Consider the following 279205-nt stretch of genomic DNA (forward strand, 5'->3'; position numbering starts at 1 on the left):
TCCTCTTTTCTGTGTTTGAGTAAGGAATTTACTGTGGAGAGTTTACTGATAGCCATCCCCCTTCAGATATACTAGATTAGTAGGTCTGTTTCTTGGAAAATGTCATAATCTTTCATTTTCTTCCAAGATTATGCATTGCTGTTTTACAATTATTTTCTTCTTTTGTGTTACATTCTTATCCTGACATCATTTGTTATATATCAAATCGAAACACAGTGATAGTCTGTTTACCAGATATCAAAAACACTTCTTATGAGATTCGGTTTGGGCTTTTTTGCAAGTATGATTTCATGCATAATACATCATTCATTTATATGTGTGGTAGCCTTTCATGTATTATACTTGAAAAAGTGCAAGAACACATTATAATGCAGAGTATTTCAACACAGAATGAAACAATGTGGTACATGCTAGAAATTCAGATGATCAGACAAAAGTTTCTCCAAACCATTGATGTCTTATGCCATTAGTTAGAACCATAATGTTTTCCCCTCCCCCCGCCAACTCTGCCTGCTGATTCTCTCACACCTAACAGATATTCATAATCCCTGATGTTTCCTCTCCTCTTCCCTACTTTTCAATCAGTTCCTTCCTGCCCAAAGTAAAAATTTGCAGCTCCTCCCTATCCACGTGCCTCCTCCCTAACCAGTTCCTGTTTGATTCTCTCCTGTTTACTTCTGTTCCTCCCCAACTAAAATAAATTTACTAAAGACATTCTAAGCACATGAACATGCTGTTTTAACTAGTAGTTTCAAGTTCTTACAGCTCTTCAGATACATTCTATTTGTGGCCTTAATCAAGATTCAAACATTTTCCAAAACCCAATACAGATTGATGAAAATTGGATATAATCTTTTTGGTTTACTGGGCAGTTCAAATTATGTGCTAAATTCATGTTAATGATGATCTCATTGATTTGGGGTTTTTCCCACTGAAAAATCAAGTTTATTTGGTTGGGGAAGAAAAAACAAGCCTCAAGATAACCAAGAGGGTATAATAAATATTGTTTCCCCAATGTATATGCCTGAATTTTAAATTGAATGTTTTCCCCCTTTGTGAATAATAATATATAATAATTTATTGTGCTGTTCAACTTCACCCGTAGATGTGTAAAATCAAAATGTTGATCGTCTGTCTTCTTATACTTGTGTGTGGTTATAGAACAGAAATATAGAACGATATATTTGTGGTTATAAGCAAATGAGCAGTATTAATTTCAAATAAGTATTGACAGACTTCATTAATCATTACTTTCACTTATCCTTCTGGCTTTCTGAAGGATTTAAGTAGTACTGAAATCTACACATTAAACAGAGTAATGAACACAGCAAAAATCTCATCTCACTTTTTCCTCTGGTTCTTCAATATAATGTTTGCTTACAATAGAACTAGCTATCACAACGTGTCAAATAAACAGCAATTTTTGAGATTTACAAAATGCCTTCAATTTTCCCTAACATGATCACACTTACGGAAAAGATATTTGCTAATAATTTGAAAGCCATATTATACTACACTTATGAGTAGTACAGTAACAATTTACATTTATACATTACCTTGCATCACAAAGCAATTTACAGCTCACGCACAGATCATCATCACATCCCTCGTGAAACGCAGATGCCTTTCGGATGAAATTTGGCAACTAAGAGTCTGTGCTGCTCTGTGCTATTAAACAAGAATTCTGGAGAGGTAATGATAAAATAAAATCTCCTTATGGTTTCATTTGAGTAAATATAATGGCCCAATCCTGCTTCCACTGAAATCAAGGGAGTTTAATCAATGTCTTCATTAGAAACATGTGTTCTTTAAGACCGTAACTACTATTGGGCTAGGACTCATTCTTTTGGGAAATTACATATGGGTTTTCTAATGAGCAAAAAAGTGTTTGAGATAGTGATTTAAAATTAATCTGAAATACATACCTCAGCAGCAGTGTCAAACAATGAAACTGAGCATTGGTTCAACAATGACTTCTAAAGTGCAACCTACCGTATAATCAGATAGGTGTTTCTTGAGGGGTCTCCCATACAGGCTTTTACTCGGACCAACCATGCTTATAGTAGACTGAGATCAGTTACTTCACCACTGCATAGGAGGTATGTTTGGAGGTAGCTCACATTCATTTATTTCAATGGAAGTAGGAAAAGGTACCAAAAAGAAATTATCAATATTGTCACCTGTCATGAGTCAGGATCCCAAAAAATACGGAGATTGGCTTAATAAATATATTTAGGGTTCTTTTAATTTCCTTTTGATTTTTTAGTCTCTTTCATTCATACTTTCAAGCTTTGCTCTGCAACCATGAAGGCCAGAAATTACTTTCTTAGAAAAATTAAAGCTAAGATTCTGACAATCGTAGGACTCCAAGAGCTGGGATTTGAGGAAAAAAGCACCAAATACTGCAGTATTCACTATAAAGTCATAAGCGTTGGAAACACTGATTGATCTACCTCTTTTACACTCTAAAAGAATAGAGTTTACTGTTATGTAGCACTAGTATAAGTCTGATTTGAATTTACCCCCCCCCTTTCAGTTTCATTGAATGTTCTCTTGGTCTTGTATTATGAAAGAGGGTGAATTTCAAACAGATAAAAAGGAAATACATTATCACACATTGCACAAACCAGCCTATGGAACTCATCACTACAAGATAGTGTCAAGGCCAAGAGCTCAGTAGGATTCAAATAAATATTGGCTGTTTATATAGATAATAAGTATGCCCTAGGTAATAACAGTAAATATTAAGACAGACAAAAAAAAATTAAGGAATGTAAATCTTCATGGATCTGGGCATAAACTAACCTCCAACTACTGGGGATTAGCAGGAAACTCTCCCTAGTAGCATGTAACCCCTAACTGTCTACTGCATGGTTTTTCACACCTTCCTCTGATCTTTCCCTGTCAGATACATTATGATCAACAAGATGAACTCCTGAATTGATTCAGTGGCAATTCCCATATATATGAAATATAAATGTTAAAACGCTGGAGAAGTTTGTATGCTTTAGTTTTCATGTTTTAAAGGAAACAAAGAAGGAAAGCCCTCGTTGACCAACATTGAAAAATATTGAGTAATACTTAAAGAAGCAATGTGAGTATCCTGTCAGATTAAATCAGAAAGCATGTACTTCCATACATATTTTAGATTGTAAAAAGAAAAGGAGTACTTGTGGCACCTTAGAGACTAACCAATTTATTTGAGCATAAGCTTTCGTGAGCTACAGCTCACTTCATCGGATGCATGCAGTGGAAAATACAGTAGGGGGATTTTATAAACACAGAGAACATGAAACAGTGGGTGTTGTCAACACAACTGCTGGAAATGGCCCACCTTGATTATCACTACAATAGGTTTTTTTCTCTCCTGCTGGAAATGGCCCACCTTGATTATCACTACAATAGGTTTTTTTCTCTCCTGCTGGTAATGGCTCACCTTACCTGATCACTCTTGTTACAGTGTGTATGGTAACACCCACTGTTTCATGTTCTCTGTGTTTATAAAATCCCCCTACTGCACTTTCCACTGCATGCATCCGATGAAGTGAGCTGTAGCTCATGAAAGCTTATGCTCAAATAAATTGGTTAGTCTCTAAGGTGCCACAAGTACTCCTTTTCTTTTTGCGAATACAGACTAACACGGCTGTTACTCTGAAACCTGTCATTTTAGATTGTATTCCTCATACAGTCTGACAAGGCCCTTTTGAGTTGTTCAAATCTAGATCTTCTCAGACATTCAGGCATTAAATACTTCGGCACAACAACATTAACCAGCAATGACATAAGGAATTTAGGTCTAACCAAACAGATTTCATATACCCATCTGAACAGTGTTGTGTCTCCTAAAGGGGCTCAATCTTTTTTGAGGGAGGAGGGGTGACTTTCCCCTCAAAATATTGCCAGATAAATCAAATCACATGTTTGTTATTTATTACAGTTCTGTTGACAGCCCTCATCAAACCAAGCATGGGCAGAGCAAAAGTGACTTTGCTTTCCTGGTCAGCACAGGGACCACAATACCAAAGATCATGGACTGCACTGAGCCTATCAATAGATAAACACAAAGCAGCACTGTAAGATCAATGTAGATAGCCCTATTACTTCCTGCATAGACTAAATGTAACTCCCTACCAGCTCATACCAGACAAGTTATCTTTGGATATCTTGGGGAGCAGAAATCAAAAGGGTGTCCTAGACAGCAAGTCTGCCAGGTCATCTCTCATCCTTTCTTCTTATTTAGTGCCTGCAGCTACCTCCCAATTCCCAGTCTCACCCAATCTGTTTTGAAGTATTCATATGATAATAAATGGGGTTGGTTCCAAATGATAAACATAGCTCCAAGCCCAGCCAAATGTGGGGAGGAGTGTTCAGAATAGTATTTTGCATTTCTGCTGCACCTCCCAGACAAGGATGTTGAAGTGCTGTACTATTATATAACACAAACAGCAAAGGCTTGAACATCTATAAAGCCAAAATCATCCTTGTTTTACAGGTAGGGAAACTGAGGCATGGAGAAGTGATATGTCCAGGCTAACACTGAAATGTTGAAACAATGAGGAGTCCTTGTGGCACCTTAGAGACTAACAAATTTATTAGGGCATAAGCTTTTATGGGCTAAAACCCACTTCATCAGATGCATGGAGTGAAAAATACACTAGAGAGGTATAAATACACAGCATATGAAAAGACTGGAGTTGCCTTACCAAGTGGGGGGTCAGTGCTAACGAGCCAATTCATTAAGGTGCAAGTGACCTATTCTCAACAGTTGACAAAAAGGGAGGGAAAAAATCATTATTGTAGTGCTAATGAGTTCAATGTAATCAAGGTGGTCCAGTTCAAATAATGGCAAAAACTGGGCCAGAACCCATATATCTTGTACTTTGAACTACAAGGCCATCCTGGCTCCCTTTCTTTAATCCTATTAGTTATATTCAGCATTACAAAGAGAGAGACATAGGGCCTAATTTCCAAATGTCAGTGCCTTAAAAGGACATCCTACTCCCATATTTGCAATATCAGATCTTGGACATATGAAATAGATATTTGGGGCACAAGTCCAGCCCTCCTCAACCCGTGCAACACCTCTGAGCTTGATGCAGGTGAGCTCCATTTTCACAAGCTGCTTGACTACAAGATATGCCTTTATTTGCAATGAGAGTCTTGGGGGACAATATAAACCCTTTATGGAGTGGTGCTAAATAAAATAGCTCATGGCATCAGAACCCCAAGATGTGAACAAAAAACTTGAATAAATCTGTATCATATGTAGGGCTAGAGAGAGCAAGCCATGGCAGATAGAAAATTCCAAGGCACTCTACAGACCCACAGCATTCCAATACATTTGGGTACAACGCTAAAGGAAAACCATATCTGTTCCAAGACTCATTGTCAGTCAAAATCCTGCTACAACACAAGATTCCCATTAAATGATGAAAGCCCCATCTATGCTACAATTACAAATGGGTCAGGGGACGCAATTACAATACCACTCCATTTTGTAGAATAGAAAGCAGCTTATCTCAAGCAACCTAAAACACATAGGCAGAGGAGAACAAACACCTTTAAACACTTGCAAGACTTTTGCAAACGAGGCCAAAGTCTGCCCTCAGATACATATGCACAATTGCTATTTTAGTCAAGGGATACATACACATACACACACACCTGTGTGAGGGCAGAATTTGACCTATTACAGTGAGTATTGCAAACAATATTATTCCTAGCCAGACATACTCAGCAGCCCAATTGAGCTTGGCACCCCTACTAAACATTGTATTACATATTTCCTGTCTCAAATTGTTTACAAACACTCACAGATTCGGGCTGTAGTGGGTTTTCCTGGGATCTAGGGAAATAGGCTACAAAATTGCTGCTCCTCCCTTCCACGCACCTCAACTCTACTTTGTTCTTCTCTGCAATCATTGCATGACAGATGAGTGAGAGGATGGTCTTAATTTCCTAACCTTAATCACCTAACCTGAGTCAGCATTACAAATGGGTAGGACTCACTATCACATAATAGTGGTCACTATCCAGTAATTTCAGTGACTATTGGTAGACCTGTTACTTCCATTAGTAAAGGGAAACAGAGAGACCAAAGTGGGTAAGGACTCAAGAACTAGCCATCATCATTAAGGACAGAAGTCATGCAGTTGAAGATTCAGAGAACTCACAGTGTACAATGTACTAAATGACAGATCTTAGTTTGATCTTTAATCTTACCTCAACTGTATGTTGCTTTTGAATAAACTCTAAGCTAATGATTTCTCCTGACCAAATAATTGTTTGTACAAGCACCATGTCCTTTGTAAAATAAGGTAATGTTATTATTGTATGAGTTAAATGAAATAAAAAGCCAAGTTTCTCATCTACATTTCATTAACTCAGTTTATGCTGCACATGACAAATCCATTTTCCTTTGCATATTACACCACCAAGTGGCCTAATAGCTCTTCATTTTTCCTTCTGTTTACCATGTGTTTTCTTTGGATACATGGGGACACTTTCCTCCTTTAATGACAGAATGCAAATATAAATAAAGAAAAAAGCTGAACTGTTATCTTTCTAAGAAAATAACATACACACAAATGGTCCATGAGCCTGGTGGTCCATCTTATCACTGCATAAAACAATAGGTTCTTATCACTGCATAAAACAATAAGCTCACTGGAGAGGGGCATGGGTTTTTAAAAAATAATTAATCCTCTTTTCATATGGTTTTTCCTGGAAAATTTGAGTAGCATACCTTGAAGAATTTTAGAATTATTTGAGCATGAGGAAAAATATAATGGGCCCAATTCTCAGCTGGTATAAATAGACATTGCGCAATGGAGCTATGACAATTTGCACTAACTGAGGTTCGAGCTCAGTATTTCCATATGTCTGGATCAGAATTTTGGTATTCTAAAAACAGCTAAAATGTCATGTTTGAAGATCTCACTGAAAGTTAAATATCAAGCCAAGTTTGAGGAATTTGTTATCATGATTATTACAGTACAGACTAGAGGCCAACTGAGATTGGGACCCCATTGTGCCAGGCATTGCACAAACATAAAATAAGAGTTTACAATCCAAACAGACAAGACAGACAATGGTTGGGGGAAAGTCTATCAGAAAGCCGAGTGAACAATGCAATGGAGTTCCAATTTTTTCCCTTTCATTGAGGCTATATTAGAAGAGGATTAGCAAGATGGAGAGACAAAGGCAGGGACGGGGTAGGGGAGAGACAGAGTGAGGGAGGGGTTGGAGCAAAGAGCCAATCAGCACAGGGGATAGAATGTTCAGCGTACAAACTGCAGAAAGCAGTCTGATGACTGCATCGATCAGTATCCCTTGGTCCCTATTTGAACTGCTGTCTGCAACTGCTCTACCAGCTTCAGTCTCTGGCTTATTCCTCACTGCCACGTGGCCGGAGGGAGCTGGGATGCCACCTGAATCCTAGTACCCCGGAAAGAGACTCCCCTGCATAGTTCTGGGTCTGGGGGGATGCTAGAAGAGCGGCGTGAACTCCATTGAATTCCCTTCCCTACCCAGGGCTGCAGTACCTGGTAGAGCTGAGCAAACAACTGATTTTTTGGTTTGATGGCAGTTCCAAAAAAGAAAAAAGTCATTTGGAGTCAATTTAAATCTGATGGAACTTTTCAGTGAATCAAATAAGCCCATTTCAGGTCTGTTCCAGAGTAGGGATTCAACTTGCATCTCCCACATCACAGCTGAATGGCCTAATCACTCGGCTAAAGGTTATCAGGGGATAGGGCAGAGAACAGCCACCACATTTTATTCCCCTGTATAGTCTAAGGAGATTTTATTGGGTCTATTTGTGTAAATAAGGCAAAAGTAACTTTGGTAAAGTTGTTCACATTTGTACTAACTCATAAAATTACATTAGCTACATTCCATACACTGGCCAGTGACTCAAACTGCTGAACCACTGGGGTTTTTTTCTTCTTGATTTAGAAGACTTAAGAGCAATTTAAAGCATGTGTAATGATTAATTAACCCCATATAATATGCATTATCTGATGTCTAGCTAAATAAATATATACTAAAATATATCAAAACCAATTATGGTTATCCATAGTTTTTAATACAAAATAATCTCACTTAATCCAAGGGCAAAAGAGGCTGTTCAAGGATATACCTGGATTTTATTTAATATTTTCAAACATCAGCTCTATTTAAAGAAGGATAACGACTCATTTATTATCTAGTACTCTCACACTAGTTGCTATGACACCGACTAAACTAAAGAACATAAAGCTCTGTAAAATATGCACCAGATTGAAATTATTGCCACAGCATAGTAAAACTAACAAGAATGAGAGCTTACATTGGTTACCAAGCTCATTAGTAGTAACCAGGTTATATATGTTCTCCATTGGGCAGGTGGAAAAGGCAAACTATATATTTCAAGAGCAGGAGGATGCAAAGGCTCACCTTTACACATGGAAAACTCAGTAGTTTAACCCCTTAGATTATTTCACTTTATTGGGCATTGTCTAAATACAAAGTTGTACCCCTTTGACTATACTGCTAGTTTGGTATATATACACACACACTATACTGGTATAGTTAACATGATACAACGGCCCTAGTGTGGGCACGGTTATATTGGTATAAATGTGCTTACACTAGTATAACATACTATAGTTTGGGAAAGAAACTATAAACATGCTATACCAGTATTATCACATTTACACACTTATAACTGCTTCCACTCTAAGGGTTATACCATTATAACTATATTGGTTAATAAAAAAACCCTCTCTCAATTTACATAGTTAGATTGAGTGTAAATCAAGCCTTGAAGTAACAAAAAACAATGCTTAGGAGTCCTACTAAACTCCCCATCCTCTCAACCACACTTTGAGGCATCAAGACCCTCAAAGATCTCTCTTTTTCCTTCTTAGTTGAATTTCACGTTCCCTTAAGAAGGCCAAAAACCTACATTTGTTAAATGCACTTTTGCTTTTCCATAACAACTGTCTCAGAATTCTGCAATCAAGTTCTTATACCCAGATTATAGAAAATGCATAGCCATTCTTTCACCAGCAAGTTAACAAATGTCTGGCTTGTTATAAACAATTTAGTCAATAGTCTGTGTGAAGGTTCTTCTACAATCAAGGTTGTGACAGGTTATCCCCCACTGAGCCTGCCCATTCCACCAGCCTGGGCTCCCTCACCCTGTCATGCTGTGCTAGTCCCTCAAGCCGCCTCCAGCACACACACAGGTAGGGACACACACAGCTGCAGAAAGACACAGACACTGAGATCAGATCTGTGTAGGAAGACTCAGCTCAGCGATTGCCCAATAGTCAAATGCACACACCCTCTGGAGCGTAAACCCAAAACTGTATTGTCTTGAGCAGCACAGAAATCTGTACAGCATAAACTCACGAAAATTGCCCCCTCCCTCAATGTGGAGGAAGATATGAACAGCTTTTTGCCCCCTCCCCCCACCAGTTAAGAATGCACAAACTGAGTTTTAGAAAACAAAACAAGTTTATTAACGACAAAGGATAGATTTTAAGTGATTATAAGTAAGGCTGCATGTCTGTCACAGAGTGTCATGGAAGTCACTAAAAGAAAAGGAGTACTTAGAGCACCTTAGAGACTAACCAATTTATTTGAGCATAAGCTTTCGTGAGCTACAGCTCACTTCATCGGATGCATACTGTGGAAACTGCAGAAGACACTATATACACAGAGACCAGGAAACAATACCTCCTCCCACCCCACTCTCCTGCTGGTAATAGCTTATCTAAAGTGATCACTCTCCTTACAATGAGTATGATAATCAAGTTGGGCCATTTCCAGCACAAATCCAGGTTTTCTCACCCTCCGCCCCTCCCCCCACACACACACAAACTCACTCTCCTGCTGGTAATAGCCCATCCAAAGTGACCACTCTCTTTACAATGTGTATGATAATCAAGGTGGGCCATTTCCAGTACAAATCCAGGTTTTCTCACCCCCTACCCCTTTTTCCAAAAACCACACACACAAACTCACTCTCCTGCTGGTAATAGCTTATCCAAAGTGACCACTCTCCCTACAATGTGCATGATAGTCAAGGTGGGCCATTTCCAGCACAAATCCAGGTTTTCTCACCCCCCCACCCCCAAAATCACTCTCCTGCTGGCAATAGCTCATCCAAACTGACCACTCTCCTTACAATGTGTATGATAATCAAGGTGGGCCATTTCCAGCATAAATCTAAGTTTAACCAGATCGTCGGGGGGGGGAGGTAGGAAAAAACAAGGGGAAATAGGCTACCTTGCATAATGACTTAGCCACTCCCACTCTCTATTTAAACCTAAATTAATAGTATCCAATTTGCAAATGAATTCCAATTCAGCAGTTTCTCGCTGGAGTCTGGATTTGAAGTTTTTTTGTTTTAAGATAGCGACCTTCATGTCTGTAATTGCGTGACCAGAGAGATTGAAGTGTTCTCCGACTGGTTTATGAATGTTATAATTCTTGACATCTGATTTGTGTCCATTTATTCTTTTACATAGAGACTGTCCAGTTTGACCAATGTACATGGCAGAGGGGCATTGCTGGCACATGATGGCATATATCACATTGGTGGATGTGCAGGTGAACGAGCCTCTGATAGTGTGGCTGATGTGATTAGGCCCTATGATGGTGTCCCCTGAATAGATATGTGGGCACAGTTGGCAACGGGCTTTGTTGCAAGGATAGGTTCCTGAGTTAGTGGTTCTGTTGTGTGGTATGTGGTTGTTGGTAAGTATTTGCTTCAGGTTGGGGGGCTGTCTGTAGGCAAGGACTGGCCTGTCTCCCAAGATTTGTGAGAGTGTTGGGTCACCCTTCAGGATAGGTTGACTGACTCCGTGACTTTCCGTGACTTTCCATGACCTCTGTGACTTCTGGAGCAGCTGGTGCTGGCTCAGGGGCTGGCTTAGGCAGCCCCTGAGCCAGCAGCAGCAGTTTGGGTGTGTGGGAGGGGGCTCAGGGCTGGGCAGGGGTTAGGGTGTGCGGTGGCACTTACCTGGGAGCGAGGGCTATCTCTTGCTCCCATAGTCCCTGCCAGCAACTGATCTGTCCATCATCCTGCCACTGCTTCAGCCAGGAACACAGTCCTTACTCCTCCAGTTCCTCTGATACTGCAGCTCCTTTTAGATATCCCTGTGGGGCCCTGATTGGCTTCTCCCTGCAGCCTCCCTCCAATTGGGTGCTTCCCCCGCAGCCACTATAGGCAGCCTGGAGGACTTCTCTACTGTTTCTTTCTGGGATGGAGGGTGGTAGGTGGCCTCTGGGCCTAGTACTGTACACCTGTCACACATATGTTGTAGACAGACACAATTGCTATATAAATCAAACCAGCGGGAGCCAGAACTCCTACAGCTTGAACCAAAGGAAAGTTTCTGTAGCTGGTAGGAATAGCAGTAGGTCCTCTAGCCTTTTTATGGGGTAGTCACGAGAAGGCAATATTGTTCAGTAACTCATGCACACCAAAAAAGCATACTCAAACATCCTTTACAGCCATTGAACCCATTTTAAAAGTAATAATTATCTTGTATGTGGTTACATGCCTTGGAACACGGCATTTCAGTAATTTCATTTTGTAATTACCATTCTCAGACACTTTTGCATACAAGTGAGGAATGTCACAGGACAAACATGTCACAACTGCTTGCCAAAATGGGAGTAGGGCAAGCTTGGTGTTTGCCAGTATATTGCACAAATTATATAAAAAATCTTAAAGTAATTAATAACTAATTGGTAAAAGGAGTTACTAGAAGAATCCATGACATTTGGCCAAGCAGAAATTAATGACTTAGCAAATTACAGAATGGTATTTCTACTAGTAATAGAGAAGTGGCATGATACAATATTACAATCCAGATTGCACTCAATATTGATTAACGACAGTAGATTCGAAAACTTCTCAGCACTAAGTCTTACTGAATTTGGAGTCAAAGCATGCTTCTCATGAAACAGAGTTATTTTTCACTGTTAAAAAACTGTACACTACAAATGCCCTCAGCCTCTCTCAGGTTTGTCAGTTTCAGTGCAAGTACAGATCAATAAATGTTTCTTTTTGAAAAAAAAAAAATCAATGTGCAAACTCAAACATCTTGCCTGTCAAGCAAAGTTTGCTAGGAAAAATGAAAGTCCTTCAGCACTTGAACATGGATCTGCATCTGATCAAAACCAAGATTTTGAATCAAACCCTTGCATGCTGACATAACTTAAATCGCAAAGCTAGGAGAACAAAGACTTGTGTTATGATTATCAGCAGAGATGTGCTGCAGAGATTAACACATTTTCCCTTTTGTGATTTAAGCTTTTTAACAAAAAAGATTCAGAGCAATGTGCAGGGGAGGGAATGTTTTTTTTTTTAAATCAAAGTTCAGTTTGGACCAATACCCCAATATTCAAACATTTTCTAAAACTTTTAAACCTGCAAGGTTAGGGCTCACTTTCTCTAAGGCACAGCCACATGACAAGGGGAGTCCAGAGGAAGACCACCACAAAAGACGATGTCAGAGGTTTTGTACCTTTGTATATTTTTAACCCATCTATTCTTGGCATGTGGGGATCTACTCAAGACCATCAAGCAAAGAATAAAAATGGAGTGCCCCATATTCTGAACCAATACAATCTTTAAATGATTTTACTAGCTGTGTGAATTTGAAGAAGCAGGATGGCGGGACACTTCAAGGACTATTGCTACATAAAGGAAATTTTTAAACATACATTGTCTGTACAGGTGGGCCCAAGTCACAAGGCGCGGATTGTGAACAGTATTACCAATCCATCTAACGAAAACTCATGAGTCAGTCCCCCCAAATCATTAGATTGGCTTAAAAAGCATGAGATTTAATAAAATAAAACCTGGATTAATTTTATTTGACATCTGAGCCTCTAGGATGCAGTTGGCTCATGTTTTCAAGCTTTCCCCCACAACTATAAGGACTACACACATTTTTGTTTGTTTGTTTGTTTTTTAAATGAAAACTGAAATTCCTATGCAATCACATGAATGCAGCTGGGGCTTTAAGAAAAAATACCAGATAATGTGTTGGCATCCTTTCATCTGCAAGAGACTGTGGGAATTGCAGCCTATGATGTAGATGGTTGGCAATGTCTCATGTGACTGAAGAGGCCAATCTGAGATTTACATGCTCTTTGGCAGTTATTGCAAATGTCTGTGTCTTGGTTGCTTCCTACGGGCTCTTTTCTCCTCAAGCTGTAGGAGCCAGCTCCTGTCATGGACTTTGATACCCTGATGGAGACTATAGCACCACTTGTTAAAGTCACTTGCCAAGATTTCCCATTGGTCAGGATCAATTCCAAATTCCTTCATATCTCGCTTGCACGTGTCTTTATAGCAAAGCTTGGGACGTCCTGTTGTTCTTGTTCCCTCCGATAGCTCCCCGTATAGCATGTCCTTGGGTATGGGTCCGTCTTCCAACTCACTCAGACAGCCCAGACAGCGCAGTCACCTTTGCTTGAACAGGACTATCATAGTTGGTAAATTTTCCCTTTGAAGAACTTCTGTGTTGGTGACTTTATCTTGCCATTTGGTGCTGAGTATGTGGTGTAAACAACGTAGGTGGAAACTGTTCAACCTTTTCTCCGGATGAGCATAAATTGTCCATGTTTCCCCACCATACATGAGAGTGCTGTGGACGCAAGCTTGGTACACTAGCATTCTGGTGTTGATGGTAAGCTTAGAGTTGTTCCATGCTCTTTTAGTTAGTCTGCTAAAGGTGGTGGCAGCCTTTCCAATGTGAACATTTAGTTCTTCATCCAGTGAGAGGCTGATGGTCACTGTAGAACCTAAATAGCTGAACTTCTGGACTACTTCTAGCTGATTTGCATTTAAGGTAATTTAAGGATCTTGTAGAACCTCCTGGCCTAATATAACCGTTTCCTTGATGCTGATGGTGAGAGCAAATGCCTGACAGGTACTTGAAAGGCAGTCCATGAGTTCTTGTAATAGATCGTCATTGTGGGCTATGAGGGCAGCATCATCAGCAAATAGAAGTTCCCTGATTAGCACCTTTTTGACTTTGGTCTTTGACTTAAATCGGGTCAGGTTGAAGAGTTTGCCATCTGATCTTGTGTGGAGAATACTCCATCTTTCATGTCCTTAAATGCACAGTTCAAGAGTACTGAGAAGAAGATCTCAAAGAGTGTATGGGCAAGAACACATCCTTGCTTCACTCTGCTTTTCATCTCAAAGCTGACTGAAGTGGACCCATCAAACTGGACAGTTGCTCTCATGTTGTTGTGGAATGAACGTATAAGACTTAAAAGGGTTGTTGGACATCCTATCTTTTCTAGTATCTGCTGACTGTGTTGAATGCTTTGGTTAGGTCCACAAAGGCAATGTAAAATGGTCGGTTTTGCTCTCTGCACTTTTCTTGGAGTTGACGCAGAGAAAATATCATGTTTATAGTTGATCTTCCAGCCCTGAATCTGCACTGTGATTCAGGGTAGACACGATTCGCCAACTGTTGTAGGGGCACTAAGATGACTTTTGCGAAAGCTTTTCCTGCTACACTTAGTAGCAAGATACCCTTGTAGTTGTTGCAGTCACTCTTTTTGCCTTTATTTTTATACAAAGTGATGATGTTTGTGTCACGTATCTCTTGTGGTACCCCACCATCTTTCCAGCATTTAAGTAGCAGCTGATGAAGATATGGCAACAGGCTGCCTTTCCCACACTTGAGGATTTCCACTGGGACGCCATCTTTTCCAGGAGCCTGGCCACTTGATAGCAAATCAGTGGCCTTGCTTAGCTCTTCTACAGTGGGATCCACATCTAGCTCTGGCAGAACCTGTAGAGTTGGTATTTGGTCCAGTGATTCGCTGGTGATGTTTCTTTCCTGTGTGTATAGCTCTGAATAGCGGTCAGCCCAACAAGACAACTGTTTGCTTTTATCTGTAATGATTTCACCACTGTGCGATTTGAGAGGGGCAACAGCAGGATCTAGAGCTTTCTTCAGGACATCATACATGACTTTGAGGTTTCCTGTGTCTGAGGCTGTCTGTATCTCTTCACAGAGATTGATCCAGTAATGATTTGCACAGCATTTGCTTGCTTGCTGTATCTCGGTTTTTGTATGTCAAAGTCTTACTTTGCTACTCTCTGTTGGCTTCTTGTTGCATTCCAGAGAGGCTGTGTTCTTAATGTTGATGAGAGGTAAAAATCCCACTTCATTTTCTTCAAACCAGTCCTTTTTTGATGGTCTCTTTCCCCCAAATATAACTAAAGTTGTTTCATGGATTATTTTCTTAAATCTTCCCAAAATTCCTCTGCCTTCTCTGGTAATGACTTCCCATGCATGCTAAGTTCAAAAGCCTGCACAAACTCCTGGCATTTCCTCTGTTTTTTTGTGTTAATAGCATTGATTTTGGACTTGCTCCTAGGTTTTGCTCTATGTAGTTTCTTGGCTGGAATCTTCACTTTACTAATAATCAAGAAGTGGTCAGTGTCACAGTCAGTGCTGTGGAACATGTTAGTGTTCTGCACTAAGGTTAGGTCTTTCCTCCTGATGATAACAAGGTCTAATTGGTGCCAGTGGCCTGATCGTGGATGTTGCCATGACACGTTGTGACGATCTTTTCCTGTAAAATATTAATTGGTAATGCACATTTGGTTTTAGGCGCAGAATTCAAGAAGTCGTTGGCCGTTCTCATTCATCTTGCCAATGCCAAAATGTCCTAGGCAATCTAGCCATGAGTTGTTGTCTGCACCAACTCTTGCATTAAAGTCACCAAGGAGGAAAAGTAGCTCAGTTGATGGTATTCTTTTGATGACTTGGTGCAAAGAGTTGTAAAATGTATCTTTTTCCTCAGGGCTAGATTTGAGTGTTGATGCGTAGGCACAGAGCCGACGGTCGTCTGAAGTTTAAGTGAGATGTTTTTCTGTGACTTCCCAATGGATATTTATAGGAGCTTTACCCACTTGTTTCTCACAGCAAAACCGAAACTGTGCAGACAATTTTCTTCACTGCTTCACAAAAGAAGGTGTAATTAGCCTCTTGGATAGAACCAACATCTGCAAGTCTTGTTTACTGAAGTGCTGCAATGTCAACATTGAGTTTGTACACCTCACAGTCTATCAAAGCTGACTTCTGTATGCTGCTTGTGGACTGTAGATCGTCATCGTCTGTCAATCCCGGACACATGGTCTTGACATTCCAGCTGCCAAGCCAGAAAGTTCTTGGTTTCTTATTTTTGCCAGGTGCAAGGTTTCCATCTGCCATTCAACTTTTAGTCTAGCCCCATGCACCCCATGAGGCAGGCAGACTGTGACGGGTCAGGACCTACCGTCCGGGGGCTGCCTGGCTTTGTGGCGGGTGGTAGCTGACCAATGGAACACAGTGATTCCTCCCACCGTCGAAGGTGACCTATGGTGCCCTCCTCTCTGCCAATCAAGTGAGAGCTTATAATCCATTACTGCCACCTTCTGTGTTGTGTCCATGTTGCCAGCAAGGATGGAGTGTCCTCTCCATGTGATGTGGCTGCAATAGCCTGGGAAGTTGATATGGAGGCGCTGCTTTGCCCATGTGTTAGCGTCCCCTTCTTGACATCACTGGTTTGGACCAAAGAAGGGATGGGAGTTAATACATTTGGAACCAGCTATGCTGCAGGAGTTGCCAGAGCAGCAGACATCTTCCATCTGCCTGCCTTTCATGGTTCCACTCCTAGACTGGTTATCAGCCACAGCTGGAAGACCCAATTTGTCCTGCGTGGATGTCGTTGTGAAAAACACTGAGTGAATTTGCTCATCCGCCTTTTGATGGCATTTCCTTCATCAAGGGTTCCACTATCCTCCTCAGGTGCTCATCAGCCCAAAGCTGTTGGCACTTCCTGAGGTTTCTGGGTTAATTAACCACTGCCGAGCACCCAGATAATGTGAGACTTGCAATAAAACTGCAAGAGCTAGCAAAACTGTGAATACTCCAGAGTTTTAAATAGTGCTGAGTTTAGGCCTGACTCTCCATTACCCAGCATCTTATGTAGTCACTTACACCTGTGTAAGGTGCATGTAACACTATCAAAACAGAACTTAGCATTGTGTACCCACTTTGCACTGGTGTGGTGGATACATAAGGAGCAGGTCAACAGAAAAGCAGACTCCCAGAGTTTTGGATCTGTCTAGTATAAAGATAGAAATCCAGATCTGAATTTCCTATATGGACTCTTAACACACCCAGAGTTTGGGGGATTCAGATCCAGAGTTTTTATTTGGGGACCAATCCTAATCACCTAATTCAGTGCGTTATGCTGGGCTATTAAACCTTGCCGTCAATTTCAAAAGATCCTTTCAGATTTGTAGAAATCATTCCTCAAGTTGCTGCTCCATTTGTCCAACAAAACCACCACAAAGAGTATTCTAAGAAAGCTATATCAGAACGCAGGCAACTGTCCTATAATGTCATGGCTTTTCAAAGGACGAGATGTTGAAGATTGAGTCGAAGAAAACATGTCCCTTGAGGCCCATTGATATAACAACCGTACTACTATGAGGGACTTTCCAATGAAACCCAAGGCTACATTTACCCTTTCCTGTCCCCAAAACAAGAAGTAATATAGATCCCTTCATTCTTTTAAGTGTAAGAGATCTTTAGTCAGTCTCCTAACCATCTCCAACTGTCAAGTTGACCACCTAGCCTTCATTTCTCATTAGGGAAACCAAACATACTTTTACCAATTATGTGATGGAACTGGAGTTGCTCAGCATCTTACAGCTTTGGGCATTTAATCTGACAAGCCTTCGGTTGGACAGAGTCTATATTCAGCAGGATAGATGCCAATTCAATGAGAAAAGTCACATAATATGAATCTCTTGTGTGGACTTGAAGTGTTCAGGTAGTGCCCTACTTCTCAAATACTTATAATGCCACCCTCTTAGCATTTTGTTGAATGCTTTGTTCCAGATCATGCCCAGCCTCTGTGTTGGCATGCAGGGGTCACGGATCCTCTCCCCTTTCTCTCTGCAACAAAACATACCAGCCAAGCACAACCATTCTCAGCAGAAGGCAAAGACGGCAAAGACTACTCTCTAGCTAGCACTGCTAGCATTACTAGCCACCTGAAAAGGCATAGTGTGTGGGAAGGATGCTGGACCATAACTCCTTTCCTTCACTCCCCACTGCTTCCACACAACCAACACGCAGTGAGTTATGAAGGGGAACACATTCTGCTTCCTGTAAAGCAAACACAAGGGTTGGCACAAGGGATTTCTGACACACACGCTCCATCCTGGAGCTCTTCCACATCCCCCCAAAGTGGGACTGTGCTTTAAAGGCACCACTGAGCTCTCAGTGTTTTGGAGAGGAAAGGGAATGTTACGCTGAGAGTGTGAAGAAGACCTGGAGATAAAGGGAAGCAAAGGTTTATTCGGGCTGTGAGTGTCTGTGCCAACAGATAAAATTTCTACTTGTAAGATGCAGGATGTGGCAATAAAACTGACAACTAAAAGGGTATATTGCACTCTCAAAGGCTGGCAACAAGTCAGACTTACTTGGCTATGCTATAATTCTCTCAAATTTCAGTAGATTCAGGACAGGGTTAGTCAGTAAAATTCAGAAGAACAATTGTACAAATGTTCTTGCCATGTAACATGAAAAAAACTTTGGAAAGTTTACCAGTCCCCTAGGGGGAACAGAGGATACAGACACATTTTTGTTTGCATTTTATGAAACATGTCCTTTAAACATTTACTAGACTTGTATTTTTACATATGGCCTTATACCCAGACAAAAACTCTCTGCCTCCCACAGAAATATACTTAGGAACATATTGTTGTGTTTGTAATAAGAGTATTAAAAAGTCCAGATGTGAATTAGAAAAACAACTGCCTTTATTGGAGCTAAATTTCAAACTACTGGAATAAGATCAAGCAGGGAAGTTGTGGTTTATTCCAGGCCCCCACCCACACAATTCTCCTGGTAGAATATTGAATAACAACAAATTTAGCCAGTGAAACACAAAAGTATCACATCATCCAACCAAATTCTCATTGCCTCTGTCCAGGATTGTTACCTTATAACTCCTCAGAGCTGCAGGCTTTAAAAATTAACCATTTGCTGGTGCTCTGTCACCCACCCACAGATGTCTAATTAAAATCAAAATAAATAATCCTTTCGTCTATAAAAAGTGGTATATGATCTAACAAATCTGACGAGCATTAATAGGACCAGTTTGTAATGTTCAGAATGAAAGGTTTTTCCTGGTGGAACAGAATCGATTTCTTAGCAACACCTTTATGATCACCTCCCTGTAGCTTGCCTAACTCAAATTCCAGGTGGCACTGGAGAGTAGATCCAGCAACACAGCTATGGTGGCAGCATGTGCGGGATCAATGAGAGGGTGAAATGCCAACAGCAATAAAAGCAAGTACTGTAGAAGGGAAAAGCACAGAATAGAACCTTATAATATTTTGGGGGAGAGGAATAGCAAAAAGCGAGGCAGGAGTAGGAATTAGGAATCACTGAAGACATAGACACTGTTGAACTCCGATGGGCAGCAAGACCTGTCTGCTGATGGCCTGGAGCTCACTGGGAATACTCACCTGGGTAATTTCAGCACATAGATAAATGTTGACAGGAGCCAAGCCACATTTCGGGCTTGTTTACTACAGTGGCGCAGCTGCAGTGTAGACGGCACCAGTGCCAACAGCAGGGGTTCTCTCCCCTCGGCATAGTTAATCCACCTCCCCCAGACCAGAGCCCTCCCTGGGGTGCAGGGCCTGGGCCATTAGAAATTTGGCACCTATCTGCGAATAGTACCATCTACTCTAGGGGTACTCAGCCGACGCCAGGGCCCGCCTACTACCCCAAAGGGAGTGCACCCCGCAGCCGGCGGGATCCGCTGCCTCGCACCCACGGCAGCCGCTGGGCCGGCGGAGCACACAGAGCACGGGGAGGGCGCTGCGCCCTGCGGCCGCCAGGGGGCGCCGCTCACGGTTGCTCTCCGCTGCCGGCTACCCTCTTGCCGCGCGCGCGCGGGTGGGCGGACGGCTCGGCGGCGTCCCCGGGGTGACGGAGGGAGCTGGCTGGGGAGCGGGCGCTGGGCCGGCCGCGGGGCGCCATGGGCAAGAAGCACAAGAAGCACAAGTCCGACAAGCACCCGTATGAAGGTGACGCGCCGCCTGGGGCCGGGGAGCGAGACCGGCGGCGTCTAAGGGAGACAGGAGCGTTCCCGGGTGGGGACGGGGACACAGGTGGGGGGAGGAAAGGGGGTGGGGGACTGTTTGGGGGAGTAGTGGGGGATGGAAACGGGGGGAGGGATAGAAAGTCGAGGGGAAGGGAAATGGGGAGTGTTTGGGGGGGAGATGGTGAAATTGGGGGGGTAGTAAGTGGAGGGGAAGGGGGAGTGTGTGGGGGGGTAGTAAGTGGGGGTGGGGAAATGGGGAATGTGTTTGGGGGGAAATTGGTCGGAGTAGTAAGAGGGGAGGTGGGGGAGTGTGTTTGTCAAGGGGGAAGTGGGGAGTAGGGGTGGGGTAGTAAGGGGGGGAATGGGGAGTGTGTGGGGGTGGGGAAGTGGGGAGTAGGGGTGGGGTAGTAAGGGGGGGAATGGGGAGTGTGTGGGGGTGGGGAAGTGGGGAGTAGGGGTGGGGTAGTAAGGGGGGAATGGGGAGTGTGTGGGGGTGGGGGAAGTGGGGAGTAGGGGTGGGGTAGTAAGGGGGGAATGGGGAGTGTGTGGGGGTGGGGAAGTGGGGAGTAGGGGTGGGGTAGTAAGGGGGGAATGGGGAGTGTGTGGGGGTGGGGGAAGTGGGGAGTAGGGGTGGGGGAGTAAGGGGGGAATGGGGAGTGTGTGGGGGTGGGGGAAGTGGGGAGTAGGGGTGGGGGAGTAAGAGGGGAAGTGGGGAGTAGGGGTGGGGTAGTAAGGGGGGAATGGGGAGTGTGTGGGGGTGGGGGAAGTGGGGAGTAGGGGTGGGGGAGTAAGGGGGGAATGGGGAGTGTGTGGGGGTGGGGGAAGTGGGGGTGGGGGAGTAAGAGGGGAAGTGGGGAGTAGGGGTGGGGGGATGAAATTGGTGGGGGTAGTAAGAGGGGAGGTGGGGGAGTGTGTTTGTGATGGGGGAGATACTGGGGTGGCTGGTCTGTTCTCTATGGTTCGTGGATTCATTCAGACTCCACGTTGCAGATACATGTAATATCCTGGGTTCAGCGCATCTTCCCTCGGGAGCTCTGGGTGCCTGGGCTGGGTTGAAAAGGTCTGGATTTCTGTTAAAAAGCCTTGAAGAAATACCACAGGGAACAGATTTTCCATGTGTTGTGTATTAGGTTAGACAGCTCAAAAATGTAGATGTCCTGGTTTTGTTACAGAGCAGCCTGTTTATGCCACCAACTTGTTCTGAGACATAGGAAGTTAGTTACCTGCTCAGGTTGATAGCAAGTACATCGTAACCTTTTTGGAGGGTCGCAAACAGTGGGCATTGAATAGGGACAATACAAACATTTTCTTCCATTGATCTAGCTAGTGCTGCTTGGGGAGGTGGATTACGCACACCAGTGAGGCAACCCTCTACCTCCCCCCCTCCATACTCCATTGGTGTAGGCAGTGTCTGTGCCGAAGCGCTACAGTGGTAGGTAATGTCTCTGCTGAAGCAGCTGCACCACTGTAGCATTGTAAGGCTACACCTACACCACACTTTCATCAGTAAAATTTTCGTCAGTCAGGGATGTGAAAAAACCCACCCCCGACCAACGAAAGTTTTACCAATGAAAAGACGCTCTCCCGCCGACAAAGGTACTAACCCTTGTTGCGGGTGGTTTTATTTTGTTGTCAGGAGAGCTCTCTTCTGCTGACAAAGAGCAGCTACAATGCGTACCTTAGAGCAGTACTGCTGTAGCGGCACAGCTATGCCGCTGTAGGGTATGCAGTGTAGACATAACCGTAGTTGTAAAGACTCTCACTGAAGAGAGAGAAAAGAGAGGGGGGAAAAAAACCACTTGGAAATAAGGTGTGAGAGGTGCCTGATTACTTTTGATCTGGGCCTGTGTACCTTCACTCCAATTGAATTTGATGGGAGGTCTGCCCTTGGACTTCAGTGGACTTAGACTCAGGAAAAATGCATTTTTGTTTTGGAATGTGTTATCTGAAAATGATTCTACTGTAAAACACTCTAGTAAGTTTTATCTGGAACTATTTTTGGTTTAGCCTAATATGTATGAAATGTAACAATTTTAATAAAGACCGATAGGAGTGCCAGTTTTACCAAACTGTTCTCCGGGATCTAGTTTGCCTTTGTCAGTAGCCAACACCTTGTGAGTATGAGAAAAGGGAAAACATCCACAATGTGAGACAACTGTGCAATACTTGGCAGGAGGAGGGGGTCATTCCTGGTGTAAACTGATTCTCATAGAAGCCATTGGACATGAGCTTTGATTAGCCTTGGTCCATATACTGAATTTGACAGATTCTAATTGTAATTTCCTGTTGATTAATTATAGACCTGTTCAGGAGTAGTTTTGTAATGTCAGAAATAAATATTGGAACACTATCCAAATTGACTAAATAAGAGTATGTTCTCTGTTTTCTATGCTTTAATCATATTTCTCATTTCATTGATGCTTTAAGAATATGTAGAAAAACCCTTAAAGCTGGTACTAAAAGTGGGTGGAAATGAAGTCACTGAACTCTCTACTGGAAGCTCAGGACATGATTCAAGCCTCTACGAAGACAAAACTGAACATGAAAAACACAAAGACAGGAAAAGGAAAAAGAGAAAGAAAGGAGAAAAACAGGTTCCTGGAGAGGAAAAAGAAAAAAGAAAGAGAAAAGTAAAGGTAGCTAATGTTACATTATGTACTTTAGTGCTAAAAGCTTCACCTTGCCCAAATATCTAAGTCAGTAAGGTGTAAGAACAGTTAAATCATGAAATGACTTGCCACTTTTGGGAGATTTTTAGGATCAGGGCCTCTAGATTATTAGTAATTTGGACAAAGGTGGATGCCATGTGTGCTTCAATCTGAGTAATTTAAATTTCAAAACATGAACGTTTTGCTGATTTGTCCTCTAATTCCCAAACTAATTAGATCAGAAGAATATGGGTCTTGGATATATGAAATTATTTTTCTCATCTGCATTAAAATATTGTCTGGCATAACAATGAAACAAAGCATGATTTCTTGTTCATTTTCATTTAATGAGTAAATCCAAAGCAATATAAAGACCTGACTAAACTATACATTTAGTAAACAAGGGAAAATACCATCTGCTCTAGGGGTACTCAGCCTGAAAGGTCAAGTCTTTACACCTTTCATTTAAAAAAATTTTTTAGCCCTTATAGTTGTGGACAATATAGAAAATATGAACAGTGTGTAAACTGATGAATTTATGCCTGTCTGAATCTGCTGACAGCCTGAAACAGTCACTCTAAGGGCAGGTCTTCACTACCTGCCGGATTGGCGGGTAGTGATCAATCTATCGGGGATCAATTTATTGCATCTTGTCTAGATGCGATAAATCAATCCCTGAACACGCTCCCCATCGACTCCGGAACTCCAGCTCGTAAGATGCAGAAGCGGAGTCGACGGGGGAGCGGCAGCGGTCAACTCGCCGCTGTCCTCATGGCCAGGTAAGTCGACCTAAGATACATCGACTTCAACTACGCTATTCACGTAGCTAAAGTTGCGTATCTTAGGTCGAGACACCCACCCCCGTGTAGACCAGGGCCAGGAGAAGTGAACTGCATCATTCATCTTAATCAACACCCTGTCAACTGCAGTTCTGTGGCCACAGAATTTGCCATTTTGTTGCAGCCAGGGACACAATATTTTGTTTTGTCTCATTGCTCTGCTGGGATCTCTTTATACTTTCCTCTTGCTCTCTAGCTTCCCACTACAGGGGTCAGCTGCCCTATCTGTCATGGTATAGGGCAAGCTGCAATGCTATCCCCTCTCTGGGTCAGTGGTCCATCACAGGTGACATGCCTCAAGTTTGTATCTCTCTTGGGGTGAAATCATGAGATTCCCCCATTCTTGGATCTGAATTCTAGACCCCTGCATATTAACCATGATTACCTCAGCAGGCCCAGCTTAGGTTCAGGACCTGCAGTTCTGCCCTCCAGGGCCTGTGGTCAGTGGTTTATACAGAGTGGCCATACAGCCTTTTCAAAACACAGTATTTAATCTTCCCAGTAGGATCATTTCACAGTATAAGAGAACAAGGATTTTAAAACAATAAAATAATCTATATACAAGTCTCTATACCTAGAGTTTAACATCCCCTGATGTTAGCCACATAGATCCAACTTCTTCATACTCCCTCTGCATCTTCTCTTTGTGTCCCTGTTGACATCCCCGGACAACTTACCCCCTCCCTGTCTAGAGAACTTTTTAGCTGTTTGGTGTCCTTTTGATCTTAGTCTCCCACCCTGGCAAAATAAACCTTTTAATCTTGTGGGAGCCAGCTAGGCAATTAATAGTCAATTCATAGTCCAGCCTTTGTTGCCTTGAGGACCTTTAGGTAGGTTTCCTCTTAGGTTTCTTTTCTTTAGTCACTGGTTCGTTTCCTGCTTGTTTTTCCTACTAACCCCTTTTTTTTACTTAACTCCTTAGACCAAAAAAACAACTCCCTTACAGCAATCTGGCAGTCATGTAGCATAGCATATTTAGTGTTCATAAATTAATACAGAGCCCCACATCCTCTGTGTTGTCAAGCATCCTGCCATGCCCTTTTTGTTAAGTTGGTGGGAGGGATCCTGGTTATAAGGGCAAGGGGCAGTCCACATCTTAGCCCTATTGTTTTGGGTACCAGTAGAGAAACACTTGAGACCCACTGATCTACCTAAATTCTTGAATTATAGAACTTGAGATCAAAATCATTTCAACAGAATGAGCTGCAGATACTGATGAACTAATATAAATTGAAGGTACTTTGCCTCACTGAAGTCCATTTCTTTGGCATGATGCAAAGGTGTTCCTTGGTCTGTCATATTAGAGCCCTGTGGGTGGACTATTCTTTTAATCCTACTCCTGTCCTACCCTGCAATACCCACTCCCACATTGTTTCTTGCATTTTTATTCCACTCCCACCCACAAAAATCTTAGATCCCACAAAAGAGAGAAATTTCCCCTATGCTACTAAAAAAATAAAAAGCCTATGGTTTAATATAAACAGAATTCAAACACAATTTTTATGTGGTAAACTGATGAGAGATTTATGGTTTTCTCTCAAATTACCGCAATCTGTGGGTTTTGTTTTGTGTTTTTTCCCCACCCAATCCCACCCGCAACAAATTACATTTTACCCACTCATGCTATTATGGCAGCAAGTCCTATGGAACCCACGGAATCCCAGTACGGCTGAAGGGCTCTACTCCATATCCAAAAGTTACTCCAGTTTCACTTTACCCTTACCTTGCACAAGTGATCAGAGGAATGGATTCATAGTATTATAAAATGTTTGTTGCCAGACTGTGGAATTCAAATAGACAAGTAACTTTACATCCCAGATATGCATGATTGCACAGGTGATATTGAAACGGAAGCAGATTTAAGGTTGCCGGGGGATTTGAGTATAACTAATACTCAATTTTCTGGCTTTCTAATGGCTTGTAATAAACTAGTGTGTTCTTTCCCAAAAGTTTCTGTATTCTTAACATTAATCTTAGCTTTAAAGGTTTGGTTGTTTTTTTGTGAGGGGGGAGAGGGGGACGTTTTGATGAGGGTACCCTGGGGAGAATTCTCTGTAGGAAGTTGCTCCTGTCACTCAGTAAAAAGACTCTTTAAATGACAGAGTAATTCAGATAGCAGAATAACTATCTTCCAGCAGGTGGAGACAGTGCCTTTAGAAATGTGAAGTCTTGGCATTCCTGTCCTTTGTTTCCTGTCTTAAGTAATCTGAACAAAGCATTAGTCAGTCAACAATAATGCAGTTTCTACAGCATCACTGAAATTGCTTACTTTCTCTTTCTAGGAAGATAAAAAGAAGCGAGATCGGGAACATGCTGAAAGCGAGGGAGAAAGAGAACTGAAATGTCAGACTCCTGTGAGACTGGAATTGCCACCAGAGAAACCACTGGCGAGTAGTTTAGCAAAACAAGAAGGTAAGAATTAATTGGTTTTGTTGAGATGCTTTAAAAGCTGAAATTGGTTCGTTAAATACAATGTCCTGTAAATGGTGGCTAGTATTCAGCTTTAGTAAAGTCTAATTTTCTTGAATTTTTTACTTGTTCTCATCTTCATATCAAATGATTTGACCTTTGATACTATCCAAAAGTAGCTGAACTTTGAAATACTGCTACTGTGTTGGCATTTTCAAAAAGAGGCTCGTTGCTTGTATACAGGCATCACTACAATGCTTAATAAAAGCTAATTAGAAAGGTAACCCCTACTCTGTTTGCTGCAGTGCATTTAGGGTAGTAAAGTTAATATTTGACAGAATGCTCTAATGTACAGCAGTTTTGTAAAATCAGATCTTGGGGTGTGGGGGTTTCATTTTTTTTTGTAGTTGTTTCCTTTTTTCCCCATCTTACTTTTTTCCCCCCAGAAGTGGAACAGTCACCACTTCAAGAAGCTTTGAATCAACTCGTTAGACAGTTGCAGAGGTGAGTACTTGCTCTAGCAGGACTGTGAAAAGGAAATTGATAACATTAGTTACTAAAGGGTATAGCAGTAGCTTTGAACATTTTTAAGCTATGTGGCCTGTTAACAAGCTTGGTCAATTTTAAAGTGCTTGATAAATATTTTGCCTGGCAGCAGCAGAACTACAAACTATCAAGCATTCAAATGTCAGCATTTTATTTGGTTTCGCTGGCAATTTGTAGGATATTTTATAAAGATGACATAAATTGACAGTGAACCTCTTTTTGTTGGTAATATTACTTATGCATTCTAGGGTTACAGCTGCATACAAATAATCAAAAGTGAGGGGAATTTACAGGGCTATTTTATAAACTTAACTACCAATAGCAGAATGTCACAGTGCTTGGTAATTTCTCCTCAGACTTACACTTCCTTTTAATACCTCCAATTATTAAGTTTTAAAGACTATTAAAAAGGAAACAGCATGGCAAATATACTGAACTCAACACAAATGTGTCTTTTGTATGTCATAAAATATTTGCTTTCGGAGAAATGCAACAATTTTTAATTAGCATTCTGTCAAATTTGCAACCTCATTTAACCGAATATGAATTTGTGTAGTCTCTCTTAATCTTTAAAGTAAAAAGGTAAATGCACATACAAAGTAATTATTTTCTAAAGCATACAGTGAGCATCTTTTGAATAAGAAATTCAGATTTCCAGATGACAGTGGGTTTGGGGGTTTTTTTGGTTACAGTTTTGCAGGAAGGACCAAATCAAGCATAAATTATCTTAATTTAAGCCTTCTCCATCTAACTCTGAATTTGGGAGAGAAGGTCACTGTCTGCCTGGCATACAAATAGCAGATGATGGGGAATCAGGTTAAGAGAGAGCTTTGTTACCCACCCTAAATTCTCAGGTTTTCTCCCACTCTTCCAAACTCAGATTTAGATATACAGTATATCTAATTTAGTCTTCTCTCTTCTATTTAATTCTAAGCTCTATGTTCTATGTTCTTTGTTATAAATATAAAATATAAAGAGTGCATCTTTTCATATCTTAACAGAAAGGATCCAAATGCTTTCTTTTCATTTCCTGTGACTGACTTTATTGCTCCTGGCTACTCCATGATCATTAAACACCCAATGGATTTTAGTACCATGAAAGAGAAGATCAAGAACAATGGTTACCAGTCCATAGAAGAATTAAAGGTGCTTATAAATTATATTTTTGCTACAGAGAGGGATTAAATGATGACACTTGGAGGAACGAGCAATTGCATTGTACAGGGTTATTCCCTCTTTTATTCAGTTTTCCTTAAATGTTCATATTCTATGAATATATGAAATTGGCAGAAATCACCACATGTGCCTTTAGCAATATTTTCTGTTGAGCAAACAAGTTCTGAAAATAAAAAATAAATTACTTCCTGTTTTCAAAAAATAATCTGGATGACAAAAACAAATACGTATAGTATTGGTTAGAATACAATATAGAAACAAGTTATATGTATTTTAATATGGTATAACTGGAATCCAGTTTCATGAATGATTGCCCATTGGTCTGAGTGGACTTTTTTTCCCCTTCTGATGTTTACTGCTTGCTTGTAGGGTGTAACCCAATGAATTTTCAGAATTGTACTAATTGGGTTAAATATTTACAGCTCCTCTAGAACCCAAAATATGTAATGTAGTTATAGCCATGTTCGTCCCAGGATATTAGAGAGAGGATGTGGGTGAGGTAATATCTTTTATTGGGAAAGGTACTTCGAGTATCAAAACTGAAGAACTCTGTGTGGCTCGAAAGTTTTTTTCTCTCTCTCTCCAACAGAAGTTGCTCCAATAAAAGATATTAAATCACCCACCTTGTCTCAGCCCAAAATATAGTCCTATAAACAAAAAATGTGCAAGTCAGAAGAAAACCATTCCATTTGACGTCTTTATTTCAGAATAAAACTGCAAAATTTACAATGGACTGAATATAAACAGAAAATGTAAGGATTGAGATGAATGAACTTGTCATCCTTGCCTACCTGTTACTACTCCATCAGATTTCCTACTCCCCTCCCCACCCCCCGAAATGGCAAGTCTTTAAAAGAAAAACATAATACACATATGGCCCTTTGACTGCTGTTTTCTGTCTGACAAGTATAACCGTGTGATCTCCAGGGAAAGCTGTCTATGCCTGGCATTGCCTTTACCTTCCCATTAATATTAAAGAGGTAGTCAAATGTCTGTCAAAGTGCTTTGGCCTCAAGAGCAAACCTGTCATCTCAAGAAGAGATGAGCTCCAATCTGCAGGCCTTGGTGTCTTTGAAGGTATTTAGTGAGTTAGGGAAGAACCTGCCCTTTTACTGGTATATCTGGGGAACTCTCGTGCTCAGTGGAATTCACAATTATCAAGAAATTGGTTAAAGATGCTACTTCTGATAGTCCATGTTAAACTCAGGGGCCTCATTGACATACTGATATTTCATGGCTTCTCAGAGTAAATATGGCGTTCGTAAATGTCCCAGAATAATTGCTTGTGGGACATAGGATCACCCCCAAAGAATATCAGTGATCCAAAACACCTGGGACAGATAGCCATAAATCTGACATAACTGGGGTGAGCAAAGTTGAACCCACCTCTAGGGAAGGGGTTATAGTGCTATGATGTCTCTTCAGGTCTCCTGTTACTGCCAAAGAGGATTTCCTCTGAGGAATTGTAATTAGTTTCCAGGAGCCAGCAGTCACTGAAGCTAAATTTGACAAAATTGAGCCCTCAGGGCATGATTGTGTATTCCGTGCACACCAAAACTCCCAGCAGTTTAGGGCAAATGAGGAATGCGAGTTTGGGTTCCAAAACTCTAAGCTACATATCACCTTTAAGATCTGCTAACTTTCCAGTTTGTGCCCCTTTCCTGGAAAATTTTGAGGATATAAAACATCTTTTATTCATCAAGATGTGAAAACAATATAGGCAGAATCAGAGTTTTTTTGCTCATTGGTAAGAAGAAATACTCTGTAGCCCTTCACCTGCCTGATTGGGTTTAAATGTAGCCCTCAGTTGCAATTTCTGGCTATAACATGTTTGCAATTTGTGCAGCTAATATCTGGATTACTGTTAACTTTTAATTTTTTTTCCAAATATATGTTCTCACTCAGAGCTTTGAAGCTGAAGAAAACATTCCTTTGTTGTTTCAGCTGCTTCAGATTAGTCTGGCACACAGATCTACAGAATCTATTTCTCCCTGCCGTTTTGGGTTCTTCGCCTTTCACACATAACTGTACTGATTAATAGTGGAAGATATTTTGTGCCAAAACTTCAGTTTTCATTTCAGCTTTGACATTCTGTGTAGATGGTTGAATGGGAGGTCTAGCACATCTATGTAGAGAAAGTCTGACATAGTTCATCCTTTCTGTTAAACAGTCTTTGGGATACCCTTTCCTAAGTTTAGGATTCTGTAGTTCTTTTTCTCATTGAAATACTAAGACACAACTGACACCTCAATGACTAAGTGCAATTCAGTTGAGTATTTATATATTTTAAAAGTTTGTTTTAAGGATTTGAACCAAGATTTTTAAAAATGGAGACCTACATCAATAAGTAAGTACTTAAATAAATGGCCTGATTTTTTCTGAGAAGTGCTGAGCACCCAACAAATCTCATATCAGACTGCTTATGTGGGTGTCAACATATGGATCTAGACCATTTATCCATATGTTCTGAAAAGTTTGACCTTAATATTTAATTACTTAAACATCTTTGAAATTGCTACAGGCTTTTTTTGAAGCTGTTCGTTACCTTCAGCTCAAGACACCACTTGTATTACAGCCAGTTATTTTAATATAGCATCCTGTATGGTCTAACTTAACTCTCATTCAAAATTCATTAATTTTTTTTGTACAGGATAACTTCAGATTGATGTGCACTAATGCCATGATCTACAACAAACCAGAGACTATTTATTACAAAGCTGCAAAGAAACTATTGCACTCAGGGATGAAAATACTTAGCCAGGTAATGAAAAATTTAAATAAATTTTGTTTGGCCTGGGTTTTTTTGGCTTTAATTGGGAAACAGAACAGGTTGCACTCCATCTGATTTATTTGGTTTTTGGAACAGTAAACATGGTAACATTAAGGAGTAGTGGATAGGGCTCTGGACTTGTACTTAAAACCTGGGTTCTATTTCTGGTTTATTACTGTTCTGTCTTCACATATGTAAAGTGGTGAAACTATTCTTACCATCTTTTGTAAAGCACATTGAGATATATGGATGTTAAGTGTATTGAAAGAGTAAAGTTTTTTTTTGTACTTTAATAATTGCATGAAGATCCTCAAACTTTCTTTTCAAGATGGACAGGAATAATATTGTAAAAGGGTGTAAGATTTGTCATTTGGGGCCTGATACAGTGAGGAAGGAACCATAGTATTTCTTTGACATAATTTCTCCGTTATTACTTTTTGGTGAAAACCGTTTACTGTTCTCTCATAAGGCACTCCAATTGTAGGGAATTTGTATATGGAACACAAATACTAAATCCTGGATAAATGTTGGTTTCATTGGTCAGAACTTAGTGAGAAGTCTTGCTTTTGCTGTGAAATATGTGGGATCCATTTTTTTTTTTAAATATGGGATCTATTTTCTTAGAGTTTAAGGTCTATATCATTTAATCTGATCTTCTGTATATCACAGGCCATTACATTTCACCTGGTTATCCCTGTATTGAGCCCAATAACTTATGTTTGACTGAAGCATAACTTCCAGAAAGGCATCCAATCTTGATTTGAAGACTCAAAGAGGTGGAGAATCCACCACTTTCCTGGGTAGTTTGTTCCAGTAGTCAATCACCCTCACTGTTAAAAAAATATATATATAAATTGTGCCTTATTTCCAATTTAAATTTGTCTGGCTTCAGCTTCCTACCACTGGCTTTTGTTGTGCTTTCTCCACTAGACTATTGAGCCCTTAGTACTCAGTGTTTTCTCCCTGGGAAAGTGCTTATACACTATAATCAAGTCACACACACACACCCCTTTTTTTTTAATAAGGTAAACAGATTGAGCTTTTCAGGTCTCACCATTAGACATTTTCTCCAGCTCTAGAATCATTTTTGTGGCTCTCTTCTTTACCTTCTCCATTTTTTTCAACATTCTTTTAAAAATGGGGAAACCAGAAGTGTATAGTATTTTAGTATCAATCTCAGCAGTACCAATACAGAGGTAAAGTTACCTCCCGACTCCCCTATTTGTACTTCTGTATTTCATATAATAAAGGACAAAGTGCATTGCATATAGAATAGTTAGGAAAAGCTATTTTGCTTTGTATCTACTTCACTTTTATATTTAGAAGAATACAGAGTTCCCAAAGCCACCAAAAGCTATTTACCACTGTAAAAGATGGATGAAAAATTTTAAACACTCTGAAACCATTTGTGCTGAAATAGTGCTTGTCCGTTTTAATTTACAACAGGCATTAATTTGACAAGTACAGTATCTTTCATACAAAAAAGCAATCCATTCACTTGAACTTGATACATGTTAAAGGAGAGAATTCCTTATTTACAGCAGGGGGCACTGTACATGTATTTGATTTTAACTATTGATAATATCTCATACTCAGTTTTCTAGAGTGTACATGAGATCTTGCAGTTACTCTAGCTACAGTGTTGCCCCTCCTCCCTCAGATCTCATGTCAGCATTCAAAATAGCACTTTGGTACATTTGCTGTTTACATATAAAGGTGACCACAAAAGGAAATCCGTTAGAATCATGCAGGTTTTCCTCTGTAGCCTTTCAACGTAAAATGCTATTTGCTCCTTTCAAAAAAAGGAGGAATAAAGAGCAAAAGTGAGATAAGACAGGAACACGACTTAACAAGCAGCATGAAAGGAGAGAAATTCAGACACTACTGGGTAGGATATGGAAGGGAGGAAAGGATGTCAAACAGTGTCATTAGTGATGGTAACACGTATCCCTTTTAATCAATAATTTTGTGGAAGACAAGATGAGAGAGCTAGAAGTAATGTTTTTCACAGGATCCAGTGAAACAATTTGATATCTCTGCAGATTGCTCTAAAGCAGGGGTCCTCAAACTTCATTGCACTGCGACCTTCTTCTGACAACAAAAATTACTACACGACCCCGGGAGAGGGGACCGAAGCCTGACCCTGCCTGAGTCTCACTCCATTATTTTAAGTGTCATGCTTCAGTATTGGTGCCAGATCACCTCTTAAACACAGTGTCCATATTAAACTATTAACCATCTAATGATCCAAGTTGTCCTTTCTAGTTGATAGTGTTGAAAGAAAAGCATTTAACTTAAATCTTTGTGAACAAGTTATGAAAGGGTTAATTGGAGATGTGAAATGAAAACATGCCTTGTATATTTTTAGGAGAGAATACAGAGCCTAAAACAGAGTATAGATTTCATGGCAGACCTGCAGCAGAGCAGAAAGCAAAAAGATAAGATGGAATTACAGCCAAATGGGGAGGATGACAATGTTCTCGGGAAAGACAAAGAAGAATCTATGGAAGCTGACATCAAAGCATTCAAAACCCCCAACAAGGAACATAAAAAGTAAAGTATTGTTTAAGTAATGATTTAAAGTTACCCACTCTAATTCCATTGAAAGAAAGTGCTTTTAGACATCTGTAGACATGGCCTGTTGCATTTCTGGCACTGTTTATGCACCAAGAAACTCTGATTCCTAGACTCCTGGAAATTACTTTTGCTTTTTAACTCCATTCCTTTTTCTTCTAGCCCTTTCTTTGGCCAAAATAATCATGAATATGTTTTTTTCTTTTTATAGAAGGTCTTTTGCATTATCAAGGTAATTCTGCACCAAGACTAACTTATTTCAAGATTTTGTGGGCTTTCTTGTGTCTAATTGTTCTCACTCAAGTAATGCCAGTTTGGTGCAAGCTGGCAAGCATGACTTTTCAACGTTTTGATGCACTTAACAATATGTAGTCTATTGAGAATTTCAGCTGGCAACTACTAGCTATTTTTGCTGTCAGATAGGTCTTAAACGCTGCAGAGAGTGCGTGTAACAGCAGCAGTTCTGCTACATTGAAATATCTTCAAATACTTCAAAATATTTGCCAATCAGCGGCTTCATTCTTATGAATGTTGGTACTCAAGATATGACAACATAGCTCCAGGAAATCAGAGTTTAGACTGTTGTAATAAATGTACCAAAACGATTCCTTTTAGTTTATGGGAATGCAGCTGCAAAGCATGGCAGTGCTCCAAATTGGCAAATCTCTAACTGGAGAAACCCATGTGTGAAGACAGCTGTAGAGAGACTAGCACACAGAGAACCAAATTATTTGTGTAAGTCCACTCTGGCCTATAGATCGAGCAGGCGGGAAAAAGTATTCCCATCCAGCAAGAATTTGAGGTTTCAAACATTTTCCGTCCTGGATCATGACAAAGTTAATTTCAACATTTTTTTACAATCCAACAACCTGAAAAAAATTCCATTTTGGATCAATCAGAACATTTTGTTTCAATTCTGACTTAACTTTTTTAGTATAAATTCAATCCAAACCAAACTCCTAAGATTTCTTGTTTTGAAAATGTCAAAATGGGCCCCTTTGACAATTTTGAAACTTTTTTCAACTTTTTCGAGTCGGAAAATGTGTCAAAATGGACCCTTTCCCGCAAAGTTTATTTTGATGTACTGGCATTTTTCAGTGAAAAAACATTTTGGCGAAAAGTTACCAACCAGCTTTAGAGAGAGCTTTCTAATGCATATTTTCTCCTGTTTAAACCTGCTCATACTGAATTCCTTTGTATGTACCAGGTACTTGACATTCTGCTGTAATAGTCTGACGCAGACTGTTTCTCCATTGAACCTTTGCCAATACTTGTGATTCAGTGACTTCACTCGTTTTGAGGCAGATAATGTGAGGAACTGTATTTATTTGCAGGAAAGACAAAGATCTACTCGAAGAAAAATTAAGGAATAATAACTTAGAAAGGGAGCAGGAGCAGATTGATCGTATCGTTAGAGAATCTGGAGGAAAGTTAACAAGAAGACTTGCGAACAGTCAGGTGAATAGTTCGGTGGATTTCGAAACCAATTTGTTTACTCTTTGGGAAATGCCCATTTAACATTGTGTAGCATTTGAAATTCTGGGTATAACAATGCTATAATTTACATTGAGATTTACTCGTGTCTAATCTTGATTTAAATCTAACATTTTAAACACAGGAAGTTTAAAAAAAAGTACTTTTTAGCTGAACATTTCCTGAACTTGTTGAACTAAATAAGATCTCTACTGTGGGCCATTACACTTCTTGACTTCAGTTGAAATAAAATTTTTGAATGAATTTTAGAGCTCAGTCATGCAAGACTGCTAGAAACAGTTTTAATCAAAGATTAAACTTTGAGTCACTTGATGTTTATAGTAAATGGTACAGTGCAGAACCACTAAACATTTTAACCCTAGCGTGCAAAAACCATTGTTTCAGAATAGTCCATTCTAAGCAAAGACTGCTAACTGCATCCAATGATACAGGGATCTTGTGCTGAAGACTGGTGTTAAAGACACTAGACTAACACAAACAGCCCATTTCATTTGTGACCAAATATTTGAATGCAGCCTCGTAGATATATTATTCCCTTGTACCTTGTTGATGGAGAAAAACATTTGAGCCATACAGAGCTCTTTTTCAAGTGAATATTAGTCATATCTAACGCAATAAATCTGTTCAGTCTTTCACAACAACAATTTCTATTTGCCCTATTAATAATGAAATTAGAAATTTTCACAAATTGGTAACTGGAGGAGTTACAAATTGTAGACAATTTTTTAAAAAAAAAAGCCTGAATTTTGACATTTACCATTTAAATGATTGAATACCCTGGGTTTAGGCCATCTGTGAAGGTATGAACTGAAGAGTAAGTGTAAGCATAGCAAAGCTACTGTAACATTTAAGTTTGTGGGTCAAATCTGATCTCTTAATACTCCTCACTACAAATATGCATCACTGAAATTTTTCCCTATAATACCATCTAAAACTCTCAAAAGCTAAGTTCCTATCAGTTCAAATATTATGAATCCAAAGTTGTTTGTAAAATCAAATATTTTTAATAATTTAATTTGATTTCAGTGTGAGTTTGAAAGAAGAAAACCAGATGGTACAACAACACTGGGACTTCTTAATCCATTTGACCCTAATGCAGGAGGTATGTTTGTCTGTTGAGCATGTTAATTATCAATGGCTAGACCTACTCTTGGTGTGTGCTTCAGTTACCACCAATTTTATATGTCTCCATTGGTGTAGAGGAGCTGCAAACCTGCTGGAACAAGCCATTAGGGAATCCTTAGATAACTTAGGCTGTGTCTACACTAACGTGGTAAGTCGACCTATACTACGCAACTCCAACTACGTGAATAACATAGCTGGAGTCGATGTACCTTAGGTCGAGTTACTGTGGGTTCTATACCACGGAGTGTTTCCTGTCCACTTAGCTTACTCTTCTCGTCAGGGTAGAGTACAGGGATTGACTGGAGAGCGATCTGCAGTCGATTGGGCAGGTCTTTACTAGACCTGCTTAGTTGACCATCGTGGATTGATCTCAGAGTGTCAGTCCCTGCTATAGTGTAGATCTGCGCTTAGATGGGCAGTGCCATTCCCCTCCCTGCCATGTGGTTTAGGGAACATTTCCAGCTAAAAGGGGGCATGGCGAGAGTTTTTGGCTATTTCTAACTTGTGCCAGTGCTGCACTAGTCCCCAACTACCCCAGAATGGGAGGAAGTATAAAGGTGACACAACGCTGTCCCTTCCCCTCCCCGGTTTCTGCACCAAGCAGAACTTGGCAAGGATGAAGAAGTGGGATCCAAGTTATGTTACATTCTATGTGAACTCTTTTTTTATGCTATCTCAGATAGTGTAGCATGGGGAGGAGGGAAAGAACTTTATATTAGCAGTGAATTTTCTATGGAAGGTGGTGGTAATTGTTTACCCAGCAACTCTTTCTAGTATTACTTGTAAATATATAAATGTTTGTTTAAACATATTTAACATTAAATACATAATCAGAGACTGGTATTATTTGGGTCTGTCGTACTTAAATTTTTGCAGATGTGCATCTGTTCACAATGGCCTCACTCAAACAGGGAGTTAATGCAATTTTGAGAACACCTGATTTTTTTTTTATTTTTTTGGTATCTGTATAGTTTGATCTTAAATCTTTGGAAATTGCAGACTGACAGAATTTGTGCTCTGAACTCCCATATTAAGTTGGACATTTTGCATCTGTTTAATGTTGTTAACTATTCCTTGGTCACTTCTGTTTTGTGATGTGCTGTATTGTAGAACCAGGTTACAGCCCTGTGAAGTTAGGTATGACAGCTGGAAGACTACAGTCAGGAGTTAATACATTACAGGGGTTCAAAGAAGACAAAAGGAACAAAGTTACTCCAGGTGAATGCTACATATTTTCTTTAAACCTTTATTCTCTTAACAGCAGTAGCTCATCTAAGCTAGGTATTTAAACCTCACGACAGCCAGCCAAACAGCTTGGAACTGGGTTTTATGCAGCTGTTAGAGCAAAATCGTAGTATTCTCAATTGTTCTTTGAAGCAGAATATTACATATCCTCTTCATATATTATCTATCAAACAACTACTTAAGCAGATCTAAAATATTTTCAAAACTGCACGTGCAAAAATGTACATACTTACATGCACAGATGCAAATGATTAGGTCAGCACAGTTGTTCCTTTTCATGTGTACTGGGTGTATTGGTTGATCACGGGACTATGAGCTGGAATGTTATGTGGCCATGAAAAAAGGCTAATGCAGTCCTACCATGCATCAGGCAAGGTATTTCCCATTAGAGATAGAAACGTGTTAGGGCTCTGAGTTACAACAACAAATTCTTTCCCAGGTGTCTGGCTGGTGGGTTTTGCCCACATGCTCAGAGTCTAACTGATCACCGTATTTGAGGATTGGAAGAGACCCTGAGGTCTCTGGATCAGATTGGAAGAGACCCTGGGGTTTTTCATCTTCCTCTGCAGCATGGGGCATGCATCACTTGCGAGTGTAAATGGTAGATTCTCTTTAACTTTAAGTCTTTAAACCATGATTTGAGGACTTCAGTAACTCAGCCAGATGTTACGGGTCTATTACTGGAGTGGGTGGGAGAGGTTCTGTGGTCTCCAGTGTACACAAGGACAGACTAGATGCTCATGATGGTCCCTTCTGGCCTTAAAGTCTATGTGGAAATACAGATTTGTACATACTCAGTGATGGCATGCATTTTTTACATCATGCTTTTTAGAAAATCATGCCCTTAATGTTTGGAGAATTCAGCTTTATGTAGGGACTGTATCACGTAGAAGCCAAATAACTTCTACACAACGAAGAAATGGGATGGAAAATCCCTTTTAAGTCATTTGGTCTGTATACCTGCCAGTGCAGGACTGTACTTCTGTATGTATTCTAGTGCTTTAACCAGATATAGTTGATAAAATGTTTGTATGTAAGAAACTCTTGGAATTAAATTGATGCAACAAATTAGTAAAAACTTGTAAGAAATGCATTGCTTAAAGGTTCCCTGTTTGGGACAACTTTAGAACACTGAATGTTACTCCTAATGTTAGAATCTGATATTGTGCACATGTAAGATAAGACTAATTAGTGATATTGTATTATTCAACAGTGGTATACTTGAATTATGGGCCCTACAGTTCCTATGCTCCAGCCTATGACTCCACATTTGCAAACATCAGCAAGGATGATTCTGACTTAATCTATTCAACGTACGGGGAAGATTCTAATCCAGAATGTTTCAGGTAAGTAAGAAAGATCTGTATTCCAGTTTGACAATTACTGAAGTTATCTTGAGAGTAAGTAGAGTTTGTACAGACTTCGTTAAATATTGTTTATTGTAACCTATGCATATCTAGGAAAAAGTAAATATACCTGTTTCCAGGGGTGAAAGTAATAATAAATTCTTACCGGTTCTGGGGGCCGGTGCCTCAGGCGAGGCTGAGGGGTCAGTCTCCCTCAGCCAGCCCATCCGTGCTGCGTGGCCCCTGTTGCCCAGGGCTCCAGCAGCGCTTTAAAAGGGCCCGAGGCTCCAACAGCTGCCCTTTTGGCCCCCTGCATCTGTGGCCCGGGGGGTGGAGGGGACAAAAGGGGCAACAATGTTAAAACACTGCAGCAGTGCTTTAATGTTCCTGCCTTCCCTGTGGGCGACCCTGCTGCTACAGACCCCCCCAGATGCTGTCGGGGGAGGTGAAAGGCAGCGCTTTAACGTGGGCTGCATATGGGCTGGTACTGGCTCAGTTTCACCCCTGCCTGTTTCCCTATCAGTAGCAGTTACAGCATCAAATTCTCCTTTGTGATGAAGAGATCCCATTTCATCTAGTATGCTTACCTTTAGCAGTAAAACAAACTAATCTTAAGTTAAAGTTTCTGAAGTAATTTCAATAAAACAGTTGTGGTAGTCAAATATTGATGGTTAAGGCTGTGTCTTGCATATTGAATGCAACCAAACTAGATTCTGGTACTTACTCATAATTCACCTACTCTACCTTTTAAAATTGGTGCTATTTTAAGACACAGCTCCTTTAATAACAATGCACCTGTGACATTAGCAAGGGAAGAGCAATCTTAGGGAGTTTGATACTCTTGATCCATGAAGTGCATGAAATCAAAAACTCCATTGCAAAGATAACACTGACTGATACTGGAAAACTGTATTTTTCAGGCTCTTAATGACTGCCATAAATTATGATAGCTTTTCACATGTTTTAACCAGTTTGATTGCTCTGTGCAAATAAATGAGTCATCTTTGTACTGACTTGCTTAGTTGCCGTTGCCATAATCCAACACTGTGTAATTCCACAACTGCTTTAAAATAAGACTGCAAGTGTGGTTTACTGGGGAAAAAAAAATTCTTTTCTAAGAGCTAATCTTTAAAGCTATCTATCCAAAGTATATGAATATGCAGAAGATCTGAGGGGGATCTGCATGTTTAATTTTAAAATACAACTTAATTTCCCACACACACAATTGTATATATAAAATAGTTAATGAGTGACTTCAAAAATAATCTGGGTTTCACTTTCATCAGAACTTAATAGCTTTCTTTCAGTTAACTATATTTCTGTATGCTTATATTGTTAAATACTTAAAGGTATTTTTGCACTCAGATGCAATGGTGATATGCTTGGTAGAAGTCCCTAGATAGTTGCTTAGTGTACAAAGATGTTCATAAAAAATGAAAATACACTCCCCTGCAGTTATTTCCCTGGTGAAACCATTGCGTTTTTGAAATCTTAGAAAGTGTGCCATCCTGCTTTAATACTGTTCAGAAACTGAAGACTAGTGTTGATGGCTAGGGATGTTTAGATAGAGTACTTTTTAGTACTTCTAAGGAACCTGATTTTATTGTGTTAGACATGAGGCACCTTTACTACTGGTGTCAAATGTCAGTTCATGAACCATGGTGGTAGCTATGGGACATCTCAGTGCTACACAAACTTCAGTTTCAAATATAATGTATAGTGCTTGAAATGATGATCAGATTTATTATACTGAGCAAAATTACTGTAATTGTCTCACGTCTTTTATAACCACCCTCGATTCTAATGCCTCTACTCCATGAGCATTTATTTGATACAGTTATGAATACACCTTTGTCTTGATGTGCTTTAGAAGCATCTCCTGAAAGAAAATTAGAAAACTTTCTAGTGTTGTTAATACTCCATGTTATAGCTCATTTCAAATACCTGAATTGTTTAAACAAGTGCAACAGCGATAATGAATATCAAACATGCAAAACTAATTGCCGTTTGAGAACTTGCTGCTTAAAGCACTATTCAGTTGCATTGTAGGCTACATTGGGACTCTAAGTTAGTCCACAGGCCACAAAAGCCTTGGCTATTTAAACAAAAAGTAAACCTATTAGACTGAATCCCTTGCCAATCTTCTAATATCAGCATTTTCAAAGTTCAATATGTTGGTTTGACATACTAACCATTTACAGGGTTTTTTCTGTCATCCATGCTTGATGTGAAATTGATTTCTTTGTAATTACCTTTCAGTATTCAGAATTTTTTGGCAAAGTCTCAAGACTACCCATGTGTAATGGCTGATGGTTTGCTGGATGTTTTAACTAAAGGGGGATATTCTAGATCTGTGAAAGAACTAGAAACGGTAAGAATTGTGATTTGGGAACTTTCTGGTGCTTGGTTTATCTCTAGAAGAGAACGAAAATTAAAAGTTCTGAAGCCAGTTGGGCTGATGTGATTTAGAAACTGGCATTTCTAACTCTTAGCTAATATGTTTTTGAACATGACCCATTTTCCTAGTCTAGTTAGATCCTATCACGTTTTAATTAACATGCATCCACCCTCAAGTCGATGATTGACAAATGAATGGGTTTTGAAATGTGTTAAACCCTGTATGTCCTAACTGTTAAAACATGTTTGTTAACCCATTGTTAAATATGATCTATTGTCCTAGGCTAGATAAGGCCTTAAAGTAGTTCTGCCAGGATATGGTGCAGATTTTTTTTGCGGTTGGATGTTGCTGTTGCAATTGTCAAACTGTTTGATTTAAGGATTAAATAAAGGACTTCACCTCGAGTAGCTTCAAGTTTTCTGCCTTTCAAGCTCAAAAAGGATATTTTCTCATACATTCATACACAAGTCCTTGGAATAAAACCCTACATATTCAGGGCTTGGGAGTTTCCCATTGGTCACCACAACACATCCCATTATAGGCAATGAGTTACAATTATTAAAAGATTTAATCTTTTCAAAAACAATTCATAGACTGAATGAAATGTTTTAATCTGGTTTTCATTCTCCACTGAAAGTGAAGCCGAGAATATAATTTGATGTAAAATTCACTTTCAGATCATTTCATATACCTCTAGTTATGCTTTTGCATTTTTAAACTCTTTGTTATAGAGAATACTGGGAGGGAAAAACAGTCAACGTGTAATAGTTGGGGGTATTGTCCAGCAAAGTCACTTAAGTAGATTGAAGCAGAAAGTTGACTGACTGTGCAATTAGACTCTCGTTCTGAAGCAAATCTCATAAGTTTGACAACTGGTTTGGTTTTCCAGAAGATAGTTGTAGCAAAAAAAGCTGGAAAGAGATAGTAGCAAACACTGACTGCTTTCCAAAGGCAAAAATGCAGTTATGCCAGCTTGATTTGCAAAAATTGATTCAGCTTTATGTATTGTTGTACGCAGTAACTTTTATAACCTTATAGTATGTAACTATTACCCAACTTTATATAAAACCACATGATGGACTCCTAAAACATGGCTTCATAGCATAAATTGACACAAGACTTGTCAATTACTTTTTTAAATAAATAAATCCACAGTGAACAGTTGAAACTCTGCAGGTGAGCATTTTCAAACTTAATTTTTATAAGTAGTAGTAACTTACCATAAGCAGAATAGTTCCTGAGTGCAGAAGATGGGCACCAAGCAGAGGTGTAGTCTGTTCTGTATGCATAACAACTTTTGAAGAACTGAGCCTGCTAGCTGATGATTAAATATACAATATGGTTCTCGTCTCTTCCCATGATGTTTAGAACTTTAAAATTTGATCATTAGGACATATAGAAAAGGCATTAGAGGAGTTCTAGATGCTTTGACAACTTACCGGTTCTAGTTTTATTCGTCCCTCTGTCTGTGTGGTTCAATTCATGATACTAAGGTGAACCTGGCTTTACAGAGAGAAAGTACAAAAAGCCAATGATTTAAACTAAACTTGCTCTTCTGTGAACTATAGCACAAGCAAAACACACTGTGTATTTTGCCACTTGTATGCAGTCATTCCAAACACAATTTTTATACAACAAGATCTAATGCAGCATTAAGTCAGACAGTTAAAATAAAAGCCAGGAAATGCAGAAGAGAAGGCTCCTGTAACAATGTTAACTTAGGCCATGTTTGAAATAGTACAGATGTGCAACTGTTGCTTTGCAAATGGGCAGTTGAATGTATTTAATGTATGTCATAACATGCAGGAAGTGCATTCTCGTTTTGTAACTTTGAGCCCTAATGTTGCATTGATGTAACTATTAATGAATTTAAATTCTACTTTTCTAAAGAAAAAGATTGTCCTTTCCTTATAATATTTAAATAGTCACAGTTAAGCACAAACCTCTGAGATGAATGGGAGGGGAGGATTCTTGCCTTTGCTGTTGGTGAATGGCTGGAAACAGTTTTTTTGCAGGGTTTAACTAGCCATTATCACAGCTTTATATTATGACAACTGTGTCTTTAGAATAGGAAAATATAGGACTAAATCACTGTCACTTCCATTTCCATAAGCAGGATAATGGATCTGATTGTGGTGCATCCCCAGATCTAGTGAAGCTCTTCTGGGGGTATTCAGCTCTGCAGACAGGAAAGACTCTGAGACTGCTGTTCATTCTGGCATTGTGCCCTAGAACCAATGATATTAGCAGAGTCAGGAATTGACCACACTGATAGGTTCACCTTCTCTTGATAAAAGGTTGAGGTGGTAATCGAGTGGCATGTCTTTTGTTCCTTGTGCTTTTTTTTCTTCTTCTTTCCAATCTAGGAGACAATCTGGCCCTCAAGTTCTGTAACAAAGTGAAAACTTGCAAAATGAACCATGTCCTTGCCCCCTCCTTACTGTAATGGTCTCTGTAGAGTCGGCCCACAATTTTCTTTTGTTTTTACTGGTAAGGGAGTAAAGTTTTTCATTTTTGGGAGCAGGAGGTTTTTGCTCAATTTTCATTAAAAGTTTAGTGTACCCTTAGCAGCAGCCCATCTGATTAGCCTAGGAGAATGAGTCTTTCCTGAGGTGAATAAAAGGGTAGGGTATTATTATTCTGCTAATTAAATACTTAGTTATTTACCCATCTAATCCTCCTTGATCCCTGTGAAGTTTTAGCAAGTGCTCATGCTGAATGTTCTCACCAAGCAGAAGGGCTGATTTGGCAGGAAGGAAGTGTGGTAACAAAATGCTGCCCACAGTCCCAGAGTGAGCTGAAAGCCTTTTTAAATAAAATAAAAAAATTGGTCTAGTTAACTATGTTCCCATTTTTAAAGTATTAGGTTTTAGAGTTTCACACCATTGAAAGGAATGGGGAGTTCATGGCTCTGAGATATTAACAAATTGATCAACATTTGAAAAATTGTTGGCTGCCCTTATAACTGAAGATAATTTTTGGCTGCAAATTAGTCAGTTTCATACTCATGGACACTGGGCAGTGAACCTCTGCCCAGAAGTACTATTTATTTAGTTTTAATTTTTTCTTTAACCCCAGAGACATTATCTTAAGACCACTTACAGGATTCAGTCACTTTTGCTTTAGACTTAAAGAAAAATATGATTAGAACATGTGTTTCAGTCTCTAACTTAGAAAGGAATTTTCCACAAAAACCCCCCCCAAAACAAAAAACTTTCATGCATGCAAAGAAAATTTGAAAATTTTGGTTCAAAAAGGAAACATTTGCAAAAAGGATAATGGAAGGCATTTTGCAATATTTACTGAAGTGATTGTCATTATAGTAATTACACTAGCCTGCTCCAAACAACTTAATAGAAGGAAAACCCCTTACTGCTAATTTCTTGTACAAGACAAATAAGGAATGTTCTCTCCGTTAAAAACTGCTGTGTAGTTTTTGTTACCAATGAAAACCCATAACACTGTTTTGTCTCCCTCCATTTATGAATATCCCACTGTAAGGTTCTGGTTTTGCTTTGTACTTTAAAATAGGAACTCATTTTAAATGTCATACTAAATACTTTCTCATAATTTCAGCCAATGGTGGATGCAGAAGGTCAGCATGGGAGAAGCGATGCAACAAAAGATGTGGAGGTGATATTTTCTATCTTTTTCCAAGCAGCTACTCCAAAAGGCATTTTTAACCCCTAACCCCTGTTCCCTCTAAGCTGTGCGTGTGAACCTAAACCCTGCGTGCACAAAAATTTGCTCTGAAGAAATTTTTTGCGCACACAGCCTGTCAAAAATTAGAGGGAACATTGCTCCTAACTGCAAAATAGCTTAAAGCTGGAGAAATGTGTGCAGTTATATAAACAGATGTTGTGTACCACCATTCAAAACTGCATGCTTTTTTTGTAACTGTTTTGTATTTCAAGTTGTGAGGATAAAGTCCAAAAGGTAAATCTCACATCAGAATGTAGATCTGATTGGTTTTGATATCAATCTGTGTGACAGAAAAACCTGAAGCATTTATTCTTAAGTAAAATCTTCCACGTTTACAATGCACAGAATGAGACATGTAGAAGTTTATATTTGTTACTGTGTGTCATTCAGAACTTTGATTACAGGAGTCAATATTTTCTGGTACCTGCAACATACTACAGTAATTTTGTACAACGTGTGTCATTTTAAGATACAGATTTTAAACCTCCAGTGCCCCAAATTGCTTAGGGCCTGGTTATCTCAAATTGCCTGTCGTCTTGCGTTACTGAACCAATTAACTCAACACCCGATGTTCAGTTGGGAGGGGGCTGGAGCCAGTATTTTCAGCGAATGGACTGTACTTTGGAATTTCATCATCTGTTGGTGCTCCAGAGCCCAAATTGTTTGATCTTCAGCTTATTTGCTTAATGGCTTTTGGGGGGGAATGCGGGTTGTGGGAGAGTCCTGGTTTGGGATGGGTTCAGGAGGAGTTTATATTTGGAGGCTGGTCATAATTTGTATGTTTGTTACATTACTTTTATGTGTGTGCCCAGAGCTCTGGATACTTGCAACTCTGAAAATACATAAATGGGATGGAATAGTTAACTATAGAACAGTAAAAGATTGTTGTTGCTTTGAAGTGAAGAACAAATGGGGTAAATCTAAATTAGTCAGTCCCCCAATATCTGACAGTTTTCTAATTTACACACTGCAAAAGCGGTGGCATGCATCAGCGTTTGCGTTGCACTCCCAGTCAGTACCCAGCCCAATCCGGGAAAGCTACTGATACAACCAGCAGACCAAATTAGGTGATGAATCCTGGTCACGTGCCAACTGAGGCACTTGTGCATACACGAAGACGACTGCAAAAGCATTTTTTAAAATCTTCATTTAAACACTTATTTGCAGATTATAGAAACAGATGCGGCCAACAAGTTGGACTCTAGTAATGATAGGCTTACAGCACTGAAAGCAGTAACAAATTTTGGAATTCATGTAGAGGAATTTGACTCTGAAGGTGAGTAATCTATTGCAATTAGGAATGCAAGTGCTATTTTTGGGCACATTGTATTTTGTATTATCCTGTAATTGGTTTGCTGTAGCATGTGAATGAGTGTGTGTGTGTGTCTCTCTCTCTCTGTGTGTGTATAATATATATATAAAATCTCCTCCTTTCACTGACACGGGCTTTTCTATCAATCAGAGGCTGAAATCTTCCAGAAGAAACTTGATGAAACCACAAAGTTACTCAGAGAGCTCCAAGATGCTCAAAATGAACGACTGAGTACAAAACCACCTCCCAATATGATTTGTCTTTTGGGTCCATCTTACAAAGAAATGCATCTGGGTGAGTATAACATTTAATTGATGTTTAGAAAACAATTAGGTCAGTTGGAATTTGTATAAAGTTATTACAGGTTAAGAACTTCCTAGTAAATTTGTACATTGGGTGTTGAGTGACTTTTTGGTTAAACTGTTATCTTTAGTGTGAAACTGGAGGTGAATTTGTTGAGTGTTGTGTTAAAATAGGACAGTCAGAACACCTGGAGGCCCCACTTGTCAATTCTGGCCAAGGAGCACATGAATCAGGTGGCTTCTGTTTGATTTTCTTTCTGAATAACTGTCTCAGACAGTGGCATTCCAGCTCCTTCAGCTGAGATAGTAATTGATATGCAGTGCACCACCTTGGATTGTTGGATGTTAACAAGTTATGATAGAACTCTAACTTTTAGTTGCTTATTAAAGCAACTATTAAAGACTTGTACATCTGAGGATTGAGTTATTTTAGTATGAAATTCTCAGTGTGCTATAAGCACAAAATAGAGGGCCTGGGTAATAATCCAAACTCTGATATTGCCTTAAAGCAAGCTTTCTCTCTGCTTCATTTCCCTATTTGGAAATTACTAATCTGTAAAAGTAACTCCCTTCTTGAGTGATTGTGTGCGATGTATCTAAACAGTTGAACAATGTGAAGCGTTCTGTTTGTCAGCTAAGGTCAAGTAAATATTTGAGAATTATAGCTTAATTCTAAAACGTCATGTCAGTTTGAGAGGCTTTTAGCTCTTGTGCATTCTCGTAGTGCATTTCCTCTTCCATTAGCCACATACATCTTACCAATTCCATGCAAGTCTAAAGTAGACCAAATCCTCCCTTTCCTGAGGGGGAAAAAATAGCTGATGTGATGTACTTTACAGCTGTGGGATCTGAGAACTACTGCATTTAAAGTGAAAAGGGGCAATAGCCATGGCCTCTTGTTCACATGCAGGATTGAGAACCGAAGGCAAAATACTCAAACCCAAAGATCAGTGCCCTGAGCGCCACATGGTCATTCGTCATTGGTTTTCCACCAGCTGTTTACATTGTGACCCTTATGATATGGAGCAAGTTAATGATGCTTGCAGCAGCATTACCGTGTGCTTTAAATCTGTCTAGCTTCTGTTGCTTCTCAAAGGGGTCTTAGTAAGGAGCTGTTTCATCTCCTCCTCCTTTCTCCAGCTCACCCCACTCTCTGCTGGTAAGTAACAGCTTTGGAATGTGCAAGGAAAATGCTGCATTTTCTCTCCCTCTGGTTCCTGGTGCCTTTACTGTGTGATTAATGCCCATCTGCTCCCCCGCAATGCCAAGTGCAACACAGGAGAAGCAAAGAGCCACTAGATTTAACTGTCTGAGTGACAGTAAGATGTCTCTGCTATTATAGGAGCTTATTTAGTTTTTATATAACTACAAATTCACCAAAGCTAAATATTATTTACAGCTGTGCTGAAAGTCAGACTTAGACTCTTCTGGGCAATTTGTAAAAACACAAATTAATTTACAGTATTCTAACTTTCTAGCGGAGAGAGTGACCAATAATTTAAAAGAACTTGCGCAACAAGTGACTCCAGGCGACATTGTAAGCACGTATGGAATCCGAAAAGCAATGGGAATTTCAGTTCCTGTACCTGACACTGAAGCCAGCTTTGTGGATTTAACAGATGGTGAGTATAGAGTGTATTTAGCATTGTACAAGAGCAAAACTACATCTGCAAGTCATCGTAGTATTGTTGGTAGCAACTGCAGAAGTTAAGGTGGAGTCCCAACTGCTGGTCTCTCTCCCTTTTTTAAATACTTTTTGGGTGGAAATTTGACATGGTTATTCTCAGCCCAAAGGTAACTTTGTTGTTTAGAGAAGTGTGTAGAATTGGTACAACCACTTAAATTAGTAGAGTAAAAAAAGTTTTCCCTGTCTGTGTATGTTGCAATTTTTGCATTTGCACATCTGACTGAAGATGAAAACACCACATGTAGAAAAAAATGCATTGACTCTTAAGCATTTTTAATATTAATTTGGCATCTATGCATTAGAATTTTTCCTTTAAGTTTTCCATTTAAGGGTGCTCAGTTATGAAGCCGCCACATATTGAAAATAGTGAAAAGAACGGGAATTAAGGATTTAAGCCTCAGTAATGTCATTTTATGGTTGGCAAGTCAGTCATGAAATGACTAAGTTTTCTACTGCAATGTTTATATTTATACTATTTTGCATTTGTTTGCCTTAAATACATACCTCCCTTTTTATGGCCTAGGCTATACAAGGTAACATGGATATTGACACTGCAACAGAAACTGACTCTTTTGAATTAGCAGATGTTTCAACATGTACACTGCATTAAATGCTAGCTTTTCAATTTCATTTAGATTTTTAGGTCAGTCTTGTTTAAAAAACAGTGAATAGCATAAAATATTATAGCGTACAATACCGTACACGCCATCCCTCTCGTTTGTAACAGGTTTTAGTTAAGCTGTGCTACTGACAGAGTAAAACCATTTCTTGATAGTTTTTATTCTGAAGCAAACTTTTCAAGCAGTTTTGCATATTTCTTAAATGAAAAACTGACATCAATTAATCATACTACTGAGATCAGTACATTTATAAAAGATATTTATGGTGATGTACACTGCAAGAGTAATGCCCTATCTGGTTAATTAACAGGAATAGAGCAAGAAATATGTCCTAGTATAATTACTAGCTCCTTAATACAAGTGGATTCACTGCATAAATTGATTCATGCTGACATAGGAAATTGACTTCAGGAGTAGTAAGGGAATTAGATTGTATATATACTACTTTAAGGGAAGTTGAATGGGATAACTGGACTGACCAATCTGTGTGGAATAACTTTTTTTCAGATGGTCAAGAATCTAAAAAGGCTGCCATGTTCAGTGGAAATGAATCTGGTCCAATTGGAATTTGAAACTTCAGTTGTTTTAAGTTATATATTTGTATTTGGTCCTATTAAAGAACTAGATTTAAATTTTGTTCAGGATGTATTCACTGAACATCTGTACATTGTGAGTTAGAGGAAATATTTTGTCTATTAAATTTTGGAACTTGTTAAACTCAATCAAAGGTCATGATGGTTTCATGTTAGAGTTCAGTTACTTCTAATGCATACACATCTAATCGTGAATTTGGATGGACTAACTCATCATTTTCAAGGGATATGTCAGGCTATCTACAGCCTTAGGCCCAACATAATTGTGGCTACATAATCTGTCTGTACCACTATTTATCCAGCAGTATTCCAAAGCCATTTACTAACTTTCAGATCTGGTGCACTTGAATGCATGCAGACTTTCTTTTAAATAAGTATATAGCCTTTATGGATGCAAAGGAAAAACAGCTTTCTAAATAGAAGCCGATAAAATTTGATAAATTAGTGGAAGATGCTATATTGAGGCTGTATAAATGTAGCCTAGGCTTCTTTCATGACCTTGCTCTGTTTATCACTTTCAACCAACTAGAGTTTTTATAATGTTGCTGCTAATTATTGCAGCTATCAGGACAAATGGTTAAGAATGCCTAGCCAAGATGCATTATTCTTCTGAGTAAGGTAATTAAACAGTGACATTAACAAATCTCTTGCCTAAAGGTTCCATAAACCTTTAAGAGGGCTTGACCACTCGAAGTTTCAAACTCCCCCACTGTGGACCCAGCTCAGATAGTCACCTAGGAAATACCTGCTAATTAAGCTGGAGAGCTTTAACTCAGTTGGAATAGCTGAGCTGGTGTAGGAGAAAGACAAGAAAAGTACTGTTTTAATGGCTGCCATTCTCTACTGATCCTTAGTCTACTTTGCTTCTATCTTTGGTGACTAAGTTGAGGATGAGTGAGACCTGCAAGCCCCCAGCATCACTTTGATTACGCATGTCCCATTTCCTTTCCCAAGGTAGGTTTGCACTGTCACCACATATCATGGGCCTACTCCTTCTCACAGCCACCAGATTTTTCCCAAGCCCCTTTCTTCCCCAGCTTCTCTTGAATGTCCACTATCCACTCCCCTTTACTTTGGGAATACAATTTGTCCTCTCAGATTCCCAGCAGCCCCTACCATGTTGACAAGGAAATGCTTGAACTGCACCTAATCAGCAATTATGCAGTTAGTGGAGATGGGCAGTAGATGGTTGAAGTTAAGTGATTGTGTGAATTTACTTTGGTATGTTCAAGTGCTCTACTCTGACAGCTCTACCAGAAATGCTGTATGGCTAGACATGCAGTTACTACATGTTCTATTGCACTATGCAAATACTCTAAATTAGGAGATGATAGAGGTATCAGCCCATTCTGGATAAATTAGAGAAATTACTCTCCAGTTCTCAAAAGATCAACCATGATTACATACTTTCAAGTGAAGATTTCTATCTTGAACTCTGTGCATTTAAGAGAAGAGTCTAGTTGTAATTAGGCTTAAGTTGCATAACAGGTTAATGAAATATGGAAGGAAGAAATGAAGGCTTATGTACAAATCTGCTTTAGATGTTATATTCTAAATAATTACAAAGCAAGTTTCAGAAAAGTCTTTATTTTAAAGTAAAAAAAAAGTTTTGTTCTTTCTGTGCAGTAGATAACTTACTCCATCATTAAAAGTTACAGTATACAATCAATTGTAAATTAGATAAATTGACATTTTGTATTTAAAGACTTGACTGTTTGTTTTTAAAGTCCTAATAGGTAAGTTTCACAGTTCTGGTAAAAGCATTCTGTATTGCTAAAGCTCCATTTAAGACTTTAGCCAAAGAAATGACCCTTCATGCACGCAATCTAATCATTTAAAAAAGTATTTAAGTCGCTCAAGGTGTCGCACGCCCCCCCGCCAATATTCATGGCCTTACACTCACTTTTCAATGTTTCTGTGGGTGAGTCTCACATATAACAAGGTGAACTGAGGATACAAAGTGCTGTTAAATACTCTACAAAATTTCAAAGAGTTTAAACTGATAATGTCCCTTTAAGATCATATAGCAAATACAACTGGTAGCAGAAAGACAACCCTACTTCATCCAGCCCAAGAGCTACAAGCTACTGAAAAATACTTTACACCACTTCCATAATTGAGACCAAGCAGCATATTAGCTTTAATGGCAATACAAAGCAGTTCAGAATGTTGTTAGATATGGTTTAGTTCCACAATCCTAATTACATCTAAATCTCTAGCACTATTGTGGACAGTGCCATAATTTCAGAACTGGCTCTGTCCATAAGCAAACTTCATGATTCAAAATACTGAGGCAGTATGGTCTGTCAAACTGAAGTACTGTAGCAAAGGCCACTGAATGAAGCCTTCCATTCAGAAGCATTCAAGCTTCTTATAAAAACAAAATAAATTAACATCTCAAAACTCATGCTTGTTAAATGTCTACTATCACAAACAATATAAAAGCGATAGGGAACTGAAAACTAAATTACACTGACCTTTTTTTATTAGCACAAAGTTTAAGTATTAAATATATTATGAATCTGTTGACAGAAAGGAAACAGCCAACCTCAAACTAAAGTTGTCTAATATACTATTTTTTGTAGGAGACTGCAGCAAAAGCAGTTTTGACCAACCACCCTCAGTAAGGCTTTAAAAATTAAGTTTTTAATCCACAGTAGGACATTACTCAGATTTGTTCCTGTCATGAAGCACAGGCACTTTCCAAGAAATTACACAGTAATTAGAAAACAGCAGTGGTGCAGGCAACAACGATTGTTAAAGAGACTATTTGGAGTCATATGCCCTCATACTAAAATTGAAATATTAGCAAAGGCTGCTTTGTGTGTGGTGTAATAAATTATCTGAACATAGCACTTTATACTGAACAAAATAAATACTTGAATTTATTTTAACCACTTCACTTTCTAGTCACAATATATACAGGGAATGGAGGGAAAAAAAGCCTTTCCTGATAAATGTTTATACTTGAACACCAGGTGATATCCTTCTGAGACACTATCTTCCTCATAACCAAAATTTTGTAGTAGTATGTCTTGACATGATTATGTATGGTAGAAAGTTGTTAGTTAAAATTTAAAGCTAATTACACTCACCTGAATAAACTTTAAAGGAAACATTTGAACATTGACAAACTTCTGAAAATATCAGACATGTCAAATGTTTAGAAACATGCACAGCACTGAGAACACAGGCATAGGTGATTAGTTCGGAAGGGGGAAGTGCCACCTAGGTTCAAGTTTGCCTCAGGTCACAAATTCGGGGGGTGGGGGGAGAATTGGTCTTGTATTTGCCTTTATCACAGAAACACTACACAATTTGAGTGGCTGTTTCTTGTCAAGAGAAGGTCTGAGCAGGAGAATAGCTGGCAGGCCAGAATTAAGGTGCATTGAAAGATCTGTTAAGGGAAGTTTGCACATCAGCTGTTGGTATCCTGCCTGACTGGCCAATGCAGTTTATACTTCACCTTCATAAGCACCAGATCCTGACTAATATATTAAATGCAAATGATGTTAATGACAAGAAGAAAGTTGGGATAGCAATTCTGTATGCCTCAGAAACAAGTCAGCAGTTTGAGGGACTGGCCTCATCCAGGCAATGGAAACCAAATGAGAGAACCGCAAGTACTCCTTTTCTTTTTGCGAATACAGACTAACACAGCTGCTACTCAGAAACGAGTCATTGCAAAACATAGTATAAATATACACAGTCAAAGGGCATGATTGCAGTGAATGCAATACTCACAGTTACTGTCTCACTGCTACATGCACATCCCTAAATGGGCTTTCACTCTCTGGAAATAGTCTGGATTTCTTCAAAGTCAAAAGACTAATTCTGAAGGTCAAAGTGGCTTACTTCCAGTACATACTAAAACAGTTGTTTTCATCTCATCTAAGAAATGAAATATGGTTTGTCCCTTGGTATAGTGAAAAGCAGGGTAAAGAGAACAACATGGGTTGCATCCATAATAGCAGTATTTTGAACCAACTTCAGACAAAAATCATTTCCTGTACAACTGCTGATCAAGAAAGGCTTTACATAATGTAGGGGGAGGCATGAGTTTGTGGAAAAGTCATCAAGGGACAGGGGAATGTGAATTATTGCACAGTTACTCTTTCCAAAAGGAGCTAGAGTATAATCACCATATATTAAACTGTAGTTTGCTTGTGTCTCTCTCCCCCCGCCCCTTATTCAGCGGTCTTTTGTCATGAAAACAGCTTTGCACTGAAGACCATGCATATATCAATGTTCCAAATGTACTGTCACTTTTTCTTAAGGTCTCTGACAAGTGCAACACTGCTAGCAGATCTAACAAAGAATGAGGCAGTGGAATCATAAGTATAGGATTGGAAGAGACCTCAAGAGGTCATCAAGTCTAATCCCCTGCACTCAAGGCAGGAACACATAATAACTAGACCATTCCTGACAGGTGTTTGTCTAACCTGTTCTTAACCTCCAATGACGGAGATTCCACAACCTTCCTAGGCAATTTATTCCAATGCTTCGCTACCCTGACAGTCAGGAAGTTTTTCCTAATGTCTGTTCTAACTGGGAAATTAGTTCACCAGTGCATCTGCATGTGCTATTAAGACCTTTAATCTCCCTGAATGTAGGCAAGGAAATACTAGGAAATGCTGCAAGACAGTTCCAGAAAAATCCTGAAATTATCCCAGAAACAGGCAGTCCACAATTGCTTCTAGGCATTTTCAGGTCACTCTCCTACCTTGAGATGCAGAGGGACCATTAGTAGTACACATACATTTGGAATAATCTCCTTTACATAAGGAAGGAAATTTTAAGACTTCACAGAAGGGAAGTGGTGGCTCAAAATACATTTTGACAAACTTCGTTACAGACTCAGTTCAGTCCAATACCTTGGGATTTGGCTGTATCTGTACACACAAAGTAAGTCCTTAGTTCTCCCTTTCCTTTGACATTAATGAGTCCCCTACATTCACATGAATATCCCAGTTCCTGTAATATTTTGCTCGTCTCTTCTGTAACCTGAGTGAAACAGAAATAGTGAAATTCTTGTAAAACACCACGGAAATTAACTTTGAGCATTAATCAATAAAAATGTAAAAGTAGTTTTTTACAAACATCTGAATGCCCGTCTTTGTACCTGGATTTTTCCAAGTTCACCAGTACTCTCCATCCTGCTAGCGACATTGACAGTGTTGCCCCAGATATCATACTGGGGTTTACGAGCACCAATCACACCTGCTATTACAGGCCCATGGTTTATCCCTACAGAAATAAAAGTACATGCCTTTAGAGTTAATATAATTTTGCACTTCAGTAACTCCTTCCAGCAGAGGACCACTTTAGTGATTTATAACCAGCAATGAATATAGCCTCACTGCACCCGTTGGGGATAAGGAAGCACAGAGAGGAAGTGACATGCCCAGGGTAACGGGAAGTTTGTGGCAGAGTTGGCATGTCGTCCAGATCTCCTATCTCACCGACCTGTGCTTTAAGCAAAAGTCCACCCTTCCTGCACTTCGTGTAGAACATTAACAGTCTAACAACAATCTTAGAATTGCCATGTAACGAGCCAACAGCAGCACACTATCCAGCTCTCTCATCACCCCCATATCCAACCAGCAAACATACCATACTCTCCCTCTCCTCCCTGTTTGCAGCTGCAGCATTATTTCCCCTTTTCCCACACCCAGCACCAGAAACATCCCTGAATATTGCAGGAATATCAGGATGATGAGACTACAACCACAGTCCAAGGTTAGATGTGGAACCTCACGGCTTGGCGCATTTAAAAGCTAGACCAGACAGTGTTCTGTCTCTTAGTATTTATATTATGCTTATTACCATAATATTCATAATGTTCAGTGTCAAGAATAATTCAGCACTGACTGGTGGCTTGACCATCTAATAATCCTTTTGCAGCTCTAGTTTTTGCAAAGCTTGTAGCATTCACATCCTGTATGAAACTGAACTTACCAACCCGTAGGCGGAAATTGTTAAAGGAATGTCTGTTGATGCCATCTAGTTTACTCATCAAGGCAATTCCATACTCCACCATGATCCCAATTTGAGCATGCTGTCTCTCCTGGTCCTAGGTAATTTATAATGGATATTAATGCCTTAATATGCAAGACCATGTCAAGCTCTCAGTGTAATGAATGGCAACTGTCCGTCTCAAAGAACAATGATATAAGCACCAAAGCAGTTCAGTTATTGTGTGTTGTTCTACTGCAGCATGAGTGGTCACTGTAATGCTGCTTTCTGATGAAGTCCAGTACTATCAATTAATTACATATCCATTTATAAAGACTGGAGGCCAAATCCATGTCAAGCCCCAGGTGAAATAAGATACCATGGCACAATCACAGTTCAGATGTACATGCACAATAATTAAAATGATTATTAAAGTAAATTGGGTCTGGCTGGCAAAAGGAGAGCCTGCTCTGCTTAGTATTCATAAACCTGGGTCTTTACATCTCTTTCCAGACTTTAGTGCAGATTTAAAATTAAGTGCCCTGTACGTACAGCACATGTATTCTCACTCCTCACACCAAAACCTCCCGGTGATGGGCCTGAACCAAAAGCCTGGTTTTAAACACCTCTTAGCTAGAGCGTGTTTGAAATTTAGATCTGATTTTTGCTACCTGAGTTTGTTATATCACGTTCTCTACATAGATAACAATTATATTAGTCAATTTGCCATCAAATCCTGAATCCAAATCAGACATGGCTGAGGTTGTTAGTTCTTTGGTATCAATAGCCCCTCGATACTCCCACCATTCAAACTATTCTGTTGCATCCCCAGGAATGTTCAAGTGCAAAGATTCTTGAGAATTTAAAGAAAAACTATGTTTGTTTTGGATTTAATATCTGCTGTCTAGGACCAGAACCACAGATAAATGAAAGTTAGTCAAAATAACAAGTTTCCCAGTGCTTTGAATCACAGACTAATGTAGAAGCAGTTGTAAACAAGAAAACAGCAAATTGATTTTAAAGGAAATAAGCTGACACCAGCTTCACTGGTCTGGCATTAAGGGCTGTAATTCCATCACATACGACATCTTGGTGACATTTTAAATCACAGTATTTGTTCTCGACACCAGAACCCAAATATTGGAATTATAGCCTTAATTTTGGAACATTTTAGAAATATTATTTATAATGTGATACAAAATACAGCCTCAGAATATATTTCCCATCCTCCTCTTCCATACCTGAGATTATGACTGCTGATAACTTTCATCTTCCTTTCCATCTCACTACACTCTGTCCCCTACATAGATATGGACAATTAGAATTCTAAATGTGTTTGTATTTCCAAAGGGTATCATACCTGGTTGTTCTCTTGGCCTGGTACAACACTAAGGCCTGCTGCTGCCATGTAAGTGCTTCCAATTGTTTTGATTTTTTCAACACCACTAAATTTAGGTTTTAACAATAGCTGTTTGGAAGAAAGAAACTAAATTATAATTTGAGACCTTAATGCCTTATATCCCCATGTGTTCTCACCAGCGATCTTGTGTTCCCTACCACATTCATAAGATTTATCTCCGGATACACTATGTCACTATTGCAGAAAACATACTTCTTAAATAACAAAGCGTGGAAGATTTCTTTTACTGCTGTTTCCCTCCACCCATCCCCTTTTTTGGGCACACATTATAGAAATGTAGTAAATCCTGCAAACCAGTAATAAAATCTGTGACAGATCGGTATTTGCATCATGAGGAAAAACACTAAGTCTTGTTTATACTGTACTATTAAAGGGTTAGATGGTCTAACTACATGAGTACATCAGATGCAAATGATTAGAATTTCACTCTCCAAGACTAAGGCTGAACTGAGAATCCTGGTTCATCTTACTAAATTTTTTTCACTTTTCATGGTTCCTACATTGAAACACCGCTCTAGAAAGACATTGTATATTGTAATCATGTAAATCCAAGCTAGGTTTGCCTGAAACTGAAATACCTCATCAAAATCAGCAATGATTTCGTTCAGCAGCCGCAAGCACTCCAGCCCCTCTTTATTGACATCACATTCGGTATAAAACACCTTAAAATCAGGTACTGATGCAAACATGACACACACACAGTCATAAGACTGATGGTACCAATCCTGTTGGAAAGCAATAGTAATTTCACAGGTTTCAGAGTAGCAGCCATGTTAGTCTATATCCACAAAAAGAAAAGGAGGACTTGTGGCACCTTAGAGACTAAAATTTATTTGAGCATAAGCTTTTGTGAGCTACAGCTCACGTCATCAGATGCAGCTGTAGCTCACGAAGTTTATGCTCAAATAAATTTGTTAGTCTCTAAGGTGTCACAAGTAATTTCACAGTTACCCTGTAACCCCACAGTGTGTAACCAAAATTGCATTCAGATTTTAGTACCTTTAAATACAACTATGACTAGAAATGAACCAAGCTAAGCCACTGGAACTCAGCAAAATTAACAGAAGGACCATATTTTCCTATTTTTAGAAAAATCAGAATTTTAAGTGCTGAGAATTGAAATCCAGTCAGATACCCCCAACTGCATTCTGCACAGTGATTGCCCTCTCTGCTACAATAGCCCCCATCCTGCCAGCTCAGTCAATCCAGTGACTCACTATGGAGGTGTTGGCAGAGTGAGGTGCAGGGTCTAAGAAGCGTCACTATCATTTGCCATCAGGGTGCTGCCAAGTGGATACTGTCTGCCCTTCAGCTAGCTCCTTATAGGAATTAAATGAATCAGCTCTGTCAAATGGGGTCTTTGGGAGTCCTAACGTCACTTCTGAACCAATTATCAGTGCCAAAGAAAATGATAATTTCTGATGTGGATTTCCATGCCCCACTCCTGCCAGTGCTAAAAGCAAAGCATTCATTTAAACTGAAGTCCTCTTAATGCCATGGGGGTAGCAGCTCCTTGGGCTTGGGAAGGCCATGGGATTCTCGTATTGTGAGCCAAGAAGAGGGAGGAACAGAGGAAGCAAGCAGTAGCTTGTAACCCATTCATGGGCGGTGAGGTGCCATTCTCACAGGAGTCTCATTTATCATCCTTCCTACGAGTACAGTAGATTAAATATACCTCATTTAATTTGTCACCAATGAAATGAGCAGCAACATGTGCCGGAAGAACATTTTCCAGCAAGAGCCTGTTTACGTTCTCCATGGTTTCAAATTGTTCATGTTCTTTTTTAAATTTATTCTTCCACAAGCAATCTAGTCGACAGCAATACTCAATCTGCAAACAAGAATTTATACAGTAAAATAAACCCGCAGAGCTCTGAGGTAAGAGTTTACAGGTTTCAAATCAAGTGCAAAAGTGACAGCCAAGTTTTGTCAGGACACTTCGGACCCAAATGGCCACTGAAATTGTCACTAAAACCTGCACAAGCACCTGTTTGTGAAAACAGAAGTCACATCTTCACAAGCCAACAGCCATTTGTGCATGCAACTCAACTGGCATCAGATGTACACTAGTCCAATTTGCACATAGAATCAGAGGACTGGAAGGGACCTCGAGAGGTCACCTAGTCCAGTCCCCTGTGCTCATGGCAGGATTAAATCTTATCTAGACCATCCCTGACAGGTGTTTGTCCAACCTGCACTTAATCTCCAATGATGGAGATTCCATAACTTCCCTAAGCAATTTATTCTAGTGCTTAACCACCCTGACAGATGGGAAGATTTTCCTAATGTTCAACCTAAACCTCCCTTGCTGCAATTTAAGCCCACTGCTTCTTGTCCTTGTGACGTTACACTCAATAGCCTTTACGCAAATATCCTTATGATACATCTCCGTTATGTCATATCTGTATTTTATGCAAGATGACTCATGTAAGATATCATTGGAAAGGTTATGATTTACTGAATGGGATTATCCAATTTGTATGCATGTACCATTTCTGTATCTAAAGTTAGGAATATGGACTAGGTAACAATTACAACTGCGTGTGTATTTGGAAGACACCACCAGATGACGGGCCACCAGATTTGATGGGCCATTAGGAAGGAACAACAAGACTTTGAAGATACTAATCTCTCCCCCTCCTGGGAGGCATCCTGGGACATAACTGTGACACTACTAGGTCAGGTGGTCTTGTCACCTGATACTAAACATTATCTAAATCATTGTAAAGCACATCTGAATTTTTTTCATTATAATTCAATTTAATAATTATAGTTTAATTAGTTTAAGAAATATATTTATTTTGAATATTGCAGAGTCCCAAACCACCCTGCCAGAAGGGTGGAAGATGATTTATAAATACGATTAAAAGTGACTAGACAATGTAGATTCTGGGTGCCCAATTTTGTGAGTGCAATATCAGAAGCCACTTTTAAAAGTTTGTCTCTTCAGAGTTAGAATCCAAAATATTGAAAAATGTGTAAAAATCTTTCCCTCCTTTCCCAAACACTATAAAAATGATTTTTTGGTGTCTAGAACTAACTACAGAGATAGAAAAGAGATGTCTTTTATTTAACTCAATTATCATTGAGTGAAAAGGACTGTGGGGTTTTTGTTTTGTTTTTTTTTTTATCCATACCTGTCTTGAAAATAGGATCAGAGTTACGTAAAACAGAGCCAGGTATAAGTTAGTCATCAGTTTTGGATCTTTCATGAAAAGCCTGGAATACAGAAAAGCAACATACAATTGGCGTTTTGAATATTTTGGAATCTCTGGATGTTTCGAAACAGAACCCCCTTGTGTTCCAAAGTACTCTTTAACAGAAATAACACAAGTGACAGTCCCCCAATTTTAACATAGCCCCTCTGCTTATGGGTCCTGTCTACATAGCTATTCGCCTGCATCTTAATGGGGCTTTTCAATCATATTGAGCTAACACATTTGAAAATCACACCCGTTTTTGCCCAGCAAGACCTAACCACAGAGGCTTAAAGTAGGAAACAGCTTCCTTGCTTGTGATGGGCAAAGAGACTAAGAGCTTGTCTACAAGAAAACTGGAACTGAAATCAATCAATCAATCTGCTATAGTTCACACCTTTAGATATTTCAGTGCAGGTCTGAGTGGACACACTTATTTTGGAATAAGAGTATTCCATGTCACACTTCCCATCCACTCACAGATTCTCACTGAAATAACTAAGTGTGAATTCACAAAAAGAAAAGGAGTACTTGTGGCACCTTAGAGACTAACCAATTTATTTGAGCATGAGCTTTCGTGAGCTACAGCTCATTTCATCGGATGTGAATTACAAGTGGTTTAGTTATTTTGGTTCCAGTTTGTGTGTTAGACCAGCCTGAAGTCTCAGCACACTCAAGCTATCTTTTGGCTTGATCCCACAGCTCAGATAACTGCCACACTATGAAACAACTGTGAGATTGTACCCAGAAGATTTGCAAATGAGCACACCAGTGGTACCCGCAATTTATGATACACGCAATTCATTTTATGGCTTTGCCCTGTTCAGTTAGGCTGGAGGAGTTAAATGTTTGGTTTTTAAAAGTATTTGGAATCAGGAAAGTAATTTAACAACAGTTAACTGTTGTGCTGATAAAAGTGGTATGATTAGCGTTGCTTTGGCAAACGCACGTTCTCCACAAATACTCATTCCCCATCAGCTCCGGACGAATATTGAATATTCCATGAATATAAATGTCCTACCATTTTCATGTACAATGTAGACAAAGTGCCCTAGACTTTGCCACGCCATTCTTTCCCTATGGAAAGTGGAGTACAAAGTAACACACATCTTAGGGTTATTACATTGTGAAGTTTATTTTTAAAGACTATTTTAAAATGTGTGAAATGAGCAGCTATAGTAAGCTCACTTAAAAACCAGCTAAAGCAGATCTATTGGCTGAATAACTCAGTATTATGGAGAATACCGCAGTTTTATGGAGGAGAACAGTCTTCTTCATAGTTATAGGTTGAGGCCAGCTTCCCTTTATAAGCTCAGTTTTCAAACTCCCCTCTAAAATCTCCAAAATGAAACCAGTCTCCCAGAGATTTCATGTCCCACATCTCAACTCATGCATGGTACAATTTGTATGGGAAGTCTGGTAAAATAATTTTTTTCTAAGATTATGATGTATAAAAAAATGTCCTAATGGCTTCTGGCTCAAAGTGTTGCAGTACCTCAAAATTCCAATGAAAGTGAAGGAATCTACCAACCCTTTTCCCAGAGATTTATTGTCCATTACTGGGGACTTCGGAGCATACCTTTGAGTGGAATTGCTGTAATTGGAGCAGCCTGCACTCAAGCTGTGCTGGGTATTAAAGATGATGATGTACACAGTAACAGCGATGGACAGAAGGAGAACTTTGAGTTCGAAGCTCATCCGAAGGAATACAGAGCAAGCAATAAACCCTAATATGCAGCAATAAGTATAATACTGTAACAGAAGAAGTTAATGAGATGCTGAATAATTCACACTCTTAGGACAAAGTATATTTCACTGCTTGTAAGGCTAGGAATTTCATGGCTATCATAATTTAGATCAAGTAAAGAATTAAAGCAGTTGTCAGATATAATCTGTTTTTTAGAAAAATCTACTAAAACACAGAATTTAGGCTTTTACCAATTTACCCTTTGATTTATCCAACATAAAACATCATTATATAAAAACCAGTTAAGCAACACCTGGTACAAATGAAAGCGAAGCGCTTTTGACAAGAGGCTTTGTTTTCTATAACTTATTAGTTTTAAAAGTGGATTTCTATTAATGTTTTGAATATCAAGACTAATTTAGAGAGACAATGTAGTCTAGTGACTTAAGCACAAGGCTGGGAACCAGGAACTTCAGGATACAACTACACTATAAAAAAACACCCCACAGCAGTGAGTCTCAGAGCCTGGGTCAACTGACTCTATCTTGTGCTTTGGAGCTAAAAGTAGCATTTTAGACATTGCCATTTGGGCAGAAGCCTGGGCTCCAAAACTGAGCAAGGCGTTGGGTGTCAGAGCACAGGCTCCAGCCTGAGCAAGTACATCTCCACTGCTATTGCTAGCCCCATAGCAGGAGCCTCACAAACCTGATTCAGCTGACCCAGGTTCTGAGACTCACTGCGGTGTGGGTTTTGTGCAATGCAGATGTACTCTCAGAGTTCTAATCTGATTTTTGACAGTGACTCCCTTTGCTACCTTGGGCAAGTCACAGTCTCTCAGTGTCTCAGTTTCCTCATCTGTGAAATAAAGATACTACTTCTACTTATTTACCTACTTGCTGGGTGGCTTAATTAACGTTCTAAAGAATTTTGATGACTTGATCCAAAACCCAGTGAAGTCAATAGAAAAACTCCCATTCACTGCAGTGGGCCTTAGATCAGACTTTAGGCAAATCCTAAGTATTCTTTCACTTTCAAAATATTTACCAGTTTTACAATCACATTCTTTGTTTCTTTTGAGTATAAAAGAAAAAAATATGTACAAGGCACTGAACAAATTACTACGAGCTTTGTACCGTAACGGTGATAACAGTGCAGGTATAACAAAGATACAGGGGCAGATCAATAGAGCTATCACAATTTACACCAACTGAGGAGCTGCTCACTAGCATGTGATTACTGATTGGGCCAAACGTGTCCCCTTAAAAGACCTTGGGCCTGATTTTCGTAGATTCAGAAGCCAGAAGGGACCATTGTGATCATCTTGTCTGACCGTCTGTATAACACAGGCCACGGAACTAACTCAAAATAATTCCTAAAGCAGATCGTTTTTAGAGCAACATCCCATCTTGATTTTAAAACGGTCAGTGATAGAGAATCCACCACAATGCTTGGTAAATTGTTACAGTGGAGAATTACCCTAACTGACAATAATGTACACCTTATTTCCAGTCTGGATTTGTCCAGCTTCAATTTCCAGCCTTTGGACTGTGTTATACCTTTCTCTCCTAGATTGAAGACCATTCGTAAATGATTTGTTCCCTGGGTAGATACTTACAGACTGTAATCAAGTCACCTTTCTTTTTGTTCAGCTAAACAGATTGAGCTCTTTGAGAATACCGCGTTCCAGCAGCAGTCGCATCAGTGCCAATACAGAAGTAAAATAACTACTCCTACTTGAGATTCCCCTGTTTATGCATCCCAGGATCACATTTTCAAAGGTGCTGAGCACTCAAAGTTTCCATTAGGCCTTTAAGAGTGAAATTCACTATAGGTATGTCAACACGGCAGCACGGAAAGTACTTCTCCGTGCAGGAAGACAGACACATGCCAGCTCTGCTTGAGCCAGCATGCGAAGAGTAGCAGCGTAGCTGGGGGTAAGCTAGGTGCCCAGTATGTACCAGGGGCTCTTGACGGGTTTGTACTCTGGCAGCACCTTCCCAGCTGCAGTGTAGACACACCATATATGCAAGAGGTCAGTGCATATCCATGTACCATTTAAACCCTTTCCCAGGATGCTACCAGGATACCCAAATACACTTTGCAGTGCAATAAATGAGCCTAAATCAATATTTCAGTCATACCCACCATTTGTGTTCTTACTACTTTTCTCAAATGCCAGCTTTGCTTTTCTAAAGTCTGAAATTTCCAGAAAGAGAAGCTATAAAAGCATCTTCTTTAGATTCTACCTAATGCAGGCAAAAAGTATGATCGATCATAGACAGGACAGCTGGATTTGCAGAGGTGAAGCTTTGTGCACTCAATAATTAAAAAGCTATATTCTTAAAGAGCAAGGGGAAGATACCAAGCACCTGCTAGCTGTCAATATTAAACCCAGCATTTGAGAGGTGTGTGTTTTAATCTTGGAAGAAAACAGGTGTTCTACTCACCGGCAAGGTGACATTCGTAATACAGGATTCAGTAGAGTTCACAGTTGTACTTTTTTCAGTAGCCTGATTCACAGGCAAGAAAGAATGGAAAAGTTGATTAGCAGCAGAATGGGATGTGCCCCGTACACAAACAGCACATCATTAGAGCGATGAGGGCTTGCACAAAAAGGTCATGTCAGAACTTGCAGCATATGTTTCAAAAATGGACCTAGCTCAGAGCTGGGCCACCAAGTGATAAAACTTATTCATTTCCATTTTGGTGACTCTTCAATAGACTTTCATTTCTGAACATTAAGTGCCAAAAGCTGAATACAATGCCCCTGAAATCAATAAACAGACTCCGTTTGGAGGTCAATGGGAATTGGGTCAGTTCTTAAGTAAGTACTAACTATTCTTTAAAATATTTCCCACCTTTAAAGCACATTCTTGTCTGTTTGGGCTATAAATTGAAAAAATCTACAAGACTAAACAAAAGTCCCTCGGGGGGAGGGATAGTTCAGTAGGTTGTGAGTTCGATCCTTGAGGGGGCCATTTAGGGATCTGGGGCAAAAATTTGGGATTGGTCCTGCTTCGAGCAGGGGGTTGGACTAGATGACCTCCTGAGGTCCCTTCCAACCCTGATATTCTATGATTCTGTGAAAAAACTAAATTGCCCAATAGGATTCTATGTAAAGTTTAACAGATAGTAATAGTACACTCTGTTGTACTGTATCAAACTGGTCCCCTAAGAACACCTGAATTTCAAAAGGTTGTGAATGCCCACAACTAACGACTTCAACTGGCGTCAGGAGTACTCTACACTTCTGGTAGTTCCAGAAAGATGAACTACAAAACCGTCCCTTGTAACGCAGGGAATTACATCTGTCAGAGCGAGCAGCTAGAAATGCTTACTGACAGGAGTTAACCTTTGTGTTGTCAATCATTAAAAGCTCTATTTTCATAAAGGGAAGGGAAGTTACAGAGAACCTGCTAGCTGTCAATATTACACAGAGCATTCCAGGTCTCTGTTTTTATCTAGGAAATGGAAGTGGTGCTCTACTCACCACGAAGGTGACAACCTCATCACTTGATCCAGTTGCGTTTATGGATCTACTTTCTTCAGGAGGCTGATTCATTGCCAAGAAAGAATATAAAAGCTGATTAGTGGGCGGAGGCGGGAAAGTGGGGAGACGGTCATTTGTTACAAATAATAGCACCAGCACCCCGGGGCCCTGGTCTGATTGCCCTCTGGGCCCTACTGTACCATAAATGTTACATATCAAATATCAATGAGGATGCCCTGTACACACGTGGCACACCGTCAAAGTGATCTGGGGTTGCAAGAAAAGGTCATGTCAAAACTTGACACATAGTTTTCAAAAGTGAACCTGTTTTCAGAGCTGGGTGACCAAGTGAGAAAAGTTATTAATTAATATTTTGGTGACTTCTAAACAGGTTTTTGCTTTTCAGTTTTATGGGCCGAAAGTCCAATACAACGTGTACACTGAAGTCAATAAAAAGACTCGCTTCGGATTTCAATGAGAATTGAATCAGACCCTAAATCCTGTAGTCCTTACTTAAGCTGAACTCCCACAATGGGAGTAACGACTGAGTAAACACTCCTGAATAGGACCATCAATATACCATAATGGCTTTTTTTAAAACAGGCTCCGATTCATATGTTCCTTGAGTTTCCCCCTCAGTGACCTTAGCTAGTAAAATGAAGACGTGTTGTATTGCCTCTACTTCATAAAACCACTACCCACTCATGCCAAATAATTTAGTGTTATAAAAAAGCTGCAGTTCTCTTACAACAATAGTAATTATAACCAGCCGATACTATAAACTGGCAGCCTGAAACAAAGAGAATGTGATGTGATATATGGATTTCTGGTTCTACAAATTGTTTGGGTGTCTTTCCTCAGCATGCTGCTCTGCTCAACATACATCAGTTCAATGTTAAAAGCAAGTAGTGAAGAGTTAAACATCAGAAAACAGGGCCAAGAACATGGTAGATAGGAGAGGTGGGGTGGTCAAGTCTGCAAAGGTTATAAAAGGAAAGAAATGCATAGAATGAAGAAAAATGCAAGTACTTACCAAATTAAAAATGGCTATCATCAGCAACGCACCTATAGTGATGACTGCTAAAGGGAGTCTCACTAGAGGCATTGTTTCTACCTTATCCGAAATAGCACAAAGGTGGCGCATAGAAGGCCATTGTTCTGAGCAGCATTTCTGTAAAGGAAACAAGTTTGTTTTAACAAGATGCATTACATATAGGCTTTAGTGTGCCAAGAGTCGTAATTCTAGATACAAGAAAAAACATTTTGTCCATTGCACACACAAAAGTCTCATTACAGTATTAAACAATCACCAGAGCACAACAAGAAAATATTATCTCTGTTTTAAACAGAGAAGTGTTGTTCTCTAATGGTTAGAGCAAGAGACAGAGAGCCAAGACACTAGGGTTGTATTCCTAGCTCTAGAATTGACTCTGAAAGACACTGGACAAAAATCACCACTGTGCCTCAGTTTCCCCATTAATAAAATGGAGATAAATACTTTCTTATTCCACTTGGGATGTTTTCTGTGACTCAGTTAATTTAGGTTTTCAAAACAGCCTGATGTCACCTAATGAAACATGCTAGAGAAATTATTATTAAAATGTTTACACTAAAATTTGCTAGTTTTAAGTATAAAAGAAAAATTAACAACTTAAAGGAGACCAAATAAAATAAACCAATCATACATCAAACACACCCCAAACCGGCACTTCCTATTATGGAAAAAAAATCTCTTTGCTAACACATACATCTATGCAGAATGCAAACATTATGCCAATGTAGCAAAAGCTTCTTATTCTGGGATACTGAATCCAAACTGTCCTTTTGTAGTACTCGGCTGCCAAAATCAAGCCTAATGCAATGTTGGTTATGGATTTCTTCCTTTTTCTTCCCTCCTGTGGCTCAGCAGAATATATAATACAACATGTGCAATTCAAGAAGGGTCTGCCACTTAATCCTGTAACAAAATTACCATTCATGTATCAGGGTGCAGTGAATGCAGTATTTTGGCCTAAGGGTTTGTCTACACTGAAATTAGACACTCGTGGCTGGCCTGTGCTAGCTGACTGGGGCTCGCAGGGCTCAGCTAAGTGGCTGATTAACTGTGATGCAGACGTTCAGGCTCAGGCAGCAGTCCAAGCTCTGGGACTCTCCCACATCGCAGGGTCCTAGATCCCAGACTCCAGCCCAAGCTCAAAGGTCTATACACTGTAATTAAACAGCCCTATAGCCCAAGCCCTGCAAACCTGAGTCAACTGGGACTGGCCAGCCACAGGTTTTAGTTGCAGTGTAGACATACCCTAACTGGCTTAGGCCCTGGGTACCTAAGAGACCTATCTCTTTCCACATCTGTTTTCATGGTAGCTGAGATCTGCCATGCTGGGAGTGGCTGATGGCAGGAAATTCTCAACAAAGCTTTAAAATTCACTTCCCTCCTTGGTCCACCACAGCCAAGTTTAGTGATCTTATGGACACACAGTAATGCTCCCCTGTTCTCCCAGGCATTTCCAAATCAGAGGGCTGATTTGGGGGTGGGTGATGGGGAGGCTGGACTGGAGGATGTTGTCTCTTTTTCTACATCATAGGACTTGCACTCTGTTTTTGTACAGCCAGTTTTAATTTTATTAAAAACACTGTTTGCATACATTTGGTAATGTACCTGTGCACCACAACACAGTCAATTCAAATACTAGTCATTTTACTTTCTAGAATTCTTGGTTTACTTAGGTCCAACTTTAAGAGCGTTACCCTTCAGCCAGCTATGGAATCACCACCTTTACAACATGCATGAATTTGCATTTTTCTTATTTGCTTATGAATTCTTATAGTCAATCAAGTCCTAAAATCAATATGCACTCAAAACTCCCTTTCACTTGAATGTCAGTTTCAGCACAGAAAACTACAGGATCCATACCCAGGATTACCACTACATAGGGTAAAAACCCCAGAAAATATGACTGCAAGAACAGAAAGGACTTTTTAAAAATCCAGTTAAAAGTGTGTTTACAGCTGCATGTAAGAATTATGATCAGAATTTTCAAATGCGGGTGCTGGACATTGAGTCCCTAAATCTATATTTTAGGCATCTAATATGAATGTCCTCACTGTGGGAAGTGCTGAGTATCTGTAACCCTTACGAAAGTTCAGCACCTCTGAAAAACAGGTAATTTATATTTAGATGCCAAACGTTAGCCATCCACTTTTGAAAATGTTGGCCTATGTTTTTACTTACCAGGCATTTATCAGCAAAACACACACACAAAATAAGCACAATTATGACTGCTACAACTCCAAATGAAAGTCCTAGTTTTGCGGTTCTAAAACAGAGAGAGGAGAACAAAGTTAAACGGAAGTGTTATGCATATTATCATAGTCAAATTGCAACTAACCAAGCAACACTCACTAATGCAGTTTCCCATAACTAAAATAAATATCGTTGCTGTTCTTTTGGCATTACATGATCATGAGGAAGGGCCTTCCGTGGACGTTTATTGCCCTCTCTTGGCAAAGATTCACTTTCAGGTGTTCCACTCTCTCATTCAAATCATGTGCTATTACCCCATGGATAAACCACACCAGCATCATTAGTGTCACAGCAGAGAAAAACAGATACGGCAGAAAATTTAAAATACCAGGGAAAGTCAGCTGTCTCCAAGCTGTGACAAAGAGCCATTTAACAAATCTTCTCTGGCCTTAGAATCAGATTAAGCAACTATATTATAATGGTATCCACGATCGGATAGGAATACTAGAGCTAATATTACTAACCTAATTCATAATCCTGACATTATCATTACAAGAGATATTTGTGGTGAGAGTTTCCTTAGTGCTCCACAGCCAATTACACGTGTCTTGCCCTTCTCCCCCATCATCCAGACTCTCACCAAATCTGGTCTTCCTCCTCCAGGCATCTCTGAAGGTGTCTCCATCCTGACTGCTTAAATCTTTGTCAAAATTTGGGCCATCTCTACTGATCTACTGCGTCTTCTCTAGCCTCCGCAAATCTTATCACCAGTCTACACAAGATGCCACTGCTACAACTAATTTCTTCTAATGAATACAACAATAAGAACGTCTAGTAGTTTCCCAATGTGAATGTACAGTAGTCCCCGAAGATTACACTGTATCATTGAGCTAGTCACTTACATAATCAAACGCCTTCATTGATTTTCTCTTTCCTTCCACATCAGATTCAGGCTTCAAACCCTCCTAAACTGCCTAACCCTACTCTCCTTTGTTCATCTTCAGTCATTAAGGTGATGATCAGAAAAACAATCTAAAATGCACTTCCTTACTTAATAGATCTTCTCCCTCTGTATACTGAGCACAGCTAAAACACACTGCTAAGGAAACACTGTGCACTTAGGTTAATGCAGCTGTCCTGGCTCAGGTGCAAAACTACCTATGAATGCACTATACTAACAAAGAGCATGTCACAATTAAGAATGAATATGTATTTGTGTATGTAACTTATTAGGCCAAGTCTACACTAAAAAGTTAGATCAACCCAGCCACGTCATGCAGGGATATGAGAAATCCACATCCTGAGAGACGTACGTAAACCTATCAAACCCGCGGCATAGACAGCTCCAGGTTTATGGAAGAATTCTTTCATTGACCTAGCTCAGGGAGGCAGATTAACTACAGTAACAGTAGAACCCCTCCCATCACAGTAGTGCATGTCTACACTGAAGCACTACTATAGCGGTTTAAGTGTAGACAGCCTTAGCTTCAGCCCTTCAGGATGATCTGTAAGAGCTAAAGGTGTTGCTCACATGCAAGCAATGTTTTATCCAGAGAATCCATTTAAAATGTAAAGAAATGCAAAACACCACACACTTACGTTGGCATGACAAACATCTGTATCACAAATATACAGAGCAACACAATACCGGCACAGACAAAGTAACTCCTCAGTCTGGGGATGGGGATGGTGCGATACTGAAACAAAGATTGTAATCATTTAATAAGGATAATTCTAGAGTTAGTTTTTGTAATCTACTACTTGTATTTTTTAATTCTACCACAAAAGTATCTTTGCACCATACTATTAAGCCAAGAATGTGAAGAGAAACCAATCAACCAGATAAAATGTACAGTTAGGCATCACTGAAGAAAAAGACCCCAGTCCAAAAGAATCAGTTTCTAACCAGCTGGGGACACCTAACAAGGTGCAGTAACTGCACAACGGATCTGTACACAACATGTAAGTCAGCACAGCTTCCAAACTAACACTTACTATAAGAGTTGATTATATGACTATTTATATTATCATAGTGATTGGGGGCCCCGTCCTATGTGAGTAGATTAATACACACACAGTGAAATCTGTTTTGAACTACCACACAAGATACCAGAAGAAAAACTTTTAGGAGAAGTTCATTTAACTGAATGCTACCCAAAACTGAACTGAAACCTTGAGGACACCGACAGCAGCCTCAAACTGAGAAGGCTCTTGATGCAAGTTTTACTATATATACACATATGCCTCATGAATGTGTCCATATGCGTGAATCACTCTGGGTTTAACCAGGGCTCTCCTCGGACTGGAGTGGTTCAGTGAAGGCTCTTCTTTTTCGGGGGTACGGGGATGGGTTGTGGGTCCCCCTGAGTTTGGGAAAAGGCGAGGACTAGAATGGTAAAATACCGTATACATAAGGGTATTTGAAATTTAATCCTGCCTCCATTTAAGCTATGACTCAGGATGTTTTAAGGATCAAGGATAATGTTACCATTCATATAGGGTATATACGGTACCTACCAAATATCATACTGATGCATAAAGAAATGATCATGGAAAGCAGAGTCCTATTTGCTACAATGTATGTAAAGACACTTTTTAAATACCTCATTGCTTTTTTATAATGAAGATGTTCAGACTAATGCTGGACCCACTGCCAAAACGTCCATTGACTTTAAAGGGCCAAGGTTTAACCCTAGATTATTTCCTAATTCATTTAGTCCATATTAACAACATTACCAAGGAGGAGGGAATAAGCCAAGTGAACCAAGAGATCTCCATTACATCACGTCACCTAAGATGTATTTGGGGCTGCAGTCACCTCAGGAATCCCAATATAGGAACGAACATACTTTCAGTTTCAATTGTCCTTTCATGTTTCTATGAAGGTACGTCTACACTGCAGCTCCCAGTCCCCGCAGATAGACACGCGTGTGATAAAAATAGCCATGTGGACATGGCAGCCCAGGCTAGCTACCCAAGTTCAGACCCAGAGCTTGGGCTCGGACATGAGTAGCTAGCCCAAGCCAGCACCTGTGCCCCAACGTCCACACTGCTATTTTTAGCACACTCAAGCAGAGCTAGTGCATGTCTGTCTGCCCAGACTGGGAAGCATGCTCCCAGCTCCTATGTAGGCATAGTTCTTTAATGGTAATTTAGGATAACAAAAAAGATTACTTAATCTCTTACTAACCTCTTTTTCCAATCCAGATTCTACAAAAAACAGTGAGAATCCACAGAAGTCATCTGAGTTACTACACCATGGTCTGCATTAAAATAGAAATAGGTTTTACAAAATGTATGCAATAAACTAACATAACAGAATGCAAAAATCGTATGTTTCAGGTTGGATTCCATTGTTCACATAGCTAATGACTTGTTTAGCATGGCATAATGTTTTTCTGAACAGCTGGCAAAGCACTCTTAAGAGCCTTTACATTTCGACTATTAGTGGTTTTGCACTAGTGGTTTTGCACCAGTTTAGTTATCTCATGGTTGCAGCTCATGGATTTGCACCAGTTTAGTTATCCCTTTGGTAGTATAGTCATCAGTACAAAAGGAATCCAGTCTGAAACCTTCTTGGCTGGGTACCCTGTCATAAATACGACAGGGTAAAGAGAGGTGTTAGAGATGGATTAGAGATACTCGGTCACCCATGCCTTCACCCTGCAAATACCTGCCATTTATTGGGGATGGTTTGAGTACAAGTATATCAGCCTTGCCATAACCCAGAGGAAGGGATGGATGGCTCCCTCCCAATTGAAATCATTCTATGTTTGTATAGCTCATAGGCATTTCTATGCTAAAATTCATTTTAAAAGATATAAAATGCAGCCCTCATATGCTTTTTACAGATATATTGTGCCAACTGCTGGGCCTGCTATTAGCACTGATACTCCATGTACCCTCAGTGAACCAGCCATGGGAGTCATATCTGCAGTGCTCCCAGCAGTTACCCATGTGCTCCTGACCTCTGCCTACATGTGTGCCCCAGCTGCCTCACCCCTCTGACCTTCCCACATTTCCTGTGACCTGTATTCAGCCCACTATTGTGTAATGTGCTGGGACAGTTAAAATGTTACAATTTCTTGTTTTCTCACAAATGAACATTTTTCTGTAACCTGGCTGAGAATTTCACAATGGAACTATATTATTAAGCTGTACTTTAATGCAAAAGAATTCCCACTGTACTCAAGTTAAAAACAAGCAAACGGCACACAAGCAAACAAAAAAAATTTTGAAAGGTGATGTTTACATGTAGCTTTAAAATTGGCAATGCAGGTTCTCTCTGGAGAAAAGGAGAGCTGCTTTTAAAACCTAGAAAAACAATTTTAAAAAGTACACACTTAGTCGAACTGAGACCCTCAATGGTCGACATCATTTCATCATAAATATCTTCTTCCATCCTTCCCTTCTGGGACGTATTTCTAAATAGAGAGAGAGAGAGACAGAAGATATTAAGCATCAAATCAATTTCTGGCTTATGAATGTGATGTATCTTTACTCAGACTTCCAAAACATGCTGTAGAATATATGCACAGTGTAGCTGTCACATACTGCAAAGGTTATTCATCATTGTCACTTAATTACAAATATCCTCAAAAATATATCAGAACAACAATATGATCTCCAAAATAAACCCAAGAAACTATTAAAACAAATATAAATAATTCCAATACTTTATTACACACTGAAGCCAAATTCAGGGCTTATCAAAGCAAAAATACAATTGCCTTATGTCAATTTTCTGAAAATTTTCAAACAAAACTTTTTAAAAACTACTGGGAATATTCTCAATTACTGTGAATACGAAAATCAAAAAGGAACAGCACACAAAAGTATAAATTTCTCTAAAGTTACCCTCCCTCCTTACACAAACAGCATCTCACTTACTTTCCTGTAAAAAGAAGGATATGGAGTCAGTGAGGAAATATGGGCATCCAGAGTGACAGAACAAGTACAGAAGTAAAAGAAGAAAGAAGGAACTCACTTATAGTTTACAAGTGAAGAGGTACATAACTGTTCTTGTCTAGATCCATGCAGACTAACACAGAGAGTAACACACATAATGTAATACAAGAGCTCTAGCAGATTAACAATAATCAAATTAATCATTCAAGACAAAAATTATTTTGAAGGCAGCTTTTTGTCAAAGTGAAAAATCTCTTCCTAAAGAAGTTTTCATGAGAAGTCTCAAAGGCCAAATTTGGTGTGGTTGGTTATTCATGAGAGACATTAGCTGCAATATCCATCATTCAAAAAGAGTCAGCTCTAACCTAATAAAGCATAAGTGCAGCTAAGAAGCATCTTGTGATTAAATGCAAGATTTAAAAATTGTACTTTATGAATTGTTCTACTGAAGATGAATATGCGGCCTGTATATGCAACCATGAGATATTTTAAATGTCTCAGACACCAGTTCATCTTGATATGATGTACCCTGCAAGCTGGATAACCATACAATAACTTCATCTAACAGAGTATGTATAAAGAAATGGCCAAAGCTTGCTATTGTGAATGAGAATAAAGAGGGGGTATAGAATGACTGCCTGGAAAAATTCTGTCACTGACAAGTTTGTGGGATGACTAGGTCACACCAGAACACAAGTAGGGCAACCAGTCGGGAACAAGTAAACCATGCAGAGCTCAAAACTAGTTTTAGGATTTTCAGGCTCATATAACCACTGTATTAGAGGGAGGATAGTCCAGCGGTTAGATATTTAGCCTAGGACCTGAGTTCAGTTCCCAGAGACCCCCTCCCGTGTCACTTTTGGGGGGAGGGATAGATCAGCAGTTTGAGCATTGGCCTGCTAAACCCAGAGTTGTCAGTTCAATCCTTGAGGGGGCCACTGAGGAATCTGGGGCAAAAATTGGGGATTGGTCCTGCTTTGAGCAAGGGGTTGGACAAGATGATCTCCTGAGGTCCCTTCCAACCCTGATATTCCATGATTTTATGATTAAACACGTCTAATTTACAACCAAGTTATTCTTCAACCAAGATCCAATATTCTTCTTGCTAAACAGAAGCAGGTGCAGTGTATCTGAAATTGATCTAGAGTGAAAGAGTGGGGCAGGTACTGTTTTATTACTTCTTTGTACAGTGCCTACCACAATAGGTCTTCCTGCCAATCTAGGGTTTTTTGGGTTTTTTTGTTTTAATAAAGTCACATAATTACAGTATGTCAAATTGTAATGGGACCACACAGTACATAACAACAGTGCTGGACTTACCTATCTGAAGTCTTTTGACGACCTGTAGAATGCAAAGGTATCTCCTAAACAAGAGGATTTGTGAGTGAGTTATACATTTCATAAACTGGAAAAAATATTTTACATGGCTGATAAGAGAAAGCTAGTTTGACACAGTGATACAGCACAAGTGGGAGGAACTCAACTGACAACTCATACTGCAGCACTTTGTTCCCCAGTAGGCAAGCAGACACAGAGGAGCTGCAGAGGTGTTGTGTACAACATTACATGGTATTTGATTAGCATATAAGTATGGGTTAGCTGAGAGCAAGATGCATCTCTTTCATTTACTTTTCAGCACCAGAAGACCAAAGATTCAAACACCATACCGTAACTTGGTGTTATGTAAGCAGTGAGGGGGAAAGGAGATGCTGCAGAGTTAGAGATGCTATCCTTCAGAGGAGACATTAAAGTGAGATCTCTTTTGGGTCTAGTGGGTCCTCAGGTGAAAGTTAAGATACAAAAAGGACAGAGGATAACTGTGATGCACTGGAGACAGTATCACCTCTCTCAGTAAGATGAGCTTAATGGTTGGTTGATTTATTTACTTACAGTCATTGCACTCCCATGGCCCGGATTCAGCAAAGCACTTAATTAAAATAAAGCCGGACATCAATAGAATTTACATGTGCACTAAAGTTAAGCATGGGCTTAATTACTTGGCAGAATCAGGGCCTAAATTGCTACCTTTAAAATCCTCTCTGAAATTCCAGGAGTATGAAAAGGAGAATAAATCCTGTTTTATTCTTTCACGTTAGCACTGTCAAGATAATTAAGGTTCCCATTGGGAAAAGCAGTCATGGCCCCCTCCAGACTGGGGCTACGCTTTAAACTGATCCAGAAACTGAAGCTGGTGCAGGATGCAGCAATCTTCTTGTTACATGATTAACCGTTCCATTCATCCTGTGCTCAGTTATCTGCACTGGCCCATTCATTTCTGGGTTGATTCCATGGTGTGGTTATATGATCACTGGTGTGTGTGTATGTTGCCTTCCTGCTTCCTACTCCCTATCCCTGTTTTGTTTTCTGGTGCCCTCTCCCTGAACTCAGTGTTTCTATTCCTGCTTAAGGCTGTGGGTGTGTATGCATTGCACTGGGCATCACACCCCCCTCCCACCCACCCACCCACGCACACCATGCAGTGCCAATCCAACCATCACCTTTCTTTGTCTCCCACTTGGAGCTGAGGAGTCACTGCTGACACTTTCTCTGTGGTTCAGGTGGGCAAAGGGCCTGGCTGCTCCCCAGGACTCCAAATAACGTGTCATACGGACAGAGGCGCGCATCTTCAGCCCATCGTTCACTCGTGTTTTAGGGAGATGATTATTCAACGTCTGCTGTTTTGACTAAAAGTAAGAGACACACACATTTACATACCAAAAAAAAAGTACACAGCACTCTGAAGCTCTGTTGGATTGTACCTGAGAGCCACACAAATATGTAGGACCTTGGTTTCCAGGGACATGGCACTACATACATCAGCCAGAGTGCCATCCTTGATTCCCCATCCCCGGTCTCGTTTAACTCTAGTTTAAGCAAATCATAACAAACTGAATTGCCTGATTTCAGAGTAACAGCCGTGTTAGTCTGTATTCGCAAAAAGAAAAGGAGTACTTGTGGCACCTTAGAGACTAACCAATTTATTTGAGCATAAGCTTTCGTGAGCTGAAGTGAGCTGTAGCTCACGAAAGCTTAAGCTCAAATAAATTGGTTAGTCTCTAAATTGCCTGAGGTTCCCTGCTTTGAAAACTGCTCTGATTCAACCTTCTCGCTTTCTGGACCATGTGTAGCATCATCAGAGATCACAGAGCCTTGCAGACAGATGAAGGGGTTTCCTCACTGTCAGAGGAAAGTCAAGGTAGAATGAGACCATAAGCACGAGGTCTTGGGTACATGACACAGAGGGACCCACACAATGGTTGGGAGGAAGCTGGACAGAGTTCTATGAAGCTCAACCCTGGATTGCAACAGAGATTATGTCCTTCTGCCATGGATGTGTAGCAAAGGAACATATAAAGCCTCATAACGTCCTTTCATGTGACCAAAAGCAGCTAACACATTAGGAATAACTGGTGTAATAACAGCATCAGATCTCAGATAGTGCACTGATGAATAAGCATATCCTCACATTTTAGGCATCTCCAGGAGTGCAAGACCCATTTTAATGGAGGTATATCAGATCCCGCTGAGTATACACACAGCATAGTGTGCCAGTAAAAATCTAATCACAGAATAGCGTAAAGCACCCGATCACCTGCATGTCTTTGTAGTATCCAGTCTGTAATTTAAAATAGCTAAAGAAGATCATTTGATTTGTTTTCTGCTAATTCTTTTTCTTTCCAATCTTTGGCTACTTGGATTTAAAGGGAATTACGTGGCCCCATAGTTACTAATTACAGGGAGATAAAAATTTGCATACTGCTTCAAGCTATTATTAATCAATGAGATTATACAGGGATCACTTGATGATTGCCCTGTTCTGTTCATTCGCTTTGAAGCATCTGGCATTGGCCACTGTCGGAAGACAGGATACTAGACTAGATGGACCTTTGGTCTGACCCAGTGTGGCCATTCTTGTGTGATTATCTTGTGATTATTTGGAAGTTGTAAAAATAAGTACCACACAAACAACTTCACCTCCCCATAAAGCTGGGAGGGGTGGTGGTGGGGGAGAGAAAGAGATTACATTACCTTAGAAATGTTATGTACCTTTTAAAAAATAGCACATCTGACAACTGCATTGTATTTGTATACAACATGTCTGTCGGGAGGTGTATCTAGGTATGGTAATAAGTACTAGACACCAAGCATGCAAGAGAAAAAGCAGGTTGTTATTTATTCAACATTTCATAGAATTTCGAACTCTCAATTGTTCGCTGAACACACACCGATATTTTGGTCTCCGTAAAAAAGCATGATTATGGTCAGAAATGTGATCTGTGAAAAAGGCACCTTTCTTACCCAATAGAGCAGTCATCCAGCTCTGTATATTCACAGTCCTATCTGTTTGCCTTACTGACTAAGATAAAATTCTGCTCTCAGTACCACCTTCAGAGAAATCAATGGCACTTAAACAAGCAGAACTAAGGATATAATTTAGAGCTATGGAAGAGGGAGTTCAATTCTATTCTGGCTGAGGTATTAACTGTAAACTAAATTTTAACTACAGACTCTTTACTACTGATGACGCATAAGGGAGAAAGGACCCAGCTTGGTTTTAGATCTCAAGTGGATTTTTCAGGACTAGCAGTTTAGGGACAAAAAACAAAAATATACTTTCACTTGGGGCTTGTCTAGACTGAGAAAATTTAACCTGGAACATTCTATGGTGCGTTTTTATTTTCCCCCAAAACGCTTTTCAGAATACCAGTTTAACTGCATGGTGGGTGGCAAAGATCATATTCTTTAAATTACAGACAGTTTGAATGGCCTGTTCTGGCAGTATCGCTGAAGAGACAAATTTGAAAAATGGCCCGTGACAGTTCATATCCCCACATTCACCATTTTTACAAAACTCTTTTGTAAAATGATTTTGTACAAAATGCCTTATGAGAGATCATTTGAAAACTCATAATCTGTTGATCATTATTGTCCTGGTAAAATGTGTATGACAATGTTATATGTAAAATTGCATGTCTACTGTATGACATTCCTGAGACACGTTCCCATTTCAAGAAAGCAGGCACAAACCAGTTCCTCAGAGACAAAAGGCAAACTGACGCCTCAGCCAACAAAATGTCAACAAAATGAAATGGACTATCATCCAGCTAAGCAGCCATTCTTTGGCAGGAAAAAGGGTGTGAGCAAGAAATGTACAACTTGGCAAAGGAACAGCTGGAAGTTCCCGTGCAATCAGACTTTGTCTCCTGAGCCGCAGCTGGAGAGGATTTTCAGAGAAGAGAATTGCTATAAGAAAGGGGAGCAAACTCCCCAGATCTCTCTCTTCATTTCTACTCACAGCATCGATGACAACACTTGAAAGATAAAGGAAACATCATCGGACTGGGGACTCGGGCAGCTGCTTCACTCACCAGCATAAATTTCTTGCTCCCAAGGTACTCAGCTCAACCACAAGATACACCAAGTGGTAACTCCACCCCAAGGTGCATGTAGATTTCAGCTGAGTTAGAGGAATGAGGGGGAGAAAAGAGGGGAAGTAACCAGAGCAGGAGGACCTAAAAACAAACAACAGCTGGGGGAAGGGCAGAGGGGGGTGGTGGAGGGGAGAAAGGTGGCTCCTAGCAGATTTAGAAAGTTTCTGACGGATGCTCTAAGTGTCTGCATGCTCTGGTCTGGCTATTCATTTTTCTTACTTCTATCTGTTAAATGGGAATTTAATAGCAAACTGCAGCACTTCAGTATGATCAGTGTTTAAAGAATGGCTTCCAGGGCTATTGACCCAGAATACAGAAATGAGTGAGTTACTCATGGAGGTTATATAAAAGCATCCTAGATAGAAAGCCTAATCAAAACAACAAAGATAACAAAATCTTCTTCAGAGTCTCTACTACCTGAGCCACAGAACTCCTATCGGGGGAACATAAGAACAGCAAGAGCTGGGTTTCAGCAGGAACAAAACTTTCATATTTCCGAGGGCATAACAAAGAAGGATCAGTGGTACCAGTCAACAGGGTCTGTGTACAAGAAAAAGCTACAGAAGCCAAGCTCTAGGCATATTACTTCCATAAGCAAAATGGCAAATGTTCACTCACAGTCATCCAGTTAATTAACAGTTTTGCTATCAACAGTTAATTAACGTTTTGCTACCCTAGATGGATGTCTGTTCTGTCTGCAGTGCTGAGCCAGCCCCAACTGCACTAGCATACTCAGGGAAGCTCAGGATTGACTGCAAGGGCACATAATCCACGCTCGGGGATCCCAATGAAATACAGGAACTGTTGGGTTTCATTGCAATAAACTTCACAAGCCAAGCTCTGGATGTGACATAGCAGAGCCCAGTCTCAGCTGGTATTACAGGAGTGCCCCAGATTCTCTTCTTTTGATTCTTTATTCGCTTTTCCTCATAAAACTCTCAAAACTGTTAAACACCCAAGTGACTTATTTTGCTTGTTTACAGATAGCCAGAGAAAAGCATGAACTATAGGAGGAGAATTAGATGCATCCTTTTGTCTCATTTGTAACGCTAGCACTTCATCCGGCAATGGAGTGTATTGGGGTAATAATGAAAGATAGTGAATAGCGTGAACTATTGAGGAAGGGCTAATGGTGATGAAGCCCCAGCTTGGCACTAATTCAGAGATCAATCACACTAGAGAACCCTTGTAGATATGGATTATTTTCCACTTCTGGCACACAAGAGGAGGACTGAGGAAGGCTTTAAGGAACAAAGAGGATCTCTGTTGGGCAGACAGTCTCAGTAGTTAACAAGTATTCATGTGTGACCATCACCCTTGAACATCCCCTTCTGGGGACAGCAGTAATAAATGAATGGTTAACATTTGGCTACTGAGACATCTATGGTGAAGCTACTTGTATGTCCTACACTGAACGCTATTTAAAACAAGCTTTCCTTCAAAGAGAACAGGCAGATCAATTTCATAATTATTTGCTTTAGGAGCTTCAGACATTTTTGAGATGGACTTTATGGCAGAGTTTTTCCTTTGAAATTCAGGATTATTATATAGTTTAGCTTTATGCGAAGCCTTTATCCTGAAACTGCTTTGCATGACACACACACATCAAATAATAGATACGCATGCATTTTTGTTCCTCTCTAGTAGCTGGCCCACGTAAGACATTTGTAAGTCAGCTATTGCCTTCAAGCTACTGGACCTTTAACTCAAACAGTACAGGCACATGCTTTTAGATCCAGAGGTCCTACATTCAAACCACACAGATGACCCATATTCTCTCTCTCTCACACACACACAAATAATATTCCTGAACTAAAACACACACACACACACACACACACATTTTAAATGTAGACACATACCCTTGGGTCAATCACCAAGTAGGTTTTGATGTTCATTGCTTTAAGGTATGGGTCTCTCAGGTGTCCATTCCCTTCTTCCACTTCGTAAGCTTTGCCTAGGTGATTTAGCGTTGCTTCAGTGATGTGTACACGACTAGAGTGGGGAAAAAGAACAAAAGGCCTAAACATTCACGGAAAGGTCAGTTTAAGCAACTCATTTACATTTCAACAGCTTTGGCAGATGACTCCAGGATCCTGACAGCAGTTCAAACAGTATTGCTTATTTATGATCCTTCATGGTACATTATACAATACAACTTTATTTGTGTTGCGTCTTTCATACCATGTGTATCCCAAAACACGTCCTGGTACTAAGTAATACATGAAAGTAAATAGCAGAGGGATAGAGAAATTAAGAGGTGCAGGCAAGGTAGAAGAAATATCATCAATGAAGATTTGATGACTGACAAGGCAAAGAGACAAAGGAAGGTTGTTCCAGATGACAGGAGCTTCAGAGAATGCGCTGTCTCTCTCGCACACAAAACAATAGTTAAAACTGTGTGGAGGGATGAGTCCTGTGCTAGACAGGCAGAAGGAATATCAGCAAAGTGGACTGAAGTAAATCCATGGAAGGTTTAACAACAAGGAGGGCAATTCTGAACATGTATTTTTTTTTCCTGGAGAGAGAAATCAGAAGCACAGCAGCAACAGTGCAGGTCTCTGAACAGGATCTGCTAATACTCCCATGCATTCATTCTGATCACAGGAGCCTTGTCTTGAATATTTCGTTGCACCAGGTAATCACATAGAATCAGGTGTTTGTGCAAACCCCTTCTATAGAATTGCACAATAAAAGACATTCCAAATAATTAAATGTATTAATATAATAAAATAACAATTATGATCCTTTCACTTATATGCTTCTCTGTAGCTACAGATTTACCCTATTTTATAGATGGAGTAATTTAGGCAGAGAGAGGTTAAATAGTCTGTCCAAGGTCACACAATGAATCAAATACAGAGCTGGGAAGAGAACCCAGTCACTGACTTTAAAATGGAGTTTGTGAGAGGGTTCTGATGGCTTACCCAATTACAGCAAGGAGGAGGTTAAGGGCAGTTCCCCACTCCCCTTCCCTGCACATGTGCTCAATGGAAGGGTTCGAGACTGCTGACCAATCAGATTTCCCAGGAGGAAAGGTAGCTCTTTGGGAGTCAATAGGTGAGAATGCCTTGGAGCAGGGAGGGCTGAACCCAGTCCTGACTGCACCTAGGGTGACCAGATGTCCCAATTTTATAGGGACAGTCCCAATTTTGGGGTCTTTTTCTTATATAGGCTCTTATTACGCCCCACCCCTGTCCCGATTTTTCATATTTGCTGTCTGGTCACCCTAACTGCACCTGACCCCACAGCGACTAGAGATGTTTCTGTTTTATTTACTGGTAACTGGCCTATGAGACTATTTTGCTGCAATTCTTACCTCAGCTTTAACCAGCCTAAGAGGACTTTCTAAAATGAAATTTTATAAGATGCCCTAAATCATTATGTGTGTCCAGTAGCAATTGTAAAATGCTAGGTGACACCCCAAAATTAACCAGGGCTTATTTAGATTCAGTCTCCCATTCAGCAAATTCTTTAGGGATTTCCAATAGATTGGAAGCATTCAAATGCAACATCTGTTAGACAGTATCTTGACTGAAGAATTTGCTCAGCTGCATATGACGATTAACAACATCAGATGCTTTTTTAAGCCTACAGAATAAATGCAGCACACTTCAGACCTTGATGCAAGCATGTCTTCTGTCCTTCACTTAAACTCCCATTGTAAAGTAAAGGTCAGTATCATACGGACTATATTGTTTATAAGATTACAATCGTCAGGTCACAACAAGAGCTGGTCATAAAAGTTTTTCTATATATTTAGAAACAAGAAAGGAAATATTTAGACAATTTCTGAAATGATTAAGGGAGCTTTATTTGCTCATGGACATTACTTGAGCCTCACTGAAAAAGGGACAGGCATATAATGCCAACTGCAGCCTCAATGCCGTTTTTGGTCACTTCCACAAAAGGGTAAATATACTCTCCCCTCCTCACCCAGCCTTGAAGACAAAGAGGCTACTCGCAGTAAGGATTGCAGGGCTGGGCCTAAACTAGTCAATGTTTTTTAAGTCAGCCTGGTCTTCAGATGAACAAAAAAAGCTATTAAGCTAAATTACAACAAGAGTGACGTTTCAAAGGTTACGGTAAAACACGTTCTGATCTTTCAGACACATGCAGAAATGGCCATCAGTAACCAGCTCAGCAACACCAAAAGCTTTCAAAAAATCATTCAGAAGCACAGAAAAGAAATGAGGTCACATTACTATGATACAAATAACTCTGCTCTAGGTCAGAAGCTCATGTTTCCATAGAAAAATGGCTATTTGGGTACACCTCAAAGTATTTTTGGCTGCATTTGTACAGGGACACTGAAAATTGAGAACTTTAAAAAAAAATTCACCAGTAAACTAATAACCAAATACACCTGCAGATCATTTGCAATAGCTATTACATTGTACAGAGAAAAAAATCAGATAGCCAAACAAAAAAGAAACTCCACACCCTACAGTAAAATGAACAAACATAGTCAATTTGGCATATAATTCTGTTATAGTGTGGGGTTTTCCATAGTGCTCAGTGTCTGCCTAGCTACTCCCCATGAAATAAAACTTCCATTGACTGCAGTGACAGCAAACTTAGCCAACACTGTGTGTTTATGGGAATCTCACTCACGCTGTGATTTTCTTCACAGGAGCTGTGTAACAAGCAGCCTCCCTGTGAGGCTACGCCATAACCCCTGTGACACAAAATGTCCCCTTTTGTCAAGTAGTGTAAATTTTGAACCCCATGACGACCCAGTGCTACGCACACGTAGAAAGTGCAGTATTACACGGTGCTATTTCAGCACCAGCGGGCCAACCCAAACCAGTCGTAATATTAAACAGAGAATTAAACATACGCTTGTAGAAGGGAACAGAGCCATCAAAGCTTTATGATGTGGTTATGGTCCTAAAATGGACTGTAAAAATGCACCTTCTGACTCCCTCACTGTATTTGGAGTCATGCTAGCTTGCTTTACAGGCAAAAAAAAAAAAAATCTTTACAATTCTGTACTCCTGTTAGCATTGCAGAGTCAACAGAGCACACAAGCAGTGTGCTCGATTCTACTGCGGCTGGCACATCACAGCCACAACTGGTAACTAAGCAATTACTTTACATTCTGGCTCAGCCACCTTCACCAGTAGACAACTCAACTTTCAGATTCCCTGTTGAGTCTGCAGGGCTCTTTCTCCATTAGTAAACCTATTTTACTACTCTAAGCTGAGCAATCTGTAGTCACTCAGGCAGGTGGTAACAAGGAACCACCCCTCAAGACCGAGCTATGCTTTAAGGGTTTTTTAATGGCAATCGTAGATTTATATAAAATTGTCATTCCACAAAACATTGATAGATTTGCACAGGCTATGAAAGCCCCAGAAAATTACAGAATCATTTGGGGTGGAAGAGGGAAGGGACAGAATCAACTTCCTTGGTCCTGTACAGGCTGGAGAAAAAAAAAACAGAAAAAAAAAAACAGTTTTCTTTGATAAATCCTGTCCATAGTGCATGCTCTATCTCTCACTCTCTCTTGAGAGCAGCAGCTATAAAGTATCATCTTGTGAGATAATGCTGTAAATTACAAAACTAAAACCCCATAAGTGTATCTCTAGATTACACAAGCATCTGACTCAAGGTAATAAAATTGCTGTTCTAATCCATTTTAGACAGAAGTAGCATGGTTCAATGGCTAGGACACTGGCTGAGAGCCAGGAGACCAGGCTTTCATTTCTAGCCCTCCCACACACCTGCTGTGTAGTTTGGACAGGTCACTGCACTTCCTCATGCCTTTGTTCCCTCTTCAATATTGGTTTCTCTTGTCTGTTTAGACTTTAAACTCTTTTGGGCAGGGCATGTCTCTTACTACATGTACGTACAGAGCCCAGCACAAAGGGGCCCAGCCCTCAGTTGGGGCATTTAGGTCCTACTGTAATTCAAACAGTTAATAATACGAGTGTGTGCAAGCCCAGGACATCTTTATTTGTTTTGTTTTTTAAAAACAGAATTTGGGGTATTTTATAATCACAATTTCAAATATTACATACACTGCAACACAGAAAAACACTAAGTTGGTATTCTTTCTGAATAAGGGAAATAATAAATGGTTGTGTTTTAAAGAATATTTACATTTCATGTTATTTTTAGTAAGTATCTCAGATAGGCAGCTTGAACTAATGGATAGACCACTGCACTGGGAGTCTGGAGACCTACGTTCTATTCCCACATTCCACACTGCCCAGCTGGGTGATGTCAGGCAGGTCACTTTACACCTCTGCCTCAGTTCCCCCAACTATAAAAATATATAAACATGCTTACTACCTTCTTTTGTAAAGTGCTTTGTGATCTATAGATCAAAAGTGCTATTAATTATTATTATTAATTATTATAGACAAACTACACACAACCTACTGTTTATACATCATAAGGCTGCATTTTTATCTCGGTTTTCTGGATCTCTCTCTAGATAAATGTATCACTCACACTTGATTTAAATCATCAGTAGAAACACTAAGTAAATATACAGCCTTGTATTGCCTACAGAAGCTGTGTATGTGTTTTCATCTCAATTCACAAATACAGATATAATATATCTTAATGTACAACTTGAATCAAGTCAGTTAGCATATAATAAAACACAGTTTCAGGGATTCAAGAAAGGTCAAGAGCTATATAAGAGCATTATATCTCACATAAGATCAGAGTTCTATGGATTAGGTGAGAAATTATTTAGAGACAAACATTTTTCACAGTAGAACTGGACAGACATTTTTGCCGATTTCAAACCTTCATTATTTAAAATAAGTGTAGCAGCCCAACACAATATAATGAAATATTGAAATAATATAAAAATAATCACTGTAGAACTGAAGAAACAGCCAAAACAAATATTCTTACCCAGGTATTCCTGAGGATTCCATACGATTAGCTAAGGAAACATCGTGAGACCACACATCATACTGCCATTTCCGGAGTCCAATCACGCCACAAAGCACATTCCCAGAATGGATACCAACTCTCATACTGATGTCCACTCCAGTGGCTTCTTTCACTTGTCTTGGGGGAAAGGGGCAGAGGGGAGAAAAATCAGAATATAAGCTATCTGCCCCACATATATACATTACTTACTCGGGTTTGATTTCCTCCACTCACTAAAAAGCAGGTGTGAAACTTAGAATTGCTGAAGACAGGAGGGGGGAAAAATGTGGTGATTTATTAAAAGTATCCAAAGATTTTATGGAGACTTCCTCTGATTTGTGCATCTGAAGCTTTTCTAATTTTATTGCATAGAATAATACCGTTACTATGGTCTCCTGAATACAGGGTAGACAAATAGATTGATTCTCAGCTCACAGCACAGCGATTCAGAACAGCAATTAAGATTAGAATACACACAAGGCTCATTTTCATAATGAAAAGAAACATGCACTTAGGATGGGATTGTCAAAGCCCTACGAAGTGGTCTAACTCTGCTCCTACTGAAGTCAATGGGTACAAAGTTAAGCCAACTTTTGGCTACCCCTTGGCACTGTCACAGCTAAAATATACAAGAAAGGAGAATTAAATCCTAGGAACTTAAATGTAATTTACACCCAAAAAAAACATTTTATGTTATGTGGATGTTAGGCTGCTGCTAGAGTTTAAATGTTGTGAAGTGTTCTTAAACACATGTCCTTTCTATTCATGCTGGGGTTAATAGAGGCTGTAGGTGGTCGCATGGCAGTATTTGAAAGAGTTGGCAGTAACTTCAGTTGTCCTAGCCAACTTTCTTCTCTTTAATATAAGCAACAACATAGTTTAATTACCTTCACCGCTGAAATTTAAGCCTGAACATAAGATGGTGCTGGAACGTAATAACTAGTCAATCCATTCTCACTGTGTAACCTTAGAATGAAACGTTACAGAATCCCACATTATTGTGGGAAGGGAACCATACCTTTGCATTACCACCTTGACACCTGACCTTGCACTCCTTGTGCATCCAAATCTGCATTCCTTCTGCACACATGGAATGCAAGACCAGGCCTGGTACACTACCCTTTTCTCCTCCTCAATACATTTTGTGTGCTAAGCAATAGAAATAATAAAAGGTATGGTGACTGCTCTAGATATGTGGAAACAACTCTTTTTAAACCAAAAATAAAGGGGGCTTGTCTATATAGCACTGTCAAAGTGCATTAGACGAGTGTGATTTGTAGAGCACAACACATCAGAGTGCTTTAACTGCACTGCGTAGATCCTGCTGGCATGCTCTAAAAGGTGTCTAGTTCATGCTAATGTAGACCCTCCAGCAGGGTCTACATGGGGCAGTTTAAGCACAACACGTCAAAGTGCTTTATAAATTACACCCCTCTGATTGCACCAGGCAGGCATCCCCAAAGGAATACTATCATCATCAAGCAGACTTTGCTATTTTTGGTCTTATGGATTTATGATAAATCATGTATAACTAAAAATAATAAATTGGCCTTAAAGTATTTCATTCAGCATTTTATTCTCTTCTGATTTCATCTCCTTCCTATATAAGCCATGGAGACCCATGATGTTCTGCTCTCATAATACATACTTTGTTTATAGAAAAGAGGCTGGAGCCATTCGAACTTGACACATGCAAAATGAAATAGTGTAAGTGATACAATAGTTAGTGAATCCACTCTAGACTGTCCACACAAAAGACTAAGAACGATCTTACCCAATGGCTTCATGACCTTTTTAAAAAAAAAAAAAAAAAATCCCAGCCCTACATTTCTAAGGTGCTTGTCTATTTTCTGAGTGTCTATAGGTTAAAAGGTCCTTTTTACAGAATACATACTTTATAGCTTCACACATGTCGAGTCCCATTTTCACACAGTTCCGGGCATGAACTGGTAAGGACACAGGTAGGCCTGAGACACAGTAATAACAGTCTCCCAGAATTTTTATTCTCATGCATTCATTTTCCTGAAAAATAAGGAGAAAGAAACATAACAGGAAAAAAGCACTGCTTATATGCATCAGTACATACCCAGAGTACATAACAGGAGACATCACTTGTTAATGTCACTTTGAGAAAAGTTAGGCAGGAGATGGTAATAGCTCATCTTAATTAATTAGCCTCTTACAGTTTGTATGGCAACTTCCACCTTCTCTGTGTGTATGTATAAATATATCTTCTTACTATATGTTCCATTCTATGCAGCCGATGAAGTGAGCTGTAGCCCACAAAAGGTTATGCTCAAATAAATTGGTTAGTCTCTAAGGTGCCACAAGTCCTCCTGTTCTTTTTGCGGAGACAGACTAACACAGCTACTACTCTGAAACCTGTCTTTATGAAATTAAAATCACTCCTATTTTCCTGACATTTCTGCACCATTTTGCAAGAAAATAGGTTTTGCTTCAACAATTGATTTGGGAATGTTTATGCGTCCATATTACTGCTCTCACAAAATATCACAAAAACTTCAGGCAATGTTTGAATGCAATCAGGCAAAACAACACTGGAGAAAGTTTAATTGAAACATTTCCACAATTTTGTGAAGTCCAAAATACATATGTATTCAGCTGAGCCTTCATATCGACAGATGCGAATCACAGGACATAAGGTAACCTATAAAATATATTAATAAATCAGCTGTAGAGTATTTTGAGATGTTTATCAACTATTATACAAAAATAAATTAATCTGTTTTATAAAGGCAATTCAGCTGTTACTTTTTTTGAACCTAAAGAACCATTACAAACAATGCCCATAGTTATCCTTTCAATTCATTTTAATTTTAAAAAAATCTATGCTTATTTTACTGATTTTATATATTTTTATCCTGCGGCATAAAAAACCCACGCAACTGAAGTAACAGTTGTATCAAGCCATGTGTTCATAAGGGTTGTCATACAAAAATATAGCTCAAATAAGAAGGTTAGTATTCTCCAGAGCTTGCAAAGCTGTAATTACAACTCAACTCCTGGAAATACTATATGAAAAATTAGAAGTGTGGGGAAAAGATCATTTATTGTTTACAAGGCTCTAATGTGTGCTATTTTAGCACAAGGGATACAGTACATTCAACAATCTAATTTACCCACATCCATCAAGATTTAATTTAATTACTTTGTTAAGGATTCTTCTCTTTCAATTATTTATAGCATAATTACACAATACTTTAACATCAGCATAATCCCCTATTCTAGAATTTACAACTTCTCCTGTTTACTTCCTGGAAAGCTTTAGAACTTTACAAACTAAATGAGGTTTTTCCAACCCCATTAAATTCTTCTAACTATGCTTCAGTTTGTTACATATACCCAAATATGCTCAGTTTATAAATCAAACCACAATCTTTAAAAAAATCAAGGATTGGAAGTTCTGAAAGCCAGGCTTTGGTCTTTCCTTATTCTTCATCAGAAATAAATTTCTAGAACCAGAACGTGGCTGGCATTTACTTCTTGTACATTACAGGACAAAATAAAATGCAGCTTTACTCTTTTGAAGCTATATTAGCTCCATAACACGGACAGTTGGAAAATCATTAGATAGGACTCTCAACAGCCTTCCACCCAGTCCAGGACAAGGAGATGCAAGTGGAACAGTTTTAAAGGAGTAGCCGAGTTAGCTGAATAGCAAACCAGGGAGATGCCAGAGTTAGCCAGGAACATAGCAGTTCCTAAACACGTAAAGCTCATTCTATGCTACAGTCTTAAGTTCTGGTCATCAGGACGTTTGAGATCACGTCTGTATATAAAGAGGTGTTTATCAACTATGCAAGTTAGGGCAAGAAGTCATTTGCATACATTCTCCAGATTTCTGAGCCTTCAGTTTTAATAGGCATGTTCTTGCTGGACACTGCAATCCACATTTTATAATTTGTTCCATATTTATCATAGGTACAGACAAAAGTAATTTTGAGAACGTTGGCAGACAGCCCATGCCATCACAAGCAGTATTTTTACCAACATAGTTTCCCCTTTAGCTATATTAATTTGACGTTTTTGGCACAATAGTCAAAGGTAGATTGGTCTGAAATTCTTTACCCATTTGCTTCATAAAAGTATATCAAAAGCAGATGTTAAAATGATTCATTCTGCCAGCCTAAGGTCAAATTGTATATACACAAATGATTAATTACAGGGAAAACAGGACAAAATATTCTATAATGTGACTCAATCACTACATTATACTGCAAATATAATTCCACTCTAAAAAAAATTAATCAAATAGCGCAAACCCCTTTTTCATGCTACATTGTTTTATATTGTACAGTTCCCAATGTTCAAATTTTATTACTGTATTACATAACTAAAATATCCCAATATTTGCACTTCATACAGTGCTCTTTAGAGGACTTCAAAGCATTTTAGAAATGTTAAGGAATTCAGCATTGCAATCCCCTGTGAGGTTTTGCAGATAAGTATTACTGCTCCCATTTTCCCGGTGTTTTTCCTAACTTGGAGATGGAGGTAACTGGGCTGAGTGGAGCCTACCAAAGCTTGCAAAACACGAAGAGTTAGGGAACTCACCCAGAAATCCACAGTGATTCAGCAGAAGAGCTGAAAAGTGGAATCCCAGAGAACTATCCTGGTTTCATACCACAAACCCTCCTCCTGGCACTCAAATAGCTTTCCTGGTTCTTTTAGAGATTTTTAAATCAATTTTGCCTTTTGCTGGGATTTTTATTAGCTTGAAAGTCAGGCCAAGCAGAATCTCCAGCGAATACTTCCTATCCTGTGTTTTGCATCACCCAGACTTCCCAGCGCAGGAGGACTCACTCCCAGGAGCTTGGAACTAGTAGTTTTCTAAGAGTGGCATTTACCCTCATTCACATAATGAAGAGCAACACTTACCTTTGCAATTTGATCAAACTTCCCAAAGAGCTCATTCAGCATCACTACCAGCTCCTTTGGAGAGCAGTCGCTAGCCAGACGAGTGAATCCCACAATGTCTGCATACAGGATGCTGGACAAGGACACACTATTTAGTCACATTTTAATGATCTTTGTTTTCTCATAATAATATGGAGATTTAATTGCACTGTGGTTCAATACTAAAGATCTCTAACAGAGCACCTCTCTCTCTGGGTTTGTTTTTATTTAAGTTTAAAATACAGCATGCTAGTCTAGGGCCCACAGTCTTCAAACAAGCTCACTCTGGCATGAAAACACATTAAAAAAAAAAACACCTGACTTTACCCAGTCCAGGATGTGGATTTGGACAACTAAAGAGGGTAGGTAATTGGGGTTTTTTACCATTACAATGAAAAAAAGAAATCCCAAATCTGGCAAAATAACTTCAAACCAGTTCTCTTCCCTCCTCTCACCTTGGCAGATGTGTTCAGAGCATCTGAACATAAACTCCTCATTCAGCCTGTCTAATCCCAACCATGACACTCCTCACCATCAGTAAATAGACCAAGTATTAAAAAGCAGAAGCATGTCTTAATGCAGCCATTTGTCAAGTTTCTTTACTTACCTAACATTCTGATGCCTTTTCACATACAGACTATGGAAGTTGTTATCATGCATTTGCCTATCGTCATTGGTTTCCTTCAGTCGCTCTATGATGGCTAGTTTCATTCCCATTGAGATATGAGCTGGCAGTATAGATAAAAGCAAGCTTTCCTGAGAAGAAAAAAGATTTAATAATGTAAAGTTATTTGAAATGCCATGTTAGGAATCTCAGTGTGTTAGAAAATTATTGGGGGAAGATTAAAAAAGAAGTCTCCTTAATTTAGCAGTTTCTGAGTGTTGCAGCTCAGGCTTTCAATAAAGGATTCTTTTTTCTGCTCTCGAGAGTTATGAGTGTATGCATTTTTTTTTTAAATATTACATGCACCTCAGTTTACCCGTTTGACATTATCCTGCCTGAAGGCAACAAAGGAGGCTGTACGGGGGAAGCAAACAGCAATTGAAACAATGACAAAGGGAACAACGTGGGCAGCTATTAATTGGAGAATGCCCCTGCTTGGCTCCCTCCAGGTTAGCAAAAGTTTACTCTTCCACCAACGAGTATACTAAACCCTTAAAGATGATGGCCTACGCAGAAAGGAGGTTTGAGTGAGCCGTCAACATGCTGACAGAGACCCATACTGACAGAAAGAGACACAAACAGCATCAAGCTGTCTGTTTTTCCTAACTTGGAGATGGAGGTAACTGGGCTGAGTGGAACCTACCAAAGCTTGCAAGGAAAAATTCAGGGTAAGTAAGGGGATATGCATGTATAGGCCTTTTTTGTTTTAGACATTTGTTTTGTTTTATACATTTGCTCTGTGTGCTTTGTACCTTTGGGTGAACAAATGCTTTGTTTGAGGAAGCTGCTTCTGTGTCACTGCAACGTTATTTCAGAGTAACAGCCGTGTTAGTCTGTATTCGCAAAAATAAAAGGAGTACTTGTGGCACCTTAGAGACTAACCAATTTATTTGAGCATAAGCTTTCGTGAGCTACAGCTCACTTCATCGGATGCAGCTGTAGCTCACGAAAGCTTATGCTCAAATAAATTGGTTAGTCTCTAAGGTGCCACAAGTCCTCCTTTTCTTTTTGCAACCTTATTCTGTCACAGGCTTCTGGAGGGAAATTTCTTACAGATACCGCTCACAGTTGGGCTTGTTTGGTGGCTGGCCCAGTAGTGTCCACTGGGCCAGGGTTGAAGGCAAGCTAGTTACCAAGCTGAGTCAGGTACTAAGGTCAAGCTGGGCCAGGGTAAAAGGCAGGAATTGGGAGCACAATCAGGCAAAAAGGAGAGATCTTTAGCAGTAGGAAGCCAGAGTCTGCATTGTTGCTCAGATGGTTCCCTAGGGCAGATTTCTTGTTTAAATAGTTGGTGTTGACCAATCAGGCAGCTGCACGGTTCTGTCGCTCATCTCTTCAGGCAGAGCTTCCTGCTGTGTCTAACCTTGCAGTAATTTTGGGATGCTGCTCTGCCTGGCTCTCCAGTAGAGTCATCAGTTGCCCAGGACCCCACAAACCTGGAGTCTAGACCCGCAAATCCTTATACTGTTAGCTTAATACAGTTGGGAAGTGGGGGCATAGGGGCTGCAGTCCAGAGATCCAGTCCCAGAGTGGTTGAACCACATGGCTCCGCCCAGAGTGAGATGCAGGAAGCCAGACCTATCACCTGAGGTATGCACTCAAGACGAACTAAACAGGGTCTCTAGCACAGCTTGCCCAGTCAGTGTGAAACAAACATTCTTCTCTCCATTTTTTGCAGTCTCCCCCTCATCAGCAGGCTTCCAGCATCTTTCGATAGACGTTCAGACTCAAAAGCTCACTCTGTAGAAGTAAGACTATAAAATATTCAAACCATCAAATTCTTCACATCATGTGCTAAGAGTTCAAACTGCCTTCCTTGCTGGAGGAAGCACCTGATTAATTCAAATCCTGGATAGGAGACTTTAAATAGAAAAGTCTACTGCCAAAATGCTAACACAACTGAGTTACTCAAGGCTATTGAGGTAGAGCCTTTTAATGGAATCCTTTCCTCAGAAATTACTAATGTTGCTCAGCTAATCGGAGATCAATAAAGCTTTGTCCCATGTGCCCAAACAAACACACGTTAATGAAATTACACCTCTGACCGGGGAACAAGTGTCAGTGGACAAGAATAAAAGAAAAGCAGGTGTATCACTGCTTTCAAGTCATCTGCTGCTCCCTGCAGAGGAATGAAACCAACAATACTCTGAAGAGCTTACCTGGAATAAAAAGGATCATAAGATCCTTCAAAGAATGAGCACACTCAGAACTGATCCAACATTCTTCTCCACAGACTGCAGAAATCCCTTTGCTGAAGCAATTAAAGGGTGGATTTAAGTTAGCCTCCTTGGCCTGGTAGACCAAGGTCGATGACCAGGAATTCTTACTGCACCCCATCACTTTGAAAATATAGTCGAATTTCACTAAAATATTGTTTTCATTTTTAAAATGAGAAAATACAGCAGAAGATGGAAAGCCACAGCAGTGGGAGTTTAGGAGGCTGACAAATGGTTCTGGGTACCAATCTGTAGCCTGTGCAGGGAGAAGGATTCTCTCTCACGTACAACACTGCATAAATAGTTATGTGTATGTGATGAATATGGATGGTGGGGAAAATGTCACCTTATTTCTGAAGCATCAAGAACTCCTCTTCCTTCTGCTGTGCAGGAGGATTAGACAGAAATATAGTTTGATCTTGTTACGGAGAAACCTACATTCCACTGCCTCCCCAAGGAAAAAGAAGCCCAAGTCTCCCTTCCCTGGTATTTTGGGAGACTTGAGGTTAGTGAACAATTAGGGTGACAACAGAACCATACTGAACATGACAGAACAGTTCTTTAATGTGAGATAATGTTACTTTACCGGTCGATGTCATTTGTTCAGAAATTAAATTGACCTTCTCACATCTTCCTGGTTGGTGGGGCAAGGAAAATGGAAAGTGGGGAATCTGACAAACAATGTAGGGGGCAAGGAAAACTACATGTAGGCTGCAAAACTACAAGTAGGGCACCAGGACAAAAAAAAGAAAAGAAAAGGGCAAGTTACCACAGCAGGTTCAGTCAAGTGGGTTACAGAAAGCTCGATACTAGTGGAAGCTGATTAGATGCTTCCCTAGCTATCTGTGAAAAAAAAAATTAGCATTTATAGCAAGATTTTTTTTTTTTTAGGGCTTTGTCATCTCATCTGGTAAGATAGGCAATAAAGGGCAGACTGGACATTAGTAATGTGGTGTCTTCTTTCCAATTCAGCCAATTCTGTCTTTTCAGCCTTCTCCTTTTAGCTCACAGTTTATGAGCTGAGATCACCATACACATGCAGCACTCTAGATCAGTGGTCTCCAAACTTTTTGGCTCGCGCTCCCCTGGGGTGAAGACCGGAAGACCTGCTGCAGGCGCACCGCTGATGGAAGAAGACCGGAAGACCTGCCCCAGGCACGCCGCCAGAGGGGAACACCAGCCGTGGACGTGCAGAGCTGCCGCCGAAGAAAAAGAACGGCAGAGTGCCGTCCAGTGGCACTCCTGCTGCCGCGCACCCCGGTTTGGAGACCACTGCTCTAGATCAGCAGTTCTCAACCTTTTCCATACTGGGACCTTTCCTTCCACTTAGCAATATGGGAAAGGCAGGATAGTTGTGACCTCAAGATAACGGTTGCAACCCCCAAGGGGAAAACCCGTGTTTCTAGATCATTTGTTCCCACACACATTTAAAGAAACACCCCAACAATCCAACCATTGCTATAAAATTTCAAAAGGTTTTCTTCTTCTTCCCCTATCTGCAATTTCGAAACCTCATTTTATCCTGAAACACTGTTTGCAAAAAAAACCCACTTGGGTGTGTTTGTTAAAAACGAGTCAGCAGTGAGCCCTCCTTGGATCAATGTTTTCAGGATTGGCCTCACTGTATATGCAACAAACACAAAAACATTGTTAAGCAGCCTACAAGAGGGGAAAAGAAAGCGTGCTGTGTATAAGACTAACAGTCTGGCAATAATGGTCTTTGCTTGGTGAAGTAGCCAGAGGAGACTGCAACAGCTGAGTCTGGGTAAGTAAAATGGGCACACAGAGGTAGGAACGAAAGAGCCTTTAGAGCAGCTGATCAAGGTAGAAAAACACCAAACCCAGATAGAAAAAAAAATTCTCTGCCTATCATAAGGGGTTGCTCTTGCTGTTAGAGCTTTACAGTAACTAGCCATCAATGCTAGTTTACGACTGAATTATACAAAATTACATCTTACATCAGTATGAATGTCAAAGTTTCATAGTGTTTAATGTTACTCACTTCTATCAATGCAAAGCAAGTAATTATTTGGCACTCACAAGATGTTTTCAGTGTATTTATTTTACATAATACTGCAAAATTGTTTACTTGGTTGGCTACTTTAAAAATAGATTTCTATCGTCTCTGCATTAGCAGAAGAAGAAGAACATCTTCAAGTGCTCTTCCAAGAAAGAATAAGACTACAGAATTTCAAACATCCAACATCTGCATAAAGAAGGCAGGATCGTTGCTGAATTTAATTAAAAAGGTTTCTCATCAATACAAATCTGAAGACTAAGAATTACTTTTCTTCTGAATTGTGTGAGATTATTTTACAGTTTATTATTTTAGGAAAATAGGTAAATGATTGATAATCAACTTCTGGTTTCAAATACTACGTCTAGTATGTACAGATTTGTCATTTTTTCTACGTTTTTGGACTAAGACAAACCACACACAAAGCAGCTTTCTCCCTTTAATTTCCCCCTCTCTATTGTCAGTGGCATGGTTGTTTTTGACATTAGGTGGTTTTCATAGAGATTGGACCACGCCTTTCAGTATGCATCAGTCACAAACTTAGAAAAAAAAGACACACATCACCCAAAAGAAAACACATAACTCATGTAATAGAGGCTTTTACTCACTTGTTGCCTCTTTTCAATCTTCAGTTTCATTCGGACTTGAATGCACTTTAAAGTGTATCTGTACAAATCCCATGAAGCATCTTGCATCCGATGCTTGTGAAATGCACCCATCAGGTTACCACAAAGAAAAATTACAGCATTGGCAAGTAACTGCAAGAGAAGAAAAGTGCCGCAGAAGAATTTGATTCATATTCTATACTGAAGAAACTTAAAATGTTTTTGTCCAGAACATAAGAAAAAGCTCAAGTTTTTCCCATCCTTTCACACAAGCTTTTTCAAACCACCACCAAACTTTGTGTTAGCCAACTTGCATGTGTTAAATACACGCTAACTCAATAACATGAGTACTTCTATTTAACTCATTCATGTTAGTCCGTTAAAACACAAGAGGGATTCAGTCACATAAGTTAAGGCCCATGTTTGCAGACATGTGCCTGCCACTGGGGCACGTGTTCCCAATATGATGCAGCTGTGAAAAAGGCATCTCTGATCCTAGGATGTATCAGGCGAGGCATTTCCAGTAGAGAGAGAGGTATTAATGCCATTGTACGAGGCACTGATAAGACTTCATTTAGAATACTAGAATGTGTACAATTCTGGTCACCCATGTTAAAGGCTGGACAAATGCAGAGAAGAGCTCCTAGGATGGTCAGGGGAATGGAGGGCCTATTTTATGAGAGGAGACTGAAAGAGTATATCTTCTTTAACCTCACAAAAAGATGGCTGACACGGGGATGTGATTACTCTAAGTACATCACAGGGGTCAACACCAGGGAGGGTGAAGAGCTATTTAAGCCAAAGGGCAAAGTTAGCAGAGAAGCAAACTAGTATGAACAAATTCAGGCTGGAAATTAGAAGAAGGTTTCTAATCATCAGAGGTGAGAGGTTCTGGAACAGCTTGGAGGCTAACTTCATTAGTTGTAAGAGAGCTGGACAAATTTATGAGTTCAATTGTATGACAAGGTTGCTCAGAATAGTAGGGGGCAGGCAGCCCTAGGGATCACTTCCAGTTTATATCTTATATTCCTAAAAGCTCATGCTTCAAGTTTTCAGCTAACTACTGCAAGGATCAGGCAGGGATTTCCCTATACCCACAATGCACTCGGCGGGGGGGCGGGAGGGTGGTCTCTTTCTTCTAAAGCATCAACAATGGCCCTGACTGGAGATGGGATATAAGGCAGAATGAGCCCGGGCTCCGAGGTGGCACCAAGCATTCTCTCTCTCGGCTGCATGGCCGGCTCTTGCTCACACGCTCAGGTTCTTGCTCACATGCTCAGGGTTTAACTGTTCCCCATATGTGGGGTTGGGAAGGAATTTACCCGAGATCAGACGGGCAGTAGTAACCTTGCAGTGTCTTGGTCTTCCCATTGTATGTGGGTGCAGGTCACTTGCCAGCATGATCTGGGTGTATCTCAATCATTTTCGTGACATTGCAGCGGCCTCAGCACACCTCAGTCACTCCTATTCTCTCCCTGTGGCACATACTAGTCTAGTCTCCTGCGGGCTGTAATACTTTGGTCTCATTTCCGTTGCTGGGTTTAGCGTGCAAGTGCTGGGTAGTGCTTTGACCTGTGATATACAGGAGGTCAGACTAGATGATCTGATGGTCCCTTCTGGCTGTCAACTATGACTCTGTTTTAGGCACAGCAAACTCCATGGGCACATACCTCTGCCAAAAGTACATGCATGTATACACATGCAAGTTACCATCCTGATGTATGTGTTCATCAGACATGGACACACCAGAAACTGTTCAGACTAGCTGCGTTCTTCTGTGAATGCACCCTGGTAAGCGTTCAAACAAGGAGAGACTAATGCTGCTGACTCCTTGTAACAGCCGTGGCTCATTAACTCCAGCGTGGATTGATGAGAAGTGGAAGTCGCCTTTTTGAGAGATGAATCTAGGGTCTGGGTCTGAAAGGAACCCTTGGAACAACAGCCAAGTCTTGGGGGGCAGGGATTGGGCTACAGTTTGTTTTTATATTTTGAGTTACCCCAGGAGTGGCGTCAGCCACTTCCAGGGGGGGAGGGGCGGGGCGCTCAGGTGGATCAGAAAATTGAGTGGTCTGCTCCCCCCTTGCCATGAGGCCCCTCCCTTCTCCATGGCTCTGCCCCCTCTGTGGTCCCACCCCATGGCCGAGCAGTGTGGGGCACTGTCTGCTCGCAGCCAGCAAGAGCTACCCAGGCAGGGGGACCCAGTTCTGGAGCCACAGAGCCCTCAGGGAGCAGCGACCGCTGGGGGCAGGGCCCAGGAGTCCGGGCTGGAGCAGGTCAGTCTGGGCCATTGTGGGGAACACTAGACCCTCCGCCTGCCCAGTGGGCAGAGACATGGGCCAGGGGTGCTTTCAGGCATCCCAGCCTCCCGCCCAGGCTTTCTTCTCCTCTGCTGCTGGAGCTGGGCGCCAGGCCAGCAGCCACCTCTCTCTGCTCTGCCTTCAGAGATGGGCAGCGGGAGAGCGGCAGCTGCTACAGGGTGGCTACAGAAGATCTAAGGGACATTTTGAGGTGACTATAGCCCTCACAACACCCCCCAAAACCCCCGGAGCTACCTGGTTAATAAAGCCAAACCTCAGGAAGCAGGCAAGTTTTGATCCAACACAGCATGTTTGTTCATGGTGTTTAGGAGGGAGAGATATGGGGGGAAGGGCACAAAGGTGCTACTGGCTCTCTGTCCAGTCATACACTTAGATGTACAAGTCTGAAAATGCGTGCCTTGATTTCTTCATCTCAAATGAATCAGTCTCACAATACCAGAATATGCCTTCACCTAGGTCTACACTCCAACTTATGTCAGCATAATTTATGTCGCTATGGGGGGAGAATAAATCACCCCCCTGAGCGACATAAGTTACGACGACATCAGCGCCGGTGTGGACAGCACTATGCCAGCAGGAGAGCTTCTCCCACCAGCAGCTACTGGCGCTTGTGGGGGCTGGAGTAGCTAAGCCGATGGGAAAGCTCTCTCCTGTCAGTTTAGAGCAGCTACATCAGAGAGCTTACAGCAGCACAGCTGCATCGGTAAACTCTCTAGTGTAACTGTGCCCTAAGTAACCAAAGCTCATGTGACAGCTTATAGCAGGTTTAATCCTTTCAGTATATGTATTTATCTAATTTTGTATCCTATTCCAATCTATAAACTAAGAACTCTTCACGGTCTCCCAGCATGGACTTTATTTGCATGTGAACAAGCCCTTTCTGGGACAGGTGTTATCTGAACTCATTTAGCAATACCAGAGCGGTAGTAATTTAAAATTACATGTTTACCTGAACAGAAGGTACCAGGAAAAAATAAAGGAAATCATAGGTAAGTTTATTTTGGCAAAATATCTGAAGGTCAAGTGACCCTGTTTGACAGGGGCATGATTTAATAACTAATAAAAGAAAATTAACCATGTCAAGAGGATGCATTTTGATGAAGAATTAATAGGTATCATGACTCAAGAAAAAGGCAATTACACTTTTAATTGTAACATCTAAAGATCAAAGAGCAACTGGCCTATCTAGGAGGATACTGAACCAACAATAGGAGCTAACAGACAAATCCTCTTGATGGCAAGCTATAAGGTTGAAACTGGACCACACTTGACTCTTGGACAGGTACAATCCAACCGATTGGACTTGAAAAAAATCCATTAGCCAATGACAAGTGGGAAACGTTCCCCCCAAACTCCATGCTTGCAACAGAAGCATAGGGCTAAACCAATAATTTTTGCAGAACGCAAGCATCTTGGTTTGTTTTTTTTAAATTGTCTAGCCTTTAAGGGTTGTGAAATTAACAAAAGTTTGGTAAATTTTCACTGCTGCTATTCAGAAAAGTGTGGGCAGAAGCCACAGGATCAATCATGTCTATTTTATTTTGCTACAACATGGGAAAGCTACAAGGCTTGCAGCAGATGCTGGCCAGGGAATTATTCAAGGGTGAGATCCTCTCTCTCCCTATGAACACTGCCACAGTTGCAGTTTGCAGGGCCACTAAACTCCCCTTGAAATAATAGAGAAGAGGCAGCTGGCAGGCTGAGTTCTGGGCCTCTCCAATGCCCTTCGATCCCTGCTCTGAAATAGCCTGGATTTACGGAGTTCCAGGAAGCACTGCAGTGATGCTGCAGCATTTCAAGTGTAGACAGGGCCTGAGCCACCTGAAATCACTACCACTTCTGAAAACATATGCCAAGTACAGTTAGTGAAGTCATTTAGATTAGACTCTGATTCCATTACTGTGGGAGCTTTTAATATACAGGGGCTGCTCTGGACTGTGATTAGTGTATTGAAAACAGATCTGCTGCTAACAATGGAATGAGTATCAAATGTTAGAAAGAGCAGTGACCTCACTCTACCACAAGCATTTGTCCGGGAAGGAAATAAGGTTGTCATGAGTTACCTCATTTACTGAGACATGACATGCATGTATAAAATATTCAGAGAGCCTGAATCACAGCGCTTGCCCTCCTTATTCTCGCTATTTATCTTTTTTTCAAAGTGGAAGGATAGATTGGAGGTGGCGCCTGCCAAATGATTGTGGAAACTCACCGACAAGGTGGGGCTGGTACATACCATATGCTGTTAGGAACTGTCAGATTGTTACCTCTTCCACCCCACCAACCCAGCAGTTTAGGGAACACACATCTTTTCCCTCACTTTCCAAAACAGACACATGCATACACCCACTTTTTATTCTGGCACTTAATCAAAAATACACTATAAAAGATTTCTGCTCCTCCTGGCGAGGGAAAGGAGCGGTGCTAAGCGCTGGCTTGTTTCTGAGTACGTTGAAACAAATTCAGGTTTGTGTTTTACATTCTCTTTAATTACAGTAGAGTGATCATGTGCAGCTGCAGGGCTGCATTTCAGTACCTTTGTTCCAAAACTGTGACAGGACAGTAGATTCCTGGCTTTGGAATAGAAAGAAAGTGGCCGGGAAGGAGTACACTAATAGGGGTTTTCACTGTTTGATAAGGGTGCCCCCAAATTAGTTATATTCACTTCAAGTCCTTGAATGAAGGCCACTAGTATTACTGACATAGTGATTTAACCGTATAAAGTACAAATGGAAAGAAATATATTTTTAATAATCAATTCAGTTTAACAATATGTGACGCATGTTCTTGTAAACAAGCCTGATATCTAAAGCACACGTCATCCACAAGGCAAATAAATTGAAGGAAACTGTAGTAAGTGTTTTCCCATATAGTTCCCTAAGACATGTAAAATGACTGTTGGCTCTAAGCGAAAAGAGCTTGTCAATTTCCAAAATGCCTTTTTGTCTGAACTACACTCCCCCTCACTCGTGCAAAATCCCCACCAGGCTCACGTGTTTCATGAGTGGGGGGGACGGGGGAAATACAATAAATACCAATCAAAAAACTTTTCCTTTAGAAGGAACAGATCATCCCTTCCCTTAGTAACTGAAAATATCCTAAATGGCAGCCCCGTAAAGACTTAATTTATCTTTCAATAGAGGATGACTGTGCTAAACTCAAATGGTATGTCCCCCTGACAATGAAATAGCCAAAAGGTTATAGCAGTAGGACATTCTGCCAATAATTAATGTTTCCCCCTGCTGTGAGAGGCAATAGAAAATCTAATTAGTTTTAAATGCAATAATGAAACAAGGATGATGTGCTTAGAATCCTAACAAAGCTGCTAGCATTGGACTGTGCTAATCAAGTTTAAATTAAATTAAAAGGGGCAAAAAGGAAAATATGCATAAAGTAGCAATGGAGGTGGGGGGGAGGGACTATAACAATGTTTGTTTGTGAAAATTAAAACATAATCAAAACACATGATGCATGAAAACATATTGCAGCTGTAAGAGATAAGATCACAGGGAAAAACTGATAAGCATAGCCAAGGCAGACTGCAAACAAAAAGATTGTTCTTAAAAGAAGATCTACAAAAAGACAGCTGCAAATCACAGATGTCCATGTTATAACTACATTAGATTACTTGAGGATAATCTGATATCTTGTTTATATTTACTACTACATACTTATTTCATCTGCTAATTTACTGCTTCTCATATTAATTTGTTATATGGGTTAGCTCTCTCATGGAAAATATCTCGGGAAATTCTAGAATTTCACGAGTTATCTTTATAAAAAACACAAAAAGTAATTTGCAGAATGAAACTTACCAAAATTTTCTTCAGTTTTTGACATCACAGTTCTGCCTTTTGGCTACAGGTCTATCTTGTGTCTTTTAGTCAAATGGTGCCACTTACTATACTATTGTATTCTATACTATACAGCCAATCACATGTAGTATTGAGTGCTAATATTCTATTCTACTGTTCTTATACTGTGTTCATCACCATGGTATCAGAGTGACTTCCAGTAGTATATTAAGCAATGTGACTAATATATGTCACACGTTTATTCAACAAATTGCTATTTCCTTTTGGAGAAGTGTGCAAAATGAGGACATGAATACAGTGATTCTCGAACTCCACATTTTTTCAGAGTGATCTAGATCGGGGGTTCTCAAACTTCATTGCTCCACGACCCCCTTCTGACAACAAAAATTACTACATGACCCCAGGAGTGGCCTGCCACCCAGGGAACAGCGCCAAAGCCCAAGCCTCACCACCTCGGGCTGGGGGACAAAGCCAACACCCAAGAGCTTCAGCCCCAGGTAACCTGTAACCTGGGCTTCAGCCCTCAGCAGTGGGGCTCAGGCTTCAGCTTCTGCCCCAGCAAATCTAAAGCCACCCCGGCAACCCCATTAAAACAGGGTTGTGACCCACTTTGGGGTCCCGACCCACAGTTTGAGAACCACTGATCTAGATACAATTTTATCACAAAAAAGGTACAGCATTCAGTTTTAGGGGATGCCAGTGCATTTGTTCCAGTCACTAATAAAAATATTTCATTCATTCAAAAAGGGATTTCATTTGATAGACTTGTTCTGCTACTAAATACACTCAAGTAACTTGAGTGATTTTTTTTTCAAATGTAAAATCCTCCCTGAAGGCTGCAGCATACTTTCTAAAACCATGGAATGAAAGCAACTAAACTACACGTAAAGTTGTACTTTTCCTATCTCCCAAGGGTCTATGATCAAAGACGAGGTGTGTACGAGGTGGACCCAAACCCTTGAACTAAGTAGAAGCTTGCATCCATAGCTGAACTTTGCGGTTTGTGCCCAGTTCTACTGGAAATGCTGCCTATGACATTTGAATATTCTAACAAATAGCATTTCCTTACCTGAAATGTAATGGCTTGTTGGCCTGAGTTAGGATTTCGTGTCACTGTAATGCTTAGGGCTACAATATGGGACACTGCAGAAAGGATGCTGATGATGACAGCATCTCTCATCCCAAAGGGTAACATGGTGTAAACTGTGAAGATTATGAACAGGAAGAATGGCACCTTTAAAGAGAAAAAGGGCAAATCTGTTATTAGGTGCCAGAGCAAGGGGGAAAACATAAGCATTCTGACTTTTCTTCAGGCTGCATCCTCTAGCACTGGCATTTCAATGGAACAGTTAAAATCACAAGGAATGTAGTGTTCATAAAAGCTTTGAGGAAACTGGATAAAGTTATAATACAAATGTAGCCAAACCAGTTGCTTAAAGAGAACACTTGACCCTTAATTTGTCTCATTCTCCTTTGGTAAAGCTGCAGATATACTGCAGACATCATATGACATAACTTACATCTGAATTATGTATCAAGAACAGTACAAAGCAAGGATGGAGCCACCTCCTTCAATTTCAAACTTCCCAAGTGCTTTAAGTTCTTATTATAATGTTAATACCAAAACAGCTTACGTGTGTTTATTTGCTTGATATTTTATTGACCCGAAAATCAAATAATCCTTCATGGAGCTGATACAACAGAGTAATCACTACTGCATATAAACATACATTTGAAGGCACAGTTAAAGAGTTTACAAATGTCCATTGGCCTGCTAAAGCATAATGGCTCAGAAGGCACTATTAAAGTCTATCATTAAATCCATATTTATGGATTTCTGTTGTAGCCTGTGGTACCTATATATGGGGCCTCATAATACTTGAGTCAAGTACTGTGACAGACACACTGCAAGACTACCCACTCAGCTCTCCTGCTTCACTTCAACCCCAGCTTTCTGTGGTTTCCAGACATCAGCCTCCTTTGGGGAGATTCTCACTCATGGCAAATTCTAAATACCATATGATGGTTTTGTAACATGGACAAACGAAGACCAGATAAGGAAACACACAAGCTTCACTTGTGACCAAAGATACTACTTAAAGTCACATCGGAAGGTGAAAGGCAGAAAATTCCTGTTCCAGCTGACCTCTTATAATATGGTCTTCACATTGAAAAAAGAAAAAAAAAAGTCAAAGGTATCAACCCACATTATGTCTTGCAGCATTTAAAGAAGCAAAGCCAGACCCCTGTTTAGTTACAGGAGCAAAAAAACCCAACAACCCTGAACAATTAAAATAATTTCCCCCATGTCTAAGATGAGATTTCCCCCCCCCCACAAATTTTGTATTAAAATTTCACTACTAAGTAGAATGATTTTGAGGGCAAACTACGGCCCGCAGGCCACATCCAGCCCGCCGGACTGTCCTGCCCAGCCCCGAGCTCCCAGCTGGGGAGGCTACCCCTGGCCCCTCCCCAGCTGTTCCCCCCTCCACCACAGCATCACCTCACCTCGCCACACCGCCAGAGCTCTAGCCTGCCGGTCCTGGATAGGGGTCAGGGCAGTCAGGGGACTGGGAGCAGGGGGATTGGATAGGGGGTAGGGTCCCGGGAGGGGGCGGTCAGGAGACAAGGAGTGGGGGCGTGGGTGGTTGGATGGGTCCTGAGGGGGGCAGTCAGGAGGCGGGAAGTGGGAGGAGCGGATAGGGGGTGGGGTCTAGGCTGTTTGGGGGGCACAGCCTTCCCTACCCGACCTTCCATAAAGTTTTGCAACCCCGACGTGGCCCTCAGGCCAAAAAGTTTGCCCACCCCTGGTATACATGCTGCTACCTTTAACTCTTGTACAGCTGCAGTAGCTGAATTCTGCAGTCAACATATCATTGGGCTGGACATCAGTCATAATGGAAATCACATTCTGATGGTCTAGTAGATCATTTCTACTTTTCATTATTCAGAAAAGGACGGGCGGGTGGGAAGGGTCAGTATCATTAGATAAAAAGTCATTTTTCATTTCTTAAAAAAAAAAAAAACCTGCTCTGCTTATGTTATCAGAGCTTAGGAGGAGTTTCCTACAGGTTATGACTTTTTGGCTTCATAAAATTGTCAGTTTTCTGGTCGCAGACACCAAGTCATCAACTCCAGCCGCACCCCGCAATGCCCGGATGGGTCATTAGTTCTTATTGTTCACTTCACCCTCTCTACTGGATTTTACAACACTTTCATTCAGCACACCCAGCTAGAAAGGGGTTGTTTTTTTTTAAATTACTTGAACACCACTTTGTAGTCAGGACCCCAATCAGCACCCTGAGAATCAAAACACTGAGAATTATGGAAGAAATAATTTACTTTTAAGGTACATTCATGACAAGTAAAACATTTTTATTAGGGTAATTTAAATTAAAAGCATAAGGCCAAGAGCTTACAAAGACTTCGGCATATGCTTAATTTTACACACACTGTGTGAAGTAGTCCCAGTGAAGCCAATGTGAATGCACATAAGTCTTTGCAGGATCAGGGACAGACAGACTTTAACAAAAAGTGTTATCCTGTAATCCAATATAACTGGTTTGGGGAAGAAGTAAACTTAAAACGAATTAAATAAATATTATAGAATTGCAATTTTAAGAATAAATATATACTGATTACCACTTCTAAATGTAAGTGCATCAAACTGGAAGTACATACCTGTTCCCATGCATAGACTGAAGAGCTATCTCCCCTTCCAAAAACTGACACATATCCTATGGTCAGGAAGCAGATCCAAATCAAAATCCCAAATAATTTCAGCCATCTCCGAAATAAGGATTCAATGCATACAAGCAAGTACATGACTGCAAATATTACAAGAGCAGTACATACTGTAATAATGAAAGCAAGATGATGACGTGGTCCCTGCTAAAAGCAGAACAAAAGTGTTATATTAGTACTGTACTTTCCTTTTAATAAGTGCAAAACCGAATTGTGTGTCTAATGTCACTCATGCCACTATGATGTCACCATATTACATTAGAGATGAAAAGCTATTCCTACAGCAATGTTTATGCAGATGTCCTTTCTGTCATTTTATATGTGGGACCATGCAGGTTTTCAAATCCTAGGAACAGAAAAATCCCTATTAAAACTAAAAGAAAAAACACCCCAATTTATTTCTGTACTTTCACCTGCTAATATTGGGGAATGCCATCCATTACACCAACATTTTTTATTAATATCTAATACTTACAGAGCATAGTTTTTCTATTAAATTATGTTAAAATTAAAGAAAATTGTTAAGTCATTACTACTGTTATTTGTAAGAACAAGAAGGGAGGGAGAGTATGATTGGAAAAATTCAACAAACTTCCCTCTAGAAGAACAACAAATCATGGGTACGCTGTCTAGGTCCTCAGTTCTGAAGACCTGATTCAACCTGCACTTGAAGAGGAGTGTTAAAAAGTGACAGGGAGATTTACCAGCCCTTTTATCACCCATCTTTTCCTTTTTACTACCTGTGAATTTGACTCTTTGGTTCTATTTAAGAAAAGCAGACACTCTTTCCAAACCCTACATCTATTTAGTTAATTAGCCAGCAAATGATTCTGGTAGCCTGTTCACATATAGTTTTTGGCACAATGTATTTTTCCTAACCCCCCACAAGCAGTAATTCCATAAACTTGGATCTACCACATAGCAAAGTGATCTCACTCCCAGCTAACTTAACAATTTTACTGTTTCCATCCCAAAAGAATTTCCATAATAGTTTTTTTCCAAACAATTAAACTCTAAAAACTGCCACCTACAAAATCAATCACTAGAAATCATAACCAGGGAACCCATCTGTTATTTCACATTTTAGTTTGCTGTACTTTTAAAAACATTCATATTCTTGAATCTGAAGTTAGAATTTACACACACACAAAACGCTGGTACTCCCATGGACACAGCTACCACTAACCTGAAGTAAGGGTTACACTATTCAAGCCCAATGAAACATGTGCCCAGTGAGTTTCTGTGAAGTTTGATACAAGTTCCTTCTGACCTCACACAATGTACAGTACAAACTAAGAACCCTGGTTATACTCACATGCATGACAAAGAATATTATAATTAGCGTACTACAGAAAGTAATTGCAATGAAGAGCAGCAGGAGAAGAATCGGATGCTGCTGGCTCGTGTAGCGATACTTCTCATAAAGTGGATCTGTTATCTTGCAGTCTTCATTTTCATTAAAGAAGTATTTGCCCTTAGCTGGCATTTTATTCCAGTTTGGCTTTGACTTCTCTCTCAGTTCCCAGTGATGACAACAAAGCAAAGATAGATCTATCCTTCTTTCAAGAGCACTTCTGTCTTCTAAGGTAGCCCTTGGTTCTGACTTGCTTGACCACACTGAGTGACTCACATTCTGCACTTGCGCGTCTCCTCATGAGCATAAAGTTCAGATCTCAATATAAACGAAAGGGAAGAGTCCTCCTCTGCAGAGCCACATCCTACTCTTCAACAGCTCCATGCAAGTTTTTTCTAGCTAGATTGATACTTGTGCTGCTGCTGTCGAGGTTTTATTTTGCTACAATCACTGTAACTCCCTTCCACAAGCTGTCAGCAATTCCCTTCGGGTGCTTTTTCATGGGATAAACTCTGTGGAGAGAAAGCATGATTAGAAATAAGGCTTCAGTTAAGTGGATGGATTTTTTTTCTGAGAAAGCCTCACTGTAAATGACCTTTAACAAGGGGATAAAAAATATTCCTTGGCCATGAGAATTAGGCATAACAGTCCTGCAACATTTATTACTTTCTATTTAACATAACATACAAACTCTAAAGCAGTGGGTCTCAAACGATCCATGGAGCACTTGCTAAAGCTGGACATATGGTGCTGGCTCACCTTTTTCTAGCCATTGAAACACTTAAAAGAAGCTAAAAATATATTTAATACTTTTCTAATGTTACATTCCCACATGAGCAATTGCTGCAGATGCCACAGGCACATTATGCAATTGCGAATGGTAGGGGAAGATGGTCCAAGCAATCAAAAATGGCAAGAGAAGTGACCAACGCTATGTAGAAGTTTGCTCCCCCCGCCCTGCCCACCTCTAATAAAAGCTTAATTTTGAAACTGACTGCACATACAGACATGCAGAATTCTTCTGAGATTGAAATAGGCAGAATAAATTGAACAGTGCAGTAGAATACTACTCTTGCATATTTAATATTTGATAGGCTAATATATTTGACTTTGATATTCAGTTACAAAAGGATATTAACTATATAACAGAATCATGTATTGGTCATACTAAAAAATGAGGAACATAATCTATTCATGTTTAAAAACTGGCTGTTTAAAGCCAAAACAATGTCTGAAATTCGCCTCTGTACCCCAAATTATTTCTTCCCACACAAAACTAACAAAATGGGTCTTTCCAAGGATCAGATTACTTACTTTCCAAAACACTACCATGATTTCTTTGCAGAGAGTTTCCCCATTTTACAAGTCTGCATAACATGGATTTAAAGATGTGTGCATAAATCACAGTACCTTCACTTAAATAGCAGAAAGAGCACAAATAAGTAAAACGCACAGTCCCTTTGGGCTGGATTTTGCCACGCTTACAAGTGATTTCTTACTCCTCTCGCAGTCCCATTAGAATAGATTTAACAGCTCGTAGAGGAAGCAACTACTCAATATAAGAGTGGTGGTCATTTGAAATCAGTACTTTAAAATATTCCTGATCAGTGCTAAGAACTGATTTCAGTTCTTGCTAATTGAAGGACCCAATCCTGCATTCCTATTCAGGAAAAATTCCCTGGAACCTTAAATATGTAATAGTTTACTCAGACTGAAGCAGCTTTGTTTCTTCTTGTTAAAAGCTACAGGACATACTAGATTATCAGTTTTTAAGGAGAGCTCCCTGAATCAATGGAAATTTCTGCCTAAAACTGACAGTATGATATGGCCCAACACGTACAGACAATTTCATTTTTATTCACACTATCTTGTTGGTAATCCATTGATTTTTGCAACCTAATAAAAAAACCCTAACTTAAATTTTCTTTAAATTAAATTTACCTCCTTAAAAATATGAAAAAAAAAATAAAATAGGAACAAAGTATAGCTGTCAAAACCAAAACCTACTACACTAATATTTAAAGCACAGATTTGTTTAAAAACAGAAACCAAAAAAAAGGTCTTTCACATCTAATTTATACTATTTCTATGGCAACAGCCATGTTAAGGTAACAATGAACATTAAGGGATAAGTTACACTGTTAACTAGTAATGACTGATGATTTTCAAATAGCTGCTTGAATATAGTTCATTCTATGACAGGGGAGACTTTTTTAAAAAGAGCCAGTCAAGTGTGAGAAACAGGATTTCAAAAAATGTTTTATTAGGACTTGATAAAATAATTACAGCTTTCTTACTGTTAGATTACCATCACCATGGTGTTCTAATCTTGGCTTTTCTCCCAAAAGGTATGGCCTGATGCAAGAAAACTTGCTGAAAAGCCAACTTAAATCAGTTACTTTCAAGTGACAAACTGTTTAACCACACGCAGACACAGTGGACAGATTACAACTGGAGATGGTGCCGGGGCTTTTTTCTATTTTTAAACCATACCAAAAGATTTAGACTACACCAATATAACGAAATTCTAGAACGTTCCCCATTAACAAGTGAATTTTCCAGACATTAGCCTCAGGTGAAAGCAGAAGGCTCAATCCTGCAACTGTAGCAAGTATGAAACTCCCATTGGCAAACACGTTGAGCACTTGCCCACAATGTTCTGTAAATCTGCATTACTTACAAAACAAGAGGACAAGGTAGAAGAACAGAATATATTGGATTGTGAATGGTTGTGAATAATAAAAAAAGTGATTCCTATCAAACATCATAAAACAACAACATTTATACACACACTTTGCAAATGAAAGGAAGTAATTTTTACGAAAAAACAAATTACATTTATTAACTGTAATTGTCAAAACCTGGTTTACTATAAGGGACAAGTTTTAAAAAGCCTCTAAATTAGTAAGCTCACAGATACTTATTTGCATATACACATTGGTCCATTTGCAAATTCTGTGGATGTAGTTTTGAAGGCATCTTTCAAAATCAAACTGAAGGGGGGCAGGGAAGTGATTTTTTTTATATATGCACACGATGCCACATTTCACTCTCTCACAGTCGTAATCTATAAATATAAATCTGTAAATGCACATCTACTTTTTCTTGAGCTACCAAATAAATAATGACAGCACAACTGGTTTTGAGAATAAACTGATAATGGGTAATTCAGCCCTGAGTCTTGTGCCTTGCCCCTGCCCTCCTTTGGTATTGTCAAAGAACGACAATTTATCAGGCCAAATATTTTGAAATACGGTAACAGATTTTTCTCAACACAAGAGAGTAGATAAGTGCATTTGTGAGTCTCGCAATTGTTAGAAGAGATGCAATATACAATTACTCCAATATGCCTTCTCCAACTATAGCTTATACTGTATTTCTCAGTGAAGGTGACAATTCCTATAATGGAACTGACAGAAATTTCCCACACAATGTGTTCTGAACTGCTAGTGATCAGTTTATGATCTGAAGCTTGAGTACAGATAGCCCTGGTTGTTTTTAATGCCTGCTAGCATACAGCAGATACTATTTTTATTCATGTGCATCGAAACCCCACCCTACCCCCTTTTTAAAAAAAATTCTGTTAGGTTACATGCTTTGATAAAATGTGCTCTGAACAGCAAACGTGACAGAGATTGTACACACTGTGAAAAAGTTTATCATTTTTACATTTTTCTCTCTCTCTCTGCTAATGGTAAGCAGCTTATGTCAACTTTTCTACAAACAGAGATCTGTTAAAATTTCCAGTATAAGTTTGATGATTCAGAACACTATAGCTGGCATGGAATGAATAACATTATTAATACACACTCACTACAGGTACAGGTGATAAATTAGTTTTACTGAGCAGCCAGATTGTGGAATGGGGCTGTAAAGCACGATCAAAATAAACAGGTTTATTGTACAATAATTTCAGTAATTACTCTAGTGTCTGAGGAAATACAACACAAACCCTGCTGTAATGACTCATACATAATCCTTTATAGGTACCACTCTAGTTAGAGTGGTTTGTATTTCACACTAAATTTTGAGGGAGGTTTCTCCCATTCAGAAATATGGAATTTGCACAGATAATTACAGTAAACACTAGATTCCACTCAACGAAATTAAAAGTAATGAGTTGTTGCCCTAGCATTATTCATCCCAATTTCAGCCCTGACACTAGGAAATTACCTACATATCATGTCATGGCTACTTACAATAATCTCTCTTAAAGCCCAATGGAAAGTATTAAAAAAAATCCACCTGGATGCTCCACATTTTCAAAGTTCTGGTTATGTTTCTTTGCTGAGCAATTCATCAGTCCTCCTATATTTTCAGTTTATGATTCTTTTCTCAAACTTACTGAACCAGGAAATAAACAAACAAACAAACAGCTTTTCCCACTCAATGGGACTTCAGCATAAGCTTGAAATTAAGCAGATGCTTAAGTGCTTTGCTGATCAAAGGCCTAATTGCCTCCTTTGCGCATCCTCCTATCACATATGCACATATACACACACAGTTGTCTAGTAAATTACACCTATAGTTTCATAGACTTTAAAGGACAGAAGGGACCATAAGATCATCTCGACTGACCTCCTGTATATCACAGGTCATTAAATCTCACCCCATTACCACTCTGTTGAGCCCAATAACTAGGGTTTGGCTAAAGTATAACTTCTAGAAATGCATCCGGTCTCTATTTGAAAGCATCCAGGTCAATTATCCAACACTTCCCTGGATAGTTTGTTCCAATGGTTCAACACCTTCACTATTAAAAATCTGTGCCTTACTTATTTCCCTGGCTTCAGCTTCCAGCTAGTCATTCTTGTTTGGTCTTTCTCCACTAGTTTAAAGAGCCATTTAGTACCCGGAATTTTCTCCCTGTGAAAGTTCTTATACACGGTCATCAAGTCACCTCTCGATCTGCTGTTTGATAACCTAAACTGTTTGAACTCTTTAAGCCCCACACCGTAAGGCATTTTCTCCAGTCCTTGAATCATTTTTGAGGCTCTTTTCTTTATCCTCTCCAGTTTTTCAACACCTTTTTAAGAACTGCGCATGCGGTATTCCTTTATTGGTCTCACCAATGGCACATGAAAAGGTAAAATCACCTCCCCACACCCACTCACTACACCCTTGTTTATACATCCAAAGATGTTTGTATATCAGCATCAATTTGAGAGCTTTCGTTTTTCCAGCCATGGTTCTGCAGACTTGAACCTGGGACCTGTGTCACAGTAAAATATTCACAAATAACCAACCTCCCAGCAGCACCACTGGCTGTTTGATGGTAAATCAAACCCAAGCTCCACTGCAGCTGACATGCCAAATCCTGACCACCAGGCCACTGAGAAGAAGCCACGTTGCTGAGCGTGTCCCATCCCTCCATCACAAGAGTAGCAGCTGATAGAAAAGCTGTATTTAAATGGGTTGGACTGGAGCAGGAATAATTTGTTACTAACCTCTAGGTTAATACATATGTATAAAAAAAACAAAACAGTAGGGAGGGTTAGGAGTCACACCACAGAACAGTGCAAGAGAGTCTTTACAGTACCAGTGACAGCGACTTGGCCAAGACCTGTGTGTGCTCTATAGTCAGCTGTATACACCAGTTAGTGTGGTGATAATTTAGGCCAAGTAAAGAAACTAGGCCACTGAGATTATAGCACATAATGGATGCACAGATAATGAAAGGAAAAGAAAGACTCCCTTTACAAGGCTACAAGATTCTTTCCAATCCAGAACAGAAGAGTAAAGCTTGCTACATCCATAGAACCTGCTCCCTAAGTTAGTGGGGGAAGGATTAATAGAATCATAGACTTTAAGGTCAGAAGGGACCATTATGAGCGTCTAGTCTGACCTCCTGCACAATGCAGGCCACAGAATCTCACCCACCCACTCCTGTAACAAACCCGTAACCTATGTCTGAGCTACTGAAGTCCTTAAATAGTGGTTTAAAGACTTCAAGGTGCAGAGAATCCTCCAGCAAGTGACTAGTGCCCCACGCTGCAGAGGAAGGTGAAAAAAACCCAGGGCCTCTGCCAATCTGCCCTGGAGAAAAATTCCTTCCCAACCCCAAATATGGTGATCAGCTAAACTCTGAGCATGTGGGCAAGACTCACCAGCCAGACACCCAGGAAAGAATTCTCTGTAGTAACTCAGATCCCACCCCATCTAACATCCCATCACAGGCCATTGGGCCTATTTACCACTAATAGTCAAAGATCAATTAATTGCCAAAATTAGGCTATCCCATCATACCACCCCTCCATAAATTTATCAAACTTAGTCTTGAAGCCAGATATGTCTTTTGCCCCCACTGTTCCCCTTGGAAGGCTGTTCCAGAACTTCACTCCTGTGATGTTTAGAAACCTTCCTCTAATTTCAAGTCTAAACTTCCTGGTGGCCAGTTTATATCCATTTGTTCTTGTGTCTACATTGGTACTGAGCGTAAATAATTCCCCTCCCTCCCTGGTATTTATCCCTCTGGTATATTCATAGAGAGCAATCATATCTCCCCTCAGCCTTCTTTTGGTTAGGCTAAACAAGCCAAGCTCTTTGAGTCTCCTTTCATAAGACAGGTATTCCATTCCTCAGATCATCCTAGTAGCCCTTCTCTGTACCTGTTCTAGTTTGAATTCATCCTTCTTAAACATGGGAGACCAGAATTGCACACAGTATTCCAGATGAGGTCTCCCCGGTGCCTTGTACAACGGTACTAACACCTCCTTAGCTCTACTGGAAATACCTCGCCTGATGAATCCCAAGACCGTATTCGCTTTTTTCACGGCCACATCACATTGGCGGCTCCGAGTCTACAATGGGAACCAATACAAGTAGCATCAGACTAAATTTTTAATGGAAACCAGTTTGCTTCAACTAGAGCCATACTAGAGAGTCAAGGGAGATGAGGTTATATCTTTTATTAGACCAACTTCTGATGGTGAGAGAGACAAGTTTTCGAGCCATACAGAACTCTTCTTTGAGTCTGGGAAAGGTACTCCGGGAGTCACAGCCAGCATGCAAAATAGAACGATTGTTTAGCGTAAGTAGGCAGCACATAGTCTCAGGGTTCTGTGCGGCTCAAAAGCTCGTCTCTCTCACCAACAGAAGTGTGTCCAATAAAAGAGGTCACCTCACCCACCTTGGCTCTCTAATATCCTGGGATTGACACAGCAACAAGCACACTAAATAGAGCCACAGTAAACACATGCAGGAGGGACCTTGTGTGTGTGTGTAGTTCTCCTGATTTTTTTAAGGTTCCATTTGTAGGATGCTCACCTAAGTTCTTAAAAGGAAATTCTTTTAGTCTCTTTTCATATTTTAAAACATCAGTCTCGGTAATCTGCAATCTTTGTATCTCACTCAGTATGGAGGTTTGATTATCCCTGACTGGCCTACATTTTCACTCACAGGGCAGGTCTACACTATCACGTTGATCTAACTTATGTCATTCAGGGTGGGAAAAACCACCTCCATGAGCAAGGCAAGTGGCAGCGACCTAAGAACTGTCCACACCAGCGCTACATCGGTGGGAGACGCTTTCCCACCAACATCACTTGGACAGGTGGAGTAATTATCCCGCTCTCTCATCAGCATAGAGCGTCTTCACCAGATGCACTATAGCTGCGCCACTGTAACACTTCTAGCGTAGGCAAAGTCAGAATAGCCAACACTGAAACTCTGTAGCGTCTCCACGTTACAAAGACGGAGGGGTCTGTTGCAACAAATGGAAAGGTAAAACTATAATCAGGCTGCTGGGTACAGATTCAATCCCATTTGTTCTCAGACTTATTAAAACCATCTATAGTGCTTCATGTCACCACAAAATTTTTCTTAAGCCTGGGCCTGGACTCACCAGTCACAGAATAGACTGACTACACTGCAGAGCATGGGTAGCAAAAGTTATGGACAGACCAACAGAAACGTGAAATTGAGGACAATACTCAGCAAGTCATTTTCTGAAATGAAAAGAGGCCTCTTTACTCATCTTAAATGAGCTGCAAGAAATATAGGAAAATGTGAGCCACTTCACAGGGAAAATTGGTATGGAACACTTACCATGCAGATCAATTCGTTTATCAATGCAAAAGCAGAAAGTTTGGCTGAGACAAGAGCAGAATCAATTTATGGTGTGATAACATGATTCAGGAGTTTAACTGATGTTCCTCCAAAGCAGCAAGAATTCTTACCCCTTGTCTCTCTTCAGCCTGGTGAAAATCAAAAGTGAACAAAATGCTCAGTATATAACCAACTAACAGCTAACAATTTTCAGAGTAACAGCCGTGTTAGTCTGTATTCGCAAAAAGAAAAGGAGTACTTGTGGCATCTTAGAGACTAACCAATTTATTTGAGCATAAGCTTTTGTGAGCTACAGCTCACTTCATCGGATGCATACTGTATTCATGCATCCGATGAAGTGAGCTGTAGCTCACGAAAGCTTATGCTCAAATAAATTGGTTAGTCTCTAAGGTGCCACAAGTACTCCTTTTCTTTTAGCTAACAATTTATTACTGAACGATACTTATATTGCAGGTAGCAGCCACCTCTCATAATATTGCTGAGCTACTGAACAGAGTGCTTCTTCCCCCCTGAAGCCTTATTTTCCAAGACAGTCTAATATTTCATTAAGTGGATCCATACAGCGTTTCAGATAGATTCAGATGTGTGCTGAGCTGATCAATTTGTTGCACCAAATTTTGCACACCAAACATTCTTCCCAGCTAGCGTGACTAACCTTGAAAGGACTCATGTGGCTCTTGACCCTCTCTGCCCCCTTATTCATTTCTAGCAAGAAAACGTTTGGGGGGATGGGGGGTGGGTTCAGCCACCTCCAACTATGAAATGCACTGCCTTGCGTGTATATAATATGGCCGGCATAAATGAAGCAGTCTATACAAAGTGGATGTAATCCTGGCCTTACTGAAATCAATGAGATTAGGATTATATTCAGTGCCTTAAAATATCAATTTGTGTGTCTGGTCAGCCATCCTGAGCTATCTCTAGTTTCCTTTGACCCTGGAATTATTACCTCCCTCACACAACGTCAAGGGTGAACTCCCTGGGATTTGAGGTTTCTCAAGCAGCCTCTCATGATATTGTTTTGAAACTAACAAAGATGAGTTCACATTTTGTGCAAGCCAGTATTCTAAAACAATAATTGAATAGGCTCCATCCAAGTCCCCTAGCTATTTCCACAAGGGGACAGGTGAGGATGTCCATCCACCAATTTCCCCTTCATCCTTTTCTGCTCCCTAGATGCCTTCCAGACCCCAAAAGGGCTTGGGCTCCCCACCTCATCAGACATATCTGAGGTCAAAAGCAGTGGCTGGTGGTCTACTCTCACCAGCCTCCATTATCTTCTGGGGGCAGGCAAGCTACCCACTTCTCACTCACATCTTGTTTGGGAGTGAGTGGGAGGCCCACCATTCCCCCACACACACACCCTTCCCCCCAAATCCAGCAACAGAAGGCCCATTGAAAACCTTCTTCCCAGTCTCCCTGCACTGTCACTTTAAGCACTATATACATATACACTCCACACGGCACTGTGCTAAGGGAAAACTCCAGAATCTCTGCCTTCACATAGTGCCCAAAAAGGAACAGCAGGAATGGAAGGAGTATTTAAGGTGCTGTCACACCAGGAGATGGGTGGCTGCCTACCCCAGAAGAGCCTACTCTTGGATTGTGGCAGCAATGAGGATCCTCACAAGCTTCTCCCAAAACAAAACATGCAGGGCAAGGCAAGATAGAGAGCAAGGGTTGGTGGGGTGGAAAATCAGAGTAAGATCAGGCAAGAGCAGAATGCTCTTAGGGACAGGGACTCTGACTTCCTTCCTTGTGCCTGTAGAGCATGTGGCATTTTCCATGTGCTACCTCCAACTCCATAATAAAGGATAGTGAAGAGACCTGGTGGTCAGGGGCACCACCACATTACCTCTGCTCCCCTGGCGATGAAGCACAACGTGCAGGTGGGTCAAGAATCCCATCCGCCCCTTCTGAGAGGAGCTGGGCATGAGGTGGTATTTCTTCTCTCCCTCCCTGAGGCAGTTCTCTGCAGACAACGGGAGGGCTAAGAGCTCCCTACCTGAGCTATACACACAGGACAGGTACTGGCCAAACTAACTCTCTTCAGAATGGGAGCCTGAAAAGGCTTCAGTTTGGTTCTTTGTTTTGAAGTCACTGAATGGTTTGTGTGCATACTCACAGTAACTGCCTGGGTAATCACACATGTACTTCTGTGCACACATTGTTTCATCTGGGCCTGGGCCTTTACCCGCTGAGAATTTGTTCCCACTCACCCAAAACTATTCTGTTTGTGTTCTTAAAGCTAATCTGTGAAATCTCATCTTTGAAAGAGGAAAACAAGAACCAAAGTAAAGCAGGATTTGCTGACCTATTTTTTTCAATAGCTACAACACAAAAGAAAGCAGAACCAGTTTGTCCATTTTTAGCTGCCATAGTTTCAAAAGGTAGACAGTATGGTTTTAAATTTCCATTCCTCCTTTCTTTTGTTTTGTCCAAATGTAATGACTACAGTGTTTCTGAAACGTCTTTAGTAATTTCTATTTATTTCCATAATAAAGATTATCTACTATAATTACTCACAAGCAGATGTTAAAGCAAAAGAAATCCAGGAACCCATACAGGCAGTAATAAAATTAATTGAAAAGGAACATCAATACATGAACTGTGAACCTCAGGAAAAAGTAACCATCTACAAGCTATTAAAACCCACAACTGAATCAGTTTATGAACATTTATTTTTGCAATACAGAATTTGTTTTAGTAGCAGCTCATCACAGAAAGCAACAATTGTGTTAAAAAGACTTCACAACAGGATGTGCTCCTCCTTTTAGAGTTATCATTTGCACCCCATCCTGCAGTTACCTCAACCCTAAGTAATCATATCCGAAATTGCGTAGTGAGGAATACCTATTTTGTATTTAGTGGCTACCTGCTATCAGTAGTGCAGACAAGAAGCTTTGTTAAAAAAAGTTAACCTGCTTCATTCCTTCAGAATGGCTACCTACGTGACACTTCACAATCACATATGAAGCAAACCTAATTACTCATTAAAGAAGGCATTCCTAGGGAACTCAAAAACAATGAGGAGTCCTTGTGGCACTTTAGAGACTAACAAATTTATTTGGGCATAAGCTTTCGTGGGCACATACTTCATCAGGTGGGGGTTTTAGCCCACGAAAGCTTATGCCCAAATAAATTTGTTAGTCTCTGAAGTGCCACAAGGACTCCTCGTTGTTTTTGCTGATACAGACTAACACAGCTACCACTCTGAAACCTAGGAAACTCAGTATTTATTTCTATTTTCCTACACATTAAGAGCATATTCATCTCCTCATACCACCTTTTAAAACAAATACCTTTCAAAAGTCCAAGTACTACAAAATATTTGTGTGTCTTATAATTAAACTTAATATTTCACAAGTAGGCAGAAGTGTAGACAAAACAAGTGTAGTTGAGACCACCATTGCCTGTGAACTAAAGGACAGGATGAAACATCATGGGACATTTTCAAGATTCTTAGGATATGTGTTTAAATTTTAAGAACCACAACTGTGAGACTACTAAACGCGTTACAAGTAAACATTCACATGTAATATAACTTGGTTTTGTGGATATTCACAGTTGTAATTCTAAAAAATTGTTTAACTCGAGACCCTTGTCACCATATACCTCTTAAAATCGGAAGTATTCAAATTATATATAGTGTTAATTGAAAATTGCTCCGTTAGCAACTAGCAGAAGCAGATGACTACAGGCTTGTAGAAATAAAATTAAAAATAGCTAAGAAAAAAAAGACTGTACTCTGTCCTATGCAGTTTTTGTAAGCATTTACACAGCAAATCTAAAGCGTTCATGAGTTTGTAGTACTCAAATAGATAAAAGATATTTCTTTTTATTCTCTTCCTTACCGTGTTAGGTGCTATTAACATCTACTGTTTTACATACCAGAGTGATAATGAGTGAAATGATTTTTTTGTATTCTTACGTACAGTAGTTTATACAAAACGTTCTGATCATTCCAGATGATAGTAGTTACATAAATATATATTATGGTCATTAACCCAAAAATGGTCAGTTTCTCTATTGCATATGATCTTTACTTAAAAACCACTTCCTAATTTTTGTATTTATCATCATAGGCTTTAAGTAAACTGATAATTATGAATAAGGGACAAAAATAGAGTATGGGGGTTCCTCGGTGGAAGTAGATAGAAATTATTATCAGACAGGGGAAAGGGAAGAGATTTCTAGGAAGCAACCACAATATTGAAGTCAATGGACTTTTCACCCCTGAGCAACGTAGTTATACCAACGTAAGTTGCTAGTGTAAACCAAGCTAATAAGACCCACTGCTCTGACTCAGTTTTTACACAGTGATCCTGGGAAACGTTACATCCAATGCCTCACAAGGATTTTCCAGGACATCACAAATCCAAGTTTGTGTGTTCTAGTGTTCCCCTCCTCACACCCACAAAGGGGAAGGGGAGGAGAAGGGACTATGCGCCTGTACTGGACCTAAACTTGATCATCTGCTTAGGGTCAGCAGTGGAGGCGGCGGGGGGGGAGGGGGACAGGAAGGGGGGAGAAACAGTGCCTTTATGTGGCAAATGTTTTCCAATGAGAGAAGAAAAATGGGGACATTTTAGTTAAGGAAAGCAGAATTCAATCTCAATTTCAACAGGAATCTGCCACCAAGGGCCTCAGTCGCAATTCCCTCATTACTACCATGTTGGAAAGCTTCTTAAGAAATATAGAGGGGAACCACGGCACAGCTTCATTACAGACAAAGCTGGTGATGTGCTTGGGTGGGAGGTGAACCAAACAAACAGTCATGAGAACATTTCTAAAGTGTAAGCAGGACGGAATACTAGTTAGAGGGTGGGTCAGGAAACTGCCAAGAAAACCTGTAATCTACAAATAGTTTACAAACCGAACTGGAATGGATTACTGGAAGAATCCATGTAATCTAAAGCAAGCTGTTGGGCATAAACTTCACAATTCAAATGATAAAGTCTGTTCAGCCTTACAATTAACTTCAATTTTTATCCCAGCAGAAAAATACCCGTTTCATAATACTGATTTTGATAAGAAGCAAACTGTAGGCTGCCATGAAACTTCATACCAAAGGGAAAATTCAGCTGTGCTTTTTGTCTTTCAAAGCCCAAGGGGTGAGATTATTTCATGATTACCAGACTTCCCATCATGCCTTATGGATAGATTTTTCTGTCCACAGCCAGTTTGAAACTGATCTTACCACTGTACCAATCAATATCCCATTTATTCTTTTAAGCTTTCAGTGACCTATTTAAAATTCTCTTCTTCAAACACAGTGTCCTGAATAGTTAGCCAACTTTTCATTGTATAGATTTTTCCAAATCTAGTCATAGTTTAATTTATTCCAAGCAGAATGCCTGAGAGAGAATTGCTGGATTTGTTTGACTAGCTGGGAGTAAAGAGAGCAATTAAGGAAGATAAGGATATCACAGAGAAGGCAAACGAGTTTTTGCATCAGTTCACACAACAGAGGATGTTGGGGAAATATCCACCTCAGTTCCATTCTTTTCAGGTAATGAAGATGAGACGCTGTCAGAAACTGAGGTCAACTCGCAAAGCCCCTTCCTGCTTACTCTCCCATTGGTCCAATATTTCAGAATGCTTGGGCCCAAAGACGCAAGTCGAACACTGTGCCCTCAATCACTGCCTATAAAAGTTAATAGTTACTGCTGTCAGAGACTCTCTTCACAAGTTTGCTTGCTGGTTTTAATGCCACTTTGGCCAATTATAGTAAATCAGCCTTATATTGGTGATCAACCAGTCTAATAAAAAAAACAATTACTCCCTTCATTACTCTGAAATACAGAACTCACTGAAGTGGAAAGATGTGAGAAAAAAATCTCTTACTTCCGCAGGGTTGGGGGGGGGGGAGGGAGAGAAATGTGCGCTGTGGCGCCAAGATTCAATTAGAAAATTCTTGGTTTAAAAAAAAAAAAAAAACCACCTACCACCTGATAATCCCTGATATGAAAAACTGCATTTATTAGGAGAGAACTGACATAATTTCCCCCTAAATTAGAAACATTAATTAGTAAAAATTACTTTGGGACAGGAATATTCAACAAGACAAAAAAATGGTGGTTTTGCACACTGTACACTTAGGGTTTGTCTATATTTAGAAGGTACAACTGCACTTCAGTGAAGATGCTACCTATGCCGACAGAGGGGCTTCTGCCATCCGCGTAGGCACTCCACCTCCCCGAAGGCAGTTGCTAGGTTGGGGGAGAAGCCCTCCTGTCAACGTAGCATTCTCTACACTGGGAGTTAGGTCCAAATAACTGCATTGCTCCGGATGACGTAGTTATACTGACATAAGTTGCTAGCATAGACCAAGCCTTAGGCTATGTCTACACTGCACTTTCGTCAGTAAAACTTTTGTCGCTCAAGGGTGTGAAAACACACTCCCCTGACCAACAAAAGTTTTACTAATGAAAAGCACTGGTGTGAACAGCGCTACGTCGGCAGGAGACACTCTCCCGCCGACAAAGGTACCTCCCCACATCGGGGGTGGTTTTATTTTGCCAGCAGCAGCTCTCTCCGGCTGACAAAGAGCAGCTATACTGCGTGCCTTACAGTGGCAAGGCTTTAGAGGCACAGCTGTGTACACACAGCCTGAGTGTTAGGGGTACAGCAAACCAGAAAATTATTAAGACTAATGTAATACAATGTCCCAAAATGCATCTGGAATAAATCTCTCTCTCTTTCTCTCTCATGTGATACTGCTCCAGTAAATCCCAACCCCATCCTGATTTCTAAGCAGGCTTTAGGATTCCCTCTCTCAGTAATGAAAACAGGAAGCACAACCTTCTACCTCAGAGGTCCCCAATCTGTGGGGCGCACCCCCCTAGGGGGGCATGGAGGAAGGTTGTGGGGGGGCAGGGAGGGAACGCCACCCAGCTCCGCTACTGGCCTGGGTCCTGGCTGCCGGCTCCACACCTGGGACCCCACCCCCAGCTACGGCCCATGCCTCAGCCCCCTTACTCTTGTCCACATTCCCCCCTCCCAGAGCCATGGCCCCCAGTCCTGGCTAGGTTTGCCAATTTGAGTTGGCTGTATTCCTGGAGGTTTCATCACATTACATAATCTTTAATTAAAGATTACTCTTTAATTCCTGGAGACTCCAGGACAATCCTGGAGGGTTGGCAACCCTACTACTGGCCCTGGCTTCTGGGGGCAAGAAGGGGGAGCGGACAGGAGTCGGGGGGACATGAGAAAAGGTTTGGGGACCACCGTTCTACCATAAGAGACCCGGACAAACTGGAAATAACCTGACTCTTCCTCCTGTGACGAGAGGATGAGAGCATGGCTGAGAAGTTAAAAGTCTCCATGAGCCAGAGTGCAGCGCATACCACACACAACTCTCTCATTACATTTCAGCTATTTTTGGAGAACCACTGCAGCTTCAGGTGGGACTAGGTATTTACTGGGTATTTAGTCAGTGAAGTGTGGTTGTAATGTGGGAGAGGAATAGGGGTACATACAGGGGAGTGAGAAGATAAATCTTATCCTGAGGCAAATTAGAGATCATTTATTGTTGGCCTGATTGAAAAGAGCAAGAGAACAGGGAAGTGCTCCAATGCAAAACCTCCTCTCTCTGTCTACAATACCTCCAGACTATCAAAATAAATAGCAATATAGTCCACAACTGACCACCCACAACTCACAATGACTTCGGAGGGCAGTTGCTTGGCACCTCAACATCTGTCCCCAAATTTCCGCAGGTGGACTTTCATTATTATTAACGACCAAGTTTATTAGAGGAGAAATACCGTAGCATTGGCCTAAGGACCAACCAAAAATGGGGCCCCACTGTGCTAGATATGATACAAACACAGAGTAGTTGATAGTCCCTGCCCTGAATAACTTACAAGCGAAAACAGACAAGACAGACAGAGAGCAGAGGTAGAACACACAGGCCCAGCGAACAATGGAATGGAAGCAAACATCGTGTTAGTGCCAAGTTTCTTTTTTAAAAGGTGGCTTTAGTTAGGAGGGGATAAGACAGAGGTGAAAAGAAGCTGGTATGGTCCGGTACAGCGTGCCGGTAAGAGCCAGTACGCCGGGCCGGAGCGGACCGGCTTCCCCAGGCTGGTGCTTTAAAGGGCCCCGGGCTCCACGCAGCGGCCGGAGCCCTGGGCCCTTTAACGCACCCCCCGAGCCCTGCTGCTGGAGCCCCAGGGTAGCGGCAGCAGGGCTCCAGCGCTGATTTAAAGGGCCAGGGGCTCTGGCCACTACGAGAAGCCCTGCGCCCTTTAAAGCACCCCCCGAACCCCTGGGGCTCCCCACAGCAGCCAGAGCCCCCAGGCCCTTGAAAGCACCCCCTGAGCCCCGCTGCTGGAGCCCCAGGGTAGCGGTAGCAGGGTTCCAGTGCTGATTTAAAGGGCCAGGGGCTCCGGCCGCTGCAGGGAGCCCTGCACCCTTTAAAGCACCCCCCGAACCCCTGGGACTCCCCGCAGGGGCAAGAGCCCCTGAGTCCTTTAAAGCACCACCCGAGCCCCGCTGCTGGAGCCCCGGGGTAGCGGCGGCAGGGCTCCAGCGATAATGTAAAGGGCCCGGAGCTCCGCTGTGGTAGCGGCGGCCAGAGCCCGGGGCCCTTTAAATCGCCCCTGAGCCCCGAGCTGCCTCTGCAGCTGGTAGCTCTGGGTGTGATTTAAAGGTCCCAGGGCTCCCAGCCGCAGCTGGAGCCCTGGGGCCTTTAAATCTTGATTTAAAGGGCCAGGGTTTTTAAAGGCCACGCCCCCTGCTCAGGACTCTGGAATACCGGTAAGTCCTTTAAGTTACTTTCACCCCTGGGATAAGATAATTGGAAAGCAAAATGAAGGGAGAAGGCACACTGAAAGGAAGGAGACTCAGGGGAAGGGGAGGCGATACAGACATTGAAAAGCAGGCGTTTGATCACTGAGGCTGCAATACAAAGGGCATGTTAACATGGGGACGCTCAGGAAAGTTAAGGTGAATCAACTAAAGATGTGAAGTCAATGCACCACCTCCCTGCCACATGGACCCTTTCATTCAGGAGTAAAGTGGCCTAATCTGGCCACTACTCCAGGGTGTAAAACAGCAACGTATCTCATCTCTGTAGCTGCACCAACTGCTACAGCAGAACCAAGCATTTTTAAAAGTCATTTTTCAGGCACAATAAATTAAATTTAACGAGCAAAACAGAACGAAGCTGAACAATAAGCCATAATGCAATAGCAACAGCGTTCAAGCCTACTGCCAACGGCAAAAACTGTTCTTTCCATTTAAATGTCTGTTTAGGCTACGCTATCACCGTATCTGTACTACAGCAAAGCACCCTCTTTCACCAGCCGCTGAGCTAGAGGAACCTGATGAGACAAGTTATGCTGGCAGTTTCACGAATGGAAATCAGCCAGAGCCAAGAGTCAATACAGTAGACAACAGAAAAGGGACAGTCATTTGCTGCTGCAATGTCTACATGAGCTATTTTTTACCCAAGAGAGCCAATTTCTGGGTTGTCCAGATCCTGGCCTCTTGTACTGAAAAACTGTTGCCAATTCTCACTCTTTAATCACAAGTATCATGATATTTGGTGTTTTTCAGAAAGCCTCAGCTCCCGGACTAATGTGAATGCATGACCACCTTTTTTTCAAATGAAAAATAAGGTGAATTTCATGGTTGCAAAGAAAATCATGACCACGTGCACCCTAAAGTTTCAAAAACGAGTAGATAAATAAAAAGAACCCAAAATGTATTTATTTTTTAAATTCCATGGTTTTCCTATTTGTGGAGACCTGACCCCACAATTTGATTTTTGAATGTTTTTATGTAGCACGAATCGTGAGTCAGCCGTGAGATGAATCAACAACTCCCATAAACCATAAAGGGTATGTCCTGCACTGAAGCGGAGAGCAAGTCTCCCAGGGCAGGTAGACAGATTCGCATTAGCAGGACTCAAGCTAGTGCACTAAAAATAGCAGTGTGGACATTCAGGCTTGAGCGGAAGATCAGGCTGTCAAGTCCATCCAACCCCATAGCTTGAGAGCCCAAGCTCCAGCCCCAACCGGAACAGCCACATTGCTATTTTTAACATGCTAGCTCCAGCCCCACGGGCGCTATTCTGTTTACCGGGGCTGGGAGGCTTGCTCCCTGCTGCAGTGAAGACATCCCCAAAAGAGAGACATCATGGTAAATCAATATAACATGGTTTTACTGTGTCTGCAAGGAAGTGCCACTTTGCTGAGAGAGGAGACTGACTGGGATTACTTCTCATCTTTAAAAGTAGTTTTGAATTATCTGAAGCCACCACATTGTGTAGTGAATAACCATAAGCACATCAGCAGCATCCTACTTCCAGTCACACTCACTTGCTGCATCCAGGCCCTCTCAGCGGTCCAGAGAGGCCAGAGCCTCTTCCAGCTTTTGAGGCCCCTAGCCATAATAAAAATAAAAAATGACGACACATGAAAATAAAATAAGGCACCAAAAAAAGAGTGAGACATAATTTGAATATTTTTTTGTTTAACAAATGCTTTTCTGGTCCAATAGGGATGCGCATAAAAACAAGTTGCGAAGCTTATCAAATACCAAAAAATTAACGAGTGTCTAAATTTGAAGCCCCCTTTGAGCTTGAGGCCCAGGCCAAATGGCCCTCTTGCCGCCCCTCCTCTCCACCACCACCACCCCCACCTCCTCAATTGGCCCTAGTTGCATCTTATCTCAAATCAGATTGTAAGCTTTTGCAGGCAGGGACTCAAAAGCTTCCTAGCATAAGGAAGCCCTCAGATACATATTTTGTATCATCAAGGTATTAAATACCTTCCAATTCCAGATAGAAAAAGCCTGCTCACTGTTTATACAGTCCTAAAACAAGAAAGAAAATGATACTCCAATATACGAAAAGAATCCTTCCATCAGTATGGAACACATTCACCTCTGAGGTGAACTGTTACAAAGGCCAAAAAATGAAGTAAATGTTTTTCAAGTGTGGTTTTAACATGCTTTGTAATGGAGTAGCATTTATTTAGAGGGACATTTTAATTTTTCCGCCCTCAAGCTCCTTTGTCAAAGCACAACCATGCAATATATGTTACACCACAACATCTGTACTCTATAGTCAAAACTAAAGTAAAAGTAAAACTACAACCTCCGCTTAAGCAAGTATTTCTCTCTCTTCTGAGGTGAAAAATCGAGTGGCACAAGAGCGCGCTTTCCTGCATGAGCCGTTCTGCTAAGGAGCAGAAGTTTTGCAGTTAGACAGGATTTCACAGCATAACACAACAGACAAACCAGCATGATCAATTTTAAAATTTTACAACATGTGATTTTGGAGGGCTATTTTCCCCACAATAGGTGCAACAGGACACAAAGCTCTGTGCAGTTCCTATTTTCTCAGGAAAACTTAATAACTGTGAATTTACAGTAAAACGTTAACTTTAGTGTTATTTCAAAATACTTCCTCACTTTACAAACTAATGTTAATTTGGGAACTGGAAGAACTTTCTATTGACAACACTTAGTCTTTCTGGCAACAACACTATTCTCGCTGAAGGATTAGATTCCCAAGTTTAGTTACTCTGAAGGTAGTAGAAATATAGCGTGTAAGTCTTCAAAAGTATTTACCAACAGTTACCAGGAGGGGTATCTGAGAGACTACATTTCCTATACTTAAAGAAAGAAGGAAACAAACAGTGGTATCTCACTGTAGCCAAGCACTAGCTTTGTATATGACTTATTTTCTGGTCATATCGCTATTTTTACATGGCGGCACATCACTAGCGTTAGTTTAATGCAGAGGTGTACATAAGTGCCAGTTAAAGTGAGAAATGCTAGAATTAGCAACAAAGAGACATTAAAAGTACATATAATTGCTAAGGGTGGGTATTCACACATCCACCACAACGTAATCCATGCGCCCGCTCTCTTCTTTTCTAATTCTAGCTTTTCTTCATTTTAAATGACATTGTTTCAATGAGACACCGAGTGTTATAACTTGCCCTGCACCCATCCCAATTCCACAATAACTGAATACACTCTCTCTTTGGCATCATTCTTTTAATGGCACTGTTGTTTTAGGCTCAGTGGCCATAACAAAACTACCTTCTGCCTCTCCTTGCTCCTTCTTCCTGCAACTGTGTAGTAAACCCAGTATATGGCCACCTCTCCTTGCATAGATACTGTATGCAAAATGATGAGGTGTCCTTACATCTTTTAGATTTATTTAAACATCCAGGCAGCTCAAGAATCTCTGGAGCCCTCAATGTATCCATTGGGTTGGGCCAGTCACTACGAGATCTGGATTTAATATACAATTTGCTTTGCCCCACTGCAGCTACAAACTCCTATGCCAGCTGGGCAAGCACAACTGAAGAGGCAACAAAGAACGTGCCTAGAACTGGCAGGTATATTTACAAAGAGAGCTAGTGAAACTGAAGATGGAGCCCCAGTTTCTTCTTCAATAGGAGAGAGACAGCAACATGCTCAGGCAAGGCCAAGATTAAGGTGGAGAGATCCTCACCGAGAAGTTGTCAGTCCCCAGTTCCAGAGCAGCGTCTCACCCTAAACTCCACGTAGCACTGGAACACATGCACCACATAGGACACCGACATTTCCGTTTCCCCTTTTGGGTTGTGGTCCCCGTGGCCCCTCCGGCTACAGTTTAGTAGGATCAGTGAAGGCAATGCTGCCAAACATCGTCCCTGCAATTTTACACTTAACACCGAACAAGTTAGACAGACCCTTCTACCAAACACTAACTCTCACCATTCCCCACTTCTGGCTTTTTCCCATAGGGATTTATTCTAAATCTCAAAATACTGTGCTGCTAAGCTACTTGATAGTGTGTAAAAGCCAATTCCATCTATGCAGCCAAAGAACTCAAATGCTAATTATACCCATAGACTAGATCCTTGGCTCTCAGACTTCGGTTAGCTATTCAGACACTTTGAATATGCATCTGAATGGTAACTATTGTTGTATGCAGTGTTGTTGCAGCTGTTTGGTTTCCAAGATATTAGAGCGACAAGGCGGATGAGGTAAAACTTTTACTGGACCAATTTCTGTGGGTGGGAGAGAAGCTTTCAAGTTTACACCTGTGTAAACTCAAAAAGTTTCTGTCTCCCACCCACAGAAGTTGGCCCAATAAAAGATATTACTTCAACCCCCCCTTGTCTCTCTAACAACTATTGTGGCTCCCCCATGTTTCCAGTAACTCATAATATCGAGTCCCATGATACACAAAAGCACGGTGCTCTGCCAGCAAAGCACGGATCAGCTGATAAGCATAATGGAGCGCCAAGCTGACTCGATCCAGGCACTTGTAGCCAGGCACTACCGCCCCCGACCCCACCCTGCAGCCCTTGTCCCAAAACTCTTTCCCTTGTGCCCCCATGTTGCCTCCAACCCACTTTCTCCAACATTCAGAGGCAGCTGGTGGCAGTAAGAACCCAACACCTGTAGCTTCACCACCCAGCTCTGAAAACTACGAACCTTACCCTCTGTCCTCAACCCCCATCACCATGCAGTGTAGCCATCCTGAAGTGCAGCACTCATTGCACAGCACTCCAGACAGGAAGGCTGAGTACGATAACAGGACATACACAAATCCGTTCCCCACCCCCTTGCCCTTTCTGTTTCCCAAGCAGATGTGTTTCTTTTCAATAAATGAATTTCCTTTTCAATAAATGGATTTTTTGGCTTTGAAAACATTCTTTATTATTGCATAAAGTAAAAGATACCTTAGCCCAGGAAAGAAACAGGCACTGCAAGTCAGCGTAGCAAAAACAGATTCCTACTAACATTGGAACCACTGCACTTCACTCCTGTGCAGGGCACCAGACATTACTGGTGGCTTTCAGCCTCAAATTGCTCCCTCAAGGCATCCCTAATCCTTGTGGCCCAATGCTAGGCCCCTCTAATAGCCCTGCTCTCTGGCTGTTCTAATTCAGCCTCCAGGTGTTGAACCTCCAAGTTCCATGCCTGAGTGAATCGTTCACCCTTCCCTTCACAAATGCTATGGAGGGTAGAGCAAGCGGATATAACTGTGGGGATGCTGTCATCGTCCAGGTCAAGCTTCCCATACAGAGAGCGCCAGTGGCCCTTTAAACGGCCAAAAGCACACTCCAGTCATTCTGCACTTGCTCAGCCTGTTGTTGAACCATTCCTTGCTGTGGTCAAGGCTCCCTGTGTAGGGTTTAATGAGCCACGGCATTAAAGGGTAAGCGGGGTCTCCAAGGATCACAATGGGCATTTCGACTTCCCCTATGGCGATCTTCTGGTCTGGGAAAAAAGTCCCGGCTTGCAGCTTCCTGAACAGGCCAGTGTTCCAAAAGATGCGTGCGTCATGCACCTTTCCGGGCCAGCCTGCGTTAATGTCAATGAAACCCCCATGGTGATCCACAAGCACCTGGAGAACCATAGAGAAATACCCCTTCCGATTAATGTACTCGGAGGCTAGGTGGGCTGGTGCCAGAATTGGAATATGCATGCCATCTATCGTCCTTCCGCAGTTAGGGAAACCCACTTGTGCAAAGCCATCCACAATGTCATGCACGTTACCCGGAATCACAGTTCTTCTGAGCATGATGCGATTAATGGCCCCGCAAACTTGCATCAACACGATTCCAGCAGTCAACTTCCCCACTCCAAACCGGTTAGCGACCGATCGGTAGGTGTCTGGAGTTGCCAGCTTCCAGATTGCAATAGCCACCCGCTTCTCCACAGTCAGGGCAGCTCTCAATCTCGTGTCCTCGCGCAGCAGGGCGGGGGTGAGCTCCTCACACAGTCCCATGAAAGTGGCTTTTCTCATCCGAAAGTTCTGCAACCACTGCTCGTCATCCCAGATTTGCATGACAATGTGATCCCTCCACTCAGTGCTGGTTTCCTGAGCCCAAAAGCGGCGTTCCACGGTGGTGAGCATGTCCATGAATGCCACAAGCAATCTCATGTCATATGCATTACTTGAGTCGATATCATCATCGGAGCCCTCACTGTCACTTTGGATAAGGAATAACTCGACTGCCAAACGTGACGTGCTGGCAAGACTTGTCAGCATACTCCTCAGCAGTTCGAGATCCATTCCCGCAGACTGAAAGGGAAGACAGAGCGCACAGTACAAAAATCGTTGAAAGATGGCGCCAAATATGGTCGGAAGCACAGGGATTGCTGGGATGCAAGCCGATGCATCACGGGGCATTACGACAGGACCCAGAATGCCCCCCGCCCCCTTCCCACAAGCCACAGCGCCAGAATGGGAAGAGGTGCTCTGTGGGATAGCTGCCCATAATGCACCGCTCCCAATGCTGCTTCAAGTGCCACAAACGTGGCCACGCCAGTGCGCTTGCAGCTGTCAGCGTGGACAGAGTGCGGCGCTTTCCCTACTGCGCTCTCCAAAGGCGGGTTTAACTCACAGCGCTCTACATCTGCAAGGGTAGCCATGCCCTCAGAGTGTCACAGTGACATACAAGGTAGAACAGATTGTTTAGCATAAGTAGTTAACACACATTTCAACTGACCATTCAAGGTGAAGTGGCCATTATTTGGCTGACCACATTTCAGGCATTTTGTTAAAGCTTCAGTGATAGATTTCTCGGTCATTCCAGGAACAAGAAATCTTTCCAAATCAATGTAACACTTCAGTGTGGGTTCTCCAAAACATCCTAAAAGAGCTGGGTGTCTAAGGATTTGTCTATGCTTACAGCGCCCCAGCTTGGAGCAGCTGCGCTGCTGCAGCACTTAGTGAAGACGCTATTTGCACCAACGGGAGAGGTTCTCCCATCAGCACTCCCGTTGACAGAGCGCTGTCTACACCAGGGGTTAGGTCGGTATAACTACATCACTCGGGGTGGGGATTTTCCACACCTCTGAGCAACGTAGTTATACCAACGTAACATACATTGGTAGTGTAGACCAAGCCCGAGGTTGAGACATTCAAAGTTTCCTAAGGGAGCTAATGCAGCAACCTCTACTTGTAACATTAAATTACCTCTAGGAAAAGGATATTATTGGGTGAAACCCTGGTACCATTAAAATAAGTGGTAAAACTCTCAGTGATAGCAGGGCCAAGATTCCACCCAGTCTCATTACAGTACATTGAATTTTTATGATGAACTGAAAGTGCAACGTTCACTAGCTCCCCTGCTCTAGCAAACACTTATGCATGTGAACAACTTTATGTTCAAATGGGGAAGTTGCTCATGTGCAAAAAAGTGTTTGCAGGATCAGACCCAACAAGTATTTAACAGCAAATAAAGACACTGAAAAGAAAAAAGTAGCAAGTGTGAGAAATATACAAAATATTTTAGTTTACAGGACAGAACAAAAAAAAAGGTTTTATGTATGTTTGTGAAGAACAGCTTTCAAGAGACAAAGGAACATTAGCATTCTGTGTCTTGCTGCTCATCAAGAGAGGTGAGTTTCAGGAAATAAAGCGACATGCAGCCTGTGTACTTTAAACCACTTTCTGATCTGCAAGTCACACAAACCACTCTGCATTCAGCACTAACCACAGGCACCTATTTCCCTAGCAACAGTTTGCAGGCCAATTTCACTTTGACTGAAGAACATTTAACAAGTTACATAAGGAGCATTGCACGTTGGTGCTGTAACAGCAGCTGGTTTTCACACTTACCCAAATGTTATTTACGTAGTATTGAATGGGCCAATACTTTGCTGCAATTACAGAACCTAAGACAAAAAATTACAAATAGAAGTGACTAATCCATATTAAACAGTAACGTTAAAAAACACAAACTTTGTTTAGCCAAGTTTTAATATAAAGCAGATTTCTCTTTATTCTTCAACAGCACATTTAGTCTGTTACTTTATTAGAGCAAACCTTTCCTTTGTCCAACGAGATTTGAGAATTGGATTAGATAGCAAAAGAACAAGACAACACAGTAATTAAGTGTTAACTTTAGGGATATTTTACTAGCTACAGAAATTAACAAATTGTATATAACCATTAATATCCCAAATCTATAGAAATCCCAAACTATGTAGATGACCTAAAGAAGAGCTTTGTGTAAACTCAAAAGCTCATCTCTTTCACCAACAGAAGTTGGTCCAATAAAAGATATTACCTCGCCCATTTTGTCTCTCTAACACAACTACAACTGAATACAGGATAGATAGTGTCTGTATTAATAAACCCTAGGCTTATACTGGACCAATTGTAACATCTGTCTGATTCACAATACACATTTCCAAACTTATTTGATCCTTACCAGATCTAATCAAGACATCGGGTCATTGACTGAACTTTCACTGGCATGGTATTAACTACATTTTGGAAACACAAATTTAATTACATGGTATTTATGTCAATAGTGTTAACAATACATTGGAGGGAAGAAAAAGGGAATAGGAAATGACAAAAAGGAAAAAGTCAAGTCAAACAAAATCAGTTATGAGATGTATTTGCTATCCTGACCTGTAAGTTTATTTTTTATTCAAAACATGAATGATACTTTAAAGATACTTGCTGTAATAACTGTTTAAAATATTAAAAAAAATACAAAGAGAATTACTCAAGCACTGCATGGTTACCAGCTGTGGAATCTTCCAATTAGTTCAAAGCATACCCCTGTCAAGGTTCCTTCCCCACTCTGAACTCTAGGGCACAGATGTGGGGACCCGCATGAAAACCCCCCTAAGCTTACTTTTACCAGCTTAGGTTAAAACTTCCCCAAGGTACAAACTATTTTACCTTTTGCCCCCGGACTTTATTGCTGCCACCACCAAGCGTCTAACAAATATATAACAGGGAAAGAGCCCGCTTGGAAACGTCTTTCCCCGCAAAATCCTCCCAAACCTTACACCCCCTTTCCTGGGGAAGGCTTGATAAAAATCCTCACCAATTTGCATAGGTGAACAAAGACCCAAACCCTTGGATCTTAAGAACAATGAAAAAGCAATCAGGTTCTTAAAAGAAGAATTTTAATTGAAGAGAAAAAGTAAAAGAATCACCTCTGTAAAATCAGGATGGTAAATACCTTACAGGGTAATCCGATTCAAAACATAGAGAATCCCTCTAGGCAAAACCTTAAGTTACAAAAAGACACAAAAACAAGAATATACATTCCATTCAGCACAGCTTATTTTCTCAGCCATTTAAACAAAGCAGAATCTAACGCATATCTAGCTAGATTACTTACTAAGTTCTAAGACTCCATTCCTTTTCCGTTCCTGGCAAAAACAACACACGGACAAAGAGAACCTTTGTTTCTCCCCCCCTCCAGCTTTGAAAGTATCTTGTCTCCTCATTGGTCATTTTGGTCAGGTGCCAGCAAGGTTATCCTAGCTTCTTAACCCTTTACAGGTGAAAGGGTTTTTCCTCTGGCCAGGAGTGATTTTAAAGATGTTTACCCTTCCCTTTATATTTATGACAGCTCCCCACAAGCCTACTTCAGAACTGATCTCAGTTCTATGAGTTTGTTTGTTTTTTAAACCAGTCTATACAAAAGTTGGGATGGAGTCATGAAGAAAGTATGTATGGGCAGTTTACATAGGACTGGCATAGTACGATAACATGACTCCCGTCCTGAATACTATCTTCAGTATTATGGAGAGGCAGCTGCCTCTGTACAATTGTAGTTTCAGCCAACTTCTGTGATAAATCCCTATTTTAGCACCCCCATAACTTTGGCTTGAGACTTGTTACGTTTACACCAAGTTCAAATGATTTTCTTTAGTCTTTGAAGAAACAGTCACTTTTAAACTAGAGCTCATTAAAAATGACTCTGAATAGAAATGTTGATATTGACCTTATGTCTGTCTCTACGTGCTAAAACGTGGTTTTTCGTTTGGTTTATCGGGAACAGCACTGGGCATAGTGTTCTTATCAAGTGTAAATGTTGTGTGTGCGCACGTGTGTATATGTAGTATATTTTACCATAACAAGCTTAACGCTGAACAAAAATAAATGCTATTCTTTCAGCAGTATTTTCAAAATATATACACACCACAAAACACTTTGGAAAATAAAAAAAATTAAATATGCACATTAATGACACATCATTGGTCAACATCCAAAGCAGGTCCTCAAACACATATACTTTTTCCATATCCTGATAAAGTTATACACTTTCCCGCTCAACTATCGATACAAAATTATTCTCAGCAACAGTAATTGTAAATACTTTACAAAAGAATTCTCCATGAAACAAAAGGAACCAAACTTCAGACTGCCACGCTGGAGCATAGCTTCGCAGGAATATGATATGGAGATCAATCATACTGAGGGTTGGAGAACAAGCTACCCGACACCCTGTCCAGAAAAGAGGGGACAGAGGTGAAGTTTACGTCATGGCCAATGAACAAAACTCCACCAACAAACTCACAAGAGGAGGTGTGACAGTCAAGGTCCAGCCACCCCAATGGGAGAAAAGGGTGGTCTGAACCCTAAAAATAAGCAATTGAGTCAACCGATTGTAGACAATGTTATGGTGTATAAACATATGCCAAGTAAGATCTTTTATGAAAGCTTGTAATGCCCTGAACTTGAGATCATTAAGAGAGATGTATACAGGTTATGGCCATGAATGTATGCATGTATATAGATGTAGAAAATTGTAATTTTAACTATAGTGCAACTGCATCATCACCTCACAGCAGTGTGGTGAGGCAATCAGGCAGGGAAGGCACCTCCCAGGCCAGGTGTTTACACAAAACCAGCTCCAAGAACTTAGCATTGTCCAGCCAGATACAGACAATGGTGGACCATTAAAGGTAATGGGAAAACACTGAAACAACTTGAAACTGAAAAGAAAAACCCAGGGCTTATCTACAGTGGCACTTTACAGTGCTGAAACTTGCAGCGCTGGGGGGGGGTGAGGGCTCTGGCTAGGGGTGCAGGCTCTGGGGTGGGGCTGGGAATGAGGGGTTTGGAGTGCAGGAGGTGGCTCAAGGCTGGGGCAGAGTGCTTTGGGGTGGGGCCAGGGATGAGGGGTTCAGGGTGCAGGAGGAGGCTCTGACTGGGATGAGGGGTTCAGTGTGTGGGAGGGGGCTCAGGACTGGGGCAGAGGGTGGGGGTGAGGTCTTTGGGGTGGGGCCGGGGATGACGGGTTTGGGGTGCCAGCAGCTCTCTCGACGCCATATGCACACGAGAGAGAACAAGAGAAGTTAAAGGACCATCACATTCTATAATTTAAGCTATTTTAAAAAGAACCAAAGCACAGCATTATGGAGCAATCCAGCTCCTGCTTCTTGTAACTCATTGAGCTTCAATATCTTCCTTGCTTCATTTCAATTTTTTGTTCCATTTGAACTCCTTGAGCTATTCAGCTTCCTGCCCACAAATGTAATATATTATACGCTCATTTCCTAGATACATCTGCATTACCTGACTCCCTGAACAGAGTACAGATCACTTGGGAGCAATATTTTGTCAATCCAGTCTCTTAAACAGAGGAAGTTTAAATTTGAACGTGCGTTTTTTCCTTTACAGTCAACCTCAGAGTGACACCAGAAACACTCCGTGATTTTCTCGTATTATCTCTAGTGCACTGATAGGTTTCAATGTATCCAGCGTTGCTGACATGCTTTTAAATCTCAGTGTCTACTGCTTTTCCACATGGCACAAGAACTGAAATCACAGCCTTGTTTACACTCAACCTACTGTTTGCAATTTCATGTCGAAGGTTAGATACTGGAGAGTTCATTTTTAATCCTTTAGTGAGCAAAACTTAGCTCACATTCCAAAGGTTATGAACTGCTATGATTTTATTTAAGAAACACCAACAATTAAGCAACACTGTCAGTCTAGGCTATTTTAAAGAATACACACACGATTTACCCTCACAGATTTCATGGAAGCATTTTGTATAAATTTAGCGTGAGAATTACTGAAGCCCAACCCTCCCTCACCTAACATGCTGTTGTTAATTATTTGTATTACAGTAAGGCACAGAGATTCGACAGTGGCCAATGCCAGGTTCCCCAGAGGGAATGAACAGAACAGGTAATCATCAAGTGATCCATCCCGTCGCCCATTCCCAGCTCCTGGCAAAGAGAGGCTAGGGACACCAAACCTGCCCATCCTAGCTAACAGTCATTGATGGATCTGTCCTCCATGAATTTACCTAGTTCTTTTTTGAACCGTTATAGCCTTGGCCTTCACAACATCCTCTTGCAAGGAGTTCCACAGGTTGACTGTGCATTGTATGAAAAAATACTTTCGTTTGTTTTAAATCTGCTGCCTATTAATTTCATTTGGTGGCCCCTAGTTCTTGTGTTAGGAGAAGGAGTAAATAACACTTCCTTAATTACTTTCTCCACATCACTCATGATTTTATAGACCTTTATCATATCCCCCCTTAGTCATATCTTTTCCAAGCTGAAAAGCCCGTCTTATTAATCTCTCCTCATACGGCAGCCGTTCCATACCCCTAATCATTTTTGTTGCCCTTTCCTGAACCTTTTCCAAGTCCAATATATCTTTTTTGAGATGGGGCAACCATTCTGCATGCAGCATTCAAGATGTGGGCATAGCATGGATTTATATAGAGGCAATATGGTATTTTCTGTCTTATTATCTACCCCTTTCTTAATGATTCCCAACTTTCTTTTTTGCTTTTTTGACTGCCACTGCACACTGAGTGGGTGTTTTCAGAGAACTAGCCACAATGACTCCAAGATCTCTTTCTTGAGTGATAACAGCTAATTTTGACCCCATCATTTTATATATGTAGTTGGGATTATGTTTTCCAATGTGCATTACTTTGCATTTATCAACATTGAATTTCATCTGCCATTTTGCACAAAGAAAAGGAGTACTTGTGGCACCTTAGAGACTAACCAATTTATTTGAGCATAAGCTTTCATGTGCTGTTGCCCAGTCACCCAGGTTTGAGAGATCCTTTTGTAGCTCTTTGCAGTCTGTCTGGGATTTAACTATCTTGATTAGTTTTGAATCATCTGCAAATTTTGCCACCTCACTGTTTATCCCTTTTTTCTGATCATTTATGAATATGTTAAATAGAACTGGGCTCAATAAGACCCCTGGGGGACACCACTATTTACCTCTCTCCAGTCTGAAGACGGACCATTTATTCCTACCCTTTGTTTCCTATCTTTTAACCAGTTACCAATCCGTGAGAGAACCTTCCCTCTTATCCCATGACTGCTTACTTTGCTTAAGAGCCTTTGGTGAGTGACCTTGTCAAAGGCTTTTTGAAAACCTAAATACACTATATCCACTGGATTCCCCTGGTCCACATGCTTGTTGACCCCCCTCAAAGAATGCTAGTAGATTGTAAAGGAAATCATGCCTCACCAAAAACCATGTTGACTATTCCCCAACAATTTATGTTCATCTATGTGTCTGACAATTTTGTTCTTTACTCTTGTTTCAACCAGTTTGCCCAATATCAAGAGGTACCACGACATCTCAATATCAAAGGTGGTACAAAAACATTCCCCAAGGATAACAGGAACACACTGACCCCTCCTAAAGGATAAAGTCAGGATGACAGTACGTAATAAAAATGTTTTTATTGAACCAACATGTACAAGGTAATGGGTGATAACCAGCCACATCGGGGGGCAGTAACTACGGCAAAGGCAGTACGTAATTTTTTTGTATCAGGCCAGTGTATAAAGATTTCTCTCAGAGGGACTATCTTTGTCCAGCTGACATGGGAACGGAAAGTCCCACCATTCACCAAGCTGCATCCATTGTCACGGCATAGAGGTCTTAGTATCCTTGTAGAGTCTGCCAGGTGCTATTACCATGCTTCGCCGACAATAAACCTAGCCTGGTGCCTTCGTACCTTAACGGATCTTGTGGTCATTGGGCAGTTCGCTCGAGGTCTGCTGTGCTGGCTGTCTGCACTGAGCTGGAGCAGCACACAGGGAAAATACACACAAGCAACCAAATATCTAACAACAATACCCACCCTGGACCTGATCTTTTCCAGAAATAAAGATGAGGTATCATCAGAGATTGAGCTATCAGAAGAAGAATCACTGGAACAAACTGAAAATTTAAAAAGCAATAAGTCACTTGAGCCAAATGGTATACATCCAAGAATTCTGAAAGACTTCAGGTATGAAGTAGGACAGGTAGATACGCTGGAGGGTAGGGATAGGGTACAGAGGGACCTAGACAAATTGGAGAATTGGGCCAAAAGAAATCTGATGAGGTTCAACAAGGGCAAGTGCAGAGTCCTGCACTTAGGAGGGAAGAATCCCATGCACAACTACAGACTAGGGACCAAATGGCTTGGCAGCAGTTCTGCAGAAAAGGACCTAAGGGTTACAGTGGACAAGAAGCTGGATATGAGTCAACCATGTGCCCTTGTTGCCAAGAAGGCCAATGGCATTTTGGGATGTATAAGTAGGGGCATTGCCAGCAGATTGAGGGACGTGATCATTCCCCTCTATTCGACATTGGTGAGGCCTCATCTGGAGTACTGTGTCCAGTTTTGGGCCCCACACTACAAGAAGGATGTGGAAAAATTGGAGAGAGTCCAGCGGAGGGCAACAAAAATGATTGGGGGACTGGAACACATGACTTATGAGGAGAGGCTGAGGGAACTGGGATTGTTTAGTCTGCAGAAGAGAAGAATGAGGGGGGTTTGATAGCTGCTTTCAACTACCTGAAAGGGGGTTCCAAAGAGGATGGCTCTAGACTGTTCTCCGTGGTAGCAGATGACAGAACAAGGAGTAATGGTCTCAAGTTGCAGTGGGGGAGATTTAGGTTGGATATTAGGAAAAACTTTTTCACTAGGATAGTGGTGAAGCACTGGAATGGGTTACCTAGGGAGGTGGTGGAATCTCCTTCCTTAGAAGTTTTTAAGGTCAGGCTTGACAAAGCCCTGGCTGGGATGATTTAATTGGGGATCGGTCCTGCTTTGAGCAGGGGATTGGACTAGATGACCTCCTGAGGTCCCTTCCAACCCTGATATTCTATGATTCTATTTGAGCTGCTAACAATATAGCCTCTCATTAAAATCACCTGCTATTCCACAGGATTGGAAGGTTGCAAATGCTGTCCCTAAAATTGAAAAGACGACACAAGGGGTGACCCAGGGAATTACAGACTAGCCAGCTTTACATCTGTACCTGACAAACTGGTTGAAATAATAATTAAAAATAGAATAATGAAGCACCTGGAAGATTATGATAAGATCTAACCAGCATGGCTTCTGCAAATAAAAAAATTTCACTCATCTATTAGAGTTGTTTTGAATACATCAATAGACTAGTGGATAAAAACTTGTTGACATAATTTATTTAGACTTTCAAAAGGCCTTTGATAAGATCTCTCACATGACGCTAATAAAGAAACTAAGCAGTCATGGGGTGAGAGGCTAAGTATTGTCATGGATCAAAAACCACCTCGAAGATAAAATAAAGAGTACGATTAAATGGTCAATTTTCACCATGGCAAAAGGCTACCAGTAGGGTACCTCAAAGTTCCATATCAAGTCCGATGTTGTTTATTAATAATTTAGAAATGGGAGTGAGTAATGAGTTAGCAAAATCTGGAGATGATACAGACTTATTTATGTTGTCCAAAATCAGAGAGGACTGTAAAGAACTTCAGAGACCTAACCAAGCTAGGTCACTGGGTAATATGGTGGCAAATGAAGTTAAATGTTGATATATGAAAAGTAATACACACCAGAAGGAAAAATTAAAGTAGTCATACTCCTTACAAAACTCTAAATTAACAGTATTATAATACCATAATATAAACCAATGCTCTCCCCTCATTTTGAGTACTGTGTAATGTACTCCCTATCCCCACCATCTCAAAAAGAATACTGCAGAATCAGATGGAGAAGAGCAACAAGAATTATTAGAACTAAGGAAAAAAATCTATCATCTGAAAATTAGAAAGATCAGGATTGTTTACCAAAACAACAGTGGTCCTTATTACAGAATTTAAAATAAGAAGGGTATAACAGAAGGCAGATAAGGAGTTTTGGCCTCCTGTCTCACAACACAAGAACAAGGGAACATTCAATTAAATTAAAAGATGGCAAATTCAAAATTTATAAAAAGGAAACACTTTATCACATGGTATGAAATTAAACTCTGGGACTCAATGCCATAGGAAGTAGTTAAGACTTCATAGTACATTCTTAGCAAGTTTCAAAAACAGATTGGACATTTTTGTGGATAACAAGAATACTAAATTCTGGTCTACACTATGAGTTTATGTCGGATTTAGCAGCGTTAAATCCAAATTAACCCTGCACCCATCACACAATGAAGCCATTTTTTCAACATAAAGGGCTTTTAAAACAGATTTCTGTACTCCTCCCCAACGAGGGGATTAGCGCTGAAATCGACATTGCCATTTTGAATTAGGATTAGTGTGGAAGCAATTCGAAGGTATTGGCCTCTGGGAACTATCCCACAACGCACCATTGTGACCTCTCTGGACAGCACTCTGAACTCAGATGCACTGGCCAGGTGTACAGGAAAAGCCCTGGGGAACTTTTGAATCTCATTTCCTGTTTGGCCAGGCGAGCTCATCAGCACAGGTGACCATGCAGTCCCAGAATCAAAAAAGAGCTCCAGCATGGACCGAATGGGAGATACTGGATCTGATCGCTGTATGGGGAGAGGAATCCATGCTATCAGAACTACGTTCCAAAAGACGAAATGCCAAAACATTTCAAAATATCTCAGAGGCCATGAGGGACAGAGGCTAGAACAGGGACGCAACACACATGCCACGTGAAACTTAAGGAGCTCAGACAAGCGTACCAGAAAACCAAAGAATCAAATGGACACTCCAGGACAGAGCCCCAGAAATGCCACTTCTACGCTGAGCTGCATGCAATTCTGGGGGGGGGGGCGCGCCACCACTATCCCACCCCTGTCCGTGGACTCCAATGATGGGGTACTCTCTGCCATGGCTGAGGATTCTGCAAATGGGGAAGATGAGGAGGACGACGAGCATGGAGAAAGCACACCGTTCTCCCCGACAGCCAGGATCTTTTTATCACCCTGACTGAAATACCCAACCAACCGAATGAAGCCAGAGAAGGGACCTCAGGTAAGTGTACCTTTTAAAATATAATACATGTTATAAAAGCAAGTGTTTTTTAATGATTAAGTAGCCCTGAGGTCTTGAGATGCATTCGTGGCCAATACTGCTACTGGAAAAGTCTGTTAACGTGTCTGGGGATGGAGCGGAAATCCTCCAAGGACATCTCCATGAAGCTCTCCTGGAGGTACTCTAAAAGCCTTTGCAGAAGGTTTCTGGGGAGATCAGCCTTATTCCGTCCTCCATGGTAGGACACTATCACGCCATGCTAGTAGCAAGTAATCTGGTATCATTGCATGACAAAGCCTGGCAGCATATGGTCCCGGCGTTTGCTGGCATTCAAGCAACATCCGTTCTTTATCTCTCTGTGTTATCCTCGGGAGAGTGATATCGTTCATGGTAACCTGGTTGAAATAGGGGAATTTGATTCAGGGGACATTCAGAGGTGCTCATTCCTACTGTGCTGTTTGCCTGTGGCTGAAAAGAAATCCTCCCCGCAGTTAGCAACGCGGTGGGGGGGGGGCATTGGCGCTGAGCTGTTCGCGTTTGGCTAGCAGGGATCTTCTCTGATACCGGCCACGCGGTGGGGGGAGGGGAAAAGCGATCATCCCAGAGAATTGGATGAGGGAGGGGGTTAGTTTGGTTTCTGCTGCTGCACGTTAACAGGAAAACTGCAGCACTAAATGGCCAACTCAACAGGCTTTGATTGGTATGGGAAAGGAGGGGGCTGCTGTTATGAAGGTTGCAGAAGCCGAAAGACTATGGCTTACCATGGCCACCTGCAAGCCAAATTCTGTTGCCCGGCCCTGCGTGTGTGATCTCTAACACCAAAGCCGCAGGCACTCAATATAAGACGCAAAATGTGACCTTGTACCAAAATCACATGTGCTATGTAATGTGAATACCCACAGTGTTGTTCACTGTGAAAGAGTATAACCATTGTTCTGTAAAATGTATGTTTTTAAATACTTCACTCCCTCTTTTTTCCTCCAGCAGCTGCAAATGTTTCAAGCCTCCCTCCTCCGTCCCAAAGGCTATCTCAGATAAGGCAGTGAAAAAAACACGCATGCGCGATGAAATGTTCTCTGAGCTCATGCAGTCATCCGGCACTGATAAGAGCTGTGTGAAGGGACACAATAGCAGAGTACAGGACGGTGGCTGATTAACATGAGGAGACATGGTGGCAGGAAGATCAGAGGCAGCATGAGGAAACGCTGGGGCTACTGCGGGATCAAATGGACATGCTCCAGCGTCTGGTGGAGGTTCATGAACGGCAGCAGGATCACAGACTGCCGCTGCAGCCCCTGTTTAACCGCCCTCCCTCCTCCCCAAGTTCCATAGCCTCCTCACCCAGATGCCCAAGAACGCGAGGGAGGCGGGGGGGGGGCAAGGCTCCGGGCACCTAACCACTCCACCCCAGTGGACAGTCCAAGCAACAGAAGGTTGTCATTCAAGAAGTTTTAAAGTGGCCTTTTCCTTCCCTTCTCCCCTCCTCCTACACCCCCCCCCCCCGGGCTACCTAGTGAGTTATCTCCCTATTTTTATAATCAATTAATAAAGCATACATGTTTTTTTAAAGGATAGTCACTATTTCCTTTGCAAGCAAGCTGTGATCGAAGGCAGTAGGGCAGGTGACTTACAGGGAATTAGAGTCATCCAAGGGGGCTGGTTTTCATCAAGGAGAAACAAACGTAAGTGTCACACAGTACCCTGGCCAGTCATGAAACTGGTTTTCAAAGCTTCTCTGATGCGCAGCGCTTCCTGCTGTGCTCTTCTAACTGCCCTGGTGTCTGGCTGCGTGTATTCAGCAGCCAGGCGATTTGCATCAACCTCCTACCCCACCATAAACATCTCCCCCTTACTCTCACAGAGATTGTGGAGCACACAGCAAGCAGCAACAACAATGGGAATACTGGTTTCGCTGAGGTCTGAGCGAGTCAGTAAACTGCGCCAGCGCGCCTTTAAATGTCCAAATACACACTCTATCACCATTCTGCACTTGCTCAGCCAATATTGAACAGCTCCTTACTACTGTCCAGGGTGCCTGTATACAGCTTCATGAGCCAGGGCATTAAGGGGTAGGCTGGGTCCCCAAGGATAACTATAGGCATTTCAACATTCCCAACAGTTATTTTCTGGTCTGGGAAGTAAATCCCTTCCTGCAGCCATTTAAATAGACCAGAGATCCTGAAGACGCGAGCGTCATGAACCTTTCCTGGCCATCCCACGTTGATGTTGGTGAAATGTCCCTTGTGATCCACCAGAGCTTGCAGCACCATTGAAAAGTACCCTTTGCGGTTTATGTACTGGCTGCCCTGGCGGTCCGCTCCCAAGATAGGGATATGGGTTCCGTCTATAGCCCCACCACAGTTAGGGAATCTCATTGCAGCAAAGCCATCTAGTATGACCTGCAAATTTCCCAGACTCACTACCTTTGATAGCAGCAGCTCAACGATTGTGTTGGCTACTTGCATCACAGCAACCCCCACAGTAGATTTGCCCACTCCAAATTGATTACAGACTGACTGGTAGCTGTCTGGTGTTGCAAGCTTCCACAGGGCTATTGCCACTCGCTTGTGAGCCACTCGCTCCCATCTTGGTATTCTTGCACTTCAAGGCAGGGGAAAGCAAGTCACAAAGTTCCATGAAAGTGCCCTTACGCATGTGAAAGTTTCAGAGCCACTGGGAATCATCCTAGACCTGCAACACTATGCGGTCCCACCGCTCTGTGCTTGTTTCCCGGGCCCAGAATCAGCGTTCCACAGCATGAGCCTGCCCCATTAACACCATGATCTCCAAATTGCGGGGGACCGCGGTTTTAGAGAAATCTGTGTTCATGTCCTCATCACCGTGCTGCCGTCGCCTCCTCGCCTGGTTTTTCAGGTGCTGGTTCTGCATACACTGCACGATAATGCGCGAGGTGTTTACCTAACTGCTGTGGTGAGCTGAACAGGCTCCATGCTTGCTGTGCTATGGTGTCTGCTACTGCAATCCAGGGAAAAGGGTGCGAAACGATTGTTTGCCCTTGCTCTGGCGGAGGAAGGGGCGACTGACAACGTGGCTTACAGGGTTGGTTTACAGGGAATTAAAATCAACAAAGGGGGTGGCTTTGCGAGAAACAGGATGGCCCCCTCAAAGATAGAACTCAAAACCTCAAGGATAGAACTCAAAACTGGGTTTAGCAGGCCATTGATTTCACGGAGGGAGGGAAAAGAAAATGAATACAAAACAAATCTGGTCTATTTCTTGTTTTGAGCCACTTCATCTATCTTTATACATCTTGCCGGCAGCAAACTGTGCAGTACGACCACTAGCCATCGTCATCTCCTGGGTGCTCGGCAGAAGACGGTGCAGCATGACTGCTGGCCATCATCTTCTGCTGGCTGCAGATTGAAAGACAGTGCACTGCCGGTAGGACTGAATCGCCATGAGACGAAACTTAAAAGGGAAATTACCTGGCTGAGTCACTCCCATGTTTGCCCAGGCGCCCAGTTAAAAGAGCACCCTGGACTACGTTGATGACAGCTACCAGTCATACTGCACTGTCTGCTGCCAAAAGGCAATAAACTGCTACTGTGTAGTAATGCAGTACTGTGCCTGCCAGCACCCAGGAGACATACAGTGACGGTGAGCTGAGCGGGCTCCATGCTTGCCGTGGTATGGCGTCTGCACAGGTAACTCAGGAAAAAAGGCGCGAAACGATTGTCTGCCCTTGCTTTCACGGAGGGAGGGAGGGAAGGGGGGCCTGACGATATGTACCCAGAACCACCCACAACAATGTTTTAGCCCCATCAGGCACTGGGATTTCTATCCAGAATTCAAATGGGCGGCGGAGACTGCGGGAACTGTGGGATAGCTACCCACAGTGCAATGCTCCGGAAGTCAACGGTTGCCTCGGTACTGTGGACACGCTCCGCCGACTACATGCACTTAGAGCATTTGTGTGGGAGTTTTATACACAATCGACTGTATAAAAACGCTTTCTACAAAACCGACTTCTATAAATTCAACCTAATTTCGTAGTGTAGACAAGGCCTCAGAGTTATAGTTATTACTTGACAAACATTCTGGAAGGGATATTACACCTCAAACTTCAGGCTTAAATCACTCTCTTATCATTAAAAGATTAGGATGTGGCCTAACGTAGATGGCAGATTATTCCACATCTGACTACTGCAAGATTCTTATTGCTTTTTCTGAAGTATCTGTCAGAAACAGGATACTGGACTGCATGGACCTCAGATCTGATCCAGTGTGGTAATTCCTATGTTCCTAAAAGACAAGCTGTGACCCAAAGATTTTACAGTCTAAACTGACAACACAAAGAGCGGGGTAACAGAGGCACAGAGAGTCAGTCATACATAAGATCAGTTGCAGAGCTAGGAACATAACCCACTCTCAAAACTCCTGGTCCATTGCCTTATCCACTACACCTTACAGCCTCTCATGAAAGGGGACACTGTTTAAGTACATAATTTAATGTCCCACTTGAAACTGCTCAGTACCACGCAGGATCAAATCCTAAACCACCGCCCTTCCCAAAAACAAGCGCGCACACACACACGCACGCCTCAAGGAATTATTAAACAACTACATCCTGTGGTTAGAGTGTAACTGATTCCCAAATGAACTTCTTGGTAATCCAATCTCTCCATTCTGGGCACACACATGAGGTCTAACAACCTCAGAAGCCACCAGACCATATGGAGCAGGAATGGTCCATGTGGTTAAAGCAAAGGACTCAGGAGAGCTGTGTTCTAATTCCTGCCAGTGCCACAGACTTCAAGTGTGGCCTTGGTCATGTCCCAGCTTCAGTGTTCCTTTTCCCCCAGCTGTAAAATGGGGATAACACCACTTTTTCCAAAATGGTGTTGACGGGCGAGCTTAATATTCATAAGTCACTTCTGAGGGGTATAGAAGTTTGAATAATTACCTATTATGCACAGATAATTTAGACTGTTCTTAACACAACAGTAAACATCATTTTTGGCATTTTCATAATTCCATTGGACTGCATTTCAATTGGTCTTACTTTGGCTCACAAATTATCCCTTGAGGAAAATTTATGAAAAAACAATTCTGGCCTTTAAAATACCATGTGAAATAACAATTAAAACATTCCACACCTAGGCCGTGACTGATATTCTGCTATCCCTACTGTGCATGCAGCTCTCCTGTTGACATCAAGAGCTGGGGAGTTTACGTACGGAACAGCAGCATATCAGAGCCTACATCAAAAATGCTATTACAGGACAGACCAGTTCTTTCATTTGGGGTTTGTTACATAGTGCTTTGGAAAAGAAAGTTTGGTTTTGCTACAGTAAAGCAAATCAGTACAACTTAATAGGATGTGTAGCTTGGGGTGAGGGATATAATTAGGACTTTCCTTCCAACCTTATGACAAGGGAGCCACAACTTCTTTAGATACCAGGCCTGCCAAAGGGGGGGGCATGCAAAGGGGGCAAGTGCCCAGGGGCACACGGCTGCCTCTGGCAGCACAATGGGACTAAGGAAGGCTTCCTGCTCGCCCTCGCTCTGCACCGCTCCCGGAAGCGTCAGGCCTGTCCCCGCGACCTCTGGGGTGGGGATCTCCACGCATTGCCCCCACTCCGAGCACGTCTCTGCAGCTCCCATTGCTTGCTTTCGGGAGCCGCCCGAGGTAAGCACTGACCCCCCCGGTCCCCTTCTGCACCCCAACTCCCTGCCCCAACCTAGAGCCTGCTCCCTCACCCCCTCCCAGTGCCCACACCCCGCATCCCTCACCCCCTCCCAGAGCCTGCACCCCACACCTCCTCCTGCACCGCAGCCCCCTGCCTGGTGAAAGTGAGTGAGGGCAGGGGAGAGTGAGATGGACTGAGCAGGGGGCAGGGCCTCGGAGAAGGGGTAGGACAGGGCATGGTATCAGGGAAGGGATGGGGCGGGGGCAGGGCAAGGGTCTTTGGGTTTGTGCAATTAGACAGTTGCCAACCCTATCGGGCGGGCATGTGGAAGCCCTGGCCATGCCAGAACAGTGCGCCCAGCACCTCGCTGGGCACCAGCCAGCGCATACGCAGCACTGCCCAAATGTCAGGTGGACCGCATCCGCAGCCTGTGCATGCATGGGGACCCATTGACTGTTCTGCCCTGGGGCCCAGAATTGCTTTCAGCGGGCCTGCTAGGTACAAGTCTGGCCACCACATGAATCATCATCAAGAATTCATCCCTTTATAAAGGGCAATTACACTGCTCAAATATACACTAAAAGCAACATTCTGGCGAAGTGAGAGACAGTTTCATTTGTATGGACATTCAATTCAAAAGTAGTATTCAAACTGTGGCGAATGCATGGTGATTCAGTGATTAAGGTGGGAAATAAATTAAAAAGTTCAAATCACAAGCTTCAACAGAAATCTAAAGAGGAAACCCTTGTAACCTCCCCTTCAGTTGATTTTCTCCCGGAAAATCTGTCTACCAGTTCCTCAGATCTTGTTTACCCTATGAGACCAGATACCGTTCAAAAAGCTGCTGGACAAAGACCAGCAACAAGGACCAGCCCCCCGGAGAAAACTCCAGTATTATGGATTTGCCAAGCATGCAGTCAGGGTAGTTCTGCAATTCCCTATTTTAACTCAGAACATAAATGGTTACTCAATGACTCAGACAGAGTCGACCGCTCTGCCAAAGAAAGGAAAAGAAAAAATAACTTAAATGACGAGAGATGATGGAAAAGGGCTGGGGAAAAAAACAGTCAGAGATGAGCAGAGTCAAATGAAAAGTCACTGCATACAGCCTTGAAAACAAGCTAGCATCTGATGGATATACGCAGCACAGAAAGGGGAGTGAACAGAGGGAGCTCCTGAATGGAGAATAGCTTATCCTCAGTTTGTGAATGCTGGGGCAGTGAATTAGAATAATCCACAGTCTGGGAGACAGAATCAGAATTAGGTCATCTTTCTACACTGAGCGGTCTCCGTGATTCTGGAAGTAGCTCTCTTCCTTCTGAATGGGTACTGAATCAGTGCCTTAGAGTGGAGGCACTGTGCTGCTGTAGGTGGTGACTTTCACATGGCACATAAAGCTGAGACTTCACCTAACCACTTGTGCTTATTTTAAAACCCCACATTACTTTTCATAAAGAATAAGGTCACGATGCCAGTATCCTGGACAAATTCCACCTCTGGCAAATTATAATATTTTCATTTCTATAACACCTTCTGTCTCCATCCAGGGATCCCAAAGATCAGTGAATAAAGAATTACTGTCCCCATTTTTTAATATAAGGAAACATGGGCACAAAGAGGCTGAGTTGCCTTAAGTCACACCAGGAACAGAATATAAGTCTCCTGACTGCCAGGTTTATGCTTTCACCTCTACATAATGTTTTCTCTCTTCTGCCTACCTGAAATTACACTTGCAATTCCAAGTGGAGAGTGTTCTTCACTTCCAGGCCTAAACTGCACTATGACGGTATGACCTGTTAAATTGTCCACGTGTTGCATCCCAGAAGTATCTGCATTTTAGTGCAGGGAGGGAGGTGGGAGGGAGGGAGACAGAGATCCCTGTTTAGTTCATAAAATTTCTTTGGGATTCTTTGAGCTAAACAGTGCTATTCAACTCATGGGTTCTCAGGACAAATGTTTTGGAGGCCTCAGAGTGTGGCCATCAACTCTTGCTGGTCAACACTCTTAAAATTTTTCCTAAAATACTTAATAAAATTTTGGAAAAACAAATAAATGTGCCCATAAACATGTCCAAATCATTCTAATTTATTTATTGTTAGCTAGTAAAACAGTTATGAAAAGTGAATTACCAAACATACAAGTATCACTTTTCACAGCAGACTTACTCAGCCCTGGCAAGCCTGGAGACAAATTAAGCCCTGGATGGGGGGTTGGGGAAAGCAGCGGGGGCTAGGGGCAATGGGGAAGCGGGAGGCAAAGGGAGGCACCAGGGGGCTGGAGCCCAAAGCCCTGCAGCTGGGGATGGGGCCTAGGGACGGACCATGAAGCTGCACGGCCAGGGCTTGGAGTCTAAACCCCAGCTACCCCGGGACTGGAGTCCAAAGCCTGGGTCTCAACACTCCTGGGAAGGTGGGGAACTAACCAACTGCCTGCTCCTCCAGCACTGTGCCCCAGGTGTCTACAGAGGGGGGCAGAGCCACCTTGCTGGCAGCCCCAGCAACCAACACAAGGCGATGCATCCAGAAACAACAGGGAAGAGGGTGCCCACTACTTTGCCCCTCACCCTCTATCAGAGCCCATGAGGTTGTGGCCACAAGAAAAGCCCCTGGTGGTCGCATGCAGCCACGGTGGCCGCATTTGAGAAATGCTGGTCTACGTCATTCTCTCATTTAAGTTAATGGAAGTTTTGCCCACAAACAAAGTGGAAGTTATCAACAGTTTTTAACATGATTTCAAAACTTATAGCATTTATTTTGCATATAGCATCCCTAGGTAAGCATCAAGTTACAAGAATTTTACATGTACTTCACAGCCTAGCATGAGATGTCATTTATAGTTCCATCAAATTGAAATGTCATTTGTTTTGAACTCACACACACACGAATGTAAAAGATTTCAGGGGAAAATATAATAGTCAAATTGATGGTGTCTGACCAGCTCTTCAAGTGACTGAAAGTGGGTTGCCATTTGCTATACGTACATAGACACACAAATGCATACACACATGCCGCTACTACCTCATGAAGGTATGTTTATGAATCCATTTAAGCTTTTTGAGGCACAAGAAACATTTGAAAAAAATAAATGGATATTAAATCCAACTGGACTTTCAAAACCTGTTTTACTATATAAAAATTACAAAGAACTCAATGCTTTTAAGACTAGGTGTTAATTTTAAAGCAAAACACTAAAATGTCTGAATGTGCTCAATGACAACCAAAGATTGATATTTTATTTCACACAAGACTGTCAGATGGAGATGGAAGCCAAAAATGAGATGCAGAAGATCTGAAAGAATTACTCTACTGAAAGCAATGGCAATATTACAGAAACCAGTAGAGTAAACTTGGGATGTTGAAAAGAGAAAAACTCTCTACTACATCAGCACAGGATATTAAATGCAAAGGAAGCCATTTGAAGTAAAAACTTAATTTTTAGACAACCAATAATAGTACCATATTTTTATTTATATATGGTATCATTATTGGTTGTATAAAAATTAAGTTTATATATATAAAGCAGCTAAATAAGTTTTTATATATAACTAAAATCAAACTGGGATCTCCACTCCAAAAATAGATATATGCAACCCTACTTACAAGATAGCAGGATAGTAAAAGCTGTGTTGCAACCTCCCATCTCCAAGCACAAAAGATAAAGGTAAATTTCCACACAGATATTTGCATGGATTGTGGACACTAGATAATGATGACACACGACAGTTGTCATGGTTAAAAATTAATCATGCTGTATCACAATGAATACAAATCAACATCTTTAATGATCCAGACCAAATACAGAATTACTGAAGATTTACAGACATAACCTTTACAGTAGCAAATGTTATAGTTAAGGGAGCAAATTAACTTTCATCTTAATTTTTGTTTGCTCATTTGTTTGTGTTTTTTTGTTTTCTTTATTAAAGAAAAAAACCCTCTCCTTTTGTGTTGGTGTTTCCATGCTTGACCTCAGCCCACAGGAAAATATTTTTGAAAATACAAGAAATCTGTTCTCTGAGTGAGGTGAGCAGAAAACAATAATATAAATGATATATCATTTATTATTAAATACAATATATATACACAGACTTTTTTTTAAAAAAAAAGGCATTTGTGCTCACAGCTACAAACACCTGTAGATAACTGTAAACTCCAGTCTCTGCATGTGGTTTGTGCCAAGAGGAATAGACATTTAGGCTCTGATCTTGCAACTGTTACTACTGAACCCCTCCAGAGTCCCACTGACTTCAACAGGGCTCCTCATAGTATGAGTAACATCCAACCTCACACTATCCAGTGCAAGTTCCAGGCCCTAGGTTCTGATCCTCCTAGCTTTATGCAGAACCTTGCTCCATGACCAGCCCCACTGAAAACAATGGAACTAGTTCCCATTTTACCTTTTCATTATCCCTCTGTGTGGGCTTCTGGGTTTTGGAGTAGGCCTGATCTACCACAGTACAAACTGAAAGGACTTCTGCAGTTGTCTTTGGTACAAGCACAGTGAGGCTGGGGAGGATTCAGTAGAAGCCATATTAAAGAAAACAGAGTGCATGGAAATCTTTTTGAGCCCAGAATAACTTCACTGTTTCAGGCTGGTAAATCCAGAATAAAAGAATAGCACTACGCTGGCAGGAACTACTGCAAAATGCTAGATATGAAATACGCTGACACAAACAGATGTTTGTTTCTGCACCACAACCCATGACCAGCCACAGCCCCAGTTCCTGTTCAGAGCTCAGATACACTCAAACTACTCCCACTATGCGCTACGTTACGAGTACAAAAGAGTAGCAGTATCCATACAAAGACATCTCACATGCTACAGTACATGGCCCTTGCCAAATGTTTCTGTTTCATGCACCACTCAAGTTGTATACATTTGCATAGATATTTTCATAGGCTGGAAGATGGAGCAGCGTTGTGTCACATCAACACGTCCTGCAAATCAGTTGACTTCTCTGTGGAGAAAGAAAAGAGCCAACACAAACTCATCAACATCGTTCACAAGGGCAGTGCTGGAGACGCCAACGGCTTTAGAGTGCGTCTTGCAATATGTGGTAGTTTTCTTACAGCACCAGCTCCTGGGGTGATTATTTAAAGATGACATTTTTACTTAAGAAAAAAAAGGGGGGGGTAAGTTTCTAGGTCTCAGAGGGGTGGAGAAAACCTTGAGCGAGTCTATATAAAGGCTCAAAAAATGAGAAGGTAAATAAGTACCAACATTATTTTTTCTAAAATCTTGTGGATTTTAAGACACTCATGATTTTGGGGTCTTGACTCATGATTTTTTCAACACAGTAATTAAAACTCTCTCTCCTCCCAGGTCACTGCTTTGTAAAAAGTTTCCCCCATTATAGAAAAACATATAAATAACCAATACTAAATTACTGTTGTCTAATTTTCTGCCCTGAAATCTGCAAGGCTATATTTTCACAGTACAGGGACTTTGCAGTAGCTACTCATCTATACAAAACTAGGGGAGCACAATGAAATATCCCTGGCACCTTGGAACAACACAACTCCAAAAACGTAATCTGGTTCCAAAAATTTAGTTTTACATACAGGGGGACTGGCACGATTTCAAGCTAGAAGGACATGTACAAGAGCAATATGTTAGATGCACAAAGGAACCAGTCCAAGATATCCAGATGTTAGAGTTATTTTTTAAGAATATCACTGGATAGAGAACATAGGTTAAAGCCTGAATGAGTTATCTGTCCAATTAGTGTGTCAATATTACTATTTCCTTAATTGTCTAATTATTCTGCTATTCTAATTGTTCTAAGCACACTTGGTTACGGTTAGACATTATTTAATAACCAGTTTATAAAATGGTTTGGCCAGGCTGTGTGGATGGAGACCAAAATAGGTTAATCCCATGTTCAAAAACAGTATTTAGGGCTAGTCTGAGAAAACAGTTTGGCTGCAACCACATTTGAACTCTGGCTGGATATGGTTTGTAAACGCTCATAGCAAGTGAAGCCAAGGCCAGTGCAAATCAATCCACAATGTGTTTTAAATCTACCAAGAGCTTTGCAACACTAACATGAAGAAAAACAAGATTTCCCCAATCATCCTTTTCAGTACAGTAGAACCTCAGAGTTACTGTCACCAGAGTTAGGAACTGACCAGTCAACCACACACCTCATTTGGAAACCGAAGTACACAATCAAGAAGCAGCAGGGACACACACAAAAAAAAGCAAATACAGTATAGTACTGTGTTAAATGAAAAGTACAAAAAAAGGGGTGGGGGGAAGCAGCATTTTTCTTCTACATAATAAAGTTTCAAAACTGTATAAAGTCAATGTTCAGTTGTAAACTTTTGAAAGAACCACCATAATATTTTGTTCAGAGTTACGAACAACCTCCATTCCCAAGCTGTTCATAACTCTGAGGTTCTACTGTACATTATCTGTGAATTCCACTGTAAGCCAATTTATATACCACCACGGAAACTATCTCACTGGTCATCATCATACCAGAATCATCCAGCTAATCCCCTCAACCAGTGCTGTTGGAGGAATCTACCCATACTGCCACAGGGTGTTCTAAAACAGTAAGTGAGTTCTGAATATATACGTAATTTAACAACGTGTAAGCTCTCTGGCGAATGGACCTTTTGTCTGTCCAGCACTATGCACGTTTGTTGGACTATAAATACAAATATTCCATTGAATCTCATTTTGATTTTTCAGATAGTTGCATTGTTTTCCACTTCCCTTAGAAGCTGAAGCTAAAAAAATATATATTTTTTTAAATCACAATCTCAGAGTAACTCCTAAATTTAATTACTTTACAAAATGTAGAAATCTCAAACGCATGCAGGCAAAGAACACTGAAAAACTGAATGTTACATCCAAACACAATGCATTTCATTAACCTGCAGCACAATTATGAATCAACACATTTGTCACTGCAGTGGGACAAAGAGGGGTATTTTTTTGTTTGTAATATCCTAAGGGGTGGGAGGGTTAGGGATTTTTTTGGCAGTTGTTACTATGCACATGCTAAGCGGAGCACAGTCTAAAAATAAAAATGACTAAATCTGAAACAGGATGCTCATCAGGAACTTGTCAAAAAAAATACAGATCAGTTTGAAAAGGCTACACTGAAATATTTTTTACATTTAGTTTCCTGCTGTACAGGCAGAGTTAAATACACAAACTCTTTCATCTGTGAAAAGAATTGGAATTTTGCTGACAATTCTGTTGATGATACTTGAACCGGAATACAATCCGGTTCACTTCCACTTGCTCAGAGTGGCATTTCTGCAGCGCCAGCAGACATCAAACCTCATTTGGTTGTGCCTCTGAATACAAACCCGGAGTAAAAAAGGTGCCATTTTACAGAGCCACTTCTCACAGCAAAACCACATTTATGCTTCTAGGCTATTCCAAAGAGAACCAGTTCTGCCCTTTCATACATATGCATGACTCCTGTTGACTTCAGCGAGACTGAGGCCATGTCTACAACTAGTGAGCTTACAGCAGCACAGCTGTGCCGATACACTGCTGTAAGATTGCTCACATAGCCACTCTATGTCAGAAGGAGAGAGCTCGCCCGTTGACATAATAAAGCCACTGCCATGAGCAGCGGTAGCTATTCCACACCGGCGCTTCTGTCTGTGTAACTTATGTCTCTCAGGGGCGTGGTTTTTTTCACACCTCAGAGAGAAATTGTACTGACAAAGGTGGTAGTGTGGACATGGCTTGACATCAGATGTATAAAAGAGCAGACTTGGGCCCCAAGAGGCCAAACTTAAACAAGTTCATGAACATCTGAAATTACTTTTAGATCGTGCTGATTTAGGGGAAAAACTGAATTTCTTCACATTCAGGTTCCACTTTCAGAGAGGAAGAGATACTGTGCTCAGAAATAGCCTCAATTCAGCCATCAGTGGGGGTAGCTGTACCAGTGTTGATCCCAAGATGTAGACAAAAATGAGATGGGCTTTGCTCAGTTCAGCTAACTCGGTCTTACTGCTGCTTCTAACAGGCCTCTTTGGACCAGCATCCTCAGTCCTCTAGAACCCCTCTGTGAGTAAGGGGGAACATACCACAGAGCTGCTGTCCTCCCACATACTGACCCCACAACCCCATGTATGCCTGACATAGTCCTCTTTCATAGGCAGCATCAGGAGGGAAAAGGGGAAGGAGATTAGAGCCAACATTTTAATTTACTGTAAAATTAACTGTTTGAAATCATTTTCTCATGAACTCATTTTCCCCCCATTGAGAGCCAGATTGTCAGAGGTGCTCGTATTCCCAGCAGGTGCCAAGTGCACACTATCTATACACACTGACCTCTCGTCCAGAGGTCTAACTAAAATGAGTCATGCCAGTAACCTATAACACCTTATTCCACAGAAATAGTCTCTCTCAAATGTCAATCCATTAAATTGATTACCCGGTTGGAAACTGCACGGGTCATGTCTGATGACTACCTATGAAAATACTCCATTTTTCGCCTATAGTTAATATAACAAGATGCTAAGCATTTACATAGATTAAAATAAAAAGTACCTGAATCAATCCATCTGATTTTCCTCTTTTAAAGCTGTTTTAAAGAAGGGCTTTCACCCTGGAACAAAACTTTCAAATCTATCAACATTTAAACAAATATATGCACCCATCACATGTTTTTCAACATTTCTCTTTGCATATTTGCTAAATACTAACGCTGTTGCAATAGACTGAAGCCATTATAAAATAGGGCTAAAGTGCAAAACCAGGCAGGCATCTTATTAGGCTAGAAACAGGCTTGTAAACCAAAACCCAGATCCAAACTCCCACTCAACCTGAGGAAATTCAAGCTGCATCTGTGCTAGGACATATTTTTGCTGCTAGGACATATTTCTTATTAAACCCCATCTAACTTCAACTGCAGGTAGGGTGACCAGATGAAACTGAGAAAATATCGGGACACATGGGGGAAGCAAAAAAAAAAAAAAAAGAAAACGCCAGAGCAGCCAAAGCTGCAATATCGGGACAAATTGTGTCCCGATCGTGCATCAGTCGGGACGTGGGACAAAGACCTAAAAATTGGGACGTCTGGTCACCCTAACTACAGCAGTGATTGATGGGAGACACACATACACACAACCCACCAACTATTCTCTCTGTATAAATGTTTTTCTCCTCTCACTGCCTCCAACTCAAGTTTGCTTCAGCATTAAAGTCCTCCATCCTGTGAGCTGTTAGGCTCACTCTGTACAAGGTGCTGAGTGCCCTCCACTCCAATTGATGCTGAAGGAGTTAACCGTGTTTGGCACCTTGCATGAAGCACTCAACACCTTGAAGAATCAGGACCATAAGGCCTGACCAGAGCCAACTGAAGTCAATGGAAAGGCTCTCGTTGACTTCAGTGGGCTTTGGATCCAGCCCTCCGACTTCTGCCTACCTGTATCCAATCTTCTGTGGTTTACCTTGCCATTTTATTGGAATTATTTTTTTTCTTCATCATGCAGGTTATATGGATGGAAAACTGTATGTCTGAGTTAAAGTGACTCATCACTAGGTGGGGTCTGATCATTCACCAAAGTTCTTTGAAAATAAGCCTCCAGCATAACAAAAATAAATTCTATATAAAAGCACAATATATATAAATTAACAATAATTTGGACACAAACTCCCAGCATCCAGCAAATACAGTGCAAATGAAGACCATGAGCTGCTAAATACCATTACAATAAACCCTTGAACTGGTTAAAAAAGAGAGATTAAAATCACGACCAGTATAATCATCAGTCACATGTAGTCTCAAATTTATCAGCCTATCTTAGGCATTTATGATAAGGCTGCTCCTGATACAAGACATGTACTCTAAGACCTCCCAGCTTAATCAAAGTCACTTTTACAAAATACTCTTTACATTACTTCTATTGCTATTAGATCCAAAGCCCTTGGCTCTGAACACCAGCCTTTTACAAAGGGAGTATTATAAACAGGAATGTATTATTTTATTAACTAAGTGTCTCAGAAAAATACAGAATGTTTTGTGGGGCATTGGATGATTCCTTCACTCTTGGTAAATTCTTGACAGTCCCATGGTGATTCACACACCTGCAAAAGGCTGTTGATACATGTCTGACTCAGTAGCACTTTCTGCTATTCCAATGATGCCACAACGTATTGCCAAGAGGCAACTGGCAAGTTTCCTGACAATACAATGTCGCTGAGGAAACGCTAACAACGTGCCTCGTTTAGTCAACCGCCTTTCAGTTTATTTACATTTCCAATGAGTGGAAAAAAGTCCGACGTTTTGGTGTGCATGAAAGTGTTCTTGTTCTTACATGGCTGCTGATTGAGTTTGCTGTGCTGTTTGACCCTTTGTACTCTTTCATACACTCAAGCCCTGTTTCTGACCCCAACACACAGACTACTTTTGGCCTGTCATAGGTCCCAGGAGATGTTTTCTGTAAAGTCTTAAGAAATTTAGGCAAGCCATTTTAGGGGATATTTTTTCAGTAAATTTATAACAAGTATACTGGATGGTAGATATTTCAAACCACTTCCCAGCGGGACCAGGCTTTCCACTGGTGTTCTGCACAGCAGCATGAAAAAATCCTTCTTTAACCCACCACTTTGGCTGAGGAGCAGCAGAGGAAGTACTTTAAAACCCCCTGCTGTTGGTATGCTCCCACTCCACAGGAGTAACTATCCAGTGGATTCATGACAGAATAGATCCATCAATGCAGCTGTCCCTACACACCACCACCACCAGATACCCTTAATTTCCAGGCACACCTCTGCCAGCTCTGCCCACACGGGTTTGGCTGGGCTATACAGCAGGGTAACAAGACTAGGTGTCTTGACGTGTTCAATATATCTAGATGCACAGGAAAAGATTCAATGTTGTCCTGTTCAATTACTGACAAAGCCATGACGTGATTCCCTTGCAGAAAGTGTTATAACAATCTTGCAAATTAGAAAACTCTGACTTGTACAAGTCACATGCTAAACGGCAGTTATCTACATTGCTCTTGTAAGAGAAAATGATACAAGGGACTGTATTACTTTTTAGCAAAAAGTAATACATAACACATAGGTTAGTGAGCATTTGAATACATAGCAAGGTCATCTTCGAATTCAGCTTCAGCAACTTGTTAGTAGAAGGGTACAGAAAGCTGCTTAAGTATGACCAGCAAATATACCCTATAAACCTCCAGCATATGGAAACTTCAGTGCAACATTGATTCTTCATTGCCAGGAGTATGTTCAGTCAGGTTCACAGGAACAAGAAGTTCCTGTTATTTAACTGTTTCATTATAATTTTGGTGGCCTTTGTCATTTTTATTTTTACCCAGAATCTGCCATTTATTCACATAAGAAAAGAAAGTGGGCCATATAAAACACAGTCTTTGATCCTCATTTCTAGTTACAGAATAATAATTACATGCATCCTGAAATGCCTTACAGCTACTCATACGTACACGTAGTAGCAATGAAACACAGCCCTCTCTTGACTCAGGGGACAGCAGCCAGTGCACAGTAATATGGGGAGGGAAGAGTTTTTGCCATTGATCCTGAAGGAAACAGTACCTTGAATCGGGTTGCTTTTTGTTTGTTTGAAATCACTGAAAAACCCATGCACAATAAACTATTAGGATTCCAATATAACCCAGTGATAGCCTATGACAATTGGATTGCAGTAACTATTATGGAAGAGAATGTTTGGTTTGTATTAAAACAAAGGAGGTTTCTGTTTGAAGGATACCCTGCAACATAAACACACATATCTTAACTCCATTACCAAGCTATGAGACAGAGCAATCCTGTGGATAGGGCAAGAACTGAGGGCTGGGAGACCCAAGTTCTAATCCTGACTTTGCCATTCATAATTGCATGACTGTGGGCAAGTTACTTAACTTTTTATGCCTGAAATGGAGAGGATACTTGCCTTGGTAATCATCGACACATGAAAAGTGTTAGAAGTATTATTGAACAAAACAATTATACCAGCCACACAGCTGTGTATTCATCAGGCACATTACTATATATTCAATGTGCCTATAGCATCATCGCCCAGAGGCCCAAATCAGTGCTCTTACAACCACATAATTAGAGCCCTACCAAATTCAGGTCCATTTTGGTCAATTTCATGGTCATCCGATTTTGAAAATCGTAAATTTCATTATTTCAGCTATTTAAACCTGAAATTTCGCAGTGTTTTAATTTTTGGGATCTGACCCATAGAGGAATTCTAGACCATCTCTGAAGGTAGCACAGAAGTAAGGGTGGAAATACTGTGACTCCCCTAAACTAACCTTGCGACACCTCCCCCCGCCCACAACTCCCTTTTGGGTCAGGGCCCCCAATTTGAGAAACACTGGTCTCTCCCATGAAATCTGTATAGTTTAGAGTAAAAGCACACAAAAGACCAGATTTCATGGTCTGTGACCCGTTTTCATGTCCGTGAATTTGGTAGGGCCCTACACACGAGAGAGAGTCTATATTCTGAAGAGCGTTCTGTCCAATTTAAGGCAATGCAACAGGTGGGCTTAGTAAGGCCAGGTCTACACAGCAAACTTATCTCAGTATAACTACATCGTTCAGGCATGTGAAAAATCCATGCCTCGGAGCGATGCAGTTATATCAGCACAACTCCTAGTGCAGACAGAAGCCCTCCCGCTGGCATAGCAGAATCTTTACTAACGCATGACAGAGGTGAAGCTGCAGCTTTTTAAGTATATTCCCGCCCAAAAAGAAGGGAGCTAGAAGAAAAGCCACAGCAATAGGAACCTGTGGCTATGTACACAAGTTAACTGCACAGTTTGCAGTTTTGAGTTAATTTTTTTAAAGGTGTAAACAAACAAAAATATTAATCCTAACAGTAATACTGACTTGCCACATGTATCTAACCAGTACCAGTTGTTTATTGTCTATAATTCTACTGTGATACATATGGTAACACCGCTATTATTTTCCATTTACATTCCATATGTTCCAAAAACATAGGAAACATGCCCCTCTCCAAATGTTTTGGGAAGTACCTCTTTTGGAACTCTTCAATGACAGAGAAGTACAAGTTCGCATATGGAACTTTAACAATGAACTTCCAAACTGATCAAGAAATTAACCACAATGACCCAGTAAGCATGGGGGGAAGCTCTTTTCTTTTAGCTAAGGCAACAAGAGACTGAAAATTAACTAAGAACTGCCGCAAGTGCTAAACCAGATCACAAAGACCTTCACAGCATTTTATCAATCAGAAGAGTCTATTTTTGTATTTTATTTACAGATAAAAGGCCCTGATCCTGTAATATACACCCCAGTGATTTCAGTGGGTCTCTGCATAAGCAGAGGTTTCTGTCTATGCACAGCTCACTGCAGAATCAGGGCCACAGTTTCATATTTTCATTTATACCTCAGGTATGTTAAACCTCTTACATTTTAAATTTCAATAAAGGAAGTTTACTGCTCAAATTCAACAAAACAACTGATAACAATATAGGCAACCCAAATAAAATTTCAATCAAAAAGCCACTCACCTGAATTATAAGGTTCAACAGCTCAGCCTTTTATGTTACGTAATAGAAAATGTGTCCAATATTTTGAAATATCAGTTTTAGTGTACACGGCACAGTCAAGTTTAAGTTGTGCCACTTTTTTAAAAAAAAATTGAATACTTAGGATAATACTAAAAAAATGTGAAACTCACCATGAACTTTCACTGGCTTGTGACTGAAAATTTGTTTTTTTAAACAATTTAACTTTGAAGTTAAATTCCATCTGAATACAGTCCACCAACATAAGTCATAACTTGCACAGGCAGCTGCCTGGATCTGCAAAACATTGCGTAAAGGATTCTTACATTCAATAGATGAGTGCTTGTAATGTCTTTACATCAATTCCCCACATATTTCAAAGTCAGCGTACAGCAAATTGTTCACCTACTTAAAGCTCCATTCTTCGCAGTTAGAAAGAAGATAAGCAATATAGCTGAAGATGGAGTTCAAAATACAGATATATTCCTAATAAATCCCCAATCACACAGAGACTTGCATGCGTGCTTAGTTTGGCCACATCAAGTCAATGAGCGCAAAGTTAAGCAGTTCATAAGTCTTCACAGGTTTGGATCTAAAACCTACAAAAATATCCAAACTTGATACAGATTTTAACACTTTCCTGAAAAAAAAGATTCCTACAATATGGTTACTAAGCAGTAAGATCAATAAATTCAAGTATGATAAAGATTTAGTATCTTCAGTATCACTTGTATGCACAGGAAAAGCTACAATGGTGAATTTTTAAACGTATGTTGCTACATATCTCCCATTAAGAACCCTACTGAATAGTTTTGAAATACTCAAAATGTTTCCTCTTTTTTCCCCATTTCGAAAAGTAAAATGTATGTATCAGTGAACACTAGATTTCAGGGTTTCATGGAGGTATTACTTACAAATTACTCTATTTTTGAAAATATATTAAGCTGAGGATGAATGTGCACTTCCTGATTTTAATAGATTATGATCCGATTTGACTAACAGGCAAAAATACAAGCTTATCAGCTGTAATATCCTGTCAACCTACCAAATAATCATCTTGAATCTTTGTAGCTTTTATCTTTTTTAAAAAACAGATCCTTTGTTTCTTTCATTAATATTTACTGTCCACCACTTATAATCCCTAGAAGAAATACTCAGTTTTTGAAACTATACTACAGTTGAGATGTTTAAAGAACTTTCCTGAAGAACTTTAGTAATGACTGGGCACCTTCTCAAGGAAGGTGGGGAGGATAGTAAAGCTAGTTTAGATCAACGAGAGTCCAGTCCTCATGTGACTTCAAATGGGACTAGTCACTAAGGGTCAGATTCTAATATCTTAACCCATGTTAAAAAGTGTACCACACTGAAGTCAATGGAACAATTCATGAAGTAAGGTGCAACTGAGTGAGAGTACAGGTATCAAAATCTTGTTCTAAATAATAGTAGCAGTATTAAGCATTATGCGCGGAAGTAAAGGTGTGCTCAATCAGACCCATAAACTGGGATTTTCAGAAGAAGCCTCAAGGAATTGCACCTACCACCTAAAATCTCCTCTGAAAATCCTAACCATTGCATCTCTACTCATTTTCTCTCCCTTGGATCCACATCCCCATGTGGATAGAAAAATAACCCACCTTTGGAAAACCTTGCTCCTTGTCAACCCAGAATGAAGCATCAGGGTTGTGTCAGGTGTTATGTCTCCACAATAACCAAACCATTTTCAATACTAGTTAAGGAGAGCCAGAAAATACCCACCGCTGGTATGCGGTACTTCTCATTCATAGGGCCCTTCATTTTCAGTTTTAATTTTATTTAATTTTTCCCAGGGATTTATCAGTGTTTATTACCACCACAACAAAAACATGTAAAAAATCAGTGCAAAAAACTATTAATAATTTTTCTGGGTCAATATCAGGATTTATTTTGGTGGACGGAAAGATGCAGGGGAAGGGGAGTATTCAGTAGATTAATGCTCTGAATTCTGTTCATCAATGTGGCTTGTGGCAGAACTAAATCAGAACTCAAAACACAATGCCACCTCTGAGTTTAATAAAACAATCTCTCTCTAATCCCAAATAAAACTTTTCATTTGACCAAACAGTTTAATGTTGCAGACATCGAACTATTAGCCTATAAATATTTACATGTAATAATTGGGTCACACCATTTGTAGCGCATACACTCAACTTCATCCTTTTCTCCTTTTTTTTTTTAAACTTTTGAATACTTTCTTGTGTTCTGAAACGTATTCTGACATAGATTTTCATTTTCTTCCCATTTTAGTATGTCAAATCTTTAAACTGTTATCTGCTTACAGCTTGAAAAGTGTACATGGTGGGCGTGAGATTCATCAGTATGTTCAGATGCACACACGCTTCAGAGCTTGCGTGCGTGCCTGTTTGTTTATTGTGTGAATCTTCTAGACCAGAGGTGAGCAAACTACGGCCCGTGGGACCATCCTGCCCGGCCCCTGAGTCCTGGCCCAAGAGTCTTGCCCCTGGCCCCTCCCCTGCTGTTCCCCCTCCCACGTAGCCACGCAGCCACATGAGCAGCGGGGCTGTCAGCTCCTGCTGCTCTGAGCGGCATGGTAAGGGGGCAGCAGCGGCGCATGCAGCGGTGGGGTGGGGGGGTTGGGTAGGAGGTCCCGGGGGGCAGTCAGGGGACAGGGAGCAGGGGCGGTTAGGGGTGGGGTGGTCCCAGGGGGCAGTCAGGCGACAGGGAGCGGTTGGATGGGGCAGAGGTTCTGGGGCAGTCAGGGGTCGGGGAACAGGAGGGGTTGGATAGGGCGTGGGAATCCTGGGGGGAGGCGGTTTGGGGCAGTGGTTCTGAGGAAGACAGACAGTCAAGGTGCAGGAAGTGGGAGGGGCGAATGGGGGGGGGGCAGGCTGTTTTGGGAGGCACAGCCTTCCCTACCCGGCCCTCCATACAGTTTCGCACCCGATGCGGCCTTCTGGACAAAAAGTTAGCCCATCCCTGTTGTAGATTAATACATAGCCTTACTTCAACAGGCAGCTTTGCATATACACACAGACTAATGTGTTATCATAATACATATATCTCGGGCCTTACCAAATGCATGATCCATTTTGGTCAATTTCACAGTCCTAGAATTTTAAAAATTGTAAATTTCATGATTTTAGCTCTTTAAAACTGAAGTTTCACAGTGTTGTAATTGTCGGGGTCCTGACCCATTAAGGAGTGGTGGGGGAGGGCGGGGTCACAAGGTTATTGTCGGGGGGATTGCGGTCCGGCTACCCTTACTTCTGAGCAGCTGCTGGCGGCGCCGCTGCCTTCAGAGCTGGAGAGCGGCAGCTGCTGACCAAGAGCCCAGCTCTGAAGGTAGAGCTGCCAGCAGCAGCGCAGAAGTAAGGCTGGCCTGGTGTGGAGTTGCCACCCTTACTTCTGTGCTGCTGCCTGCAGAACTGGGCTCTCAGTCAGCAGCCACCGCTCTCGGGCCACCCAGCTCTGAAGGCAGCAGTGCAGAAGTAAGGGTGGCAATACTGAAACCCCCCCTAAAATAACCTTGTGACCCCCTGCAACTCCCTTTTGGGTCAGGAGCCCCAATTTGAGAAATACTGATCTCCCTCGTGAAATCTGTATAGCATAGGGTAAAAGCACACAAAAGACCAGATTTCATGGGCGGGGCGGGGGGGGGGAGAGAACGACACAGATTTCACAGTCCGTGATGCATTTTTCGATGGCCGTGAATTTGGTAAGGCCCTACACTATCTCATGCAATGTATTGTGATTTCCTAATAAAACAAGTATTTTTATATATTTGAATGATACAAAAGTAGAGTGAAAAACAAAACCCAGGAATTTTTATTTTAAAAAATTGGTTTAATCTGCAAACGCAGGGGCTTACTTATATACTACTGTCACTTCTTAATCAGTCTACGTGCTTGTGCAGCACAGACAGCCCTTGATATTCTGAAGAGCAAATGACAAGAAAAGAAACCTGTTTCTCCAGTATCGGTTTATTTATAATTTTATATCCCTCCCCAGCGACAGGTACCTGGACACCTATAATCAATAAAACAATCTTTTTAAAAATAAAATCAGAGTAAAAACACAAGCATTTAATCTAAAACCACCACAACAGACTTTCAACATAAAAGTTCCCTAGGTGCTCAGTGAAGTCTCACATTCATTATATATTTATATATATTATATACTTTATATATAAATCCAAAACCCCAAAGCAAGCAAACATTCCCAACTACAAAATGGACTGGATAGCTTTCTAAAAGAAATGTTGCAGTTCAGCCAGGAGTATGCAACTGACAAAGGAATCACTGAGTGATATTCCATGGCCTGTGTTATACAGGTCAGACTAGATGATCATAATAGTCCTTTCTGGCCTTAAAATCTATTATATTATTCCTAAATCAAAGATATAACTCAAGAAATAAATCTGTAGCCAGGCAGAGTGGGAAGCCCCAGGATTTTCTGTAATTCCCAAAGATATAGTGTCTTTTTTGATAAATGTATAACTCCCAGTCACACAAACATATGTATTAAATGGAGACACTGCTATCTGTTTTCTATTTAGGCTAGCATCTAAATTAATTATCTCCAAATTATCACCTGGTCTTTCACTTAGCAAACGCCATATGGGTATCAATATGTCCATAATTCAGTCCCTAAGTATCTTTCTTGTTTTCTATTAATCCCATTGTCATTAACTTCACTAGAAACTAGGGCTGTCAAGTGATTAAAAAAACTCAATCATGCGATTAATTGTGCGATTAAAAAATTGTGCACTTAATCATGCTGTTAAACAATAATAGAATACCATTTATATAAATATTTTTGGATGTTCTCCACATTTTCTAATATCTTGATTTAATTACAACACAGAATACAAAGCGTACAGTGCTCGCTATTTGTTATTACAAATACTTGCATTGTAAAAAAGAAACAGTATTTCAATTCACTTAATACAAGTACTGTAGTGCAATCTCTTTATCATGGAAGTTGAACTTACAAATGTAGAATTATGTACAACAAATAACTGCATTCAAAAATAAAACAATGTAAAACTTTAGAGCCTACAAGTCCTCTCAGCCCTATTTCATGTTCAGCCAATCGCTCAGACAAACAAGTTTGTTTACATTTGCAGGAGATAATGCTGCCCACTTCTTGTTTACAACGTCACCTGAAAGTGAGAACAGGTGTTCACATGGCACCGTTTTTACTGGTGTTGCAAGATATTTATGTGCCAGATGTGCTAAAGATTCATATGTCCAGTCATGCTTCAACCACCATTCCAGAGGACATTCGTCCATGCTGATGATAGGTTCTGCTCGATGACGATCCAAAGCAGTGCGACCGATGCATCTCCATTTTCATCATCTGAGTCAGCTGCCACCAGCAGAAGGTTGATTTTCTTTTTTGGTGCTTCGGTTTTCATCTTTCCCGCATCGGAGTGTTGCTCTTTTAAGACTTCTGAAAGCATGCTCGACACCTCATCCATCTCAGATTTGGAAGGCACTTCAGATTCTTAAACCTTGGTTCGAGTGCTGTAGCTATCTTTAGAAATCTCACATTGGTACCTTTTTTGCATTTTGTCAAATCTGCAGTGAAAGCGTTCTTAAAACTAACAACATGCTGGGTCATCATCTGAGACCGCTATAACATGAAATATATGGCAGAATGCGAGTAAAACAGAGCAGGAGCTATACAATTCTCCCCCAAGGAGTTCAGTAACAATTTAATTAACGCTTTTTTTTTTTAAATGATCATCATCAGCATGGAAGCATGTCCTCTGGAATGGTGGCCAAAACATGAAGGGGCATATGAATGTTTATCATATCTGGCACTTACATACCTTGCAATGCTGGATACAAAAGTGCCATGCAAATGTCTGTTCTCACTGTCAGGTGACAATGTAAATAAGATGAAGGCAGCATTATCTCCTGTAAATGTAACCAGACTTGTTTGTCTTAGCGATTGGCTGCACAGGAAGTAGGACTGAGTGGACTTGTAGGCTCTGAAGTTTTACATTGTTTTGTTTTTGAGTGCAGTTATGTAAAAAAAAAATCTACATTTGTAAGTTGCGCTTTCATGGCAAAGAAATTGCACTACAGTACTTGTATGAGATGAATTGAAAAATACTATTTCTTTTGTTTATCATTTTACAGTGCAAATATTTGTAATAAGAATATAAAGTGAGCACTGTACACTTTGTATTCTGCATTGTAATTGAAATCAATGTATTTGAAAATGTTGTAAAACATCCAAAATATTTAATAAATGTCAATTGGTATTCTATTGTTTAATAGTGCAATTAAAACTGGAAATAATCATGATTACTTTTTTTGGTTAATCACGTGAGTTAACTGCGATTAATAAATAGCCCTATTAGGAACAATTTTAAAAATGCAATGGCTGTTTTACAAGAATGCCCACGGATCCTGATTTCTGTTCTCAGTAGCCTCTGGCATGCTACATGACATACAGTGGAAGTCAACATGAACCTACTATGCCCAGACAGTGGCATTCTGGATATCACTGTTATTTTCCATTCTGAGTACAATGGAAAATTGCAGTATCACACATGGTGATTGTTGGCCCCTGTTGACTTTAATGGCAATCATTGCAAAGTAAATATCTTCAAAACCTAACCATTTGTGTCACCACACACACAAAGTGTAATCCATCATGGGTTTTAACAGCAGACATCATACCAATCTAATCTTATGATTAAAGGAGATGGAAAGAGCAAATAAAAAGTTCATAAGCCAATACTCTTAAATAAATAAAAAGTTCATAAGCCAATACTCTTAGACCAGGATGCCTTAAATAAAAGGCATTTTGATTTAGGTCATAATTTAAGCCTCTTAGAAAGTTTCTTTTCTCTTTCTCAGTATTTGTTATTAAAACATAAATAAGAATATTACGATATTGTCAGTGTCTACCTATCTTCAAAAGATATTTTATCATAATAGCTGTAGGTCTTCTAAATTTGTATTTCGGTGCTGGCCTTAAGTGCATATCCCCTCTTTAGAGTATACTTCCGTATTTTGAACTACAGAACAGGGTATTAAGACTGCTAGTCTGTGTGTGTACACACAATAAAACCTTTGGTTATTTCTCTTTCTAATCAATTATCTTCAAAATGCTTGCTCATCTTCCAGTGTCCCTGTTACAGGAAAAAACAGTGTTTTGTCTTGTAGCAAATCATAATCAGAAAACACTGTCTAAATGTTTTTAGTATTTACATCTCACTGAAAAACAGCAGATTTTTCCTTACTGAGCCAAATTCAAATATCGTAGTTAGTATTTATTTTAAAACAGTTCAAAATTGCTTTCAAATGTATTTTCCAATTGTCAGCACTCCTGTTGACCAAGTCCTGGCTTCTTCAATAGATTCTAAATTACTTCCAAAGACCATAAAGTTGTAAAGAGACCTACTTATGAAATAAACATTAGGCTTCATAGATTTTGGAGAGATCCCTGTCTTCAGTATTAACTATATGACAATATGCCATTACAAAATGTTGTACTTGATTTATCTCAAACAAATAAAAAGTACCAATAATAGAGTCTGATTGCCCTGGTAAACATTTTGGAATGTTTTTAGCCAGTTATTAAGCTGAAGTCACATAAGTCTCCATAGTGTAAAACTTTCCCACTGAAATTAGAAGTGAATCACAGATGTATGATTCTTTTGGCCTACCAAACATTGACCAATCTCTTGAGAAACGTTTGCAAGTTTTCTCTCTGATTTCCTAATACCTCTTTCAGTGATGTGTCAAGCCACATTATGTGGAAATATTAGAAAAAGGCACCCAAACACTCCACTACTGTTAAGACAGCTTCCTGGCTTCATGTTGTTCTGCTGTGCAAAACACAAGGCCAGTAAGTTATGTTTTCAATCATCTGGCCCATGTAATCAAGGAACAATCATCAACCCCTGAGTTTACCAGATTTCCTCACATCTACAAAAGCAGGGCATTTTTATTATCAGAAGCTGCTATAGCTTGTAAAAATGTAATTAGTGGTATCTCCCCTCAAGACAACTGCTTTTAATGGAAAATCATTTATACCTTAAATGAGTCAACATTAACTAAGGCCCTGATCCTGTCAAGATTTACACAGCTGTTTAGCTTCACACACTGCAAGCAGTTTCAATAGAACTACTCACAATACAATCAAGTTAAGCACACGTGTAAGTCTTTGCAGAAAGTAGTCTGTAGAACTTCCTGCCATAGATTTCAATATCTCCATTCGGTTAACATAAACCTCTTACAAACACACATTGATCAGGACCAAAAGGTTCTGTATCTTCAGTGTTTTATTAGAACTTCCTGACCCAAGTAAGATTTACCAGCTAAACCATAACTTCCACTCTCAGATGCTGAGATAATATTGTTTGTCTGCTGCTGTCCTCTTCTACAGAGAAAGGCCCATCCATCACTGATTATGGATTGAGAATTTCTAACACAGAAAATATTTAAACACACAGGACAACTTCTGCTCTCCAGTATGCACATAAAACTCTCACTGACTTCAATGGGAGTTGTGCATGCATATTGGAACGTATGATCTGGCTCACTCCATTTTTCTGTTCTCAATCATGCTTCACCACATAATTTTGTCACAATTGGTTTTACTATAATTTGCTAACATCAAGTGCATCAACTTCAGAAACAGGTTCTGGCAAGTCTTACATCATCTCTATTCAGATTCCTTGGGTGCAGTTTGTCTGCTATTTGTCATATGGTGAGACATCCTGACTCACTAACTTCCATGTGTGCCTGGGTTACTGTAAAGCTATAAGTTGTTTTAAAATATTTTATATTTCGGTCATTACCGCTTTTAGAACTTTGTATGAAATTCAAAGGGATTCTGACCTAGGTCAGCTCAAAGTCTCATTTCTAAAGCCTTGATCCTACAAACACTTACACACTTGCTTACCTTTACTCCCACTGAGGGACTACTCAGCATAGTAAAATTAAGCCTGGGTGTGTTTGGAGAACCCGGGCCCAGAACTGGAGGACTTGTCTTCAACTCTTGGGGAACAGGAGAATGGAAGAGACTAGAGGGATACACACACAACTGTCGCAAACTGAACTTGCTTTAGGAAGAGGCTGGCTTTCAGTCCAGTTAGCAACTCGCCCTATTACCCAAAAGTAACTTCTATTCCCCAGGATGAGTTTTAGAGAAGATATTGCACCAGGGAGGGGGGCAGGTAAAGCGGAGGAAACACACAGCTCCGAGCGCCGCTTAGCTGGCAGAGGATAAAAAAGACCCTTTCGCCTTCCCTTTCAGCGGCTCCAGCCGGCGGTGCTACAAACCCCTTCCCAGGGGCTGGCCCAACGGAGCGATCAGTGGCCAGGAGCCGGCTTGTGGACCAGCAGCGGGGTGCTGTGAAAGGGCAGGTCCCCCGGGGCAGCCCCAGGGGCTCGGGGCAGGGGCCGGCTGCCCGCGGCGGCGCGGAGCCAGGCGCTTGAGGACGCGAGGGTCGCTGGCTGCTCCGGAGCCTGCCCTTCGCTCCCGCGCCCACGAAAGCTGCGGGGCGCTGCCGCCCGGCGAGCCAGCGGCGGGCTGCGCTGCGCTGCCTGGGGCCCCGGGGGCCCCTTCCCGCCGGCCACTCACCTGCAGCGGGTCGCGCCTCCCGTCTGGCTCCTGGGCGAGCCGGGGCGGAAAGGCGCCGCGCGCTCCCTGCCCCCTAGCGGCGCCGCCGCCAGCCAGGTGTGCGCGGCGCGGGCCGGGCCGGGCCGGGCTGAGGGGCTCGCCCCCGGGGCGGGGCGGGGCGGGGCCGGAGGGGGCCGCTGGGAGGCGGACGCCCGGTGCCGTGCGAAGAGCAGCGGGCGTCCCGGGGGCTGGAGGGGCGGGGGGAACGGGTGGAGCCGGCAGGGGTGCGGGGCACGGCGGCAGCCCCAGGGGCGGGCTGGGGGCCTGCTAAGGGGGGAGACTGAAGTCCCTGGAGCCGCCTCCTTCGAGGCATCGCTCCTAGCAACCTCGGGCTCACCGCCCGGGCTCAGATCCCGGGGCCAGCTTGTCCCGTGCCCCCGGGCCGGCACCAGATGCTTTAGCCAGTGCCAGCCGCAGGGAAGCCAGCAGCGCGACGTTGACGAATGGCCTGCCCGCCGCGGGGGTGCCCGCCCGGCCCCAGCTGGCTGCGGGAGACGCTGGTTTGTGGGTAGAGATTTCTCTGGCTCACCCTGGCTGTGCACCGCCGGGCTCTCTCCCCCTCCCCCGCATTGCCTTGTTCTCCCTGCCAGTGGCCTGCCCTGGAAGCCGGCTACATTCTTGGTCTGAGGCGGCGATGCCGGGTTGCCAGGCATTCCGCAGGCTGGCTGTGAAAGAGCCATTCCTTCTTCGGCTCCGTGCGGCTTTGCAGTTACACCCGCTGACCTTTGTTCACGGGGGATGGAGCGAACAGGGCCACCCAATTCATCGCCTCCTTGCCATTCTCTTTCCCGTATGCCTTTATCGTATCTTCCTTTTATTAGCTGCCTTCTGAACCTAAACAATCCCATGCCTTTTCACATGTCGTTTTTCCAGGCTTCGAATCGCGTCTGTGGCTCCTCTTTGAATCCCCTCTGGTTCTGCTGTATCCTTTTTGACATAGGGTTACCAGAATTGAGCACAGTGTTCCCTGGATTTATATGGGGTATTCTATTTCAGCATTATTTACTGTCCTATTCCTTATGCATCCCAACGCTTTGTTTTCTGTTTTGATTTGCTTCACTTCTAAAAACACATAAAAGGAGAAGTGCCTTCATGCTGTTTTGTGTCTTCCCCCCCCCCCCCTCCAGAGTGTATTAAACACAGGCTCCTTTATCTACAGACCTTTGCAACCTGCTCTCACTCTCCTGTTTCTGCAAACTCTTCTACTGGGGCTGATAAGATATATAATTTCATCAACTTAGGCTTCTCAAAAACTCCTTTGTTATTACAGAAGTCAGCTGGCTCAGGAAACATGTCCAAAGTCACAGAAAGTAGAGGTGGAAACAGTAACACAGCCCCTTTCTAGTGATATCCAGCTGAGGGTCTCAAGGCATTTTACCAATAAATTAGATGACACCCTTGGGAAAACACTGAATATTTTGTTCTCCCCTTTTACAGCTGGGAAAACAAAGGGCTGTCCAGGGCTGGGCACATTCACTCCCACTGAATACAGGATCACACCCTGAAAGCACAGAGACTTTACAGCCAATGTTTTCAAAACTGGCCACTGATTGTGCGTGCCCAGACTCCATGGTGCTTACTTTTTCAGCAGTGCTAAGCACCCACAGCTCCCATTGGTTTCAGCTGGAGGAAGATGCACAGTGACTTTGAAATAAGCTCAGGTAGAATAATTAACTTTAGAGAGGAGTGAAAATGCTGCCCTCAGAGATTTGCTCGAGTCCACACAGTGAGTCTGTGTGGGAGCGGGGAACAGAACCCTGAAAAAGGACATATTCATTTGATCCCTTACCAATTTAATGTTGCTCCACAAACTGTAAATGTTTCTGCATTTCTTTTAAATTAACACACTCCCTGCACCTGGACATCATAGCAGTCCAGGGAAGATTCCCAAAGGAAAGGTATGTATTTTACCGTGAAAATAAAAAAGGGGACTGGGCCCCAGGAAGTGCCGTGTGATTGCAAAATAACAAATGTGACTCTTTATATACCACCTTCCTCTGTATAGTCTGGGGGTATTGGGCTTGCAAAAGTGACAGGAAGGTTACTGTTCATGTTAGCCTCTGGGGCCCTTGTGCAGGGTGATCAGATGTCCTGATATTAAGGGGCTTTGTCCCAGAAAGGCAACTATAACCCACCAAAAAAAAAAAAAAAAAGTGTCCAGATTTTTCATACTTGCTATCTGGTCACCCTACCCTTGTGCAACGCAATGCTTCCTGACTTTTGAAGGATCATAGAAATAAACCTTTCTAAATTGGGCTTTTTATTTCTTTTCATGATTTTTTTTCCATTTTTTTGAAACAATATTGATTTACAGGGACTCTTCATTTTGTCTTGCATAGGGCTAATCATGTTGCCTGTGCTTTACGAGTAATAAAATAATAGTTATACTGTGTTGTTAATCTCCAGTATAAGGCCTGATCCAAAGCCCATTGAAATCAATGGGCCACCTCCCTGGAAACCAACAGGCAGCCAGTGCAAACCATTGATGCGCTGACATGTGCTCTGTAAAATATACCTCCTGTCAAGTGACTGCCACATTCTGCAGCAGCTTTGAATTGATTTAAGGAGTAGCCCTGTTTGGAGCATATTGTAGCAACCTAAACTTGAAGTGACAGAGCATGAATGGCTCTAGTGAGGTCAGCATTGGAGAGAAAGGGTTACAACACCTGATTAGATGCAGAAGGAAAAAAGCAGCTCTAGTAACTACTGCTATGCAATAGACTTCAATCTGCTATTAGACAAACTCGGTGCCTAAAATGCAAACTCAACTGACTAATTGTGGGCAGATATTCTTGCTAAGAGAGAGTGACAATCTTTGCCACGTCCCCTATTTGCTTCTCTTAATCTACCATCACCTCAGTCTTTGGACTGAGCCTCAGCCAGTATGGTCTTGCCAGTCCCCAGTTTCCTCCAGACATTCGAGAATGGTGTTCAAATGCACTCTTTGAATCAGACAAAATGAAGAAATAGAGCAAGTATAATCAGTATATTGAAAGCACTTTAAACCATGCCTCCTCACTAACCATTCTAGTAGTTCCATATATAAACTTTGACGAGGAGGCGTGAGAGGTGGAACCCTTCATAAGACTCTCATGATGGGAGCCATCCATGTGGAATAGCAATTTAGCTAAACCTATCCTCTGGGATCTCTCTGAGAGATTAGAACAAGTCACCAGGGTGGGTTGTGATGAAATCAGAGCCTGCTTTTCTATTTTAGTGGCCAGAGGAGTGCTTGTTCATTCACAAGGCTCTTATGCAAGTGTCCAGTCAGTGGGCACTATTTTGGTGTTCCAGTGGATTTTGCAGCCCTAATTAGCTAGACTTTGGACATCTGGTAACTGACTCAGAGCAAGGCTGGCTCTGCCATACTGGGAGTCTTTCCACTGATTTTGCTGGGCATTGGATCAGACCCTTAAGGGGCATACAGAGTAGCAAAATATTAGCTATCTCAAAATGTTTACGAGTCAGGAGTGATTGCTCTCAGACTGTGAAAAGTGGATACTTGTGAGTTTGCCTAAGGCTGCAGAAAAGGTATAGACAACGCCCCCCCCCCCACCAGAGATAAGAAGAAAACCACAAAACACAGTGGGACTTGTTAAACCATAAAAACAACAAGGAGTCTGGTGGTACCTTAAAGACTAACAGATTTATTTGAGCATAAGCTTTTGTGGGTTAAAACTCCACTTCTTAAAAATTTTTCACCCACGAAAGCTTATTCTCAAATAAATCTGTTAGCCGTGTTACTTTGTATCCACAAAAACAACAAGGAGTCCGGTGGCACCTTAAAGACTAACAGATTTATTTGAGAATAAGCTTTCGTGGGTAAAAACTTCTGAAGAAGTGGAGTTTTAACCCACAAAAGCTTATGCTCAAATAAATCTGTTAGTCTTTAAGGTGCCACCGGACTCCTTGTTGTTTTTGTGGATACAAAGTAACACGGCTACCCCCTGATACTTGCAAAACTATGTTAGTAAGGTAAAACTGTACTTTTGGTGCATAAGGTATCTTCTGTTTATGCTTCCCACGCTGCAGAAGTTGGGCTTCTCAGTAGTGCATTCTTGAAAAGTACACTTAATGTTAGCCAGCAGATAAAAGTACTGTAGGCCAGTATCATGTATCTGAGCTTATCATCAAAAGTATGAATCTGCTAATTCAGAACTCACATACCACACACACAACATTTTGGCTGAATTCTCTGAGTCTCATTGAAGAGTTGGTGGGCAAATAAAGAGCCAGGGATTTTCTGAGGCTGCCCAATGATTAAAACATTTCTGGAATTAAATTAGTCTTGGAAAGAAATTATGATCCACTTTTACCTATTTAGGGGAATATTTAAAAGGATATAGAGGAGAAAGAGTGATTGTGTGGCGTAAGCACAGGAGTGGGCATTAATAAGCTTAGTTATATTCCCAGCTCTTCTACAGTTTTCATATGCAAGCTGAAGTAAGTCACTTAACCTTGCTGTATCTTGCTTCCCCATTTTTAAAATGAGATTAATTATACTTCCATACATCATGTCGAAAAAGCATTAGAAAAAGATTAAAACCTTCAGCCAGAAGGAGCTATATAAGTGCACAGTATTATTCAATAACAACGAAAAATATCCATTTTATAGTCTCCCGGTCACTGCAAGGGAAAAATAAAATCTCACAGTGAAGACGTTGTTAAAAAGAACTCCTTTCTTTTACTGAAACTTGGATTAGATTACAAAATTAAAGAAATGCAGGAAATGGAAAGTATACTGCTGTGCTGAGATCATAAGTGGCCTTATTTCAGAACAGATGGACTTCATTTACCACTTTAACAAAATTCTGAGGCGCTTGAGAGTGGACAGACTATTCAGTACCATATATACATATATATAAATACTGTCTTCATACACCATCGTAAACTCAGCTCTAAATGCCAATGCAATCAATATAGTGTTGTCTTTGGGTAGTTCTATCATTGGTACTAAACCATTTTACAAACAAAAACTATATATACACATAACTGTTGAGTGTGGCTACTACTAGTTTCCGTAAGAAAGTGTGCTAGCCAGACAGATCTGACAAATATAAAAGAGGAAATGCTAAACATGGAGTCATGCTAGTTAATATGCAAACGCCATTTCATTGTAGATGTTACTCTGAGATTGTCCCCTCATGCATTTTTTTCTACTTGTTTATTGTTGCTGACTTATCTTCCAGGCAAAGGTCACTATACTTGACATACATTTAGGGCTTGATTTTCAAATGGCAACATTCTGCCAATTTTAGTGGTTGGCACCTCATGCGATGAGTAGTGTTACCAGATTTGCTCATTACTTTGGGGTACGCTCATGTCAAGGTTCCTCCCCCACTCTGAACTCTAGGTACAGAGTGGGGACCTGCATGAAAACCTCCTAAGCTTACTTTTACCAGCTTAGGTTAAAACTTCCCCAAGGTACAAATTAATTTTATCCTTTGTCCTTGGAATATCCACTGCCACCACCAAACTCTAACTGGGTTTACTGGGAAACGTAGTTTGGACACGTCTTTCCCCCCAAAATCCTCCCAACCCTTGCACTCCACTTCCTGGGAAAGGTTTGGTAAAAATCCTCACCAATTTGCATAGGTGACCACAGACCCAAACCCTTGGATCTGAGAACAATGAAAAAGCATTCAGTTTTCTTACAAGAAGACTTTTAATAGAAATAGAAGTAAAGGAATCACCTCTGTAAAATCAGGATGGTAGATACCTTACAGGGTAATTAGATTCAAAACATAGAGAATCCCTCTAGGCGAAACCTTAAGTTACAAAAAAGACACACAGACAGAAATAGTCATTCTATTCAGCACAGTTCTTTTCTCAGCCATTTAAAGAAATCATAATCTAACGCATACCTAGCTAGATTACTTACTAAAAGTTCTAAGACTCCATTCTTGGTCTATCTCTGGCAAAAGCAGCGTACCGACAGACACAGACCCTTTGTTTTTCTCCCTCCTCCCAGCTTTTGAAAGTATCTTGTCTCCTCATTGGTCATTTTGGTCAGGTGCCAGCGAAGTTACCTTTAGCTTCTTAACCCTTTACAGGTGAGAGGATTTTTCCTCTGGCCAGGAGGGATTTTAAAGGGGTTTTCCCTTCTCTTTATATTTATGACAGTTCATTTAGTAGGGTTACTCTTCGGGAGGGGCGGGTATCTGTAATTCTATCAGTCAGTGTACTGCTTGTGTCACTTGTGTTTTCATACTGAGTTCTACTTCTCCCTTCTGCAAGGTCCCTCCCAATGGAGCTCTCCTGCAGGATTTAGGTTCCCCAGGGCTGGAGTCCTCCAGCCCCAGAATCAGAGGAACACACACACACACACCAGGGGTGAAAGTAACTCCGAAGACTTACCAGTACAGGCCCGGCTCCGGCTCCGGCCCCGGGAAGTGTTGGGGCCTTGGGCAGAAGGGGCAGGGCTGCGGGGAGTGAGCGACCCCCAGCCAGCCCTTCCACGCTGCCTGGCCTGCGCCGCCCGGGGCTCCAGCAGCGATTTAAAGGTCTGGGGCTCCAGCCACTGCCTCAGTAGCAACAGCGGTGTCCAGAGCCCTGGGCCCTTTTAAATCGCTGGCCCCCGGGGAAGCTGCTCCCTTTGCCCCTCCCATCCCCCCGGCCACCAACGGCGCAAAAGGACCCTGCTTTAAGGAGCCTGTTTAAAGCGCTGCCATGGCAGCACTTTAACGTTGCTGCCCCTTTTGCCTCCCCCATTGGCGGCCCTGCCAGTAGGGTCTGTACCTGCGGGGCCACCAACGGGTGGGGCAGGGGACAGCACTTTAATGTGGGTTGCGTACGGTCCGTACCGGCTCACTTTCACCCCTGACACACACACATATTAACAGAGCATGTCTGAGCAGACCGGGTCAATCAGCACTTTCAAGCTGCCACCCTTACATGCCCCTGGACTCAGCAGGCTGGGTCGAGCAGCATTTCCAAGCTGCCACCCTCCTATGCCACAAGCTCAGCACGTCCCTGTCCCCACTTTCACCGTACATTTGTTCTGGTAGTAACCCACTGCATGAGCAAACCCCACAGGATTTTTGGCCGCTACAGGGATCTTTAGCTTAGGTAAGAGGAGCATTGCTGCAGAGCAAATGGGGAAGCCAGAGAGAGGGAGGGAGAGAAGCAACCAGCTTAACCATAAAAATTATTTATTGTGTGTGTCGTTATTGACGTAATTATGACGTTATTGACGTAATTATTGACGTTATTATGACGTAATTATTGATGTAATTATGGTGTGACGTTATTGACATGAACCGTATAGATCATTGTTGCAACCAAGGTCCTGTAGTGGCACCAAATCTTGTATAAAGGGGTCAGATTAGGTGTCTAAGACAAGGTTATGGTTTGCTGGTTATGATTATGCTATCTGTATGCATGTATCATTTTTGTATTTAAAGTTGTAGGTATTGGCTCTGTACTGTCTGTATTTCAAACTTGTGCTATGCTTCTGAGTGACACCCCAGACAATTTGGTATCAGCACTGCCTAGCCTGCTTGATGGCCCATTCAGGACCATCAGCTATACAACTGACCCATTGAGAGAAGGCAGATACACCTTGTAACTCAGCAAGGCATGCAGGGACATGCTTATGGACAAAACTCTAAGGTTTTTCTGTGCCATGTGCTGGATAGCTTGTCTTTGAGACAAAGAAAGCAGAGGCCACATGGCAAGAGACTAGATAAGCTATTACCAGCAGGACAGTGGGGTGGGAGGAGGTATTGTTTCATATTCTCTGTGTATATATAAAGCCTGCTGCAGTTTCCACGATATGCATCTGAGGAAGTGAGCTGTAGCTCACGAAAGCTTATGCTCAAATAAATTGGTTAGTCTCTAAGGTGCCACAAGTACTCCTTTTCTTTTTGCGAATACAGACTAACACAGCTGCTACTCTGAAACCTATAAAAGGCTGCTGCATCTCATCCATCTTGTCTTCAATCCTGCTTCTGACCTCTAAAGGAACCTTGCTACAAAGTGAAGCTCTGAACAAAAAATGGAATGACCCATCCCAGCTGTGGATGTACTCCAGAGACTTGATTTGAACCTGCAGTTTATTCCATCACTGCTACAAGCGTGAACCAAGAACTTTGCCATTACTGTATGTAATTGATTCTATTTAACCAATTCTAGCTCTCATCTAATCCTTTCTCTTTTATGAATAAACCTTTAGATTTTAAAGGATTGGCAACAGCGTGATTTGTGGGTAAGATCTGACTTGTATATTGGCCTAGGTCTGGGGCTTGGTCCTTTGGGATCGGAAGAACCTTTTTTCTTTTACTGGGGTATTGGTTTTCATAACCATTCATCTCCATAACAAGTCGCACTGGTGATGATACTGGGAAACTAGAGTGTCTAAGGAAGTACTTGTATGACTTATGGTTAGCCGGTAGGCTAAAACCAAAGTCCCCTCTGTCTGGCTGGTTTGGTGTGCCTTAGAAGTGGAGAAACCCCAGCCTTGGGCTGTAACTGCCCTGCTCTAAGCAATTTGTCCGGATACTCTCAGAAGCGTCCCACCAAAGGCAGCATTGTTACACCAGGTAATAGCCATACAAGGAGAGCCAAACAAACAAAACAATTACAATATTAAATCTAGCTTAAATTTGATTACAAAAGTCAGGTTTAGAAAACTACACCTGATCACAGAAGTCAAGGTTAGAAAGCTATACCTAGAGTAGGAAAAAAAACACAGAGTTGGGTTCTCACCACTATAGCGGAGGGTCTGGCGTGCTGGAGACAGGCAGAGCCCCCAGCATCATCAGTCAGGAGAAGATGAAGTCCCAATCGAATTGATGCAGATTTTGGATCCAGGCATCAGAACACTTAGTTGAGTTTGGGTAGGTAGGGAAACAACAGTGGTTCAAGAGAGAACACTAGATGTGTTTATGGGTAAATTGATGTCTCAAGGGAGTATACCACAGTTGTTTTGTTCAGACTAGACGAAAGGAACTGATCATTCCTGGCTACGGGCGGTCTTCATTTGAGGGAGCTCACAATACAGTTAGGCAGCTTCAGTATTTTGAATACCAATAAAGGATTTATTACTAGAATTGGTCTGAAAACTACTGAGCTGGAGCAAAGATCCCCCATCATGCAGTGCTTCCCTGCTTTTCTGGTCCCAGAGTTCCGTGTGGTTCTTGCCTTGGAATCTCTGTTCTCCATTCTGTATGCTAATGGAGATGCCTCCCTCTCCCATTTTCAATGCAAATGAGGCTAGGGGAGCTGTCTTAATCCTGTCACCCTTATCCGGAGGGTTTAGGTGTGTCTCCCACTGCCTTTTCATTGCTTTTTGTAAGTCTTTCTTCTGATCGGTTTTGGTCCAAGCAGAGGTGGAGGGGCCTTCGTGAGTCAGACATGCTGGATACTGCACCCTGGTTCCCCAAGAACACAGAGCTGACAGGTAACAGTAGTCCTGTTGAACTCAGCATAAGGGACTACCCCCCATGAATCAGAGTGGCGGAATCTAGCCTTTAGTTTGCATAGGAAAAGCATTCCACCCCCAACAGCCGTATAAATGTGTAACTGTATTTCAGTGTGCAAAGTGCAGTTGTTGGCCCTAGGTGTTTATTTTAAAAACCAGGCCCTTAGTCACCAGAACTCATCGGAAATTACATGGGCCAAATTTTGGATAGAGTGGTGTGTGTGTGTTTTTAATTTGCCTCTGTGAACAAAGTTTTTAATTTGCCTCTGTGAACAAAGTTATTATTGGCAAGGTTTGTTTCTCTAAGCAAGTATCTTAAAAATTTACAACTTTACAATAATTAAATCAGAGTGCATATGGAAGAGATAAACAAATTTAATGTTCATGTTTTCAGAGTTCATTAAAAGCAACTGTAACTAACTTATGATTTTTAAAATTAGAATTCCTTTAAAAATGCTTTTTGAAATTGCTACATTTAATGTAATACACTAATAAAATAAAATTATCAAACACCAGCAAGTTTTACTTTTTAAAATTCAGACTAGGTTTCTTGTGATGCTGTTTTATTCCAAATGCAAATTATGTCACTTAAAAAATGTAAGAATGAAAAAATACAGAAAGTCTCCGTTTTACAGACATTTCTGTTCAAATTTAAACTGCTGGAATGCCAAACACCAAAGATTAAAACATGAAAGAGACAAAGGTCCATAACTTAAAAAGCAGCTGAAATGGAAAAATATATTAATCATCAAAAGTCAAAAGGAAACCTCTACTCCTACTAAATCACCGTGGGTTCAGTTTGCCTTCAGAACAGGCACAGCTCTGGTATTGACTTCAGTAAAAGTAATCAGTGCTTATCTGAGAGGAGAATTTGGTCCCAACAAGACCACTTCCACATTATTTTAGTTGCACACTTGTTTGTATGCAGATTTTATTTAAAGTGCTTCCCCTAGATTATTCTGATGGCTCTACAAACAGATCTATACAGGAGTTTGAAAAGGGCTGCTGTGCAAACAAACATGGGCAATGTTCCTCGATTGCAAACTGCTCTGCTGCAGCACTTCGTTGGCACAGCAGGAACAGGGTTGCAATTTCTGAGAACATGTTTTCAGATCCAAGGAGGGGATTTGAAAATGCATTGTGCATTGAAATATTTTGCATGTGGGGGTGGTTATTATTAAATAAGTACAATAATGTGCTCTTAAATTGCACAATGCATTTTCAAGACATCTCTTTGTAGTGTTCATCTGAAGTCATGCAGCATCACAGCAGAACATGCTAGGAAAGATGTGTCCTACCCCACTCTTTCTTTGTAGTGCACCTAGTATCATGAAGAGTGATAGATGGGACACATGCCCCTGCTGTCCCTCACTGGCATGATGGATCTGTTCGAGGCTGCAAAGGTGCACTAATGGATTATTACAGCAAGACAACATGACACACTTATAGCGTTGATTAGAAAGAATCAGTTTTCACACCATTAAGTGGATGAGACAGTGTTGAGCATGTGGGTCATGTTTGGATCTTAATATTTTGTTCTCTAACAGTGTCCTTGACTGGGATGCTTTGTTTGACTTTCTTGGACTTAAGAACCAGAAACTCTCCCTATCTTCCCTCCTACTCATTAACATTCTTTTTCATGGACAGGCTAAAAGGTAAAACAATTGAACTAGTTCTTTGCTCTTTCATGGGCTGTACCTTGAGAGAGGCTGCCTGGCTACTTGAATAATCCCTTCTATTTTTATATGTATATGTGATTTTTGCCAGAGTAAGGACTACATAATTTGATCCAAAGTGATCCCTAATTAGTATTCGTTCTATAGAGAGACTTGCAAATAGTATGTCATCCCTTTCTGGCAGTAATTGACTACGCTAAAGCTGTTTTGACTGTATTAAAATGTAACATTTTCTTCTGAAATCTGAACATTTGTCAGCAATGCTAAATGCTGAAGAACTAGTCCTTCCCTGTCCTAAAAAAAAAACCAAACAAACAAAAAAAACAACCTTCTTATGCGGTACTATGGAAGGATATTTTTTAGTTTCCTTAAAACAAGCCTATGTTAAACAAGAGAATAATTGACACAGACACAGGAGGAAGAAATGAGAAGAGAAAAATTAACCTTCCATTTGGCTCCGTAACACTGAGGCAAAATTTATGACAAAATGAAAGAAGTTGTGGATTTAAGCAACAGAAAGAACAGAACAGATTTCTTTATTTTCACACAGAATGACAAAATTATACTGCAAACAGTTTTTGATTTACACTTCTAAAATCTTCTTTGAGGTAGCAGCTGGAAACACATCATAGAAACTAAAACAAGACACTAGCTTTTTTGCAGCTATGTAGAATAATCAGAAAGAAACAACGTGGTTATCTATATTTTTTCCAGTGGAAAATACCTTTATTTAATAATGAGTCAGATGAGCTGTAGGAACCTAGATCTAATTAGCATATTGCAGAAAACTCTTGGTGAAATCTCTCCTTATTAGATAATGTGAACTTACCTAGCTTTGATTAGTTTATTTTAAATCATTTAAAAAAAAGTGGACCAGATCTTCAGCTGGTATATCTCAACATAGCTCCATTACAAAAATCAAATGAACAGAATGACATTGATTTTATATCGGCAAGGAGTCCAGCCCTGTGTGTGAATTTATAGTGCTCATGAAAGGTTCTGGCTTCTTGGAGATTCACTTCTTAATGTTTCTCTTCCTGACAACTATATTTCGACAAACCTTTCAAGCAGCATTTCTTTAATGAATTATAATTCAATATAATTCATTCTACTTTCACAGTTTAAAAAAAAAAAACCCAAAAGATAATAGTCAATACAACAAGGTGCAGGCTTGCACCTATTCTCCAACCTCTGTTGAAGCAGGGACTCTATAGCTTCTATGCCAGAGGTGGGCAAACTACTGCCCGCGGGAACCTCCTGCCCGGCCCCTGAGCTCCTGGCCCGGGAGGCTGGGCCCCAGCCCCTCCCCTGCTGCCCCCCTCCCCTGCACCTCAGCTCACTGTGCCACGGGCACCATGCTGTGGGTTGTGGGGCTGCAAGCTCCTGGGGAAGCGCAGTTGCAGAGCCTGGCCTGAGCCAGTGCTCTGTACTGCGTGGTGGCATGGCACGGCTGTAGCGCCGCCAGCCACCGGTGTTCCAGGCAGCGCGGGAGGAGACGGGGGGGAGGGTTGGATAGAGGGCAGGGGAGTTCGGGGTGATGGTCAGGGGTGTGGATAGGGGTTGGGACAGTCAGAGGGCAGGGAACAGGGGGGTTGGACGGGGCAGGGGTCCTGGGGGGGCAGTCAGGAAGGGGGGTTGGATGGGGCGGCTGGGGGCAGTCAGGGGACAGGGAGAAGGGGGGATGGATGGGGCAGGAGTCCTGGGGGGGGGGAGAGCGCCGTCAGGAGGCGAGAAGCAGGGTGGGGGATAGGAGGCGGGGGCCGGGCCACGCCTGGCTGTTTGGGGAGGCACAACCTCCCCTAAATGGCCCTCCATACAATTTCTGAAACCCGATGCGGCCCTCAGGCAAAAAGGTTTGCCCGCCCCTGCTCTGTGCCATGTCCATCGTCAAACACACTGAAGTATCCTAGACCCAATGGAAAGACCACTTCCAAAGATAAGAGGATTGTTCAGTCTCCATTCAGCCCTTGGTCTTTTTTCTGATGCTGCCAAAAAGGAGCCAAATGAGGTGATTTTGTGATTTTTGTGGGCAAGGAGGAGATGCTGGAGGCCCAAGTATATTTTAATTTCAAAGCCAGGGAAGAGATTCAGCAGTACATGCAAGATGTGCGACAAAATCTCCTGCACTGTTTTAAAAATCTCAACAACCAAGAATAAGAGGGAATAGGATAGAGATATACAAATAGATTAATACTATGAATGAGGTAAATCAGCCTCTTCTACTTACCCTCCTCTATAATACAAAAGCAAGGGCACATAACTGAAGGGCATAGAATTTAATACTGATAAAAAATAATGTATACAATACAGAATTAACCTGAGGAACTTAGCATCGCTAGCTTTTACTGAAGCACACTCTTTCCGTCCTCTCTTCATATGGACATCTTTCTATGCCTCGGATTATTTCATTTCCTGACTCTGGTTTTGCTTCTGATCTTTTATTTGCTTTTAGACTGCTGCTTTCTGAGTTTTCACTGAACAGTCTATGACACCTCAAGTCTTCTTTCCTGAAGGGTTATGGTTCATGTAGAACCCACCAATGTGTACGAGTACTTCAAATTATTCCTCCTACTGTCCATTAAGTTGTATTTGTCAACAAATTACAAGTGTTCAAAGCACTGAAAAACAGAGATTGAAAAATTATGCCAGAAAAAAAAAAACCCAGATGAAATCATGGCTCCATAGACATCAATGGCAAACTCCTATTGACTTCAACAGAGCCAGGATTTCACACATAGTTCTTTGAGAAAGAAAAGGGCCTAGGTGTCTCTGAAATTACAGTCACAGGAATTGAGCTGATAAGAAAGGTGTTGTTGGCTCTTCGGTGTATCTTGTGTGTGCAAAGCAATTCTAAAAGAGGTGATTCACAGGCCCTGTCTACATAGGAAAGGTGTTTATATATAACCTAAGGTGTGAATTTAAAGTGATATTTTACCAATATGATCACCACCACCCTCACCCATAGACACTCTTATTCCAATATGAAAGTGTCTTTATTTGGTTTTATCTTATGTTGTGCAAAAAAAGGGGCTGAGATCATCTGAAAAAAGTCATTCTTATACTGGGATAAGAGAGTATCTATGAGGGGTTATGATGATGTAACTATGTTGGTGTAACTGGTAGAACTTTCCTATTTGGACAAGGCATAAGGAGGAGGAGAAACTGGGGGTGGAACGGTCTTGCTGGAAGTAAGATCAAGGCATAAATACTTCCAGTTCATGAACAGCTGTTTAAAGATGTAGAACTTTAACAAAGTGTTTTTGTTGGAATATACCTATTCATCAAAACCAAAACTTTTCACAGAAGCATTGATTTCAAATAAACTTTCTGAGGTGCAGAATGGAAGTGTGTGGGGGGGGGCAGGTGTGGGTGTGGTGTTTTCAAGTCCCTGCACTCTGCCTGACTTGGAGCAGGTCCTGGAACAGCCCAGGTGAGTGCCCTAACTGCTGAAATATTGTTTATTTTGGGGGGAAGGGGGTGGTCTCTTTCTCAGGTCTAGGATGTAATTTCTGGTCAAAACCAGTGAGAACTTCCAGATGAAAGTTTCGTCTAAACTGACGGAGAGGTTTTAAAAGGGGTGCCCTGCCTGATTTGGAGCAGGGATTTGAACCTGTCTCCCCACAGCCCAGGTGACTGCCCTCACCAACGTGCTACTGATCAACGTGGGGTGGGTGTTTCTCTCCTTCACCTTACCCTCCCAAAATTGAAAAGGTCTCAGGTTTGTTCCACTTTGAATTTAAAACAATTGTCTAAGCCCCAAGATTTTTTGCAAAACTGAATTCTTGTTTTCCATCCAGCTGTGACGAGGTCGAAACTGCATATTCTCTGAGGGTCGAAGCACAGCCCAATGGCCAGCTTGAACATGGGTGTGAACAATATGATTTTCTATGAAGACTTGAAGTGGGTGGGGAAGGGGAAACAATCAGGATTTCAGTACGGACAAAAAATGAAAGGAGACTCACTTTCTAATAATGGGACCATAAAATTAAACTGCAACACTATATCCTAATTAATAATTCTTCTAGTGACCACGACTGCTCTCCAAAATAGATGGTGATCATTTTTCTTCAATAAGTAACATTGCACAGACTCTTTAAAGATACAAATACTCTAATTAGTGTGGAGAACATGGGTAAAGTATTGTTTTTTCCACAGAGATTTTACTTCTAAGCGCTGATAACAAGAGAAATTAATAATGCAGGAAAAGCTATGAGACTAGTGTTATTTCAAGAATCAGTTATTTTCTATTGTTTTGTACTTCAAAAATAACCCTCAAATTGCCATTGTAGTGTAAAACATTCATTCTTTTACTCAACAGAAATAATTTTTAAATGCTATCATCGCACCAAGTTGTTTTTTTTTTAAACTTAAACTACCAGCGTGTAGTAAGATAAGCAGACGGTGACTTTTTCATGAGTAACAGGAAAAAAACCAAGTTCCTTCCCTTTTCTCTTAACTCTTCAGCTTCCATGCTCTCAACCGCTGTGGCCTGTCTGGTTAATTGTCCCCTTTCTTAGCTTAATTAACCTCTTCAGGACAAGTGTGGGGTGAACCCCTCATCACAGGGATGTTTGAATGTGCAAGGAATACAGAAGCGGGCTCTAATACACAGGGGTTCTCAAACTGGGGGTTGTGAGGGTATTGTGTGAGGGTCGTGGTCAGCCCTAGGCGTGGCAGGCCTTGTGCTGTCAGTTTGGGCAGTTGGGACTTGGGCTGTCAGCCCCGCAAGGCACCCTACATTTCCCATGAAAAGCCCAGTTCCTCATGGTTAAGATTGGCCGAGTGTAACAGAATATACCCCTGTATTCACACCCTACACACCATTGTAATAATCTTTTTACAAAGTATGCCATGTAAAAACTCAGAAAGATGGGGTGAGTGCTGGGAGGGTGAACTGAGGGCAGTAGCAGTTGATGAGGGCTGGGCAACTGAACTGAGGAGGGGCTGGGTGGGGACAGAACCAAGGGGGGGACTGAGGTAAAGGATTAATTGCTTGGCAGGAGACGGGCAGAGTTAGGGATGAGAGCTCCTGCAGCAGGAGCCAAAAAATCACTTTATCCAATACATGTGGGAAAAAATGGACAACACTAATTGTTCAGAAATCAAGGGACTGGCCTAAAAAAGCCCACAATATACATATTTTTAATGTCATGATTTTTGGGGGGTCTGACTTTCAATTTTTGATCCCTTAAAACTGGCAATAGTGCTGTGTTCATGCTGTCTCCAACTCCTCTGATTTTTATCAAGAGAGTCTCATAATATTTGATGGTCTCCACAAGGCTGCAACTCCTGGAAGCATTTGGTTTGAGGAGAGACTCTCCTTTCATTAAAAGAAAGTTCTAGCCATCATGGTTACACAGCATAGCTTGAAAATATGAATGAATGTGCATCGTAAACCTCAGAAACAAGCAGAAAAGAAAAAATCCCTAAATGTGTTTCTTTTCTTGTTTGGTTTAAAAATCCTGAGATTTAAAAATCTCATGATTTGTTGGGGGCCTGACTCATGTTTGAATGCTTGCAGTTGGTAATACTGTATCATAAGATTATGCAGTAGTTTTTTTTCCTGTATCTGTACATAGGTAGCTTTTTATTGATCTAGTTTTTAATTCATTTAGAGGTGTCAGGATGCTCCAATGATGTGTATTTAGACTGATAAATAGATTCCCATGACTTTATTATACAAAACAAGGTAACATAATAAAATGATCTTAGCATGAGTTGATAACATGTAGCATAGGAAGAAAGGTCTAGTGTCAATGAAATCTTGATGGAAAAGTTATTTTATTATAACAGAACTAATGCTAATTTATGATAATGTGTTACCAAAGGGTTTGAAAAGAAAATGCATACACAGTTACTGGTGGAGGAAAGAAATATAGTCGAGTTTTCCAGCTGCTGCTGGATTAGCCATCTATAGATTTTCTAACATGCTGTGGTCTTCTCACACCTACTGATTGCCAGGCAACCACAGTTGATTTTGATTGAAGGTCCACTCCAGTGAAGAGAAAAAATCCTAACAGTCTCCTAGATATTGTGGGATTGAACAAATACTTTGTTTGAGAATAGGCTGTTAAAGGAGAATTGCAAAGAAATGGCAGATTTGGGAAGTTATAAATGGGGGAAAGGAAATATAAACAGCAATTATTAATTCAGGTCTTTTACTTCACAATATACAATATCAAATGCAGCCATGTTCTAATCAAAAGCAAGAGAAAGTATTTGCACAGTAATCTTACACAGCAATCTCCTTTATGCAGATATCAAAAGAAATTAAAGAAAGAGAGAAGGAGCTTTTGAGTCAGAGAGGTAATTCGGGTGCTAGATTGCAAGTCTGCATAAACAATCAATCAATTTAGCAAGAATGTTTTGGCAATAGCAAGAGCTGAAAATAATCTACTACCGTGAATAAACTCTGAACCAGAGAAGAAGAGAATTGCAGTAGAGTGTTGATTATTTTAATGTAAGAATTTATCAGAACTATTTGATTAGTTAAGCACCCATGGGGTGAAGAGTCAAACCCTGTCCCATCCATAAATTTGAACAAAAAGGACATTTTCCTATCTGTAAATTGGTTTTCTACAAACAAAGCATTAACCCGTCTAGATCAATGGGTTTCCCTCTGCTGTTTGTACTTGCCAGACAGAGTGACCAACTTTTCAGATTTCCTCTACCACCACCCAGCGGGCCCCCCTTTTACAAGCTAGTTTCTGCACATTCTTCAGTTGATTTCTTCTCCCTCTGAGAAACCTCAATTAGATACAGATCTATAGAATATAGACTGAGTTTTTCAATGTTCCTCTAAATAATAAGTCTAACAGCTAATTAACAGCATCCAGCTATAAAGGCATGGGGAGGTTCTAGATTAAATTTAGCTTCTGTAACGAATCATTCAATATAGACTGTAAAAATAAATGAATAAATAAAAATTTTTAAAAAAAGTCTTCCCTTTCCAACTCCTACTCCTTTAACACCCCGGATGAACAGTACTCACTGGCTTCTCAGCTCTGGAGGCAAAGGCCTTTACAAAGCATCAGTACTCAGCACCCACTTGCCACAAGCAAGGCTGACATGCCTTATAAGATGCATAAGGTCCACAAAGTGGCAGCCTTACCTAGCTTTTCTGTGGAAGCCTTTTCTCAGGTTGTGATGCGGGCACGGCCCAATTAAAACAAACAAAATTATGTACCTTTCCATAACTGTTGTTCCAGATGTGTTGTACATGTCCATTCCACTGTAGGTTACTCCCAAGCAGTTGCATAGGAGCTGGGATCGGAGTTCATGGATATGCTGACTGCAAAACAGCTCGACCGAATCTGCCATCGTCCCTAGACTGTCGAGCGATGGCATAAGGAGCAGGGAACATATGAACTGATGATCAACTTGCTGCTCTGCAAATGTTCTGACCAGGGATCTGTGCTAGGAATGCCACTGATGATGCTTACACTCTCGTGGAGTGGGCAGTCAGGATGGCTGGTGGCAGAATACCCACCTGCTCGTAACGTGTGCGAATGCACAATGTGATCCAAGACTAAATTCTCTGAGCTGAGATGGGGAGACTTTTCATCCTGTCAGCTACCACTATGAACAATTGGGTGGATTTATGGAATGGTTTGGTTCTTTCTATACAGAACATTAGGGCACATCCAATGCCCAGTGAATGAAGCTGCTGTTTTCCCTATTTGCATGTGGTTTCGGGTAGAAAACAAGTAGGAAGATTGCCCAATTGCTATGAAAGTGGGAAACCACCTTCTGGAGGAAGCTACCGTGCGGACGTATTTAAACCTTATCCTTAAAGACGACTGTACGGCAGTTCCAACATGAGGACACGGATTTACAAGACCCTTCTAGCTTAAGTAATGGCCACTAAGAAAGCCACCTTCCATGAAAGGTATAAGGGGCAGATTGTAAATGGCTCAAATGGGGGACCCATAAGTTTCAATAAGACCAGGTTTAGGTCCCAGAGAGGGCAGGCTCTTGCATTGGGAAGTATAATCTTTCTAGGCCCTTGAGGAAACGGATAGACACCTCATGGGAAAAAAAAAAACTGACTGGTTGTCCAGCTGAGGGTGGAAAGCCAATACTGCTGCAAGGCGAACCTTGATTGAGGAGACAGCTAAACCTTGAGGTTTCAATGTAGTAAGTACTCAAGGATGTCCTGAAGCAAGAAGACTCCACATTGGGAAGCTGAGAGAGAGAACCGCTTCCACTTGGAGAGGTAAGTAGCCCTGATGGAGAGCTTCCTGCTACCTAACAGGACTTGATGAACCTGCTCTGAGCAAACCAGCTCTCCAAGATTTAGCCATGGAGCTTCCAGCTTGTCAGGTGAAGGGATCTGAGGTTCAGGTGCAGTAGCTGACCATGGTCCTGAGAGATATTATCTCAAGAGCAGAAGTTTGTCCCTTGAGCATGCCAGTTTACAACCCAAAATTCAAAATCTGCCTGAAAAATTCTAAGACAGAGGTGATTGGAGTTGTAGTGGGGGGAGATTTTCTATCAGAGCACAATCAAACTCTCCCTCACCCCATCCCAGACTTTTGGGAAGTGACTAGATACCTAGTTGATATGATGGTCCTGAAGTCTGGATTCTCAGTCTCCTGGCCATTAGAGAATGTTTCTCTGGCTTAGGGTGAAGGCCTTGATGCACAGTGTTAGTTAGAAGTTAAGGAGTTAGTTAGAAGGAAGTAGAGTAGGAAGGAAGTAGAAGTTAGTTAGAAGGAAGGGAGTAAGCCGGGCAACCTGAGGCCTTGATGCACAGTGCTGGAGGCTGTAATACCAAAGACCAGAGAGGTCATGCTGGGGCAATGAGTACTTTGACTGCCCGAGTTTATAAAGAAAAATCTTTTAAAAGGACTCTTCAGATGAGGGATTGGGGAGGGGAATCATGATGTCAGGCTCTTTGCCAATCCTATAGAGAAAGTATTTATGGCAGGAACTTCCAGCTCCTTGAATCTGTTGCAGAATTTGGGAACTTTCCAATTGGTTTGGGAAATGAGCAGATTGATTGCTCAGAGTCCCCTGGTATGTGGTTCTTTGGCAAGTTTGCCTGGGTATAGAGTGCCCCTGCTAGTTTGAACAGCTTTGATGGCAGTTGACAAAGAAAAGTTGCCAATGAAGAAGAAGACTGGCTTCTAGGCTGAGGGTCTTTCTGCTGATCGTACTCTACTAGTTAATGTACGCTACCACAGACATCAGTTCAAATTAAAACTGATTGGGTTTAGCTCTAATGCTGGAATGCTAAGCAGTACAGCTAGCAGCTCACAGCCCCTTTTTGCTGACAACCCAATTTTGATCTTCTTGGATCCACAAACATTGGGCTGAGCTGATTAGGTACAATGGGATACAGAGTAAAGAAGGCTATTTGGATTTTAAATCCTAGCCAATTCACTCTCAATGTTTGCCTAGGTCTATATTTAAAAACCACCAAGGCACCAGAACTTTAAACTTATAGACTAAACTATGAATCAGAACCATTGAAAAATGACTCGCATGGAAATACAGTAAAAAACTCCAGTGTTTAGGTCATTGATAACTGGAAAACATTCTTGAGATACGCTATTTACGTTCTGTGGAAACACTATTTGGCTACAAAATGAAGCTTACAGACCAAGCAAAAGGTCTGTGCACTATCAGTGCCCAGTGATGTGGCTTGAAGAAATGATGCATCTCCAATGTTTTAGAAATTATGTTACATTCTTCATTAAGAAGTCTGCCTTCCCTATTGCTCAATGCCTCTGTACTTACCCTGAAAAACTCCCGTTTTGTTGTACTTCAGACCTTTCATATTTAAAATAGACTGAGAGAATCAACAGTAATAAAATAATGATAATCCTCAATTAAATCTAACAGATGAGGAAAGGGAGTTGCAGTATAAGACTCACACCAGTATTAAAAAAAATTGACCTGCATTATATCCTTAAACAAAGATGAAGAGGGAAAATTTGGACAGCACACCATGGGCTCAGGAGAGGGGCTACCATAAGAGCTCTTCATGTGCCATTCACCATTGTTTGAAGATCTCTGATCACTTGCCATGATCCTAAATAGCCTTGTAAAGGAATTCACTCACTGCAGGAGCATCTCCTCTTGGCCAGGTGTGGCATAGCAGCTGTCTTCAACTCAGGTGCCCCTTGGTGACAGTCACTCCTTCACTGCGATGGTCTCTCTTCAGTAACTTGGGCTACCAGCCAGGTCACAATTTAGTCCACCTCTTCTGTGGTAACAGAACACTCACACAAAAACAGTCCAATGTCCTCATCAGAGGATCTTTGACCCCAACTCTAGGTCTCTGCTCTTCAGACCCTTGCCTCGGGGCTTTCTAGTGTCCTTGTCCCTTTTTCCAGACTCATGCCACCTTGCCAGTGGCAAATAGGGGAACCCAGGCCCTCCCACTGTTGTGGGTCCCACTCCTGGCTGCAGACTCCCTGGGCTCCTTCCTACCCAGACTTTCTCAAGCCTTCTTCCCTGCAGTTTCCCTAGGTTGACACTTCTTTCAGGGCTAGGTTCCCTGAACGTATTTCTCCTCTCCTTCCCCTGGGCTTCCTCCTCCCCACCTCTCTGTTGCCAAAGAGTGACTGCAGACACTCTCCCTGCAGCTCCTTTCTGCTACAAACTTACTCTCTTTACAGTAACTAGCCTGCTCCTACCCAGATGGGCTTCATGCCCCAGGCAAGCATGGCTCTCCCTTCAAGTGCAGCCAGGTAACACAACTGGCCTCCAAGGTCCACATTAACCCATTCAGGGCCTCAGTGGGGTGCATACCTCATCATTGACCTGTATTCTAAATTTATGCTGGAAGTTGCCCAGAGTAATCTTTAATGAGCCAGTGCTGCATAACATACACATTCTCAGACATCCTGTAATGTAAACCACATATGTAGCACTGGGAATAGCATTCATAACCTTTGGCTCCCAAAGCACAGGCCTGTGCCATGTAACGTAGCTTCTTTAGGTTGTGACACACAAGACTTCCCTTCCAACATGCAGTGATTAAAAGCTTTGACAGCAGGATTGAAAAACAAAACTCGTGCCTTACCTGATAATTTTCTCCAAGTCTCCAACTCTGCCCAAGATGCAACAGATGTAGCCACTCTCCCCTTCACATAGATTTGGGAGCACAACCAGACAAATTCGGGGCTCAGCCATGCTTCTTTAGATTCTTTCTTGAATACACCCAGAGCTATAACAACACTAAGTAAATAAATGCTAGGTGTTTATGATTTCACAGAGCAGAGCATTTGAAGATCTATCCAGCTATTCCAACAGCAATGCAAGTTGAACAGAAAATATGCACGTGGGCCAAACCTGCACATTAGAAGAAAAATCATGAAGTAACGCAAATCTCTCCCCAGCATATGCCTGGCTGCCATTCCTACTTTGTGATTTAAAGCCATAGCTACATAGATGGAGGAGATTCTGCAGGCTGAACTCTTCCTGAGGTGCTGCTTAGATCTCTTCACTTACTTGTGTGTCTTAGCAGCCATTTGGGAGCCTGCCAAACATATCCACGGAGGTTTCTCAGAAATGCAACACCCACACCCCATACCAAAAGATCGTTTAGAAACTTAAAGTCATCCGCCCCTCTTAAGAATAAATTACAATAGCTGGACTTTGAAATACAGAAGATTTAGAGCTGTCCACTCGCTGCAGAAAGATCTGGCAATGGTCTAAGGCGACCCAAGATTAAATGGTTGGTATGCTTCTGCCTCAATCTGACTAGATTCAGAGTAACCACAGTGGGGTTGGCAGACATGAGTAAGCTGTAGGAGTGGAGAGTGACGCACTAATAAGAGATGATGGGACTAAAATGGAAAAGCAGAAAATAAAGCAGTCTATGGAAAAACAAAGTGTAGCATAGAATGACAACCAAAGATTTCATAGTATTGTACAGATAGCACAGAACAGAGTGGAAGGGCAATGCAGAATTATCAGTTAAAGACCTTTGGCTCTAGAGTTAGTTATCCACTTTTATGCAGAAGGGTCAATCTATTGAGACTAAAGCTGGAGTCAACACACTTTATGTAATGTCAATTCTCATCTTAAATTACTGGGTATTTTTATTTCCAGTTTATCACTGGGATGTGGCTGAGTAACTTCTGATCACATAATTGTGTGATCTATTTCAGAATCACAAGGAATGCCACACATACAAGTGGGAAGAGTCCATTTTTAAAATATGAGATGTAGCAAAGAACTTGACACATGGATATTTTCTAAAGTCATTTGTTTTTCTACAAATTACCTCCCACAAGGTTTAACAAAAAGAAGTGTTAGAAAAAAATCATTAAAATAAGAAGCAAGCCTTGTAAATCCTCAGGAGCCTGCATAGAAAGTGAAGTTCAGGAAGACAGTATCTTGCACCACAGTTCCAGAGGTGGAGAGCCTGGCCCTCTCGGGTATAGCTGGGGAAGGACTGGCAGATATAGCACCTGGATACAATGTGGGCTTCTCCCAAGCAGTAGAGGCAGCGTTGATGTTCACTGCTGACCAAGAAGGAACCTGGGCAGGAGGCACAGATTTTAAAGCCTGGGGTCTTCAGCATAGTCCGCATGGATTACAGGGGAAAAAAACCAAAACAAAAACCCAAACTATCTATCCTACTCAGTAAAACTACCATAAAACACTATAAATTGCAAAATTCTAAAACTAGGTACAATTTTAATTTTTTTTTTTTAAAGTGAATCACAGACTAGGACATTGAAAGTTCTGATCCGAACCATGCGGTGGTGAGATGAAATTAGAGACGCAGTCGGTCCACCCTTTTATCAGCTCAGACAAAACCATGAGGCAATCCAGGGTGCATGTGCAGACCAATGGATGCTACTTTCAAGTTCTCCAGCTCAGAATACATTGTGCGCATTCATAATATCCTCAGTGGAAGACAACAAGGACCATCGCTCAATGAAATTTTGTTTACTGGCTGGTTAATTTGTTTCTTTATAAAATAAGCACTCTGTATGGAGAAGAATCAGGCTTTTTTCCTAGAAACACTACAAGAGTGATATGAGTATGAGAACAAACAGCTTATATAAGTTCTATCCTTGTAAAAATACTCAAACTTTTTTTAAAACAACCAGTAAGGAAGTTAAACTTAAAAGGAACAATAGTCTGACATCCTATGAAAGAATATTTTTTAAATGTTTCTTATTTTTTCTTCTAAATACTTTAGCTGTTCTTGGTAGCTGAAGCAGCAAGAAAACAGAAAGAGCTTTGTTATTCTGGATTTTGAAAGGTTCATAAAAGAACAGGCATTGAAGTATCTTCAAAAAGTATGTGTCTACCTACTGGTTGGTTTTCCCCTCTTTTTGTATTTAAAATTGTAGGATCATGCATTGGTACAATACATTGACCTGTTTCAGGGCAACTGAGAGCTTCAATCAAAACTAAACTCTGATACAAGGACCATCTCTGTATTTGTATTATATCTTTGTATAACACCTAGCACAGCAGAGCACCAGTCCTGACTAGGGTCTCTTGCTGCTACTGAAATACATGGCTAATGTGATGCAGCTGTGGCACAAGTGCCAACTTCCAACTCTGACGATGAACCAGATTCATCTGACCAAGGAAGTGCAGCTCCTGTTGATGCCGCGGTCCAGAGAGGATGGCATTGGTGAAATCACTGCCGGCTTGCCTTTCAGCAACACTGTATAAGGCTACTAGAGTGCCCAGAGATGCCCATGGTACCAGGTGCTGAACTCCAGTAGTCTGCAAATCCTCGTGAATGACCATCCAAAGCAGGTTAAACAGTTCTTGATTCACCAGCATTGCTGGTACTGAAACTTGGCAGATTGCATGCCATGGCATATGGCCTCGGGGTTGAATGCATTGGCATAGTCTCTTGCTGTTGCTGAGCTAACAAAGATGGCACGGCTGAGCCAAATGATTTCACCGTAGAGGTTGATCTCAACAAGACAGATACAAAGGCCAGAGTCAGCTAACCTGTCTGAGGTGCTATTGGTCAGCATCGAATGCACTCTACCCTCCTTTCCAGGATGTTCGCTGGACTTCAGTGCTGGGGACCCCAATGTTCTGGATGCTGTGTTCTTTGATGCTGTCTTCCGGTGCCTCTTCTTCGGTATTGGAAAAGATTGATGTTGAGCCTCTGCCAAGACCGGAGGAGTGCTCCTAATCAAAGCAAATATGCTCAGTGTGTGCCCCAAACAAGGAGGCTCTGAGGATGACATAGGGTTGCCTCCTTCAGAAGGTGCTTCGGCATGATCTCCCTGTCCTTTTTATAGTTCTTGGTTTAAAGTTCCTGCAGATTTAGCACCTGTCCCAGATCTGAGTTTCTCCTAGGCACCTGGAGTGTCATTAACCAGCACTGGCTTCTGGCCTCCATCGCAAGGCTTGAAGTCTGGAGTCTGAGGCACCAGTACCCAAACAGCAGGAACTGAAAAGTACACAAAGTACTCCAGTAAAAGAAAACCTAATATTAAAAATATCCTCATACTCAACTATCAATTAGTAACACTAAGAACAAGGTAAAACTTGCAACAGTAAGGCAGAACGCTTCAACAGTCCTGGGCAGTAAACAGGAACTAAAGGCGGTTGGGCTCTGCCCTTTAAACCATCACACACAAGCATGAAGCAGCAGGGGTTGCGTGTGCCACCATCAGGTGCTGCAGATGGAAGTCTCCGATGCTAGTGCACTGGGCATGCACACACCTGAAGTGGAATGGACATATACAATCACTCAAAGAAGAAGCAGTCATACAAAGAGGAAGTACATCAGGAAAAATGAATGAGAAAAAAAACCATACTATGAACAGGAGCTTTTAAATAACCTGTTCTATCTACAATATTGCAGAAGAAAAAAAATGTGTGAACGTCAAGAATGCTGATAAACTAGAGTATTTAGATTAAACATTTATTTTTTTCATATATTCACAAAATCTTCACAAAAGTACTGAAACTCAAAAAGGAACTAGACTTGAATCAAATACAGAGATGAAATATACAAGACAAATGAGCAGGCAAACTAAAAGGTCTTGAAAGTATTTTACTTCAGATTGAAAAATGAACAGTTCAACTGTTCTGTTTAAATAAAGATTTGCAAGATATACAGTATTTTATGAATACAATGCTGGTCATTTGAGGCAATGTAAAATACACCTCAATTTTTCCTTCATGCTTCTTTTCTCTTTTAGAAAGATACTGTTTACCAAAAAGAAACTTGCAGTCCTGGAAAAGCTATTTTCCATTAAATTTATGAAAACCATAAATTGAGGCAATCCTAAGATTCCCAACGGAATCAAGATTATCTTCCCGCTACCACCACCTTAAAATTATCACATGCTTACTGGAACACTAATATCTGCACCCTAAGAGTTAATCTGCTTTCAACAATGAGGGTGATTCTTTTTAAAAACACTTCAGTGTGGTAAATGCGATACAGATCTTTGCAAGTATTAAGTGTTTGGAACAGTTTTGCTAATAGCAGCTAACAATACTGGATTAATATAATTTATAAATAATTGTTCCCTAAGCGGTGAACATAAATCTACACATTCACAATAATCTAAAACAAAATAAATACTGTGATTATGCATAATGTGGTACAACGTGTACTAGTTTCTATGAACAAAAGCGCAACATCTTGTTAATAAAAATTATCTGATCAGAATAAAAATGTGAATCTAAAATTTAAAACATTGTCAAATTAACATCACTTTTTAAGCTCTTAATGTTTGTATGAGTAAATGTTATGAATTTCCATCTTTTGGAATATATATTTTCCTTTTTGAAGTAAAACACCAATATGTTGTTGAAAATGTTTATTTCAGTGATGACATTAGTTTGGGTCTTGTTTTAGCATTATTTCATTTAAAAAGTCATTGCACTGATCACTGCCCATTAAAGGTCAGGTTGGTCTGCAATGTTTTGTATATGTATATAAAAAAAGTAGTTCTAAAAGCTAACCGTACTTTTTATAAAAACATCATCTCCAAGACAGCTGCATTAAATGCATGCAGGTATGCTGAACACAAACTCTTTCCTCTTTAAAGAAAAAAATGTTGAAGTAAATGCCACTTAACATTCTATCATTAAAGTGCCCCCAACTTCTTTTTCAAACTATACACGTGAAGGTAATCATACATTTAATTTGCTTTCATGGCATTAATTTATTGCAACCAAAATTTAAAGTGTAACTGAACCAGACAGTGTTAAAACTTTTGATTAAAGGTAACAAATTCAATGAAGTGGTACTAGGAGGCTAGGAAAGGTTTGGGTCTTTAAGGCAATACAAACTATATTTCTATTATTTGAAGACTAATTTTTATTAGTGTCAATATAAAAATGCTTAAAAGGGGAATGAGAAAAAATATTTTAATAGGAAAATGTACTTATAGCTTTAACAGTTATTCTCTCCCACATGAGTTTAGCAAAAATATATTAAAGACCAAAAAAAATGACTTTGAGGGAAAAAAGGCACAAACAAAAGGAGTGGGATTGGAGCAGCCCAGGAATGCAAACATTTATAACAAATGGAGTTGGCTTTTTTTCTTTAAAAATGGGAGACTGCTGGCGGGGTGGTGGGAAGAGGATGACAGACAAACTGAAAACCCCCCACTGCCTAAGACGACGGAACTCTAAAAAATAAGGTGAAGGTTATTTGTCAGAGATGACCAAAAGGTCAGTGTTTACACAAAAGTACATGTACACTTTATACAAATGAGACTTCATTTGCCACCATAAACCTTTTTCTTTCTAGAGGAACAACTTCTGAAGATCATAAATGTTCTATTAAATCATTTCAATGTGAAGGAAAAGCAATTCTGAGCAATATAACTAGTAGTGTCTTTATATAGATGTTATGACGACAATTCAGATTTTCCAAACTAATCCTGAGAAAAATTCTGTTTACAATTTAAACAGTAATGTTATGTAAAAAGTATTAACAAATCCACTATTACAAATGTCAATTTTCCTATATGGTCATCTATATATACACACAATAAAATGGTATATGCAAAAATAATAAAAAATCATGCACGAATTACTTTTTCATCTTTAAAGGCTGGGTTTCCCTCAAAATACAATTTTTCACCTTTTTTTTTTTCCTTTTTTTGTGTTTTGTTTGTAATCTGCCAAACACACTGAATACTACCTCTACAGTTCAGCATGAGCTGATGGGAGATAAATTTATTTTACATTCAAGATTTTATATGCTAAATGACCCTGTTGTAGCATATGACATCAAATGATCAGCTTTTTTCCTCTTTTTGCAGTGATTAATCTTCACGATCCATTCCGTGGCGAGCTGGGAAAAAAATGCAGTTGCTAATCAATGTCTGAACAGTCTGAAGCTCCACAAGAGATCCAAGGAGTCACTATCAAACTATTCTGTAGCATGAGATCATTGCACACAGAAGAACAGTCATAAAATAGGCAACTATCTACAAAGGTCAGAAAGGGCCACGTCTCTCTTGTGTTTCCTCTTTTTGACATGGAAACACTGATGTGATTTACTGCCTTGATGCTGTTTGTTTGTCACTGAGGTACCGTGGTTTGCGTTTGTTGGACCCTGGAAGCCTTTGCTGGAGGAAGAGCGAAATAACCTTGCTGATCCATGCTGTAAAAGAAAAAGGACATGGTAAATCAACATTAGAGTAAATAGAATATGGCTGTTACAACACTTGTATTACTGGTTAATAAATAAAAACACTACAGCTTCAAGAGACAGTGCATTTGAAAAGAGCTTGACATGAAGGGAAGAATCACATCTGTGCTTAGCCTGAAGCACAGAAGTTCTCTTTCACTTCAGCAACCTCAGAAGAGACACAAACAAGATGCTGGGCCCCAGCCCTTAAATAATACAATTAAAAGAACGACAGGATTACATAACTTAATTCAAGGTACAAAGTGAAGTATTAGTCCCTGTGTTTTAAAAAGGATAAGACTGTTTTTTTCTTGTGTGCTACATGCAAGCCAGAACTGTAACAGTTGCACTATACCTTACTGAAACAGATTCAGAGTCAAGAAAATGGGAGTGATGAGGATCACCCAGTGGTATTTCTTGCACAAGGAGAGGGCAACATTCACCCACATCACAATGCACAGAATGTGCTTTATGGTTCACCCTTTGAGATACATAGGGCCTAGTTTGCAAAGTGTCTAATTTAGTATTCGCTGGAAATCTTTAATAGATGTCTGTAAAAATATTTACATCTAAATAAGTAGAAAAATAGTTCTGAAACGCTACCATTCAGGAATAAAGATCCAGACTAATATTTAAGCTGTTCTAACTATATTCCTGTAAAAAATGACACGTCACCAGAAACTGAAGCTGTGCAAATCGAACACTGCTTTGAAATCATGATTTTCCAGACTACTGTATTGTCACAGGACTACTGTTTAACAAGAGGGACTTCGCCTTTTGGTGTTTGAGATTGTCAGTCAAATTATTTTTTATCATAATTTTTTTTGGGGGGGGGGGGAGTTTGATCTTTATGCTAAACTAATTAAATATGCATTTCTCCAATAAAAAAAAACAGAAACTCGTAATTTGGGAGGCAGGTCTTAAATTTGAATATAAATCCTTATAGTACAGCTAAAAGCAGGTGACAGCTAACATGTCAGGCTCATTTTCTCTGGGGGTAATCACGCAAAACTCTATTTGTGCAATACCTCACGAGGAAAATAGCCCTCTTACTCTACTGTGGTTTAAAAATAGAAATGAAAGTCAGCAGGAAAAAAAAGAAAGGCTCCACATTTTCACCACAAACTGTCCTTTCCATAAGGTCTTCATACTTTCAGGATAACAGATACCATTAAAGTAATTAAAACGTTTAAGATTTCTTTTAAACATTTCACAAACCTGCGATTTGTTTGTGCTGTTGGATGTATTAGCTGTTTGGCTGCTTTGCCTTTTCCCACTGGACTGGGAGGATTCCAGTGCTATTTCTTGTGACCCCACTCTGTTTGTAGTAGACTGATGGCAACTCAACTGTTTAGAGGTTTTGCATGGTGTTCCGTCAGAATCCTTCATGCAAATATAGGTATTAGTAAATTTATATTTTTTAAATAAAACTAAAGTGGACAAAATTGAGGAGATAAACATGCTGGTCCTGCTAAATATTAATCCTCTTAATCCAGGACTCTAAAAACAACCAACAAATGGGTGCTGGCTTGCAAATACATTGATGCATGACTGATTCCATGAGATCTTTAAATTAGTATATTAAACCAGATTAAAGAAATAAAAATGGAGAGTATTCAAACAAGTGTTTATCAGGTAGTTTTGGAATTTTTCCTACATTATATTTATTTCTACCTATCTCTTTTGAAACACAGGTATTTTACAGATGAAAAGGAGGCAAAGAATGTGATTGTACTCATATAAGGGAGAGCACTTTTCATACAGATGTAGAGGTACATTATGTCAGTTATGTGTTTTCTGGCAAAACAATTTATTAGAATCAATAGGAGTTATATGAAGAGCTTCACCTTACATACATCTGAGATATGTAGGAAATGATTGGTTATGCCTATATTGTTACACTGTGTACATATACAAAAAAAGAGAAAAAAATCTAATCAAGTTTCAAACAAAAACTTTTAATACTTACTACATCACTAGAGCTGGACAAAGTAGAAGATGAGGAAGACAATGGACCTGATGAAGAGTTTGAAGAATGTTTACTGAGTGTTTCTGAAGTTTTACTTCTAGATTTTCCCAGTGCTTCATTCACTTCAGAGAGATTATTGTTACACTTGTCCAGCTGCTGAGTATCTACTATCAAAGTTACTCCATTACCTGGAAGGGTAAATGGAAGAAAGAGTATTAATTTCTGTTAAGTGCTGCATTTTGCAAATATAGCACAGCATTTCCTCAGGAGTAGTCCCAGTGAAGTCAATGAACTGCACATATGAGTCAGAGCTTCGGGACTGGACTCACACTCAAAAACCCAACTACCGTATGTGAGGAAAAACTGCCACCAACTATGCATAGTCCAACTACATGAAAGTTCGAAAGGGAAAAAGCATTTTTGGGGTCTATCAGTTAGCTCTCCTTGTCTTGGATAGGATTGTTTTGGGATAGATTTTCAAGAATGCTCAGCTATCTACGAGTCTAAATAAAATGACCCAATTTATAAAGTGCTTATCACCCAACAGCTCCCATTTTTCCCTCAATGGGATCCCCTGGGTGCTCAACAGTCCAAAAAAATCTGGCTTCTTTATTTGGGTTCATAATGGGAATTATTGGGTGCAGAGCTCTTCTGAAAATCTCGCCCTGGGTGTTTTTGTGAAAAGTGGTAAAATAAGGAGCAAGAGTAGCGTTGAGGGAGAAGCAGTCACATCAAAACAGGGTAGACTATGTTAAGGCAATTCTCACTATTGTATAAAACTAAATTGTTCTGGTTTCTTATATATAGACAGAAACTGCTTCTTTAGTTAAAGAGGAGATGTAAAATGCCCTGTTCGTATTTAGACCTACGCCCTTTAACTGGTCTGGGTCAAAGGCAGCAACATTTTTTTACATTGCTGACCATGCAAAAAGCTTGCAAAGCAAGCATCACGCTGGGTAGCCAAATCTTACCATTGTATGAAGACTCAGTCCGACTCTGCATTCCCCAGTGCTTTGATATCCACTCTCTGTATGAGGCCACTTCTTGCGTTACTCTAATTATTCTTCCTAATATACTGTAAAGAAAACAAAAACAAAAGCAAAACCACGGATTAGTTTTAAATACACAGGAATATATGTAACTAATGGTTTGACTTGACATTTAAACTTTTACCTTTCAGTTTCATTGTTGGGATAATATTTAGCTATTGGTGATACAGCATGGCTCAAAACAACATATGCATAATCAAAGGCCTGTTTCACTTGCATGGCACCATATGAACTCCTCCCAACATCATTACCTTAAAAATAAATACATAGATAATCCATTAATTCTATGCAATGCTTACTGACTTTGAAACACTGGAGTAAGAGCTCACAGAAAAATGAGCTTTTAGAAAAAAAAAGGATTTGCTTTCTTTGAAATTCTGACCCACCTTAAATCATTTCTTGTGTGGGATAAAATTCAAACATTAATGAACTGAGAAAAAGACACAAAGGAATCTAAAACCCCAGAGGTAACTGGAATCTATGATACAAGTAGATGTCAAAATTGGAAAATCCATACACAATGTGAAAAAGAAAGCATATACTGTATAAAGAATAAATGCACCTATTTTTGTGTCATCTTCCACATGAGGTTTCAAATAAATAAGGCTTTGTAATAGCAATAATCATTCTTTAGTCACTGTCAATTATACCAAAAACTGAACCCTATTAATGGAAAATCAATGTTGTAACAACACACAGTGAAATCACTAGGTATTCAGAAAAAAGAACAGGAGTACTTGCAGCACCTTAGAGACTAACAAATCTTTTTGCGGATACAGACTAACACGGCTGCTACTCTGAAACTAGGTATTCAGGTCACTTTAACTCATGCCATAGTATCCTGTTGGTTCTATAGAGATGACAGGCTAACCCCTATTTCTGGAATGCTTTATAAATAAAATGAGCATTTTCTCTTGGAATTCATAAACACAGTCTTCAAAAACTGAATGAGGATTTTTTTTAAAAAAAATAGTTAAAGAAATTACTTTTCCTGTTTGACTCCTTTGGGTTAAATTTTTGAGCCTACTCAGTATGCCATAGTTGACATTTTGCATATTAAACTATGATACCTGGCTGTAGTGGATCTTCAATATATAGCATTGATGGTCTATAGCCATCCAGCATACTCTTTTGCACTTCATCTTTAGCCACATATGAACCACCATCCTTTATTCGGATTCCAGTCTTCAGGTAATTGAAGTGACGTCCATATAATTCAAAAAATTCTATTAAAAGGACACCATAGTTGGCACTGTGGATACAGGCATCTTCCCTGGGATGTAGCTATTAAACAAGGAAAAATAAACTTGTTTTCTCTTGTCTTAAAGATTCCAGACTTCAAAAGTTTTTTATATTCCTTTTTATGGACCAGAAATAACCTATCTATATGCAATTATCTTCCTTGACTTAAGCTGTTTAAAGTATTTAATAGTTGACAGTATCAAAGCATTTTACAGCATTCTTGTGAGGCAAGCAAGCATCCCCCAAATTTTACAGATGCAGAAACTACGTGAATTTCCAAGGCAACCAGAAAAGTTTGTGTCAGAGCATGGATTACAGCTCTGGAGTTCAATTCCCAGACCTGTGTGCTTGGAACACAGGCATAATTTAGCCTGGCCAGCTGGCTAAACATGGGCCATACACTACTGTGTATGGATTCTGAAGTATGAGTAACTGGCTGAAGTTGCCTTTTAGAATATGTAAAAACTTAAGTGGATATCAATGCATTTTACTGATCACAAAAATGCCATTAGTCATCAAAAGCGAGATCTGGGTTGAGGGTAACTAAATGTTCTTAAAACGATGTATGCTTGCTCAGCTCATTTGCTTAATACCCAGAATATTCTTTTAGTTGATCACTATTTCACAGCTGCTGTGGGGTTCCAACTCTGGGAACAGACTAAAAAGCCTGATTGTCAAGCTAGTCTTCTACTATGAATGTATGAAAATATATTTACTATTAAAGCATATCATTTATTCAAAGTTAAAACATATATGGAAAAGCCAGAACGTGATATATTCCAAATTTCTGCAGTACTTCTCATGAGTACGATAATATTGCTATACAGATATTTGTGCATTATATAATTAGTGCCAAAATATTTTATTACAATTAGCTGAATCCTCTAGAAATGAATAACACAGGTGATCCCATGTAAGTGTTTGGGATAACTAACCAAAGACAAAGGAAACAAAACCATGAGTCACATACTCATAGAAAATATACAGCAAGTATAACCCAAAATGAACAGGTATTATAAAGATATCTGCAGCTAATTGTTAATCTGATAATGTATGCTGTGCTAATTAAATAAAAAAAGTGATAAAACGTATGGAGGTAAGCCTAGTTTCCCATGAATGATATATCTGATACTGATATACCAAAGTGCTTCAATCTGTGGGTGTGAAATCAAATGTTAAAAGTCTTGAAGATGTTATGCTTTAGTTTCAATCTGATTAAAAGTATTTGGGCTATAGGAAACTGAAGATACATCATCACTGCAGTATAAGAACATATCTTCCCAGGATTGAAAAATGGGAGGAATGAATAGAAAATTAAATTGTAACAGAAGTGGGGATTTTTTTTTTTTTAAATAAAAGAAATATAGAAGCAACTTAGAAAAGTAATACTATATTGCCATTTTGGGATTCTGGGACATTACAATACACTCCTCTACTCAAAGCATTAAAATGCCACCTGAAACCTCTTGATAACATTATGCAAGCATTAGTACACAATTATCCTAGATACCTACATATTTTACGTACAGCTGACAAATGCCCAAGTCGTGTACAGAGAAGACAAGATCGAGGAAAGGAAGAGAAGCGGACAAGAAAATTAATCCTGCCAATACCATAAGTATTTACAATTAATACTTTTATTAGATCTTGGGGGTTTTAACATGGACAAACCACTTGTGCTTTACTCATGGCTGTGATATGGTCCAAACCTCTTAATGGAATACAGCTTTAATATGCATTGTTGGTGGCTACATTAGTCTTTATTCCTTAGGAATTTTCATCTAATTTAAAGCATAAATCTGCATGAATCACAAACTGATTCCACTGGATTGATTCAGGTTCATAGTTATCAAGGATGTTAAACCACTGAAGACAATTTTTCCCCTCACCACGTAATTTGTTTTTGGGTTTTAGTGAGATATATGGTTAGCCTTTGATGGATGTTAATCACCTGTGTTAATGAAATTTATGGTTGTATTCCATGCCAAAAAACCCCACCATCTGAACGGTCTCCCTTTTGCGTCTTCTTGAGAGAGAAATGAAATGGTCATGACTTAAGCTACCCTCTCACTCTTAGAGCAGCTCTATGCTGCACACTCTTTACAGCAGTGTGCAGTGTACATACACTGCATGCCTTCCTAGCATGGGTATAAACAGCAGGGTAGAGACAGTGAGGCACTGCTTTAGCGAGTAGCATATACACACATGCCAGAACCTTAGGGTTTATACTCCACATGGTTCTCTATATGCTCAAGCAGCAACTCTCATGGCCACACTGCTATTTTTAGCAGCACAGTGTCCCACTGTCTCCCCACTGCAGGAGTCTTTCTCCATCGCAGGAAAAGACTCCAGCAGCAGGGAAAGGATCTGGCAGCTCCCTACAGCAGGGACAGACTCCACCAGGATGGATCTGTCAGAGCCTTTCCCTGCTTGCAGCTAAAGACTCTAGCAGCGGAGAAAGGCTCTGGCAGGAAGGAGGCAGCAGGGAAAGGCTCTGGGAACTCACTGTGGCCGGAACCTTTCCCTGCTACCTTCCAGAGCCTTTCACTGTCATGTGTAGCTATGCATATGCTAGTGGTATACAGTGTAGACATACCTCTAAGGTGGTCCCCAACAGAATAACATGATGTCTCTTGTACTACCGCTGTTCAGAATGAATCCAGAGTTTAAACAAAGAATTTCAGGCTAAAGGAATGCCAAGAAATTACCTTAAATGTGGTTCTATTCTGAAAAGTGGCTATATAATAAAAAGAGATACTCAGTCAACAGAACCATGTGCATGCACACATGCATGTGGTAGTAGCACTAAGAATCAGATCTGCCAACTTCAGATAAAAATGTTTAGACTACTTTTTATACTTGTTAAACCCTCCAAAGCAAAACACAGCTATGAATGTGAGATCTGGATTATAATCTGTCATATTTTCACCAAGTTTTTAAACTAAATTCCAATTGTAGAACCAAATTCTGTCCTCATTTACAACTGTGCAACTCAACTGTAGACAATGAGGTCTACAGGCATAGAGTGCAGAGTCTGGCCTTCACTGGTAATGTTTCTGATGTTGCATGAGCAGGAAAGAACATCTTGATTTTCAGAGCGAGGTTCAGCTGGCAGTTAAGGGGAATATTTATATTTTAAGACTTTTTAACTGAGCAAATTTAATCGGCAAATCACTGAGTGACAGACCTGCAATGCTATGATGCCATTTTTACAGTCACTTTTCAGAGTAGAACCATACTATAAATTTGAGGAAAAATGTAAAAACAAAAAATAATTTTAAGTTAAAATGCTTAAGTAACTTAAAACAAGAAACAAATCCTTTTTGCCCTAATGGCATCAATAATTTCATTTAACTTACCTGGAGGAAGCTGACAGCCATTAAAAAAAGACTATAAGAACCAATTCCACCTGTGAATACTTCATTAAGGTCCCTCTGTAACAGGAACTGTTTTAATACTAAAACTAGATATGGTAATACAGGATATTTCTGAAAAAGAACAACACGGATGTTAGGCTAATATTGTACATATGTACACATTTGCTGTGAAAACTATACCAAAATTGGCTGTTCATAAACATTGAGACCAAGATAAACATATAAACACTGACTCACTATATAAAATGGTAAAGTGATGGCCAAAAAAAGACATCTTTTGGCATTTTTTGGACATGTAACGGAGAAGAGGTGGATTTAATGCAGCTTATGGACAAAACAGTTTTTGCATTTAAATTAATGAGGGGAAGTGGTCTTCTATTACTAATATCTATTTCAATAAATACAACAGTAGAGAGGAAATGAGCTGGTTTTGTTTGAATCAAACACACAGACATACTTTTCTTACAAGATTAGACAAATATGCACTGAGAACAAAGGGAAAGTCTCTCCAATGTGTAGTAGGACACTTAACAGGTAACAAAGCTCCCCACTTCTCAGCTGATATCCAAAACAAACTGAGGTCTCGATCCTGCAGACACTTATAACTTAACACCTTTGGAGTAGCCCATTGAAGTACCCATTAAATACAAAGCCATTAAATCTACGAACTATTTCAGAAAGTACAGTCACTTACCTTACAGTGACTGGTTCTTAAGAGGTGTTTTGTCTGCAGGGATCCCAGTCTGGGTTTCTGGCTACCAGTTCTCTCTCTATGGAGCTGGGTTTCAGGGGTCTTATCTAAATAGACTGCAGGACCCCGCCCCCCCCCCAGCACACTAGGCATCAAATCTAGTACCTGGAACTAGTGAGTAGTGCTGGACAGAAGTATGTACTAAAGTTCCAAATTGCTGCCCTGCAACTTTTTGATATAAGGACATTTCTCAAGCATGCCAAGGAGATCATTTGGGTCCTAGTAGAGTGTACTTTAATATGAGAGGGTGGAGCTAATTAATTTAGTTCAGAGGAGATGTTAATGCCATCCAATACCTATTTCATGAAAGTCTTTGGGTCATAACAGTCCACCCTCCAGGCCCGTCCCCAGGTTTCTACAAATAGTCTAGGTGACTTACAGAAAGGCTTTTTTCTACGGAGGTAGTTGGAGAGGGCCCTCAAGACAGAGCATGTCTAGTTTTGGTCCTTCATGTGTTTAATGAGTTTTTGTTTTTGTAGCTGTCAAGGGAGACACATTGGAAGGTTTATGTATTGATTCAAAAGGAAGTCTGAGACCATGTTTGGTGAGGTCCAAGAGTAACCTTGTCTTTGTGAAATATAGTATAAGGAGGTTCCACTATTAACACCTGAATCTTGCTCAACCTTTGAGCAGAGGCAACAGCTACTAAAAAGGCTGTCTTCATAGAAGGGTGGCATAAAGAGTATGAAGCTAAAGGTTCAAAGGGGTGGGGGGAGATTAATTAGGTCCAGGAATACAATATTTAGGTCCCAGGAAGGGGAAAGTCCATTACTGGGGAAAGTGTGTGGATCACATCTTTTCAAGAAAGTAGACATAGATGGATGTCAGAATACACTGGAGAGTGACAAGCAGATATTGTGGCTAAATGAACCCTAACCAAACTGGCTGAATGTCCCGAATGTTTCAAGGGTAACTAGTCCATAACAGGAACAGATGTCCATGGATTGAAGATCATGCTGAACATCCCAGAGTGAAAACAGTTTCCATTTGGAAATATACATTTGTCTTGTAGAAGCCTTTATGCTTTGAAGCAATATATCTTGTACCTCTATGGAGCGGCTCCTGACTATAGCACATAACCAGCTAGCATCAGATATACAGACCAGGGGTTTATGTGTATGATCGGAGTACCAGAACTGATGTACCTATGCTGGTACTATCAATATTAGCCAGCCATTGTCCTGACTTACTCTTCTGGAGACTAATGGGATTAGCAGGAGGGCATACATCAACTGTCCGTTCCAATGGATCAGGAATGCATCCAAATGGGAGCCTGGATTCATGTGTCCTTGGGAGCAAAAATGCCAAGCATTTCTTATTCAAGTTGGTGGCAAACAGGTCTGTGGTTGGAAACCTCATTTGAGGAAGATTTGATTGAGGACCAAGTCTTTGGAAGTCTGCTCATGACTTGTAAAACACTTACTGTTGAGTTAGTCTGCCAGATTGCTCTGAGTAGCTGGTAGTGTAGAGCTATGAGACTGATTTAGTGTTGTTATGCACTAGTCCTGTAGATGAAACCGCTTCTTGTCAGAGAACAGATGATGTCACTCTACCTTTTCTGTTGACATACTGTGTTACTGTAGTCCATCAGGACTTGAATGGTAGCCCCCTGGAGAAGGGGCAGGAAAGATATGCATGCTAAATATATCACATTCCAGTCCAAGTATAGATGAGACTCTGTTGGGGATCACCAACCTTGTTTCTGAAGACTGTCTAGGACTGCCCCCAGTCTTGTTTAGAACCATCGGTTAACTGAGTTTTGGTGAGAGACGGGAATGTGAATGTGATGCCTTGGTAGGCTTTTTGCGGGTCTTTCCACCAGTGTAGAGAGGACAAGACTTCTAAGGGACCTACAACCTGCATGTTCATGCTGTAAGTGCCAGGTTGATTATAACTACCATTGAAGAGGCAGAGGGCAAAATCCATAATACAGTATCACAAGTGTGAGGATGCCATGTGGCCCAACAACCCAAGAGTCCTTCTCTACGGTTCTCAGTTGACTGTATACATTTGAAATGAAATACACCATGGTGCAAAATCTCCCCAGCAGGAGATAAGCTCTCACTGACCTGGAGTCAAAAACTGCTCCTATGAATATCATTGTTTGAGTGGGCATGAGAACAGACTGATTGATCTTGAGGACTAATGAGAAGAGGTAGAGAACTGTTTGTACTCTCTGGTGATCTATTGTGGAGGAGTTAGCCCAAATCAGCCAATTATCGAGGTATGGATAAATGTGGAGGCTCTGTCTTCATACATAGGCTGCCACTAGCTAGAAGCATTTGGTAACAATTGTTGGTGCTGTGGGAAGTCCAAATAATAGTATTCTGTACCTGTAGTGCCCATTTCCACCTGTGAAATAGAGGTACTTTCTGTGGGCTCATTAGACACATGGAAGTAGGCATCTTGCAGGTCAAATCTCACCCTGTCTACATCCTCAACACTGGTATGTATTATAGAAGCTAGAATGATCATCCTGAACCAAACGGATGAATATGTCATTCGCCTGAAGTCTAGAATGAGGCATCATTCTCCTTCCTTTGTCAGGATAAGGAAGTACCTTCTCCATTGCAACGATCTGTAGAAAGTAGTCCACCTTTTCTTTCAGCAGTATTTCATGAGAGGGGTCCCCAAGGAGGGACAGGGCTAGAGGATGAAAAGATGTTAAGGACTGAAACTGGAACCCATAGCTTTTGTTGATGAGTTCCAGGATCCAGCAGTCTGTAGTGATTCCATTCCAACACTCCAAAAATAGAGAAAGATGGTTGCCAAATGGGGGACAGAGAAGTATACCTCATATAGATCAGTCCAAAACTCGACCATGGTGTCAAACTTGCTGCTTCTGGTTAGATACTGTGTGGCTTGTAATAGTAGAGGAGGTCAGTAGCAAGGTCTTTTCCTGGGAGAGTCTGAGGATTGTTCCTGGTAATAGTACAAGGAGGCTGGTGTTTGCATAGGTAAGGTTTGATGTCTACCTTGTCTCCTTCTCTGAGCTGGAATCTAGAGATGGAGGGACTGAAGTGTTGTTCTAAAGTCTCCGAATGAGAGGAGTGCTTCCTCTGTCTTGACGTTAAAAAGGCCATGATCTTCCAATGACAGGTCCTCAATTGTGAGGTCTCAACTTCTTTTGGTATGCAGTACCAAATGATTGCAGTCATAGCGACCTGTGCATGGTGACAGAAATAGCCACTGTCCTTGCAGCTGTGTCAAACACATCTAGTGCTGTCTGTAATACAGACTTGGCAATCAGTTGACCCTCAGAAGATGAATTAAAGTCCACGTATACTGAATCCTGTGGAAGTCTGTCCATGAACTGGAAGATTTGTCCCAATTGAAGTAACCACACTTTGCTAACAATGCATAGTAATTTGCTTTGTTACTTGGAAGCTCGAAGAAGAGTAGATCTTTCTTCCAACCAGATCCAGTTTCTTGGCTCTTCATCACTTGAATAACTTAGGACAGCCACATTTTGTTTTTCTGCAGCTATTACCAGAGATTCTGGAATAGGATGGGTGTAAAAATACTTGAATCCCTTTGAAGGGACTTGATAAAGACCATCTGTCTTTTAGAAGTGGCTGAGGCCTGCCACAGATCCTTGGCCATTTCAAGGATGCCCTCATTCATGGGCATCACTAGTCTGCCTGGAGCCACAGAGTGGAAGATACCAAACAGTTTGTGACTTTTCTTGGACAACTTCTGAAGGGATCTCTAAGATGTCTGCCACTCACTTCAGTAGGCCTTAAAATCATCAACAGTGGATGGGACAAAGGGATCAACTGCTTTATCCAGTAAGGATGAAGAAATCACCACAGGTACAGAAGGGTTTGCCTATTCCTCTTGATGATCACCACTACTCTGAATGTCTTGCTCCAGCTTGTGAAGTTGACCCCGTTGAAGTACTTGTGTTGTTCTAGAAGGCCCAGCAAAATGAGGCAGTTTATTTCTAGGTGAAAGGGGTCTTGGTGATCGGAGTCCCAAAAATGGAGTTTGATAATTCTATGGTAGCCAATAAGGCCAGATCTGCACACCACAGTAGTATAGCATGTGAAGCCAAGGTGGAGAGATTCAGGAAGTTGAACCCCTCTTGACTCATGTCTCTTACAGTGGGTAGAAGAGTGTCCTGAAATCTCCTCCTCTGGCTCCCACTCGTGAACTGATCCAGGGAAGAGAATCATAACCCTGGGAAAAGGGCTCCTGAAATATCCCGATGAAGAGGAAGCAGATGAATAGAAGGGCTAAACTCTGAAGAGAAGGATTTTGAAAAGCCTGGGATGATCTTTCATGAGATACGGTTATCTGTACCAAAAGAGGCTGATGTTCCATAATCTTCAACTTACAGCCCAGATATAGGCCTTATAGATGTTATCTGAGTCAGGTTGAGAAAAGAAAATTATAGTTAGGCCCTAATAGCTAAGTCTCTAGACATTATAAATGTACACTGTAACGAGACTGCACGCACAGAGGAAAGCGATACTGTGAAGATTGACGCTGATGAGTCGTGTGCAAAAGAGCATGCATCAGGCAGTAAAGCTGATCTGCAGTGTGGATCAGGCTTTGAAGGAAGAGCAGTGGTAGAGTGACAAGTACACCTCTATGCCGATATAATGCGACCAGATATAACACATACAACGCGGTAAAGCAGGCCTCCCCCGCACCCCAGGATCTGGGAGGCAGGAGCTGTGGGGGGGGGGCACTTCTGGGGCCCCTGCAGGCCCAGAGTGGCCTGGGTGATTAGTGGGGGGCTGGGAGAAGCCCGCTCTGCTTCCCTCGCTTCAGCCCCAGCCATGTCGCTCAGGGGAGGGGGTTTGAGGGAAGAGATTCCCCTCCCCCCGCCCCTCACCGGCAGAAGCGGAGCAGCCCAGCCCCAGCCCGCTCCACTCTGACAGCCACAGCGCTCCGCTTCCCGCCGCCGGTGAGTGCAAAGGGTGTCCTTTCCCCAACCTCCCCGCACTCACCAGTGGAGGGAAGTGGAGCGCCGCAGCTGGGAGCTGGCGGAGTGGAGGGGGGCTGGGGCCATGTTGCTCCGCTTCCCGCCGCTGCTAGTGACCTGTTGGGGGCGGGGGTGTGGACAGGGGTTGGGGTCCTGGGGGTGATGTCTGGAGGAGGCGGTCAGGGACAAGGAGCAGGGGGGCCAAAGCAAGTTTGATATAAAGCGGTTTCACATATAACGCGGTAAGAGTTTTTGGCTCCCAAGGATTGTGTTATATCGGAGTAGAGGTGTATGACAACTCTTTGGTCTCCTCTTTGACAGTACCAGGGAAGGTGATCTGTGGTGTGGCCTTAGAACGATGCCCCTTTCTGCCATGGTCAGCAGGAGAAACTGACTGACTCTTCAAGGCCTATACTGATTGTTTGGTACCTAGAGACAAGGCAGGAGTTCTTCTGGTAGCTGTGGAGACCCAGGTACTGGAGGTGTCACCCTGACTTCCTAGAGAACAGGTCAAATGATGTTTATGAGCAGCAGAACCACATTCTGACTCTCAGTTCTCTGAGTAAGAAGTGCCTCGTGGAAGCCAGTGGGGCTATTCACATGCTTCAGAGTTAAGCGCATGCATAAGCATTTGTAAAATAGGAGCCTTAGCAAGCGAAAGGTAAGGTTAACATTCTCATCAGCTATTGAAACCCCATAGGTCTGAAAATTTGGCTCGCAACCTGATGTTACTGCAGCAGAACAATGCTAAAAATTGATAGTATAAAGGGTTAAATCCTGCTTGCCTTACTCATGCGAAAAGTTTTACTGAGTTGAAAGGTCTACAAATTTTGCTCTGAGGTTATAACTATTCAAATACTTAAAAGACTAGGTGGGTGAGGTAATATCTATTATTGGACCAACTTCTGTTAGCGAGTGAGATAAGCTTTCAAGCTTACACAGGAATAAGCTTGAAAGCTTGTCTTTCTCACCAACAGAAGCAGGTCCAATAAAAGATATTACCTCACCCACCATGTCTCGCTAATATCCTGGGACCAGCATGGCTACAACACTGCATACAAATACTTAAGGTCAGTCTCTGTAAAAGTATCCACTTCACCTGTTGACCATGGTTAACAAGTTTTGATTAAAGAAAGAAAATATAATAAAGCAGTTAACATTAGAGAAGGAAGAGCCAACACTCAATGAGACTGAAGTGTATCTTTCTGTGTATCTACATAGAACAGACAGGGCAAGCTAGCATATATTTTTTTGGCTTTACCAAAAGAGGCTTACCATGTATGTCTAAAGGTCTGAATAAGAGAAAGGGGAAAGGAAATAAGTTCAAAGATTTTGCACAAGGTTTTAATACACAAACCTATTAAAGAGACAGTTAGACTCCGTAGACTAAGTCAAAAAACAAAAATAACTGCAATAGATTTGTTCTCATCATTTTCATGACTTAAAATGTCATTTTTCAATTAAATAATGAATGCCATATTTACTACTACTATACAAGCCTGACAATTATTTTGGCTTTCTGCACCAACCTCTGGTATTAATCATTGCAGGCAGGAATAACTAGAATAACTGAAGTAGTAAAGACAGTTAGCCAGAATACGTTTTCTTTAGGTTAAGCTACATAATTATGAACTGTATTACCAGAATGTCTTGTACTCATGCTAAGCTTTACTGTGGAAATTCACTACCAGTGAAATTGTTGTAAACTTTTTTCTTTGTACATGCAGAATCAGTCAGAAGCAAGATTTGTGCTCTGTTAAAATTGTCAAGTATGAACGTTGTGCTAGGTACAGTTACTGCAAATGTCTCAATGGTCTAAGGCTACTTGTACTCTACAGTCTACTAATATCTGAAATATGTACAAACCTAGAAAAAGAAAAGGTGTGTCCAATGTGTTGTAAACAAGGGGAAACAAATATGAGCACAGTTAAGCTCATAATTTGGAACAGAGTGAAGATGTAACTTCTGCAATTGGTAATGTATAAGCTTCTCTATATTATGCTGATCTATCTTTGATTAATAGAGCCTGGTTATCTGCTGTATGAGCAATAAAGAAACTGAACTCTCAATGAGACACAACATTTAATATTGATGCTAATGCACCTTCTCTTGCAAACATATAGTTAGAATTTCTCTGTATATTTTCCATGAATATTTAATTCCAGATTGTTTAGACAGCAACATGTTCTTCACTTTTTTTGAGCCTTAAGAGTGGCAATATTTTGGTTCCAGAATGACAAAGGATAAAGAAGTAGAGTGTTTGAATATTTGATTCTGCATTTTACTTTACCCCATTCTTATTATAAAGTGAATTATCAATGTACAACTCCATAGTGTTAGTATAAAGCATTATCAAACCTTGATAAAATCTCTGATGAGTTGGGCTGCTTTAACCCCATTCTGTACATTAAAGCTGATATCGACTTTTACTTCAGTGAAGGAATCTGTCAGTTTAATAATAGGTACCTGACAAAAGAGAAAGAGATAAAGTTAATATTTAACTATCTGAAAGGGAAAAGTAATCTACTAAATTTCCAAGATATATTTAGCTTCTTTACTAAAAGATGATGTGCAAATACCTACACTAGCAAATTTGAACTGTTTTATAGATTTGTAGAAGGAAGGAAGGAAGGGAGAGAGAAAGAGGAGAGAAAGATTGCAGGAGCACTGTGAATTTAAGATCTCAACCCTTCTTATACATTTAATTGAATTGCGAATGATTTTTACCTCATACTGAAACTATTTTCAATTTAAAAATCTGTTATGCATAACATTGTTCTGAAACATTTTAAAATGCTGTAAAGTGAACAGTTGTGAAGTCAAAACAGTACAATTTCTTGTGAAGAGCAAACACCAGAGGGAGACAAGTGCACAACAATTAAAGATCCCCGATTTCATGCAAACATTCTTAATGAGAAGAGGAAAGAGACACATAGCGTAGGTTTACACTGCACACTAATTCTGGGCTCCCACTCAGGTTTGAGCCCAAGCCCCCTTTACATCCACATAGAAATCAGTCTGTCTTGGGCCAGCAAGCACTCAGAAGCCAGGTTCTAGGACCCTGCTAAGGGGATGGGTCAGAGCCCAAGTTTTGTGGTGGTTTGGGGTCCAAGCTCTGTCGTTTTGCAGCGTGGATGCAGCTCAAGTCACAGACCGAGTCAGAAGGTCTGTATAATGAAGTATGGATGCATTAGTATGGCTATGAGACCCAAGTCTAGTAACTGTAAGCCCAGGTTTACAATGCAGCATGGAAGCTTAAGACCAGGCTCAAACATCAACTCCACACGGTTGGGTCCACAGGTTTCCAGTGTAGTTTAGACAAACCCACAAATATCACAGCAAATCTGTCCATAAATTAAACAAATTACAAGACACATTATGAGTAATAAAACTGTCACTAAATAAGCAGATTTGATTCTAAACATCACAAAGCAAAATCTGAGTAAAATGATACTATTTTACAAAGTAGAAGTATACTTGAAGATATTAAATTGGCAAAAGACTTACAGTTGCTTTGTCTAGAACCTTTACTGAATCTTCATCTGCTACATTGTGCTTTCTAAGAGCCTCTTCCAGGGTCCACAGAGGCAAAGTCTCCCATTTTCCAAACACAACTAAGTCAATATCACTGAAATTACAAGAGAGAACATAAAAATAGTAAGTTAAAATACCTACTGATGCTAGGTTTGGGAGGTGTTTAAAAGTGTATGATTGGGAAAACACCAATAGAAAGTAAAATAAGTAAAACAGCTCACTAAATTCTCTTAAGCAGGAGGAAAATAAGAATTAAAATACAACATCAGAGTAATTATTTTTTACATGTCTAAAATATATTAAGGGAGACAAGGTGGTAATATCTTTTACTGGACCAACTTCTGTTGGTGAAAGAAACAAGCTTTTGAGTTTCACAGAGCTATTCTTCAGGTGACCTCAGGTTTCAGATGGAACTCTTTCACCAAGAGAAGTTGGTCCAATAAAAGATATTACCTCACCCACCCTTGTGTCTCTCATAGCCTGGGACCAACACAGTTACCACACTGTAAATATAATAAAATCAGACAGCAAGCTACCATCTTGACAATTTGATAATGTGAAGTGGGACAAATGAATCTACCTTTCCATTAAGAAACAATGGAAATAGTGTTCAGAAGAACTATGAGCTGTTAATGTATGAAAACAGTTGATGTAATGACTACGTTAATAAGTGTAATTTCTAAGTATATAGAACTTTGAAACCTCTGGATTTTAACTGCTTTCCAGCCTCATCTGCATCAAACTGGCTTCCTCCCCACCCCGTCAAAGATGGGACCCTTCACCAAGAGAGATTACATACCTATTCACTAAATAAATACTGAAGCAGAGTTTTGAAAAAGGTTAAGTAAGTATTTAATTATTTAAGGTGTTTTAACTAAGTCTCAGTAGTTTTCCTTTGAATATGAAGATAGCTAGTCCTGATTAGAATTAAACAGTCAGAGCATCTTTAGCTGCAGGAGAGAGAGGAGATCCACAGGAGCCCAGTTTGGGCTGTAGATGAGGTTTGCATGGGATTATTTTTCTCTGATGTGTGCATGAAAAGGAGTGGATCAAACTGATAGCACTAATTGTTAACTATCCAGTATTACACTACAAGTTTCAAAGAAAAACAATTATTTCTTTATGTGAATGAACTAGCAGTGTCCTCAGACGAACAGATTTCAGAAATCAGTAAGGATAGCATCCAACGGTAATCACAGCCTTGATGAGCATCTAATCGAAATTTTAAAGATGTCTAGATGACAGTGTAATTTTATTAGGGTCCAAGAGAGTCATTACAATTTAAAAACAGTGAAAACTTTTTTGGAGGCTTTGAATAAGCTGAGCTTTATATTTTTCCAAACTTCTTTTTTGGTTTGTAGTTTAAAGGTCTGCTTTCCAATCACTAGACCAGCCTGATTTGGGTAAAGAGGGAGGGATTTAGGCCTAGACAGATTATTCACCAATAAATTGGCTTGCCAAATAAACTATGGCAAGAGGGAGAGAGAAATACTGGGAAAATCTACATTATTTCAGAAGTTATTTTCATGCAGATTTTAGAATTTTGTACATTTACAGAAACCACATTAGGAACTTTAGAATTTGCACACAATCAATCAGTGTTAGCAACAGACAGGTTTAACACCAGTCCAACTATATACTGTTTAACTGACCAGGAACAAGCACCATTCAGCACCTTTCAGAAAACTATGGTTAAAACCGTCTCAGAAAAAAAATACTTATTTTGTTCTGATCTACGCTTGCAGCTAAATGAGTGCTAAACTCATTGCTCATACAGATTGGAAGCAGCAAATGTTTGTAGTGTGCACCAGGCCAGAGAGAGCAATATATTAACACCCTGAGAATATATATTAACGCTCTGAGAATACATATTACCTGCAGGACAACACTACTTGACCCCCATCAGATGAACAATAATTATCTAATTAATCCTCAGCACTGAAGTAACTGGATATTCAAGGGATTCTATTTTAGAACAATAGAATCAAAAAAGGCCAGCAAAGGGTGTTTATCAGAAAAACCTCAGATCTAGACTAACTGTGTAACTAAACATGAATAAAAAAATTAAAGAAACAAAAGAAAATGGTGTGCTTGTTAGAGACTAATAAAGTAGACTGAAGAGGCAAAGTATACCATGCTAGCCTAAATTCTGTTTTATTAAATCAAATACTCCAAGCATTGGAATTCTTCTGAATAGCAAAGTAGGCAAGCTCCAGAGCAACAACAATAAACAGGGAAGAAAGGCAAGCAAGACAGAAGTGCCTCTGACCACTGCATCAAGTGTTGAGAAAGATTTCAATTAAATTCTTACAATGGAGTTTTGGTAGTGAATAAGAACTAACTTTACAAATTGTAATCAAAATCTGAACCACTGAAGGGCTCAGAACAAATGCCAAGCATCAAGACTGGAACAGCAAGGGGATTAAGTCTATTAGACAAGTGAATAACGATGCATATTTTTCTTGCATTATCAGCACCTAATCTATTTTTGATTAATCCAAATAGTCTGAAGAAAGAACAAAGCCAAATTTAAGCAGGCAACATGTTTTCTTGGGGGACCTGTGCTTCTGAGAGGCCTACTTGTCAGAAATTTAACAACTCAGTTTGATTTCTTTCTTGTTGCTTCATAAGCCAAAGCCAATTAATTATATGAAGAAGTTGCTTTAATTTAGTTCCTAATTTTATTAAGCATTTTCCTCCTAACAGGAGATGAGAAACAAGAATTGTGAACAGAGAAGAATATTGTAGCAAGGTTTGGGAATCAACTAATTACTCATTCTGAAATGTTCCCTGGAAAAAAATGTTTTTAAAGGTCTTTAAAGTATAAACTACAGCCTTTGAATTGCTGATAGGACTTTATCCTGTAACCATTAGGGCTTGAAGCTTACTTATATTTTACATTTTTAATTGGCAAAATTATTTTATATTCCTAATACAAGATCTTAATGCGATCTTCTGATGAACTTTCTGTAGATGGAAATTAGTAATGGATTTAACTAAGTCCGCTGTTAGCTACTTTAGATTTCTCAGTGATAGAAGCTTGAGTGGGACTAAATAGACACACTTCATCTTCAGCATCTGGTTAGTGTAGATGCTGATAGCTTTAAGAGTTCTTTTGGTTTAACTGGTTAGCTAAAAAATAGCCTCCTCTTTTGTTAGGCTCATTGTATACATCTTTTAAAAAAAAAAAAAAGCCTGGATTCTTAAAAAAGGCTGTATTCCCCTATCTTTATGGGCAAAGACATCTACAATCATTTACGTCAACCAAACTGACTAGGTAATAGGCTTAATTTCTTCTTCTAGAAATTGGATTCAGCTTCTCTTTTAATATGATCAATACCTTAATACTTGACCTCAAATGTCAGGTTTAAAAGGTATCACATGCTGGAAAAATCACAGTGAAGTGGGAGAAATCTAAAATTTTACTTTGATTTAATCCTGTAATTAGGCTGAATTACAAAACTAAATCTATTCTTGATAATACGATCAAAGGGGTCACATTTTATATTATTGCAAGCAGGATCTAAACAGGTGGATGTGTCCTATTTCATATAATCAATCCACCATTCTTTATATTTTTACAATGTATTTGATTGGGAGGGCTGAATAAAAGTATAATATTTTCCTTTAGGCTTGAGCAGTTTTCAGGGATGGTCAGACATTTTAAAGTATGAGGCAGTCTTTTAAAAAAGACAGTATCTTAAACGTCACTGAAACAGGTACTCTATAAAAATGCCTGTATACAAGTCAGCTTTGAATATATATATTGATACAAAATACATGATATAAGTCAGTAGTTAGGAAAACAGTAGGATGACAAGTACATATCCCACCCCAGGAACATTATTCTATCTCAGCATAGAATAATGTTCCTGGGGTGGAACAAATGCAGCATATAACAATGGGGGATAAAGGTAAACAGCAGAGGAAGAGATTTCAAAACATGCCTGAACAATGTATAAGAAGTTACTGGAAAGGTACTAACCTAGTAGGTAGATATAAACCAGTTTTAAAACTTCCAAATATCTGCACCTGTAACAGAGAAATAGGGCATTAGAATGCACCTTTTACATTTCTGAACAAATTATCTAATCGAGTGACTAGTAAAAGTTTGACTACTGCTACCCTCCACTGGTAGTTTTAGGTATTACTGAATGCATCCGATGAAGTGAGCTGTAGCTCACGAAAGCTTATGCTCAAATAAATTTGTTAGTCTCTAAGGTGCCACAAGTCCTCCTTTTCTTTTTGAAATATTTAACATGACCATAAAACAGAGGAGTTTGGCAAAGTCAAGTATTTACATCTTTAACTTTAAAAGAAGATTAGAAATAGAGCAATGCAGCAATAGGCCTAAAATATTCACGATAGAAGAGAGTATCAGAATAAATATTATTTCTAATTAAAGTGCTGCTTGAGACAGAGTTCTCGCTCCATCAGCTTTTCCATTACAAATCTCTCATTTTAAAATACTTAAGTGTGTAAGAAACTATTTTTAAAAATAATAATACTAGAGAAAAGCATCACTACACTGGGAGTTAGGTTGGTATAACACCATTGCTGGTATGACAGGATTTTCCATACCCCTGAGCAACAGTTTTACATAAGTTGCTAGCATAGACCAAGCCTTACTGACTTCTTCCTTCGGTCTTGGATTTTGCAGACATTAACATAGGGGTTCTCAAACTGGGGGTTGGGACCCCTCAGTGGGTCGCGAGGTTATTACATGGGGGGGGGGGTCGCAAGCTGTCAGCCTCCACCCCAAAGGGGGGTCGCAAGCTGTCAGCCTCCACCCCAAACCCTGCTTTGCCTCCAGCATTTATAATGGTGTTAAATATATAAAAAAGTGTTTTTAATTTGGGGGGAGAGGGGGATGTCACACTCAGAAGCTTGCTATGTGAAAGGGGTCACCAGCACAAAAGTTTGAAAACCACTGCATTAACACAATGCTAATGTTTCTGAGAGAACCTTTACCATGCAATGTATCCAGAGGTATTTATTCTAACAAAAACAAATCCTGACAACACCCACAATTAATGCAAAATAGGAACCCTTTGCAAGCCAGTTTATATTCTTCTCCCCTCCCACCCCAACATTTAAAACAGTGAATCTTATGTTTGCCAATTTAAATAGACTTAAGCTTACTACTTCCCATCTTGTGTCCAACTATGGTATTGTCATAATCGTACAAGGTATGCAACGTCAACTGTTCTCTGACCAACGCAGAGGACTGTGTAATATCCAAGTACAGTTAAGGATAATGTGACAAGCTTTCCTCTGAATTTCATTGTATGACAACTTTTGTTTATACAATACTAGCAAGATTTAAATGTTCACTTTGTCAAATTATTTTATTTTAAATGCCTTCACTTAAAATCACTAAATGTTGTTCAGTTTCAGTATAATTAAAGCCTCTCTCATGGTGGAACCCAGTTGATGCCAAGAACAAATCTCACTTATTAGGAATGTTTCCTTCTAAGCACATGCCCCTCAAATAAGAGAGCAAATGACAATTGCTGAAGTCTATAAATAAAGTTACAATTTAAGATACATAGTTTTACCCAATCAACTTTTTATCCCTTTCTTTATTGCTGTGGGGAAGCATACAATGTATGTGCCATGTCTTGTTTTAAAGTTTCATTCATGGGAACACATTTTATTTTATTGTTTGTGCTCATAAATGGTTTCAGCACATGCTTGTTCATAGTGTTTATACCTTACTGGTTATATGTTTTGGTGTCAAAGTATACAAGAACAGTTAATCTTAGTTAATTTCAAATTCAAGTTACACTGTATCTAGATTTGTCACATCTGAGACTTATAGGGTTTTAAAAACAAACCAAACAAACAAACTTACATGTGAAGTTAATGTGAATAGCACTGGCTAGAGCCATGGACAGAGACCAGGCACCACTCAAGCTTCCCCCAGTAAAACACCTACCAACTAATATCCTTGGGGCAAGTGAAACGATATTGGATTTCTAAATTACATTCTATGGAGTTAATTTATTGTAGTAATGCTTTATTTAAAATTAAATAACAGAGTCAACAGTTTAAATCTGAAAGCACACGCAAAGATTTTACAAGATGAGAACAACAACAATAATAATTTTAGTCATGAGCTACAGCATTACACTATCATCTACACCACTGTTGCTCCTGGATGCACTGCCTTGGTGTTGGCTGCTAGGGCTACAAGTAGGGATTGGGCCCTTCCCCTTCTGGAGACAGCTGGGGCACAACGCTGGAGAAGCAGGCAGCTGGTGAGTTACTCACCTTCCCGGGGCAGTGGGACTCAGGCTTTGGGCTTCACCCCTGGGATGGTGGCGTGGCAGGCTCTGGCCATGGGGCTTCGCGCTCCAGCTTTTGGCTCTGGCTGCACAGTGGCAGGCCCCAGGCTGTGGCCATGCAGTTTCGGGCTCCATCCTCCGGCCACAGGGCTTTGGGCTCTGGCTACGGAGCATCAGGCTCTGGCTCCCAACTGTCTCCCCCAACCCAATCACGCCTGGCTCCTGTTGTCTCCCCCTACCCCTGAATCCAGGGCTTAATCTGTCCCCAGGTTTGTTGGGTCTGAGTAAATAAGCTATGAAAAGTGATATTTATATGTTTGTTAATATCACTTTTAACCACAGACTTACAAGCTAGCAATAAATAAATTACAATGATTTTGAACATGTATATGTGCATATTTATTTGTTTTTCCTAAAGCTAACAAGTATTTTAGGAAAAAGTGTGAGCGGCCACGAGCAAGAGTTGGTGGACACACTCTGAGGCCACCAAAAAAAACTGTCCTGAGAAACCCTGATCTAAGTCACATGTTCCTTCCTACACTATCTCTTATACCTGTATGAACATAAGCTTCTCTTTTCCAGCAGGACAAGCCACCTCAATGCAATCGGGTAGGCCTCCCCCATCAGCCATGTTCTTCTACACTCGTCCCTTAACTTTTTTTTTTTTAAACGTTACTTAAGAGTGGGAGGCAAGAACTAATGAGATGCATAGTAACACACACCCAAATATAATTCTGGTTAGATTTCATACCCTTCCTTTGTTGCTAGTATGTCTAATTTAGCTTCCCTGACCAGGGCCTTTGTTCATATATATATCTAAAGTGCTAAGCTCAGGTATGGTGCCATAGAAATAGTGAATATCTTTTATATCACAATTTGAGCATAAAGTTATTTTTGTAATCAGGGGAAAAGTGATAGTGTAACAAATAAAAAAAAGCTGTTTACAAAGACCCAGAGCCAAAGCTTTTTGTTAGAGCATGCCAAGTCCTACTCACATCTGCATTTGGCCAGAGCTCCTTAATAACGTTTTCTATTCTGTTCACCACTTCCATTCGCATTCTTTCTTCTTCCGGTCTGGGAGACATGTACTTGAAGAAATCAATGATTTCTTCATGAAGACTGAAGAAAGAAAAAAGATAAAAGTTAACTAAAAAAGGGAGAAAATTAAAAAGGCTGCTATTATCTCAAATGGTTTAGAAATATTTCAAGGACACTAAACATTAATTTTAAACAAACTATTGTCTGCCTTCAACAAAAGTAAATTCAGATTTATGGAAGTTTAATTTCAAACACATTAATCTACAAAATATAGGATATGCTTATATCATGTTTCCAAAGAATATGGAAATTAATCAAAGCTGTTTTTGTTCACACTAAAAGTGAAAGAAATAGCACCACTAAATATGTTAACATCAGCGTGATATATAAAGCTTTAAATCTTCAAGAAAGTCTAATAAGGAGTTCAGAGTACGCACAGTATCCAAATATTTAAACAAAAGCCTTTTAGCTAACCTTTTCGGTTAGTCCCTTGTCACCACTGAGTCATCGCCTGTGTCAGCACAAGCGATTTGTTAATCCACACAAAATCAACTGAGACATTTAAACAAATGTGAACTAACAAACAGTTGTCTGTAGTTAGAGTCATCTCAGTTATACGTACCTGTTTGCCCACTGCTAAGCAGAAATGTTCACACTAAGCACTGTATTCTCCTATTACCGTTAAAAAGGAGTTGTGTACACACATCAACAGAACACAGGATAGAATGAAGTTGGCAGTCAGCTGATCAGCTGCATTATTTTAAAATAAGTCCCCCCCCACATTTTGGGTGGGGTTTTAATAAATTATGCTTCGTATAGCTGTTTAAACACAAGTCTCATTACACAAGTCCAGGAAATTTGTGTATCCATTTGCACTAGCACGTAGCAACATCCTCCTGACTAACCAGAAAACTAAAGCCCATTTTTCACCATGTTTCCTCTGTCAACACCACCAAATTTAAACAGTCACTGAATTCCTGAAAGATTAAATAAATCCCTGACATAGGATTGATGAGTTTATTTCACTTGTTTCCTACAGTGACCATTATAATAGCAGCTAGATGTTTCAAAGAGAAATTAAAAAAAAAAAAAGTTATTTGTAAAAACAAATGCATCTTTCCTGGAAGCTCTGATGGACTGCCAAGAGGAATGATTTACAAAATTGAGGTCCTCAGATGGGAGGTGAAAAGTCTTCCTCGCCTCCCCCACTGCCCCTGTCTCCCCACACACAATGGAAGCCATACCACAGGTGTCATGAAATAGATGAAGGACATCCGAAAGGGACAGAACAGTAAGTATTATGACTAAAGAGATGCGCAACTCAAATTTCATCCGCCTGAAACATTTTAATATTCTTCTGTTACAAGTAACATCGTAGATTACTAAAACTGACAAGAGATTAGAGGATCAAATATTTTCTTTATTTTTGACTTAGTATTTATCTATGTTCTTTGTATAATTAGTTTAATTTCTTAGTCTCTTACACTAGCATGACTAGGTCATGCTTATGCATGACATTCTATTCCTCAGGTAGTGCTACAGAGTGTTTCTAACAGCAAATCTGCTCTTTCAGTGTTCACTTGGTTGTTACTATAAAACTTGTCTTCCTACTGTCTTACTCCTTCCTCCTCTCCCCACTTGCATTCTTCACTCAAAAATCTTCAACATGAGACCAAAACACACACCCTTCAATTTACTGTTTGTGATCTGCTACTTAGAGGTATTTGCTTACCTAATCATTTGGTTTTTCAAAAGGTCTCCTAGTCTACCACTAATATTTCCTCTTAGAAATCCTGATGCAATTCAGTCTGTTGGTAATATTTTACAAGTTCTTCTAGCACTATAACCCTATCATGATAATTAAGTTTCTGTGAGATGCACACACTGGGGAACTCTAGTCTGAATACTCCATGGCCAACAGAGCTTTTTAGGTAACATCTGATTTTTCAGTCATTGGGTCACATTACCACTTACTACTGAGATTCCGAGCTAATGGCCAGGAGTACAGAGATTAATGTACAGATTTACTGTTAAGTACAGCCTGCAGTGACAAAGGAAGAGGATGCTAGTTAAACAGTCAGTCTGCCAGAATTTTAAAAAAAAGCGCGATAACTTAACTCTTCCTGTTTGTAATTTAAAAAAGGGGGGAAAAAAAATGATAAATTGAATGTTTCCAGAGGTTATGGGAAAAAGCAGTCTATTAATGCAGTTACTTGATTAGTAAACAGTAAACTGAGTGACAAAGTTCGGTTCTCATGCTTTAAAATAAGATTACTTTGTTACAGATTTGTCTCCTATAGTTCTTAATGGACATTACATTCCTATTAACTCAAGTAGCAACAATTCTGTAAGAACACCTATATATTAAACAGAATAATATGCAAAATATCAACTGATCTATATACAACAACTGTTTGATGCATCACCTGACCCTGATCAGGGACCTTCTATAAGTAGTTGTATTTGTTTGACATTGTCATTTATCCAACCAAATTATGAAAAAAATACCCACATCCCATTTTCCTCTAAAACGTTAGCATGTCTGATTTTGCTAACTGCTAATGGTGCAAGCTAAAAAGCCAAGAGACAGAAAATTAAGTAACACAAGGATACAACCATAAGTCAGAAGTGCTCTGGACTCCCGACAGGTTTCAGAGTAGCAGCTGTGTTAGTCTATATTCGCAAAAAGAAAAGGAGTACTTGAGGCACCTTAGAGACTAACCAATTTATTTGAGCATAAGCTTTCGTCAGCTACAGCTCACTTCATCAGATGCATGCAGTGGAAAATACAGTGGGGAGATTTTATATACATAGAGAACATGAAACAATGGGTGTTACTATACACACTGTAACGAGAGTGATCAGGTAAGGTGAGCTATCACCAGCAGGAGAGAAAAAAAAAAAGCTTTTTGTAGTGATAATCAAGGTGGGCCATTTCCAGCAGTTGACAAGAATGTGTGAGGAACAATCGGCGGGGGGTGGGAGGAATAAACATGGGGAAATAGTTTTACTTTGTGTAATGACACATCCACTCCCAGTCTTTATTCAAACCTAATGTAATGGTGTCCAGTTTGCAAATTAATTCCAATTCAGCAGTCTCTCATTGGAGTCTGTTTTTGAAGTTTTTTTTAAATTGAAGAATTGCCATTTTTAGGTCTGTAATTGAGGGACCAGAGAGATTGAAGTGTTCTCCGACTGGTTTTTGAATGTTATAATTCCTGACATCTGATTTGTGTCCATTTATTCTTTTATGTAGAGACTGTCCAGTCTGGCCAACATACATGGCAGAGGGGCATTGCTGGCACATAATGGCATATATCACATTGGTAGATGTGCAGGTGAATGAGCCTCTGATAGCGGGGCTGATGTGATTAGGCCCTATGATGGTGTCCCCTAAATAGATATGTGAACACAGTTGGCAATGGGCTTTGTTGCAAGGATAGGTTCCTGGGTTAGTGGTTCTGTTGTGTGGTGTGTGGTTGCTGGTGAGTATTTGCTTCAGGTTGGGGGGCTGTCTGTAAGTAAGGACTGGCCTGTCTCCCAAGATTTGTGAGAGTGATGGGTCGTCCTTCAGGATAGGTTGTAGATCCTTGATGATGCGCTGGAGAGGTTTTAGTTGGGGGCTGAAGGTGATGGCTAGTGGCGTTCCGTTATTTTCTTTGTTGGGCCTGTCTGTAGTAGGTAACTTCTGGGTACTCTTCTGGCTCTGTCAATCTGTTTCTTCACTTCAGCAGGTGGGTACTGTAGTTGTAAGAATGCTTGATAGAGATCTTGTAGGTGTTTGTTTCTGTCTGAAGGGTTGGAGCAAATGCGGTTGTATCATAGAGCTTGGCTGCAGACAATGGATCGTGTGGTGAAAGCTGGAGGCATGTAGGTAAGTACAGCGGTCAGTAGGTTTCCGGTATAGGGTGGTGTTTATGTGACCATCGCTTATTAGCGCCGTAGTGTCCAGGAAGTGGATCTCTTGTGTGGACTGATCCAGGCTCAGGTTGATGGTGGGATGGAAATTGTTGAAATCATGGTGGAATTCGTCAAGGGCTTCTTTTCCATGGGTCCAGATGATGAAGATGTCATCAATATAGTGCAAGGGGGCATTAGGGGACGAGAGGGGCATTAGAGAGCTGAGGAAGCGTTGTTCTAAGTCAGCCATAAAAATGTTGGCGTACTGTGCGGCCATGTGGGTACCCTTAGCAGTGCCGCTGATTTGAAGATACACATTGTCCCCAAATGTGAAATAGTTATGGGTCAGGACAAAGTCACAAAGTTCAGCCACCAGGTTTGCCGTGACATTATCGGGGATAGTGTTCCTGACGGCTTGTAGTCCATCTGTGTGTGAAATGTTGGTGTAGAGGGCTTCTACATCCATAGTGGCCAGGATGGTGTTTTCAGCATGCAGTGTAGATGTACCCTAACTGGACTATTAAAGAGAATGCTGAATTTGTTTGCAAGTGTCTCAAGAGGAATTCTAAATCTTTAGCTTAAAGATGAAAAGTATCCACAAATTAGTTCTTGCAATATGACAGTATTTTCTTACTATTTAATTGCCACTTCATTCATTAAGTTACTTTGGATATAAAACAAAGCCTTGGTTGTTTTTGTTTTTACAAGAAATTGTTACACTGCAATAATAATTGTTATACTGTCAAAACTCATTGGAAGCAAGGAGTCTTGTGCAGCAAGTCCCTTGCTAATGCAGTAATAATTAGTTGTTCAACTCAAATTCAACTCAGAAACAGATGCCTGGTCTTTTTAACCTGCACAACAAAAAACAGTCTGTTCAGTGGTCTCACCTCACTGCTCTTCTTTTCCAGGTGACCACTCTTTCTCCAGGTGGCAGTGCTTCCAGCAGGGGGCAGAGAAGGGGCGGTGCAACCAGACACATTTCTCTTCAAAGAAACGGCTATATAGCCATAATAAAACACTCTTCACAGTACTATTTACTGTATTTTTAATTGGATTTATATTCACATATATTAGAAATTCACCTGTTACTAAAATTGTACTGTAAATCCAGCACTGCGATCAGTGAAAGTTAGCACGAACATCAAGGGCTGTACTGTTTTCATGAAAAACGACTGAAGATATGGATTATAGATGGAGTATTTTTTCTTCACCAGAATCCTGGGGCTGAGCAAAAGTTCAAACCTGCCTGTTAAGAGATTAAGTTGACTTTGTAGAAAATAGCCATATCCTTATCAATTTTCAGCTTCAAGTAGTTATGCAAATCTGGTAACCGGATTCAGATTTACTCATCTCATTCTGGACCTCAATAAGAGCAGACCAGTTGAAAGTCTCGGGGTGCAGAATAAGGAGGAAAAACAAAAACCAACCAACCAGGGGCGATGTGATATCCACAGGAGCAGAAATACCTTGTTACTGAATGCCAACCCTATATTCAATTAAAGACACAATTTAGGTTTTTAAATTTTGTTAAAATCCCTTCTTGGGACATTTATTTGTTAGGAAGGATTTTTAAAAAATTATTTTTATACTAGCTGTACCTTTAAGAATGATTTTACAAAAGGCTCAACTCTGTATCCACTGAAATCAAAGGAAGTTTTACTATGGATTTAAATGGGTGAAAAATCAGATGCCTCAAAAAGGAAACCCAGTTTTTCATGGGAAAGCTAGAGGCTACAATATGGTATTTTGGGGGAGAAGAGATTCACAATCCTTACAGCTCAGAATGTTATTTGATTAATAGTTCAGATGATTAAGTTTCCAGACCAAGTAGAATTTTTGGAGGTACCTAACTGATTTAGGAGCCCTTTGAAAGTTATTCTAGATAGTCAGTGAACAGCTGATGAACTATTTACTATTCATGGTGTGTGACTGGTTATTCAGTATGTTTTCTGCTTTCTACTGAACATTTCTCTCTTAACTACAGAAGAGGGGGGCTGCCATTATTCACAAATTTGTAGCAGGTATGTTTTCATGTATACTGGCTATCACATGAATATTAGTGAACAAGTAGTATGACCCTCAAAACAGCATAAAAATGAACCAGTCAATTATTCACAATTTTTTAGAACTTTTCAAATCAACTAATTAAGTGGTAGAGGAACAAAATAAGCAAAAATTCTGCTTGATGGGTATGCATTTGGCAAGTGTCAAGGAGAGACAGGATTAAAATCTGAACTAAAGTCTCATTCCTGGAGTTTTAATGAAGACTCCTGGGAAAACATGAACTGTATGACCATTTTTATTCCGAAAAAGATATGAAGTACTGTTCAGACTATTTTAGAATCAGCTGTGCCTCAATCAGGATGAAAGTTGCCTTCATTTAGTACATTCAGGATTGTTTCAACTCAAGAATGCAGGCAAATTTCTTCAGTGAATCAAAAGCCTTATCTTTCACTGACAGGATAAGAATAAACTTATTCTTGAAGATATTTGCTTTCTCTTCTAGAAAGAGTTCAGAAAAAATTTCCGAGTTGAGTTTAAAACTTAAGTCACAACTTATTTTCTTGCTTTCTTTTTGAAAAGAAGAAATTTCTATTAAATACTGAATAATCATACGTAAGGCTGCAAGACTGTCACGGAGGTCACTGATTCCGTGACATCTGTGACTTCTGCAGTTGCCGGTGCGGCTGGCCTGGGGGCTGCCTGAGCAGCTTGGGCATCCGCTAAGCCAGCCACACCAGCTGCTGCTGGGCCAGTCTCAGCAGCAGGAGTTTGGGTGTGGGAGGTGGCTCAGGTCTGGGGTAGGGGCACAGGAGGAGGTGAGGGCTCAGACGGCGCTTACCTTGGGGGGCTCCCCCGTAAGTGGTGACATGTCCCTCAGCTCTGTCCTAGGCAGAGGCGTGGCCAGACAGCTGTGTGCTGCCTCTACCCACAGAAACTGCCCCCACAGCTTCTGTTGGCCACAGTTCCCGGCCAATGGGGGCTGCAGAGCCGGCGCTCAGGGTGGGGGCAACACACGGCGTCCCCCCGGCTGTGCCTCTGCCTTGGAGCCAAGGGACATACTGCCACTCTCAGGGAGCTGTGTGGAGCCAGGTAGGGAGCTTGCCAGCCATGCCAAGACCCTCCCCAGCACCCGTGATGCCCCCAGCCCCAGAGCACCCAAGATTTTGTCGTCAGGAGTATATAGTACAAGTCATGGACAGATCATGGGCTGTGAATTTTTGTTTACTGCCCCTGACCTGTCCATGACTTTTACTAAAAATACCTGTGACTAAAACGTAGCCTTAATCACAGATTTGATGGGTATAAAAACTAGTCTTGTCGCAGAAAACAATTATACAATAGTCAAATTTAAAATTTATTCTGTAGTCTGATGTTTCAAACAAAACAGATCACCAAATCTAAAAATCATTTCATCTAAACAATATCACTTCTGCTAACATTCTTTGGTAGACGATATGCAACTTCACATATCTTTAAAGCTTTCAATACAGCAGTGGAAAAATTCCATTGCGGAGTCCATAATTAGGTGTTTTTTGGTCCTTTCTTTTCTTCCTTCTTGGTCCTTCATTTTCTTCCTTCTTTCACATTTAACTCTCCAAAGCCAACAAGAAAACTGCACAGCGTTTTGATTCCAATCTGAGATACACGCCTAAACATATGGGCGTACCTCAAGGGTGGGCAAACTACAGCCCGCGGACCATATCCAGCCCGCAGGACCCTCCTGCCCAGCCCCTGATCTCCTGGTCCAGGAGGCTAGCTGCTGGCCACTCCCCTGCTGTCCCGTCCCCTCCCCCCCCCCACCTCAGCTCACTGCACCCCCAGCACAATGCTCTGGGTGGTGGGGCTGCGAGCTCCTGGGCAGCGCAGCTACAGAGCCCAGCCTGACCTGGTGCTCGGTGCTGCGCAGTGGCATGGCTGGCTCCAGCCAGGCAGCGCGGCTGTAATGCCGCCAGCCACCGGTGCTCCAGGCAGTGCTGGGGGTTGGATAGAGGCCAGGAGAGTTCGGGGTGGAGGTCAGGGGGCAGGGGTGGGCATAAGGGTCGGGGCGGTCAGAGGGCGGGGAACAGAGGCATTAATTGACATGCCTTTCTAAAAGAGATCTACCTTGATACTGAAAAATATCAACTCTCCTAATATAGAGCTGGAACAGTTAAAAATCCTAGCTGAAGACTACCTGGTGGTTTTGCAGTTGGGCGTCGTGCAGTACACGCAGCTTCTGTACAAGTATAAAAACTGTCAGTTAAGATTGAGATTTTTTTTTTTTACACCAAAATAGTTATACAATTAGAATCCAGCATGTAGACACAGCTATACTGGTAAGGAGGTGCCTTATGCCCATATTGCTCATTTCCCTTCCAGTATAAAAATAGCTATAGATATATATCAGTATACAAACCTTTATACTTCAAATTATACCAGTACAGATAAAGCAGTACTTGTGCTTATTGTGGTTATATAAGCCCAGAGAGGACTCACTATCACTCCTTGAGGCTAGAGAGGTTATGTCCACCGCAGGTCTATTATATCTTGTATGTATTGAGAATGGGATACCAAAGTGAGGAACTGCTATTGTAACATTACAACTCTTACTCAGGAAGTTATTTTTGTTGCCCCTACTTTGGGAGGTGGAATGGAACATCATATACATTTTTCTTTTAAAGAGCAAGATTGAGGATGGGGTGGGATTACTTCTGACGGTGTCCTTTAAAGAGATTCTTTTAAACCACCATCAAATTTCAAGAAAAAGTTTCAGAGTAGCAGCTGTGTTAGTCTGTATTCGCAAAAAGAAAAGGAGTACTTGTGGTACCTTCAAGACTAACAAATTTATCTGAGCATAAGCTTTCGTGAGCTACAGCTCACTTCATCGGATGCATCCGATGAAGTGAGCTGTAGCTCACGAAAGCTTATGCTCAAATAAATTTGTTAGTCTCGAAGGTGCCACAAGTACTCCTTTTCTTATTTCAAGAAAAAGCAACAATAACCCTTACTAAGCTACAGGTATCTGTTTTGGAGGCTCAAGAGGAAGGCACCCAATGCAGTGATCAGTTTGTCAATTACTTCAGTTTATGCTGCAACAGTTATGCCTGAACACAGACACCCTTCAAACCATTTCCAATGATCTAGCTCTGCCAGGAAATTCTAGTGGCCATTTCCACATTTATAGTGGGGGGGGAAGGGGGGAGTGGTTTAAAACCATTTATCAAGATTAGTGATAAAAAGATTCTGGATAGATGTGTTTTCATTATTGATCACAAGAGTGTACATAAAGCCTGTCTGGCATGTCTGCAAAGTCTGTCTGGCATGTATTATATCTAAACAAGAACAAATGACTGGTTTAGCTTGAGAGGTCCAGTTACCCTCAAGGAAAGGGATCTCAAATGTAGCACCAGTGAAATCTCTGCTGATAGGAATCTGTAGTAAAATTGTTCAAAAATATGCTAGTCTATTGGGATACTGGAAATGAGTAAGTGACTACAGTCTTGGGGTTAGGCTGTTCATAATTAAAATGCCAAAGCCCGTTTCCCAAAGCTATTAAAAAATGCTATTGCTTTGATGGTTACTACCATAAATTAAAGCGTGTCATACCTCAAAATATACTGTCCCATACTAACAAACAGCTTCATGTATGATTGTGTAGTAGATCTGCTTTACAGCTATATAAGGACCAAAAGTTTGACGAATGCTGCTAGTCTCAACTTCACTAATGAATTCTGTTTTGAGTTGTGATTACACAACAAAAAACTAAACATCAGACGGCATTTACTTCGTGGAGCAAGTTAAACTAGACTCAGCCTTTGCACTAAGACCGTCACAGCAATTTTGATCCTTTTAAGCTTTAGTAAATTTAGGGCAAACTTACAAATAATTCACATTTAATTAGCAGGAAAACAATTATTTCAGTAGGACGTCCTTTTAACAGCTATTTGTACAGGTAGCCAATGAAAATTTTTCAAGTAAAATCAGATATACTGTTTTGCTACTTGGAGAACCAAGGCAATGGTCAAAGCTTTATGAAATGTTTTCTGCATTAGATTTTGAAATATTAAAGTGATCTACAGAAGAGTCCCTATAAAATCACTAATTGGATTCTCTGTATTAAAATGATCAGTCAAAGATTTTTATAAAGGATTAAAAGCTATCAGATGATTTTACAAGAAGTTTCAAATCTAACAAGGCACCATATGCAATTTAAGTTACAAGCAAAAGTTCTGATACCAACAAGCCTCACTGGAACTGTTTATTACACGAGAACTGCTAATCATACATATATTATTTGCATCCAGTGCTCTATTTAGACATACTTTACAATGTTAATACATAACAGGTAAAGTCAGCCGATCCTCTCTAAAATCTAATCTCAAAGCAAAGATTATTTTCCTCTTCTTAATCATCTGACAACACTTCAGCGCCACTATGCTAGCCACATTAGAAAATATATATAAAAACAGATAGCAGAGAACTGTATTTTTGCAACTTGCACCAATGCAGTTTGTCTGTATTACAGATATGCACATCATATCCACATTCAGCAACCCTGGAATCTGTAGGCAAGATCTGTGTATTTTCCCACAATAGCCTCCCTAAAGTAGACACAGCGATAAACTAAAACTTATTGCACCTGTTCACATTTATTTATTTATTCCAACAGGTGCTTCACGATTTTCTATCCTGCAAGGGGAGAAACACACGTGCACTGAAAGTCATGGGATATACTCTCCTGCACTCTCACAGTTGCAGGTGCACAAGGAACAAGTCATACACATCTGTTCAAACTGCTGGACCACATCTGGACATGAAGATCTGGTGACCACTGCCAATACAAAGGCACCAGTGCTTTGAGAAGATAAGATGCTCCATTTCACTCATTTATTCAATAACAATTATTTTTTCTCCATTCTGGTTTTATGGTTGGACTGAAGATTGCTCTTCCCTTTCCCCTGAAGGCAGTTGGGACATGGGGAGAAAGGGGGAGATGTACTTCTTCTTGGGGAGGAGTAAGACGGTAGATGAGTGCAAGCTTTGTTACTCACTGTAGTGTTAGTGATCTATTTCTACTCTTTTTCAGGTCTCAGATGCTATTGGAAGTAGTGAGTGGAAAGCTGTGGCAACCTTAATAAAATACGCACACTTTGGAAAATTTGTGCATGTCTAACCAACCAACCTTTGGGTTTTTGCCCTTTTCCCCCCCCTGCAGCTGATATGCCATGAGACAAACAAGTTATCATTTTCATTCCATTCGTCCTCTGCTGCTCTGGGGGCTCAGGAGCTAGTGCAGATAGCTGAGCAGAAGACAGACCAGCCAAATACCACCTCAGTTGCTCTTCAGCCTGTGTGCAGTCATCTTGACATGGGATAGAACCAGTACTCTAAGCCTCCAAATCTGTAACTGAAGGATAAGCAAGAGCGTTGAGAGATTGCACTGGATCGGGCAAGTGTACTGCTGAAGCAGTTCAACCAGCAATTACATCCACAAGTTGGCACAGTACTGAGAGATGTAACAATTTACACTTGGACTGATCAAGTGCAACTTCAACAGCAGTGATAATGTCTGTGTGCTGCCAGTAGCAATTGTGTGGTAAACGGTGTGGACAGAGCTTCTCAGTGTGTAGACTAAGCCCATCTAGATGAGGGCACTGAGTATGCATGATGTGGGAAAGATCTGGAAGCTGGGGGGAAACCCTAAGAGTTCCAAAATGAACACTGATATGGAGCAGGGCACCATTGTTCTGGACACATTCCCATGGCAGGTCCCTTGAAGCGTCACAGTGGGAAGAGAGAATCTGTATGGAGACCAGTGGGTCCTGCTTTGCAGTTGTGATACGTAAGATCCCACCTCTGAGTCCAACAACAAGGTTCCCCTTCCTCTGACAACAGCAGGACTGATCCAGTGAGTGCCAGGGATTGGTGCTGAGAGCCTGGCATTTAATGGAGTAATGCCACCACAAAGGCACCAAGGGCAATGTCTTGGGTGATGGGAGTGATCAGGTTTCCCTTTGATAGTACCGAGGAGCTTCCTGTCCTCCTGTGGTACAGGAGGCTGAATTGCAGGCATAAGTGGCAGCAGTCCTGAGGGACCAGACTCCTGTAAGGAAGGATACACCTGCACCAAGAGGGAGAGCAGGTTTCTTTCTGCCACAAATGCGTCCGGGGCAATTGGCACCAAGTCGGTCTCTTGCTGTGGTGCCAAAAAAGTTGACAGTGCTGCCTCCAGGACCGAGCTTGAGCCAGTGCCCCTTGCAGAACCAGAGCCAACTAGGCTTTGGCACCAATTTGGAGGAGTGGTTAGGTTTCAGGTGCACTCTTCTCAACTCCCTCAACCCTCTTACCAGACTTGGAGGATGGAGACCTTGCCCTGGCCAGTGCCCCTCTGGAAGCTTTGTATGTCTTCCTCTCTTCAGACAAGGGAAAACAGTACTGGAATTCCACTAAAGCTGGAGATCACTTCTCACTGAAGCCACAGTACTTGGCACAGAGTCAGATCAGGATGGCTCCAAGAGTAGCTGGAGCATCACCTCCACCAGCTGGAATTTCAGCCTATCCTCTCTACCCTTCTTCGTCCAAGGCTTGAACTCCCTGCAAATATGGTACTGGTCCTTCGTGTGCTTCCCCCAAGCACTTCAGGCATTTATTGTGCCTGTCGCTCGCTAGCACATGACTGAAGCAAGAAGGCTTGAAACCCAGTGACCAGGGTATACCTTGAATAGAAAACTCCAAAAGAGGAAATCAAATCCAAAAAAAATTATTTAAATTATTTTTATACAGCTAAAACTTACTATCTTAACGCTAAAGACCAGACTAACTACATACAGTTCACAAAGGTTGAGAGAAATAACTATTCTGGTATAGATGAGACAAAAATCACAGGCAGAAAGGAGGAACAGAGTGGGGCTCTGCCCTTGATGACTGCATGTAGTGTCATGCAGCAGCAGCAGGAGCCCAAGTTGCACAACAGGTATACCAAGGGAGAAAGTTTCCCATAAGAACAGATACTGAAGTTCAAACCACAAAGTAAACATCAAGCTAAGTCAAATAAGAGGTTTTCTGCATAGACACCGAAATACATTAATTCAACAGTCCAACTAAAACACCTGAGAAATAATTAGAGAAAAATCCAGCTGTACATCCAGTGGTTTTAAGCCTAGCTCAAATGTTGACCCAACACTCTATCATTATTCAGCTTAAGACGGTTTTCCCCATTGCATTAGGTTGAGTTCAGTACTTTAGTAACCTTCATGCATTTTCAGTTAACCAAAAGTATCTGACTCTACAAGGATAAAGTCATTCTACCATAAAGGTCCAAGTTCATGTGAAAACTAAACACAGTTTTCAGAGATAATTTATGTATCAATTTTAGACCAACCATAGAAAGAAAACAAAATTGTTGTCTCGATACACGTATATGATAATTTGTTGCACACACATCTACAGAGTTCAGAAAGATAGACTGTGTTTTGTTTGAAACATCCAAGAAAGCACTGGCTGCTTCTAAAGCCTCCATAAAGGATTCGAAAGCTAGTGACAAGTTTTAAAAAGTGACCTTGCCCAAGCAAGGGCTTTCCTGTACCAGAAGCATTAGGGCTCACTTGACTGCACCAAGGGAAACGTCTTGGGTGGTCAGAGTAATCAGTAAACCATGGATTAAAGATTCACTCTAATCAGGCTATGTATTTACTAACAGGATTAACATCTAGGTCACCAGAAAGCACCTTTCGGGGGCAAAGGCTCCTGCATGACCATGGCCCAGCAATATACAACATTTATGGTAACTACAGATGGTGTAAGTGCTAGTACTCCTGTACTGAACCGGAGGAATGCTACCTTAAGGAGTAGGAGTTCCTCTGCCTCAGTCCGGGTATCTACCCTGTTCTAAGGTGAGAAGAGTCATGGTATTCTTGGGAAAGATTGCTACTGGAGGTTCAAGTTTCAAGATGATTTAAGGTCTAAGTTGCTCCTCCTGTAAAATTATTTAACTTGAGAAAGGATGCCAAGGCGGCACTCCTGGTCATCAGGATATCCTCCCACCCTCCCAAGGAGAGACACATTAAACCATGCAGATTAATCAATAAATCAGAGCAACATGCAAATAAATCAGAAGAAAACCATTTTCAGGCACGACAAAATTCCCCTTCCCTGCAGCCAACTTACGTTAGACATGTATGCACTGCTGTTGTAGCCACGTAGGTCCCAGGATATTAGAGAGACTGTTCCATCCTGTATTTAGCTGTGACACTCGGAGTATGTTTCCTAGATCGGATGAAGAGCTCTGTGTAAGCTCGAAAGCTTGTCTCTCTCACCAACAGAAGTTAGTCCAACAAAAGATATTACCTCATCACCTTGTCTCTTACTTGAGACATGTCATCTAAGATTACAAGACTTTATCTAATTTAAGAACCCATCATGCATTTAAAACATGCTCTCCAACAGTTTTCACATTAAGAACAAGAAAGTGGTGTTATTATAATGCTTTTTAAATATAATAAAGGGTCTTCATTTTGTTGTCTTACAGCTAGGAGTTCTATACCATGTGCATATGTAAACAAAAGCTAACATCAAAGCCAACTCTACAGTTTTTTGGCACACTAGTTGTTTTTGAACACATTTAACTATCCAATGTTGAAAAGTCAAGATTTATTCTCGTTCTGTTAATTAGGAGGATAAGAAGCATTTAAAAACAAGTATGAAATATTACAAAACTGCATGTTTTGTCAGTTAAAAAAAAAAAATCACATGTACATCTTCCTAAAATTTACTAGATGCCTTTAAAAAAGGCTTCAGAGTTGAACCAGTGAGTCCTGACTTTTACCTTATTATTTCTAAACTAAATAGGAGTTAAATATTACATGATTATGGGTTAAATTATTTTTCAGTGGTTTCTTTTTCTTTAAAAAAAGATCAGGTAATTTTTAATTTTTAGCAATTAGTATGCCTGTTCGTACATTTTAATTTAGCTGCCTGGGTTTGAAATTATATGACAGGCTTTGAGCTGGACTTTGTCTTAATGTGCCATATGAAAACTAGGACAAAGATACAGTCCTAACATGATAGTAAGAGAGGATTCAGGGTGAAGGGATTCAAGGAATGAAGATCCTAAAACCCCTTTCCAGACCATATATTGCTATGGAAAAAAAAAAAAAAAAAAAAAGTCCACACTTAGAAGTCTGAGGAATCACCAAAGTACACAAGAGCGGTGCCCTTAAAACACTGCTTAATATGTAAAAGTTGATTTGAAAAAAGAACAAAGTAATGCCTGGTGTTTTGTTGTTCTTTTAGACTAAGACACCACTTACCTAGAACCATCCCCAGGGGATGAAATGCCTAAGTCATGAAAACAGAAATAAAAAGTAAGTACTTTTTCACAAGAACAACAACAACAAAAAAACACCATGGTTTCTTTGCATATGTAGAAACCTGCAGGGCTCTCAGAGTCCCCTTTAGTCATCCATATAAACATGTTGAACATTTTGGCACTCCAAGATTTTGCATGTCCAAAAAAAATTGTTATATAATATTTACAGTATACTTCAAAAAGGTCTCTCAAACTGCCTTTAGCATTACATTTTGAATCCTGCCCCAAAGCATAATTGTTTTATCTCATTTCTTGAAATAGAGGAACCACCACCACATGCCTCTTGAGGTTATGAGCAAAACTCTGATTTTGACTTCCTGCAAAGACAGTTAATAGACTGAGGCCAGGTCTACACTATAAAACTTACATCAGTATAACAACATCACTAGGGGTGTGAAAAATCCACTCCCCTGAGTGACATAGTTATACCGACCTACCTCCCCCGTGGATTAACCAGGCCAAGAGGAGATGCTCTCCTGTTGGCACAGCAGTATCTTCAGTGAAGTCCTACAGCAGCACTGGTGAAGCTGCGCTGCTGCAGTGCTGTATGTGTAGGCAAGCCCTGAGACATCTACACAGTCAAAACAAGCTATAATTCACTTTAATTCCAATAGCAGTGAAGCGACAAAATCAAAAGTGATGGTGGATCTTGTCAGATGTATAAAGGAAAAGGATTTGTGACCCAGACACATTCTTGCTCTTTTCCCTCACCATCATTTTCACGTTTTAATACATATTTGTCAGGTTACCAAAAATGGATGAGGCCTTCCTACGAAGCTCAAATTATTTCTTGTGGATTTGTTTAAACAATTTATTCTCATATATTAAAACATATGCAGTACATTCAACTGCAACTTTCATATTATGAAATCAATTTCTCCACACATTCAGCAAAACAATGCAACTGCTTTTAATTTGAGAAAAACAGTTAGTTACCTGTAAAAGTTTACAGGTTTTTAAGTTATTACAATTTTTGTTTTCTACTAAAAATGAAGGACTTCCAAACCTCTAACATGCAAGCTAATCCAACATCAAACCATGTTTAATCACCAACAACTTTTTAAGTCATCTGGTTAAAAACGTTAGCTGCACAAGATATGGAACTGTTTATGATCAATGATGCCATCATAGCCACCTACCCACTATTCAGTTTGTAAGCCTTCTGGTCACCTTTCCTAAAGAAAGGATGCACACCTACAAAAAATAAATAATAATGAACTTCCAAAGTAATCTTCTGAAATCATGGATCATAAATTATGTCACCAGATGTTCAAAATTCCTTCATCTATGGGGATTTTGGGGTATATCCTTTAGTACAGCAGTGATGGGGTTATCCAGTTATGACAGAAAGCAGGAAGGTCTGAATTCTAATCATCATTTCTTCTATGGTCTAGAGCTAAAAAAAATGCTTTTTTTGCCTCTGTCTTCACTAACAAGGACAGCTCCCAGATTGCTGCGCTGGGCATCACAACATGGGGAGTAGATGGCCAGCCCTCTGTGAAGAAAGAGGTGGTTAGGGACTATTAAGAAAAGCTGGACGTGCACAAATCCATGGGGCCAGACGAGTTGCATCCGAGAGCGCTAAAGGAATTGGTGGCTGTGATTGCAGAGCCATTGGCCATTATCTTTGAAAACTCGTGGAGAACGGGGGAAGTCCCAGATGACTGGAAAAAGGCTAATGTAGTGCCAATCTTTAAAAAAGGGAAGAAGGAGGATCCTGGGAACTACAGGCCAGTCAGCCTCACCTCAGTCCCCGGAAAAATCATGGAGCAGGTCCTCAAGGAATCAATCCTGAAGCACTTACATCAGAGGAAAGTGATCAGGAACAGTCAGCATGGATTCACCAAGGGAAGGTCATGCCTGACTAATCTAATCACCTTCTATGATGAGATTACTGGTTCTGTGGATGAAGGGAAAGCAGTGGATGTATTGTTTCTTGACTTTAGCAAAGCTTTTGACACGGTCTCCCACAGTATTCTTGTCAGCAAGTTAAAGAAGTACGGGCTGGATGAATGCACTATAAGGTGGGTAGAAAGTTGGCTAGATTGTCGGGCTCAACGGGTAGTGATCAATGGCTCCATGTCTAGTTGGCAGCCGGTGTCAAGTGGAGTGCCCCAGGGGTCGGTCCTGGGGCCGGTTTTGTTCAATATCTTCATAAATGATCTGGAGGATGGTGTGGATTGCACTCTCAGCAAATTTGCGGATGATACTAAAGTGGGAGGAGTGGTTGATACGCTGGAGGGCAGGGATAGGATACAGAGGGACCTAGACAAATTGGAGGATTGGGCCAAAAGAAATCTGATGAGGTTCAATAAGGATAAGTGCAAGGTCCTGCACTTAGGACGGAAGAACCCAATGCACAGCTACAGACTAGGGACCGAATAGCTAGGCAGCAGTTCTGCGGAAAAGGACCTAGGGGTGACAGTGGACGAGAAGCTGGATATGAGTCAACAGTGTGCCCTTGTTGCCAAGAAGGCCAATGGCATTTTGGGATGTATAAGTAGGGGCATAGCGAGCAGATCGAGGGACGTGATCGTTCCCCTCTATTCGACATTGGTGAGGCCTCATCTGGAGTACTGTGTCCAGTTTTGGGCCCCGCACTACAAGAAGGATGTGGATAAATTGGAGAGAGTCCAGCGAAGGGCAACAAAAATGATTAGGGGTCCGGAACACATGACTTATGAGGAGAGGCTGAGGGAACTGGGATTGTTTAGTCTGCAGAAGAGAAGAATGAGAGGGGATTTGATAGCTGCTTTTAACTACCTGAGAGGTGGTTCCAGAGAGGATGGTTCTAGACTATTCTCAGTGGTAGAAGAGGACAGGACAAGGACTAATGGTCTCAAGTTGCAGTGGGGGAGGTTTAGGTTGGATATTAGGAAAAACTTTTTCCACTAGGAGGGTGGAAAAACACTGGAATGCATTACCTAGGGAGGTGGTAGAATCTCCTTCCTTAGAAGTTTTTAAGGTCAGGCTTGACAAAGCCCTGGCTGGGATGATTTAATTGGGGATTGGTCCTGCTTTGAGCAAGGGGTTGGACTAGATGACCTCCTGAGGCCCCTTCCAACCCTGATATTCTATGATTCTATTCCCTTTTAATAGTGTTACTATGCTTCACATTTTCATGTCACTCTCCATTTTACCTGACTGCATTTAACATCATTTAAATTGAAAGCCATTAACATTTCCAAACAAAGAACAAATACGCCATATAACTCACTGGCTTGTGCACCTAAGAACATTCTCCAGCAACAAAATTTCACTTCTCTTCTCTTCACAGCTTCAGTTTTATTTGCCCAAAACAAACAATACATTCAATATATCAAATGTGTTTTTCCCCTTGATGCAGTATCTCTTCACGGATCTACTCCCAACAGGATTACACTCTGCATGCTGTCTGCCTGGGAATGAGGATGAGCTGCTCTGTTCCCTTCTAGCCTGCTCCCTGTGGGATTACGCTCTTTAGGCCATCCACCTGAGAATCATGAACTGGGTTCTTTCCTTTGATCCTGGGACTCCTGCAGGACCCATCCTACTCCCTGTGATTTGCCACCTCAGTTTAGCTACTTGCTGGTTTTTATGAGGACTAGGTGATTTTCAAGCTAGTACCTGGTCCCTACCCTCATACCATCAGCTGAGAGACAACTGAGGAGTCATAGGTGGGGTGAGGCCTGCAACACACCATAAACCTCTGGTGTGTAAAAGGAAAAAGCTAACCAGTCAACTAAGCATCCAAAACTTCAGAACTGAGTGTGGAAAGCCTGGACAAAGATGTGTCTTGCAAGACATTCTCAAATGTGGCCACTCTTGGGGTTATATGAATTTAGAATAGAGTGAATTCTGAAGGCGCAGAACAGCTACTGAGGAAGTCCAAATTTGGCTCACAATCTTCAGCTTTGAGAAACATTACTGAGCAGCGTTTGTAACAGAGCACTATCTTTTTAAGTCTAAACCATACATAGAGACCAGCTACTTGTATTTCATCCAGAAGTGTATTTTCAGTCAATCTAGAGTAGAGCATGGGTATAATATGCTCTAACAGTTCTGCCCAACTCAGACGTTTACTTTCTCTGCCTTAGTTCTTATGCCATTGTATTATAACATCAGATACTGAATTAGAAGGATGAGAAGATTCATTTTGTAAACATTTTACCGGCTTCACTGAACGCCAGTGTGGTAGCAGCCTCTGAAATTCAGAATGAATTCCATGATCAGTCTAATTCCCTCCCCCCATTCTTTTGCATCTGAAATGTTGGCGGAGACATTTCAGTTATGCTAACATAGGAAAATACACTTCTCATATGTTTCAATGTGTGGTTTTTTTAAACACTTAAGACTGTATAAGCCAGAAACTCCAGATTTAGCTTGTCTTGATTAGAACTCACTGAAATCTACAAAACATATATCTAATTTTCTTCATACTTTAAAAAGATATATATCACCAAGATTACTTTAGTGCTATTTTGCCACTATAGCTCAAAACAATATACTACTCTGCTAAGGGTACTGTGGCAAAGCAAATTCATTTAAGTAGTCTTTGCCAGTATCAAGTATATGCCACTAATCTCACACATATATGGATTACAACTTTTCAATCGGGTTTTTGATTTTATTCTTTTTAACATCACCATTGGCAAAGTCTGAAAAGCAGATAAGATATGCAAGGTAAATCTTTGGTGTAAAGCAACTTGTTAATTTCACAGGTCACTTTAATGTCAAGAAATTTACAGGATCAGTTAGGAAATTGCCAAATTAAGGATTCCAGAGCATAGAAAATACGAATAAAAGAATGTGGCCATGTGATATTTTCTATTCCCTTTATCTTTGATAAATGCAAGCTTTAATATATTATTGTTTATTAGCAACATATACCATATACCTCAGAATGCATACTACAGCTCACTTAACCCTGCAAGAGCAGCATTAACTTTTAGAATTGACTAACTTTTGAATGCTTAATATTTAAGCCTTGATAATGCAAAAAATTGTATGAAATTATGTACACTGAAGACACACCACAATAATTTCTGAATCTTAATATTACAGGTCACAAGTGTATCATTTTAATATTCATTTAAACTCACTACATCTGTAAAACATTTTAACACAAATATTATGTTTCTCAACCCAAATCCAAGATCAAAACAGAAACACAGATATACCTGATGGAACATGATGACTGTCTAAGAGATAAACAATATGTGTACCAAAGTATTGTCAATATTTCAACATGTGTGTTTAATTTAATTTAGCCTTTTAAACTTCAGTGATCACTATTACATACTATTAAGTGTCTACCCATACTGTCCTTGAAGGTAAGAACTATGGACCTGATTTTCAGAATGTTGAAACCCTAGATCCATACGTGTTTGTTTGTATTCACACTTGTACACCCATTTTGCACAAACAGTTACACATGCAATTGTTATCACCCCATCAGGAATGTAAATATCACATTGCAACTGTGGTAACTGTGTAAGTAAAGGAGTTTTGGAAATAACTCAGATCTAATCTTTCTGAAAATTATGATTATGTATTCCATAACTTCACACTAAGTAAACTAACACAAAAGTGAAAAATACACAGAAACCTTCAAATTACATATACTTTTTTAGAACATCAATGTCAGGGCTTTTCTAATTTCATGTCAATAATTTGTGTACCATAATCACAAGCAAACCCAATGGCCAGGCTTTGACTGGAGTTATCTTTGCTAAAATAAGAAACTGTGATTTTTTTCAATCTTGGAACCCTTTTGTACAAAGAATTATTTTTAGGACAGGTTCAACATGGAGCCTGTATACCTCTGACAGCATCTCCTTAAATCCCTGACAGCAACTAAAACACCTTTGATCTAGTTAGCAATTAAATTGTAAACCAACTAACTCTCCTAATTCATATAGCAAAAAGTACAATCTGCACTGAGTTGCAGTTACATTACTTCCATCTGGGGGTTCTGGTGACACCGATTATCCAACTGGAGCTCTGCTCTTATGATTGATGTCACCCATGAGGCCTAAGTAATAACTTCCTTATATCTCACTGAAGCTCATCCATTGTTTTCTGGATCTTCAATAGTGGGAAAAGTTACATTGGATTTACAAGCAGAAAAATATTTTTAAAAAACCCTCCCATCTCAAACTAAACATATGACAGAGCAGAAAATAAACGCAAAGAAAGCTATTTTCCAAAATTAAGCATTTGACACGTTCTGACCAAGTAATTTAATAATAATTTTTAAAAAACTGTCCATTCCCAGCTAAAACTATCCAGCACTTAAAACTCTTCACAACAGTTATGGAAGATTTCATTCTGTAAGGACTGCAGAACTTTAAACAGGATCCCTTACAGTGTAAAATTTTAACTAAATAGCCTAAAATTAGAAGTAGAGGGCAATACAAGAATTGATAGGAGAGTAGGAAGCCTCTGGTTACACAGTTATTATTTTCTGAAGTGACCAGCAATATTAGGTGCCCAACTTGAGACACCCTGAAATTTTGAAAAGGCAAATGCTCACCACTTTCTGAAAATCAGGGTCCTTTGAGACATTTCAAGATGGGCACACAAAAATAGAGCTACCTAAAAGCACTAGTAATTTCTGAAAATATAGGCCCATCTCAATAAGCCTCTGGAAGACACCTGAGCTCAACAGCTGGCTGCTCAAAGTAAGTGCAACTTGGCCTCAGGAAAAGCCATTCACATCACATCCAGCACATGAACCATGCAACCAAACCTCACTTTGTGCAAAGAACTGAAATAGGGAAAAAGAAAAGGAGTACTTGTGGCACCTTAGAGACTAACAAATTTATTTGAGCATAAGCTTTCATGTGCTACAGCTCACCTCATCGGATGCAGCTGTAGCTCACGAAAGCTTATGCTCAAACAAATTTGTTAGTCTCTAAGGTGCCACAAGTACTCCTTTTCTTTTTGCGAATACAGACTAACACAGCTGTTACTCTGAAACCTGAAATAGGGAAATCGCTGAACTAGCCAAAGACACTCCCCAACTGACATGCTCCTATCTTGCAACTAACTACAAAGACAATTATCCAAAGTCACATGCTATATTTTGCAACATACAAGCTAAAAAAAAAAAAAGAAGAAGAAGAAGAAGCCATCCATCACCATACAATCTCCATTAAGAGAGTATGTGAATGGGTGCGTGAAGTAAAAAGTGTTCAAGTGGTTCTCCCCAGATCTCTCACCCTAAACCCACACATACAACATTAGGTGGATCTATGCAAATACTGTCACCTTCATATAGAAAATGGGAATATGACAGCAGGTGATGTTTGTTCATCTACCCCACCCACCATATGTTCACCCATCACCAGATGGTGAGGGCTGTGTTAGACAGAGTACCAAGTATACATATACAGCATAGAAGGCAATTTATACAAGACATCCAGATGCACACTACACAGAGTTAGAAGAAGTCTATATAAACCACACACGGACATTCCCCCAGATTGTGTGTTCTGCCTCTCAGAGAGGGAAACAGTGTCAGCTGGAGAGCACTGCAGAAATGACATTCTTGTATCTGTACCATCAGACCTCAGCAAAATATACTCTCTGTGTAAGTATATTCAGTGTCAGAAGGAAAGGTCTGTGAAGTACATGGACCGATGTATTAATACAACAGGACATAAAAGCAATCAGAGCAAGAGGTTGGTGCAAAATGTCTCACCAAGTGGATTTGAATACATGTTCACATTTAGTAGAAGATATGTGAAGAATCAGAACTCTGAGAAACATGCTCATCTCCTTGGTGCGAGTGTACATACATGCATGCAACGGCAGGCTGTTTCACAGTTTCCCCACCATGTACCATACGCACAACAGGTGATGTCTAAGAAATATGCCTCACCCCTCCCATGTGTATGTGCACTCACACTGACATTAGGAAGGGCTTTTCTACAAATAATAAACATGTATATACTAAAGCTTCCCTTCCCCCCGCCCATCTCCAAAGTGCTTTGCAGACATTCATTAATTAAACCAAGGGTGAAACCCACAACACGAGTGCATGCAGTGACAACAAGAAGAGTCTGCAAGGTGATCCTTCTCTCCTGCATATAGGCGTGTCTGCAACATTAGTATTCATACAGACACCTCCCTGGGCATTTCCAGAACTGCATACGTTTTGCTGTAATTGAAGATTTTCTTTACATACTCTGAAATTAGATACTATCCCCTGCTAATGTCTGCAATCAAATTAGAAGGTTTCCATCCACTAGGGTCCTTAACCTCACATCTACAATATGCTTCCCAAAAGTCCTATCCTGCATATGTCTGGGAGCAGAAAAGGCAATGACTCCTGCTCATTGGTGTATAGCATGTTGGTTGTGCAATATACCCCTCCACTTTTCCTTGTATAATTCTCTCAGATATTTCTAACAAGCCTATTGCCATGGCATGTAAGAGAAAACAGATCAAGAGGAAATGCCTTTGAAATAACTCTTCCTTCCCCCAAATGTGAGATTGCCTCTGGGCAATGACAGCAAGAGAAGATGCCAGAGTAGGTAACATGCCTCCCCTTCCTCTCCCATGTGAGCGTGCATCTGTGCAACGGCAGCAAGAAGCAATGCCTGTGAAAGATGCTCCTGATGTGTGACAGTAGAAGGTGGTTATAGAACAGTCGTGCCCCCTCCCCCCCCCAATATGGGTGTCTGTGCAATGACAGCAGGAGGGCCTGCAACAGGCCCCACCCCACCCCCACAGATGTGTGTCTGTGACAGCGGGAGATGGGGACTGAGCATGCTCTGCTCTCCCTCCCACCCCACGTGCGTCCCGTCAGGGCAAGGAGAGGCGGCGCCATGGGAGCAGATGCCCCACAGAGCCGGCCGGCTGGGCCCCACACGGGTCGCTTCTCCTCACGTGTGCGGCGTTTCCCTGGCCCTGCGGGGCCCTCCGCCCCCTTGGGATCCCCTAGGCCTCCCCCACCCCAGTTGCTCCGTATCGCCCCCTGCCCCGCTCCCCACAGGGCCCCGCCGGGGCGCTTACCCCACGACTCCCGGGCTGTAGTTCCTCCCCTTCCAAGGGGTGTCGGTGAAGAGCGGCTGGGCCTGGTCGCTAGCGGCCGGCCCGTCCCCCGGGGCGGGGGCCCCGCTCTGCTCGGGGGGCCCCAGGAGGATGGTGTAGTTGAGCCCGAAGGTGCTGGCCTTGTTGTCACGTTTCCTCTTGTTGCCGGCGGCCGAGGCCGAGGCGGCGGGCGGCTCCCCCCGTGCAGGCCGGGCCCAGGCGGTGGGCCCCGGGGGCGGCGGGGCCTGGTGGCGGCTGTGGTTGTGCTGGTTGTTGGCGTTCTCGAGCGGCAGGAAGTCGGGCTGGGGGTCGATCCGGGGGACGCGGTACATGCCGGGCGGGGAGGCCGGGCCCACCCCGGCGGGAGCGCTCTGCAGCCGCTGCTGCTGGAAGTACAGGTTGCGGACCCCCTGCGTGGTCTCCCAGATCTGCATCCACAGGCGGTTCGAGGGGCCGAGCTGCTCTGGCTGGAACCAGGCGATCCGGGGATCCATCAAACGGGGACCAACCCCGGCTGCCTCCGCTCCCGCTCCGCGCCGGCCGCCGTCGCCAAGACCCTGTCACCGGGTCCCAGCGCTAATGGCGGCTCCTATGGAAAGGCAGCTCTGCGCCTGCCTGCTGCCTGCCTGCGCTCCACACAGCCCCCGCCCCTCGCGGCGAGCGAGGCGAAGCGAGGCGGGGCCCGCCTGGGCCCCAAGCCTGCGGGCCGCGCGTAATAAAGGGGAGGCGGTGGCGGCCGCAAGGGGCGGGGAGCTGCGTTATTCGTGGGCCCTCCAGTACGTGAAACCCCCTTCCAGCAAGCTGGGCTGTGTCCCCCCTGCCGCCTCACTCTCCAGCCTCCCAGCCCTCGTCCCCCAACTCTCCCCTCTCCCGCCTGGTGCTCTTCGCTCTGCCCATCTTCATGCGCCTAGCCCCGTTGATTCTCCCATTCCCTCACCCCATTCTCGCAAGGCCATCGCTACCCCCGACCCCCATTCTCCCCCGACCCCGGGCCCCCTGCCCTCCCAGCCTCTCCCCCATGGCTGTGTTTTTGAGCCGCTCAGTATTCAGTCATCAGACATTAAACCACTATCCTCCGACCTGACGCGAGACCCGCGAAATTGTTAGGGCGTTCAGGTGCCAAATCAGATTCCGTGAACAGGAAGCCCTCCAGGAAACGTTTCATTGCAGTGAAAACAGGTATAGTGCCTAATCTTGCACTATTGGGATTCGCCCAAATGGTTCTTTGCACAATGGGGCTCCTTGAGCAGACGGGGGCCACGTGGGCCGATCCAGTCTCAGCATCAAGATCTTGATTTGGATTTAAATATCACCCCGCCATGTGTGCAATAGTGTCTGAAAATGAGAAAGTGAATCGGACTAAAAACAAAGAGGAATTGAAATGTAAAAAGTAAACAAACTGCATAAATAGTACAAAGAAAGTTTGATTACCTTATTAGTAAGGAGAGGTATTTTGTTGTTTTAAAGGTTTTTAATCGTTTTTAAAATATTTACTTTTACCTTCCTATTGTCCAGTCTCATTACTGAGTTATAACCCTGCTATTCTTGATAATACAGGAAGATGTGCTTTGATAGTTATTTCATTATATTTTTCCTTTAATTGTTATAATAAATTCCATAAAATACATGCAGATTGGTGGATTTTTGAAAGCACTATGTTTCTACTTCCTAAAATACTATAACAAATCTGAACTCAGGGCCAAATGGGACTACACAGCAGCAGTGAGGGTAGAAATTGAATTATCTGGCCCTCTCATGGCATGTGAACTATAAACTTCTGAGTCCATGCAGAAGAACACATACAAATTAACCAGTTTATTAATGATGCAGAATATTACAGTGCTAAATTGCAGGGAGGGAGCATTGCATAGGCATGTTATTATTAAATGGTCCCAACCATGCAATTAAGTTGACCCCTCACTTAAGCCTTGTAAGTGTTACTTCACGGTCCAAACCATGTTCAACTGCCCTTGTTGCTGACACCTGTTAGCAATAGATTATTTTCTTAGCATAGATAAGGCCTGAGATAGAGTAGAGTTCACACCTTTGCTGTTGTTATTTTTCCTTGGAGATCATTCTTTGCAAGACTGGGTTAAAGGTGACCTGCAAAAAAGTGGGGAGGGAAATAGGGTTTTTTTGTTTTGTTATGACATATAAAAAGGCCTGAACGTTTTTTGGAGAGGTTATTCTGGTTTATTTTTACTTTAGAAATTCAAGTTTTGTCTAACCTGTAAGATTATGGCTGTGCATAACTGAATCTGGGAAACAGAATGCGAGTAAGAACCAACTGCCCTCTAGTTTTCTAGACTACAGTTCCTATCATAGGGTCCCTAAAGCATCTACTCCAAACTGTATTGGAAAGTCTGTGCATAGTTGTGAACATGTCTAGTTTGGACATATAGTGTGCTACAGATGTTTGGGGGGGGGCTAAAAGATGGTTAGGATGCCAAATTTCTCTTGGCCTATAAAGACTGGAGAATTAGAGAGAAATATCACAAAGCCAAGAGAATGAAAATTGAGCAATTAGAAGGAGAAAGGGTTTTTACTTAGACTTAACTGTATGTTTTTGTTTTTTACTTAATATCTATCATAGAATTTCATACTACCATCGATCATTATAGTATTTGAATACCTTCCACATAAAATCAGTAGCAGTAGCAAAGTCCTTAGTGTATTTAATGGAATTACTGGCACTTCTCCCTCAGATCTCTGCTTGGGTTAGGTTTTGGGTTTTTTTGTTTTTGGTGGGAAGGCTGTGAGAGGTCTGGGATAAAAGGGGTGTTTAAATTATGAATGTCACTTACGCTGGAAAGGCTTTCTCAAAGAGGAAGGCTTTGCAACATTTCCTAAAGATGATTAGACTCTGGATTCACATGATATCCTCTAAAAGATTGTTCCATAGCTGGATCCCCTCAACAGAGAATGCTTTGTCCCCAGCTCTCATGTTTTGTCCTGGGCTTTGCAATCCACATTATTGCAGTGGAGCACAGCTACTGTGATCAATATTTTGTCTGATGTAGCTGGGGCTTGATGCATTAACTGCTTTGAAAATTAGGACCAAGGCCTTTAAACTGGCATCACAAACTGATTGGGAGCTAGTGTAGGGACTTGAGCATAGCACATCTTGGTGAAAGGAAGCCATTTTTAAATACTCAATATCCCTTTAATTAAGGTACAAGCGCTAACAATATACATTTTTGGAGACCCCCAACAAGTTCTGCAACAAAATCACAGAAGATCTGAGTTGATGTTTCTGGTATTTCAATTATTTAAAAAATTAAAAAAGAGGCAGGATTTATTTATTTATTTATTTGTTAAGTTGCCTTCTCCTTCCAGCCTCTTTACATATGATGAAGAAAAAAAGATGGGCACAAGCCGAATTGAAAAATAAATTATTTGAGGTCACCCATAAGAGGGCAGTAAGCAATAACAATGACAAATTGCAGCTTAGACCCCAATCTTGCAAACAGTGAAGCCAAATTGATTTAGTTTACACTCACGTGTAAAGTTATGCATGTGCCTAAGGCCCCATCTACACTGGCAAGTTTGTGTGCAGTAAAGCAGCTCTGAGCACTGTAACTCCTGAGGTGTACACACTGCCAAGCCATTTAGTGCGCAGAAACTACGCAGATGCATCGCTCCACCCCGATGAGAGGCGTAGAGCTTTCTGCACCGGGGGTAGAGCACTGTGGTGCCAGTGTAGACACCGTGGTGATTACAGTGCTGCAGTTAGCCTCCGGGAGGTGTCCCACAATGCCTGTTCTCACCTCTCTGGCCATTGGTTTGAACTCTACTGGCCTGCCCTCAGGTCACCAACCGTCAGCCCCACCCCATACCTTCCTTTGCAAATTTGAAAGTCCCCTTCCTGTTTGCTCGGTGATGTGTGCAGTGGTCTCAGGGTATCTTTCCAGGTGGCCATGCCTGCTCCACACACCAGGCGAGCCCCCGCTTGAAGCAGTGCTGAGCTGCTGGTCCTCACTGGCATTTGGGGAGAGGAGGCTGTGCAGTCACAGCTGCACTTCAGCCGTCGGAATTATGATCCCTGTGGACAGATTTCTAGATGCATGATAGAAAAGGGCCATGAGTGGGACACACTGCAGTGCAGGGGCAAAGTGAAGGAGCTGCGGAACGCCTACCACAAGGCACAAGAGGCAAACCGCCACTCAGATACTGTGCCCACGAGCTGCCAGTTCTACAAAGAGCTGAATGTGATAGTCAGTGGTGACCCCACCTCCACTGTGAAGGCCCCTGTGGATACCTCATTGGCTCGTGCCAGTCGAGAGTGGACCGAGCCAGGAGGAGGCAATCTTGGATGAAGAGTGGGAGGGGTAAACCAGAGGCAGAGGATGGGAAGCCAGAAATGCATGCAGCCAGGAGCTCTTTTCTACCCCAGAGGAGCCTAGCCAGTCACAGCAGTCAGATCTTGGCAAAGCGCAAACAGGAGAGGAGGCCTCTGATAAGTGGATCTGATTTGGTGAATTGCTGAAGAGAGCTGTTGGGGGCAAGTGGGTTGCAGAAAGCAGGCTTGTCTCCCACCTCATGCCTAATTTGAGCAGCAGAACAGGCTGTTGATACACTCCCTCACTTCACGGGAATCTCCCTCAGAGAGCTCCAGAAAACTTTCTTGGAGATACTGGGCAATCCGCTGCCGCAGGTTCTTCAGCAGAGCCGCTTTGTTTCTTGCCCCATTAACGGTAACTTTCTCACACCACAGTGCTGTCGGGGGGTGGGAGGGACCATTGCTGCACACAGGCTAGCCGCATAGGGGCCTGGGAGAAAACCGCAGGCTTGGAGAAGATCCTCCCTTGATTCCCTGCTCACCCTCAGCAGTGAGATATCTTCCATAATGATCACCGCCTGTGAAAAGTGTTCAGAGTAACAGCCATGTTAGTCTGTATTCGCAAAAAGAAAAGGAGTACTTGTGGCACCTTAGAGACTAACCAATTTATTTGAGCATAAGCTTTCGTGAGCTACAGCTCACTTCCTCGGATGCATACTTTCTACAGTATGCATCCGATGAAGTGAGCTGTAGCTCACGAAAGCTTATGCTCAAATAAATTGGTTAGTCTCTAAGGTGCCACAAGTACTCTTCTTTTTGTGGAAAGTGTGGGGACAGAAATAATTACCAGGCTCAACCTACAGTGCTGGCTCTCCCCAAGTGCCCAAGAACCACGTCCTAGTGTACAGCAGGGTCCGGGAACAGTGATTTACCCTGCCCCTGCGGTTACTCACCATTTTGGGGGTCTTGTGGCTTATGTGTACTTGCCTGGGGTCAGCCAGTTAGTGACAGGTGTGGGAGTACTGGCTGTGTATTAAATCACTGAATCAGTGTTCTGAGTGTTGCAAACAATACTGCTTCTGTAAAATGTTGCATTTAAACTTCACAGAGATGATCTTGGGAGCACAATCTCCCTCTTTATCGGCGGCAGAATGGTTGCGAAGAATTAGGAAGCATCCAAGAAGAACTAAGGAGGACTTTATGCATGAGATTTTGATGCACTCTGCCACCGAGAAAAAGGAATTGAAGGAGTGGTGGGACAGTGAGAAGAGGGAATGAAAGGAGAACGTGGCACACCAGAAAGAAGCCACGGAGCAGCTCTTAACAGTTATGGAGCCCCAAGCAGACATGCTCCAGGCGATACTAGCTCTTCAAACCGAGCAGCTCTGCGCCCGCCCTCCCCTGCAGCCGCTGTTGCAAAACTCTTTCCCATGTGCCCTCCATACACACCGCCAACACACACTTATCAACCTCCTGGCTCCACTCTCTACCCACAGCATTCCACTCCTCCCTCCCCACAGTCCAGCAGTGTGGACTCCCACTACCCACTGCACTCAACACCCATCCCTCTGCAGTTTGGCCCTGCTGAAGTCTAGCACCTGCTGCATCGTACTCCAAAGGAGAAGGTTGGGTATGATCCCTGGACATACATAAATCTGTAGCCATCCCAGGACCCCTCCTCCTCTTGAAGTTTTCCATTACCCCCTCCCCTATTCCGCTCCCTGCTGATGATTTTTTTCATTTGACTCTCTCCTCTGGTTGTTGTCTTTCAATAAAAGAATTGTTTGTTTGAAATCAATCTTTAGTCTATTAAGTGAAAGCAAAAAGAGCGCTGAAAAGTAACATACTATTATGTTAAGGCCCCTTCTGGCATCATGTGCACCAATCACCTCCTAGCATTACGAGCACTGCAATCCTGAGCATAGCAACAAATATTAGTGGCTTTCAGCTTCAAATTGCTGCCTCAAAGCATCCCTGATCCTGATGGCCCTGCGCTGTGCCCCTTTATTAGCCCTGGTCTCTGGCTGTTCAAACTCAGCCTCCAGGCGCTGAGCCTCTGTGGTCCAGCCCTGAGTGAAGCTTTCACCTTTCCCTTCACAAATATTATGGACCATACAGCACGCGGCTTTAAGCATAGGAATAGTGCCATCGGCCATGTCCAGCTTCCCATACAGGCATTGCCAGTGGGCTTTTAAATGGCCAAATGCACACTCCAGTCATTCTGCACTTGCTCAGCCTGTTGAACAGAACAGAATTTGATGCTGTCAAATTGACCCGTGTATGGCTTCATAAGCCACAGCATTAAGGGATAGGCAGGGTTTCTCCAGATCATGATGGGCATTTCGACTTCCCCTATGGTGATCTTCTGGCCCGGGAAGAAAGTCCTTGCTTGCAGCTTCTTGAACAGGCCAGTGTTCCAAAAGATGCATGTGTCATGCACCTTTCCAGACCAGCCTGCGGTAATGTCTGTGAAACGCCCACGGTGATCCACAAGTGCCTGAAGAACCATTGAGAAATACCCCTTGCGATTAATGTACTCGGTCACTAGGTCATCTGGTGCCAGAATTGGAATGTGTGTGCCATCTATCGCCCCTCCGCAGTTAGGGAAGCCCATCTGGGCAAAGCCATCCACAATCTCATGCACGTTGCCCAGAGTCACAGTCTTTCGGAGCAGGATGCGATTAATGGCCTTGCACACTTCCATCAACATGACTCCAACGGTCGACTTTCCCACTCCGAACTGGTAGTGACTGATCGGTAGCAGTTTGGAGTAGCCAGCTTCCACAGTGCAATCGCCACCCGCTTCTCCATCGGCAGGGCAGCTCTCATTCTTGTATCCTGGCACCGCAGGGCTGGGGCGAGCTCATCACACAGTCCCATGAATGTGGCTTTCCTCCTGCGAAAGTTCTGCAGCCACTGCTCGTCATCCCAGACACGCATCACAATGTGATCCCACCACTCAGTGCTTGTTTCACAAGCCCAGGCGTTCCACTGTGGTCAGCACCTGCGTGAATGCCACAAGCATTCTCATGCTGTAGCTAGTATATGTGGCGAGATCAATGTCACACTCCTCTTGCCTTTAGAGTTTAAGGAATAACTCCACTGCCACTCGTGACATGTTGGTCAGTGCGAGTAGCATTCTGGTCAACAGCTCGGGATCCGTTCCTGCAGCCAGAAAGAGGCAGGGCAGGGTGCGCAGTACACAAACCGTTGAAATATGGCGCCAAATGCGGACGGACGCACAGGGATTTCTGGGATGCAAAGCAATGCATCACGGGGCATTGGGACAGGACCCAGGATGCCCCGCAACCCCTTCTGCCTTCCCACAAGTCTTAGCGGTAAAAGAGAAAGAAGTGCTCTGTGGGATAGCTGCCCAGAGTGTACCACTCTGAATAGCACCGCGAGTGTGAACACGCTATTGCACAGGCAGCTGTCAGTGTGAACACACAACAGCGGTTTTCCTTTGGCGCTCTCTGAGCGGCACTGTAACTTGGCAAGTGTAGATGTGCCCTAAGTCTTTGCAGGACTGGGGCATATTTGAATCTTCTGAAAAACCATGTTGTGTATGTTTAATAAAACACTTAAAATCCATCATTTGAAAGGTGTCCCAGCACTAATCCTTATGCCTGGCAAAGTGAGGCCAGGATGTCTGAAAAGTGTGATGTCACAAAGAGAGCAGACTTCATTAGGGTGTCCAAAAAAACCCATACAAAAAACCAACTGAGCATGCTCAGAAATGACTTTTGAATCACAATTTTTATTCTCCACCTCTCCCTCAAACCTAGTAAAAGGCCAACCTGCCAACGAAGATTATTTACTTGCAAAAATAGCACGCAGAATTTGTTTTTGGATCAGCCATTTTTAAGTTAACCAATTACAGCAATAATTAAATAAATAAAAATGCTGAAAGTGTTTTTCACTCTTCAATAACTCAAAAATTGCTAGTATAATTTTCTTTAAAAGTTTTTTTAAAAACCCATTCATCTCAGGGATAAGCTGAAGAATGGAAAGTTTTAGTCCCAGAGGAGAATTTTTAGCAAATCAGTAGCATGAAAATGGAACTCCCACCAATGAAATCCCCATCAATCCATATAAATCTAAGTACTTATACTGCCCCCCATTACCATAGTAATTAAGTGCCTCACAAACATGCATGGATTTATCTTCACAAATGCCCCTGTGAGGTAACAAAATCCTTTTAGCAATCACAAAAGTTATAACAGTATATAGAATACTTAAAATGGTGTCTGCTGTTTAGATGTGATGGAGATTTATTCTGGGGCATCTCAGTACTTATATCCCACAATGCAAGGAGCTCCCAAACTCCCGTTTAAATAAAATGTGGTGCACTGTATGTCATAAATAATACAGCAGTGCCAGAGTGTTGGCTACTGGATTGTATCATTTTCCTGGTACTTTTCTAAAGCAAGATGCCATTGTCTCTCTCTCCTACTGTTTCTCAAGTAGTGGACTTCCTTCCCCCAGCTCTACATCCACTCCTGCTCCAGGCCACTAGTAGCTCCTTTCCTCGATGGAAATCATAACAAACAGCTCAGATTTGCTTGCCTTATATAGAAGATGCTTCTCATACAAATTAGAAGGGTCTCTGACTCAAAGCTCTCCGGTTATACAACTTGAGTCACTGAAATACTATTAACAATGTCAAACTTTCTTTAATATTACAGGCAAAGGAACGCAGGCCAAACTTTCAAAAAGATCTGTATGTGAAAATTCCTATAATAAATATTTTTCTTGATTGATTACGTATATATTTTAGTTATCAACATAACTTCAACAAGATGTAAAAATAACAGTCTATCAGGAAACTATTTAACAGCATACAAATTAAACATATTCAAGACCCTACTTGAATCCTGAGAGGATTGTCCAAAAATTGCATCTGAGTTGCAGAAAAGCCATGGAAAATCATGGAAAAATAATAATGGACATTATTTGCGGTAATAAGGTCCATTATTACTTTTCTGCAATTTTCCACTGTGGGCCACCCAGGGCTGAGAGCAGGGGCTCCTGCTGTTAGCTAACCCCCCCTGCTCCCACTGTCAGCCCCACACATGGCAGGGCTCCCACTGTCAAAATTGCAGTGGAAGTCTAATATTGCGGGATCTACATGTGATGGGTTCCCCCTGAGGTGCCACCTGGAACTGGGGTACCACTGAGCCCTCTGATGCACCAACCTGGGCTTCCTCTCAAACTATGCTGCTGTGACATGCAGCTGACCTGCTCCCGGTTTTACACTTCCACTGGGATACACACAGATAGGGACAAACTCAGCTGCAGTTACATGCAAGCTCTCTGCCTAGCCACTGCACAAACCAAAAGTAGAAAGGCTAAAGCCAATGTAACACTCAGCTCCCCAGGCACGCACCCCCTCTGGAGCATAAATCCAAAATTATATTGTCTTGCGCTTCACATGGAACTGTATAATGCAAGCTCATAGAGTTCCTCCCCCCCTCAGTGTGGAGAGGAATATGCAACAACCCCTCTGAGCTAAGATTCCCACACACTTTACTCCAAACTCACTGGTTTAGATTAAAACATAAAAAATGTATTGGCTACAAAGATAGATTTTAAATGACAGACAGATCAAAGCAGATTACCTAACAAATAAACAAAAACGCTAACGAAGCTTAATATACTAGATAGATTGGGTATGAATTAGCAGATTCTCACCCTACCTGATGGTACAAGCAGACTTGTAGATTTTTAAGGCACAAGCTGCATTAGCTTTACAGCTTTGGTTTCTCAGGTCTTCACAGACAGGCTAGAAATCCCTTTAGCCTGGGTCCAGCAATTTCCCCAGTTCAGTCTTTGTTCAGGTATTTCCAGGAGTCCTCTTGTGTGGGGAGTGAAGAACAATCAATGATGTCACTCCCTGCCTTATATAGCTTTAGCATGTGGCGGGACCCCTTTGTTTCAAAACATGGTTCCCAGACCAGTTTGTGGAAAAATATTGACATTCCAAGATGGAATCCAGAGATATGTGGTCTGGTCACATGACCTTGCATATTTTGCTGAGTTATAGCAGCCATTACTTACAGGCTGTCTTGAAAGTTCACAGGAAGGTTAAGTTCTTCCAGGGTCCATTGTCTTTGCTGATGGGCCATCAGCCCCGTCTGGCTTCTTCATTGTTGTACCTGAAAGGCTGGCTGTAGGTGTTTTCCAGAGGAAGCCCATTTGAAATACAGATCCCTAGTCTATATTCATAATTTCAGATACAAAAATGATACATGCATACAAATAGGATAATGATATTCAGCAAATCATAACTTTTCCAATGACACACAACCTGTCTTGTACAAATTGCATCATAATTATGCCTTAATTATATCATAATATCACTGTGAAGAATATGGGGTACAGTGTCACACTGCAATTTCCATATCATCATGAATTAAGTAGGGCCTTAAACATATGACATTTCATACTACCTTACCAGAAAGTAATTGATTGCTTGTCTCGTTTATTACAGGACAAAATTAAAACCAATTAGGGGAAAAGATATAGAAGCAAAATGATATTAAAGTGTAATTAGTTTTCAGAAATCACTTCTTGATTGGTGCAGAATTCAGGTGTTTGGGATGAATTTTAGGACTTCTGAAAGGAGCTCGCTTGACAGCCCTAGGGTTTCATTCAGAGAACAAAAACAGACAATAAAAGCTTTCCCACACAGCCTTATCAATGTGCCTCAGCTCTGATCCTGATGCAGAAGTCCTCTAAGAGTGAGAGAGCAGGTCAGTCCTCAATCCTTGGCCTCTGTTGAGACTGCCACAAGGGTTTCCAGTCAAGTGTCATGGTTTTTATGATGTGGACTGCTCATTTCACATATGCCAGAAAAGAGCCATCAGATAACTCAGTACTACCCTGAACTGGATTTGAATTTGCAACAACAGGTACAAGGCTCTATATTCCTTATAAATCCCCTGAGAATAGCTGTCCTGAAAATCAGTTATTGAGAGAAACTGAATTTTCAAGTACGTTTTTTTATGTAACATACCAATATTCCACAAGGTGTGCGCTTCATTTACAACTATAACAGTGAATTGCAGAATTCCATACAAATCCTGGTGTTAATGTAATAGTTTTTATAACAATATTGTGTTCTCTCACTTCACATCCCATCTTTAATTTGCTCTCACTTTTGTATCTTAAGTGAGAGAACATCACATGCTACAAACAAACAAACCAATACTGCTTAAAAGTTAGGCCTTTTGGAGCAACGGACAGTTAAACCAGTTAAAGCCTTAACTTTAATGTACATAAGTGAGGCATTTTCTGAATTTGTCAAAGCATGACATGTCAACTGTATTTTAACAAACACTTTTTTGAATGTTTCTGATTGATGTTTATTTTTACATCTGTGAAAGAAAGCCAATGGCGACAATTATTCCTTATTTGTGAAACCTGGGATGCATCAATTTGCAGACTGAGGAAGAGGCAGAGAAGCAGCAAGTACTGCCTGCCCTACTGTTACTGGGTGGGGAGTGAAGCAGGAAGTTCACTTCCCTGAATTCCTTTCCTTTGGGTAGTGGGCCTACTTATTGTTAACTGGGATCCTAATTTTCTGTGATAAAAAACAAAACAAAAAATACCCCAAATCCACATTTTCCATAATTAAAATGAAACGCTGAACTTTAGTTCCCCTAGCCAACTCAACAGTTAAACATAATGCTGTATTGATATATTTACAATTTTTAAGCTGACAACCTGAGCCCCACCATTTCTCCTGGATTAGCCAAATGTTTGATTATCTGATCTGACCCCAATCCTAATTAGATCAGATAATTGGGGTTCTACTGTATATGTTTTTATTTTTTTCCCCAAAATGTAAAAACTAAAGATTCTCTGTAAAAATGCAAATTCCATGTTTTACCGTGCTAAGCAGATTTCTAGGATCCCTGATTATTAAACACATACGGCCATACTGGGTCAGACCAATGGTCCATCTAGCCCAGTATCCTGTCTTCCAACAGTGGCCGATGTCAAATGCTTCAGAGGGAATGAAGAGAACAAGGAAACATATTGGGTGATCCCTCCTCCTCTGTCATCTAGTCCCAGCTATTGGAAGTCAGAGGTTTAGGATCTCCCAGAGCATGGGGTTGTATCCCTGACCATCTTGTCTAATTACCATGGATGAACCCATCCTCCATGAACTTATCTAATGCTTTTTTGAACCCAGTTATACTTTGGCCTTCAAACCATCCCATGGCAATGAGCTACACAGATGGACCATGCATTGTGTGAAGAAGCCATCAAGAACACACATTGTGGGAGTGCCCAAAGGTCTCAGGTGGGATCAAAGTTGCATTATGCTGAGTGTTGTACAAACACAGATAAAAAGACAACCCCCAGGCTGCAGGGTTTACAATCTAAAATGACAGACTGGGGTTGGTGACAGGCATAAACTGACAAGCAAATGAATATGGTATCAGAGTAGGCATCTGAAATATATCTACTCTGTGTGACTGTATGACTTGATACAGGATGTTAGACCACAATAGTCTCTGCCCTCTCTCTGGATCCTCACTGCAGGCCATATCGAAATCATTCCACTTTTTCCTTCATAACATCTCTAAGATCTGGCTTTGTCTGTATCCAGATTACCAAAGTTCTTATCTACATCCTCTTCATCTCCTGTCTGGACTAGTGCAACCCTGTCCTCCTTAGCCTGGACTACTGTAATCTTGCCCCCACTTTAAATCAATTTAAAAGGTTACTTTCAAAAATTATCTCCCTAGCTCATCAGTTCAGTTGTGCCATTCCCTCTTTTAAACCAACTCCTAATCCATATTTTATCTTTACAAATTAGCTCCTCCTTACTTTTCCAGTCTCTTATCTCACTAGGTCACTCCATCAGGAATGAGCAGCCTCTTCGCTGATGTGTGAGTGGGAAAAGCGTACATTTTTTTCCACCCTGACCTGTATGCATGGAATACACTCCCCTAATTAAATTACACTGTCACTAACACATTCTCCCCCATGACCTCTCTCTTCTATGAGGTCAAAAGTGCAGCAGCCAGTGGGGGTGGTCAGGTAGGTGATATATTAAGCTCTCTTATTCGCTTTGTTTATTTAAAAAAAAATATGAACTCTCCAAACTGTACACTTGGCTAGTTATTTATATTACAGTAGTGCCTTGGAATTTCAATAAAGGTCAGAGCCGCATTCTGCTAGGCGTTGTACAGAGAAGTAACAAAAGCAACAGGTCATGTCACAGAGATTTTACAAACTAGGTATGAGGGCATAATAGGTGGATGGAACAGATTAACAGGAGGGGTAACAATAAAAACAGAGTTTAGCATAAAAGCTGAAGTCTGTGCTCACTACTTGCCTAATCAATGACAGAGGGTGAGGATCTAGGAGGGGTAGTAGGGTCATCTTGCCAGGTCCTATATAAATCAGAATGGATTACAGTCCAGGCCATGGACTGTAATAGAAGGTGCTGAGTACTACTGGTGAGAAGGAATTAACAAAACTTGTTATGGAATGGGTAGGTTTCAGCAGGTATCCCTCCAATTTCATCCTGAGTTCACAATGACCTCATGGAAATCAAAAATGGCTTTTTTCACTTAACTCTATTACACTCACTGTGAGCTTCCATAAGACCCTAAGAGCCCCTAAATGCCCATGGGCAGAGGGCCCATTATACTGTAACTCATATCAGACCTAATACAATCACTATCTCCAACACACAGTTGTCACAATATGTATCCAAAACATACCTTTTAAGATATCATAAGTATCTGGTGACATGCTCGTCAGGCATATCTTTGAGTGATGTATGTATGGATTATTTGTAAATAATTCTGTATGTGTGCTGGAAATATATTTATAAAACGTGTTTTGGAAGTGGTGCATAAATTAAGCCTGCCCTAGACAAAGGAATGTGAATTGACCAGTCTGATGACTAGCTTGACTGCAGGCAGAGGACAATGAAAGTACAATTATATATAGATAAACAAAGCAATCAAACAAACAAGTGATGGAGGACGGTTTAGTGAAAACACTGGAGGACAGAGTCTGCACCCCCAGAAAGTCTTCCTGGCCCTTGAGGCAGAGACAATGGACTTTGGGAAACATAAGGGGAACCAAAAGGCATTCTAGTTGTCCATCACTTAGCAAACAACGGGAACTGTGAAAGTCGGAGCCCCTGGCCTTGGAGGGCTAGAGCTGCTGGTAATTTGATGTGAAAAAACTGCTTAAATAAAGATTGTAACATGCTAAAAAGAAAGTGAATCTTGTTTTATTTGTAATCATACCTGCCTGTTTTTTCTTGCTGAGTATCATGTAAAGCTCTTTTTTATGAATAAATTTGTGATTAGTTTTTACTGTAAACCATCTCAGTATGGATAACCTTACAAATAAGACCTTCAACCTCAGCTAAACAAACAGGATGGTATGTGTGCTGTGTATCTTTAGAGGCTGCAAACTTAACTAATTCTGTGAGTGGCCAGTGAGAGGGACTGGACACTAGAGACAGACGTCTCTGGGGAACTCAGGAATGGGGGGTTCATGTATTGTTACTTGCAAGACAAAGGAAAGGCTTTACATGGTAGAGTCGTGAGCTTGCAGACTACACTCTTGCTGAAGCCGAGAGCTAACACAGTGGCTTACAGTTCTGGGTTCCATGAACACAGCGTCACATTCCCCACACCTAACAGCTCTGCCAGGGAGCAATAGTCAGTGCTGCTGTGCAGCTTCTCATCTACTAATGCAATTCATAGTAGCAGGGATACTGTTTCACAGGAGTGGTTTGATGCTCTAAATGTTACCAGAGTTGAAAGTGAACTTTGTCATTCTCAGGTTTCTTGGCCACTACTGGGGGTAAAGCTGTGTCTGCTCAGCCCAGAAACTGGCTTTTCTGTGGTTTGCTTCTGTAGTATAATTGGACAAAAACCTCTTGAAATGTAGCTCCCTTGTCACTGATTTCTCGGTCTTCTATAAGCATTTCTGACCTGCTTTGCTTTTAAGCAGAAAACTCCCAAAGCGGACAGACTCAGTAATCTGAAGTGTAAACCTGATATCTGTGAGAAGGGAAGATTATGGGGATTATATAATCAGTCTCAGAATCTGAATAGGAGAAGTGGGGGGCAAGAGGAAACATCATGGAATGAACACCCATAATCTTCTCTAATAGCAGCAGCAGCTGAGGCACTATGGGAGAGTTGTCCAGGTTTTCCCCAACGCACTCATACAAATAGTGCTCAGTAGCATGGGAGCTGTGGAAAACCCAGTACAGTTGACACTTGGTTGTATTATGATAAAAGCTGCTGTGTGGACACAATTTTGTTGTAACTACGTCAAATGAGTATATCATGACCTGGTTACAAAATTGTGATTGTATTTGTAGACTGCAGAGGGCTTCGGCGAAAACAGGAAAACTTGGCTTATAGCAGTAGAAATATACTATATTACAGACCACCTGCCCAGGATGGTGATTGTGATATGCTCTGGGAAAGCTATGTTGATTTTGTTCGGCTAAGCATTCTAACTGTTCAGGGTCAGATTCTGGAGTAAGGTACTATAGGGGAATAAGGATAGCATGGCCCACTTCAGGCATTGCTTCTAAGCAGTGTTGTGGAAAGTGCTAACTGTATTTCAAAATTTAAGTAGTACAGTTTTAATCTCAGTATTTATGAGGTGATTACTATGGAAGGTCACCTTCCTGAAATGTTAAATCATTTCTGACAGAAGCAACATATGGGGAGCTCAGCAGGCAAAGTCATTAACAGAGTTCTGCTTTGCAGTTTAAAAGAATCTTGCAAACAGGTCCCACTACTGAACTTCTAACTATGAGTATACTGCAGGTACTAGGCCAATGTGCTCAAACACATCTGTCCAGAGAGAAACAGGAACCCACTTATCTATTCATGGGGATTTCTGAGTGTTTCTCTCTGTGCTCTTTCTCCAAGCCTCTTTCTTTCCTCACTTCACAATGTCAATTATTATGACATGAGAGGTTTCAGAGTAGCAGCCGTGTTAGTCTGTATTCGCAAAAAGAAAAGGAGTACTTGTGGCACCCTAGAGACTAACCAATTTATTTGAGCATAAGCTTTCGTGAGCTACAGCTCACTTCATCGGATGCTTATGCTCAAATAAATTGGTTAGTCTCTAAGGTGCCACAAGTACTCTTCTTTTTATGACATGAGGAGCACTTCAAGATACTTTACAACACATACTCTCTATATGCTAGGTGCTATAGATAGGGAGAGTGACGAACAGAGGGTGCTGAGTGACTTGCCCAAGGTCACACAGCAGCAAGACTGTCCAAATTGGGAGTGGAACACAAACTCCTCCCATCCACTCCTGTGCCTTAGCCCTGGTCTACACTAGGACTTTAGGTCGAATTTAGCAGCATTAAATCGATGTAAACCTGCACCCGTCCACACGACGAAGCCCTTTATTTTGACTTAAAGAGCTCTTAAAATCGATTTCCTTACTCCACCCCTGACAAGTGGATTAGCTCTTAAATCGGCCTTGCCGGCTCGAATTTGGGGTACTGTGGACACAATTCGATGGTATTGGCCTCCGGGAGCTATCCCAGAGTGCTCCATTGTGACCGCTCTGGACAGCGCTCTCAACTCAGATGCACTGGCCAGGTAGACAGGAAAAGAACCGCGAACTTTCGAATCTCATTTCCTGTTTCGCCAGTGTGGCAAGCTGCAGGTGACCATGCAGAGCTCATCAGCAGAGGTGACCATGATGGAGTCCCAGAATCGCAAAAGAGCTCCACCATGGACCGAACGGGAGGTACGGGATCTGATCGCTGTATGAGGAGAGGAATCCATGCTATCAGAACCCCGTTCCAGTTTTCGAAATGCCAAAACCTTTGTCAAAATCTCCCAGGGCATGAAGGACAGAGGCCATAACAGGGACCCGAAGCAGTGCCGCATGAAACTGAAGGAGCTGAGGCAAGCCTACCAGAAAACCAGAGAGGCGAACGGCCGCTCCGGGTCAGAGCCCCAAACATGCCGCTTCTATGATGAGCTGCATGCCATTTTAGGGGGTTCAGCCACGACTACCGCAGCCGTGTTGTTTGACTCCTTCAATGGAGATGGAGGCAATACGGAAGCAGGTTTTGGGGATGAAGAAGATGATGATAATGATGAGGTTGTAGATAGTTCACAGCAAGCAAGCGGAGAAACCGGTTTTCCTGACAGCCAGGAACTGTTTCTCACCCTGGACCTGGAGCCAGTACCCCCCGAACCCACCCGAGGCTGCCTCCTGGACCCAGCAGGCGGAGAAGGGACCTCCGGTGAGTGTACCTTTTAAAATACTATACATGGTTTAAAAGCAAGCATGTGAAAGGATTACTTTGCCCTGGCATTCACGGCTCTCCTGGATGTACTCCCAAAGCCTTTGCAAAAGGTTTCTGAGGAGGGCAGCCTTATTGCGTCCTTCATGGTAGGACACTTTACCACTCCAGGCCAGTAACACGTACTCGGGAATCATTGTACAACAAAGCATTGCAGTGTATGTTTGCTGGTGTTCAAACAACATCCATTCTTTATCTCTCTGTGTTATCCTCAGGAGAGTGAGATATAATTCATGGTCACCTGGTTGAAATAGAGTGCTTTTCTTCAGGGGACACTCAGAGGAGCCCATTCCTGCTGGGCTGTTTGCCTATGGCTAAACAGAAATGTTCCCCGCTGTTAGCCACAGTGAGGGGGGAGGGGGTAGCCACGCGGTGGGGGGAGGCAAAATGTGACCTTGTAATGAAAGCACATGTGCTATGTATGTAATGTTAACAGCAAGGTTTACCCTGAAAGAGTGTAGCCACTGTTTTATAAAATGTGTCTTTTTAAATACCGCTGTCCCTTTTTTTTTCTCCACCAGCTGCATGTGTTTCAATGATCACAAGATCTTCTCCTTCCCAGAGGCTAGTGAAGCTTAGAAAGAAAAAAAAAAAACGCACTCGAGATTAAATGTTCTCCGAGCTCATGCTGTCCTCCCACGCTGACAGAGCACAGACGAATGCGTGGAGGCAAATAATGTCAGAGTGCAGGAAAGCACAAAATGACCGGGAGGAGAGGTGGCGGGCTGAAGAGAGGGCTGAAGCTCAAATGTGGCGGCAGCGTGATGAGAGGAGGCAGGATTCAATGCTGAGGCTGCTAGAGGACCAAACCAGTATGCTCCAGTGTACGGTTGAGCTACAGCAAAGGCAGCTGGAGCACAGACTGCCACTACAGCCCCTGTGTAACCAACCACCCTCCTCCCCAAGTTCCATAGCCTCCACACCCAGACGCCCAAGAACGTGGTGGGCGGGCGACCGGCCAACCAGCCACTCTGCCACAGAGGATTGCCCCAAAAAAAGAAGGCTGGCATTCAATAAATTTTAAATTTCAAAACTGTTAAAGTGCTGTGTGGCATTTTCCTTCCCTCCTCCACCACCCCTCCTGGGCTACCTTGGTAGTCATCCACCTATTTGTGTGATGAATGAATAAAGAATGCATGAATGTGAAGCAACAATGACTTTATTGCCTCTGCAAGCGGTGATTGAAGGGAGGAGGGGAGGGTGGTTAGCTTACAGGGAAGTAGAGTGAACCAAGGGGCGGGGGGTTTCATCAAGGAGAAACAAACAGAACTTTCACACTGTAGCCTGGCCAGTCATGAAACTGGTTTTCAAAACTTCTCTGATGCGTACCGCGCCCTCCTGTGCTCTTCTAACTGCCCTGGTGTCTGGCTGCGCGTAACCAGCATCCAGGCGATTTGCCTGAACCTCCCACCCCGCCATAAACGTCTCCCCCTTACTCTCACAGAGATTGTGGAGCACACAGCAAGCAGTAATAACAGTGGAAATATTGGTTTCGCTGAGGTCTAAGCGAGTCAGTAAACTGCGCCAGCGCGCCTTTAAACGTCCAAATGCACATTCTACCACCATTCTGCACTTGCTCAGCCTGTAGTTGAATAGCTCCTGACTACTGTCCAGGCTGCCTGTGTACGGCTTCATGAGCCATGGCATTAAGGGGTAGGCTGGGTCCCCAAGGATACATATAGGCATTTCAACATGCCCAACAGTTATTTTCTGGTCTGGGAATAAAGTCCCTTCCTGCAGCTTTTGAAACAGACCAGAGTTCCTGAAGATGCAAGCGTCATGTACCTTTCCCAGCCATCCCACGTTGATGTTGGTGAAACGTCCCTTGTGATTCACCAGAGCTTGCAGCACTATTGAAAAGTACCCCTTGCAGTTTATGTACTCGGCGGCTTGGTGCTCCGATGCCAAGATAGGGATATGGGTTCCGTCTATGGCCCCACCACAGTTAGGGAATCCCGTTGCAGCAAAGCCATCCACTATGACCTGCAGATTTCCCAGGGTCACTACCCTTGATATCAGCAGATCTTTGATTGTGTGGGCTACTTGCATCACAGCAGCCCCAACAGTAGATTTGCCCACTCCAAATTGATTCCCAACTGACCGGTAGCTGTCTGGCGTTGTAAGCTTCCACAGGGCTATCGCCACTCACTTCTCAACTGTGAGGGCTGCTCTTATCTTGGTATTCATGCACCTCAGGGCAGGGGAAAGCAAGTCACAAAGTTCCATGAAAGTGCCCTTACGCATGCGAAAGTTTCGCAGCCACTGGGAATCGTCCCAGACCTGCAACACTATGTGGTCCCACGAGCCTGTGCTTGTTTCCCGAGCCCAGAATTGGCTTTCCACAGCATGAACCAGCCCCATTAGCACCATGATGCGTGCATTGGCAGGGCCCATGCTTTCAGAGAAATCTGTGTCCATGTCCTGATCACTCACGTGACCGCGCTGACGTCGCCTCCTCGCCCGGTATCGCTTTGCCAGGTTCTGGTGGGGCATATACTGCTGGATAATGCGTGTGGTGTTTAATGTGCTCCTAATTGCCAAAGTGAGCTGAGCGGCCTCGGTATGCTTGCCTTGGTATGGCGTCCGCACAGAAAAAAGGCGCGGAACGATTGTCTGCCATTGCTCTGATGGAGGGAGGGGCGACAGACGACACGGCTTACAGGGTTGGCTTCAGGGAGCTAAAATCAACAAAGGGGGTGCCTGTACATCAAGGAGTATTTCAGGCAGGACTTCACGGAGGGTTCCAATAAGAAATGGTGCACCTAAGTTATTGTTCTTATTGGAACAAGGAGGTTAGCCTGGCCTCTGATTGATACATGGCTAGATTTACCTCGCTGCACCTTCTCTGTGAGTGACTGCAGTGTGACCTAGAGGAATGAGTCCCCTAGACAGGGGTTGGGGGGAAGCAAATGAGTACAAAACAAATCTGGTCTATTTCTTGTTTTGATCCACTCCATCTATCTTTTACGTCTTTGGCTGGCAGCAGACGGTGCAGAAGGACTGCATGCCATCCACATCTCATGGCTGCTCAGCAGAAGATGGTGCAGTAGGACTGCTAGCCATCCTCATCTCTTGCCTGCCCAGCAGAAGATGATGCAATAGGACTGCTAGCAATCCGTATCGCCTGCCTGCTCACCATAAGACGGTTCAATAGGACTGACTGCAGGACTAAAGAGAATGACCTGGTCAAGTCACTCCAAATTTAGTCCCTGTGCCCATGTCTGCCCAGGCGCTCCCAGCCGACGTGGCCAGGAGCACCTCGGACATGACGAGGACAGCTACCAGTCATACTGTACTGTCTGCTGCCAGAAGGCAATGGGTTGCTACTACTGTGTAGCAATGCCGTATGGCGTCTGCCAGCACCCAGGAGACATACGGTGACGGTTACCTGAGCGGGCTCCATGCTTGCCGTGGTATGGCGTCTGCACAGGTAACTCAGGAAAAAAGGTACGAAACGATTGTCTGCCCTTGCTTTCACGGAGGGAGGGAGGGAAGGGGGGCCTGACGATATGTACCCAGAACCACCCGCAACAATGTTTTAGCCCCATCAGGCATTGGGAGCTCAACCCAAAATTCCAATGGGCAGCGGAGACTGCGGGAACTGTGGGATAGCTACCCACAGTGCAACGCTCTGGAAGTCGACTCTAGCCTCGGTACTGTGGAAGCACTCCGCCGAGTTAATGCACTTAATGCACTTAGAGCATTTTCTGTGGGGACACACACACTCGAATATATAAAACCGATTTCTAAAAAACAGACTTCTATAAATTCGACCTTATTCCGTAGTGTAGACATACCCTTAAAAACACAAGTCCACCCTTTCCTCCATTTTCCACATTTACACAATCTATGCTACTTCCCATTGTTTTCTCCCTGCCTCACAGGATCTTTCCTCAGTCAATTACACTTCCTTCAGACCCCTCCTACTTCAAACTGCCACTCTTAACTGCCATGGAACCTTCTCATTCCCTCCTTTTTCCCCCACTCGTGGGGCATCCAAAAGCACATTTTACCTACTCTCTGAATAGTAGTAGGAAGGAAAGGAATTTAATTGTAATCAGCTCCATTGGATTAAATTCACTTTCTCCTCCACCCCATTCACTCACTTGGCAAAGTATTTAAAAAAAAAATCACAAAATTTGTATATATTTTGAAACTATTTAGTCAGCTCTTTAACCTGCCTTCCACCCCAACAATAACTGAATTGGAATGAAGGGCACTATCTAAATATAAAACACCTTGATCTTTCCCAGGGGGTCCTTTAATTTGCTGGATCCCACAAATCCACTTGTGAGTTTTCTATTGCCTTCTATATAGTAGCCAGTTATCGTCTTGGTACACAAGTCATGCTAACAGACAAGGGAACAAATAATAAAGCATATAGCATTTTTCATATAGATTATTTTTTCTTTCTGCTATGTTGCCAGTAGAATTTAAAAAGAAAAGTCAATCAAAAGAAGGTACCCACACTTTCTAACATTCAAACCTTTAATATTAGAACAAAAACAACACAACGCAAATTTAGTATTTGATTAAATAAAACATTTTTGGTTCAGTGAAGCATCAAAAACAAGGCTCAGGGTTACCGATTATAAAAATCTTAACTTGCAGTGGAAGGACAGGGCACGCTGTTCAGGTAGTCCGCAGGTGATGATGGGAACATATGAAGGATCTAAAAGTGACAGTAGTGGGGATGTATAGGACACACATTGAAAAGCATAGATAATCTTTACAAGGAAGATTTGGAAGAGGGCAGCAGGGTCTTCCACAGGGGAGCGAGAAGAAGGGCTACAGTTTGAAGATGAAAGATCAGCAGAAATCAAATGCAAAAGCTGCTGCCTCTGCAATCTGTCTTCCTCATTTGTGCCTTTAACATAGATTTGGGCCCTGGCCCACAGAGATATGGATGCAAATGTCATAGAGCAGTCTGATTGTACAAATAATTATTTTAATAGTACAGGGAAAATATGATCCTCTCTTTTGTATTGGTTGCCTCATGATTGTGACATACTAAAGATCTGCAGACTCAGGCCATTGTAGGGTTGCCAATGCAATTCACAAGGTAGCTCTTTTAGCTTGTATTGGGGCTCAAAGCTTACAAGTAGTAGTAATTTACAACTTGGATTAGAATGGCAGTCCAAGGGATCATGAAGGATCATTTTCACTCAGCAAAAGTGCTTTTTGGAAGGAAAAATTCAAGCAGCTCAAGTCTTGCAAGGACAAAGGGGAAATTTTACCAGATATTAGAGCAGGAGGGAAAGACTGAGGAAGGTAAAGGCTGGAGGGAGCAGACTACACTGCAGAACACACTATTCTGAAAGTAGTACATTTATTTATTTTTTTAGTGGTAACAGTAGTTGGTTTCATAGTAGCTCCTTGTCATGTTCTGGAACAGTGTTTCTTCTTCTGTGCTATCTAAATTAGGATACCTTTTCTTCTGTCTTCATACCTCAAAACCATGCTACTGTTCCACACACAAAACAGACAGATAAGGATGTTTCCACACAAATTACCAGTATGCAGGGGCAGCACTATTAAAACGGACTATTAAAAAACTCTCTTAAGTTTACTGTTACGGACCAATTCTGTGCTGAACTACACACCCACTCAAGTGATATTACTTCTGATTGAAACACCATTTATGATCAAACTTCTAAGACATAAGATAGAGTTCAGCATCTTTAACATCTGAATCGTGGGCACTTCTAGGAAATATTTGCATTGCTAAAGCAGGTCTCTCTAAACAACTGCTGAGGCCAAAGTGAGAACAGGGGTGCCACAACTTAAAATCCAAACTCCAGGCTCAGAAAACTCACACGCCTTGCTGCTCTTTAACCCCAAATGAACACAAGCTCACCTCAGAAAGGAGCACACTTTCATAGGGGTGATGGCGGCTCTTAAGAATTTAAAAACATGGTTCAGCCATAGATTCACAGGAATGAATACATTTGATAAGTAAAATGAAAGCTTATGCGCTAATAAATTTGTTAGTCTCTAATGTGCCACACGTACTCCTGTTCTTCTTACTTCGGTTGATGTTCCTCCACCAACTAAGTGAAGAAGTATCTGAAAAGTAAATACCAAGCAGTGACAATTATGTGAATCAGAGAGAGAAAGAGAGAAGGGTGGGTGAATAAATGCAGAGATAAAAGAGATTAGAAGCAAGACATACATAAGACAATCTCAGGGACACAGACTCCAAACTCCTACCTCCGAAGTTAAAAAACATCTTTTTCAAGTGGTTAAAGCTTAACTTTGAGGCAAAGGAAGGGTTAAAGAGGCTGTAAATAATGCATTTAATACTAATTTCTTATAACAGTATATCTGAACAGAGCCTTATGGGATGAGGAACAGAAATTGCATGCACATTAATTAACCCCATATAGTAAAAGGCTTTAAACTTTTCAGTGCAATTCTGCCATGAGCTGTGACACAGACTAATCAAAACAAGGGAGTAACAATTCTAGATATTTTTCTTTCAGATATTATCCAAGCCAAACTGATTAAATATCATTCTGAAATTAACTGACGTATGGATGTAACTGCAAAACTGTTTTAACATTTAGTCCTGATAATGCAGTCATGTACAATATGGAAGACTGCTCACTGACTAAATGCCATGCTCAGAGAAGAAATAAACATAAACCCAAGTTAAACTGAGATGATAGGTACCCCAACTAACAATTTTCAATTATTAGAAGCGGCAAAGAGTCCTGTGGCACCTTATAGACTAACAGACGTATTGGAGCATAAGCTTTCGTGGGTGAATACCACTTCGTCGGAGGCATGAGAGTTTCATTAGCGTTTCCTTTTTCCACTCATATAAATTGGAAACATTATCTAATTTCCTTATTTTATCACAAGTCCAATCAATCAGTGGATTTTCAGTCTGGATATTTAATAGTAAGATTGCCTCTGAAAAGGCTGTCATTAAAGTTCACCAAGTGAACACTTGGCCTTCTTATATTTTATCATCTTTACAGTATTTCTAACATCAGTGACATTAGATATTCATCCAGCACCTCCCCTGCCTATTATTGTAAAATTAAATCAAACAGAACTAGATACATTTTACTTCTTTTTATTTGTGTCTAATGCTGTTAAATGACAGAAACCATCTTCAGCAGTCTGAAGAGGAAGTTACACACCAAATAACTGAAGTTCACCTATGAGATGGGCTTCTCTCTGGTCGTGAGCCCAGAACAATTGCTAACAGTTACTGCTGGTGCATGAAACCCCACCTGCATGGAAACCTCTGGGAGGCTAGGAAGGGGAATGGCTTCCAACTGCCTCAGCTCCTTTCCAACTAGTCTGTAAATTATATTCTAACAGAGAAAGGAGGAGGTGCAGATCAGTGGGAGCAACAGACACAGGAACATCACTTAGTAGTAATCTTTCAAAGAATTGCCTTCCCAGAGCCCCACCTTTGGGAGATTAGCAAAGAGTGCTAAATTTGAAGGTGGGTCAATGAGTAAACAATATAAAACTGCCCTTCCGACCTGAACACCAGACTTTGATGCCAAGACAAGGAGGGAGTGTTTTGTAAAATCTGAAAACAACAACATGGAGCTGATCTACATGTTATTGTACATGGAATGCGATTTTGATTAATTAATTAATTTTAACAGCTGGCCACGGAGACCTGCCATTAGCTGAATATGCCTGGAATCCTGATACTGCAGCCACACCACCTAACCCATAACACTTCTGGATACTATCATGTTACAAACAATCTAGGAGTTTCTGAGTTCCTGAGGAATTCACTCCCGCCTAATAGCTTCTCTCTACTTACCAGGGGATCTAAGCGCAGCAATCAGTCCCGCAGGGGTCAATTTAGCAGGTCTAGTGAAGACCCGCTAAATCAACGACTGATCACTCTCCTGTTGACTTCAGTACTCCATCGGAACGAGAAGCAGAAGGTAAGTCGATGGGAGAGTCTCCCATTGACCCAGAGTGGTGCAGACACCGCAATTAGTCGACCTACGGTACATCGACTCCAGCTATGTTATTCACGTAACTTAGGTCGACTTAGGGCAGGTCTACACTACAGGGCTAAGAAAGAGCTAAGCACCTTGTTCACATCTGAGGTGTGTAACCTGACCTCCCTAGATGACCATGGGGTTTTGGGAATAATACTGGTAGGTTGTTTTGGCTCTGAAGGGAATGTTCATGGACCACAGGCAATTAACTTTTTGCTATCCTAGGGCCTGTAAGGGCCATGTTATTTTCCATGTCTAAGGGCTTTTACATAGTATGGACAGTTACCAAGGCTGATTTAGCATCCTACAGTTTAGGCCTATCAGATCTTACTTGTCAATGCCCTAAATATCCAGGGTACCAGCTCCTGAAGACAAAGCCTCTTAAGTTTGAAATGACCCTTTCTATCTTCACAGACTGTAGAAGACAGGACAGCGCAGGTCAGGCAAGAACTCAGTAACACTCTTCCCTCATGAATTTTTCAGGCTTAGCCATAATCAAGCCTTGAAAAGGCCACAACAGGCTGCTAGGCTTAAATGACAGAAAGATACTGAAAAAACAAAAACCTGAAAACCCAGTAACAGTTAAGCTAAGAACTGCAAAACCAAAACCTAGCACCAAGGGTATGGACAAAAATTAGGCAAGAATTTGCTGTCCATGCTATTGCAGCCAGCTGACCGTGGAAGAAACCGAGGCAGTCGGGGTTTCTGTATGCATGGAGCTCATCAACCAAAGTCCCTGGCAGAAAATGGGTCTGGGCTTGTGGCCAAAGTTGCATTATCTTAAAGGCTGGGGCCTATAAACAGATTTATAGATAAGGCTAGATGGGGCCACTGTGATGATCTCGAAGGTAAGATTTCTTACTCAATAATTTCCTTTCTGCTAGCAACATCTCCCATAATTCTGATACATATTGGCTATTTCCCTATCTGCGGATTCTGGAGGCAGTTCAAACCTATAGCACAGCCAATGCTAGCCAAGCCCCTCTTTTCTGGCCTGCTGCCACATGATTCATTACAAAACTGTGTAAAAAGTCATACAATGTGATTAGTAACAATAACTTCAATGCCAAGTAATAAATTATGTACAGTAGGCTATGGCCTACAAGTGTAACTACCAAATTAAATACTGTTCCTTGGCTATTAAGCCATCCAGAGAGGGTAGAATTGTGGAAGATACTGCCAGCAGGAAGGAAATTATCTGGTAAGAAATTTACCATTTTGCAAGCTCAGCATCTCCCACTATTATGATAGTTATGGAAAGGAGCAAGCACTGAACAGAAGTAGGGGTGGATAAGAAAAACAGAATGAGATAGGGAAGAGCCCTGTGATGTTTCTCAGGGCACCCAAAGCTGATGTTTCTCAGGGCACCTTGTTGCCACTGTCCTGTAGCCTGAGGGAATCTTGTCTGTGCCAGCTGAATGTTAACTCCCTAACACAACCAGCCTGTCAACCATTCAAGCACTCTCTTCTGAGCTATACCAGTCTTGACTGTTGACAAGAGATGCACCCTAGCTACAGAGTCCCTTCAAAGTGTCCCTTTGGTGTGTCCAGGCCCTGTTCAGAAGTCCCAGATCTTCTATTCTCAAAGGAACAATTCACTCCAGTTAGCCAGTTTTACCTTAGATCACCACTCCTGCATCACACACAACACCCGAGTTCAACCATAGTAAAACAAAAGGAAATGTATTTTAAGAATAGAGATTCAAACAGATTCTCACCCCAAACTTCACTAGTGTTTGCTGGCCCCAAGGAGCCAGGGCAGTCTTTCATGAAGCACCCCACTGTTTCAAGGTGCCTAATCAGCAAATGGCTCGAGTGTCTTTTTCCACCCCATGATATACTGACTCAGCCTTTTGTCCTTACTCACAGACAGGGCGATCCCCTCACTGTCATACTGTTCTTCTTCACTTCCAAGTGGTTTCCATGGGTTTAGTATATCTCTGATGTTTTTCCATTGACTCTACTGTGTTGTTGCAACAGTAGGCAATTAAACAATACATTATATAATCCCCTCCTGCTTGAACAGACCATCACCAAGACATACAACTTCCTGGTGACTCACTTGCACTCCAAGACCATGCAGGCATAATTGTCAAAATAGTTACATTATTCCTTAAATATTACCCATACACACATCTTGCAATGATTATGGGTATCAATAAGTTACAAGCTTTCAGCAGACCTCACATACTACCCTTCATGGATAAATACCATGAAAGTGGTGTAACAGGTGCAGTGAGTTTGTCAGGTCTGAGACAGGAGCTACTTGCAAAGAACAGTGAGCCTTCTGCCAGTTAGCACCAATGGGCCTCTGTGTCACAAGCCCCTAGAGTTAATTGCCCCAAATGAAAGTGCTATTACTAGATCACTGCCTGCAGCACCTTCTGCTAAAGGAGGTTTCTGCACAGGACAGAAAGGCCATTTTATAGTATCTAATAAAGGTGTTAACCGATCACCATGTTGCTGATCCACAGACTTCTGTGGTGGAACCGCAAGCTCTTTCTGCCCACAAGGTCGCCATAGATTTTGTGGTGTGTGCCTTGATGCCACCTAGTAGAGAAGCACCTAATGCTTTATATGCCTCGCAATGTATAGCTTGATCCATCTATCTAGTGAGAGCTTGGATACCCTGAGCCCTTGGCACTTTGAATGAAAGGAAACTAACAAGGAGCCTGGTCATTTTGTTGATTTGGTGTGCTCGACAGCTCTTCAGTGCTCTTCAAACATCTAAAATGTGCTACAGCTTTTCTGTTGGGGCTGTTGCTTTGGACAGAATGGAGGATGATCTCCTGTGAGGCATGGAAAAATTAATTCCCTGTGGGCAAGATCGATTCTGGGATTTTTAGCACCACCGTGTCATGGAACACACAGTGGGATTCCTGCATAGATAAGCTGCCAGTTCAGAGATTCGTGTAGCAGACGTGATGGCGACCAGAAAAATGGGTTTTTTAGGATAGGTAGACTGAAGATGTGTCAGTGACTCAAAAGGGTAAGTTGTTAGGGCTTTTAACACCAGTGGTAGGTCACACTAGGAAAGTTTGGTCTAATCACAGGTTTAGCCAGCCTGACTGCTCTAAGAAATCTGGATACCTGAGGGTTCTCTGTCAAGGAACCGGAGGTCTTATAAATAGGACGCTACTTACAGATGACATCTGATATGCTACGGAGCTGGGCTGAAATCCCTTGTCTATGGCTTCCTGAAGAAAAATCCAGGATAACTGGGATAGCAGGATCCATGGGATTTTGGGTGTTCTCAACACCATAAGCTAAACCTAGTCCAGATGGAGAAGTAGGCTGTTAGTGTAAAAGTTCGCCTGCAGGAGAGTAAAGTTCCAATCACTTTGGAAGACAGTCCGAGCTAACGCTTCCCTTTCAATAGCCAGGCTATTGGTTGTAGCCAGTCTTTGGATGGGTCTGGATGGAGGAACGGGCCTGGGTAAAAGATGTCTGGTCTCAACGGCAGCTGCAATGATAGTTCCAACGTCAGTTCAGAGAACCATGGTATCCTTAGCCAGTGCGGAATTCACACTATCGCCTTTGCTTCCTCTCACTTTATCCTCTGGATCACCCACCTTCCCCAGAAGGGGAACGGGCAGGCCTTGTGACCATCTGTGTGAAGAGGATCCCTTTCCAGGGATTTGGGGTCTGCTTCCACAGTGAAGTTCTTTACCCAGTTTTTCTTCTTATGATTGGCAACCTGGTCAGCTGCTGAAGACTGCACTCCTATGAAATCAGAGTGAAGACCCCCTGAATCAGACATCATTCGAGTTGTTGACTGCACCACCTGAGCCAGTCTGCCTTTTGTTTCAGCTCTCCTTTCCATTTGTATTACTCTCATGGAAGGGAGAGTCCTCTCTGCCCATTCCATTATCTCCATCACTTGTGTGTGTAGAGTTACACTCCTTGTTCTCCCTTTGGTTGTTGATATACACCACAGTGATCCTGCTGCTGGATTGGACCAGAACACATTCACCCTTTAGGTAGCTCTGGAACATCTGTAGGGCTAGTTTGACAGCTCTGAGCTCCAACAGGATGCTGTTATGGTAACTTTCCCTGGGTTTCCAGGCACCTTGCACAGTTCCTGTGCCCCAGGTGCACTCCCCTTCCTGTCAGGCTGGCACTGATTGTACGTCCTGGTCTGGAAGGCCTATAGGAAGACCCTTGCAGATGTGCTGTGTGATTGTCCACCACTACAGAGAGATCAGCACCTAGTTCGCAACCATTACCATGCTTTCCAGTGACCAGTTCCATACTCTCAGGAAAAAGGCCTAAATGCACCTGATATGGGAACTTGCTCATGAGGTGATTCCTGAACACAAACACAAGAGGCCAAGTAGCTGCAGACAATGAGCTACAGTCAGCCTTGTACACTTTACCAACATGGATATCAGGTTCCGGATCTTGTGGAATCGACCAGTGATGGGTACACCTTTACCACAAAAGTGTCTATTTCCACTCCCATATGAGCTATTTTTGAGGAGTGAGTCAAGCAGCAATTCCTGGTGTTTATCACAAATCCATGTGCTTGAAGCAAATCTAGCATCTTGATTTTGGCACTGTGCAATATTAGTTGGGTTGGAGCTCTGATCAGGATGTCATCTAGGAAGGGATACAAGTGACTACCGTGAAATCTGAGCCTGCCTATCTTGGCAAAGACCCTGGAGGATGAAAATGCAAAATAGGATCATTTAGTATTGGTAGTGAACTGTGCCATATGCAAATCTGAGCTGTCTGTGGTGGCATGATTTTATGGGAATGTGGAGATATGCATCTGCTAAGTCCACAGAAATGAGGAAGTCCCTTGGGACAGGGATGCTAGTCTCTCCATCCCATTTTCTTCATCTAGTTGTTGAGCCATTTGAGATCCAGGATGGCTCTGATACCCATCACCCCCTATTTGCTTCTGGACAATGAAGAAAATGAAGCAGTCCTAAGAATCTTTCTTCTGAAGGAATCCTTACTATTGCTCCTATGTTCAGGAGATAAGAACAGAAGAACGGCCATGCTGGGTCAGACCAAAGGTCCATCTAGCCCAGTATCCTGTGTCCCGACAGTGGCCAATGCCAGGTGCCCCAGAGGGAATGAACAGAGCAGGTATCATGAAGTGATCCATCATCCATTCCCAGCTTCTGGCAAACAGAGGATAGGGACACCATCTCTGCCCATCCTAATAGCCATTGATGGACCTATCCTCCATGAACTTACCTAGTTCTTTTTGAACGCTGTTATAGTCTTGGCCTTTACAACATCCCCTGGCAAGGAGTTCCGCAGGTTGACTGTGTGTTGTGAGAAAAAATACTTCCTTTGTTTTAAACCTACTGCATATTAATTTCATTTGGTGACCTCTAGTTCTTGTGTTATGAAAAGGATGCGAGATTTTGTTTAACACCAACTCACATTGAATGGGGTCACTCAAGAAAGGGGATTGGATGAAAGAGAAATAGCACAGGGCCCTGAGTTCAAGGGAGTATTTACAACTCACTACCTCCCTCAGCCACCTGTCTGTGGTTGACTGAGACCATTCTCCTTATGGCAGGTCTATGCTACCACTTAAGTCAATCTAACTTATGTCGCTCAGGGGTCTGAAAAAGACACCCACCTGAGCGATCCAAGTTAAAGCGACCGAAGTGCTGTCCACACTGGCACTATGCTGGCAGGAGACACTCTCCTGCTGACATAGCTTCTGCCTCTTGTGGAGGTGGAGTATTTATGCTGACGGGAAAGTGCTCTCCCGTCAGCATAGAGTGTCTTCACCAGATGTGCTTCAGCGGTGCAGCTGCACCAATGTAGCGCTGCTAGTGTAGACCTGCCCTGAGAAGTGGGAAACTCCACCTCCTAGATTCAGGCCTGGGAGGAGGCATGATCGTTTGTTGTCATAGTGGGCTCTTAAGAGACGGTGGATCCACTCTGGATTTTTCACTTGATCCCCAGTTCCAGGGATTTCCCCAGTATACCTGCTCTCTTTCCTCTGGTACATTTGTGAGGCAGACGGAAGGAGCATCTTTGTCTGTTGCTGGGTTTGTCGTCCCTTCTCAAAGTAGTGAGTGGGAAGGGGAGGGGAACGACTGTTTCAGTTTAGCAGCTCTTTCTGCCACTATTTTGTCTAGTTTTTATCCAAAGAGGAGAAAGCCTGTGAATTTAGATGATCACAGAATTTGTTGGAGCAAACATCAACCTTCCAGGAGCAAAGCCAGATGTTGCATTTGGTTGATGAGTTGTATCCATGGCTCTGGATGAAAAATCACATTGCATGCATTGTGGCATCTGCCTCTAAAAGCTGTTGCTAGAGAAATTTTCTTAAGTGTAGACAGAAAATCAGGATAGTCTCTGTCCTTCATGGCTTTAGGGGTATCAAGCCAGGACACTGGCTTTTGCAAAGAACGTAGCCATCAGGGATGCTCTATGGATGGCCAAAGAAGCTGAAAAGACCATTCTGACAGTGGCTTCCACATTTCTATCAGTTGGATTTTTGGGAAAGAATCCCTTTCAAATGGGATTACCCTATATTTTGCTAGAGATACCACTACAGCATTGACCTTTGGCATGCTTATAATGGCATTTTTTCGCTCTTGCAACTTGTAATATCTAAGTGCATGCCTGCTTATGCATTTACTCTTATCCGGGTTTCCCATTCCTCTCTGATTACATCCACAAAGGATGGGTGCAGCAGGATTTCTGTCTCAAGCAAGGATTTACAAGGTAGGTATCTGCCTTTGGGCTTGTCCTCTAGTGCCTGCTCAGGCTGGATCTACACTGTGGATGCACGTGGTTTCAAACAGGAAGGTTAGACTAGATGACCTTTGCAGTCCCTTCTATCCCTAGGATTCTATGATCTCAGGGGGAAAAAAA

General features: G+C 41.3%; 3 protein-coding genes across 5 annotated transcripts; 1 reads left to right on the top strand and 2 right to left on the bottom strand.

Moving 5' to 3' along the window:
• Positions 1–19995: 19995 nt before the first annotated feature.
• BRD7 (bromodomain containing 7) lies at positions 19996–48971 on the top strand. Of its 2 annotated transcripts, none has more exons than XM_084644680.1 (17): positions 19996–20191; positions 22570–22778; positions 25912–26041; positions 26485–26542; positions 27586–27730; positions 30411–30521; positions 32899–33083; positions 34439–34562; positions 35625–35700; positions 36834–36941; positions 38182–38314; positions 40574–40685; positions 44289–44345; positions 45582–45690; positions 45877–46020; positions 47507–47650; positions 48843–48971. In XM_084644680.1, exons 1-17 carry the CDS (start codon positions 20077–20079, stop codon positions 48905–48907), a joined length of 2025 nt encoding a protein of 674 aa, XP_084500806.1. In that variant the 5' UTR covers positions 19996–20076; the 3' UTR covers positions 48908–48971. The 2 variants fall into 2 exon arrangements, with proteins under 2 accessions (XP_084500806.1, XP_084500807.1); XM_084644681.1 differs by having other exon boundaries at positions 19996–20125.
• Positions 48972–49105: 134 nt separating this feature from the next.
• On the bottom strand, positions 49106–160212 carry ADCY7 (adenylate cyclase 7). Its single transcript, XM_084644679.1, has 28 exons — positions 160153–160212; positions 114852–115000; positions 106767–107317; positions 105389–105598; positions 102777–102941; positions 95578–95727; positions 90680–90828; positions 90055–90166; positions 87050–87177; positions 85135–85293; positions 80124–80256; positions 75328–75513; positions 74150–74193; positions 72265–72345; positions 71112–71184; positions 69521–69618; positions 67910–67994; positions 65711–65848; positions 64678–64740; positions 63635–63697; positions 61080–61252; positions 59441–59522; positions 57979–58134; positions 56882–57028; positions 56244–56351; positions 54887–55001; positions 54051–54175; positions 49106–53932 (listed from the first exon to the last, which is right to left on the bottom strand). The coding sequence occupies exons 3-28, from the start codon at positions 106935–106937 to the stop codon at positions 53786–53788; spliced, it is 3261 nt and encodes a 1086-aa protein (XP_084500805.1). The 5' UTR covers positions 106938–107317; positions 114852–115000; positions 160153–160212; the 3' UTR covers positions 49106–53785.
• Positions 160213–195667: 35455 nt separating this feature from the next.
• Positions 195668–247487, bottom strand: TENT4B (terminal nucleotidyltransferase 4B). 2 transcript variants are annotated; one of them, XM_084644547.1, is made up of 12 exons: positions 246748–247476; positions 222452–222575; positions 219155–219201; positions 215143–215263; positions 213994–214101; positions 205937–206065; positions 202406–202619; positions 201460–201586; positions 201258–201361; positions 200287–200474; positions 199536–199700; positions 195671–198290 (listed from the first exon to the last, which is right to left on the bottom strand). In XM_084644547.1, exons 1-12 carry the CDS (start codon positions 247257–247259, stop codon positions 198111–198113), a joined length of 2019 nt encoding a protein of 672 aa, XP_084500673.1. In that variant the 5' UTR covers positions 247260–247476; the 3' UTR covers positions 195671–198110. The 2 variants fall into 2 exon arrangements, with proteins under 2 accessions (XP_084500674.1, XP_084500673.1); XM_084644548.1 differs by lacking the exon at positions 199536–199700 and having other exon boundaries at positions 195668–198290; positions 246748–247487.
• Between the last annotated feature and the right edge of the window lie 31718 nt (positions 247488–279205).

This window comes from Lepidochelys olivacea, assembly GCF_965140295.1.
Source record: "Lepidochelys olivacea isolate rLepOli2 genome assembly, chromosome: 12".
NCBI lineage: Eukaryota > Metazoa > Chordata > Testudines > Cheloniidae > Lepidochelys > Lepidochelys olivacea.

Coding starts and splice junctions, on each gene's coding strand:
- ADCY7 (XM_084644679.1), bottom strand. CDS start 106,937: ATGCCAGCTAAGGGCAAATACTTCTTTAATGAAAATGAAGACTGCAAG. Junction 90,167..90,679: donor AAAAGGCATCAGAATGTTAG/GTAAGTAAAGAA, acceptor GTCCTTGTCCAG/CATCCTGTATGCAGACATTG. Junction 59,523..61,079: donor TACAGCAATTCCACTCAAAG/GTATGCTCCGAA, acceptor TCTGTATTCCAG/GCTTTTCATGAAAGATCCAA.
- BRD7 (XM_084644680.1), top strand. CDS start 20,077: ATGGGCAAGAAGCACAAGAAGCACAAGTCCGACAAGCACCCGTATGAA. Junction 26,042..26,484: donor TAGTTTAGCAAAACAAGAAG/GTAAGAATTAAT, acceptor TTTTCCCCCCAG/AAGTGGAACAGTCACCACTT. Junction 44,346..45,581: donor ATGCAACAAAAGATGTGGAG/GTGATATTTTCT, acceptor ACTTATTTGCAG/ATTATAGAAACAGATGCGGC.
- TENT4B (XM_084644547.1), bottom strand. CDS start 247,259: ATGGATCCCCGGATCGCCTGGTTCCAGCCAGAGCAGCTCGGCCCCTCG. Junction 219,202..222,451: donor AGCTCTGGCCAAATGCAGAT/GTGAGTAGGACT, acceptor TCTCTGTTACAG/GTGCAGATATTTGGAAGTTT. Junction 214,102..215,142: donor AGGTTCTAGACAAAGCAACT/GTAAGTCTTTTG, acceptor CTCTTTTGTCAG/GTACCTATTATTAAACTGAC.